This window comes from Artibeus jamaicensis, unplaced genomic scaffold (assembly GCF_021234435.1).
Source record: "Artibeus jamaicensis isolate MK-2021 breed Jamaican fruit bat unplaced genomic scaffold, CSHL_Jam_final scaffold_916, whole genome shotgun sequence".
Classification (NCBI taxonomy): domain Eukaryota; kingdom Metazoa; phylum Chordata; class Mammalia; order Chiroptera; family Phyllostomidae; genus Artibeus; species Artibeus jamaicensis.
Window position 1 is genome coordinate 38,851,170 of NW_026522059.1, and position 282,886 is coordinate 39,134,055.

General features: G+C 38.9%; 3 protein-coding genes, 3 non-coding genes and 1 pseudogene across 15 annotated transcripts; 3 read left to right on the forward strand and 4 right to left on the reverse strand.

Moving 5' to 3' along the window:
* The first annotated feature begins 51,734 nt into the window (after window positions 1–51,734).
* LOC119051933 (mesoderm-specific transcript homolog protein-like) lies at window positions 51,735–52,712 on the forward strand (annotated as a pseudogene).
* Window positions 52,713–109,263: 56,551 nt separating this feature from the next.
* On the forward strand, window positions 109,264–111,267 carry CRH (corticotropin releasing hormone). Its single transcript, XM_037148968.2, has 2 exons — window positions 109,264–109,317; window positions 110,131–111,267. Exon 2 carries the CDS (start codon window positions 110,145–110,147, stop codon window positions 110,781–110,783), a length of 639 nt encoding a protein of 212 aa, XP_037004863.2. The 5' UTR covers window positions 109,264–109,317; window positions 110,131–110,144; the 3' UTR covers window positions 110,784–111,267.
* Window positions 111,268–112,781: 1,514 nt separating this feature from the next.
* On the reverse strand, window positions 112,782–151,883 carry TRIM55 (tripartite motif containing 55). Of its 10 annotated transcripts, none has more exons than XM_053661223.1 (11): window positions 151,562–151,883; window positions 150,863–151,035; window positions 145,466–145,631; window positions 143,464–143,559; window positions 133,757–133,990; window positions 133,380–133,402; window positions 133,151–133,275; window positions 131,416–131,705; window positions 129,807–130,059; window positions 128,384–128,471; window positions 112,782–113,101 (listed from the first exon to the last, which is right to left on the reverse strand). In XM_053661223.1, exons 1-11 carry the CDS (start codon window positions 151,727–151,729, stop codon window positions 112,996–112,998), a joined length of 1,722 nt encoding a protein of 573 aa, XP_053517198.1. In that variant the 5' UTR covers window positions 151,730–151,883; the 3' UTR covers window positions 112,782–112,995. The 10 variants fall into 10 exon arrangements, with proteins under 10 accessions (XP_053517198.1, XP_037004832.2, XP_053517206.1 ...); XM_053661224.1 differs by having other exon boundaries at window positions 113,033–113,101; window positions 129,772–130,059; XM_053661228.1 differs by lacking the exon at window positions 112,782–113,101 and adding an exon at window positions 123,483–124,429 and having other exon boundaries at window positions 129,772–130,059; window positions 131,416–131,462.
* Window positions 151,884–158,734: 6,851 nt separating this feature from the next.
* On the reverse strand, window positions 158,735–158,823 carry TRNAY-GUA (transfer RNA tyrosine (anticodon GUA)). The gene is given in 2 exon segments: window positions 158,735–158,770; window positions 158,787–158,823. It is a non-coding gene; the product is annotated as a tRNA-Tyr (tRNA).
* Window positions 158,824–159,359: 536 nt separating this feature from the next.
* Window positions 159,360–159,454, reverse strand: TRNAY-GUA (transfer RNA tyrosine (anticodon GUA)). The gene is made up of 2 exons: window positions 159,418–159,454; window positions 159,360–159,395 (listed from the first exon to the last, which is right to left on the reverse strand). It is a non-coding gene; the product is annotated as a tRNA-Tyr (tRNA).
* Window positions 159,455–159,800: 346 nt separating this feature from the next.
* TRNAR-ACG (transfer RNA arginine (anticodon ACG)) lies at window positions 159,801–159,873 on the forward strand. Its single transcript has one exon. It is a non-coding gene; the product is annotated as a tRNA-Arg (tRNA).
* A 16,427-nt stretch (window positions 159,874–176,300) lies between these two features.
* Window positions 176,301–229,241, reverse strand: DNAJC5B (DnaJ heat shock protein family (Hsp40) member C5 beta). The gene is made up of 4 exons (XM_037148900.2): window positions 229,123–229,241; window positions 198,471–198,684; window positions 195,939–196,110; window positions 176,301–176,395 (listed from the first exon to the last, which is right to left on the reverse strand). The coding sequence occupies exons 1-4, from the start codon at window positions 229,239–229,241 to the stop codon at window positions 176,301–176,303; spliced, it is 600 nt and encodes a 199-aa protein (XP_037004795.1).
* Window positions 229,242–282,886: the final 53,645 nt, after the last annotated feature.

Consider the following 282,886-nt stretch of genomic DNA (forward strand, 5'->3'; position numbering starts at 1 on the left):
GCTAGGTCCTTGCCTTTTCAAAATTCTAGGTAATCTGCTGCTTGAGGCTGCCTGATTCCTCTCTCTGCTCTCCACTCACACTAGTTCTCCTAAAGAGCCAGTATTCAAAGCAAAAGAATAAAGCTATCAGAAAGGGATTTGATGGTCTGTGGAACCTAATTAAATAAATTAAATTTGTCTTTTTTTGAAAGTTACTGAATTATCTCATGATACAAAAATCAATTTCTAAATCAAAGTTATGGTAACTGCTCATTTTTTTGCTCTTTCCCATACCCAGTGCTTCCCCATTTGACTAGGTTCCAGCATAGGCACTGAGCTGGAACACAATCCCTATCATTTTAGCTTCTGTTGAACACTTATGTTTGGTTCACTACACAAGAGCAGCTTTGGTTTTCTGCAACGTAAGAGACATTTTAAGTCCCTGAGCCTTTGTATCAACTAATTATCAGCAAAAGACACAAGGAAGCAAACCCTGTTCATCGATTCATTAAATTGCACCCCTAGACCAGTGCTGCCTGGGGCTCTAGGAAGGCTTCCCTTGTCCGTCAGGAACCGGAGCTGCAATCACAGTGTTATTCAGACTGCTCAGTGCACCAGGGCTGAGCTTTCTCCTTAACAAGGGAGAGGCTCTTTGGCCTCCCACGGTGCAGGAAGGAGGCAGAGCCCAATAGCCCAACTGCATCCCAGTTTCCTTTCTGATCTTAAAACTTGGTTGGGAATTTCTTTGTGGTATACATCATTTCTCCTTACCAGCTGTGCTGGCAGAAGGAAAAGCAATTTAGGGTATTATTAATCACTAAGTTCCCACTGTGAGAGGTCAAGCTACAGCAGGATTAGACAAAGCAACAGCAATTCTATCACCAATGAAGTAGACGGTTCAACATCTTATTTTGGTGCATATATTTGGGTTTATTCTTTCTTCGCCTAAAAATTCTATTGAAGGTGTATGAACATCCCAGAAGTGATTAAAAACTTGCCTTCCTTTAAGTTTTGGAATTGAATTTTAACAGTATTTGAGTTTGGCAAGCTTTGAGTCTCCTTTGGGAAGTTGCAGCAAAAATGAGTTGGAAAATGTATCTGCACTTCTATAGAAGAGAAGAGAAAGGGTCTTATTGACTATTACTGTAATGTCTGTATTGAAGATTTTTCTTCACTTAAATCCATGGAAAATCAGGAAAACACTTGATGGAAATATTTCTATAAATAAAAGAGTATCTATTGAAATTCTGTTCATTTTATAGGATTAGTACTATTGAGTTTTTTTGAAGTGGGCAAAAAATTTGAAGTGTCTCTTTTTAGAATTATTTAAATGAATTATAGACATTAATAAGACACAAGCCCCCTTTTCAGGCCCTCTTTCCCAGAGCTAGCTGGACACCATAAAACATGAGTGACCCTAATTGTTTATCCTCAGGACTAGAAAATCACTGGAAATGCCCTGAAAGTGCAGAGGCTCTGGGAACTTACATACCAGACCACGTCAACCACCCGACTATACCCAAAGATAACATCAAAACAAGCTGCCGCCTAACTGAAACATCCTGCTCTACAACCACCCCCTTACCCGATAGAAGCTCACAGCCCCAACCCTTCAGTGCTGCTGCTGGTGCATATCTCTATACCTAGCCCTTTCCCTCTCTTGGGAAAGTATAAATAGAAAAAACTGCTCTCTGCACTTTCTTTTCTTTGTAAATTATTTCATAGTCTGCATCACCGACCACCCAAACAGACATCACATTATTTTACCTTTAAATCCATGAATATGCTCATGTAAAAATAACCTCACATTTTCTTACCTATGCTGCTAATTATATCTGTGATACAGGCAGAACTTGGTGGTTGGCTTAGATACAAAGACCAATCACTTTCCAATTATAAAACTAACTCATCTGGGGTAGAAGCTTTAGGAGCATTTGGGTTAACACCTTTTTAGAATGTTTTTGGGAATTGCTTTGGCTGAGATGATGGATTGGGGAGTGAAGAAGAAGGAAGAAAACTAAATACAGAGAACTTTATTTTTATAGCCTCAACCCAAATACCTTAAAAGCAAATGGGTGTGAGGAAACACAGGAAGGACAAGAAGGGAAATCCCAGGCAGGACCAAACCAAAAGTTCATGAAGTGACTACTATAGCCCCAGGCAGGGAGGAGGAGGCTCAAACTTTTCTATTCCCATGACATTTTCTTTTACACCCAAAATGACTCCTCTCTGGTCTGAGTAATACTCCTTCACAGGTGACTAGGAGGAATAATTAATGTTTAAATAGCCTCTTGAGTCGTGTTAGAAAAATAAAATTCAACTGAATAAATTTGAGGATCTAATTGGTTTTATTAAGCCATTCCTGAATTGGGCAGCACTGCATCTAGCAACTAGAAGGGTGATCTGAGGGTTGGTATAACGTGGAAGTTTTTTAAGGATTTTATTTATTTATCTTTAGAGGAAAAGGTAAGGAGAGAAATGTCAAGGTATGGTTGCCTCTCCTGGGTCCCCTGCTGAGAACTGGCCTGCAACCCAGGCATGTGCCCTGACTGGGAATTAAACCGTGACCCTCTGGTTCACAGGCCGTTGCTCTATCCACTGAGATACACCAACCAGGGCAACATGGAAGGTTTTTATAGGAGGATGGGTGGGGCGAGGGCACTACTGACAAAAAAGAAAGGATCATTTGGGAGCCAGACACCTTTTCTTTGAGGGGAGAAAAGGCAGAGGGTTTTTATCATGAAAATTGCCTCCTCTTTCTACAGGGGTTGGAGAGGGCCCTTCTGACAGATCACCTTACTGGTACTTGATCAGAAAATTCCAGACTGGTTATTAAGATTACATTTTTGGGAAGGTTCAAACAACAATTAGATCAGGTATCAAATCTAGATTTGGTATCATGGGATTTTAGTATGAGTGATGTTATTTTGGTCCTGTGGTTTTTTTTCTGTAAGCAGGTTGAACACACAAGGATTGCCTCAGTAATCACAACAAATTTGTCATGTAACTTTGGAAATCTCCTACCTCAGCTCTCAAAGCCAATGTAGAGACAACAGAAATTAATGATTAAAATATGGATTCTAAAGCCAGGTTAATTGGTTCAAATGTGGGTTCTTCCACTCACCTGCTATGTGAGCTTGAGCAAGTTATTTAACTGCTCAGTGCCTGCTGGTTTACCCATCTCTACAATGGGAATAGAAGCTGTATTTATCTCAGGGTTGTTGTGTCCCTGGCGTATAGTAAAGACATTGTAAATGTTTTAAAATAAAATAAAAAAAAACAGAGGAGAAGGAGTGATGGTGTGCAGACATTTGGCACCATGTAATTACTAGGTACAGTTGATATGGAATCATTTCTCCTTGGATTATAGCTCCTAATCAAACTCCAAAGCAAACCAACTTTAGTGGCTCCTTTATCAGCTGTCCACACCTGCTACCAAATAGTTTTCAAGAGATCCAGACTTCCTAACAGGATGCCACCTGTTATCTAGGGGAGTACAGAGTCTTCAAAGGGGATACATGAGCACCAATGACTTTCAGGTCAAAATCCAGATGATTGCTTCAATTTGCAATGTCATTAAACATGAATAAATGGCAGCAAGTGTAGAGAATAGGGGAGATTTGAAGGGGTCGCTACAGGTGGGCTCTCCACAGATGTGAGCTTTGTATCTGGGGTCTAATAGACTTTGGGATTATTTCTGACAGTGGGAAGAACAACTTGTCACACTAAGTCTGAAGGTAAACGCCAACATATTTCTGATAACTCAGTTTATTTATCTTGGATAGCACAAATGCCCATAATTAGCCCCCAGTTATTCAACATGTGGCTTCTCTTATGTTCTCCCTCCTGTTGTCTGGATTTTGACAGTTTCTATACTAAGTAGCTCACATGTAAGAAGGCATCAATTTAAATATGTCCATCTTACTACTCACTAGTAGCCCTGGTGAAAAGATGTGGGCCTGGGAAACTACAACCATTGGTTCAAACAAAAAGTTTGGACTAGCCTTGTGTTATGGGTTGTACTGTGTCCCCCTAAAATATATGTTAGAGCCCTAACCCCCAGTAGTTTAGAGTATGATCTTATTTGGAAATAGGATCTTTACAGAGCTAATCAAATTAAAATGAGGTTTTTAGAGTGGGCCCTTATCCAATATGACTGGTGTCCTTTAAAAAGGAAAATTTTTAAAGGACAGAGATAAATATGCATGGAGGTAATACCATGTAAGGAGATACAGGGAGAAAATGGCCATACATAAGCCAAGTAGAAAGACCTGGATCAGATTCTTCCCTCATAGCCTGCAGAAGGAACCAACCCTGCCAAAATCTTTATTTTCACCTTCTAGCTTCCAGATCTGTGAGACAGTACATTTCTGCTGTGTAAGCCAACCAGTTTCTGGTACTTTGTTATGGCAGCCCTAGGAAACTAATGCTAGATTTAAATTCCTACTTATGTATTTGCTGCTCCTGGCACTACTGTTACTTGTGTCTCTCTAGCTTTCCCCAGCTAGGTGGCTAGATGAGGAAAATCAATGGGTATGAATAACAACAATGATATTTGGTTCCATCTCTATTAACAGAATTGCTAGACTCCAGTCTCCTTATTTGCCTCTTTGATAGTCAGTGAAAATCTCTCGCTTTAATACTTGATGCTACTTTCTGCTCTGATCTGTAGCTTTAGCAATTGTTATTGACTTAGTTTGGCTCAAAGAAGTTCAGTTGAAATGGAATCTATACCTCTCTGTTTGACAAAACATTTGTGAAACTTATTTGACTCCAGAGCAGTTTTGTCATATAACACATGGAGGATACTTTGGAATTACTACCCACAGTATTTTTGATCTGTGAATAACTAAGGTGACTTTTCAAGGGGAAATCAGGATTAGACACTGGGCTGGGAGATGAGAGTTCTTGGAATTCCAATGAAATGAAAACTAGAGTCATCAATCTAAGGTAGTTGATATTTTAGATTAGATCATTCTTTGTTGTGAGGGGCTGTTCTGTGCATTGTAGGTTATGGAACAACATCTCTGACTTCTACACACTAGATGCTGGTAGCACCCGCCTCCCACTCATGACAATCTCAATGTGTCCAGGCATTGCAAAATGTCCGCTGGGGAGAAAATTGCTCCAGATTGAAAACCAGTAATCTGAGGTCACTTAAAAAGTTCACAAATTTGCCCTGGCTGGTGTAGCTCGGTGGACTGAGCCAGGGCCTGTGAAACAAAGGGTTGCTGGTTTTATTCCTAGTTAGGGCACATATCTGGGTTGTAGGCCATGTCCCTAGTCGGGGGTGTATAAGAGGCAAACACACACTGATGTTTCTCTTCCTCCCTCCCCTCTCTCTAAAAATAAATAAATACAATCTTTTTTTTTAAAGTTCACAAATTGACACTCATTTTTTATATTGAAAGTACCAAGATAGATTAGTGAGCCGGAAAATCAAATTGTATGCATGTGTGTATGTCTTAAGGGGGTCTGATATAGAAAGGTAGGAGCCTCTATGGAGTCACTTACAAAAGATGCAGAAAAGGGACACAAGACAATCTAGGCCCCATTTACTCTGAGACCTCTGTGAGTTTGCTGGGTGAAATATTAGTAACTTTTCCATTTTGGTTGATTTTGTTATTGATTGGCTATTTCTCCATATAGCAAGTGTCAGTAAAACTCTTATGGAAAAAAGAATCCGTGTGTTTTAGAAACTATAAAGAAAAGTGTACACATAAATGATTTAGACTTGGTAGAAGACTTGAACCAAACCAGGTTCTTGTCTGCATCAATATCTTTGTGTAGGGTACTCATTCTACTTAGAGTGCATTAACCTAGTATCTTCTCAAACACTGCTTTCAAGGAAAAACTTTTCCTCATCTTTCTCTCTAAAAGTATACTCCCTGCCCCGGAAATGTGTTTTTAATCTCAGTAGTTAATTTTATTTTAATAAAGGAGCAAAGATTTTATACTTCCCGAAAATGTTTTCCTGTCTGTTATGTATACAGTAATTTCATCTATGTGGCCAAAAAAAAAAAAAAAAAGAGAGTATCATAAGGTCAAATATAAGACAAAAAATCTTTTTAAGCACACCTCAGGAAAAAATATCAAGTGGGTTATTTACTCATTTATGTGTTGTCAAGAGACAATAATACATTTTAAGGCTTGAGTCAAACATACAAACATTTTGCTATTAGTATAGTGTTCATAAATTAACAGGTATTAGACATGACATTGTGTTTCTGAGAAGCAGGAGTTAGTTATAAATGATAAGCTTGTCAGTTTATGGTCTTTTTGTGTGTGTCATTTTGTATCATTTTGTAGCAGTTGCACTGTTTTTATACATACATGATTTATTAGAGCTTAATAGTATCACCATTTTACCACTTTGAGTAAAGTGTGGAAATCTTATATCCACTTAGGTCCCTTCACTTTTTCCACTTTTAAATATTACTGTCTTGAGTATCAGACAATGGTACCATGTTTATTTCAATTATCAAACATAATTTAAAAAACCCATGAGAAGAAGGGCAGTCTATTGTATTTCCCTGTATTTCTGCTCTTTCTGTTGTTTCTCTTCCTTTATGATGCTACATTTCCTTCTTTTATCATTTCCTTTCTGTTTGAAGAATTTGCTTTAGTCATTATTTAAGGGTAAGTCTTCTAGCAATAAATTCTTTTATTTATTTATTTATTTATTTATTTTTTTTTTATTTTTTAATTAAATTTATTTTTTTAATTAATTCCTGTTGTTCATTCCCCCTTCCCCCTCCCCCCTCCCCCACCCCCCTCCCTTATTCTAGTGCTCATCGTTTTTCATACATTCTTCCCCCCCATTTTTTTTCTCTTTCTCTTCCTTATTTTCTTCTTCTCCCCCCCCTCCTCCCCACCCCTCCCTTCTCCCCTCTTGCTTCTTTTTCTACCTCTCTTGTTGTTCGGTTTTTTTGTTTGGTGTGTTTAAGGGGGGGTGTTTTTGTTTGTTTTTCTTCTTCTTTTTAGACTTTATTAAGGTGAAGAGGAAACAGCACAGTTTTGTTGTTTTGTGTTTTAGATAGAGCAATCTTGGTTGTAGGTCTTTAGATTTCATGACTTGGAATATTTCTTTCCAGCCCCTTCTTGCCTGTAAGGTCTCTTTTGAGAAATCCTCTGACAGTCTGATGGGAACTCCTTTGTAGGTGATTGTCCCCTTAGCTCTTGCTGCTTCTAGCATTCTCTCCTTCATTTTAATTTTGGCTAATGTAATTATGATATGTCTTGGTGTGTTTCTTCTTGAGTCCAACTTTTTTGGTACTCTCTGAGCTTCTTGGATTTCTTGGAAGTCTATTGCCTTTGCCAGATTGGGGAAATTTTCTTTTATTATTTGTTCAAATAATTTTTCCGCTGGTGGTTGTGTCTTTCCCCCCTTCTGGTACCCCTATAATTCGGATATTGGAGCGTTTAAAGATGTCCTGGAGGTTCCTAAGACTCTCCTCATTTCTTTGAATTCTTGCTCCTTGACTCTTTTCTGTTTGGCCATTATTTGCTTTCTTCTGGTCCACTCCATTGATTTGAGTCCCAGTTTCCTTTTCATCTCTATGGGTTTCCTGTGGAATTCCATTCATTTCCCTTAGTTTAGCCTTCATATGTTTCTCTAATTTGTGGCTATAATCAACCAGATCTGTGAGGATCTTGATGACCAGTGTTTTAAACTGTGCGTCTGAGAGTTTTGCTATTTCTTCGTCGCATAGATTTATCTCTGGGGCTTTGAGGTCTTCCTGCGACATTTTTGGTCTGTTCTGGCCCTTTAAATGTGAGAAGCGGCGCCTTGGACTCCCAGGTAGCTGGGTTGTGACGCTGTATGTGGGGGCGTGGTCAGAGCGGGGAAATGGCGGCGCCCTCTACTGCCGCAAGCCACGGGGACCGCTGGCCCCGGTCCAACCGCCCACTCCCTCGCCTGTCCGCTCGCCCACAAATAGGCAACCACAGTCAACACGCAGCACCGCCTCCCCACTGTCTCCTCAGCAGTCGCTCACCCGGTGGGTTGCTCGGTCGCTCACTAGGTCCAATCCTGGGCCTGGAACCCGTTTGTCTGGATTCGCGTCTGGACTCCGCGCCTGGGTCCGACCGGAGCCCTCCCGTGCAACTCCTCACGAGACGCCGGTTTCGCCCCTTACCGGTCAGGCTGAAGAATTTGTTGTTAACGGACTTCCGAAAAGTTCAATTTTCCGTGTTCTGGTTGTGTTCTCTGGTGCTAATATAGTCCCAACAAGCAACCAGAAGCAATAAATTCTTTGTTTTTTTCATCTGATACCATGTTTATTTCCAAAGGACTTTTTTTTGTCAGATATAAAATTCATGGTTGACATTTTTTTTCAGCACTTGAAAAATGATCAACTTCCTTTTTACCTCCATAGTTTCAGATGTGAAATTTAAGAAATATGCTGTCATTTAAATTGGTGTCCTCTGTAAGTAATGCCATTTCTGTCTGGCTACTTTTGATTTTTTTCTTTTTTCAATTTCAAAAGTTTAATTATGATGTGTCTCAGTATAGATTTTTTAGATTTATCTTGTTTAGAATTCACTCAGCTTTTTGAAACTGTTTTTTTAATGACCAAATTTAGGAATTTTTTAGTCATTACTTCTTGGAATACTCTTTCAGCCACTCTTTCATCCTCTTCGAGGCCTCCAGTGAGTCCATAGTAGCTCTTTTGTTGTCCCACAGGTCCCTGAGACTGTTCTCTTTCTTTTATCTATTTTCCTTCTGTTGTTTGTATTGAATAAATCCTGTTGATTTCGTCTCAAGTTCATTGACTCTATCCTTGATAGGGTACAAACAACTTTGCTGTTGACTCTGTCCAGTTAGATTTTAAATTTTTGGTTACTGTATTTGTCAGTTCTATAATTGCCATTCACTTCTTTCTTATAACTTCTATTTTTTTGCTGAGGTTTTATATTTTTTCATTTGTTTCCAGAGCATTTTGAATGGCAGATTTATGATGACTGCTTTAAAATCCTTGTTAAATAATTCCAACATCTGATTCATCTAGGTGTTGGTGTCAGTTGATTGTCTCTTCTCACTCAAGTTGTGGCTTTCTTGTTTTTTTTTTCGATATAATGGGTGATTTTGATTGTATTCTGGATATCTTGGCTATTATATCAGGAGATCCTTGATCCTATTTAATATTTCATTTTAGTAGGCAGTCACCCTATTTAGGTTTAGTGAGGAAGTCCTGGCCTACTATTGTAGACTATGGTTTTAATGATAGTTTACTTTTCAGAATCTGTGTTTACTATTTTATTCTGCTTGAATTTTCTTGTGTCCTTGTGACTTTAACAGATCTAAGCTGGTGCTTCTTGAAGGGGTCAAAGGAATTTCTCTAGGATAGCATGGAGTCCTGGTGGGGACAAGGAGCACTTACTGGGTCAAGTACTTGTAGCACAATCCTGTGTTTCCTAACTCCCTGGTATTTTTCAGAGAGGTCTGTCTTAGGACCAAGAGGGAAGAAAAGCCCTTCCTCTGGTTACTTAAAATCAGCAGGGCTTCAGATAGATTCTTCTTGCTGGTTCTGCTGAGCTTGCTCTATACAGAAAGTTTTATATCTCAGCACACTGATTATTTCCCTCAGAGCACCTTTTATCCAAAATTGTGTTTATTTATTCATTGTTTTGATTTTTTATTATCTGTCTTACATTAGAATGTAGCTCTGTGAAAGCAGAGGTTATTATTGTTGTTGCAGTTTTTAATTTATTGCTGCATCCTAGCACCTAGACGAAGGAGGATTGCAATAAATATTTGTTGAAGGAAGAAAGAAATTCCAAAGATAGAAAAGGTGGTGACAGCTATAAGGAGGAGTTGAGAGCAGGCTTGGTTCTTAAAATACATTTTTTATTTAGGCAATAAGGCTACATTTATTAACTATTTTATTTTCTACAAAGTGACTGAGTTCCTCTTCTGAGCCAGTCATTGTTTTATGGCCTATGAATTCAAAGTGGGTACAATACAGCTTTCTCCCCAAGGGGCCTGTGGTGTAGGTGAAGAGATAGAACTACTGATCTGCATGTCTTCCAATACTGGCAAAGGTGAAAGGGTTGCTGTATAAGATATAGAAAAGGTTGTCTGGCCGAGGGCAGTCTGCCCTACCTCCTCAGCTTCAGATTTATGCACAGAAATCAAAATGAAATAGGAGCAGCTAGTTATTTCCAGATTTAAGCAAGGATTCCTCTTATGTGACTACTCTGAAAAGGACTTCTACAGACCTTAGGTTTCTTATTTGAGTGGAAGGAAACAGTGACCAGTACATCCATGTTTATTACAAGAGGAAGTGGGAGATTTCTTCTTCCTGTGTGTATTTTCACAAATATTTGTTGGGTAGCGATTATGTGCACTAGGCTAGAGATACAAGAATAAGATAAGATAAAATCCTTACTCAGAGTCTAGTGTGGAGAGAGATGTGAAAACTGTTATAAAACAGTAAGATGATCACTCCAGTGGAGGTAGGGATAAGATGCTGGGGAATGTGGGGAGAGAAATTCCCACATCTGCAGTGGAGTCAAGAAACATTTTCCAGGGAAGCTAGGGTTTGACTTGCCATGAGGAGTGACCACTTTCCAGGTGTCCAACCACAAAGAGAGCCCTACTGGAAGGATGAGCCTGTGTAAATGGCCTAGAAGCCATGGTATGGTTGCAGATCTACAAGAAACTTAGTATTATTGGCACAAAAAAGTAAGACAAACAAGAAGTAGAGAAATAAATAGAAAGTGAAGTCTGGGACCAGACCATGAATAGCTGTCGTATAGGCAAAGGTGTTTGCCTTTTATGGCCTAGAGTGCTGGTTTTCTAGCTGCAGTTAGAATTATCGTGGAGAACATTGATAAAAGCCAGTGCCTTGTCCCAGTCCCAAAGATTCTGATTCGATAGGTTTTGGGTCAGATCTGAGCATTATTATGATTTTCAAACTTTTTATTGGAATAAAATATGCACATTCAATCAGTACTCCAGTCGTATGTGGCCACTGGCTGGTCTTCAAATGTGCTGTTTTATTCCCCCGCCATGTCCCTTTTCTTTTGTGCATGATACTCTTAGAATGCCTTAATTTTTTACCTTATTTCCTAACTCATTTTATTATTTATCTTTGAGGGGAAGGGGGAGAAGGGAGAAACATCATATGGTTGCCTCCCTCCCCCCTCAATCCACTGAGCCACACCAGCCAGGCCTAACTCTTAATTGGCTATCATTACTCAAGTCTAGCATCACTTGAGGAGCCTTACTTGATCTTTCCTGGAAGAGTTATGAATCCCTCCACATATTTCCATAGTACTTTGTACATGATTCTCAGCAATTGTTGTCCAGTTTACTTACTTTGGGTCTCAGGCAGAATACTGTGACTGAATTATTCCACCCAGACTGAATACAGTGGGAGAGACAAAATCAGAAGGGGGAATGGATAACTGAACATCAAAGCAGCAAATATGTTGTCTTTATACTGGACTATGAGATCCTTAATAGCAAACAAAAATTGTACAATGGATTTTAAAATTATTATCAACCAAAAAATGTCTTTGAAAATCTCTAAGTCAGCTTCTTTCCATTTGGCCTTCCCAGGAAATATAAAAGTCAGTGATGGGAGGGAGGGAGGCCAGGCATCTGGGGTCTAAACACTTTGATCCCATGGACAATTGCCCTCTGTCCCTGCCAAGGTTCAGATTAGTGATAAATAGGAAACTAGATGTTTCTGGACTCAGGATGAGAGGTGCCCAACACATACTGAACTGATGGAATTGACAGGCTACATGGAGGTAGAAAATGCTGCTTTAATTATGCTTTATCTGCTGAATTTTCTGTAAGGATCTCTCTCTCTTTCTCTCTATGTGTATGTGTGTGTGTGTGTACACACACACATATAATTGTTCAGGTATAGTTGTCTTTATTTTAATATATTTTAAAATTAGAGGAAGAAAAAAGTTTGACAGTCAAGGAAGGTCATATTTAAGTACTACTTTATAGCAATTTTCCTAATTCCTCAGTCATTTCAAAGTTGCCACTTAATGGATAACAGTGTCTCCCTGGAGAGAGGAATGTATTCCATTAAACTTGCTACTACTTCAGGGGCAGACTGAATTTGGTTTTATGAGGAGTAATGGCTTTTTATATGCACTTTACCTAATGCAGGGTGGTACGATTCATAAAATATAGTTCTTATGCTTTAATTATTCTTTTGATAAATAAACCGTATTTCATGAAGCTACAATTCCTGTTGTAAAGCAGCTAGGTCCTTGTGCGTAATACTGTGCAACTGATTGTTATCTTGTGTAGCTGGGATAAATGCCACAAAATGCTTTAGAAAGGGAGATGAAAGGGAAGGAGGAGAAAAAGGAGGGGAAGAGAATAGGTGGGCTGAACCTCCCTCAGGTCCCCACAGAGAATATCTCCAACACCCAGATATCTATTGGAGCTCTGGGGAGAAACATGAAACTGATGGCTGAGCTTTTGTTTTATGAAACTGACCATCTTCATAGAAGTTTGCTCTGAGCCATCAAAGTGCTGTTTCCAGTGCTGAAGGGTGAAGGGCTTACCTCAGAGCCACTCTCTGCTCCCCCCACTACCTCTGCCATTGGTCAGAATTTGTAGGCAGCTTGGATTACTGGACTACTTCACTAACTCAACTGAGGCCTGACTGACATCTATTTCTTTTTCGTTGTTTTTCCCTGTGGTAACAGTGCCTTTGTTTTCGTTTGTAGTAAGGGGGTAACTGGTAACCAAGAATCCTGATTACCTACATTTCTCCCATCTGAGATTTCCTACCAGCTGGCTTTCAGGAAAAAGTCCAATTTGTTTGGCATGGGATACAAATAGAATAATAAAAGTGATATTTTGGGACTAATAATTTGGCATCAGAAAGTAAAGGCAGGGAGTAAATTAGAAGCCAATTAAATAGTTTGGCAGGATATGGCCTCAACTAGGAAGAAACTGTGCCAGAATTATGATTTAGAGAGAATTTGGACAAAGAACATGCACACACCAAGAGCCTACTAGGAGGCAAACCCTGTGCTAAATGCTTTACATACGTTAATTACTTCATATGACAAAGATAATTTCCCCTCTAAGAACATATATACTTTTTTTTCTGCGGCACTGTTCAGAGCTTGTAACTATTTATTTATTTGTATAGTTTAACATCTGGTCTACCCACTAACTTTCCAACTGCCCAGAATAGTTGATGCTCTGAAAGTGTGTTGAATGAATGAATTCACTATGGCTTAGTTATGACTATTGTGGAGCCCAGATTCATGAGAAGAAACCACATGGAATTCTAGAAAAACCTAAGTAACCAGTATGCAGGAAGGGGCTAAGCAGGGCAAACTGACCACTAGAGAACTTGCTCATTAATGTGACAGCTTCCAATGCTTCTACTCTATGGCTTTCAGTCTAAATTCTTGAGAAAGATTCTGATTGGTCCAACTTGAGTCAGTTGCCTACTCATGATTTAATCAACTATGACCATATACGGGCAGAGTCACACAGTAGGTAAGTATCTGCAGGATTTCTCCCTTGAGAGTAGTGGGAAAGTGAGTTCTCAGAGAAAGAGGGTTTTATATAACAACTTTATTGGGGGCTGAGAAGGAAACCCAAATAATGTTTCCTATCATACAGGTCTAGAAGAAAGAATGTGACATATTGTATAGAGATGTTTTGAAAAAATATGCAGTATGGCACAGTATCTGGATGCCCACCTTCAAGTCCCAGATACAACCACTTATCTCCTATATGATCCTGGGCAAATTACTTCATTCTCAGTGCTTTAGTGTCCTCATATACAAAGGGAGGATCGTGATAGTAACAACTACTTAGACTTAATATGAGTTTTAAAAGAGATAGTACATGTAAAACATCAAACAGTTCCTAGCATTCTAAGCGCTCAATAGAAGTTAGATTAAATTCATTCTTACAATAAAAGGTGAGAAAGTTCCATCTAGAATATCTTTTTTTCCTTTCAGTAAAATAAAAAAATCTCATCAGGATTCTTTTAGGATATTAAATTTCTAGGAGAGAGTAGGTCTTAGTGTGATGAATAATTCAAACTTGGAAGGACATGATTTCAATAAGTCCAAAGTACTTAAAAAATAACTAAATAAAATTTAAAAAAATACACACACACACAAAAAAACCCCACAAAGTATTCATTAGATCATTCAATCCTCAATTTTAGCAGTTTATTAAAATAGCAAAGTAGATTTAACATCAATGCCCACACAGTCACTTGAAAAATCAGTTTCCCAATATGTTCTAGTTGCACTGGCCATGGAGGACAGAGATTGTGTTTTAAAATCATTAGTTCTTTACCCAGACCCAGCGTTGAGGACCAGGACCCACAGGCACTTGCTAATAAGGAAGTGATGAGTTCACCACCTGGCTGTTCAAGGCTCCTGACCTAATCACTTTACTAATGCTTTAAGGATAAGGTGAAAATTTTGTAGTCTCTAGCTGTTGTAGCCGGCAGAACAGGCAATTGGGTATGCTTATCCACCTATTTAATCAAAGGTCAGTGCATTGATCTTTTTTCATCACATTTAGCAACAAGTTATAACCTGAAACACATGTAACAAATGTCAACCTGTGCTTCCTAAGCCTAATGAATTCCTCTGCGAAGCATCAGAAGGGCAATGAGGAGCAACTTGGGAAAGGGCTTTTCAGAGACTTTGTTAAGTGATTGTACTATCAAATGTATGGTTTTCTTTTACTTTAATTATGTTCCCCTTCTGGTTCCCTGAGGTCTGGGTTCTTGCTTTACATGCTGAAGGATATATCAATAACAACCTCCATTAATGTCAATTTATGTAAGGAAATATTATATTATGATTGTAATTATAAAAAAGTCCTTTGAGATTCTGATTGCCTTTTGATTCTAATATTTTCTTTGTTTATCAAGTCATTTATCATTTAAGGGCAGAATAATTTTCAGGTTGAGAGTGAAGGTGAAGGGTTCTTCTCCTTTGAAAACATCTTACTCTGGATTCTAGAGAATCTCAACACTGGAAAGCAATGTAGAGATATGCTGGCCCATGCCCTATGTATTAGAGGTGAGAAAAACTAGAAGCTGGAGAAGTTACTTGATTAGTTCAAGGTCACTCATCTGTATAGCAGCAGAGTTGAACTCTGGATTAACAGATGCAAGTTGTCTGCACTGAATATCATAACAGAAAAGAAGTTATACTCCTGTCACTCATCCTCTCGAAAAAATGGTTATTGTGAGGAGTATTTTGTTTAAAGTTTTGTGGCTTTGATATTATTCAGAGAGTCCAACTTTTATATTTATTTTACAACTTTAACTTTTGTGGTTGAGATACATAGTTGTGGCTAATTTAACGACAGTTGTAATTCCCACATATCAGTTTAAACCAAAGGACTCAGGATTAGTCATTGGACTGACCAATATAATCTCATTTGGTTCTTTCACTTCACTGATGGTATAAATACACTGTATTCATTACATTTTTTTCTTCTCAATTATGAGATAAATGAAGCCCTCTAACACAAGTATAATAGTAAGAATAAACTACTGAATATATGTATGCTCTTATTAAGGTAGCAATTTTTTAAACATTGGGAAAAGCTTAAAGGCTCCCCTTCAAGAGGTCTGGTGTGCCCCCTCCCCAATATTTTATATAGCAATTTTACTTGAGGGGGGCATTCTTACTCTTAAAAAAAAACATTTTACTTTTTATTGTAATAATTCTTTTGCTTTTTCTTTAGAGCATTACCACCTGTATGTATTCAACAAAAATAAAATATTAAAAACTTAATAATGTTTTATAAAATAGGATCATTAAATGAGTATCCTTCCATTCAACACTACTCTGTATGTCATCTTTCATTCAAGACTATGTTAGTGAAATTCATTCTAATTCACATGCAGTTGCACCTTTAAAATGTTTGTCACTATATACTATTATAATTGTGTAAATGTTCTAAAATATACTTAACCATTCTTTTGAGGATGGATATTAAGGTTGCTTCCAGTTTGGGGCTAATACACATGATGTATTACAAACTAACCTGTATGTGCCTTCTCTGAACATGTAGACAGTTTCTGTAGGGTTACAGCTAGGAGGGAATTGCTGGGTTACAGCATATGCTCATCATCAAATTTACTTATAAAATTTATTATAAACGCCACTTTCCCAAAGTAGAGCTTATCCTCATTATTTGTGTATTCTATATTTGTGATTTCTCTTACCTGGTAGAATTTGCAACTCCAAAATTATGCTCGTATTGCTTGCATGGTAAACCATGGATGTGCACAGAGTGGCAAAAAATTGAGCTGCCCATATGCACATCCCCTGCTGAGGTTGAATAAAGTGACAAGTATCTTTTATGTGTCTATTAGTGCCACATTTTTTACACTTTTGTATGTTGTATTCATTTTACTGTTTAAAATGGCTCCCAAGTTTAGTGCCAAAGTGCTATCTAGTGTTGCTAAGCACAGACGGCTGTGATGTACCTAAGGAGAAAATATATGTTAGGTGTTTCCTTCAAGCATGAGTTATAGTGTTGTGGGTCAATAAATCTACAATATATATTAAGTAAGGTGTCTTTGAATAGAAACACACACAAACAGGTTATGTATTGATTGGTTGATGAAAACATCACTACTAGAGACTTTTCCCCCTAGAAGCAGTAGTTCAATATTTGGTAATTCATCATGTGTTCAACTTTGTAGAACATAACTACTGCAAATAACAGAATCAACTGTAGTTGAAAATTTACATTTCTACAGGGAATGTATGAGAGTTTCCAATGAGCCACATTCTTGAAAACACTTATTAATGTCAGATTTTAAATAATTTTGCCTATCTTGTAGATGTGTAATGATATTCCATATATATGTTTTGTGATGATTTTTCCTAATCTGTGACTTCCCTATGCATTTTTATGAACTGTGTGTGTAGTTCCCTACCCCCTCCTTTCCTCCTTGTCTTCTTCCTCCTCCTCCCTATATGATTGTAAGCTTCTTGAAGACAGGGTCTGAGTTGTTTTATGTTTGGATCCCACACTAGAGCACAGTGCCTTGAACCACATAATCCTTATCTTTTAAATAAATGTCATTTTTGAAAAACTTAGCCAATCATGTCTTCTGTTTTCTCTTTTATTTCCCAAGTTATTTACATGAAATTAGGCCTTTTGCTCCTGCTGAGTAGTTCCACCTGCATCTTCAGTCCTCATAGTGACAGCCATATTGTTCTACTCATGGTAAGATGACTGTGTTCCTGGCCTCATGGTGAGAATTACCAGTGGGCCTGGAGGATTCCTAAGTAATGTGAGCCTGCTCACCTGCAAATGCCTTTAATAATAAATGATGAGAAAGTCATAGGGTGTGATATATTTTTCTTTATTATGGACATCTCTGTAGATTTTTTGAGTCCAAATTTTAACTAAAAAAGAAAGAAAGCTATCCTTTTGGGCCTTTGTTGGCATATCATGGAACAATTTCAGTTTGGAGTGAAATAATGACTCCTTTGGGATCAGAGGGATTTCAAGAGATTATAGAGGCACCTTTGTTTTTTGTTTTAATTGTAGACAGTTTCAGTAAGGGTGATAGATTATTTGTGACCAGTTGATTTAATGGGAAATGGATTATGATTAGAAATATGATTCAAAACCATGCCAAAAACCTTCAGAAAAATTATAACTATAGGTCTTTGTGGGAGAAGTTACCTTTTTCCAATATGACAGAAAACATTCTGTAGAATCAGATTCTAGAAGTGTGGAGTGTTAGATCTGGAAAGAACTTTAGTGATCTAGTCTCTTCATCCTATGTGAAAGCAGGAATCAGAGCCATAAAAGGATTTACTGAAGATCACACAGCCAGGTAGTTATTGAGGCATGCTTGCTATATAGGCTTTTTGACTTGTTCGCATTCTCCTGTTATTAATATGTTATAATAACAGACTTTGGTGAACTACAGTACTATCATCCCATAATCTCAACATGTTGCTTCTTCTCTTAATTTGACTTCTCTGGCCTTTAGCTTGCTTATGTATAAAATTGAGGTTGGGGGACTAGATGATATCCAAGTTTGTTTCTATTTCTAAAATTTCCTTCTTTCATGATGCTTAAAAAAAAAAAGAAAATAGAGATGGTGGTTTAAACAGCCTTAAAATTCTTTACTTCCTCAATCTCATCTCTTAACACTTTGTGCCCATCCCATCTCTTCAGCGATCAGTAGAACTAAGAGTACTGTTCCCTCAATGCCCCAGGTTTTCTTGTCTCAGAGCATCTGTACGTGATGTGGCCTCTGCTGTCTTTGCCCTGCTAACTCCTATTTGCTCTTTAAGGTTCAGTTTGAGCATCAAATTCTCAGGAAGACTTTGTCAATGTCCTCTTATAAGCTTGCCCAGCACCCAATGGCTCTTGTTACCACATTGTTTATCACTTGTATCGTAACTGTCTACTTAGATCCCTCTCTTTCTTCCTTTCTACATTGTGAGCTCCTCAGCTCTGAACACCAGTGCCTGCATCATGCCAAAAACATAGGAGAAGTCCAATAAACATTTCTTTAATGATATGTATATAGATTGCCAATTACTTATCTTTAAGAGGTGACCAGCAATTCCATACTGTGTCCGTATCTTGTCTTTCCACAGACTTTGATGTCTTGACATTGGCTGGAGGGCACAGCCAGTTTGTGTCTTGGATTGAATAATGAATGTGTTAAGAATTCACTTTCCATGAGGCACCTCTATACATTGCCCCTGTGAAGGCCCTTGGCACCGCTTTGCTGATGGAAGAAGCTCAAGGTGAGTGACTTTTGAACCTTCATCACTAAGGACAGCATGAAGCTATGCAGTTGTTTGCCATCTGGCTCACCTGAGCTTGCCAAACTGTGTTCCAAGGAGGGGCTCCAGAAGGAAGTGCAGGCCTCAAGGAACGTGTGGCTCCTGTGAGTTTACAAGGTCTGATAGGCAACCTCTTGAGAGTTCTGAAGATTTAGGTGTGATGTTTTCTCTGTAGCTGGAGGATGAAAAGAGGTCAGTCAGTCATTCTTTAAAATGCCCAGAGGTTTTTCCCTCTGAGTTTGCTGAGCAGTTTCTAAGATGTGTTAACTCAGGCTTCTGTTAATTGCTTCTGATTGCCGGTTAACTGCTGGTGATAGCAAGTGGCTGTCCTGAGAGTAGCAAAGGCATATCCCAGGACAACAGAAGTGGGAATAGAATGGTGTAAATGGTACTGGGTCGCCTAGATAGAAAGGCCCAGATTGCCTAGGCAGCCCAACAAGCCACTTAGCAAGGGGAGCTCAGAAGGGAAAGCTTGCTTGGGAGCCCAAGGCCATCAGGAGTATGGAAACAGAGGACATGATTCTGACAGGAACTAGGACTCTGCCATGCTAATACTCATGCTAACCAATAAATGAATGTTGACTACCAATCTTGAGGAAAGTCGCTTCTCAACACCTCAGTGTGTCAGAATTCTGAAGGGGCCCAGGATAAAATAAGAGAAGTATTACCAAATAGAAACCAGGAAATTCAATATTTTGACAACACGATCAAAATTAATAAAGGGTGTGCATATGACATGTACCAGAAAAGTAATTCCAGACTATGGAGATTACCTAATAATTGTCCACCCCTTCCTTCTCTCTTCAGCATAGTTATGAAAGAGACTTTTCTTCTTCATCTCTGCTTTTCCTTGTTTCCTGGGCTGGAGTGGTGATGTGGACAGAAGCAGTCCTTTCTACCATTCATTTATTGAGCTCACTGATTGCATCAGAGCAGGCTTTAGAGATATAACATGCAAGTAAATAGAGTTTAAAGTGTTCTTGTCCTTCTTGCTTTTTCTTTATCCCTCTGAATGTTTAATTCAGCTATTTACCCTTCCTGGATGCTACTTCCTTTTCTTTGGTAGGGGTAAGATGGATATCCATGCGTATGTGTGTGTGTGTATGTGTATGGCACGTGGATGATGTTTCAGCAGGAAGATTAGGGTACTTTCTTTGTAACTTGGGAATCAACAGCAGACACACAGGGAAGGAAGACTTGGCTTGGGAGCCTTTGGATCAAAGGGTGTCTAATTGGGTGGGTTACTTTTTGTTAGAATGAAGGTACCACAGACAAACATGTTTAGTCACTGGTTACATCCGTTGGGACTCCAGCAGGAAATAGTTGGCGTACTGGAATAGCCAGTTGAAGAGAGTTTAATGAATGGACATTTTTCCAGAGATATGGGCTGGACTGAGGAAATCAGCAAGGGATGAAAAAGCACCCAGAGAATAGCAGCATGGAAAGAGACTTCTGGTGAAAATTTGGGTAATTTTATGGAGCTTCCACTTGGAGACAACATACTAGCTGAAGACTAAAGCATTTGACCATGATGGTGAGTCATTCCCTTCTTATTGGAACATCTATAGTTATTAATAAATCATTTTGTAGATGAGGCATATTAAGGAATTTGCCCAATACCAAATCTCAAGTAAGTGAGAAAACTGAGATTTGAACCTAAATCTGTGTGAATCGAAATTCCATGTCCTTTCTGGCTACAGTCATTACATCTCTCATTCAGGGCAGTAAGAGATGGAGGAGGGATGATGTCATTCTTACCTGCCCCTTATACTATGAAAGCAAAAACAACTCTATACTCTCCCAGTAGACTTTTACTTATTTCTCACTGGCTAAAATTGTGTTACACAGCTTTCTTACATGCCAACCTCGCACACCTCCAGCTGCAGAGAAGCCTGGGAAGGTGACAAGTATGTGGCTTGTCTATCTTATACAGTGCAAAGTAATAAGAGAATAGGAGTTGAGAATGGGTCAACCAACTAGTGGCTGACTCTTTATTCTATATTGCTTTTGGTACATTCTTTTTTCCAGTAACTTTACATATTCTAGCTGGATTGGGTCAAATAATGAAACTTTTTCCTTTTTGGGTAATTAAGGTGGAAACATGTTTCTGATATGTTATGTATCGACTTTATAGTTTAACTCTGAATGCATTTTGACATACCCTGTCTCTGGGTGTATGAAAGACGCTTCACGGGGAACTCTGTGGGTACTAGCAATCATGCCTGTGGTACCAGCCTTAGAGATCAAGAATGGAAAGCCCTGAGCACACTCCCTGGCACACAGCAGATATTTGGCAAATGGTGGCTATCATTACTATTCATTGTTTCTGAATTTGGATGGACTTGTATGATACAGGAAGATGTTGGATCGAAATGGCTGGCTGCACAGATGGTGTTGACAAATGGGGTTTGGATGTGCAAACCCTGGTTTAAGACACCAGATGATTCATTCTTGGCCAAGTGTGGAGAATGGATGGAGGGGCAGAATTTGTTCAGATGCTAGCTAACAGATGTAGAGTGCTTTGAACTCAACAGGGCAGGAAAAGAAGAGTAAACCACAGCCAGATAAATTGGTAAAATCAGTTCTATAGAGAATAGGCATTGTGAGTTGAAAGAAAGGTAAAATGATGGTAAATTGTTACAGTTCACATGAGAGGATTGGGGAATGAACTGGGGATTATAATACTCTATGCTTTACATTCTCATTGGATTGACCCCATTGTACTACAATCATATCATATTTACATTTACTTTGCCTTGTCAACATAATCTGAGATAAGGCAAGTACCACCCTATTTTTTCTGAAGGGGATAGAAGTAGATTCTGGGCCTAAAATGTGACATTAAGTCTAGATGATGGCTTAGATTAAAAAAGAGATGTTCTCACACTTGCATGAGGGATCCCTGGGAATTTAGAGTGATATCAGTTATATAGCATTCCCTATATAATATGACAACACTGTTCTAAGTGCTTTACTTAGATTATTTCATTTGATCTTCACAGTAGCCATGTGCAGAAGATAAACATTTTTATCCCATTTTACAGTTGAGGAAACTGAAGTACAAAGGATAAGTGCCTTGAGTAAATTCATAGCTCACAGTGGTTTAAACCCAGACTGTCTGCTCTAGAGGCCAGGCTGATTTCCCCTATCAATAGTTTTGTAGGCTTAAATTAATTTATTTCTTTTGTAGGGTTACTAGATTGGCAATTAGGGATAATGTGGTTGTTATATGTATTACTTTTGAAATATTCAATTCTATTATAGAAAATGAATAAATTCGTAAAACATACATGAAACATTTTAAGGTCTGGATAAGCATGTATGTGTCAAATATTGATGGGAAACAATAAATGTACCAAGAGTCTAATATTTATGAGGTTCTGAATACTAGATATTCGTTATAAACCAAATATATGGGGTTTAAAATATACTAAACATAAAAAAAGGCACAAAGTATTCAGTTTATTAAATGAGCACATACTATTTGTGACACCCTAATTTATAGCCATTCTGGTCCCATGTGTCCTCTGCCCAATAAATACAAATAAACCAGGGCTATTTATTGGCTAATTAGTGAGTGACAGCTGTGACCAGACCTAATTGTCCCAGTAAAGCATCTCTCCAGTAAAGCCAATGTGTGATGGGCCCTGAGTACCTTTCATTCATGGGCCTCCTTGCTCAAATCTCAATTGTAGTTTTTGTAACCATGACATTAGTAGGAGGTGTGTGTGTGTGTGTGTGTGTGTGTGTGTGTGTGTGAGAGAGAGAGAGAGAGAGAGAGAGAGAGAGCGAGAAAGAAAGAAAACAAATTAACACTGCTAACCCAAGATTCAAGCAGCGAGGCCCTTCTACCCTGTATGCACCCTATCTTAAGTGTGTTCTAACTGTGTGCTATAAAATCGATTTTTAACAAACCGTTCTATGACCTTCTGGTAGTATTTTTGGCATTTTGGTTACCTGAAATGGCATCATGATAATTTCCCACAGGACAGTAGGGACCTCAGCATGGCCTCTGACCATCATACAAGGACAGACTCCCAAAGACCTGGAATTTATTTATAAAAAATTGTGTACTTATTCTTACATGTTTAAACATCAGTCACATTCAAAGTACTCTCCATTTGATGTAATACACCTATCGAGACTTTTTTCTACTACTCAAAACAGTTTTTGAACTTGTTGGTTTTGATGCCTTTTAATTCTGCCTTTTTTATTTTACCTGTTCCACATCAGCAAAGTGTTTACCTTTAAGAACCTTTCATCCAGGGAAACAAAAAAAAAAGTTGCTTGGAGTGAGATTGGGAGAACAGGAATGGTGGGGGACTGGGGTCATGCCATTTTCTGGTTAAAAAACTGCTGAAAAATCAGTGCAATGTGGGCAGGTGGTCTCCTAAATCACCCACCACAGAATGGGCAAACACAGTGAGTCTCAAAAAAAATTAACTGAAGCTGAACACAGATTCTTGCAACAAATGTCCACTGGCACTTTGTTATAGCTGGTTTCCTAGAACACTCACCTAGCAGGGGAAGCCTGTACTACAAGGGGCCTACCCTCCAGAAGATAATTCCATTTTAGGGGTGTCCCCCCTCATACGTGACATCTTTGTAGACAAATATAAGCTTGGAGGTACTACAAGCAGAGGGACTCCTGTCTGTTCGTAGTGGCAATATTCTGGGACCGGTGCTCCAGGAAAGAGGTTTCTGGTGATCCTCCATCCCTCTGGTCTGTTCTGGTGATTGGGTAAAGATACACAAGGTAAGTTAATACAATTTAAAGCCATGGTAAATACTGAAAGACTTTCATGTTGGAGTGGTGTTCCATCTCTTCTGATTCTATGAGTGGAGCTGTGGAAACTCAATTCCATTTTGGGCCAGACAATAAGATGTGAAGGGAAAGAAGAGCATGGGAACTGGCTATGAAGTATAATGAGATGCAGTTGAGTCCACAAAATTTTGAGTGAGGTTAGGGGAAAGAATGAGACCAGGCCTCAGCCTTAAGAGGTGTGTATGGCAGAAGGGATGTAAGAATGTTAGGTCCTAGTCGTGGAGTACCACAGAGCAGGAGGTTAACTAAACCCAGGGTGCCCCAGTAGAGGGGACCAATGGTTTCTGTAGGGGATATGAAGGAAGCTACTAACCCCCAGAATCCTTATCACATGTTTGCTGTACCTATGATAAGCCAGCCTGCTCACTACTTACTGTTGATAGGTATAGGGTGTGTGGACATGCAATCACTGGGATTACTGCTCCCATACAGTTCCAAATCAGTTTCTGCCCCACTTTCTTCAGTTGCTGAATCACTGTGATGTGGGCTTTGAAACCTGGCTTTCTCTAAGAATGTAGTTTTCAACTTTTTTAAAGTTTGCCCCACAGTGAGAAATACATTTCACATCACAATCCAGTAATGTACATTGATATATACATACATATGAAACCAAAATGAGAGTTTCATGAAATTTACCCTTACCCCATTTGATGAACTCAAATGTAGTCCATTCCATTTCACTTAAAAAAATACTAACCACACCAGACTAAATTGATGTGTATCCCACTAATGAGTCATGACTCATACTTGGAAAAAAAATTGTGTTAAAGGACTTGGGCTTGACTTTTGATCTTTTTGTTGTCAGAACTCTGCCTTATCTTGGGTAACAACCCTTGACCCACCTGATCCCATGGAACCTAATCCATGCCATCAACCAAATGCCTTAATTTCTTCCTCACAAATGGACTAAGAATGAATGACTTTGGGAGACTGTAAAGACTTTTGAACCAAATCATTGGCCTATGTTTCTTCATGTAACCCTTATAGTCATGCTATCTATCCATTTGGATATTTTAATTCTCCTTTCACAAATGAGGAAAATGAGGACCAAGGAAGTTGTATGATTCATCTTCAGTGGTCTCAAAGATATTAAATGGGATAATTAGGACTTAAACCCAGGACAGTTTGACTATAGTTTTAAGACAAGATGTTTCTCCTCTGTATCAACAAGATTCCTGCCCACAAATCTTTCCTATATAGCTACTCTGGAACTTGAATTCTCTTTCCACTTTTTCCTTTTGAATCCCAAACTCTCTTTTTGCTATGTATGCCACTGGAATAACTTGAGAGAAAAAATTTTATATAGCGCTTTTTTTGTCTTGTACATATATCATCGGTGACTGTCCTCAGCCCCTTGGGTAACAGTAGATATAACTTTGACATATACTCACAAGTATTTCCTAAGCAACATTTTGATTGATGCAAGAGCTGCTATTGCAGAAGCAGCTGTCTGTTATGTTGTTTCCAATGACATACATATGACAATCTTCCTCCTTAATTAGGAACAGGATGTATGTATGATTTATGTTTTCCAGATATACCTCTCTAACAGGTGATATCCCAGTTGTTAGTATTTGAAATATTCTTTATAAAGCCTAAATTTAGTAAAACAGATTGTGAATGGCAAATGGCAGACACACCAGGTTCTGGGAAAATTCATTATTTCCCTGTATCTTCTTTGTGTATAAAATAAATGTGCTAATACATGACATCTGGAGATGTCTAGAATTGTAGACTTTTAAAGCTCCAGAGATCTTTATTCAAATATAGGGTCAATGTCTTTGTGCTTGAAGGATATTTTCAAATGGGCTGGAGTAGTTTTATTGCTAAAAAGAACACGAATCATGCATGTGTACATAGAAAAAGATCCTAGAATTATTTCATGAGAATGGAAGCTTGGTCACTTAAAAAATACAAATTTTTTCTAGTCACATAACAAATACACATTTAGCATAAACAATTTTAAAACAATAAATGTGTAAAGCAAGAAATAATACACTCAATCCAGAGTTAACTGTTAACATTTTAGGTGTATTTATCTCCAGTCTTTTTTTTTCAATATATCTCAAATAATATACATAAGTACTTTTATGTTTACAAAGTTCGGATTAAACACATTATATTAAAATATAGTTTCATATCTTTGCTTAAAAATAAATTAAAAATTTTAAATTGTATAATGAACGTTATGCCACTATATGTTCTTTGGAAATATGTATTTTTACATTCATTTATTCCTTAGTTTTGGGCATTCTGGTTTGTTTTTAGGCTATTAAAGGTATGGTTAAATAGTGCTATGTTTTTACATGCAAAATTATGAAATTCCTACATACAGGAAAAGTAATATGAGAAGGTAAAAAATATTGAAAACAAACAGTTCATTGTAAAATCAATTCTAATATTCACATTGCCTGTTTGCATTGGTTTGGCTTATGAGGAGGATCCACCAGGCACACTGTTTTATTTCTTTGACAGCATAGGTATTTGTTTATTCTCTATGTATTTGACTTCATGCAGCACACTTCCTCTAGACCCCTCCTTTCTTTCTTCTGATTGGAATGATACACAGGTCCTCCTCTTAGTGACTGATGTTAGCCAATGGTGCTGATCAGTTAAATCATTGGTGCCAACTTGAGAAAGAATGCCTTTTATTAATGATATCCTTTGACCAATATTTTTCTTTAAATGTCACTTTTCCATAGTAAGATGTTTCAATAAGACCTTGTGTTATAAATTCTGAATTATTTTAATAAATTGCTATTTTTAAAGGTTATTTCATAATGAAAGGAATTTGACAGAAAAATTCTCCCATTTTTTCTTGTTACCATTTCCTCTCAGAGCTCAATGAAACAAAAGCTATAGGAAGTCAACTGGCCTGGGTTTGGTTTTGGCCTGTGCCCAGGACCCCAGGACTGCCTGTGTTGGTTGCCCTTTAATTATTTGCAGTGATTGGAGCTTTTTGTCCTTCTGTTTCCACTTAATATTCCCCACAGTGATCTGATTTTGCTCTATTTTATGTTAACTATTAAATCAACTTTGTAATATAATGATTTTAAATTATATTCTACAAGGCACAAAAATGTTGATCTGCCAGGTTACCTGGGATATTGTTATGTATGCTGATTCTGGACATTAATTCTAGAGATTCTGACTCAGTAAGTCTGGGATTATGTTCACATTTTGAGAGGCATCCTCCTGAGGAAAGGGCTAGGTAGTGGTAGGCAGATGGGTGGGCTTTAATAGACACTCCCTGTGTCTACCAGAATATAACTTTGAAAACAAGAATCTAAACACAACCTTTCTAAAGAATGCTGTTACTCCACCCTAATACAAGCTTCAGAAAAACACTGCCTTTCAGAAGCTTATAGAGACTTTCAGAATCTATAACACAAGGAGGTAACTAGCTGTTCCACTTCTGGAAAAAGCTATAAATGCTTTGTTCATATTTCTGCCTTCTTCCTGTTATTTAGTCTCAGGAATTGAATCAGCATTCTCTATGACATGAAGAGTGAACTAGTGGATGTTTTCATGAAGAATGAGGAAAGGGGCAGAAATAGCTACTTAGTTTTTGCAATAACCTAAAAATATAGTAGCAATGTGCTTCACAATTTTTGATGTGTAGAGGTCATCCCACAATGACATATAAATATGCTGTTCCTTTCAAGTGAGTTGTTGAAAAGTAGGTAAAGTCATTTTTTAAAAAAATGTGTGCATTATATGCTCATTAATTTTTTGAAAATAATTCAGTATAGACTTGTAAATGGATGTGTCTGAATTGCTTGGAATCCATTCAGATTTGAGCAGTCAGTTAACCTTGGCTCCATGCATGTTTCTAGGGATGGTCTCATTTGATATTTAACCAAACAGGCAGCCCTTCATCCCTTCTGGCCATCTTTATCTCTGATCAAAACAGAACTAGACATTTTGTTAATGTTACAAATGGGTTCTCATCAGTGAAATTAATGGCTTGCTCTTTTTTACAGTGGCTTTCAGAAATAGTTTTTATATTCATTGCTGAAATCACCAGTGTTTAAAATATATGGAATGTTTGAAATATTTTAGAGATACTTTACCTCTCTACATGAAAAGGTATAGGAAACTAGGAAGTCCATCTCCCTTCACCCATGGGGTTGGTGCTTGGGGCTTCAGTATAATATCATCTTGGGTTCCCACACTTTTAAAGATTCTGGTCACTTAAGGCAGACTGAGAGATTAGCTGAATTTTGCCTGTATAATTTATATTTTTCTTGAGTGTGTGTGTGTGTGTGTGTGCATGCAAGGTGTGATCAAAGCAGTTAAGAATGCAGAGCCTGGGCCATGACCAAGTTTCTCAGTTGCTTGGCCATCCCTTACACCAAAAAAAAAAAAAAAGGTTTTGGATTCCATTCCAGTCAGGTAACATGCCTGAATTGCATGTTCAGTGCCCTATCAGGACATGTGCAGGAGGCAACCAATCAATATTTCTCTCACATCAATGTTTCTCTTTCTCTCTTCCTTTCTCTCTAAAATCAGTGGATATACCTTCAGGTGAGGATTAAAAAAGAAGAAGAAGAATACAGAGTTTGGGACTTCATTTAGCTAAGGACACAGGTGCTTTTGTATTATGTGCTAATAAATACTTGTAGTTGTCATAGAATTTTATCTGAGAGTTGCTTTATTTGTAACCTGCCACAAATATAAACATTTATTAGCAATATGTTATTACAGATGCACTTTCATTCAAAAACATTTCTGGTATCAAGATTATAATTGAACACTCTTTTGAAGTATTAAAACAAGCCATTCAGTATTACAAGAAAACTCCCATTTGCCTTAAAGAGAAACCCAATTTTCTGATGATAAGAATCAGAATAAGTACAGGTTTAATTTAATTTTTATGATAAGTAGTATATATTTATATTGCAAGAAAAGTATTTATATGACAATATAATTGATAGCTGGTGCTTTGTCTTTTCAAAACATCTGTGCCAATAGTCTTTCTATTCTTTTAATTATTCTTCATTAAATAGCTAAGGAAGAAGCACTTCTGCTCCTGGGAAGATGGAGTAGACAATTTTTTTCCTGTTTCTTCTGCTAAGTACCACTGTGGATAGTATATGTAAAACAAACATAAGCAGATTCTGAAAGAAGGAAAGATGAAGGAAGATTAACTAGGAACCTCAGGACCCACTGAACAACAAAATGGTTAATCCCCTGGGTTTTCTTTTTGTCTCAGAAATCCCAGACTTAGTTGTCCATATGCTGGTCATCTGGAAACATCAATAGCTAGTAGCCATAGAGCTTCCACAACTGACTGATCTTTGTTTTTGTTGACTTCGTCTTTTAAAAACAGCAGCTACATACTTTTAATGAAGCTGTGGTCAAACCCACAAACCTGGGGCCATCTCGTCTCAGATATCTTTGGGTATCCTTTACTCTTTCTTGAGTATTTATTTTAAGCCATGCTATTGACATTATTTCTAAGTTCTTGGATGAACATCATAACTTTGAAATTTTGACAACTTTTATTTTTAGTTGTAATCATTACTATTTCCTCTGAGACATTGACTTTGATTCCATTTGGGACCTATAGTGGGGTTTTACTTGACTGGTCTTGTGTAACACTGGGAAAAAGGCAAGGTCGACTCTGAGTTTCCCACCTGCCACCTCTGCATCTTGTGCTCCAGCTGTGAAGTCTCAGAGAATGAGCACATTGTATGTACCTGTCACATGAAGTATCCCTGGAAGCCCCACTGAATTCTCAAGTCCAAAGAAGCCCCACTGAATTCTCAAGTCCAAAGAAGAGGACTTGAGTGACTTCCATTAACAAATGGCATGTGGGACAGAAAGAAGTAAACTTATCCTGGGGGGTCTAGTAGAGTGGCTGGGTCCAGAGGGTCCTTCAGGTTCTGCCTGTTGTGCCGGCCTCTAAATCCAACAGTGGTTCCAGGGAGTTCTTGCCTGTTGAGGTGACCACACAGGGTGATCCCTCCTCCATGGAATCTGCCAAGTCGTTTTCATAGGGCAGACCTCCTTGGGATTTAATTCAATGTCAGTCCAAGTCAGGCCTCTAGCATTCAAAGCCCAAAATGATGCTGCCCTGCCCATTAACAGTACATTTTTAATGGGAGAAGGATGGGCAGAGGAGGCTATTTAGTGTGTCCTTTCTACCTGATTGCTTTTCATCCATGGGGATCTGGGTTCTTGCTAATATGTCTGGCTGTCCCAGCATCTTAAGCTCCCAGAAGTGTTAGGCACTGGGTTGGAAAGGTCAGCCTTGCCAGAAATGGATTCTATCCTTGTTAACATCTTGGCTTGATTAATCCCTTCTGTTTCTGTCTTTTCCTACAATTTTTATTGGCTTTTTGGTTCACCATTTCTTGTATTCACTGAAATTTGGGAGGTAGAGACAGAAGAAAAAAATTCCTACTGTTTGGAATCCAATAGATGATTTTTTCAAGATTGGAAGTATTTGTATAAGGTTAAATTTTAATTTTTCTTTAGTAGGTCATTCTCGATATTTTATTTTATTTTATTCTATCAATCTCCCAATTTACTCTGTTTGCATGCATCAAGGTTGTTTTGTAATACAGGATCTTCAGGCATTAGTGGAACTTATTTAGCCCATTGTATTCAGCATTCATGTATACACATTGATCTTCCATCATTTTTGATATTAAAAGCTTCTTAGGATGTGGAGTAGCATAGCTGTTTATAATGCAAAATCCTGGTGGATGGAAAATAAACTTCATTTTTGAGGCAATAAAACATCAAAGACAATAACCACTTGAAATGCTTATTTATAATACAACCCCTTGTAGGATTCTACATTAAACAGTAATGAAAAGAAAACAGAAATGAGAACCTGTCTCTCCTGAGAGTTTACTTTTTTCACTCTACATTTCCTGGCTGGAAGCCTCAACTTTTTAATCAGAGGTTTTAAGAAGAGGTTTTATAGTATCATTTTGCACTTCCTGGACGATATATCATGCAGTGACTCACAGAGCTGCGTGTACAGGACAGCACATTAGGTTGCTCTAACTGAGAACAAGACAACATGATATCACAGGGTCAGTTCTGTGTAATACGTCATCCACACAATACTACCAGGCAGCCCCTGCCTTGATTCTGAATCTCAGATGCTGCAAAAGACTGGAGGGAAAAATTCTATCTTATGGGATTTTCTACTGCAGGCATAAAATAAAAATTGATTTGATCCATTGTAGGTACCTTTACTCCCAAAGGATCCCAATGTACTCAGCTCCTACCCCAGGAGTATTAGTCATACATCTCTGAAGCATTGCCTCCTCTGAGCTCGAAAAGGCAGGCTCCTTTGAGGCAGCCCCCACTGCAGTGTTTTATTTTGAGTGAAATATTAAATAGTACTTCTGATTAAAATGACAGAAAAAATTGTAGGGAGGCAAAATGTAATTTTCTGCGTTGGTATTTGACCAAGACACAGTGGTTAATGGTTTTCCTTTTTTGGAAGAGAGTATGATTTGAGAGAAAAAGCCCCCATCTTCATTTCAGAGAGTGGGTTGAGTTTGAAGGGACATGAATAGAATGAAGAGATGGGAGAAAACAGGTCACCACAGTTGGAGGAAGGGTGGGAAAGCTATTAGGTCATTATCTGTATGAAAAATATGTGTTGTGTTTTACAGATGTTTGTAAATATTGAATTGTCTGTCAAATGGCAAGATACATTTCCTCTTGAAGCTTTGAATGTCCAATATCTTAAAGACAGAAAGCCCTTAAAAAGCCATCCCCTTCACCTTCTGAATTTAGGTTCAGTTGTTTAAAACCATCTCAGAAAGTTGAGAATCTACCCTAGTTAAAAAAAATTCTGGGGAAGAAATATCAGAAAAATCAAAGGCAACATATTGTCTAAGTTAAATTCCTCAAGTTTCAACTAAAACAAGGTTCTTCTGTTGCAAAGGTAAGATTATTAAAAAACAAACAAGTTCTTCTGTTCTTCATTTAGAATAAGTGAAAAGTCACTCTTCATTGTGTGAAAGCCATTCCCACTCTGAAAGACACTATTATGCTGCTCTTTGTGCTAACTCAATAATTTCCATACAATACTCAATAATTTCCTTACAAGTTTTTCTAAATTTCATTTACTAATTCTAACCCTGTGAAGGTTAATGAGAGGGTCCAAAATAAATGGGAGAACACTTGAAACTTCACTGATTTAAAATATTTTTACTATTATTATTTCATATTCATTCTGAAGAATCTGTAGAGCTCTTCACTGAGGAAATGGCAGAGGGCTGAAATATTAACAGGATAGGAAAGAGCCAGTGAAATTTCTGAACTTATCTGTTTGTGTAGCACAAGAGTCAGTGACATGTTATAAGCTAATTATAGGGAATATAGCACTGAAACAACTTTGATTGATTGGGCTTTCAGGTGGCACCTGGCAGAAGTGCCTCAGACATAGTGTCATGGGAGACCTGCGGGTGCCAGTTTTCCTGGTCTAGTTGCGGGCTGTGAGGTTTCAACATGGATGGCTACTACTGTTTTCCTCCCAGCCTTGGTACCCAAGGGCTGTTCTACAGGTACTGTTCCTGGGAGTGGTTAGGATCAGCTTTTCAAGGAATAATTGCCATCACTCCATGGGTTCGGGTTTGTAAGGGTAAAGTTCCAGAAGCTATTGATTTCCTTCGGTGCAGTCTGTTGATGATCCACATCAGCTGCACTAGGTAGATGGTGGTATCTGGCCTCAGCTTCTTTCTCTTATGTGTGAATAATTGTGTTAAAGGTAATACCATGTGCTTATTCAGCCAATTTTTAAACTACTTCAAACAGTAAAGTTATTTGTCTAAATAATAAAATTATTGCAAATTAAAAACCTAGTACCTAGCCTTGGCCAGGTGGCTCAGTTAGTTGGAGTGTCATCCCATATGCTAAAAGTTTGTGTGTTCGACTCCTGGTCAGGGCACACACCTAAGTCGCAGGTTTGATCCTTGGTGAGGGTGTTTGTGGGAGGCAACCAACTGAGATAGAGAAACATTGATATTTCTCTCTCTCATTCCCTTCTTTTCTGTCTAAAATTAATAAACATATTCAGAGATGATGATTAAAAAATATAAAAACCTAGTGCCAACTATGATAAAATATAATTTTTACTAACCTTGATCTCACTTTAATTTCTGTCTGGGCTAATCCTGATTCTAAAAAATATTAAAAAATATTCACTCAACAAATATGCTTTGAGGCATTGGGTTTGTAATAATGAATAAGACATAGTTGATCCATATCCACAGAGAGATGGTAGTTGGCAGGAATACAATCTTCTAAAAGGATTGAAAGCCCCCACCCCCCAGAATTGTAGTTCTTTTGGGATACATAAGGTACCTGGGGGGGTCTGACTCCTGAAAGTTTCATAGAAGAAAGTATGTTAAAGTTCTTGTCAGAAGAAGAGGAGTCAGAATAAAAAAAATGCACCTGATGAAGGCAGGCTTTCAATGTCCCGCTGATCCTTTATTTCCCTGTGGTAAAGCAGAAAAGAGAAAGGAGAAATCTGAGGCTGTGCCCACAGTGTAAGTCCCATAATTTTTTTTTCCAGAGGACATTTGACCTAGTAGCTGCTAAGTCCCTTCAGCTTTCCCTCATCTTCCATAATATAGTGATTCTCTTACCTACATCTTCTGATTCCCTGTGGTTTTTAATAGTGTGGCCTCTGACACAATTTGCTTAATAAGTATTTTTATAAATGAACAATTGTACATGTTCATTAAATTTAGGAAACATAGATATGTGAAAAGAAGAAAAATCTATAATCCCGTAACCTAAACATATCCACCACTTACTATATTTTGGTGAACTGTTAGACTATATTTTTCTTTACATGAATTCTATTTAAACATATAAAATTATAACATATGTTATGCTCAGTTAGGTTCCTTTTGCCTTTTGACTTAACATTATATGTTAAGCATTTTCCATAGTACAACATTCTTTTCAGAATTCTTTTTTTTTAAGATTTTTTTATTACTTATCTTTAGAGGGGAAGGGAAGGAGAGAGGGAGAGAAATATTAATGTATGGTTGCCTTTCTGCGTCCCCCACTGGGAACTGGCCTGCAACCCAGGCATGTGCCCTGACTGGGAATCGAACCTCGATCCTTTGTTTCTCAGGCCCGCGCTCAATCCACTGAGCTACACCAGCCAGGGCTCCTGAATTGAGTTCTTATCGGTCATGTTTTTGAGTAACAGAAATGTCATTCTGGAAACTTCAATCGACTCATGTGTTGCTGCCTCTAAATGAAATATAGACTTTGGCACCTATCTGATAAATTTACCTCAAGCTTCTTAGAAACAATTAGATCTGAATTGTCTGATTTGGTTGGTACCGTGGATGCTATAATTTGATGATAGCTGGGTACATTTTGTCAGAAGAGGGGGTCAGGCTTTTTCTGTGGTAGACGTGTGGAGGAGTAGAGCTAGATGATCAATAGGACAGAAAGCATAGAAGCTCCAGAAGATGTGGCTTGAAAGTAGGGGAAATAAGAGTCTGGGAGGTCAGTGAGGAAAGGCCCTGTAATGGCTCATCTGGAGGCAGCACGCAGCATGGTCACAATAAAGATTTAGACATGCTTTTGTGATTGGTTGAATGTCTAGGTGAGGGCACGAATTGGAAAGGCAATCTCATGCAGCATGCTCTATCTTTTTTGGTTGATGTTTCCTAAGATGAACAATTAGAACATTAAGGATTTTATGGGCCAATTACCTATTTCTGAACTATGTAATAGCACATAATTCATATGGCCTATAGAAATGGAAAAAAAGGTGTGCCTGATTGCTTTAGATAATCTTGTCATTCAATTATGATATATATGTAAGTTTTGAGCCTGAGAGTTTAGATAGCAACCAACACCAATGAAAAAAAGGATGTGAAATATCACTGTGATTCCACTCACTTGAGAACATCTAGCTGGAGTTAGAGCTCCATGAAGTCTGAAGGGTCCAGTAATTCACTTACAGTGGACAGGGACCAGGGTCAGAAGGAAAGTGTTGGAGGGAGGGAGCAGTGAAGGTCTCAGCTAGGGAATCCAGGAAGTCCCTCTCTTGTCTTAGTTACTTCTGCAGCTGCTTCCTGCTTCCTTTCTTCACACTGGCTTTCTTTCCTATTCTGTCTACTTGGCCAAAAACAGCTGTCCTCAAAGCCCCTGGGTATTTATATCTTCTCTGTTTAAGGGACCAGCCAAGACTGAAACTAGACCCCTCTTAGTCCTGATTCCAAATTTCCAACTCTGGCCCAACTTTAGGAGGGTGGGTCACAGAGGACAGATATGCCTGAAAGGCCTAGCTTGGCAAGAGGCCTTTTCTAGAGAAGAGAGATAGTTGAGTACTGGCTGGCAGCCTAAAAAAGTGTCTTCCTTTACCTGCTTTTCAGGAGTCTAAGGGTTGGGAAAGATGTTGCGTATGTGTCTTCCTGGGTAGAGTTTGTATGGGGTGGATGCCACAGTTAGGTCCACTGGTATGTTGTTGTTATTTTTCTAAAGTCTCCTTCAGACAACTCCAAGGGTAGAAAAATACCAAAATCTCCTTCAGCCTTATTATATTAACTTTAGTTATAAAAAGCCAGCTTTACTCCCTTGCTGTATTATTGAAAGGAATTTACATTGGCTTTCCTCCTCCTGAGCAGGTCAATGTTAATTAGCAGCATGTTTTTATTCATAAAGAAAATGTAGTATATCTTCATTCCAGATGAAAAATGAATATACATCTAAATGACAAAGTAATATTTTATTAATTTCTCCCAACCAGCTAAGCGTTCATATCTGCACGATTTTCACCTTGTTGTAAAACAGCCCCCCTTGCTTCTCAGACATGCTCTTTGGGCATCCAAAGGTAATCTGTAAGAGCTGGTGTCCCTAAGTTATGGGCCTACATCACTCTTCTCACTTCCAGGTGCCAATGGCAAGCCTAGCCCTGTTATTGATTATGGCAATCTTGGCCTTTAGTGTCTGATGGATGGAGCCTTGGTCCAGGTTTATGGATTATATTTTTAATGGGACACAGTCAAAATTCAAAGAACCTGGGTAGGTCCTTGGTTTGGCATTCCCTGTTTGGACAGACCCTGTCAGTAAGACCAGAGAGGTCTATTTTTAGAGCAGATAGAAGAGGCCTCTCAGAGGAAAAGGACATAAATCAAGCTTCATTCCTGTATTCACTTACTTCACTCAATTATGAGTTCATATTTTGAGCATGATATTGTCTACCTGATGTACAGTAATGATACAGTGATCTAGACCTACCATCGAGGAGCTTTCTGACCACTAACAAGCAGCTTCCATCAGCCTGAGTGCTTTAACAGGGAGTAGAAGTATTAGGAGAGAACTTAGGAAATGTACTGATCTGCACCTCTGGGCAGCAGAGATGGCTCAAGGTAGAGGTGGTGAGTAAGGAGAGATATGAAGGTTGACTAGGTGCCATCTGGTAAGGAGGATATGGGCATGAAAATAGTCTTCTTGGTACAGGGTACATCTACTTTGGAGACAGGAGAGCAAGATGTATTAGAGAATCCAGTAAGGTCAGGAGCACAGGCCTGGGTGTGGCCTGGGGCTGGAACAGGAGCCATGCTATACAGGCCTCATAGTCATCTAAGATGCTGGACTTCTGTCCAAAGGGAATGTGAAAGTAATGAAGGGGACTGAAGGCTCTTCTCCCTTAGTGCCTTCAGTTCCTCCTGCAGAGTCAACAGTGCTTCCATTAAATGCCACACGTCCAGTTTTGCAAATGTTTCCAGGCTCACACTTATTTTATCCACATGTGTGAGTCAAGTGTAAATTTAAATGAAGGAAATTCATGTGTTTGGTCCTGTTTCTGGGGTCAGCCATGGCCATTTCTCAGCTTCCTCTCTTCATATACCTAGTTCCTACAAACTCCTGTGACTGAAGTCCTGGACTCTCATCCAGCACGACCACTTTCCTTGGTACAAGAGTGACTTCTATATGAGCCTGTGACATATTTTTTTTGTCTTTGCTTGCGTAGTGTGAACTGACTTATTTTCCCCATGAGGCATACAGGAACCTGTGTCATTCTGCCAAGTCTGTAGAAAGTATGGGTACAGGAATGCAAGTCACAGCTGTTACAATGAAGCTGTGCAAGGATCCCCACAGGGCCCAATCTGCTGGAGGTGCACTTGGGTACAGGGAGGTTATTTTCATCTCCTTTGTATTGCTTCATTCTGTGCTTCCATTCAGGTGGCCTTCATGCCTCATCCCACCATCTGTGTCAACAACTGGGGCAACAGGGAGAGAGGGAGACAATTGAGGAATATTCCAGTTTTGTCAGTAAGATCAGTTTATGGAAGTGCAAGAGGACAAAGTTAAGTTTCATTCAATTCAAAGTTTTATCTCTGACTTTGATTTCTGAAGACCTACCTGAAGGTGTTGAAGGTGATTTAACCAAAACTATGGGCTTCAGAATGGAGCTAATCTGAGCTGAAATGCTGATGTGCCACCTACTGACCATATTGGTATTAGGCCTCCTTGGGTGACAGCACCCTCATTTCACAATTTATAAAGTTGGAGAGGAAGGGGTCAACACAGGAACAATATTTAGTGTGCCAGTCATTGAAGGACTGCTGTGACCTATACTTTCAAGTGAATCTTCAGCATTATTACCACAGCTGAGGAAGAAGATAGTGGTTTTAATTTCAAAACTTGTTTTCAGAAGACTAGGTACTATAGATAGAAACAAAGGGCCCAGCACAAAGCAATGCTTCTGGCTACTTCAGCCACAACAGGAATCAAGGCCACTTCCAGGTGTCCTTTGACATGCAGGTGTGGATGTGAAGAAGCAATGGCAGCCACAACCTCATGACTTCCCCATATGCTGGGAGAGGAATGAATGGTATATTGTACAGTAGCTCCCAGTCTACTCTTGCTGTTGCAGGTCAAGGATCTTCATCTAGAAGAATGGGTCCACAGGGCTCAGAAAAAGGTCAGTAAAGAAAATAACCAGGAAAAAATTCATCTTTGTTTTGGCAAACATTCATGAGCAGAGTTTAAGAGATGACATTCAGAACAAAGGCATGGAGCTCCCGAAGTTTTACCCCATGGGTCCTTGTCTTTGCTGAAGTCTCCAGCTGTTGGGACCAGGCTGGTATGAGACAAATGGACTAAATTTGCCAACTCACCTAGCTGTCCTTGAGGCTAGAGTCTAGACAGAGGTCACTTAAGCCTGCTGACCATGTGTTCTCTTGTAATCCTGTGGTGAAGGCAGGTAATGAGGCCAGCTGCACAGCTTGTAAAATCCATCACCATCTGCATTCATTCATCAACAAACATTTGATGCCCACAATGTACCCAGCACTGGGCCAGTGAGATGGTAGAATCTGGGGCTACAGAGATGAAAGCCTTATTTTTTTCTCTCAGAGTCATGGTCAGATGGGGGACACAAACAAGTGGATTTTAAAATACAGTGTGATGAGGACTAGGCAGGACCCCAGGGAAGTGTAGGGGAGAAGGGCAATCAGCCTAGCTCATCCAGGAGGCAATGCTCAAGCTGTGGCTTTAAGGACTATTATGAATTAAAAAGTGCCGCCCCATCAAAAAAAGATTTGTGGGAGTTCTAACCCCCAGTACTTCAGAATATAACCTTATTTGGAGTTAGGGTCTTTTTAAAGGTAATCAAGTTAAAAGGAGATAATTAGAGCAGGCCCTCAGATGCAGTATATGTCCCCCCATTAGATGCAGTATGTGTCCTGATAAAAGGGGAAGATTTAGATACAAATACACACAGTAGTAAATGCCACAAGAACACTGGCATTATGCTGACAGTCTGATTTCAGAATACTGGTCTCCAGAACTGTGAGATAATACATTTTCATCTTAAGCTGACCAGTTTGTGGTACATTGTTATGGTGGGAACTAGGAAACTAATACACAGACTTGGTTTATCCAGGTGGGGAAAGAGGGGAAGGGAGCTGCCAGTGGGTGTGTGAGACAGGGACATGGTGCACTGCTTGTTGGTACGGTTGAGGCCTAAGAGCAGGGAGGGTGTGGCTGTGGCAGGAGTTGATGCAGGGGAAGGCTGCAGGGGCTCATCATGTCTTTTTCCACCTGGATAATTCCCACATCCTTGTACTAGTTTCCTAGTTTCTTCCATAAAAAAAAACCTGGAAAAGTGGGTATTGCTTAAATTATGAAGATCTTGGCCTGATGCCAAGAGTTTGGGTTTTATCCAAAAAGTAATGGGGAGCTACAAAGGAACTCCATCACAGTCACTTTGCCCCTTTAGCAGCATTGCACAGATTGAGTTGCAAGGGGTGGAGCTCAGGGAGGGAAGCGCTGACCCTCAGAGGCTGCTACCCAGACTCAGAGAAGGGGGACCTGGATGAGAAGCTGGTAAGGGGAGGGTGACCAGCTGGCAGAGGGGAATGAAGGAGGGGCTGGGGAGCTGAATGTTCTGGGGAACTAATTGAATGCGGGTGGTCTTCACTGAGTCACAGAAGGTGAAAGAGGAGCAGTTGCCTACAGGGTAAGATGGCGCTGTTCTGGGCCTGCTGAGTTTGAGGAGTTGGTGAAACATCTTAGTAGAGAAATCCTGCATGACCCTGGCTAAATGTGAAGAATTTAGGGATGCTGTCCAGGCTATTGCCTTTTGTACACAGTCAACTGTGAAAAGTGTAGAGAGGAAGACAGGGTTAAGGGTGGCCTAGAGGTCCCACTGGGGTACTCCTCACCCCCTACTGTACTGGAAGGGGCTGTGTGGCACCCTGAAAAAGGACACACTCCTTCCCTCCTTCTCTATGGCTGGGGCCCTGACTGGGATCCAGGTTCATACTAGCTGGACCACAGCTGGCTACTTAATCCTGCTGAGCTAAGAGGCAAATGTCTTGTCAGGGTGTAGACTTTGGGGAACACATCTGAGTTCATCTGCTAGTTTGAGCCTGACAACTTCTAATCCAGATGCCCATTTTCCTTGTCTTACTGATCTACATTGCACTTCATCACTGCTGTTGTGAGATGTTGTCTGGTGTCAGGGAAAAGAACCCTGGACCTGGAATCTGGAGCCCTCATGTGTGGTCTGACCTATCCACAGGTGCATTGTCCAGGCAGCTTTATTATGCTTGTTTTTCCTGTGCCTCAGTTTCTTCATCTGAGTACCAGCCAGGGTCTCCTTCAAGTCAGACTGTGAAGGGTTAAACTGAGATGATACAATAAAATGCTTTGAGCTCTCGGAAGGAAAAGTACCTTGTAACTATACATTTTATTATATTATAAGTGTTGTTAATAATATCTTCTCTGCTGAAAAGACCACTGTATTGTTTTCAACTTTCTGTTGGGAGGTCATGCTCAGTATTTGATTTCTCTCCATTCGTATCTCACCTATTTCCTTAAAAGAAACTGGCTTTCTTTTAAAACTCACTTTCAGGCCCATATTACCTTTAGGCCAGTTTTCCCTTGGTGTTTTTTTGACCCCTTCCTTTCAAGTGACTCTTGTAGCACTCGATATGCTTCTATTAAAGAACATACTTCCTTTCTCCCAGCCTGAACTGAGAGTCTGGTTTCTCTCCCGGTAGATGCTGGCTACATTCAAGAAAGATGCACTAATTCCCCTGTCCCATAACTAGGTGAATCATATTAAACTCAGATCAAGATCTGTAATCCAGCCATTCACAACAAGAGGCAGGACCTGGATTTCTCTCTAGAAGATGCTCAGAAGGATAAAAGGGAAGGCTTTATTGCTATTAATGTCAACTAACATTTATCAGGTGCCTAAGAGAACACAAGGCTCCATAAAGCATTGGCCAAATAAGGGAGAAACTCAGGAGGATTCTAATCATCAGTAACCCTTAATATCAGATGTCATGACTCTCCAACCTGGAAGTACAGAATCTGCAGGATGAGGTCCAGGAATCCTTATTTTTAAGAAGCTCCCAGGGAGACTCAGGTACCTGTTTAAGTTTGAGTACTGCTGCAATGCTCTGAGAGGCACCTTCACCAACAGGGCTGTCAGGGATCATGGAGAGTGGCTCACCTACACCCATCTTCATTCATGCTCACTCTTATTTATTCATTCCACAAATATTTCGTTGAGAGCCGGCTCCAAGCCAGGTGCTGTGCCTTGTGCTTAATGCCCTGGTCAACACTTTGATGAGCAAGAAGAACACAGTTCATGCTCCCAGAGACTTAGCATCCTCTGCTGTGAACTTACTGGTCTTGGCCAGATGACAAAAGGCCTGAAGTTCTGCAGAAAGAAAGTCAGAGTCTTCGTGGTGGGAGCGTGAGGGCTACAAAAATAGGGGAAAACCCATACAATTCCTCCCTTCTGCCTTTCTTGCTTTTTGCCTTGCTGCCACAAACGTGTATGGAGGCAACACTTTTGAATGTGTACACAAGATGCTCTGGATCCAAGTGCCATACATAGGCCAGTTCTTTCCATGACCTGGGGCCTCCCATTGTGAAGAGGGTTGTATGTGCAGTGTGAAATCAGGGCCAGGACACAGTAAGAGCTTGATGAGCTAATGGAACAAAATCCCCCTTCTCACAATGTTCACATTCTGGTGCAAAGAGGCAACTTAAGTAAAAAATAAAGACAAAATAAGTTTGGATGGTGATACTGACATGAAAGCCAGCAAAATTTTAGGTTTAGCTTGAAACTGGTGACAATGGGTCTTGAAAAGCCAGCAAAACTTTAAGATAGACTCTTCCTTTCCATCAATTTGAAAAGACTACCTAAATGTCATTCCCTAGCCTTCCCTGGGGCAGGGCATTAGTGGTAAGCCTTTACTATTTTGCCTCTCTCCTGCCTTGAGTTTTGCTGGTGGCTGGCTGTCAGGCAGCAGTAGCCTTGTGAGCAAGCACCCCAGACCTTCTCAGGCCTCCATACACCCTGGTCACTGATTCTGTCATCCTGTCTGAGTTGTGCTGTTGTATAAGGTTAGGCTCCTTAAGCCTCTGTTTCTTTACTGTCTCTGGTTTGCCTAGATACCTGTGTCTAGGGCAGCCACTGGTTCATTTACTACTACTACTTGGGGCAAGATGAGGTAGTTCAGTGAAGCTTGATTGTGAAGGTACATGACTTTCCTATATGACTCACATGATCCTCAGCAGTGGCTTGGGCTGGGACGCAGGACTTCTGTCCCATGTTATAGTAGTTCTGGGGGAAGGGAAGGGAGCGTACATTTTTTCTTGATTTTCCCCAGGGCATTCAAGTGAACCCCTGTGGTGTGTGTTTACCCAAGTATACCTTAAGATATCTAACACACATTTGTAAAATACAGATTAGAAAAATTTGAGAAAGGAGGAAGACAAACAAGAGTAGAGACAAAATGCTATAGATACAAGGCCAATTCAAAATGCAGACTGTAAAAGCTTTTACTTGTATATAATAATAACTTTGCTTCTCTCACAAGCAACACAAAGGACAGGCCTGTCCTTGCATGCCGTGGGGCTAATGTCAGTCTCCACCACTGACAGATGTGTGAGGGGCAGAAGTGCATTAGATCCCAATCTCAACATAAGGGTGAGGGTCCTCTTCAAACACATGTCCCCAACAGGGGACAATGCAGTCAGGGCAGGCAGGGATTCATAGGACAAGGCTTCCAGCAGTAGTAGGGTTGAAGCAAAGAAAAGATTGTGTGCTTTGGGCTGAGGTGCATTTCAGTTTTAATTCCACTGCTCTGCATATCAGCTGTGTGATGTCAAGCAGGTTTCTTAACCTTTATGAGCCTTGGTTTCTGCATCATAAAATGGGGCAAATAAAGCTTACCTTGTCAGGATTGAATGATCTGTTGTAGATTCAAAGGGTACTCTGTGAGTGTGGCTGTTAGCATTGTCACCACCAAGATGAGCATGTTAATTGACAATTGGCTAATAGTTATTGAAAACTGACTTTCTAAATAACTATGCTGTCTTATTAATCTCCACCACAACCCTGGAAAGAAGGCACTATCACTCTTGTTTTAAGGAAAGAAATGACAGATTCAGAGAAGTTACGAAATTTACCCTGTGTTTTAGGCCTCCATCTACCTTGATTTTAGGAGGTTAAAAATAAAAAGTGCGTCAGCTCTGCCTGGGTGGCTCAGTTGGTTGGAGCATCATTCCATACATCAAAGGGTTGCAGGGTTGATCCCTGATCAGGGCACATGCCTGGTTTGTGGCTTTGGGAACATCAGGGCTGTGGGTTTGGTTCCCTCATGATGTGTGAGGAAGGCAACCAGTTGACGTTTCTCACATTGATGCTCCTTCCTGTCTCTCCCTTCCTCTCTTTCTAAAATCTATAAACATATCCTCTGGTGAGGATTTTTTTTAAGTGCTTCAACGAAGAACTTCAATCCTGTTCAGGGAATACAATAATGGTATTCCTTGCAAAAATAATAGGTAATTATCACTGGACACCTTTGTATGTTAGGCATTATGCTTATGCATTTTACATGAGTTATCCTACTTGCTCTTTAAAATTCTCTAGAATAGGTATTATTATTAAGTTGGTTTTAATCAGTGACTGCACTGAAGCTTAGAGAGGTTGCCTTAGCAAGTTCAGGATCCAGAATTCCCAAGACAAGAAAAGGAGACTTTGTTCATTTGTTTTTTTCAACAACTAGCCATTGAATAGCTGCCATGTCCCAGTCACTGCACTGGGTCCTGAGGATTCCATGATGTACAAAACATACATAGAGCTGCCCTCATGGAGCCTGAGAATCTCGTGGGATAAACAGTCACATCCTGCAGGATGGGGCTTGGGCCTTGATCTCTTATCTCTTATTCTGGCTTTCTTCTCCTACACCATGTTAAGGGGAGCTACACGTTAAGTTAAGGGGAGCTTACATGCTAAATTAGCACCCAGCCTGCTGGGCCATGCTAATTTTTGTAAAAGCCAGATAGAATTTCTCCAGGGCCAATGGCCCCATTTTCTGGACTGGTGTTTTTATTTTATCTTGCTATATAACTCTTCCTCTAAATGGAGTCTTCCATATGAACCCAACTTCTAAATAGAACAAAGCTGGAACTTTCAGGTTGAAGGTGGCGAATGGTCTCCCCTCTTGTCCCCAATGCCACATCCCCAGTAGGAGGAGAACCCACTTTGAAAACTGGTCTAGATCATCATACTTGGAGGTTTAAGACTGGAAACACACATTGAGACATTTCTGTTCTAGGAAATGGTCCAGTCATGAGAAAATTTGTTCTTTTGATTTTCTTTCTTCCTTTGGTTTACTCTCTTTTATGTTATTATTGATCACTAGTATCTTTATATGAAGGTTGGCAGAGAAGGTCAATGTTATTAGTTAACAGCTAGAAAAAGCTTATTTGGGAGAAGGCTGGAAATGGAAAGCAGACATGGGGATTTTTTTTGTTTTTGTTGATTTAGTTTATCTGGGCTATGCCAACTCAGTAACCAGAGGGAACCAGGAGTTGTGCGGTCAAGGGCATTTTTCCCCCATTTGAGCCTTTTTGTTGTTGCTATTCTGTTATTTTCCCTATTTGTTTTTAGTGTTTTTAGCTTTATGTCCCCTTATTTTAAGATCTTGGTACTTGAAAACCACAGAACTAAAAGGAGAAAGAGCTTATACCTCTCCTTGTTCTGTAAGCATTAGCTGTTATCCATGTTACTGTGTGCATTTTATCATGTAAATACATATATGCACATATACAGATGAGAGAGAGTAGGGGAGGGAAAAAACTTTCCTTTTACCACCATGGATTTTGGAGATCTGCAAATTAAACTGACAAAAGGCAGATCAGTAACAGAGAAGACTGCTTTTTATTCGTGTAAGTATGCATATGGGGATTCACAGAAATATGTGACTCAAAGGGGTGGTTAGAATATGGGGTTTATTTACTATCTTAATAGGGGAAAGTAAGGGGAAGTAGGGCACTTACAGAAAACAAATGACTTCTTAATAGGGAAAGGGGAGGAGAACAAAGGACATTTATGGGAAAATAAATGACTTTTTGAAAAGATAAATTGGCTTAGGAGACCAGTTGGGAGATATAATAGTTCCTTTTTTGACAATGTCTACTTGGGTATGGAGGCAAGGGTCAGTCTTCCTATTTGCTCCTGGGAATGGAATTTATGGCCACTGAGTTCTTTTGAGAGGCTCTGCTTTTAGACAGATAAGGGATTTCAGGAACTCAAATGCCTTCAGTTCAAAAATAATTTTTGTGTTAGAGCAGTGTATTCCAGATCCCCTTTGGCATGTGTACTTCCATGACCCATGCCCATGCTGCAGAGTTAACAATTGGTGAGAGGGATTTGCAAATGACGACACCATTTTCAGATTTTTATTCTTGTTAGGGATTTAAGCCCACTCAAGCAGAGGTTGTTTTATCTCCATAAGTATGGGATTCACATGCTTCTGTGTGCAGAGGAGAGCTGAAAAATACATACCTCTCCCATTTGTATCACCTTCTTCTGTTTGTTGCACAAAGACCTCTTGATTACTTGCTAGAGGTGCTAACAACTGGGAATAAAAGAATAAAAAAATCCCCATTTTTAAGGAGCTCACAGATAGTGTGGGGAGGATAGTCATGAAACTCATAATTTAATACAGTGTGACAAATACTGGGATAGAGAAGGGCTTGCAGTGCTACAGGAACAAATGGAGATAATTCTCAGTTCTACTAGGGCAGGGTAGAGTATGAGAGACTTTACAGGAAAGATGGCTTTTAAAATGAGTTTAGAAGGATGGATGGAAGATAACCCAGGGGTACAAGGGCATTGCAGGCAGAGGGAATGTACAAAGGCATGGTGGCAGACAACCCTGTGGCGTGTGTCGGATTGCTAGTATGCCACAATTAGAGCATAGGTATGTTACTGGGGTTTGGGATTAAGGGGAATACAGATGATGAACCTAGAGTGCTGTCTTGGGCAGGCTAGGAAGAACCCTAGAGAACCCTAGCAAGAGAGTGGAGGGCAAATTAGAGGGAGAGAGCGCTGTAGGCAAGGGGCCTGCATCAGAAATGGAAATAGGATTGTGAGAACAGATTAAGGTTAATCCTGTGAACAGCCTACATCTGCATAGAGGCACTTTCACTGTTCAAGTGGCTTCCCCAAGGGGAAAGCTAAAAGTTAAATGGCCTCCAACAGCAAGTCGGAAAAAGTAGAACATGCTCTGAAATATCTTTTTGGCTGTAGCTTTGATTATTGTTACAGAATATGCATAGCCAGGAAGGAATTATACACATGTATTTCCCAGTGGCTGCTGCTAAACTAAAGGGAAAAGAACATTTGCATTTCTTAAAGAATTGATTGAGATTCGAAAGCCGCACTGAAAAGTCAATTGTAAAAATGCACAGCTTGAAAGGCTGCTTTTTGGCATGAAGAGTACAGACCAGATTGACTCTAATTGTGACACAGTTATTAATTAGTAAGTGTTTATAATGAGCCATTATAAGGCCTTTTTGGTCCTTGGGAGAAGAGACACGGAAGAGGAGATGTCTGTAATTCTAGCAGAAATTACTGTATAATGTCAATGTGTTTTAAAAGAATCAAATAGTACGAAGCATTTTGTGAGGTGAAACTTGTCACATAGATTATAACTAAATACAATGGGGGGAAACTTGGGAAAAAAGTGTTTTTTACTCTGAAGCATTTGCTACTACAAACCAGCCTTAATATTAAAAAGGTTCTGGTACCAATTTCAATGCATGTGTATGTGGTAGTTTTCCCACACCAAAAAAAAACCCACAAAAAAAAACAGTTCTCAGACACCAGCAGGGGGTCTAAGAATTTAGCTAAATTCTGACACTCTCTACCCAGAGTTAGAATCAGATTACACAGATAAGGGGTGCAGTTCCACAAGACAGCCACATACTTCAGAGGCAAGGCACAAACCCAGCTGTTACCTGTACTTCTGACCAACTGGCTATAAATCAGAGATTCCTATGATTCTCTCCCTGGGCTTGATTAATTTGCTAGGTGGCTCACAGAACTCTGGGAAACCCATTTACTCATTAGATTACTGATTTATTACAAAGGATATTAAAGGATATAAATCAATAGCCAGTTGAAGAAGTATATAGGGCAGGGTCCCAAACAAAAGGTGCTTCTGTCTGCATGGAGCTTGGGACCTGGCAGGGTGGCTCTTGGAAAAAGGGTTGATGAACTGTCCTTTTCGAGGTTTCTACTGAAGCTTCATTATGTAATCACAATATACTAAGTCTTTGGCGATAGAGTCAATATCGAGTCCATCCCCAGAAATCAGGGGGTGGGACTGAAATTTCCAATTCTCTAAACACAATGTTGGCTCCTATTGACAATAAGCACCTACCCTTAGGTCAGAGCCAAATGTCCTCATTAACATAACAAAAGACACCATTGTTGCTCTTATCACGTAGAGATTTCTAAAGGCTTTCTTCAGAGCTGTAAGATAAAAATAAATGTCTATGTCTTATTATTAGTCACAATGTCACAAATACTGATAAAAATTAACTCACATTGATTTTGATTCAATAGCATCATATTAATACCAAATGTTTCCTCGAAGCAATATTACTGGAAATTAACTGTCATGGAATTGATGAACCCCTATGTCTTATGGAATCATTAAGCTCAATCAGTGGCCTGATCCTGAATCCACAATGACTGGACAGGACAATTAGACAAGAATTGGCTAAAACCATGTTACTAATAGTAGGGTTGAAATATAAGACCATAGCTAATTCTCCTTGCTTCATGCCTTCAAGCAAATGATTCCAAGCTCCACTAATGCTAGGATTTCTAGATATGTATTGTAGACTGGGCTGTAACTCTGAGAGGAAGGATTGGTGTCTAATATCTGTGCTTTCTTTTGTATTTGGCATTTGTGTCTAACTATTTAGGAATCTTCATAATGTTGGCTCAGTTCTTGCCAACAAATATTTAGCTGCCTTTCTGAAGATGCGAGGTGAAAAATAAAAACAAAGTCATTGTTAAGGAAAGCTGTTTACACTGAGTAGACTACCTGATGATTTGTAACCATAACACTGGTGCCCCTTTCAGGCACAGCAAGAAAAAGTCTTCCAGAACACTCCCTGAACAGCACCACCAGAGAGAATTCCCATCTTGTGCAGCCACACAGCACTAATAACCTGGGAAATTGTTCAGACTGTGGCTATGGTCCTTTTACATCCCTCCTTTCTCCCCCAAAAGCAACCTGCCTATCTTTGGAGGGGCCTTAGGGGTTGGAGCACTTTTACTTGCCCTAAACTGCCTTTTCTCTGCCTCCAATGCAGGGATAAATTAGGACCTGAGAGCCACTGGGAAATGAACACATATAAATGAGATCATGTAATGTTTGTTTTTCTTTGACTTTACTTTGCTTAGTATAATGCCCTCGGGGTCTATCCACACTGTCACAAATGGCAAGATTTCATTATTTTTATAACTGAATAATATTCCATTATTCATATATATATATATATATATATATGTATGATAAATATCTAGGGGTGGGCAAAAGTATGTTTACAGTCATGAGTACATGAAACAGTTTATTCTTGCATTGTTATTTATTATTTATCGTATTTTTCCATATGAACAACTGTAAACCTACTTTTGTCCACCCCTGTATATGATGTATGAGATATATATTTTATTCATTCATCCATTGATGGACACTCACATTGTTTCTATGTCTTGGTTATTGTAAATAAGACTATAATGAATATGGGGGCACATATACCTTTTCAAGTCAACATTTTCATTTTCTTTGCATAAATCCCTAGAAGTGAAATTGCTGGATCATATGATAGTTCTACTTTTAAGTTTTTGAGAAACTCCCGTACTGTTTTCCATCATGGCTGCACCAATTTACTTTCCCACCAATAGTGCACAAGCGTTTCCTCTTCTCCACATCCCCCATAACACTTATTATCTCTTTTTATAATAGTCGTTCTAACACATGTGAGATCATACTCATTGTGGTTTTGATTTCTATTTTCCTGATGATTAGTGATATTGAGCATCTTTTTATATACCTGTTGTTTATGTGTATGTCTTCTTTGGAAAGATGCCTATTCAGATTCTCTGCCCATCTTTTAATCATATATTTTTTTTCTTATTTTGCTATTGAGTTATATGAGTTGTTTATATATTTTTAGATATTAACTCATCAGATATAAGATTTGCAAATGTTTTCTCTTATATGGTAGATTGCTTTTTTATTTTGTTGATAGTTTTCTTTGCTGTGCAGGAGGTTTTTAGTTTAATGTTAGTTTGTTGCCCTTTGCTTTTGGTATGGAGTGTGGGACATCTTATTTGGTCCTTCCATTCTACAGTGTTGAACAGAAATGGGAAGAGTGGGTATTCTTGATTTGCTGTTGGGCTGTGAACTCTTTTCACTTTCCCAACTGTACGTACCCTAGGAGAAATTTTTTACTTTCTGTTCCTATGTTTGGGTTGGTGCTTTCAGTTATTGCTTTTGATGACTAATGTTCCTACTTCAGACATAATAGATAGTCTACTGCATAATTCTGGAATTTCTACTAATACTACAGAACTGAGCTCAAAGATTTATGGAGGTTTTTTTGATTTCCCAAAAGCATAGTTAGAGACTTTTTCCTTTCTCTATGTCCCCTCACAGTTCTTCACATACACTTGCTTTATAGCAGTAATCATATTGCTTGTAATTATTTATCCTTATGTCTCTCCCACTAGGCTGTGTCCTTGAGGGACTGTACTTTACTCATGTTTGCATTCCCATAACTGTGCTTAGAGCCTCCCTAATGCCCGTTGATGAATATATGAAAAATAAAAGTCAAAACTTAACAGCTGAATGTTTTTACCTTTCTATTTACATTGGAAATTTGTTACTTCTCTTTCTGATACCCCTGTGTGTGAGAGTGAATGTCCACCTGTACCCCTGAGGATATTTCCTTTTCTATCTCCCCTGTTATCTTTACATTGGGGTCTGTATTGTAAATTGCTGAATTTCTTGGAAGAAAGAGTTTTGTGTAGGAGAAAATATAAAAATATATTTTAGATAGTAAAAAGGCAAAGGGTTGCATAGAATTTTAACCTGAATTCCTCTTTTGCCTCCCCAAAATCACTGCTTTTATCACATTCTTTCCTACCTGAGAATCTGTAAGCAGGGTAGAACTCAACTTTGAAGGACTGAAAGGCTATATAATTTTGTTATTTCTTATTAAGAAAAAGAATACACAGTTAAAAATACAAAGTTAGATACAGAATTTATTCCAAGAAATCACAGCAAAGTACAGATTTAATTAAAATTTTTTAATCCTCACCCAAGGATATGTTTTTATTATTGATTTGAGAGAGAGGGAGAAAAACATTGATTAGCTGCCTTCAGTACATGCCCTCACTGGGGATTGAGCCTGCAACTGTTTTGGTGCATGGGACGACACTTTAACCAACTGAGCCACCTGGCCAGGGTGCAAAGTGCAGATTTTAAAAGAGCTGATAAAAAACCAAATATCAAAACATTAAATTGCTATAGATTTTTCCTCCTACATTTTTAGCTGTAAATTCTGTACTATTTACTCCTGTGACAATAATTTTATAAAATTTTATATAGCATAAATGGAGGAAAAATTCAGTCTCTTCTTTGTTGTGGTTGACTATAATGTATTGTTATTATTACTGATAGTTCAGAAACATTTTTTTGGCTTCACTTGTTATTATCATATCATATGAATTTTTAGAACTGTTGACAAATACAGGAAACTCCTGTCACTTTTCTTTCTATGAGCTATTAAAAATGTGCTTGTTCTTTGTAATGTACCTTTATACTCTGTACCATAAATCCAGGGATTTCGTGTATTCTTTTAAGAAAGGTGCCCTGCCTGGTGTAGCTCAGTGGATTGAGCACAGGCTGTGAATAGGATCGCAGTTCAATTCCCAGTCAGGGCACATGCCTAGGTTGCAGGCCAGTTCCTGGCAGGGGATGCATAAGAGGCAACCATATATTGATATTTCTCTCTCTCTCTCTCCTTCCCTTCCCTCTAAAGATGAATAAATAAAATCTGTAAAAAAAAAAAAGAAAGAATGATAGGTGGATATGCTTGAGATAGGGGAACTATGACACTCTGATCTTCTCAACTCTTGGTTATTAAACTATGTTGAGATGGAGATTAGACTACTGAAGTGCTTTCAAACCAGGTTTTTAAAAATTACATAAACTTTTTACTTTAGAATAGTTTGATTTACAGTTTTAAGCCACTTTTCACATGTCTTCTTATTTAGTCTTTGTTAATACTGTGAGATGAACATCTTAGTATTTAAAGGGATATAAAGATCTCACCTAAAGTGATGGCACCTGTCAATTTTGGGCCCCATGCTGGAGAGACATCAGTGTTAACAGCTTTTATACAACAAATATTACTAGGAGGCAGTAGCAATTACTATAAGATCATTATGTAAATAACTAAAAGCAAATATTTTCAAATGATGCTTGTCCTGCAATTTAGTTGTACTTTTGATGTACTTATGCTGCCATCTTGACCAGAAGTCCTATTCAGTACTCAGATATATGGTCGAACACCAGTTGGGCTATTGTGAAAATATTTTCTTTCATTTAAATCAATAATTTGAGCAAAATAGATTAATGTAAGTGGGCCTCATCCAGTTAGTCAAAGGCATTAAAAAAAAAAAAAAGACTGAGATTGCCAGAAGAAGAACTCTGCCTCCACACAACCTTTGAACTAAACTCTTCCTTGGGTTTCTAGTCTGCTACCCTACTCTACAGATTTTTGACTTGCAGCCTCCACAATCATGTGATCCAGTTTCTTAAAATCAATCAACCAATATTCCTCTTCCTCCTCCTACTTTCTCCTTCCTATTATTTCTGTAAAACCCTGACTAATACATGTAGATTAAGTATTGATTTGTGGAGATATTGTAAGTTATGTAAGGACAACAAATTTGGTTGGAGCGTCGTCTCTCTTTGGCTTATCTCTCTTCTCCTTTTTGCCCTTATTTTGATTTTCAGGTTTTCAGGGAATAGATACCTATATACCTTTGCTTAGTATTTGCTTTCTATGTTATGGGTAATCAATAAAAGTAATCATTTGCGAAGTATGTTCCTACTCATTATTTAATACTTACACCAACCCTGTAGGATATTAAAAATATCCCTGTTTCAGAGATGAAAGAATAACATTAAAAATAATACTGGACCTCTGGCTTTAGGCAGCACATGAGTAACGAGTTCCCTCAAATATGGAGTCTTGTAGTCCAGGCGTTACCTGATTCAGGATGAGGGACTGGTGGGTACAGGTGGGGCTATTGGCAGTGCTCCTGCTTGTGGCCTGTCTATACATCCCTCCAACTCCTTTCCTATATTTTCCTTGCTCTTCAATCAGGGAAGTTGTCACACAAATTTTTTACCTACAAGGGACAGTGCATCTTCTACCAAGACTCTGTGGGTATATTTGGAAGTAAGGAGATAGTTGTGCTTTTACATGACTTTCCAATATCCAGCTATGACTGATAAAAGATTAGAGAAGGTCTGATGATGAGGCTTCCTTGAATGATTGCTCTCAATTTCTTAGGCTTTGGATTTAGCAACAAACCAAAAGCACATCACTACTCCATATTTGAACAGACCAGCATTGTGGAAGTGCTTTTGATGAATCTGGGGCTTCAGAATCACAGAGTCAACCTTTTGTCTCCTGATTATGCAAACATCATTGCTCAAACTGTAGGTTTAAGCAGAATCAATTTGGTCAGCTTACCATAAAGAGTCTGTCTGTGAAATGGAGGTGTATTTCCTGATACTCACCATCTTCTCCTTCTCCAAAAGGTTATCAAAGGTGGAGGCATGCTGTCACCCACCCTTACACAATTGATGAACTTCTTTGTATTCTCTCGAGGTCTCACCTCAGTGTGGGACGTACACCTGACCCTCTGAGAGTGAGCTGTGGAATGTGTGGGCAGGGATATGCAACAATCATAGGAACTTAGTTACCAATGGTTTCTTATAAGTACATCATTCACTGGAAGAAGTTTAGAAGGCACTGGGTGGGAGCTCTTGCCTCTGTAACTATTCTCATTCATTTTATCTTTGGGTCACTGGATCCAGTGAATCCCTATCCAGAGTTTTTGGAGCTGTACAGAAAAATGCTACCACAGTCCACAGTGTTGATTCTGGGTGACCACATTAGCCACTACCCACAGCTAGAGGATCCTATGGGCTTCCTGAATGCATGTATGGGCTTCATCTATTCCTTCTGAACTGAAGACAGTAGCTTCTCTGTATTACCTCCCCTACTGCCTTATCTACTGTGTATTCCATTTAAAAAGAAATGCCAAAGAGGTTCTGGCCACCAAACACACTTCTCTCACAAAAATCCACCTGACTCACATTGGTGAACAGCATATAGTAAAAAGCCAGTAGAAGCTTCAGTTAAGGGTAACTTAACAGTCCACCTCCCTCCCATTCCTTTGACATCTGATCGAGTTCATGGACTTGCCTTTGCCTTTATGTTATGAAGAAATTCTGATGAGTACTACTATTCATGGTTGCAGAAAGACAGACAATCTTTTGCACAAAAGTCTTTAAACATCTCTATGGATTTTTCTGAAAAATTTAGCAGTACTAATTTCTGGCCCCAATTGGAATCTTACAGTAAACAATGAGGAGATGATGCCTGCTTTCCTCTCCTTGATGGCTTTATGCTTTTATAAGTTTTCTGTGCAGCACATCTTCAAGGGAGAGTGAGCCTCCTTTGTCAAAACTTTGGATTTAGTTTCATCAGCTGTGTCTAATTATAGACATTTTGTTAAAGTAGATTTCAGTTTAAATAATTAAGTATTCTAAGTGTACTTTAAGATTATGGTTATTTACATGTATTACATGTATTTTAGAAGGGTACTAAACCATTAGACACTTACTCTGGCAGAGTAGTGAAACTTATTAAACATATTTAACTTCTGAGTAAATTGAAGAAAATCAAACTATATACAGAATTTCTTAAAAATTACAGGACATTAAAGACCAGTAGCATCTATGCCAGAGATTTACTGTTATTAGCTGGAGAGACTAACTCTAACAGTGAATTACAGTCTGACTGTTCATATTTCAGTGCTTTGAAGCATGTCCCTCCTGAGCTAAAGTGGAGGGGAGGGGAGCATTGTATAGTCCAAGTTATTATGCTGATTGCCTAACTTCTCATTGATTGTCCCAGAGAGGCTTCCTCATGTAGCCCCACAATTCCTGTACTTTACAGACAGGAAAGTTCCAGAAACTTTAAGGACAAACTCTAGAAAGCCTGTGAGCAAATGGTGCTGAATACTTTTTTTTTAAGCCATAGTTTCATTGCTTTATGTAAAACAGTATTATTAAATGATTAATAATCCTGTTTTTTTAAAGTTTTTTTTCTTTCCCATTTCCACCTCTTTATTCCCCTCTTCCCTGCACACCCCCTCCCACACGCATTCCTTCCCTTTAGTTCATGGTCATGGGTCATACAGATAAGTTCTTTGGCTTTTACATTTCCTATACTATTCTTATCCTCCCCTGTCTGTTTTCTACCTACCATTTATGCTACTCATTCTCTGTACCTTAACCAGCTCTCCCTCTCCCACTCCCACTCCCCCAATGATAACCCTTCATGTGATCTCCATTTCTGTGTTTCTATTTTTATTCTACTTGTTTGCTTACTTTTTTTATGTTTGGTTGTTAATAGCTCTGAGTTTATTGTCATTTTACTGTTCATATTTTTATCTTCTTTTTCTTAGATAAGTCCCTTTAACATTTCATGTAATAAGGACTGGGTGATGATGAACTCCTTTAACTTGACCTTATCTAAGAAGCACTTTATCTGCCCTTCCATTCTAAATGATAGCTTTCTTCAATAGAGTAATCTTGGATGTAGGTCCTTGCCTTTCATGACTTCAAATACTTCTTTTCAGCCCCTTCTTGCTTGCAAGGTCTCTTTTGAGAAATCAGCTTACAATCTAATAGGAGCTTTCTTATAGGTAACTGTCTCCTTTTCTCTTGCTGCTTTTAAGATTCTCTTTTTATCCTTGATCTTGGGTAATGTAATTATGATATGCCTTGGTGTGTTCCTCCTTGGGTCCAACTTCTTTGAAAGCTTCTTCTAAGCTTCCTGGACTTTCTGAAAGTATATTTCCTTTGCCAGATTGGGAAAGTTCTCCTTCATTATTTGTTTAAATAAGTTTTCAATTCTTGTTTTTCTTCTTCTCCTTTGAGCACCCCTATAATTTGGATGTTGGAACATTTAAAGATGTCCTGGAGAATCCTAAGCCTCTCCTCATTTTTTTTTTGAATTCTTCTTTCTTCATTCTGTTCTGGATGAATGTCTCTTTCTTCCTTCTATTCTAAACTGTTGACTTTGGTTCTGGTTTCCTTCCCATCACTGTAGATTTTTCTTCCCATTGGTTCCCTGTAGATTTTTCTTTATTTCACATAATGCAACCTTCATTGCTGCCTAGGTCTTTTTTATGCTGTCGAAGTACCCAGTGAGTTCCTGGAGCAGCCTGATAACCAGTGTTTTGAACTGTGTATCTGATAGGTTGGCTATCTCTTCATTGCTTAGTTGTTTTGCTGGAGCTTTGAAGTGTTCTTTCATTTGGAATTTTTTTTTGTCTTATCATGCCTGAAATTCTGTTTTTTTTTTATATTAGCAATTTCAAGTAAAACAACTGAACATGGAATAAATGCTTATTTTATTTAATAAAAATAAATCATGACTGAAAAAAAACCCTGAGTATTTGTTGAAGTTGTCTTCGCTAATTCTTACAGAAATAATCTCATGTAAGCCTCAGAGTGACCTTGGCATGGATGCTCTTACTACTCCTCATTTATAGATGAGCACACTGAGGAATGCATCCAGCTAGTGGCTAAGTTAGAACTTGTACTCCAACCAGATGATTCCCAAAGAGCCAGTGATTTATTTTCTCCCACAGAGATGTGCCTTTTTAATCCAGACACATCCAGAGCCCTTTTGTAGCATGGGTCTCTGTACTAGTGTCATATTTCTGGAACTCAGCTAAAAGTCTGATATTCAATTAGGACAGAGATCAAATTACTTCAGGCTGCAAAACCAGTGCCTTGCCCCTCCTGAGTTAAGGATTCTCATTTACAGCTATTAATATTGAAAGAGATGAGATATATCATTTTATCAGTCATCAATTATTCCCTGCTTTCATTGTAAAACTGCAGTACAATTATGGGCACAAGGCACCTGAGAAAATAAGGAGAGAAAGCAGAGGATCAGAAGATTTAGGAACCATAGAGCTCTTCACTTTTCATTCTTCTTCATTTGATAGGTGAGGACACTAATACAGGAGAGTTAAGTCACCTGCTCAAGGTACGTTAGATTGGAGCAGCTAAAATTGTTTTAAATTATTTTATTGTTGTTCAAGTACACTTGTCTGCATTTTCCCCCCTCACTACCCCCACCCCAATCATCCCCACCTCCCTCTCCTGCTTCCACCCTGTCTTCGTTTTGTCCATGTGTCCTTTATAGTTGTTCCCAAAAACCCTTTCCTTTTTCCCTCCTATTATCCCTTCCTGCCTCCCCTCTGGTTACTGTCAGATTGTTCTCAATTTCAGTGTCTCTGGTTATATTTTGCTTGTTTGTTTGTTTTGTTGATTAGGTTCCTCTTAAAGGTGAGATCATATGGTATTTGTCCCTCACCACCTGGCTTATTTCATTTAGCATAATGTTCTCCAGTTTCATCCATGCTGTCACAAAGGGTAGGAGCTCCTTCTTTCTGCTGCATAGTATTCCATCATGTAAATGTACCATAGTTTTTTAATCCATTCATTTACTGATGGGCACTTAGGTTGCTTCCAGCATTTGGTTATTATAAATTGTGCTGCTATAAACACTGGGGGTGCATGAATTGGTGTTTCAGTGTTCTTAGTGTATAATCCCAGCAGTGGAATTGCTGAATAAAAGGTAGTTCCATTTTTAGTTTTCTGAGAAAATTCCATACTGTTTTCCACAGTGGTTGCACCAGTCTGCATTCCCACCAACAATGCACCTAGGGTTCCCTTTTCTCCACATCCTCTTCAACACTTGTTGTTTGCTGATTTGTTTATGATGGCCATTCTGACCAGTGTGAAGTGGTATGTCACTGTGATTTTAATTTGCATCTCTCTGATGGTCAGTGATGTTGAGCATCTTTTCACATGTCTCTGGGCCATCTGTATGTCCTCCTTGGAAAAGTGTCTGTTCAAGCCTTTTGCTCATTAAAAAAATATTTTATTTATTTATTTTTAGAGAAAGGGTAAGGGAAGGAGAAAGAGTGGGAGAGAAACATCAATGTGTGGTTGCCTCTCACATGGCCCCCACTGGGGACCTGGCCCACAACCCAGGCATATGCCCTGACTAGGAATTGAACCACAACACTTTGGTTCACAGCCCAATCCACTGAGCTACACCAGCCAGGGCTCTTTTGCCCATTTTTTTTTTCTTTTTTTAAATTTTATTTAGTTACTTTTCAAGTACATTTTTTTTTCTCTCCCCCCCCCCCCCCGCCCGGTCTCCCCCCTCCCTCCCCTTCCCCCCCCCCCCCCAGTCCTCATCTCTGTGTCTTTCATACTTGTTCCTCAAAATCCCTCCCCCCTTTTTCCCCTTAAGTTCCCTTCCCTCTCCCCTCTGGTCGCTGCCCACTTGTTCTCTATTTCAGCGTCTTTGTTTTTATTCTGTTTGCTTGTTTGTTTTATTCTTTAGCTTCCTGTCAAAGGTGAGATCATATGGTATTTGTCCTTCAATGCCTGGCCTATTTCACTCAGCATAATGCTTTCCAGTTCCATCCATGTTGTTGCAAAAGGTAGTAGTTCCTTCTTTCTCTCTGCTGCATAGAATTCCATGGTGTATATGTACCACAATTTTTGGATCCATTCATTTACTGATGGGCACCTAGGTTGCTTCCAACTCTTAATTGGGTTGTTTTTCTTCCTGGAGTGGAGTCGTGTGAGTTCTTTATATATTTTGGAGATCAAACCCTTGTCCAAGGTATCATTGGCAAATATGGTTTCCCATATAGTTGGTTCTGTTTTCATTCTAATGCTGTTTTCTTTAGCCATGAAGAAGTTTTTCAATTTGATGAGGTCCCATTTGTTTATTCTTTCCTTTATATCCCTTGCCCTAGGGGACATGTCCATGAAAATACTGCTGCATGGAATATCTGAGATTTTCCTGCCTATGTTTTCCTCTAGGACTTTTATTGTGTCACAGCTTATATTTAAGTCTTTTATCCACCTTGAATTTATTTTTGTGTATGGTGTAAATTGGAGATTGAGTTTCTTTTTTTGCATGTAGCTGTCCAGCTCTTCCAACGCCATTTGTTGAAGAAGCTATTTTTACTCCATTTTATGCTTATACCCTCTTGTCAAATATTAATTTACCATAGAGACTTGGGTTTATTTCTGGGCTCTCTATTCTGTTCCATTGGTCTTTGTGTCTGTTCTTATGCCAATTCCAGGTTGTTTTGATTATAGTGGCTTTGTAATATTGTTCAGTATCAAATACAGTGATCCCTCCTACTTTGTTCTTCTTTCACAAAATTGCTGCAGCTATTTGGGGTCATTTATAGTTCCATATATATTTTTGAAATGTTTGTTTTATATCTGTGAAATATGTCATTGGTACTTTAATAGGGATGCATTGAATCTATAAATTGCTCTGAGTAGTATGGACATTTTGATGGTGTTAATTCTTCCAATCCATGAATACAGTGTATGCTTCTATGTGTTTGTGTCTTCTCTAATTTCTTTCTCTAGTGCTGTGTAGTTTTCTGCATACAGGTCTTTTACCTCCTTGGTTAGGTTTATTCCTAGGTACTTTATTTTTCTTGCTACCATAGCAAATGGGTTTTTTCCCCTAATTTCTGTTTCTGATATTTAATTGTTGGTGTACAAAAATGCCTTTGATTTCTGAATATTGACTTTGTATCCCACTATTTTGCCAAATTCACTTATTAGGTTGAGTAGCTTTTTAGTGGAGTCTATAGGATTTTCTGTGTATACTATCATCTCATCTGCAAACAATGACAGTTTTACATCCTCCTTTCCAATTTGTATGCCTTTTATTTTTTTTTTTTTTGTTGTCTGATTGCTGTGGCTAGGACTTCCAATACTATATTGAATAGGAGTGGTGAAAGTGGACATCCTTGGCCTGTTCCTGATCTTAGTGGGAAAGCTTTTAGTTTTTGCCAATTGAGTATGATATTGGCTGTAGGTCTCGCATATATGATCTTTATTATGCTGAGAAATATGAAGCAGCTAAAATTTAATGTGCACACAGAATCACTTGGAATCTTTGTGTAGATTCTGATTCTGCAGGGTTAGGATGGGGCCTGCATTTTTTAACAAGCTCCCAAGTGAAGCTAATGTTTCTGGTCTAGGAGCTCTGCTATGAGTAGGAAGAGAGAGTGAAGCATTGTGACAGAGGCATTTCCCTCAAATATCTTGCACATCTAACCCTTGAAGCATGCAACTAACACATGTTGTCCCAGGAGTGGTATGAAAAAGCAGGTAAGATGGGGTTGTAAAATGCACTTACTCATAGCCCATAAGGCAAAGAGGGTGCCATTCTGAGTGGTATATGGGGAATGGGTAAATCCCTGGCACAGAATGGAGGCCCAAGGACTAAATTTTTTGCCAGTGGTGGCCTGGGAGAGGCTCCAGTAAGGGGAGCCTCCTTTGGGGAGCAATGAGTCAGCATTTGAAAATGTTGGGGAAGTGGGAGATGTCTAAAAAGGCAGTGGACTATGCTGGTTACTATTTACAGACACACCTCATTTTATTGTGCTTTGCTTTAAAGCACAGTGCAGAGGTTATATTTTTTACAAATTAAAGGTAAGACCTTCCACCAGGAAAAAGATTATGACTCACTGAAGGCTTGGATGATGGTTAGCCTTTTTTAACAGTAAAGGGGTTTTTTTATTGTTGTTTCCGCTCTCCAGTAGCTGAGATCTTTATTTTAACAAGCAAGTTCTCCTCCCCTCACCCCCACCACTGGCATCACTTCCTATAGCAGATATTGCTGGTGTCCTGTTCATACCCTCTCAGGTACTCATTTCTACATGCAGATTCTCCTAACCATGCACTTGTTCTGATTGTGTGAACACAGTGACTTTGCCCATATGGCAAGGCAGAAGTGACAAAGAATCATTGTGCCCCCTAAAAACAGCCTTCAACCAATGATAGATGGATTTTGGTAGATACCCCAATTTCCTTGCCCTTCAGGTGGGCTGACTCTGTGCAATATCCTTCAGAGATTCAAAATAGAATGAAGCTCCATTTACCTTCAGCACTAACTTCTTGATGTAGAATCCTTCATGGGCTACTCATATTTATAAGATATACCAGCTGGGAAGCAGTGAGTAGAATGAACATAAGGATTATCCAAAGCAGTGGGGCCATTTAGGAGGCTAGAAGTAAGCATATAGACTTATCTCAATCTGAGGAGGAAGTCAGCTGCCAGATTTAAGATGAAATGGATGGCTTGTGGATGTGGCAAGTTCAGGAACTATGGCAGCATTTAAATAAGGAATGATAGGTCATGAAGCAAGGGCTTGAAAGGAGAATCAAATAGCAGGTTAAAAGCTGCAACTCCAAGATCTCTTCTAACAGTGACATTCTCTAGGTTCAGTCAACAATAAAGTATTTTTAAATTGAGGAATATTTTTTACATATAATGCCATTGCACACTTAATAGACTACAGTATAGTGTAAACAACTCTTCTAAGCACTAGAAAATGAAAAATTTGTGTGACTTGCTTTACTGCAATATTTGCTTTATTAGGGTGGTCTGACACCAAAATCTACAATATCTGATACATGTATATAGTTGTGCTGATTCCCTGCTGAGAATGAGAAGGGTGTCCTTTCTAGGACAAACTGGGGGCTTTTGAAAAGCAGTTAAAGGCTGTGAGAGCCAGAGTCTCTTTTTGATAGTTTAAAAAGACACCCAGCTGAGCAGTGTCTTTAGAGAGAATTGGATAGCTCAGGCCTTCCAGGGTTCAATTGAGTCAATTCTGTCATACTAAGGTCAGGGCTGTGGTTAAGAAAACCTTATACCCTGAAATAGGGCAGGAAGACATCTGAATGTATGTCTCTGAGGACTTCCTGAACCCTCAGAAGTTCCCTAGTATAAGCTAGCACTTCCCCTGTGTTAACAGATGCTGTAAAGACCTCATCTCCACAACGGGAGCTGCTCCCTCTTGCTTACCTGGCTGCCAGGTGGATAACAGTTTAAACCTTAGTAAACCTGGCTGAGCCATGCTGGGGGGCCTGATAAAGGAGGAAGGAGATAATACCCTGAAGGAGTTCCAAAAATTAGCTGTACTATACCTGCCATCAGGAAAGTACTCTTGGAACTAGATTTTGAGAGTGCCTGATCAAGGGGACTGGAATGTATGGCTAGATTAATAAGAATTCACTTTTTGGGAACACTTTCTTGGAACATGGGTTTTAACACCCTGGCAAGGACCCCAGGTGTGATGTACTGAATGTTTGTGTCCCCTGCCAGCCTCTGCCACCCTCCCTGCCCTGCTTCACATGCTGAAACTCTAATTTCCAATGTGATGGTATTTTGAGGTGTGGACCTTGTGAAGTAGTTAAGGTTAGATGAGGTCAATAACATAGGACCCTTATGATGCAATTAGTGACATATAAGAAGAGATATGAGATCTCTTTCTTTTTGTACCTGCATGTACCAAAAAAAGTCATGTGAGGATATGACCTGTAAGAAGAAAATCAGAGTATGCTGGAACTCTGAAATTCCAGCCTCTGGAATTCTGAGAAACAAATGTTAAGATGAGAGATTGCAAGGCAGTTAAAAGAGGGAGAAATGCTAGCAGCTCCACACAACAAGCCTGGCTCCCTGGATTAGGCCCCACAGAAGGCTTTGGTGCCTGGAATCATGCAGATGCTGGGTGCAAAGGAAAGGAGGATGGGGCACAGAAGTGAAACTGAACTTGATCATTTTATTTTAAGGCCAGTTCTTATTCTATATAAATTTTAGTGTAAAGATTTTCAAAGGAACATTAAAAGCAACCATTGGAAGAGAAGTGGTCCTGCCTTTCTGAGCAACATTCACCATACCTGACTCCCTCCGGGAGCACACACCTTCCTCTTAGGGCCCTTTGGGGCCTCGTACAAAGGGGCCACCCATCTGATCTCTGCTCCAACAAGAGCAGATCATGAAGCAGAACAATGTGATGATGGCCTAGAATGTTTTGAAGAGTCTCAAACATTTTAATTATCATGAACAATTTAGCCTATTTCAGATGAGGTTTTCACAAGCCCCACATACATCAGAATTTGCTTGAGAACATGAAATAGAGTTTTCCATGGCATGTACAATGTGGCTGGTTCCCCACTTAATACTGGGTCCCACTACGAGCACCATCTGGGCTTGTCTACAGAAGATACACTCTGCATTTTCTCCCTGGGTTGTGGTTGGAGACAAGATAGACAAGAGGAGGGAAGGAATTGAAATAGGGAAAAAGTGGATGGAACGTCAGGTATTCTCTGTGACAGGTGGCCTTTAAAGTTAAGTCAAAATGAGACTTTGAGTCACTGTTCTCATTTGGCTGATATGAGGATTGGACTAAATGTGAGGACACACTTAAAGTGCATAGAAAGTGCCTGGCATTTAAGTACTTAATATATTCTTATTGATAATAGAACGATATTGTCTTTTTTTGTGTTACCCTTTCTTCTCCCTATAATACCCTCTCTCCTTAATCTTATACCCACCTGTCTAACTTGTCCTCTTGCTTCCTCCTTGAAATCTTCCTGACTTGGTCCAGATCACAGTAATACTTTCTTTGCCTAATGCCATAGAACTAATATCTGTACCCACAATGGGCACAGACAACATTTTCCCTTGTATTCTGCTCTTTGCATGTTACCTTATCTCACTTTAGGACAAAAGCAAGGCAACAGAGGTAGTAATTAGAGCATGGGATAAGAAGACAGAATGGCTGGATTCCATTATTTCTTAGCTATGTGAGCAAGTGACTTAGCTTTTTCTAAGCCCCAGTTTTCTTATCTGTAAAATGGGAACCTACAACTTATCTCATACACTTGTCATAAGACTTAGTGATACGTAAATATGCAAAGCACCTGGTACATTGAAAAAATATTTATTCACTTATCTTATTTCTGTTTGTATTTGTCAGAGAATCTAGCAGGAAGGACACAATACTTATTTCACAAATACTTGAAACAAAATTGAATTATGTTTTTGCAATCATTTTTTAGATAAAGGTTATTATGAAAATGGTGCCTACCATACTTTTCTGAATATATGGATCCCTGGGAAAATATAATTTGGTAGATCCTGGGTGGGGAATTTGAGCATGATGATCTCCACTTGGCAAAACAGCTGTAAACTCAAAGGATGCTTTAATCCCTCCACTACAATGTAAGGGTATATGCTGCATAAAAAGAATGAACTTTTCCTGACTGGTGTGGCTCAATTGGTTGGAGAGGCATCCTGTACACCAAAAAGGGTGGCAGGTTCAATTCCCAGTCAGGACACATGCCTAGGCTGTGGCTTCAAACCCTGGTCAGGGTGCATATGGGAGTCAATCAATTAATGTTTTTCTCCTACACCGACATGTTTCTCTTTTTCCAAAATCAGTAAACATATTTAAATTTTTTTAAAGAATGGACTTATACCAGTCTCTTAATAATTTACTCACACTGCTGCCCAGCCTCTTTGGGCAAAGCGATCACCAGGAGGAGGTGGGTATGTGTGGATAGGTAGCACTGCTATCTTGCTACCATTGGGCCAGAGCCATTAGCTACTAGAGTGGGTACTGCATCTCTAAGTGGGCTACAGAGGTATCTTCTTAATTAAATGAAATCCTAATTGAATGAAAATGTTAATTCATTTCAAGGCTGTATAATGTGGTAATTAGAAATCTAGTTATATCTAATGCCCTGAATGGCAATCCCAGTGTTATTTCACAACCGTTGAGAACCTGAGCAGATAATTACAAGTACTTCACTGATATTTGCCAACTTCAGAGAGCTCCAAGGAAAGCATGCCCTTGGAACCAATGGCTTTGAAAAGCTAAAGCACTGCTCCAATATCAGACATTGTTATCAATAAAAAGATTGTGTCTTTCATGAAGCTGGGGTTGTTATAAAGGAGGTTCTCTTGCATCTAATTGGTTTCCTTTTAATTCACCTGTCTACAATGAGTTGGTTTTATTGAAGCATGGACTGAGCTGAGACCAAGATGAAAGAAAAGCAACATCTAACAGGGAAGAAAAAGGATCATTGAGCCCAGGAGCACCTCCCATTGTGCAAGGACAATCTTGAAGAAGATTTCTTAGTGGTAGCATTTGCAGCTTTAATAGTAGACTTGAAATGTAAGTTCAATCTATTTTCAGGGAGCAAAGGAGTTATCTGTAGAGATACCTAATATATCTTAATATTCAGATAGATTCAAAACTAATAGACAACAGCATCTGGAATATTTCACAAGTTGTAACCCAAGCAAAGTAATTCCAGAAAAGTAGTTAATACTCTGTCTGCTCAGGCCTCAAAATAAAGTCCAGAAATCCAAGAGGCTGGTTTTTAAATTCCTGGAACAGGAACTGAAAGACCAACCCACAAAGCAAGGATATGTATATGTGAGCTGCACATACTGCCTCACTACTTGACATATACTACTTGGCATCACTCCTTGGAAAAAATATTTTTTCATTTCTAAGCCTTAAAGTAAATAGTGTTATTTCAAATAGACACTATATTATCTTACCTGAAAAAAAGTGAAGGCCTTCCCAACCCATTGAACAATGTTAGGGAACAATAACCCTCAAATCTGCTGTCTTTGTAGAAAATGTTTATGAAATATTGATAGTTTCAATGTCATACTCTTTAAATGGTTGTACATATGAGATTTTGTTGGTACTGAGGGGTTTCATCTATGATGAAAAAGTCACAGAAGTGTGAGCTGTGATTATATATTATATGTATGTATACATATACATATACATATACATACAGACTCATACATATATAGACTCATATAAAGATGGCCTGCAAGTTGAGATATTACATCATGGGGACTAAAGTTGGAAGCCAGTTCTATGGTGTTATATTTCCAGGCTGGTATGTGGGATTGAGACTCTTAAGTACTTAGTTCACGTAGCTAACTGCCCAGACCTTCACCAGACCTCCACATCTCATAATGGTGCTTGTGTAATAAAAGAATTATATTTTTCTGTCATTTAAAAAATATTTTAAAAGAAAGGCAACCCAGTGTTGCTGACAGAAGTAAAGAAAAAGTTGAGGTCGAGGACAGTTATATTTCTTAACTAGAAAACAGAATTTTGGGATAAATAAAGCAGTAGAAACTGAAATTCAGCAGTGACCCGGTTCTATGAATATAAGCAATTCACCATATATTTTCTCCTGAAAGAAGAAAAAAAGTATTTTGTGAAATAGTTTCAGCTGGTGTCTCAGCTAGTACAAAAATTGCTCATCAAGTGAGAGATAAAATTTTAGTGGAAATTGAAAAAACAATTTGTGGTATAATGATATGCACAAGAAGCCTGTGTCTACACAGAAAACTGATTTGGGTGAAATCTAGAAATTTTCATAATTGAGATCTTGGGGATTTGTGAAAAACTAGATAATTATCTTTCAAATGGATTAGATATCTAAAAAAATTTACATCTCTCTCTCTCTCTTTCTATCAACCATCCATCCGTCCATCTATTCAGCCATTCCTTTTTAAAAACCAGGAGTACTGTGTGTCAAGTATTGTGCTTGGAGGAGGGTTATAGACTTCAAAGGATATAGACTCCTAAAAGAGGAGGTCTTTGAAAGAACACTTATTATGGATTAAGGACTGATCTGGTACAGAATTGGAAAGAGCATGATCCTTATTTTTTATCTCTTCTTATTCATTTTCCACTCATTCTACTTTTCTGTGTTAAACAATTTGATAGGTAGGTAGATCCACTCAACCTCATGATTGCTTGACACTTTTTTTACCAAATGTTTTTACAATAATCTTTGAGTAATTGGCCCTACAAAAAATATACCATAGGGCAGTTGTTAACAAGCTATATAGAGCTTGTACAGGATTGAGCAGTTCTCCCTTTGGTTTTCTCTGACTTCCTATGGGTTTCTGATAATTTGAAAAATATATTAAAGGTTCTTTCTTGTTTCTGAGTGTGCTTTCCACATGGGTGGGAGAACCACCATCGGTGCTGGTGGATGAAGTGGTTTCTGAAGAAGGACCCAGAATCTGGGACTAGTTTTCTGTCTTTCAGGATCTCAATTGCCTCACCTTATTCCACTCTTTTTCTCCCTTTCCTACATGAGTACTCTAACAGCAAATACATTATGACACAGTTATTAAAGAGCCTTTCTTATATTAATTCATTTATTGGTTATAACTATCCGAGGAGGTAGATGCGATTACTATGCCCATTTTACAGATGAGGAGGAGGGACCTAGATAGATTAAGTCATTATCTACAATGGCAGAGCCTGAATTCAACCCCAAAATGTCTGGCCCAGAACACTCTAATCTCACTGACTCTCACACCAAAGTTAACCCTGTGAGGAAGATATCCTTTGTTCGTAATAAATTCATTACTGTTGGAAAGAACAAAGAGATTCAAAGGGGTTTTCCTCCCGGTGGATCTTCTGTTACCTGTCCATCTCCATCTCATTTGATTAACCCATTAAGAAAGGGCAAATATTACTAAAAGCTTTAAAGCACATCTCTTTGGGAACTGGGAGAATTCTAAAACCATTTCCAAGCATGCTGTGGTTGAAGACTAGATCCCTGTCCATAAAGATAATTGAGGTGACAAAAGGTCCTCAAAAGCAGACATTGTATGTTCTGTTAGAAATACGTCTCCCTCACCCTACAACCAGTAGGTAATGAATTGCTGTCTGTTGAACAGAAGCAAAGACATCTGTTTGGCTTTTAGGAATTTCAGTTTCCCCCATCCCTCACTGACAACTAGTGGGTACTAGATGTGATAGAGGATCTGCATAGATCCTGGCCTGATGCCAGTCCACTCCTTTTCTGACAAGACATCCCCAAATGCCTTTCAGTCTCCCTTTAAAGTAGTAATAAAATATACCAGAAATAAAAATCAAAGTTCCCATCTTAGTTCACAAAAGGATTGAGCCAACTTCATGTAACCTTAAACTTTTCTTTTTTCTATGAAACATTTTTGAAACTATTTTAAGTTTTGAGCAGAACATTCCATTTGAAAAAAAAATTAAAGTTGTCGTGACTGGGCTGAGGGGACAAAAATTCAGAATGAGCTAAGGTTCCAGGGGTTTTATTGATCTATTTCTGTCAGTTTTACAAGAGTGCAACATGCTCGAGCTTCCAGTGGTTGGATTATGACATTCAGGGGGATCCATGACTGCCATCCTCTCTGAGTCTGTAACTTGTTTCTCTATCTATCTGCCCAGGTGGCCACTCTGAGGGAGCGTGGTGACGAGGCTGTCCTCAGCAGCAGTAGAGCAGGAGAATGCCTTCTACTGAACATACTATCTCTGCCTTTCCTTCTTCCTTGCCTTTGGGACCTCAAAGTGTACATATTGATTGAAGGGAAAATACAATTTAAAAAGTGAACTCATGTATCTAGATGTGGTCATGAGTGTTATTGTCTCAGATGTGCTGGATATGATCTAATCAGATGTCATAGGACACTGAGAGAATATGATGCATTGCTCAGATTCATAGGGCCAGATCACAGCTGAATTCCACATTCCACTTCTTGATTTACCCCAAACTTCCCTGTTTTTTTGTTGAGAACTTTAACTACCTTTGACCTCAACTTTCTCTCTGCATCTGTCTGCAAAGAAACCCCATTGTTCCCTTTTTCTTATTTACTTATTTTTTATTTTCCTAATCACAATAATTTCTTTTGAAATAATTCAACCTTGGGTGGAATTGAAAAGAAACAATATCTATTTATATGTCTGAATCTTCCGTTAGACAGTGCCTTCCCTAAGGGACATAGTGACATAAAGCAGAACTCAGAAATGTCCCTTAAATATGCAAATAAACATTCAGATATTTAAACTAGCTGGGTCACATTCATTGTTTTCAAAGACTAAACTTCTTGATTTTTAGTGCCAATTTCCTAAGTGTGAATGAAGCCTATGATTTACCACATACCAACTGTGTGACTCAGGGCAAGTCTCAACCTCTTAGTGTGTCAGGGTCCTCATATATTGAAATGGCCCTACTTCACTGGGCCATGGAAGGTCACATAAGATAATCCATGTGAAATCTTATAATATTGCCTGGTCTGTAGTACCTGTTATTTCTGGCTCAATGCCCATGCTTCCTATAGGATACCCAATTGAGTTCCTGTCTTTGGATGATGGACACCTCTGATGCTCGGCACAATTTCAGAGTAGAGATGACTGGTTGGTCCTTGGTGTAGTATAGATTGAGGCACCTGGAACACTACTCAATTCTTAGAACCATTAAATAACAACCATTTTATTATGCTCATGTATTTTGTGGAGCAGGAATTCAGAGTGAAGTGGGGATGTTGTCTATTCTAAGTGCCTGGTCCTCAGCTGGACAGATGCATTTGGCTGGAGGCTGGCTTCACCATGGCTTTGTCACTCACATTTGGGACCTGGCTGGTGTGTTAGTTTCCTAGGGATGCTATAACAAAATACTACAAATTGGGTTGCTTAAAACAACAGAAATATTTTTTTCATAGTTCTGGAGTCTAGAAGTTTAAAATTAAGATTTGGCAGGGTTGTTCTCCCTGGAAACCCTCTGGGGAAGAATACTTCTTTGTATATTATACCTTCTGGCAGTCTCCAGGTGTTCCTTGGCTTGTGGCAGCAGTTTCTGCCACAGTGGAGTCTCTGTCTCCACCTTCATCATAAGCAGTACATTATATTCTCTCACTGTCCCATGATATCTGATTAGATCAGATCCAGCACAGCTTGGTTATCTTCTCCATGTCTCTGTCTCCACATGGTGTTCTCCCTTTGAAAAGGATATATTAAGGGCCATACCTATTCCACTATAACCGTACCTTAACTAATTACATTTGCAATGACTGTTTCCAAGTAAGGTCACATTCTGAAGTACTGGGGGTTAGACTTCAATATATTTTGAAGGGAGATACAGTTCAACCCCATAACATTGGGGATGACTCAAAGACTGGGTTTAGCTGGCACTATTGACTAAAGCATCTATATGTGGCCTGTCCATGTGGCTTGGGAATCTCGCATGTTGGTGACTAGATTCTGAGAGGGAACATTCTGAAAGCAATTATTTCAAGAGAAACAAATGGGAGCACAGGGCTATTTATGACTCAGCCTCAAAGTTACACAGTGTCATTTCTGCCGTACTCAATTGGTTAATTCAATCACGATCCACCCAGATTCTACTACTTCATGGGAGGAATCTCAAAGAATTTTGGGCTATATTTTATGTGCTTCCCATCACACACAGCCTGGCAACAGTCATTCTGAATTTCCTCATTTTAATTTTTATATTAAATAAAGAACAAAGGATTCCTCTGAGGAAATTGAAAGGTTATTCTCTCCCACATTCCCACAAACATTTGTGGTTATCATTTTGAAGATGGGATATGAGGCTGAACTAATGTATGTTTTTTAAAAGATTTTATTCATTTATTTTTAAAGTGGAGGGGAGAGGGAGAGAAATATCAATTTGTGGTCACCCCTCACATGCTACCTACTAGGGACCTGTCCTGCAACCCAGGTATGTGTCCTGACTGGGAATCAAACCGGCAACCCTTTGCTTTGCAGTCTGGCGCTCAATCCACTGAGCCACACCAGTCAGGGACTAATGTATCTTTTCATTTTTATTTAAAAATCACCAAAGAATTTTAAAGAAGAAAAATTAGACTGGGAGAAAGTATTTAAAAAATTTTATCCTCACCCAAGAACATTTTTTCATTGCATTCAGAGAAAGATGAAGGGAGAGAAAGAAACATTTATTGGTTGTCTCTTGTATATGCTCTGACCAGGGATCGAACTTGCAACTTAGGTGTGTGGCCTGACCAGAAATTAAACCCACAACCTTTCAGTGTATGAGACTATGCTCCAACCAACCAAGCTACACCAGCCAGGGAAAGGAGAAAGTATTTTTGAAAAAAATTTATATGAGCTGAAAATAGATGACATGACATGAGCAGTTGCCAGGAGGTGGGAAGAGTTCATCAGGCGAGAAGAATGCTGCAATCCCACAGCAGTAAGAGTCAAAGCTGTGGCAGAAGCTTACTTGTTGTTGCTTGATTTTAGAGAGCAAACTGCCCAAATATTGTGGAGAGATGATATGAATATCAAGTCATCTTACTTTTTTCTAATGGTTTCCTAAATACACTCAGCACATACTTTCTTACTGAGCTTTCTAAAATGGGGCCTGGAAAAGTAAGTAGATACATGACCATCTACTATAGGGCCAGATATTACTAAAAAATATGACTTGTTACATATATTTACCAAAAACATGTATCAAGATGTTCATAGCAGGACTATTTGAAATAGACCCCAACTAGAAGTTGCTGAAATACCCACCAACAGCAGAATGGATATAGTGTGATTATTAACAGTCAGATACTAGATGTATAGTGACGAGAACAATCTACAACTATACCCAACAATGTGGATGAATCTCACAAATGATAGTGAAAGATAATGTAGATACAAAAAAGAACATACGATATGATTTTCAGTTTTATAAAGTACAAACACAGCAGCAAAACTAACCTATGATATTGGAAGGCTAGTTATTAATTACTCTTGGGGAAAGTGTCTGGAAAGGGTGGGGGGAAGGGCTTGTAGTGATTTTTTGTTTCTCCATCTGGATGCTGGTTACATGGGTGAATTCAGTTTGTGAGGCACTAACTTCTGACATGTACATTTTTCTGGATATACATTTTGCTGGAATAAAAAATTAAAAATAAAGTATCTACATTCAACCACCAGACTACAACAGAAGAGTGAGTATGTATGCATTATCAGAGAACACACAAAAACTTGCATTGAGGCTTATAGCCAAGGTTGGTTTTCTTGGCCTTTCTGGTGATATGTTTTATTTCAACAAGGTATTTTCATTTTTATTACATTAAAGTGGTTAATGTAAAAAAAAGTCATTTAACTCTGGTCCTTGCTGAAAGGATGAGTCAAGGAATATAGGGGCCTTTGGAGGCAGAAAATCACTTACTCATCACTTCTGAGGGACCCAAGACTGCAGAACAGGAGAACTATTGGTTACATCAGCTGGGAAGAAGAGGGAGTAAGAGGGGACAGAAGTGCCCAGATAAAAGATGGGCTTTGCTGGCTTCTGCATTTATTTCCCTTCCCTTCAGATCCAGGGCTCTCTCTGTCCAGGATCTTCTAAGACTCCAGTTTTCACTCCACCTTTCATCCCTTGCTTCTATTATCCATGTCCTACTTCCCCAGGATATTCACATGGAATTCTGTAAAACCCTTTCTCCTTTGAGTGTCCTCCTTGTTTTACTTTCTCTACTGGTATTAATGGCCACCTGTCTTGGGGACCTTGGTCTTTTGTAACGAACCACCCTCAGCAGATTTTGTTGAGGTCAGTTTGTTCAAGGGTTTAGAGTCTTTAGGAAGGCAGACCAAGTTTCCAGACTCCCTTGTTCTGCAATGAACTAGTCACAGATCAGGATGCATATAGCATATGGCGTGTTTTCCATGCAATGGCTGGGAAGAAATAGGGTGCATTGGTTATTTTGTCAAATTGGCAACAGTTCCCTTGGAGAAAACTGGGCCACTATGTTGACTGAAAGGAGTGCCTAGTGGGAGGAAAAAGTAGTCATGGCCCAGCGTCTGAGCTGAGCAATTCCTTGAATTGCCTTTCACATGGCTTTTTTTTTCTATTGCTGAGCTGAGCAGCAGTAGAAAATGTTCTTCAAGCACCGTGTCCACATCACTGACCAGGAAAGTTTCCCTATGGCTTGGGCAGCATTCTGCTTCTCCTGCCTTAGTGAAGTGAGCAGGACACTTAACTTCAGCTTCTGAGGCCTTCTGCAACCTACCGCAGCTCTTCTCCATTCCTCAGCTGTGTTTGCTCCTCAGTTCTCGCTGAGCAGCATTTTCACTCGGTATAAAGTGCGAAGAGCCTTCTGAGCAAGCAGATTGGTTACTAATAAGGAAGCTGGCACTGGCAGCTTCTCAAGCTCTGATGAGAGAAAAGAGAGATCTTCACATCAGAACAGTTTAACTCTAAATGTAGCATATCCACTCATTTAAATTTAGAGAGAAAGAGAAATTTAATTGTCAGGTTGTGGTGAGTAGTGTCACAATTACTTAGATTATGAGAAATACAGCTTTTCAACAGCTTAAAGGTCACAGCTCTCATCTCTTTTTCTGGTTATGGGCAGCTCAGACAGGATCCAGAAACCCCAGCCTATAACTCATAGTTTCGTCAAACACTCAGCAGAGGAAACAGGAAGTATTTGAGTGTTGTATGGAATGTTCCCTATTAGTCATATGATTGATTCTATTAGCTCAGCTCATTCCTGTCAGATTAATAGATATATTGGAGGTTTTTAGAATTAGAATGGTCCAGAAAGATTATTCTGTCCCATGTTCTCATTAAATATTTTTTAAATTAAAAACCAAACAACTCTAGGTCCAGTGAGATTAAGTAATTTACCTGAAGTATTCCATCAGCCACAGAGCTGGGACTATATAGTACAATTTTGCACCCCCCCAGACCCACTAAGAACTCTATTTACTGTGCCATTCTGATGACCTATTTTCTGTAGAAGTATTTTAGAGTTAGAATGACTTCATGCCTGAGAGGTACTTGTCTCTAGGAGGAGGACCATTTAGGAGATAATTAGGAGAGAAATAAAATGAGTCTATTTTCCCCCCTATACCCTTTTCTTCTCCATAAATACAGACTGTCCAACCATTTTCAGCATCCACTGTGGGACTGGGACTTAATATAGGTACCTCTAAGAAGCCTGCTTCGATCTGTAATTGCTCTGGGGGAGTTTGCTGTGCACTGGCCATTCCTGATATAAGGGTCCCTAGGGGATGTTAGGGAGCATCTGTAGATGGGGTTTGTTCTGATTTAAACCCAGGCATTTAGTTCTTTGGAGGAAAGCACTCCTTTGTCATCCCAAGTCTATGCCATGATTCCCAAACACACAAGAGAGTAAAAATGTCTCCCCTTCTCCCTGAAGTCCTTCTGACATTGAAAGACCTAAAGCAGAAGGAAACCTTTCAGAGACTTTTGCCTGGTGTTTAAATTTGTCTGTCATACTTTGAAAATTAGGAGACTGTAGCGTTTACCTAGATGAATTGCCTTTCACGTGGCATTTTAAAAAAATCCTCAGAAGACTTTCATAGAAGAGAAGTTTCTATTTTCTACTCTGTAGGTGCTCAGAGTTTTGCCAGGCAGGATTTATAGTGCATAGCAGTAGAGGTGAAGGAAGTTGCAGCCAACACTGTGCCACACTAAACATTGCAGATCGTGGCATGGTTAAGTGACCTGACAATTTCAAGTTTTCGGAGCCTTTCTAGTGCCACTGTCAGAAATAGATGGGCCATCTCTGGGAATCCTGGGGATGTTTTAGAAAGATGTGATATTTTACACATACAAGCTCTTCTATTTGCTTATACAGATTCTCAATATTTATCTCCTATTCTCTAATTTATTCAAGTATTCCTTCAACACTTGCTAGAGAGTCTTGAAACAAACTGATAAATGAGCTTTATTAAACTCCTACTCTGTGCCAAACACTTACACATACATTGTCTCAGTTGCATTTAAAATACTGTTGTGTGTTAGGTTCTTTTTGTACAGACACTGAAATTTGTGGTTTAGAGAAGTTAGAGAATTGTTCAAAATACACAAATACACAGAGACCCAGATGTGGGACTCGACCTTGGGTCTGCCGATTTGGCGTTCTGGGTAGTTTTCTACTATATTTGCCTATTCTATAATAATATACCTTCAACCATTGAAATTGTTGACAGGAAACATGTGTGATTATTCTATGAAAAAGAACCCATCAAACTCAAAATCTTTGGTCAACATTCTAATTTAACTATACTCAACACATAAACAATGGTGATTTGATATAATGGAAAATAAATGCAATGCAATTTATAGTCTATCTAGAAATGTATCACATATCTTTTTGACAGTAGATTCACTTCATTATTTGCTGAAACTAATTAAAATTGTTTTGTTTCCTGTGTTCATATCAATTAAAAAGAAGTAATCTAGATAGCAACTAGAAGTTATCCTGAGACCATGGTGGGTCATGACCCCAAGGACCCAAATGTCAGCAACAGTATACAATCACAATAATGTCAATGACTAAAACTGCAAATGGAAAAAGCACACACCAGTTGCCCTGCAAAAACAATGAACTTCTTAAAGAGTCATGCAGTCCTAAATCTGGAAACCATCATAGCCAAGAGAATAAGTATTCAAGTCTGAGAAAGCCAGTTCAAAACTAGGCATTTCTGTCCTTACAAGCAACTAGGAAATGAGTTAAACCTGAACTAAACCTTAGTCTGCCTCTCTGAAAAATGGTGTGTTTGGGGCAAGGTTGGGGGCGAGCACAGTGGATCTCTTATAGGATCATTGGGAAGGATAAATGCCACTAAGCACAGGGTGAGGCACATGAGAAATGTACCGTAAGTGGCAGCTATTGTTTTATTAAATACAATGTATGATTATATGAAAATAATAGCCTTAGACATTGTCACTCAATAAATTAAATTTATATCAGGCAAACTGAAGAGTTTCCTAGATTAAACATCTGATGCAAGCTTAGACAGGTTGACCTTTACAGTTCATTTTAACCCTGAAGGCCTTGATTTTATAAGTCCTTTCAGGGGTTGAGTGCTAATTTTAAGCAAGATCCTAATGTCATGTTATTTTTAATTAGGTGAACTATTAATGAATAGATAAATAAAATATAACTGAGAAAGGAAACCATAGACTGAACACTTGCATTCTTCTCCACTCCTGTGCAAAACCTCAAAGTAAAGCAATTTAAAATACACGAACCTATAAGAACAAGAGAAAAGGAGGGGAGATGAGAATGGAATGATTTTGGAAGCTGGAAAGCAAATATGAAGGCAGTAACGTGCTTGTACTATAGATTAGGGACAATTGAAGTATGTATGTGGAGGAGAGAAGCCAACAAGAAAAAATGAGAGAAAAGCAAGCCAATTTTAATGCGGAACCCTGGAAAGGTTTAGACTAGGAAACACCCAGAGCCACTGAAGGCAAGGGTACTGAGCAGGGCTGAAAGCAGAAGGCTTCTTTGAGCGTGTGCTAAAGGAGCCCTGATACTCCGGGTCTCCCCCTTGCCACTCAACCATGGCTACCTGAGCCCCACCTTTCTCCCAGCTTTTCCTCAATCATCTCTGGTCATCTCATATGAATTTTTCTGAATTTGCCACCATCTTTTTTAGTTCATTTTACCCCAATGCATGGAAACAGAAGCTTCTCGTCATTCTCCTGTGCTCACTAATGCAATATGAGGTAATGATGTTCAACAAACTTTAAAATGAAAAAAAGAAAACTTAAAACAAGGAACCGTACATCACTATTCTTATATTTCATTGTCATGTCCCTTTGAATGTGGTAGACAATCCCCCACTGGTTCTCTCTCACTTCTGGCCCTTACCTCCTGCCCCTGGAACAAGAGTCTGCCCTTTTCCTTGCTTGGAACTCTCCTTTATCTTGTGTTTCCAGAACTACAGTCCAAGTAGAGGAAAAATTGTTAACAGTGTAACAGACAATATAAGAGTTGACAATGTAATTGACAGATCTTGCCCAATCTGAAGACAGAATCTATCATTGTTAGAGTAACAAACATTTTCATTGTGAAGCATCTAAAGTTGGAGCACTCCTTCTATTCAGGGCTTCTGCATGACCAAGAAGTAACTACTTTTCTCCATATACACGACTAAAAACAACTTCAAAAATGAAGCACCAAGAATAAATAGAAGATGACTTACCATCAAGAATATATTCTAAATTCTACCCAAGAAGCAGATGCTTCTAACAACTCTATAGAACCAGTTTTTAAAAACCCACATATATCAAGATTGAGACACAATCTCTAAGCAACAAGAATTTGTCAAGTTCTAGCTCTAAAATATCATTTGGTTTCTCATTATATTTTCTTTCTGATTTCTCCACAAATCATTTGTTGTTCCCTTATTGGTGTTCTCATTCTTTTTGTTTATACAAACAACAATGCAATTTATAGCTCTATTACAGCTTACTGTTGTTATGTGTTAGTGGGATTGTCTATCCTGCTAAACTGTGAGCTATTTAAAGGCAAAAAATAATTTTATTTATCTTTATATTTCTGGCACATAGTAGGTATTCAGTAATGCTCCTGCTATATTGAATTGGCTATGGTAAAAGAACAAAATACTTCTCCTCAGCTAGTATTTGTTTTCTAGGATCCATTTCAGTATACTTTCAACTCAAAAATGTGATTTAAGAGACAGGCAGAAAGTGAATTGAACTGAATATTTCCATTTAAAGGTTGTGGGGAGGGGAAAGTCAGCCACATTCCTAGGATAGCTATTCTGTCCCACATCTTGAAGCAATGAAACAATGAGTGCTGTGTTCAAAGAGAACCCTCAGAAAATAAATCCAACTCTAGTAATGCAACCATAAGCTAGGAGGGAAATGACGAATGATATCATTATCATTCTGATATTTTTAGAAATCCTTTGGTGACAGGTCAGGTTTTTGAGAATCGAAAAGTGATAAAAATAATCTTGTTATTCCACAAAGGAGGCTCTCTCTATATATATATCAGGCTGATTTTGAACACTGCTTGAGAATGTTGAGAAAATATTTTTAAGTGTTAGTGAAATGATAGGTTTTTTGGGCAGACCGAGACTTACTTTACAAAAGATTTATCTTGGTGGTGGTGGTGGTGGAGGCGGGTGTGAGAGATTTTAGTGATGTTGGCATCATAAAAAACCAACAGTGGATGTAGATTTTATTTCCCAATTTTTCAAGAGAAAGCTCCACATGGTAGAACTTTATGAGATATATACAAAACTAAAAGTCACTTTTGAAGTTATTCAATGTGCATGGAGAGTCTGGCCTCCAGCAGATGACCATGCCATCCTTCATTTTTCCTTACTTTCAGACTACAGGATTCTGTAGGATTCCTTTTGCAGCTTCCACATGTACTTATCGCTGAGCAACCCCATCTAAAGGGGCATGGGACTCCAGTTTTCAGGTAGAAGTGACCCTCTTTATTTGGGATATTTGCTTCTTTAAATACTCAGTTGTGTGCCTCTCTAATTGTTTAGGATTAGTCATAAGTTAAGTAGGACAGAGAAAATGTCATAAATAGTTTATCGCGTATTTATTCAAGAAATTTAGGCTAAGTTTATACATCCTAACCACTAAAAAGAGAGAGCCCATGTGTTCATTTAAAACATTTGGTTCCTATTTCATTTAGAATATATTACTCTAATATAAAAATGATTCTATAAGATTTATATGTAGCTGCTCTTTTCTTCATACTTATTTCACTTCCTTTTTATTTCTTATGTTTCTTAAGTCTAAATTTGAACCTTGAATTTATTCTCTTTATGTCTTTTTTGAATATTTTTAAAAACATGAATTAAAAATATAAGTCTGCATATCAAAGAAACTTTAGGCACTTATTTCTTTGGAGTAGAGAGTGACCACTATCAATAATCTGAGTTTATTTTACTGAATAGTAGGATTTTTGTTAATTGGATCTTATTATGGCCAAGGAGATTTTAGAGATCAAGGAGACTATAAAACTGAAATAATATTAAAATGTAAAATTAAGAAATATGTAAGGGCCAGAAGAAAAAAATATTTTGTATTAGTACAGTAAAGCATAGTTGACAACAGGACTTTTAAATGGCCTATGTCATTCATAGTGTGCCCCAGGACAGGTCTGGCACCATGCATGAATGACATCAGGGTGATTTGAAGAGTTTTGAGTTGTTTGCTTCAAAGTGCCACCACATCAGTATACCTGCAATGGGGCACACATGTTCCTCCATCTGTCAAGCACTTAGTCTTAGACACTGAAGGCCTCCCACAGAATGCAAACATGTTACTGGGAAGGACAATACATCAATTCATAGCATCTGATATCATTAGTTATCAAGCTAACTGGCCTGCATCAGTGTCTCAGAGAGACACTGGAGAAAGGGGGAAGAAGGAGGAGACCTGGAGAGCCAACATCCTTCTCGCTTAAATGGAGGGAGGACCACACATCTGATCTTTGGGCAACCAGTGTTGGGAGAGGGGAGAGGAGAACACTAAACAAATGAAGGAGGAGGAATCAGGTGAAGGGACCACAATGACTTCACAAAGTTGCTATGAAGCTGCAGTTTCCAATTTGGCAGAGCCACTTGAAATAAGTAATATTTCAGAAGGAATATATGTAAGCTCTCTCCAGTTTCTCATGGAGTTTCCACAGGTCAAGGTCTCTGTTGTTATATTATTATAAAACATACCCTCTTTAGAAACTCTGCTGTCTGTGGCACAGCAGGAGTGTGACACAGGTATCTTGAGTGGCCCAGCTTTCTGAAGACAGGTATGGAAGGGAAGGATTCTCTCTGGCAACTATGAGCAGCATCTCAGTCAGCATCTTTCTGGAATTCCCCAGTCCTGAAAGACACTTGCCCTCAAAACATTCTCCTCACTGCAGCACGAGCAAGAAATGCAGGAGTATTGCCCTATGACTTGGAACTTGCAAAAGAGGATAAGAATGAGAATGAGTCAAACATAAGGAAAAGTGCTGTAGTTGGGGTCCAGTTGATTACCACCAGTGTCCTATGGAAGCCGTACACTGTGTTGGTGCCAACCACTTAGGTTGGGTCTCTCCAGGCTCTTTGATGAGCCTTGGAAGCCATGAATTGTGCAGACAGATCACCAATGTTCATGAGCCCAAGTAGAATAAGGAAGCTGTAGGTTGCCAGCCTCTCCCATCAGATTCCCAAAGGAGCTAACCTATAACCACAAAAGAGTGCATTTATACAAACATCTCACTGGGGGATTGTCTCCAGGGCAAAGAATTTTCTTACTTTTATCTTTTTGCCCCAAACAAGGCATAATATGGTGGGAAAGAAAAAAATGTAGAGTAATGAGTCCATGTATTCAATCACATTCTAGCAATTTCAAGTTCTTGTCATTCAGAGCAATTAATTTAGTCTCATTGAATCTCATCTCAGAAATACAGATGATTATAATAATTGCTTCACTGAGATGTTAAGAAGATAAAATAAGGTCAGGAATGAAAATTTGACATTTATCACAATAGTGTTTGTGAGATTCCAAGTTGCAAGGTCTGGCTCCTGATCAGATAACCTTTTTTTCTTTCTTTCCTCTTTTTTAAAAAAAATTTATTGTTGCTCAAGTACAGTTTTCTGCCTTTCCCCTCACTTCTCTCCCTGACCCCAGCCATCCCCACCTCCTTCCCCTGATTCCACCCTCACTTGGTTTTGTCCATGTGTCCTTTATAGTTGTTCCTGGAAACCCTTCACCTTTCTCCCCCATTATCCACTCTTACCTCCCCTCTGGTTACTATCAGATTGTTCTTAATTTCAATGTCTCTGGTTATATTTTGCTTGCTTGTTTGTTTTGTTGATTAGGTTCCACTTAAAGGTGAGATCATATGGTATTTGTCCCTCACCACCTGGCTTATTTTACTTAGCATAATGTTCTCCAGTTCCATCCATGATGTCATGAAGGGTAGGAACTCCCTCTTTCTTTCTGCTGTGTAGTATTCCATTGTGTCCCTTTCCAGATAACCTTTCTGAAGGGAAAAATTCCAGTTTCCTCCTGAGTGGACTAAGCTTTGGAAGCACTTGCCTGGGATTTTAACTATGAAAGGAATATTAGAAATCATCTTGTCTAGGCATCATATTTTATTTTGTATTTAAAATTCTTTATTAAAGAAATGTCTGTTTGTAGTTTTAAAATAAAATATTTATCATGAAAACAAGTTTCCTACCCCCAGTACACCTCAGATCCCATTGTGTAGAAGATAATACCTTGATGAATCCAATTTTAGACATTATCTTTTATTTGCTGCTCTGATATGAGTATTTAGTTTATTATACCTATCATTTATACGCATCCTCCCAATATAGTTTTCTCACTATTTTTAGTTTCTTCATGGCATGACTTTGTAACTTCAAAAATTAAGAATTTTATTTCTAAATTTATCAGGAACCTATAATCCTTGACTTCACACTTTGAAAGATGAGACCATTGTAATCCCTGATTTCCCTTCAACCCTCTTTGCTTCCTACTTCCCACTTTCTATCATTTGAATTTTTATGTCTATGTTGCTAAAGTTGGTGACATTTACATTCTGTGTTATAATTATAATTAAGTGCTTCATGGCTTGTCTATAGGTTATTTATAAGAGCTTAAAATTAGTGAGCTGTTTACCTAAGTTGGTTCAGCAAATGTGGTTTACTGTAGAGCCAAGTGGAAGACAGTGATTATATTGCCTGTCATGTACAGCAGTTTGTTTCTCCTGGAGTTTATCATTGAACATTTTTTCTTTATCACAATTTTGCTCTTGTCATTTGCTCATTTCAAAATTTTTCAAATTATATTCACTAATCCTCAAGTTCTTCCCCTCTCCTTCCCCCCCAGGAAGCTTCCATTCTTCTCTGGTTGATTTGTAGATTTGTGTTAGACTTGTCTTTGTTTTTCTGGGTGAATCTCAAGCTTCCTGGATCCCAAGACTTCTATTTTTAAAAAATTTGCTTTATGATTTGAAGCAGATCCTCAAATAACTTCCGAAAAACAGGACTGCCTCAGACAAATAATTTTTGTGGGCCTCTTTCTACATAACTAACTTGATTTTTAAAAGTATTACAAAATTCATGGGCTCATGTGGAATATAGTGTTGAATTGGATCTAATTTAGAATATTGGATAAAGATGAGATATTTTCATATTTAATATTTAATCAGTGTATGTGAAGACTTTTTTCATGTTCTTTATTGTCAAATGCACTATTTCTGACTATATCCCATCATGAGAAAAGAGGAGAAATACTATTATTACTCACAATGCCAAGCTCATGGGAGCCTATGTGCTTTGAAACAATACAGATCTGTATTTCTACAATTCCATAATACCATTTACTGAATGCTGGTTCTATTTTTACTTATGATGCTACATCATCCATCATGCCACTCATGAATATTGGTTTCCAATGACTCTCTCAGAAGTTGTTGCTGTATTTAAATGAAGACAATTACAAGTGCAAATTTTATCCAGAATATATATGAAAATGTGAACAATAAGTTTATTTCCTACTATGTTGAATTTACCACTTGGGATTTTATAACATGAACATAAAACAATATGTCTTCCAATGCTGTCTTCTCTTAAATTCTTTATGGAGTAATCACTGTATTCCTATAAAGGAATTATTTTTATTTTAATATTACTTGCACCTTGCCTTCCGTTAATTGCCACCAATGGAGAAGGCTGTAGGAGGAATGAGAAGAGTGGCCTCATGGGCACAAGAAATGCCTGTCCCTCATCAGGCTTGGCTTTGGCCAACCTCAGAAAGCATCATGTCCTCATATCAGAGGAGGTAGGAGACGACATCATTTGGGGTCACACAGAATTAAGGATGTCTGCTGCTACTCGGGGTTGATTTAGGAGACAGCACCGTAACACAAAGCCAGACAAGTGTTGACAGACACATGGGCCCACACATGAAGCTTTTAAGCCAAGGGTCCACAGTGTTGAACCCAGAACTTGTCCTGTATTCAGTGTTTGAAAGTCACTTAAAATTATCATGTCAATGCCATTCTGGCAGCCCAGTGTCACATGATTCTGTGAAAGAAATATGACACCAGACAGCAGGAGCAATCCACTTGAGAAGATGCCCTCCTGGAACCAGGGTTAGCTCAGGACCTCAAGAAACGCCATGGCATGAGTCCAGAACTCCTTGGAGTATCTGGGCAAACTTAGGTGCAAGGTAGATGGTAGGAGAGCACCAAAAGGGGAACAAAAAAGGACTGAGGCCCTCTGGGGCCATATGGATCCTGGTTCAAGCTGGGGTGCCCTAAAACAAGGGTTCTGCTGGTCCTGGCTGGTCCCAGGCACTAGAGAAGAAAGGCCTTAAGAAATTTCAAAGAAGACATTTCTGGAGACCAGATCTCAGGAAGAACCAGATCTGAGGTTGATTAATCCAGCACTGATAAGTCCCAAGCACAGGAGGAATCTTCGAACTTGAAGAAAAATACCCCTAAGGGGGGAGGAGTCTCTAAGTGGTTTGCTTGCAAATGTGAAATGTAATATTTTTCAGTGTATGAACTTCTAAATATGGCTTTTCCACCCTCATCCTTGATTGTTGAGTAAGGAATTCAAGGCTGACAACCATTTTAACTCAGAACTTTGAAGGCTTTTGCTCCACTCTCTCCGATCCAGTGTAGCTGATGAAGAAAGGTGTGAAGCTTGTTGAAGTTCTTGTTTTTTATAGTGATCTTCTAAGTTTCTCTCTTTCCTGCTGAAGCTTCTTAGTATCTTCTCTTTATTTCTATATTAAACTTTTATAAAACTGGGTCTAGATGTATAGGCATGTAAATAACTGAGGTAATTCATTGCCTTGGGCACATGACTGGCATCTGGATTTGGACGCTCAAGCCTGTTGGCTATTGGCAAACCCTTTGGGATATTTTTTTGATTTCTTCCTCTTTGTTTTCCTTTCTGTTACTCTATTGATTAGATATAGGGCCTCTTGGTTTGATTCTCTCTATATCTTACCTTTTACCTTTTCACATCTCTTGATTCTACTACTTGATGGTTTTATTACATTTTATCTACAATCTATTTGAACATTTGAGTCTTATTATAATTTTACAATAGTTCTTGCTTGTTAGCTATTTGTATTTTGTTAATGCAATAACTTGTACTCTTTCTGGGAATATTAATTAGAGAATTTTTTTCATTGTTCAAGCATTTTATTTTCATTGTACTTTACAAAAGTACCTGTCTAAATTTGGAAAAAAAGAACACAAACCAAAAACTGAAAACTAATACTTTACTTTGGATAGTTTGAGAAATATTGTAATTAGAAAATTTGTCAAGGTTAAATTGTGTTTCTAAATTATGTCTGTTTCTCTCAGAGCTACATTTTTGCTTGTTTATCTTGGTCTCTCTCTTTTGTGTTGTGGAGCTTCCTCAAAAGCTCAATGATATTTGGCTATGCATCATATTTAAGAATCACACAATAAGCTCATCTTGAGCTATGTGTGTACATGTGTATGTGTGTCTGCCTGTCTGTCTGCCTGGAGAAGGAAAATGCCTGCAGGTGACTGTTCCCACTGTCATTCTCTTCAGAGAGATTTTCTCTCTTTAAAGAAAAAGTATCTAACAAATTATTAGATTTTTTAAAATTATCAACTGTGGTAACAGCAAAAGTTTTGGGGAGGAACCCTTTATCCCAAACTTTTGAATTTCTTTTTTTAAAAAATTGAACTCCAATATCAGTAAATAATTGTGTAAAACTGGGAGGGTTGAGAGTAGATGCTCCATCCTCTATTAAATGATTACACATAAAACATTAGTTTTGTTCATTCATTATTCATTTATTCTTTGCTTATTTCCCTTGACTCTGACTGATGGCAAGACTTGCCATAGTGTGTGTGTGCGTGTGTGTGTGTGTGTGTGTGTGGTGTCTGCATTTCTGTGTGGCATGTATATGTGTGCACATGTATTGGGTGACTAAATTTGGCTTTGCACAAAAGGAATAAATGGAGGTTTATGGGAATAATTCAGAGTGCAGACCTATTACTCAGTGTTTCATCTAAGAACAGCACATGATCATTCAATGTTGTTGATTTTTATTCTTTGCATCCACAAAGCACTCTGAGGTCTTGTTGATGGATGGTAATTTTGACCCCAGTCCCCTGTCTCCCCATTTGGGCTGACAGTACTGGCAGCCTGCTGCCTGGAGAGCTCCTATTGCCTATCAAAGTCAGTTCTAATGAAGCTTTCAACTTCAACACATGTCAGGTATGAGAATTGCACCAATGGAATTGGAGCCTCTAATCCCACTCTGAGTATGGGCCAAGGACTGTAACACCTGGAGCCCATGACCTTGGCCAGCTGAAGGCACTGAATCCTAGGTTGGGGAGCAGAAAGAATGCTGTGAACCATGAGTCTCCAACAATCCAAAAAAAGGAGAGATGGAGACCAGTCTACAGGGGAAAGTATAGCCTGGAAGGAAGGATGGTGGGGTTCAGTTAATTTTTTGTTACCATGTGGGCTAATTTGTTTCATTTCTTCAAACATTATAAATTCTAAGGTAGAAGGGACTCCTCCATATCCTTTTCCACTTTCCCTATAGGGCCCAGCAGATAGTAGTGTCTGAATACTGGTTGATTTCTATCTGTAACCTATTCTTTATTTCAGTAATAGTTATATAAGATTTCATTATTCATATATTCAACAAATATTTATTGAGCATGTACTTTGGGAAAACTATTATTTTAACTCTGGGTTACAATGGTGAGCAAAACAGACAAAAATACTGCCTTTATGGAGAGATAACAATAAATCTAATAATTAAGATAGAATTTGAGTTTTAAGGAGGACAAGTAGAAAGAAGAAAGGGATTTCAAGTAAATGGGGAGAATGGGTTAAATTCTAGATAGGGTGGTCAGAGGAGGTGTGTGAAGACCTGAAAGATTTTCTTAGCTATTATTGATAAAAGACTATTTTGGTTTGGGTTACTTTACAGTAAACTCAGCATGTCACTTAGAAAATGGGGTTTTTGTTTGGTTTTTGTAAAATATCTTTCTTCACCTCTCAGAAGATTTGATGATCTCTTGCTTCTGTCTCAGCCCATCCCTTCACCTGTGCCCTGGGTTCCCCTCTTTCCCATCTCCTTGAGTTGCTCTTACTCATCGATACGGTACTCTCATCTTTCTGTGGGCTTAGGTTGAAAGTTGCTTTAGGATCTCGTTTTTAATAAACAAGCACCTTTCCTGAATGTTTCATCTACTCCTTCCTATGACTTTACTCTCTTCTCTCTTTTACACCAAAACTTTTTGGGAAAATGGTCCTGATTTACTGTCATCACTTCTGCTTCTCAACCCATTGCTATATGGCTTTCTTCCAAACCATTAAAATTATACTTGTGAGGGTCACTGTGTAGATTGTAATGCCTGTCACTTGGCCTTAAACCACTTTTCTAGATTTTGCTTTGGGATCCTGGCACCAGGAATCTGCAACTCTATTTCCCCTTTGTCATCTGGTGTCCACTAGGTCTTGCTGAGGGGATACTAGAGGGAGACTTGCAGGAACAGGAGGCAGAAAGAGTTTTCTCTTCTTGTTTGCTTGCTGATTTGGCCAGCATCTCACCAGTGTCAGCCCCACACTACAGATGTAGTAATTGGTTCCACTCTCCTGCTTCTAGTGTCACTCCCAAGGCTACCCTCCTGCCTCTCTCTATAAAGGTCCCTGCCCCTGCTCTTCTGGGTCTTAACTTTCAAGCTCCTAAGACACCAGCTCCAGCTGAATGGGACTTCCTTTCCTGAGTCCCAGCTTCCTGAGGTCCTTCTCTGAGCTCTGGAGATACCAGCACCAGCTAGATGCACCTCCTCTTTAGAGGCCTGAGCTACACTCAGTGAGAATTCTCCTCCAAGGCCCTGGATTCCAGAGGCTCCCACCTCCCTCTGCCCTTTGTTGCCCTGGCTGTAAGGAGTGAGTTGTCCCCTGAAGTTAAAATTCTGTGCTTTCTAAATGTTCCTTTGTTTTTTCAACTCTCTAACCCCCCAACTCCTTATATTAAATCTCTGTTGAAATAACTAGGGCAGGTTCTCTTTGGCTAACTAGACCCAGACTGATATACACTTATGCAAAGTCTCCTGGTTGCCAAATCCAATGGATATCTCTCAATCTTTGCATCATAGCACTTTTGTGCAGTATTTTACTTTTCTGACTCCTCTCTATTTAAGAGGTCTCCACTCCACAAACCCCCCAGCTTCACGATACCATTCTTTCTTGGTTATCCATCTCACTCTTGAACTACTCTGTCTCAGTCTCCCCTGTGAAATCTGGCTACCCCTTAAAGCTTGGCTTTCCTCAGCTCTCTCCCTGGTCTTCTCATCCTGCTCCTCCTAAGTTATCTGAATCATGGCTTCAACCTTTTGTGGGAAATCCAGCTCCCCAACCCTGCTCAGATTTCTCTCCAGAGCTCACACTCCTGTTTACAATGGTTGTTTAGATATTTCTACCTGAATATTCCCTAGGCTCTTTAATCTTAGTATTTCCCAAATAATTCTTGTCATCTTCTCATTCCAAACTGCTCTCCTACTGTGTTCACCATCTGCCCCATTGCCTAAGACAAAGTAATGATATGGGTTTGGACTTCTCCTCTACTTCACATCTACCTTTTCTTGCATTTAACATTTCTTGAGGCAATGGCTTCCATCTCCAGCCTCTGCCATAGTTCAGATGATAAAAGCTAATACTTGTAGAGAACATACTCTGTTCTAGGACTTTACATAAAACTCATTTAATCCTCATAGCAATAACTCTATGAGGTGAGTTCTATTATTATACCCATTCCACAGATGAAGAAACTGAGACACAGAAGTTTATATGACCTACCAAGTCATACAACCAGTAAGTCATAGATCTAGGATTGTAATCCAGGAGGACAGGATTTTTAACCATGCTGTTTGACAGCTTCTCTTGCACCTTGGGCTAATCCCAGCTGAATTGGTTTAAAGGTTTCTGACTTGTGTCTGATCTTGTCTTGTTCAGCATTGTGCCTGGCACACAGGAGATACCCAAAAGTGTTTATCGTCACCATCATTTTACATGTTACCCACCTAGTCCAACCAGCCTGAGTGTGTTTTCTAAAATACAAATCTTCCATTGTCATCTCTCAGCTTAAAGCCTCATTGGGTCCCCATCTGCCCAGGGCCACTTCTCAGGTTCAGAGTCCTCTAGGAGCTGGCCTTTGCTGACCTAACTTTGCCTTAGAGCACTTCCCTCTTTGTGATCTTCACACGCTATAGGAAACCACCTGCAGTTCTTAGAACACTAGGAGCTTCCTTATAGCTCTGCTTCTCTCCATATGAGGCTGCCCTGTCTGGAAAAACCACTCTCCATCTGCTTCCCGACTATTCCTATTCTTCCTTCCAACCTCATCTCAGGTATTGCCCCCTCTGTGGAGCTCTTCCTAAACCCTTCCTCCTTTCCCTGTCAGAGTAGACTTCTTTCTCTTTACTCACAGAAAAGGCACTCACCACATATGTTGTTCTTAACATGTCTTCCATAGTGGGCAGTGAATACCTCAAAGGCAGCAGGAGTTTTAAGTGCTCATTTTTATCTCCAGCATTCAGCACAGGGGCTTGGTCGGACATAGGAGATACTCAGCAAATATTTGGGGGATTGGTAAGAATTGTTTTAGTACTTTCTGGCTAGTTGAGTTTAGTGGTTAGAACTCAAATTGGTCCTAATTCAGGGCATAGGTATATCATCTAAGAAATATACCCCTGGGGGCAGTCACAGAAACAGAAGTTACTTGTGTCAGGTTGAGTTTGGCAGTGTGATCTTGGCTGCCTGACAGTCCTTAGTGTAATTTAGAAAACTTTGACAAAACAGTATGACCTGCTCTTGGCTTTGAGAATCCTACCAAATGGTAGAGAAATAAGAAGCAAGACTCCCAGCAAAGGCAGCATGCTAATCAGCACCCTGTGTCTTGTCTCATGTTGTAAGAAAAAAGGAATCATGCAAATGTTGTATAATTGTTTGTCTTCATTATGTGAGCTTGTTCCTCACTTCATTATGCACAAAATTTGCAAGTTACTTTCTGCCTTCTTCCCATTTTAAATAGCTGATTTGAAGTCTCAGGAAAGGTACATATTAATTAGCAGGACTCCATATAGCAAATATTAACTTAGAAACTGGTGTAAAGCCTAAGCATCAACTCATACAATCCACTATAAAATGAGAAACTGTGCACAAGTTTTCAAGGCCCAGTAATTTTGGGAGGTTGGAATCTATTTTGAGGAAATGCATAAGCACATTTGTGAGTAAACTGTCCCCGTTGCTCTTGAGAATGGCAGTGAAGAGTGGATGAAATGGGATGTTGTGCGTGGTATACACAGAAGAGGTGTGAGGATTAAAATTAAAGACTCATAGGTAGAGAGAGAAGGCTGACAGCTCTGGGGGCAGTTAGTGGGTGGATAGATTGAGCAAAAAAGAAAAAGGATTCATGGACATGGACAACAGTGTGGTGCTTTTGGATTGGGAAGGGTCAAGGGAGGTAAAAGAGGATAAAAGGGGATCAATATTAATGAAAAAATATAATAAAAATAAATTTAAAAATTAAAGAGAAAAAAACAAAATTAACGGCAAACAGCTATGGGTAATGCCTAGTTAAGTTTTCAAGGATATTCCCACTCAGCCCAGACATTTTAGTTAGTATTCTATTGAGTGACATGAAATAAACAGTATGATATTTCTCAAAATCACACCTTGTGGTTACTGCTGAGGGAAGAGACAACCCAGGAGTATAGCATAAATATGGGGCTTGTTCCTTCACAACCATGTAATGATGCCTACCTCTCCCCAGAGCTCCTGGGGGACCTGAATAGAAAGAGGAAAAGGAGAGAACAGAGGAACTCTTTGGGGGATCTCAGGACCCTTCCACATATCAACTGGGAGACATCAGACAAATTACTTGCCCATTCTGAGCCTCTGCTTTGTCATCTAGCAGAGTTCCAGTGAGGATTAGAGATAAGGGAAGATGCAGTGTCCCAAAGTTCCCAGAGGAAAGGTCTCAGTGGCTAGCTCCTGAGAACCTGCTCAGCTCCTTTCAGCACCTAGCCCAGAAGATTTCTGATAAAATACCAGCAAATACAAACATAAGTTTGGCATTTTTATATTCATCAAAAGCCCAAACCCCCAAATATCCAGCCATTGCTTATGCTTATTCTTAGCCTTATTTTTTAAAGTTTTTAAAATGTTTTATTTATTGATTTTAAAGAGAAAGAGGAAGTGGGGAAGAGAGAGAGAAGTTCCACTTATTAATGCATTCATTGGTCGATTCTTGGCGTATTGAGGACAATGCACTAACCACAGCCAGGGCATATTCTCAGCCTTATTTTTTAAGTATATTTTATTGATTATGCTATTACAGTTGCCCTGTTTTTTCTCCCCCTTTTTCCCCTCTTTCCTGCATATCATGCCCCCACCCACCAGCATTCCTCCCTCTTAGTTCATGTCCATGGGTTGTACATACAAGTTCTCTGGCTTCTCCATTTCCTATACTATTCTTAACCTCTCCTGTCTGTTTTGTTCCTACCATTTATGCTTCTCATTCCCTGTATCTTTTTCTCCATTCCCCCCCTCCCTCTTCCCACTAATAATCCTCCATGTGATCTCCATTTCTATGATTCTTTTCCTATTCTATTGTTTTTTTTTTTTAGGTTCAGTTGATGATAGTTGTGAGTTGTCATTTTACTGTTCATATTTTTTATCTTCTTTTTCTTTGATAAGTCTCTTTAATATTTCATATAATAAGGACTTGGTGATGATGAACTCCTTTAACTTGACCTCAACTGGGAAGCACTCTATCTGTCCTTCCAGCCTTATTTTTTATTCTTAGTCAAGTATGCAGTTGACCCAAAGATGGTGCTCAGTGTTGGAGAGAGGTGACATGGTTTCAGGAATGTTATTGAGTTTTGGATAGCCACAGGACCCTGCTTTGAGTTGCCCCCTTCTTGGTACTCATAACACCATTCTGACCAGTCTCACCATGCTAGCCATGAACTGAGGAGTCTGCCTGTGTATATGTGAATGGAGGTCCCAGTTTTACTGTGCTCCATGATCTAGAGCTGCCCCCATGGTTAGACACAGAAATGGAAACAGGAAGAATGCAACAGATCTTTTGGAGAATTCCAGATCACCCATCTTATGGAGTTTGGTGAAAAGCCTACTCTTTCTTCATTTCCCCAGCAAAATGCCCTATAAAAAGTTCAAGCACCCAGGAAGATGGCTTTTAGCAAAGCACTGAAGCAGCCAAATACATATATTTATGGACTTTCTAAATTTAGAGCAGTGGAGAGACATAGTGTTTATAAGTATTTGAAAGGTACAAACATTAAGGTAAGAGGAAGCGGAAGAGCTACAGAAGAAACTACATCTCAGAATGTCTTGTAAAATAGGACAAACATGAATTTTCAAGGAAATGAAGTCTGGAAGAGACCTGCTGGTCTTGGGCTGGCCTTTTGGAAAGGCATGAAGGCAGTATACCTGTGCTCTCCTGCCACCTCCCTCATGCTGCACAGTAGATCTTGCAAAGATTGATTCAGGGAGGCAGATAAGATGAGTAAAAGGTGATATTTTAAAATTTATGTTGAATGATTGTTATTCTATTGCCTGTCTTTATAGCAGAAACTAAAATAAAGCAATAGTAAGGTTGTCTAGGAACATTTAGGGTGTGGAGAGAAAATGAACTCTCAGCCAGACTGATGGCAGTGGTTGTCTAGGTCATACTTGGAGAATCCTACAGGCCCATTATCAGCCTGTGGGGCAACATGGGCTTCCACAGGAGGTGGGGGACCTGTTGATCTTGGAATAGAAAAAGTGTATATTCTTGTATTTTATTTTAAATTAGGAGTATCACTTGTTTTTAACCTCTCTTTGAGATGCAAATTTCCCCTTCAAGTTCACCTACTTTCAGTTAAATCAATAAACATTTAGGTTGAGAAAAGAAGTTTCAACAGAGAAATAATCCTTAGGTGAGCAGACATTTACTAAGTAGTGAAACATCAGCCAAAAGATATTTCTTAAGTGAAAATGATGCTATCCTTAAATAAAAATGTAGGAAGACAGGAAGGAACCTAAATGCATATTGTATTACCAAATGAAACAAGCCAGCCTAAAAAGGTTATAATTTGTATGATTCCAATTATAAGTCATTCTGGACAAGGCAAAACTATATGGACAGTGAAAAGATCCGTGGTTGCCAGGAGTTGGGAAGGAAGGAGGAAGAGATGAATAGGTGGAGTATGGGAAAGTTTTTACGCTTGTGAAAGGATTCTGTGTGACACTGTCAAGGTGAATACATGAAATTATGTATTTGTCAAAACACACTAAGAATGTCCAAGACAGAACCCTAATGTAAACTGTGGACTTTAGTTAATAATAATGCATTAACATTAACCCATCAATTGTAACAAATGTTCCATACCAGCATTAGATGTTAATGGTAATAGTAATAATAAGAAAAAACTAAGAGGAGGGTAGGTAAGTGGAAGAAAGGGTATAAGGGAACTCCCAATTTCTGCTCAATTTTTCTGTAAAACTAAGACTGTTCTTATGAAATAGTCTGTTTATTAAATTTTTAAAAATCTGCTGAATGACTGAAAAATCTCTGGTATTACAAGAAAAACTTAGTGATTACCCTTGTTTTATTTCATTAATGAACATGTATTAGGCCTAATAAATACTGGCACAACACTAGGGTCTGAGGAGCTGAGATTACATAGAATCACTAGCTTCAACCATAACAACAACCATATCATTAGCCCAATAATGACTAATGTTAATTGTATGCTTCTTATATTTTAGACCCGGAATTCACTATCTTATTTAGTTCTACAAACGTAAGAAGAAAAGTAAGGGAACTGATGTTTTATAATTTTATAATTGACAAGTATGGAAATAAGTGTGGGAAATTTAAATAATTCATCCAAGGTCTCCAAGCTAGGAAGTAATAGAGTAGAAAGTGTACTAAGGTAGTTTGACAAGTACCATACTTGGAAGTCTAGTATTTTCCCCCAAGAAGAGAGAGCCTGGTAACACACTTTATTTGCAAGGTTGTGTTGAAGAGTTTTGTTCCTAATGAAATCTTTGAGTAAAGATAGAACAAATTCCACCATAAACAGGAATCAGATATGGTATTCTGCTACAAAACAGCTGAATAACTTTTTTACAGAAAAAAATCTATCAGATTATTTAATTGTACTTCTCCATTCAAATAAAATTCCTTCATTGCAATTGTTGCTGGGAAGATGAAAGAACATTAAGCACAAGGCAGAACTTTATAGCTATTAGGAATTAAAGTACAAAGAAAACAATTTGGAAAATGAGATGAGGCTCAAATATGTATCTATATTTAACTTGATATAAATGGGACCATTAGAGACTTCTAGCCAAGATGGAGGTGTAGGTAGGTAGACTTTGCCTCCTTGCACAACCAAAAGAAGGACAACAACAAATTTAAGAACAAAAAACAACCAGAACTGCTAGAAATTGAACTATATGGAAGTCTCACAACCAAGGAGTTAAAGAAGAAATATTCATTCAGACCAGTAGGAGGGGCAGAGACAGGCAGCCAGGGTGGAGAGGACTCTCAACAAGGTGGTAGTTGGAGGACCAGAGTGAGGTGGCAGCTGGTGGACCAGGCAAGGCACCAGTTGGTGGAGTGGGCTGTCCCACATTTGAGTGCAAATAAACTGGCCTGAGCAACTGGGGAACAAGGTAGATCATGCAACCCAGGATTTCAGTGTGGGGAAATAAAGTCTCAAAACCTCTGACTGAAAAAATCTGTGGGTCTTGAGGCAGCAGGAGAAACCCTCAGCCTCACAGGAGAGTTCATTGGAGAGACCCATAGGGTCCTAGAATGTACACAAGCTCACTCACCTGAGAATTGAGCTCTTCAGCACCGGAAGGGCCCAATTTGCTTATGGGTAGTGGGGGAAGGGACTGAAATCTGACTGAGAGCTGAGCAAGAGGCATTATTTCCTCTCTGACCCCTCCCCTACACACAGCACCACATGGCAGTAACAAGAGTTGCCCTGCCCTAGTGAGTACCTAAGGCTCCACTACTTACAATTTAACAGGCATGCTCAGACAAAAAAATATGGTCCAAATGAAAGAACAGATCAAAGCTCTAGAAAAAATGCAACTAAGTGATGAAGAGATGGCCAACCTATCAGACACAAAGTTCAAAACACTGGTGATCAGGATGCTCACATAAATGGTTGAGTATGGTCACAAAATAGAGGAAAAAGTAAAGGCTATGAGAAGTGAAATAAAGGGAACCAACAGTGAAGGGAAGGAAACTGGGACTCAAATCAATGATTTGGACCAGAAGGAGGAAATAAACATTCAACCAGAACAGAATGAAGAAAGAAGAATTCAAAGAAACGAGGAGAGGCTTAGGAACCTCCAAGACATCTTTAAATGTTCCATCATCTGAATCATAAGGGAGCCAGAAGGAGAAGAAGAGCAAAAAATTGAAAACTTATTTGAAAACATAATGAAGGAGAACTTCCCCAATCTGGCAAAGGAAATAGACTTTCAGGAAGTCCAGGAAGCTCAGAGAGTCCCAAAGAAGTTGGACCCAAGGAAGAATACACCAAGGTACGTCATAATTACATTATCCAAGATTAAGGATAAGGAGAGAATCTTAAAAGCAGCAAGAGAATTGGAAACAGTTACCTACAAAGGAGTTCCCATAAGACTAGCAGCTGATTTCTCAAAAGAAACCTTGTAGTCAAGAAGGGGTTGAAAAGAAGTTTTCCAAGTCATGAAAAGCAAGGAACTACATCCAAGATTACTCTATCCAACAAAGCTATCATTTAGAATAGAAGGGCAGATAAATCGCTTCCCAGATAAAGGTCAAGTTAAAGGAGTTCATCATCACTAAGCCCTGATTATATGAAATGTTAAAGGGACTTATCTAAGAAAAAAGAAGATAAAAAATACGAACAGTAAAATGACAACAAGCTCACAAGTATCAACTTCCAGCCATAAAAAAAAATGAACTAAGCAAACAACTAGAACAGGAACAGATCCAGAGAAATGGAGATCGCAAGGAGGGTTATCACTGGGGAGGAGGATGGGGAGAATGGGGAAAAAGTATAGGGAGTAAGAAGCATAAATGGTAGGTACAAAATAGACAGGGGGAGGTTGGGAATAGTATGGGAAATGGAGAAGCCAAAGAACTTATATGTATGGCCCACGGACATGAACTAAGGTGGGGGAATGCTGGTTGGAGGGGGAGTGCAGGGCAGAGGGGACTAAAGGAGAGAAAAATAGGACAACCATAATAGCATAATCAATAAAAAATATTTTTAAATAATAAATAAATAAATAAATAAATAAATAAATAAATGGAAGCAATAAACTTTGCTGCAGTTTTAGGCTGTTAAATCTTTCCATTATCCTGGGAAAACTGTTGCTCAGATCACCTAAAACTGATGTAAAAAAAAATGGTGAATGTGGTAAATCAGATGGATCCTTTCTTTCCCATATATAGGTTTCACATAACCATCCCTTTGAGAATTCATTGACTCACAGTTACGAAATTCTGTTGAATTGATCTAGCCTTTATCTTAAATCAGACATACATAGTCAGTCTCCAACAACCAACAAACATTACCATGTGTAAGCAGTGTACTAGAAGTTACAGACTACAAAGGAGTGGGAAGTAAGATCACAGCAAGCTGGGAGACAAAGAAGCACACCCATGAAAATTAACTATAGATTTCATAATAATAGTTTACATCACATTTTCCAGAGACATATGATTGAAGACTTGGATATAAACAGAGTTGCAGCAAGGTTCACAATTGGTTTGAACTCACAACCAGTAGCAATGTCTTTGAAATCCATAGCTGCTGAATGTTGGCTGCCCATCATCATCTGTGTTCACCCCTGCAACCCTCATTGCTTACTGCCTCTTGAGAAATTAAATATCCTTTGTAAAAAACGTGGTGTCACCCATTGCAATCAGTTCTGTGTAGAACACTTTTACATTTTCACACTCAAAAAAGGTCCTCCTTTGCAAGACAGATTTATACTGGGCTAAAATGCTGTAGAGACCAACTCCTTCCCCTGACTAGGAAGTATACAAATGGAACTGACCATTTCTTGGGTAGTGAGGGAGAGCTCAGCTTCTCCTTGCTGTAAGGGAACAACTCTTCGCAGGGTGATATTCGAAAACCCTGGCAACAGATGTCTCCCTGTACACTGACACCCTCTCTTTAAGTGTGAAAATTTATCCTAAGAGTGGTAAAAAATACTCAATAGCTCTAATCATGGACTTTTATATGGATGGCAAAGGAAGTGTATCTTGACTCCTCATAAGATGCCTGTTAGGGTAGTTGATGATGCTGTCTATGAAAGAATTCACAAAGAGAAGAAAATGAAAAGAGCAAAATTTGTATTCACTTCCCAAGTGTGGAAAGGGACTAGACACAGAAATGCACCAGTACTGAGGGGTGGGTACTTTGAGCTTTTATTGGATTACGAAGCGTCGGGATTTACTATTGTGTGGCCCCTGGGCTGTGAGGTTTTGGTTGGTTTTGCATAAACTGCAGTTTGCTCCAATGTTATCTTTAGCCTGCAGCTGTGGGGAGTGGTTAGTTAGGTTCTGTTCTTGTGTTCCAGTAATTTCCAGTCCTGGGGACATAAGCTCAGAAGAGGGAAACAGCAGTCGTGTTTAACAAGGTCATAGGCCTGCTCAGCAAATGGCGCCACAGTAGCAAATGGCACCAGCTTTGTCCTGTCAATGCCTTGGCTTGTTATGTTTCCCAACTAGTCTCACAGTAAACATGCTCTGCGGACAAATAAGCCTGGAAATGCTGAAGATTTGGGAATTTACTGCAGAAAAATTATCTTGAAATACTAGCAAATTCTGCAGTAAAAAGTATGTTTAACCTTTCTTTAACACCTTCCCCTCTTTTCACCCTTTCGTAACACAAGTAACATTCCTAGAAGCGCTCTTTGGGAATCTTTCTTTAGAGTCAAGAGATGTTCATGAATATAAATACCTATTCAGGATGTTTGGATGATGGATTTCTTTCTTATGACCAACTGTTGTGAGGGAATTCGTTCCTGCAAATTGCCCTTCATGACAGGAAGTTCACACACATCCGCTCACTGCCCTCCATTTATTATCTAGAACCTAAAACAGAAAATTTGATGTATTATGATGTAAATAGAAAGGTCAATCTTGTCTATCAAGACAAAGGCTTGTTAGAGAAACAGAACGATGTCCCTTTTCCAATGCTCTGAGTCATCTCCCCAGGGTAGATTACTTCCTAACCACTGGAAAAATAATGGAGGAGTAACAAAGTTCTTGTCATTTTCTCATTAATGGAGATAAGGCACCCAATGATAATTTCTGGATGCTGAAAAATTTAATAACTGATGGGGATCTGAAAGGAAGCTCTGCCCCACCAACCCCTGAGTAGGAGTGTGGCTGCACACAGATAGTGTCCTGGGCTCATAGAGCAATCCACAGGAGACACTGTCATTGTCTTGTATAGTTCTTGTCATCATCAGCATTTGATACTCATTCTGTAGAGGTCTAGTGGTAATTGTTACTAGTGATGTCCACTCTCAGTTCTTCAATGTGGCACAGAAAGTATCAGAGCCCAAAATTCTAGCACAAGAGGAGGCTTATTTAGCATGCAAAGTGGAAGTACACTGAAAGGGAAGATTTGAGCAGCTTACTCAGAGACATACCTTGACTTTTTAGAAAGTCATGGAGGTAAAAGAAGTAAGCCAGCTGGGCTGCATGGACTCAGGTAACAAGTTACAGATGCAAAAGAAGGGCCCTTGGAGGCAGCTTCAGGGAGTTATCCCAGGAAGAGCTGCCGCTGGCCACTGCTCCCCTGGTTGCAAGTCTCATGGGGACCCTTAGAGCTCAGGAGAAGGAAAGCTAAGCCGTATGCCAAAGGAAAGAAGGTGCAGGGATGCTTTAGAGAGAGAGAGAGCTTGCACTGGGTCTTTTGTCTTAACGGTTTTTATCCATTTTCTGAAGTCATGAATTTTAGGGGAGAATTCAAGGGAGGATCTCAATAGAATAGTTATCAGCTTTGTAAGTGTGTCCTTTAATATGTTAATTCATAAAAATGAGCATGTATGGTTAGGTTAATCATTTCTACTGACTGATTAGTGCTGGGGTAGGAGGTCATTGGTCATTGCATCTGGTCCTGATGCCAGCCATGGTGTTGCCTTGTCTGGTTTTGCTACTTTTATGGGCCTACAGCTGAAACACAACTGATATTAAGATGTTATATAGTTTGACAAAAACTCTGTCTCTGTGGTGAACATACCTGAGACTTTCTTCCTAGTATTTTTTGATGCTGATCAGAACCTCATTGACCTGAGGGTTTAATGCTTAAGGAAGTGGTTTTGCAGAGGTGAAGGAGGCAGGTGAGTCAGGATGCTAGATAAAGCCAGTTTGAATCAGCTGTCTCTCAGTTTCCCCATTCCACTTGCCAAAGACTTTTCCTAACTTCTGCCTCAGTAATGATTTTAGGACCATGAGTCCCCTGTCTGTCTCTTTGCCCTTCCAATTTACTCTTCCCATGGCATTCAGAAAGGCCTTTCCAAAGTGCATGTGTTTTTACTTCCTCTCCTGCTGAAACCCTATGAAATTATAGTATGAACCTAAACTGATGAAGAGATCAGGGTAAGGACCATAAGCAGGTGAGAAGGTTTGAACAAACTTCTGAAATAAGGAGAGAAGAAAAGATGAAGTGGTATCTGAGGAAACAAGACAGAGGAAACAGCTATAAAAGGTCAGCAAAGGGGTAGCTGAGGAGTGAGAGAAGAGAAAATGGAATAATTATTGAGAAAAACAGTTAGGAAGCTGTGGCAGAAAGCACACAAAGGGCAGACAGCTGAGGAAGTAATACAAGCAAGGTGCATGAAAACTATATAAATTACTGAAGTAAAGCACTAAATTAAGTCAGGGGCCGGCTATGTGCTGACTGGCATGGAAATTAGCTGACCAAAAATACAAGCACACCACAGCAAGTCTCTAGAACAAAGAAAATTTCTATAAAGATTTCTAAATAGCTATTCACCCATACCTTATTGTTTACCCATACCATAAAAGGAAAGCAGTCCACAAAATAAACTTCATAAAGTTTTAAATTAATTCCAGTTTTTTTTTCCCACTATTTCCCCATACTAGTAATTTTCCATAGAAATTACAAACAGAGCCCTGGCCTGTGTGGCTCAGTTGGTCGGAGTGTCATCTCATGACCGAAAGGTTGCAGCTTTGATTTCTTGTCAGGGCATATACCTGGGTTTCAGGTTTAGACCCTGGTCTGGGCATTTAAGTCTCCTGGTCCTGGCACATACGGGAGTTTAACCAATCAATGCTTCTCTCTCACATCAGTGTTTCTCTCTCTCCCTTCCTCTCTCTCTAAAAGAGAAAAAAACAGTAAAAAATGTCATTGGGTGAGGATTTAAAAAAAGAAAAGAAACTACAAACAGATAAAAGCTCAACCTCTGGACATGGTTGGGGTCTCTCTTCCTTTTCTTGCAAGGAGAGTCTGCCACTCTGTGTGTGGTGTGGCTTTTCTTGCTTATTCTCTCTTCTCAGTAAACTTGCTTCTATTTTAAACTATATGCTGGCTTACATTTGAATTCTTCCATGCATGAAGCCAAGAACCCTCTTGGCTCAGGGCTCAACTGCCCTGTAGGGAATCACCCCTCCAACATCAGAAGGAGCTCAGGAAGGGTGCTAGGCATGGAAACTCTAAGTATTATCAAAGGCAGGCATAAGAAGAGGGGTCAAAAATAGTGAGGATACTTGAAAGTCCCCTTATAAGGATAGTCAACCCCTCTACCAACCTTTCTCATGTGTAGAATGCCAAGCACTCAAATGTCTACCTGTTAAGCAAAAAGCAAGTAAATAAACATTTGCAAAACACATTGCTATTGGCTTATGTCCCCCTAACATTTATATGTTAAAGTCGTAACCCCTAGTACCTCAGAAAGTGACTGTATTTTAAAAATAGGGTCTTGCCCTGGCTTGTGTGGCTCAGTGGATTGAGTGCCAGCCTGAAGACCAAAGGGTGGCTGGTTCAATTTCCCAGTCAGGGCACACGCCTGGCTTGCAGGCCAGGCTCTCAGTAGGGGCATACAAGAGACAACCAACCACATAGTGATGTTTCTCTCCCTTTCTTTCTCCCTCCCTTCCCCTCTCTAAAAATAAATAAAATCTTTAAAAATAAATAAATTTAAAATAGGACCTTTCAATAGGTAATTAAGGTAAAATGAGGTTGTAAGGGTAGGCCCTAATCCAATATGACTGGTATCCTAATAAGAAGAGAAGATTAAGACATAGACAGGCACAGAGGGAAGACCATGTAAAGACACAGGAAGAAAACTGCCATCTACAAACCAAAAAGAGAGGCCTCAGAAGTAATCTTGCTTACACTTTGATTTCGCTGGGACATTAAGCCTCTAGAAGTGTGAGGAAATAAATTTTTGTAACTTAAATCACCCAGTCTGTGGCATTTTGATATGGTAGCTCTAAGAAACTAATACGTATATTTTCCTTAACTGAAATTAAACAGCCCCAGAGAAATTTTCTCTGTAATGTGTCATTTATGGTATCTCCAAAATAGTGACTGCTTCACCATCTAATCAGCCTAAAAGGAAGGCTGGTGAGGCAAGATCCTTTTCCTTCATAAAGAGTTACCAATCAGCCTAATTTGTATTGCCTAATTTGTAAATATGAGAGTGTAATTATTCATATGTATAATTACCTTAAGGGACTTAAGGAGAGTCACCAAAATAAAATACAGAACCAAGATAAACAAAAATTTAAATGATCATCAATAGAATATATAATTCAAAGAAAGAAAGTCTAGAAACTTTCTAGATAAGATTCTTAAGGAAATTTGAGGAAATGTTATACTACAAAATAAAAACGGGAGTTAAGAAAATAGAAGGGAGAAAATAAAAAATATGGAAGTTAAATATAAGGTTGTAAAACAAACCAATTGAAGAGCTAGAGAGCAGTAATAAAAAAACTCCCAACACACAAAAGCTCTGGACTGGATGGTTTCACAGGAGAATTTTACAAAATATTTAAGGAAGAGATAATTCCTATCCTTCTCGAACTATTCCAAAAAATTAAAGAAGGAAGACTCCAAAAATTTATGAGGCCATCATCATCTTCATCCCAAAACCAGATACAGACACAACAAAGAAAGAAAACTATAGGCCAATATTGCTGATGAACATAGACACTAAAATCCTCAATGAAATATTGGCAAATCAGACTTCCGCCAAGATGGCGGCATAGGTGGAGACGCCGTGCCTTCTCACACAACCAAGTTTAGAGACAACTAAATATTAGCAACAGAAAACATAGTCAGAACACAGAAAATTGAACTTTTCGGAAGTCTGATAACAACAAATTCTTCAGCCTGACCAGTAAGAGGGGCAAAACCAGCAGCTGGCAGAGTGGGGTAGCACAGGAAAACTTGGTCAGACGGACTCAGGCGTGTGGAATCCAGGCACAGGGTTGGACCTGGTGGGTAACTCAGCAAGCAATCGCAGGGAAACAGTGAGGGAGCAGGGCTGTGATTTGACTGTGGTCACGCATTCGTGTGTGGATAGACAAGCGAGGGAGTGGGCGATTGGACGAGAGCCAGAAGCCCCAGCGGCAAGGGGCAGCGGAGGGCACCGCCATTTCCCCGCTCTAACCCCGCCTCCACATACACCGTCATAATCCAGCGACCTAAGTGGCCCTGCCACTGTGAACAACCTAAGGCTCTGCTCCTCACCCAGCTGTGAGAAACAGCAGAGGGGCCACCATTTCCCCGCTCTGACCCCACCTCCACATATAGAGTCACAACCCAGCCACCTGGGAGTCCAAGGCTCTGCTCCTCAGACTTAATGGGAGCAAACAGACCAAAAATGGCTAAAGAAGATCTCAAAGCCCCAGAGCCTATAAATCTAAGCAATGAAGAAATAGCAAAACTCTCAGATGCACAGTTTAAAACACTGGTCATCAGGATCATCACAGAACTGGTTGATTATAGCCACAAATTAGACAAACATATGAAGGTGAAACTGATTGAAATGAATGGAATTGCACAGGAAACCAATAGCAATGAAAAGGAAACTGGGACTCAAATCAATGGAGTAGACCAGAAGAAAGCAAATAATGGCCAAACAGAAAAGAGTGAAGAAGCAAGAATTCAAAAAAATGAGGAGAGTCTTAGGAACCTCCAGGACATCTTTAAATGCTCCAACATCCGAATTATAGGGGTACCAGAAGGGGGAAAGGAACAGCCACCAGTGGAAAACTTATTTGAACAAATAATTAAGGAGAACTTCCCCAATCTGGCAAAGGAAATAGACTTCCAGGAAATCCAGGAAGCTCAGAGAGTACCAAAGAAATTGGACCCAAGAAGGAACACACCAAGGCACATCATCATTACATTAGCCAAAATTAAAATGAAGGAGAGAATCCTAGAAGCAGCAAGAGATAAGGGGACAGTCACCTACAAAGGAGTCCCCATCAGACTGTCAGAGGATTTCTCAAAAGAGACCTTACAGGCAAGAAGGGGCTGGAAAGAGGTATTCTAAGTCATGAAATCCAAAGACCTACAACCAAGATTGCTCTATCCAGCAAAACTTTCATTTAGAATGGAAGGACAGATAAAGTGCTTCTCAGATAAGATCAAATTCAAGGAGTTCATCATCACCAAGCCCTTATTATATGAAATGTTAAAGGGACTTACTAAGAAAAAGAAGATAAAAAAGATGAACAGTGAAAGGACAGCAAACTCACAGTTATTAAGAACCACACCTAAAACAAAAGCAAACTAAAAGGACAGCTAGATCAGGAGTGAAAACATAGTAATGAAGATCTCAAGGAGGGTTAGCAACAGGGGAGTGGGAGGAGGAGAAGGGGGGAGAAGGTACAGAAAATAAGTATCATAGACAGTAGATAGAAAATTGATGGGGGGGCAAGAATAGTATGGGAAATATAGAATCTAGGGAACTTGAGACACGTGGTCATAAACTAAAGGGGGGGTAATGGTGGGGACGGGGGGGAATAGAACAACTGTAATGGCATAATCAATAAAAAAATAAATTTTAAAAAAAGTGGGCATAAAAAAAATATTGGTAAATCACATTCAGCAATACATTAAAAAGACCACCAACCATGATCAAGTGGGATTCATCCAAGGATGCAAGGATGGTACAATATTCACAAACCAATAAATATAATACATCACATAAATAAAAGGAAAGGCAAAAATCACTGGTCATATCAATAGATGCAGAAAAAGCATTTGATAAGGTACAGAACCCATTTATGATAAAAACACTCAGCAAAGTGGGATTAGAGGAAGCATACCTCAAAATAATAAAGGCCATATACCAGAGATTTACAGCCAACATCATATTCAGTGGGCAAAAACTACAAGCTTTCCCACTAAGATCAGGAATAAGGTAAGGCTGTCCACTTTCATCACTTCTTTTCAATGTAGTATTGGAAGTTCTAGCCACAGTGATCAGACAAGAAAAAGAAATAAAAGGCATCTAAATCAGAAAGGAGGAAGTAAAACTTGTTGTTTGCAGATGACATAATAGTGTACTTAGAACACCCTATAAAGTCCACCAAAAAAACTACTCAGCCTAATAAGTGCATTTGGCAAAATAGCAGGATACAAATTCAATATTCAAAAACTGAAGGTATTTTTGTATACCAACAATTAAATATCAGAAACAGAAATTAGGAAAAAACCCCATTTGCTATAGGAACAAGAAAAATAAAGTACCTAGGAATAAACCTAACCAAGGAGGTAAAAGTCTTTTTTATTCAGAAAACCACACAACTGAAAGAAATTAAGAAAGACACAAATAAATGGAAGCATATACTGTGTTCATAGACTGGGAAAATTAGCATTACCAAAATGTCCATATTACTCAAAGCAATTTATAGATTCAATGCAATCCCTATTAACATACAATGGTGCATTTCACAGATATAGAAAAACATTTCAAAAATTAATATGAAACCATGAACAACCCCAAAGAGCCACAGCAATTTTGAGAAAGAAGAACAAAGTAGGAAGGATCACAATACCTGATATCAAACTATATTGCAAGGCCACTATAATCAAAACAGTCTGGTACTGGCATGAGAACAGACGCATAGATCAATAGAACAGAATAGAGAGCCCAGAAATAAACTTGTCTCTATGGTCAACTAATATTCTACAAAGTGGGTAGGAGCATAAATTGAATAAAAATAGCCTCTTAAATGAATGGTGTAGGGAGATCTGAACAGCTATATGCAAAAAAAAAAAAATGAAATGGCCATGAACTTATATCATACACAAAAATAAACTTAAGATGGATAAAAAACTTAAATATGTCATGACATCATAAAAGCCCTAAAGGAAAACATAGGCAGAAAATTTTCAGATAGTCCATGTAGCAATGTTTTCACTGATATGTCCCCTAGAGTGAGGGATATAAAGAAAAAAAATAAACAAATGGGACTACATCAAATTAAAAAGCTTCTGCACAGCTAAAGAAAACAGCAAAATAAAAAGGGAACCAACCAAATGGGAAAACATATTTGCTAGTGATACCTCAAACAAGGGCTTGATCTTCAAAATATATAAAGACCTCACACAACTCCATACCAGGAAGACAAACAACCCAACTGAAAAATGGACCTGAAAAGACACTTCTCCAAGGAGGACATACAGATGTTCCAGAGACATGTGAAAAGATGCTCAGCATCACTAGACATCAGAGAGACTCAAATTAAAACCACGGTGACATACCACTTCACACCGGGCAGAATGGCCATCATAAACAAATTAACAAACAATAAGTGTTGGAGAGGATGTGGATAAAAGGGAACCCTAATACACTGTTGGTAGGAATGCAGACTGGTGCAACCATTGTGGAAAAAAGTATGGAATGTCCTCAAAACAATAATAATGAAACTGCTTTTTGACCCAGCAATTCCACTGCTAGGATTATACCTTAAGAACCCTGAAGTACCAATTTAAAAGAACTTATGCACCCCAGTATTCATAGCAGCATTATTTATAGTAGCTAAGTCCTGGAAACAGCCTAAGTGTCCATCAGTAAATGAGTGGATCAAAAAACCATGCACCATGGTTTGCATCATGGCGTACTACACAGCAGAAAGAAAGAAGGAACTCCTACCTTTAGAGATGACATGGATGGAACTGAAGAGTATTATGCTAAGTGAAATAAGCTAGTCAGTGAAAGACAAATACTATATGATCTCACCTGTAAGTGGAATCTAATCAGCAAAACAAATAAGTGAGCAAAATAGAACCAGAGACATGGAAATAAAGAACTAAGTGACAATAACCAGAGGGGAGGGGAAAAGAAGAATGGAGAAAATAGGGGAAGGGTCTAGTCAAGGAAGTTGTATAAAGCACCCATGGACAAAGACAAAGGGTGGGGTGAGGATTGAATGTGGAAGGTAAGATGTGAGTAGGGCAGGTGAGAATAATAGGGGAAAATGGGGACAACTATAGTTGAACAATAAAAAATAAAAACAACCCCCCAAAAGAGCTAGAGGATATAAAGCCTTCCCAGAAAGTAGAACCCAAAGCAAAGTGTTCTAGGAGTAAAGGACATAACACAGAGGGCCAACAGAAGGTGAACATCTTATAATAGAAGTCCCAGAAAGAAGAAAGAAAATGGAGGCGATTATTATAGAAATAATGCATGAGATTTTTCCCATGCTTAAAGAGCAAGAGTCTCCAAGTTAAAACAGATAAATGAAAAAACACCCAAACACCACTGTAAAATTTTAGAACATCAACAACAAAGATACTAAAATCTTTAAGAAAGAATTAAAAAAACAGGTTCTATTAAGAATGAGAGTCAAATGATGTTGAATTTCTTATCAGCAGCACTGTATGATAAAACACAAGGGAACAATATTTCCCACGTTCTGGGAAAAACCTATGTTTGACCTGAAATTGTGTACCTTGCTAAAATACCACTTAAGGACTTGGGTAAAATAAAACCATTTTCAGAAATGCAAGAACTCAGAAAATTTACCTACCATACATCCTTTTTTTCAGAAACTTATCTGTGGCTGTATTCTAGCAAAGTAAATGCACATATCAAGAGTAAATAAATCATAAAGTGAATTTAATTCAGAAAAACAGAAAATCCCAGAAAGAAAGATGTGCAGCAGATTTAGAAAGTGATCAGCCTCCTGAATACACTCTTTACTTTTTGGCAAAATAACCTGCTATTTTAATTTTGAGGTCGAGTCTTTTAATAGAAAACACAAATAATAATTTTTAAATAGAAAGTGACCAGACTGAAAGCAGCAGGTTTGCGTGTTCACAGAGAGGAGTCTTAAAAAGAGCAGGAGGACTTGATAGATTACTTGTTGTGATTGGAAATCTGAAGAAAATTGGGAAAATAATTAAAACAATTCTAGGAAAAACCAAACTGTGAATATAAAAAAGACAGTGATAATTGTAAGACAAAAACAAGGAAGGAAATCTAATCAGAGCTATGACTTTGTTCTACAGTGAACAATTTTTATGTAGTCAATAATTAATAACTATATCAAACTTTACATTTAGGTCAATCTACAGTCAAAGTACAAGACTTAACCATGGTTATAAAAATAGTAACACTGGCATTCTCGAAGTAAAAGTACAGACGACAGAGCTTGGGTTATCAAGGTGCAGGAGAGTATATAAAAATCTGAAGGGATAGTAATAGTCTATATTTTACAGTATGGGGAGTAAACAGGTAATGTTCATATTTGAAGGATCAGAAAGAGATTCTGTGGGAGTATTATTTAAAGATGTAAGGGCAAGATCCTGAAGAAAAATTAGAAAGCAGGTTATTAGAATGGTGATCAACAATGAGGAATAAATAGAAATTGTGATACATTTCTTGAAGGAATACCATGCTATCAATAAAATGGATGTCATTTAGATATAGGAAAATATTTGAAATATAATTTTAAGTGAAAAGTAGGTTATAAAATTTTAGTTACAAAATATCTAGTTATTTATGGATGAATAGTCTTATGAATGGTTGTTTTATACTTTATTCATTCAACAAATTTTCTATAGTTTACCTATTCAAGGCTTGTTGGGTATCTACCATATTTTAGTATTTACTAGGGGCTGGAGTAATGAATATGGAAGTTCATAAATAGAATCAAATCTCCATCACACAGTTGACAGTTCAGCAAGGAAGATGCATGTGGTATCAGTCATGATTTTACAATGTGAGCTTTATGATGGAGGACATTCATGATGTTAGGTGAACAAAAAACACAGGTCCTAAACCTAACCTAGGAATCTGGAAAAGATTCCTTCAACCAATTATCTTTCTCTTAACTAAGAGAGGGTTTTTCTGGTGTGTTTTTTGTTTGTTTGTTTGTTTGTTTGTTTGTTTGTTTTAGTAGAGATTCACAGTCAGGAACACAGTCTTACCTCAATTAAGTAAAATGTATAAACTCAGAAAAATTTCTCAAGGGAAACAACAAAATGTTAACTGAGATTGTCTTTACATTCTAGAATATGAGCAATTTTATATTCTTCTTTATACCTTTCTCAGTGTTCCAAGTTTTTACAAGGAAGATGAATAGCTTTGATAATCAGAGACTAGAAATTACATTACCTGTGAGACAGTTAGATATTTATGCTGTGTAAGATCCTTTCTCTAGCTCTTCCAATGGATGTGGGGGTAGTTATTAATCCATCTAAAGCACAGTGACAAGCAGTTACTAAACCACCTGTCCACCTTAGGCATTTTTAAATGCTGTCATTGGAGATGGTAGATTTCTTTCAACAAATGTTTCAGTCAGCAGACTTGTAGACTTTGTTTGCCATGAACTTTGCCAATAGAAGCAATGCATTGCAATACTCCTCAAAAGAGCAAGGATATAAAGATGACAGGAATAAGCCCAGCAGTTACCTATTGTTTTTGATATTTCTATATTCACTGGACTGCTGTGCCATATCTTTTAAATTTTAGCTATCCCATATATTATGTTTTATTTACATTGGTTCTCCAATGACTCCTTTCAAAAAGTTATTCCTTCATGTGAGATAGAATCTGTCAGTGGTGTTTTTGCAGACTTTGGCATTTAGTTTACTGCACATGTAAGTCCTCTGCACCATGTTATTTTTCTAATCATACATCTCTATCCTTATTTTGAGAACTATATCACTCTATATCAAAATTAATGCATCTTAAGTTGGCAATGCATTAAAAAACTTCCTGTTACATGATTCAGCTTAAAAGTAAATTGCAGCGGGTGCATGCAGACACTTAAAATTGGGTTCCCGGGCATCAGCATGCACAGAGAATCTCTGTGTTCTCATGGCTAGGGAGATATATATGTGATAAGATTTATCAATACAAGGAAAGTCTAAGAAAAGTTACCTCAGGATTAGTGTATGAATATAACATTTTACCTAAATTTGTCTTCTCACTTAAGTTTGTTCATGTGTTTCTGCTGGAAAAAGAAGTTCAAAGGGCATTGTTACATTGTAAAAATAATAGAGCTGGTGGTCAAAAGAACCTCCCATAACTAGTTGAGTGACTTCAGGTAAGTCACTAACCTCTCTGGTTCTCATTTAAACCAAATGATCTCTTCAAGCCAATTCTAAGGTGAACATTCAGTGATTTGATGAGATCTAACTTTGGGATAAATTATCAGTAGGGAGGGACTACTCTGCCCACTCCCTGTTCTTCAGGGATATAGGCCTTTTTTTCCTCACTCTTAGTCAGAGTCACTTTGACCCTAACTGCCTACTCTAGGAAAATCTCACAGCAAGGATTCAACAATGATGAGGGAGCTCTGTTAAAACAACATCTTCCATATGGCCCAATAAGATAGGCCCAAAACATGTCTTCTCTGGAGGAACTGCCTGGGTCTCCCTAGCTAATGTGCTGGATTTATTCCTTTCTTTGTTCTTCTTCTGCATCCATTTACCTAAATTTCACCTTCCAAATCTAATTCCACTTCCAGAGTGACATCCAAGCTGGTATCTGCCAATAGGAACAGAGAAGGGTTCATAAAGGAAAGTAAGCAAAAAAGTTGAGATTCATTCCAACTTAAAAGTGATAAAACCCCACAAAAACAAAAGTTAAGGTTTTGTAGGCTCCCTGACAACATAAAACACAACTTTCCTCTGAAATCTCAATCATTGTCCACAATCATGATATTCTATTAACAACTCACATCTTTCCTTAAAGACACATTTCTTTCTCTGTTCTCCCCTATCAAAAGGATGTTCTGTGGGACAATGATCCAACTATGGGCTGACTTCTCTGGAAACTACCAGAATTTCTCTTTTTACCTTCTTTTTATTTCTAAGAGAAGTTGTAGATTGGTATAGAACCCAAATAGGTGTTGGAATATGCATTGCATCATTTGCCATGTTAGCAACAAGGAAAGCAGCAGAGGTACCAGAAGTGAGGAATGAGGAAATTTCTGATAAACAACTCTGATTGTTATCTAGAAGCTGAACTGTCAGACCAGAGTCTGACATTCACTGCATTTTGAATTGCAGAATTAGAGGTAACTGCCTCCCACCTATATGGTAGTATCAGTTTAATTCAAAATGTGAGAGTGCGTTTTATATGCATTCCATTCTGTGGTGGTGCCAGAGAGCATTTATTTATTTATTTATCAGTCTCCCATGGAACACATTGAATTTGTAAAAATAAATGATTACTAATTTTAAAAAACCCTAGGTGCCCCTGATATGGATATTATTGTATCCATAGATGTTGTAGATGTTAATAGTATTTGGAAGTATAATGAATGAGTAGTTTACCTTTTAACAGGTTTAATCCATTAATGTAAACATGCTCCATTATAAAGCAGATTAAGCCTTTTCCAAGATGAAATAGGAAGTTAACAGATGCTTTTCTCATTGGGTTTGTACTTAGTAAACTAAATAAAGATTGTTTAACTCATACACCTCTCACTAGTCCTTTCTATCTCTAATTTGGGAATAGAAAAGTCCACAGTTACTTTCAGGTTCTGATGGAAGAGACAAAGAAGGAGCAATAAGGTCCTGGAAGAACTTAAGATCTTTGCTGCACCCCAGACTGAACCTGGTTTGTCCCACTTCATCATAGGAGTAGCTCTTGCCATTATTTTAAAAACCTGAGCTACATTTTAAGAGGCTTATTGGTCTCGGCTCTGTAGGTTCATAATTCTGTTATCTGTTCTTGGGAAGAAAAAGCAATTAGAGGCTTAAAAACTGAGTGTCCCTGTAGTCCAGCTCCTAGTTCTTCATTCTTATCCAGGCAGGAAGGTGATGGGAAACTTTGTCTCTTAGCAAAGGGATATTTTCAGATACTGAGGTATTGCCCAAGACAGCTTGGGTCAGTGAAGTTAGGAGGACAAGGGGAGAGGATCCAGAACTGCTCCTGTAACTGGTTGCTTTCCCTATAGGACTGTGCATCGATAGACCTCCCGCCCCTTGAACTTTCCTTTCCTATCCCCTCCCATTCGCTGTCTCTTTTTCTGATCCTCAGAATGGCTTTTCCGTAGCAAGAGGTCAATATGCTTTCACACTTGGGAAATCTCATTCAAGAATTTTTGTCAATGGACAAGTCATAAGAAGTCCTTCCATTTTAGGGCTGTTTGACGTCACCGAGGAGGCGATAAATATCTGTTGATATAATTGGATGTGAGATTCAGTGTTGAGATAGCAAAAATTCTGCCCCTAGTTCCCTGGCAAGGCCTTATGATTTATGCAGGAGCAGAGGCAGCACGCAATCGAGCTGTCAAGAGAACGTCAGCTTATTAGGCAAATGCGTGGTTTCTGAAGAGGGTCGATGCTATAAAAGCGCACTCCAGGCTCTGGTGTGGAGAAACTCAGAGCCCAAGTCCGTTGAGAGACTGAAGAGAAAGAGAAGAGGGAGACAAAAACAGAGTGGATACAGAAAGGAGAAGGAAAGAAATCCCCCTTAAGAGCCGCGAAGACGTTCCTCTGCAGCAGCGCCTCAGGAGGTAGGGAGCGCTTAGACGGAACGTGCCTCCAGCTCCACGCAGCCCGGGCTGCCTCCTGCGCGCCGCGGAGCCGCGGCCGCTGTCCCTGTGCGGGCGGGCGGGCTGGCGGGCGTTTGTGTGTGCATGCGTGTGTGTGTGTGTGCGTGTGTGTGTGTGTGTGTGTGTGTGTGTGTGTGTGTATGTGGTTCCCGACGGTTCCTCAACATCCCGATAGTAGCTGGGATGTGGCAAAAGCAAACTTAGACGGCTACTCATCGTTACCCGAACTTCCAGTTACTCCTCGCTGGCTGTGCAGCGGAGCGCCCCACCGGTCCTGATCCCTGAAAGAAGGACGCCGGGGCAGGGATAGAGGAGGAGGAGAAGGCAGAAGTTCTCAATTTGGAGGAAAACGCTGAAACATCCGGAAAGGGGTCGGGGCTTAGAGCAGCTGAGATCTTAAATTTGTAGATCCTCTCTAGAGCTCGGAGAAATCAGTTTCGGGGGCCGTTAGAAAGGGGCCCAGGGATAGAAAGGGGACTGCAGGGGTCTAGAAGGAGAAGGGTCACTCCAGCTGGGCGAGGGGCTGAGCTTTGGCTCCGAGCCCCCCGCAGGCGTGCCTTTTCCTGGTCCCCCTGCACACCCGCTCTCTTAGTCGCGGCTCGAGGGCTTCAACACCTCGGACAGCGCCCTCCTGAGCCCGGAGCTCGTTTACTGGCGCCCAGTAGGAAGACCCCTGCCCCTCCCCTAAGCGCGTCTCCTGTTGAGCTAAACTCTGACCAACTCTTTCTCTCTTTCCTTCTCTTACTCCGCCCTCTGCCCACACCTGTGTCGCAGCTAGCGCCCCTAACATGAGACTGCCGCTGCTCGTGTCCGTGGGAATCCTGCTCGTGGCACTCCTGCCCTGCACACCATGCAGGGCCCTCCTCATCCGCGGGCCTGGCCCAGGCTCCCGGCAGCTCCCCCAACCCACGGTTTTCTTCCAGCCGCAGCTGCAGCCCCAGCTGCAGCCCCAGCAGCCCCAGCAGCCCCAGCAGCCCCAGCAGCCCCAGCAGCCCCAGCAGCCCCAGCAGTTGCAGTCTCGGCCAGTCCAGCTCCGAATGGGGGAGGAATACTTCCTCCGCCAGGGCAACCCCAATAAGAGCACCGCTGCTCCCTCCTGGTCTGCCTCTGCGCCTGTCGCGGGCGGTGGCGGCAGGCGCCCCTCGCCGGACCAGGTAGCCGACAACTTTCTTCGCGTGTTGCTGCAGCAGCGGTCGCAGCGCCGGCGCCCGCTGGACAGGCTTTCGGGCCCCGCGGGGCGTGGCACTGAGAGCGCCCTCCGCGGTCGCTCGGAGGCACCAGAAAAGGAGAGGCGATCGGAGGAAGCTCCCATCTCGCTGGATCTCACCTTCCACCTCCTCCGAGAAGTCTTGGAACTGGCCAGGGCCGAACAGTTAGCGCAGCAAGCTCACAGCAACAGGAAACTGATGGAGATTGTTGGGAAATGAAACGGTGCGTCTGGCTGTTGCCCTAAAGATTCTGCATTTAGCACAAAAATAAAAAATATACAGTATTCTGTACCATAGTGTTGGTTTAATATCATTTGTTTATTTTTATATAGCTTGAAACGTAGAGGATGTACAGCAAGAGCGCCTCTACTCCTTAATTAGCATGCACAAAGTGTATTCATGCGCAGTAATAGCAACGAAATGGTATTTGTATTGTCTACTTTTAGTTTCCATTTCCAAATGTCTTTAATGGTGATTGAAAGAGTATAGACCCAGGAGGAAACATTTTGAAGAAGCAGACAGAAGTCACCCAACTGATTTTGTTTGGCAGCCCAAGCCAAAGAGAATGTCGTTCTCTTGGGTGGGTGAGAGAAAACCTGTAAGCTCTTTGAATCAACTTTTCCTTGTAAATGTTTCAGTAATAAAACCACTTTACAATCCTTGGTCAATTTGGTTGTGTAAGAGAATGTTCGATAATTATATTTTTAATAAATGTTGCAAACGTAATCATGACTTTATTTCTCCTCTTCAATGCCTGTAGTAAAAAATACTCTCAGCTACTGGCTTCCTCCAAGCTGACTTCGACACAAGAAAAAACAAAAGCCCTGGCATTTCTTTCCACCACAGATACAAATATAAGTCCTGTGATCTTTTGGGGTCATCTCTGTACCTCAGATTACTACTCTGAGATTGAGTTAAATAATTTGGGAAGTTGCTTTCAGTTCTAAAATCAATTCATAATGGAAATGACATTTAATCCTGATTAACTATAAGGTGCAAACTAATTTGAGATGTTTGAGGAAGAAAGAAAAGAGAGGAAGAATTGAGAAAGGGCACTTCTCCAAACTGTAGGGCCAAAATGCTGCATTTTTTTCTATGAGGAATTCTCACACATTATTCATAAAATACTTTTTCTAAGTATTTTTCAATGGTTACTTTTTAATAGGAGAACTTGATAGCCTCTCCACTTAAAACAGCTAAATTTAGTTGCTATAAAATGGCACTTAAGGAAAAAAATATGAAGAATATTTTGACTTTAATAATTCCACAGACACCCTCCTTATTTATGTCTATGCCAACCCTAATCACTTTAATTCTTAGAAATATAAACTATCTTTATTCACTTCTAAAATCAAATAACACACTGAACTAGTTTTACAATGAATTCACCTTTAGTAGTTTAGTTATAACTTAAAAAATTCATGAATGTGTAATCCTTCAAAATTAATTTGGATGTATGGAAGTGCTTTTTCCCTTGAGACCTTTTAAATACACTTGACTAATGGGTTAATAAGATGAAATGAAAACACTGAATAAATCATTATAAGACTAAATTGTTAAAAACAGCATTTATTTAAGAGTTCATACAGAGTAAAGTTATACTTATGTTCTGAAGGAGGAATTATAGTAGGACAAATAAAACATGACTTAAATATATATACATATATATTATATTGTGTGTATATATATTTAAATACATGCAGTTGTGTCTCAGTGAATACATGAGAAAGTAGACAGTTCCTGTTGAAAAGATTTTTTTTTCAGTTAAAGTGCCTGATATCTGCATATCTAAAACTAAGATTAGAAAAATGTCACAAGAAATGTCCTAGACCTTTTCAGCCTTCTGGACTATGAAAGTGTCACCAGAGTCAAAGAACATTTCTAGATATATATCCAGCAATATATATAAGGGAAAAGAGAAAACCTTTGTGAAACATTTCATACCTTTGGTCAATGATTTACCTTCCATCCATGTATTGATAAATTAGTCACTTCTGAATTAATACTGAATTTCACTGACCATCTGCATTGTTAAAAAGGAAAGAGAATAAGAGCTACTATGATACAATAACAAAAGCCAGTGCCTGTCTGAGATGAGAGTGTAGTGCCCACTTTTTTCCACACTTGTCACTTGTTACTGACGCACACTCACACATACCACACTTACACATCCTTTGTAATGTTTCCCACACAATAAGAGATTTACATAAGATCAAGTTTCTTTTTTCCAATGCTTTCTGCAACTGTTTTCCATTAATGTGTTAGAGGAGGCATCTGGAATTAAAGATCTTTTTAAAAGAAATTTTGTTCAGAGGTCCCTTTCATCATCTGCATCATATAAATTTCATCCAGTTTCCCTCCTGCCTGTGTGCATCTCAGCCAGGCAGACAGAGGGGCAGCAGTTGGAATGAACATCATTCTTTCAGGGAATTCAACCAGGAAAAGGAGAAGACATGGCGAGCTGGCTCAGAATCAGCTCCATTCCCACTCCCTGAAACTGCAGCCTGTCCCTGGAGGGGAGGGTCCTCAAATCCAATCTGCAACAGAAGACAGTCTGAGTCAGAGGAATAAGAGACTAGTCCTTTCTGGGTTGGTCCAGTCACTTTTCTACTGAGAAGAAAGGATGGTCATCATAATAATTATACAGAACATAATTATTATTAGGGATGGATAGCAAGCTCAGGTTATCTTGGCCATGGTCAAGAGCCATGAACATAATTCACACTCATGATCCAAAAAGGGACAACAGTAATGCATGCAGTGGGAAGTTCTTAGGAAAGAGTCCAGGCTATTCTACATTTTTTAAAAGGTTTTTTGTACATTATTTACTGAAATAAAAGTTGCCTCAAAACTAACAAGAATTTGGATTTAGAAAAGTCTGCAGAATAAATACAATCCTATTTTAAATGACATTGCTACATCATATGATATCACAGGACATTATTATAATTATTATAATATCTCCACTGCTAAAGTAAGAATTTCTACTAGGATGTGAATATATACAGTATAATTTTTGCAAAAATACAGGCTTAGTTTTGAGAAAATCATGAATGAAAAACTTTTTTTAGGCCATAAAATCTAATAACATCAATGTTTTTAAAGAGGTATCTATCTTTTATATAGATACCTCTCTAAAAGATATTTGTCTTTTATAGATACTGAACAGATACAAGTTGTACCTTTGAAGTAACTGATCAATCTAATTGCACAAATGGAATTTACAGGGTGGGGCAAAAGTAGATTTACTTTTGTTTATATGGAAGATAATACAATAATTAATACATAATAATACAAGAATAAACCATGTTTTATATACTCACAATAGTAAACCTACTTTTGCCACACCCTGTATTTACGACATTTTGTTTCAACTATAACTTGGTGAAATGAGGGACAGTTATAAAGAAACTTCTTGAGATGCAGTTTGATGTATAAACTCAGACTCCTTATATTTAAAGTGACCACAACAAACACAGGTCTCCCTAAGAGAACTACCCATGACAGGCTAACATGTTCTGATAACTTAGATTATCCCACTGGATTAGAATGTCACTAATTTCAAAGCAATGAGGTAGGCACATGCATTCAACGTAGAAGCCCCAGGTGATTTTATGAAGCTGCTACATGGATGGACAATATCTGGCACAGGCAAAGCAGAACTTGGATAAGTATGTAGTTTTGTTGCTGCTCAAAATATTTTTAGAGTGAAAAATGAGTGGTTGTCCTGCACTTTATCAGATTTCACCCTAAATGTATGTTTTGGGGTAATGTTTCATGTTCATTAAAATTTTCCTGAGTCCTTATGGCTTTGAGATTATCTCTCCCATGGCCATGTTGCTCTATAATATGATAAAATCAATTAGCCAGAGTAGAATAAAACTGAAGCATGGAGTTTTCTACGAAAGAATAGTTGACATCAAGTACAATTGGGCTTTTACAAAAAGGCTGCTATTGGATTCTGTTGGTATGGGTTGGCTACCTCAATGTTCTTAAAGTTGAAGTGGAATGAACATCATCATCTTGACAGAATCCTGTGCCTATTTGTGCACATCAAATTCTTCTCCTCCTCCTCCCCACTGTAGTTACCTTACTCTTGCAAATCCAAAAACAAAAAACAAAAACAAGTAATGTGGGCATATCATTGACATATAAAGTACTTTTTTCTAACCATTCTATATGAGTGAATAGTGAGTTCTGCCTAGAGGAACAGACCATCAGGTTCATTCTGTAGCCTCTTTTCCTTGAAGGCAATTTCTAATCTAGCAAAACTTCTATACAGCTGTTCTAAGATATTTAAAGGGCGGTACTAGTTGGGTAAGGTATTTTCCACAGAGGGATATAGTCTTTGTGACACCCTTGGTTGCTAATAAACCATTTGGGACTGCTTTTGGAATTTCAGTATATTTTTGTCCTTTTCTGTACTCAAGTTTAAAATCTATCTTCTGTTTCAAATGTTTTAGCTGTTAATGCCTTACAGCGTTCAAAATTTGGTATTAAACAATATGGGTTTGCTACTTTCACACTGTCAGGTCCTCAGTTAGATTTTCCTCCAAACAATATGGACCTTATCTTTCAGATAGGCTATCTTTCAGAAAAGAACCGGGGCCAAGAGTGGACATTATCCATAATCTCTTTAGGTGAAAAACATTTTAAAATCAAGGGCAAGGATATGGAGAAAAAGAAACTCTTTTTCTGATGGTGGGGATGGAAAATGCTATAGCTGTGGTGGAAAATAGTACAGTGGCTCCTCAAAAATTAGACATAGAATTACCATATTATTCAGCAACTCCATTGTTGGGTATATACTCAAAAGAGATAAAAGCAGGGAGGGGCTCATAGGGATATTTGCATGCCCGAGTTCACAGCAGCCCTATTCACAGTAGTTAAGAGGTGGAGAAGTGGAAGCAACTCAAGTGTCCATCACTGGGTGAACAGATAAACAAAATGAAGCATATACATATAATAGAGTATTATTCAGCCTTAAAAACAGAGAATTCTGACACATGCTACAACATGAATAACCTTGAGGACATTATGCTAAATGAAATAAGTCCATTAGAAAAAAAAAAACAAATACTGTATGATTCCACTTATAGGAGGTATCTAAAGGAGTCAAAAAACAAACAGAAAGCAGAACCTGGTTGTCAGTGGCTGGGGGTAGGGGGCGATGGAGAGTTGTTTAAAGGTAGAGTTTCAGTTTTGCAGCATGAAAAAGTTCTGAACATTGGTTGTACACCAATGTGAACATACTCAACACCATTGAACTGTAATTTAGAAATTGCTATGAAGGCAATTTTTATGTTATGTACTTTTTTTACTAAAATTATTATTTTTAATATGAGGAGACTTCATATTAAAATCTGGATTTTTAGGTTCTCTTGACAAAACGGAAATGTAGCAGCTGAGAAAGAACCCGTGTGGCGTTCTGAGCAGCACTGCTGCTTGGCACTGCTTGTGCTCTCTCTCTCCTGTTTCCCTGAGGACCCACTACCCCTTTTTGCCTCCCTGACACAAGGCTAGTTTCAATTGTTATTTATTGTTGTCTTTGTACAGTTGCTATGCTCAGAGCAGAGTTAAAAGGAAAGCAAACTATATTTTGTATTTATGCTTCTATCAACATTTTCTTTTACTTAACCTGCTTCTTCACTAATGTTACCACCTTAGTCTCCAAGGGCACACCAGCTTGTTGCTCTTAACAGAAGGCTTGCTTCAGTAGGAAGGTGTCAAAGAAAAGAGAGTAGAATGCTCAGTGGAATATTTAGCTTGATTTTTATGCTAAATGTGATGAAGTTTTTAAAAAGCCAGCATGCTTCTTGTGGCACAATTCTTGAAAATTAAAGTGTGAAACTGCCTTCAGTGTTCAGCTGAGGGCAGATGTATCTCTGGGCACTTAGCATAGGGGATATAACTGCATGCAGACTGGTGAACATGCCCTTGCTTTGGCTTGATGTGATACCAGCAGCTCCTTTTACCTAAATGGAGCTCGCAGCACATGATACACTGACTGAACAGATGCTTTCCTGATATTCATTCTGCGACAAGTCTGGGTAGCCACATTTAGGATATAATTATTCATTATAATAATAATTATTATTATTTTAGCTAACCAAAAGTAAAAGAGTGAGCTGTACCAGGTCATTTTGATCAGTAACCAGTGCCCGCAGGCTGCCAATAAGCTTCCTAGGGCTCCAAGAGGTGCCAGGCTCAGCCTTTCTGCAAGTGATCATCCTCTACATCACTCATGATCCTGATCCCTTAAAACTTATCTGTCTTGCATCCCCTTCCTTCAGGCTTATCCAAGTAATAGTCACTGGTCTGATAAACTGAATTGCAAGTAATATATTAATGGGTAAGAACAGCTTGATGTACACTCCTGCAAGATAACCTTTTGCCTAGAAATGCCCATGTCTTATCCTGAGGAGTGACTGTTGTGGACACATTAGCCATTCTGCCAGGCCATTTATGCAATGAGGAAATTTGTGCGCAGGCCTCCACACTTGGGTCTCCATCTCCTCTCTGCTGCTGTGAATGTCAATCACAAATGCAAGCTTTTGGTAACCAGATCCACTGCATAATGAATGCCAATCTTTCTAGGCCAATTCAGAAGAACCCTTGCTTGTCTATAATGAAATACATTTGCCTTAAAGGAATGCAGATAGGAGGGGTAAGGCTAGACTTGAGGCTGCTCAATGGGCAATCACTGTGTGTCTACCCTGCACCTGCTAGGCTGGGTCAGCGAATCAAAGCCAGATGCTGGAAACAGGTGTGAGTAGGAATGCCGAGGTCATGTTTAGAATGTTTATTGAGAAAGACTAAACCCAAGCATTGGCCTGCTCCCCTACTTAGCATTCCTGAACCTCAGACCCTTGGATAGCTTAAGAATTATGGATTCCAGAAAAGAGAGTACAGCCAAGAGCCTGGGCCAGTCATGCTGGACAAGTAAGTGAGGTGGTCTGTGACTCACAGGTAAGGGTCTAAGCCCTGGAAACTTTGTTGGGTAGATCTGCCACTGTGGGCATTTCCTTAACAAGACTGTAGACATTTCTGCTAAGTGGCAGAACAACCAAGATATGTTAGGAACAAAGCATAGAACTGTGAAAATATAGCACACTCTCCATGAAAACTAGAAGAAAAAATAGGTGCACCCTCCCTCAAAGGAGCTCTGGATGGAAAATACTCGATAAAAACACATTTTTCTTTCCTTTGGAGGATTTATAGCTATACACAGTGAGTGACTGATGGGATGGGTAAAGGGAGTTGATTTGGGCGTTGTGTTGCCATTAGCTGCTTCCTTCTTGCTAAAGGAAGATCTGAAACAAGTAATATCCTCCAGCCTGTGAAACAAGAAGAATTTAAACTTGCTCCCTTTTTCTTTACCTAGAGGAAGATATTCAGCGTATTCTGTTTGTTTCAAACAAACCAAATAGGAATTGATGGGGTCAGGTGGGGAAGCAAAAATTTAAAACCAGCTGTTTTCTCAGATAAATTTAAAACCAGCTGTTTTTTCAGATATGAACCTGATGACTGTGTGTCCTGTGTAGAATGGTTGTGTGTCCTCACTGTTTCTGACAGGAGAACTGAATTAGAAAGAACTGCTACTTATTCATTAATTCCTCATAGTCAAGGGCTTCTTTGTCTTGCCAGACAGGTTCTCAAGAGCTATGGGGGGTGATAGTACTATTATGCCTAATTTACCGAAGGCTGAAGAACTTGCTCCAAGTAATTCTAAGGATAAAGTGCTGAGAGCTGTTAATAGTGACCACAAACCCAAAGAGAAAAGTGGCAGCTGCTGCTGTTGAGCAGATGAGATTCAGGGAATGGCCAATTACTCCCCTGGAAGTTAGACAGAGAGGAAGGTTGGTCAGCAGCAGGGGGTGCAACTATGGCATAGGAATGCTCTCATTTGCAATGGACAGCCACATCCCTGCAAACAGTGGAGGCCAGAAATGACCTCTCTGCCCTGTGGAAGCTGTGCTATTGTGTCATGAACAGTGAGTCAAAGCAAGGGAACCCGTGGTCACACTATTTTTGCTTCAGTCACATGAGCTCCAGAGAAGTGGGGATTCATTCTTCCTAGATGTGGGCTTGGTCTCCATTTACTGCACACACATACTCCATAGAGAAAGACAAGGGATAGCTGGGCACCAAGCTCCAGCTACTTTGTGATCTTGAGCAAGTCACTCATCTTCTAAAATCCCTCATTATGAAATGGGGAAGTTTAACAATTCCTTCCGTACAGGGTTGTTAGAAGGTTTACGTGACAGAATCTCTGTGAAAGACTATGTAAATGATAAAGCAGTATACACACATTAGTTACAGCCATTGCTACATGGAATTGGCTTTTTAGATGCATTAACATGATGGTAGATTAATTCTTCACTTTGTGGGCTGTAGTGGGGACAAACACATTTCATGGAAATCACTGAGATACGTAAAGACAGAAAAAAGTCCAAGGCATGTACAGCATTGTCATAGGTCTTAGGTTAAATAAGAATAATAAGCAATTTAAAAACACAGGAAGCAAAACTCAACTAGCTATGTCATAACTTCCCCAGAGAGCTCTCTCCAGTGCCTGTGCTACTGTTTTCACAGAATTGTAGAGCTGTGGGCACAGGTTGCCAGGGAAATGAATTCATTACATTGCTCACACACAATTTACATTATATTTTCCTCCTTAAAGTGCATATATCCATTTAGCTTCCTATTAAAGTGACATTTACTAAGAATGCTATTTGATCCTGAGAAATACAGTCTACAGTTTTTGTACAGATTTTTTTTCCTTCTAGAAAAGCCCCCAAACTGACAATTAATTATTAGGATGTCACTTTCCTGGGAGGGGGGGAGTTGGGGGAAAGCCCATAAAAAGAAAATTTCAGTTGTAGGATACAAATGAAAAGGCATTAATAATGTTAATATAATAACTTCACTAATGCTTACTTATCTAAGAAAACACTCAATGTGTTCTATAATTTTCTACATAAAAATGACTGCATTTCATTATTATACCTTCTTATAATTTCCAGGATTATTAAGTCTGGATAATGTTAATCAGTAACTGCAGGCTACTCCTAACCACTGATCAGTTTTCTCTCTACTTTTACTAAGTTGAAATTCCAGCATATTCAGGACATGGGGCATATCAGTGATTTGTAAGGTTGAATCTCCTAATTTGTAAACTACAGCAATCACTCTCAGTAGGGATTTCTGTTAGAAAATAAGTCGACACCTTTAATCCCTCAATCAAATTTAGAGAACATAGATACACTTCCATTCATTTCAGTTTCTTTTGGAAAATTAAATAGATCATTTCAATAACCACAGGACCTATAGTCACCCTTGTGGGAAATCACGTTTTTGGTCTCCTACTTTATTTTTTAAATGTCTTATAATACCTTATGAAATTAATCTTGTTCAGAAAAGGCTTCCACCCTGGCCAGTTGGGTCGGCTGGAGCATCGTTCCCTACACCAAAATGTTGCTGGTTGGATTTCAGGTTAGGGCACATACGTAGGTTGTGGGTTTGATCCCCAGTTGGGACCTGTATCAGAGGCAACAAGTCAATGTTTTTTTTCTCTCTCTCCTTTCCTCTCTCTCTAAAATCAATAAACATATACTCAGGTGAGGACTTAAAAAATAAAGAAAGGAAAGGAAAGGAAAGGAAAGGAAAGGAAAGGAAAGGAAAGGAAAGGAAAGGAAAGGAAAGGAAAGGAAAGGAAAGGAAAGGAAAGGAAAGGAAAGGAAAGGAAAGGAAAGGAAAGGAAAGGAAAGGAAAGGAAAGGAAAGGAAAGGAAAGGAAAGGAAAGGAAAGGAAAGGAAAGGAAAGGAAAGGAAAGGAAAGGAAAGGAAAGGAAAGGAAAGGAAAGGAAAGGAAAGGAAAGGAAAGGAAAGGAAAGGAAAGGAAAGGAAAGGAAAGGAAAGGAAAGGAAAGGAAAGGAAAGGAAAGGAAAGGAAAGGAAAGGAAAGGAAAGGAAAGGAAAGAAAAGCCTTCTAGCCCCTAGCCTTTGGTACTCTCATCTCTCAGTCTCTGGTGGCCGATGGAGTCGGTATTTGCCTTTCAAATCAGAGTGAATGATTTGGTCTCAAATGTTATTTGCATGAAAATGATTTTATCTTTTTTGTGTGCGACAACTTGTGGAGACTCAGGGCTCCCCTAGCTTGCTTTGGCCTATTGTTCATTCTGGTTTAAGAAAATATGAATATTTTCAAGGGGACTGAATTTTGGGATGATGAGAAATTTGATAAGGTCTGAGGACCCATGTACTTGTTTCTGAGAGCCTAGGAAATAAACCCTGGGCTTCGAGAAGAGAAAAGAATCTTTGCTAGCTCCAGCCTGTCTTCTTAACCATTTAAAACACAGGTCTTTTTCTTTCCTATTTCTTTTCCTTCCTTCCTTCCTTCCTTCCTTCCTTCCTTCCTTCCTTCCTTCCTTCCTTCCTTCCTTCCTTTCTTTACTTTTTATCATTTTTCTCTGGAAGTACCATTATAATGTCCTGAGTTGAGAATTAAGATGGCCATGGACCAGGGTTTTTTTTTGTGTGATATTTTTTCACAATGGTCTTGACCTTCATGTCCTTCTGCTGTTTTAAAATGAAGAACTCACAAGTGTGGATGATCCACACTGTTCCTCAATTTCTGTCTCTGAGTTCATGATATGCTATATAGAAACACTCAGGACAGGAGAAGGGACAACTGCACCTCTTGGATTGAGACCCTTGGACCTTCTTCACGAAGAGCACAAGCCCAGTGCTGGAAGTCCCTTTCCCATGACAGGGTGACCTCTGTGGAAACTAGTTTAGACATGACAATGAGTGAACTAGGGCATAGGTGTGTCATGAAAATGGACAGAGATATTAGCTCATAAAGCAGTGTACATGAAAACTATAAATAGAGCCCCATGGATCACTGACAACTAGTCACTAGATTGTAAAGTTCAGCCTAGTCACTTAAAAGCATCAGGAAATATAGCCTTTTCTATATTTGTCCTTGTGTGTGGCTGGAGGAGGAAGAGGGGGCAGGCTTGTTGGATTTAGACCAGGCATTTGAAGTGCCATAAGGAATGTCAGCACCTTCCTCCTCCAGGCTTCTTCCCACCTGCACCCTATCTTTTCTTAGCTACCTTAAAAGATAGTGTATGTGAATGAGGACCCTCTTTATTTCCATTCAAGTGGGCAGGCATAAAAAGGAGAAAGATAGAAAGGAAGTTATCTTTTTTAACACTTATCTTGGGATAAATTTTTCAAGAAAATATAACAATGCTATATGTGAATGCACCTAAACAGAATTTCAAAACTGATAGAACTTAAAGGGTAAATAGAAAAATCCACAATTATAGTCAGAGATACCAAAATTTCCCTCTCAGCAACTGATAAAACAAGTAAATTGAAAATCAGTAAAATTATAACAGACTTGAACAACACTGTAAGTCAACTGACCTAATTGATATTTGTAGAACACTCTACCTAACATCAATAGAACATACAATGTTTTCAGTTGCATATGAAACATTCACCAAGTTAGATTATATTTTGGGCCATTAAACAAATCTTAATAAATTCAAAATGATTGAAATAATATAAAGAATACTTTTCTCCACAATAGAATCAAACCAGAAGTTAAACATCAAGATATCTAGAAAATCTCCCAATATCTAGAAATTAAAAACTACCATCTAAATAACCAAAGGTCAAAGAAATAGCAACAAGGTAAATTATAAAACTTTTTGAATTAAATAAAAATGCAACATATCAAATCTTATGGGAAGGTCTAAGTAGTGACTAGAAGGAAATTTATAGCAGTAAATGTTTTTTATTAAAAAAAGAAAGATTTTAAATCCATAATCCAAGCTTTAAACCTAAGAAACTAAAAAGAAAAAGAGAAGATGAAACCCAAAGTCAGAATAAGGATGAAAATAATAAAGAGCAAAAATGAATACAGTAGTAAGTGGACCAAAAAACCATAAAGTCAAATAAAACCAATAGAGTGGAGGACTTATATTACCTATTCTGGAGATCTTTATAAAGCTATAATAATCAAGACAGTGTGATATTGGTAGGGGAAAACATACAGATCAATGCTACAAATTAGAGAGTCAAGAAGTAGACCCACACATATACAGTCATTTGAATTTCCATAGCCATCAAGATAATTCTCTGAGGGAAGAATAATTTTTTTAAATGGTGCTGGGACAAATGGATATATGAAAAACCAAAAAACACACAAAAATGAAAAACCTATATTTTTACCTCACATGTATAAAAATTAACATAAAATGGTCTTAGATCTAATTTAAGAGCTAAAACTATTAAAAAATCTAGAACAAAACATAGGAGAAAATATTTTGACTTTGAATTAAGCAAAGATTTCTTAAACAGGACCCAAAAAGTACAAATCACAAAGGAAAAAAATGACAAATTGGACTTCATTAAAACTAAAAAATGTTTGCTCTTCAAAATACATTGTTAAGAAAATGAAAAGGCAAACCATATACTTGGAGAAAATATTTGCAAAATGTGTCTGAAAAGGGAGTTTTATCCAAAATACACAAGAACTTTATAACTCTCTAAGGTGATAAATAATCCAACAAAAAGTCAGTAAAATATAGGAACAGCTATTTTATCAAAATAAATATAAAAATAACTAAGAAGAACATGAAAAGGCAAATTAAAACTACAAGAAGATACAACACACATTTATTAGAATGGCAAAAATGTAAAAGGTGAACACAATACCAATTTCTAACTAGGATATGGAGTAACTAGAACCTTCTTACACTGCTGGTGGAAACACAAAATTTAATAGCCATTGTGAAAGAGTTTGACAGTTTCTTGTGATGTTAATGATAAATTTACCATGTAATTCAGCAATTTCACTAAGTATTTACTCAAGAGAAATTAAAAAACCCACATTTACAAAGATCTATATGTGAACGTTCATAGCAACTTTATTTTTAAATAGCCAAAACTTCTAACAATACAACCACCCATCAAGTGATGAACAGGTAAATTGTGGTATGTCCATACAATGGAATACTACTAAGGATAAAAAGAAATGAGCTACTGATAAGTGCAACAAAATGGATAAATCTCAAAAGCATTATGCTAAGTGAAAGAAACCAGTCACAAAAGTCTACAGAATGCATCTTTCCATTTATATGATCTTCTAGAACTGGCAAAACTGTAACGACAAGCAAAACATAAACTGGGATGCAAGGAGGGGATTAACTGCAAAGACACATGGGGGAACTTTTTGGAGTGACAAAAATATTCTATATCTTAATTGTGGTAATGTCTGTACATGCTACATATTTTTAAAATGTGCTTGAATCTTACACTTAAAATAGGTAAGTTTAAAAATCACATATCTTTTACCTTTTCGTTCATCTAATATTGTGTGACTCTCTAACGTATATCTTCTGTCTTTGCTCTACTGGACAATGAACTCCATAAGTGCCTTTAAGTGGACTTCAGAGTTGAGTCATCATGGATTTTCATAGAGTTTATCAAAACTCTAAATGGGTAGTAACATCTGGGTAAACAAACATTCAGGTAAATGGATGACTAGGAGGAGAGTTGCCAAACATTTTGGGAAATGGGGATTTATATAAGACCTTCAAGATAAGACATATTTTGGGCTGTGGCCAGTTTGGCTCAGTTGATTGGAGCATCATGCCTTAACTGAAAGGCTTCAGGCTCGGTTCCTGGTCAAGGCACATGCCTTCACTGTGGGTTCATTCCCCAATCTGGGCATTGTAGGTTTGTTCCCCAGTCCAGGTGTGTATAATCCCCTGTCCATCCAGGCGCATATGAGAGGCAACCAGTTGATGTTTCTCTCTCACATCAATTTTTTTTCTCTCCCTTCTTATCTCTAGAAGTAATGAAATGAAAAAAAAATTTCCTTGGATGAGGATTTAAAAAACATTAAAAAAGAGATCTATTTTAGAAAATGAAATGAGCTATTCATTTCACTGAGAATTTATGGTTACATTGTCACTCAGAATGATTTGCATTAGTCCTAATTCCATAATCCTTCCAATGAAAACATCCTGAAACAGTTTATAAAATCTTTAGTACTAGATTTTTTTACTCTCTTATGTTGTATAAATAGATGAATTTTCTCATTGAGTAGTTGCTTCATTTCCCTGGTGAGAAAATGGAGGCTCAAAAAAATTAAACACTCAGAGTCAGGTGTGAAAGCAAGATGAGAGGACGTAAATCCTTTCTTCTAAATTCATTAATCTTTCCAGTGCCCCAAGACTGGGCAGAATTTCTGCCCAACTTATTGGTCTATTTTCAGGCTTAAAGATTAGAATGTGAAAAGTGGATATTATATTCTTGAAAACAACAAATAGCTATAATATAATAAAGCTTTTAAAGTCTTATACAACTACAACTTCACACTCTGGAAAAAATATATGAGCTATGATTCTTTATAGTGGCAGAAACTGCAGAAATTTTAATGTCAAAGTCCCTATCTCTAAGGCAAAAAAAATCCTCTCTTTGTGGAGGGTGTGTGTGTATGTAGGAGGTGAGATGGTGGGGTAGTCTTCTAACCTTGAAGCAGCTGCCACACCCAGTCCACCTCAGGCATCAGCCAGAGCAGCTGCCAAGTTAATACACCAAACAGGAAGACATTTCTCTGGAAATCTTTGTTCCCTGAACAGCTCCCATTAAATGATTTGGGCAAATTCTTGCACACAAGGCCACTAAATCTCACAGAGAAGGGAGAAAGGGGAACAGGGAGGGACTTATACCTGCTGCTTCCACTTCTAGAAAATCTAACTGCCATTCATATTCACCCCCAAAATACCCAATTGCCCATGGGGGTGGGGCCAGGGGTGAAGGCAGTCCCTGTGTTAATCCCCAGGTATAATTTACATGTAAGTAGTGTAGGTAGAGGAAGGGCAGCAGATGGAAGCAGACTGGACCAAGCATCCCCAGGAGATGAGGCCACTTTTCAAGACTGCTTTCCAAGAGAAGCTGACCTTGTCTTGCAGACTCCTTCTCCTCAGCTTATTATTGCCCTGTGTTCTAAGGTTGACTAAGGACTGGTGTAATTTTTTCAAAATGAATTAAAAAATTAACACATGACACAGGTCAAATGTCATTTCCACCAAACTCTCTTTGCATTGACTGAGCATCCAGGCATGGTCTGGAAAGGGAGGAAACTTAGAAGGCAAGTTTGTAGCTAAAGACCTATTTATGTAGAGAAGCTTTGCATAGTTTGATCTGTGACTTCTTTTAAGAGGTTTTCTGAGAGGAATGAAGTGTGATTGGGTTCAAAGTGCATCCTGCAGAAGGACAAATAGGAACGAGGGCCTTCTATGTGATCCAATTTGATATAGGGCTGAATTCAAATCTTGTTGAGAAATGATTTTTTCTTTGAGAATGAGGGTAGGGAAAGCAACAGTGCTCTTCTGACCTATCAAAAAGCTGAGTCCCAACCTGGCTGGTGTGGCTCAGTGGTTTGAGTGCTGGCCTGCGAAATGAAGGGTCACCAGTTCTACTACTCATCAGGGCACATGCCTGGTTTGCAGGCCAGGTCCCCAATAGGGAGTGCATGAGAGGCAACCACACATTAATGTTTCTCTCCCTCTCTTTCTCCCTCCTTTCCCTTCTCTCTAAAAAAATTAATGGATAAAATCTTTTTTTTTTAAAGCAGATTTCCCATTTACTAGTGGTGGAAAGAGTTGATGTCTAGCTTTTGCCATGACCACCTTCTAACACATAAACTACTTATGTGATTAGGTGAAGAGAGAAAGTACAAATAAAGGCGCTGCATGACATTTCAGGCAGAAAAAGCAAGGACACATGAATGGCAATGACTAAAGCACCTGGAGATAGAACTCTGGTCTTCTTAAAAGATTTGCAGTTCTGTTGATGAGGTCTGAAGTGAGTTTACAGATGAGCAAGTGAGCCTGAGATGCTTCTGAGTTTCTAAAGCAACCTGATTCCCTGACATGGGACCAGTAAAGAGAGGTCAGACTGCCAGTAAAGCATGTAGAGCTTTGTATCACAGTCTAAATGTTCAGGGAAAGACTACTGATGAAGAATGGAATTCCAACAAGCTAATCTTGCACTGGATAAATACTAATTTAGTAAGCTGGGTTCTGAGGTGGTGAAGGTAAATCAGGCCTGCAAAAAATTCAGAGGCCAGGAAATCTTCTACTATGGTGGAGTCTCTATTCATCTGTCCATATCTTTTCATGGATCAGAGTGGTACTTCATCATAAACAGATTTCCTGCTCTGTGTGAAAGGCCCTTTTTCAAATGCCAAAAACTACACAAGCAAGGTTCTTTGCAAACGGAATGTGAATTCACCCAACTGCACCTCGTCCCCACTTGCCTCACCCTCATCTCACCAGACAGGCACATGAATAATGTCAGTGTACATGACATGGGCTCAGTGGATGGCAGACAAGAAGCATGACTCTCCCCCTGCAGCCTCAGAGAAGTATTACAAGGATATATGGCAACCAGTCCCCAAACCTGAATTCTCAGAAAGAAAGCTGAACTCTTCAGACAATTATTCAGATCCACGTTAGATTATTCCAATGAAGCATGGCATTTTACTTCCTCCCACTTCTCTTCAACATAAATAATAACAAGAGGAGGAGTTAAGCACCTGAGCACACTATAAGGACACTCAGAACATTCTAGGGGCACAAGTTTGTGACTGACTATTAGGCATTGGGGGCAGGCCCTACTCACACACAGGTTAAGACATAACAGGGCTCCACAAAGATTCCACTGCCTTTGCTGGGCAGACAGCTAATGAGAAAAAAAAAACAAAACCAAACCCTGTACAATGGGATCTTCTAGAAAGAGTCAGTGTCAACCCAGGGAAAAGTTAATGAGCCAGAAATAGCAGAAGCCTTTCAGCATCAGTCACCCTGAATTGCTTCTGAGCTACAGACACAGGGAGCTGGGTCTCAGGTTCAGCAAGGTCATTTACTAAAAGTACATGGGGTTTGAATCTTTAAATATTAATTAAACCGATAATGTTCACAACATTATTAAAAGAGTAAGATGGCAGTCCCTAAGCAAACCTTGTAACAGTAATCAAGAAAAGGCTGACTTGAGAAAGTCTACTCAAAAATAACATGCTATTTGTTGACTTTATGACTTTTCTTTGGTTCTAATTCATTATGGTTAATAAATAAACATTGGTCGCCAGTTCTTTACTCATCCAGATTTCACCTGGCTGCAATTCCCTGGTATTGCTGTATCTAGGGCCCCTTTCTTTCAGGGACCCCCCTCTCCCAGGAAAGACACTGTAGAGTCTCATGGTTCAAAGACAATTGAGGAGTCACCTAGATCACCTGTCCACCAAACCAAGAATTGCCTGGGTATTTCCAACAGGAGTCATGTGGCCACCTCCTGGGCTCCCCTGGTATAAGCAGATGAAATGCTGCTACTTATTCTATGGAAGCCCTAGAGAGTCTTTTGCTGAGCTTCCCTCTATTTTAAGAGCAGTGGATTCTTCTCCCAGTAGCATGGACCTTTTGAAACTGGTCTCCCCTAATGGCCATTCCGGAGGGTCCATTGTTACTGGATTACTGAATAATTGCCCACGGAGTCACTTCTGAGTCAGGATTCCCCTCCAAGCAGGATTAGATAATTGAGCAATTCTCCTCAGGAAGGTGCCTTGAGGTGATTGCACTGCGAGAGCCTGAGGCCACAGTATTGTCTAGGAACTTCGTTCTTTTTAGGTGGCTGAGGCTCAAGTTTGGGAAAAATTTATCTCTGGGCCCACAGAAGAGGAACATGATCAAGGAAACTACATGAAATGTTAGTCAAGGGAAAAGAAAATTTTTCCTACCCATTAAAGTAAAAATCAAGCACTGAATCTGACTCCAGATGTAGTGAAGTATAAGAAAAGCCAGAAGTGCTAGGCAGATTGCTAACTCCTGTGAGAAACAAGAAGAAAGCTTCACTGACATTATCACAACAAAATTTTCCAGCATCATTTAGGTGGCCTTTCATTTTGGTTCAGAGCCCTATTTAGTGCTCCTTACAGGATTTTTTCAGAAAACAGCTCTTCCTTACTCAACTTCCACTAAAGATGTAAGAATTCCCACAAACTTTCTAGAAATAATCAAAGTCTACTTCATTTTTTTAAACCCCAAATCCACCTCAAAAGTTTCCCTCAAAACAAACAATTATTTTTGTCATTTTCATCTGTGAAAATAAATATATGGCACAAAGCCTGTTATTTTTAATTAAAAAAAATTTCCTTTTTTTTAATCTCATGAAATGGAGGTTCACTTGAACAAGTACAGTCGAGATAATAAGTTATTTTATGGTGTTTGAAATGTTGTCTGTAATCACCTGATGACCCAGGAGCATGGAACTACAGAGACTTTGTCCGACAGCCCCTTGTCTGGGCAACGCTCACACCCACACGTCATTTAAGAATGTTCACGGGTATGGAGTAACCATGAACATCCTTCCTTGTGAAGAAACTGCAGAAGATTTCTTCTATGGACTCTGAGCCATGCAAACATCTAACCCAGTGTTAAGAAGACATGGATCTCAAACTTTCATTACAAAAAGGAGAAAAAAATCAAGGCAGTATCTCTTTTAAAAACCCGATGGAAGAAAACCTGTGCTTTTCTGCTCCCGGGGCACATGCTCAGGAAGCACCAGTTTAATCAAGCCAAGACCGTCTTTGTCTAGACATAGCCAGCACACTCCCAGAATCCATGAATCACAGGTTATTTTCCAGAGCAGGCTTAGAGCTCAATTCAAACGTGCTCCTTGGGGTTTGCTAGGAAGGGCGCAAAAGCAGGTCATTAGTCTCTGGAAGCCCAAGGAGGACATAGAAGAGGCTGAACAAGGATAAGTGGCCTAGCAGAGGGGAACAGAGACACCAGCCAGTCACTGCAGATGAAGCAGCCCTCAACTGCATGCCAAAGGGCCAGGTCCTCTAGAGCTCCCTCCCCTGGGAAGCCGGGTGTAAGGTTACCACTCATGAGCAGAGTGGTCAAATTGTGTTTTGTTTGTTTGTTTGTTTTATGTAAGGCTTAGAAAAACAGGTCAATATAAGGCATAAACAATAAGCCAGCATTGAGGCTGAGTTGTTCCTGAGATTTTCCCAAGGCCACAGTTTCTATCTGCCCCTTAGGAAGCCCTTCTTTCTTGCTGTGATTCTAGCAGGACCTTGAGCGGCGCAGGGAAGCATTCAGACACAACAGCATCAGCACTAACCTGAGAAGTAGCTGCAGGTGAACTAGTTGCCTTACCACTCACTGCTGCCCTCTCACTGGCTGCAGCTTCTGCCACTTCTGCCTTCTGCACATTCGAATCCTCAGAACCTGGAGGCCCTATGTGCCCCAGACCTTCGCTCACTGGGGTGGAAGTTGGGTTGGTGGTAGCTTTCCGGGTTTGGCCTTTATACCAACTAGGGTAAAACAAGGGATCCGCAGTGTCCATCGATGCAGAGACTGGAGTTTCAGACTCTGTGGTCTGCTGAGAGCCAGTGGATACAACCTCCCCCTTAATCAGGACAGATACATTCAAAAGTAAAAAGAGAAAAAGAAGAAGAAGAAGAAGAAGAAATAAAGCAGTGGATTTTAGTTCCCTTTGGGTTTGACAGCTGTGAGTTCTGTGTGTAGTGCCTAGTTTAGTGCATGTTTTAGCTCATCCCACCCTTGGCAAGTGCTAAGGGAAGGAATGCTAACAGTGCCCTTCTTCATGGCTTCGCAAGTGCCCCTCTTCTTTTGTGGGCTTGTTTTTCACAGGAGGATACCCTGGCCAGGCAGACAATGAAATCCTAAAGTGAAAGTTACTTACAAAATATCAGATATGGAAGAGAGGTCAAGCTGTTGGCCACAATTAATTTTTGACATATGCGGGCCCCTAAAAACCTCTTTCCTAAAACCAAGCATTGATCCTATTTTCATTTAGTTACCACCCCTCTTCCAATTTCGGTGCAATTGGTATACCTGGATTTTCAAGATTCTAGGAACTATAAAAATAGTATTTGAGCCTGGTTTCCCATGGAGGCAGAGCATAGAATGTGCTCTCATCCCTGAGCTCTCCTTCTGAGGTTTTGTTTCTGCAGGTAATTTCAATTCTCTTTGAAAGCAGGTGCAAGTACAGGGCTCTTTTGTGATGAGTCTGCACTGTTCACAGACTCAGCAGGTTGGGATCTGTCTGCCGCAGGTGGCATGCAGTCAGCACAAAGGCTTGAAAACTAGACAGTGGATTCTTGGAAACATAAGGTCAGCCCATCAGGTACTGAACCTGGGATAAGCTAACTTCCTTAGAAAATTTCAAACAATTCTGTCAATACATAATCTCATCATATGAAAGATACATAAAAAATTAAGCTTTATTTGTTTGCTCACTGAATGAAAGATATAGTTGTATTTCACGGTAAGCAAGAGGGACATAAACTAGCATGGCTTCTTTATTCACTTCCATTATAATCTATAGAAAATGCAAAGTTTGAAAGTATAATCATTTTTATTTTTCACTCTAATGTTATGTATTCCTCACTCTTTACCCTATATCTGCATTCAGAACAGACCTAATCTTCACAATTTTGGTGCTCTATGAACATGTCACACACACACAATTTCCAGACAAAGATCGCCTCCAATTTGAGGGTGGTGGTGGTGGAAAATCATGTTAAACCAATTGTTGCCAACCAGTTATAACAATGAATCAGGTGAATCACCTACAGGAACTTTTCTTCCTAATATTGTGACTACCCTGAAATCTTTTGTCTTCTACATACAAATGTCTGGCACACGGTTATCTTTTCCATAAGGTAGAATAAATTGTTTAGGCGGTTGGGCAAGGAAGCACACCTGCAAGTCCTGTAGGAAAGAACTCATGAGTGGTTACCTGTGTCACCAGGGCATCAGCAGCAGATGGCAGGGCTGGAGGTGGCTCTGGAGAGGAAATAGGAAGAGTGGCTGGGGCAGCCTGGAGCTCTGAGGCCAGCTGAGAGGGTTCCAAGGCTTTCTCCGGACTTTCATCTTCTCCTGATGGCTCTGTTTGAACATTTTCTACCTCTTCCAATTTTACTCCTTCTCCTTCTCCCTGTCCCTCTCCTTCTCCCTGTCCCTCTCCTTCTCCTCCGCCTCCTTCTTCTCCCTCTCCTTCTTCTCCTTCTTCTTCTTCCTCTTCCTCTTCTGGTAAGGTAATGTATTTTTAAATCATTACAATTACTAGTGCAGCCATGAAAACAATTAATGGCCAAGGCTAGAGAAATCATCTTTAACAGCTACTCGACTGTGGCCCAAGTATGCCATGCTGGAGCTTTGCACTTCTAGTTAAATGTGGACAAGACAACTCTGAACTGAGGAAAAATCATCATCATCTTCCTTGCTCCCCTCCCCACTAAGATGCACAGTCCTCATCACTACCATGCACCATCCTTCTGACCTTTGCCCAGAACCTGTTCACATTTTTATCACACTCTGTCACAACTGCAGCCTCCTGAGGGGCTAGGATTGGCATTTATTTATCTGGATCAAATCAAATAGAAATGCCACTCTCTTCCTTATCTGAGAAAACATACAAAATCCTTGTCTTATTTTAATTTCTTACCTCCTTTATTTAGTAAATGCTGATGTTTGCCACAATAAATGCCATGACTCTTTTTCTAACCATAACATTATTCCCTCAGGCAATATTAAGGAGAGATAATATTAAGTAATTTATAAAAAGACCTATCCTGGGCCCTGGCTGGCATAGCTCAGTGGATTGAGCGTGGGCCTGTGAACCACACAATCGAGATTCGATTCCTAGTCAGGGCACATGCCTGGGTTGCAGGCCAGTTCCCCGCAGGGGACTCACGAGAGGCAACCACACATTGATGTTTCTCTCCTTCTCTCTTTCCCTTCCCCTCTAAAAGATAAATAAATAATTAAAAAATCAAAAAAGATCTATCCTGAAGACTTACTTTTAAAGTTACATCTATGGACAGTAATCCACCTTTGTGGCATTAATAGTGGTCCAGCTGAAGTGTCTCATCACCTAGACATGCTAGGATGGATCAAGCCATCAAAGATTTGGTCAGCTTCAAGGTTATTTTCTTCTTGTCAATGATTTCATCAGGACAAAGTTCCAGGAGTGGGATTTCTGAGCCACATGGTAGGAATATGTTTATAACTCATGGAGTACATCTGGCCACATGGACTAAGTTTTTATTTCATGTTGTGACTTATTCTATGACTTGCTACTATTCTTGTCCTCTGATGTCTACTATGTTTTATTTTTATCTCATCCTTAACTTTGCACCTGATAATGTTTTACTTCATTGTGGCTAACGCCTTGTCTAGGGTTGAAATTGAGATTTTGTTATCACCATCAGTTATTAAGTATTTGACTACCCAGAGTCAAATACCCAATAATGGCATTATAATGGGCACCATGATATGCAAGACTAAATAAACACTGTCAACAAACTGTATGATTTTGTAATGAAATAGAGCTTCACATTAGATTACAATCCTCATAAAATTGTAACCATCCATTCTGAAAGTGATTCTGAATCCGCATTTCCTCTCACTAAACTCTTCTGTTGCTTTCATACACCTACAATTTGGGCCAAATGGTCACAAGAATAACAAACCTCTGTAAAAATCAATTTCACGTATTATTTTTTCTTCTCTATTGAGGTTGACTGTGAAGTAGTTCATGTTCTCATAACCATGCTCTATTTTTTCCATCTGAAATGCCTTCGATGCTTCAGAAATTCTGCAACAAAGACAAGTTGCCACTTACTGTCACTGTTTACAGTTTGATAGCCCTGGGTAAAAATGAAAAATATGCATTTTTTCCATAAAATGAAAATTACTTACTTTTGTAACAGGGTTTTGGCATTCTGTGAAAGCAAACAAAAGACAAGCCTACTTAAATTTTTTTCATCAAAGGTGTTGTTGACACTTAACTCTTTCCTTTGCCAACTCTGAAAATCTCGTGGCTTCATTTTAAGTGCCATAAATAACTGCTCCTTTATGCCAGAATCCTCTTATGTTTAAGCAATGTTGTGGGCCCTTAACTATATGCTCATGAAATTGTTTAAACTGATGGAAAATAAGCACATAATGGGCTTATATTTTAGTTGGTAAAATGGATCAGATGAGGTTGCATATAAAGTAACAAAAACATGGTGACAACTACTTCTCCAACACACACCTGTTTGGTCAGTTTCCTCTGGTGTCAAAAGGAGACTTACCTGTAGAAATACTGCCATTTCTGGCTCATCCATGAACTGGATTCCTGACTCAACCAACTTTGATACATTCTCCAAGTGATCAGAATACTTTTTGATCAGGGCACGGACATGTTCCAGTTTCTCCCCTTGGGTTCGAGTAATGACTTGGGTCATCTCATTCTTCCTCTCCTCCAGGATGCCATACAGGTAATCAAACTTCTCACAAAGCTCCTGTTTCTGTTTTTTGCAGCATTCCTGTTAGTTGGGTTAGCTAATGTTAGAAAGTATTTGAAAGAATGCCTACTTGGACAAATCACCTGGACATTTTGGAAAATAAGAAAATTTATTTATCTAAGATTTTTTTCTTTTTCCTTAAGCTTATAGATTTACTTATACTTATCATTTCCCTTAAGCTTATCATTTACTTATAGATTCCCACTGCGTTGATACTTTGAAAATCCCACTTTTATCAAATTTGGTATTTGGACAATCAAAAATCAATTATTGGCTAAAAGATCAATGATTTTTCAATCCTCTGTTCTTTATAAATGGAGAATTTCATATAAATTAGAACAGGTTTTGTTTTAAATTATACGTTGGTCATATAGCTTATAGGTTTATATTTTGCTTTTGAGTGAGTGTATGTGTGTGCATGTGTATATGTGTAAGAAAAAAACTATGGTACTTCCTGGTTTGTACTCTCAGTCTGTCTCTGCACCACCTCTATGTCTCCTGCCCTAGTTTCAGTCCTCCCACGTAGATTCTGAAGCTTCCAATGGCCTCTGCAGCTGGGATACCTCCTTCAAGCTAACTAACACCACTGCTAGCAAATTCATTCTCCTGGGTTCAGTGCTTTCTCTCTGTTATGACTCCCCATGGCCCCCAAAATCACATTTTAACTTTACTACTGGTATTCAACCCCCTTCATGGCCTGATTCTAGCTTTCCTTCACAATATTCTACTCTTCTCCATCACATACTACGCCTGTATCCAGCAAAAATGAATCACTCACTTCCTTTGCTCATGTTGTCCCTCTGTTTAGAATGTTTTTTCCCAATTTGCAGCAAACGCTAAGCAATCTTAAAGACATGTTGAAATACCACTTCTTCCTTGAAGCTTTCCTTGCTCTCTATGGCTGAATGTCATCTTTTAATTCTCTGAAGTTCCATAATAGTTACCGTTTATGGCATATACTTGTATCTACCAAATGCTCCATTTATCCAATACTGTCTAAGAGAGGGAGATACTGAATCTGGTCTTGGGTTCCTGGAGAGAAAGGCTGTATGGGAAATCAGCCTTGCCCATTTGCGCTGTGTGTCTAAAGCATCTCCTGTACCATCCAGCTCCATTTACTCTGAGTCCATGTTTAAATCATAACTAATTTTCCAGTTGGCCTGGTCATTAGCCTTTTGGTTTTTCAAGCTCCAGTAAACTTGGTGTGTGTGTATGCCTGTCTTCCTGGACCTGACCTTGTCTGGGTCCAAGGCCTTTATAGCTGAGAGCAGGTTTTAAGCCATGACAATCGAACCTAGAACTCCTGCCTGGTGGGTGCTTCCTGAATTCAGCCAATTTATCTCTGACATCTCTGACTTTTGTATGACCCTTATTACCCATTCATTCTTTCATTTTAGTAAACATTATTCTCTTTGATATCACATATTACTTTCTTCCTTTGGGTGAATTTCTTAAATATCTAAACTATGAAATCTGGGTTTGCCTAAGACACATTACCACCTTAGAGAGCAGATGTCCAATAAATATCTGTTGAATAGATTTTAAAAAACCATGTTTCACTTCTCTTCAACTTCTCTACTATTCTCAGAGTAAGAGGGAAAAAAAGGATAACCTAATGCAAATTGCTGGTTTATGAAGATACTCCACAAATGTGCAAGTAATACATCCCTCGCTCTACCACCTCCATTGCATAATGGTCAGTTCTCATCACATTTCTAACAAGTCACAATACATGAAGTAGATCTAATGGTACAGACCATTTTAATAGTAAGTATAGTATTCCTGTCACCCACCCAACCATGCATTCATTTAACAAACAATTCTTACACATGTCATCTGTGTCAAGCACTGTGCAAGGCTTGGCAGCCCTAACAATGAATTAAACGTAGTTTCTATTTTCAAGGAGCTCACAGTTCACTGAATGAGAAAGACTATGGGCCAATGATGTAAACTAGTAGGCTGAAAAATAGAAATATATTAAATATTTATACCACATTTTATAGAAGCATAGAGGTGGGGCCTTAATCCAACCCTTTGTTTGGGTAGGGAACATCTGAGGGGGAAAAGACCAAGGGTGGTGATGTTAGCTCAGGAAAAACTTCTTAGAGGAAGTGGTGCCCAAATTTGGCCATTAAGGATAAATAGGAGTAGAGGAGGTATAGCAGAGAATAAAAATGTGTGGAACCTTGGCAGTCGTCAAAGTAATAGGACTAGGCATGTTCAGACATGGAAATTGCTGGGCTTATCAAATTTCCATCCATTTCCAGCCCTTTAGCTTGAGATTTAGATTTATGCAGGCCACAAACGGATGCCTGTTAGTAGCTTCCTGTTCAAAATTTCTTTCTCTGTATTACCTTCTGTCCTAATCTTACAAGCAACCATCTATCCACTGCACTCCTGAAATGTGCCTTTGATGTTCAGATGCTCTACTATTTACTAGAAACATGATGGTTTCTAGGTTATTTTTCTAAAATAAATTGTGGCCCTAGCTGGTGTGGCTCAATTGGTTGGAGCATTGTCCCCTACACCAGAAAACTGTGGGTACAATTCCTGGTCAAGGCACAAGCCTGGGTTGTGGGTTTAGTTCCCAGTCTGGCTGGGAACAAGGGGCAGCCAATCGATGTTTCTCACATGGATGTTTCTCTCCCTCTCCCTTGCCCGCTCTGTAAAATCAATAAGTATGGCCTCAGGTGAGAATTTAAAAATTGATAAAATAATACAAAATTAATTGTGCACTTAAAACATTTATAATAATGAGTATTATATTAAGATGTGATACTAGCAAAATGTCTTTGTTTTATAAAAGTTTTCTCTTCTGTGATTTAATAGGTATGAGAACATTTAAGTTTGTGAAAGACAAATTGTTTTAGGTGAGGCTAAATTATGCTTATTAGGGACACATAATTTTATCTAGTGGCTTAAATGGAATACCAAGTATTATTTTATTTCTACTCTGTCTTTTTAATGATTTGTATTGTATTGAATTTTGATAAAATCACTATAATTTTAATAGCAACCATCATTTGCTCATACCTTACAGTTTAGGAAATGCTACCCCATGAATAGTATATTTTTAATTATTTATTATCATCACCATCATCATCATCATATAACTACATATTTTGTAAAAAATTTACTCCATTACTTGTCACACAGTGGACACTATATATAAGTTTTTATTAATTTAGATCTAATTTTCTTTTTTTATAAAAGATTTTATTTATTTCTTTAGAGAGGAAGGGAAGGAGAGAGGGAGAGAAACATCAATGTATGGTTGCCTTTCTTGCGTCCCCTGCTGGGAACTGGCCTGCAGAGAACTGGCCTGCAGGGAACCGGCCTGCAACCCCAGCATGTGCCCTGACTGGGAATTGAACCATGATTGTCTGGTTCGCAGGCCCACACTCAATCCACTGAGCTATACTAGCCAGGGTCTAGATCTAATTTTCTTTATTTGAATTAATCAGTTATGGAATTTTGAAGTCACATAGAATTGCTACTCCCACCATACCCAGCAGTGACATACTTCCAAGTAAAGTGAAAAAAAATTGTATGTAAACTGCTAATCAACTGAATATGTACCTTTTCACAACTCTAACAATGCCCACATGAGAAGTATGGTTTGAATGATTGGATGAATGAATGAAATATTACTTGTATCTAGCAATAGTTAGCCTTCACTCAAAAGTTTCTGTTTTGTTCTGTTCCAAAGAAATGGGTATTTACCTGATACCCCCAAGCCACTGCTTGATTCAGTGCTCAAAAGAACAGAACAAGAAAATGTTATGCAACCCTAAGGAAGCCATTTAACCTCAGGACAATAACACACTTTTAAATTTTTATCTGTACATTAATGCAGCAATCCCCAACCTCTTTGGCTAGCTTTGTGGAAGGCAGGGAGGGTGGGGCAGGGACAGAGAGGCTGGGAACTTCACTCCACCGCTGAGGATGGGGATGGAGGGTGGAGACAGAAGGCAGAGCTCAGGGGAGCTTTGCTTGTGGCCTGGTTCCTAATAGGCATAGCTGGTACTGGTTTGCATCCTGGGGGTTGGGGCCCCTTGCATTAAGGAATCAAAATGAATGGTCGCTAAGGTCTCTTTCTTCTCTATAGTTCAAATATTCTACAGGCTATGAAATGCTTCTTTAGATATAAAATGCCTCCTTTGATTCCCAGCAAGTTCCAGAGTGGTCATCTACAGCACTAAGGTATAAATTATATGTCCTAGCCCTGCAATGTCAGTCCCATGGCAATGTGCCATGGCCACGACAGGAAAAATCTGAGACAGTTGTGACCAACGCTCTTACCATGTAAGGAGTGAGGCTCTGTGACCAAAATAGAGACAAAGATAAGCTTTTAGCCCTACCACTTGTCAATGAGCAACTGGCTTTCTGGGCCCATTCATATCTCTACCACATTCCTCCATGCACCACACACATGTCTGGAGCTGCAGTTCTGGGTCTGCAAGTAGCCACTCAGCTTTGCCTGAAATACACTACTTCAAAAGTCCCTTCAGTAAGGCAAAAGAGGGTGAAAAAATAGACAAAAGATTAACAATACTAAAGAAAGAACTACCTTAACATAGGAATATTCTCCTGAGGAACTCAAACCCAAACCCTCACTCATAAAGGCCTATTATATGCATTTGGAAGAAGTCTCATGAGTGCAGACTAGGATGAGAACCCAGGTCTCTGCAAGGCTGTGCTAGAAAAGAGACAGACAAATCAGAAAAATGCTGTGCCTCCAGGCACATGGGCTGGAGTTCAGCCCCTCTGCAGCCTTCCAGGTGCCTCTGCGTTGTGTTCAGTGGAACAACCCTATTCAATGGCCTTCGTTCTCAGACTCCTAAACTCATGCTTTTTTCCTACCATATTGTCATTACCTACTTTATGTTAGAAAAATAATTATGTTACAATTTATGGAAATTCTAATGCTTATTCCTGGGATTCCTGGCATTAGGGGTTTTTTAGACTAGTCCAGATCATTTAGAAGCTCCTTAGGAAAACTTTCCCTGAAGGCTGAGGGCCAGGTGAGCCCATCCTGGCTTGAGCCTCATGGTTCAGTAAAAGTCACAAGACCACAGTAAGCTGAGCAGCTGTTTAATTCATTCCCATCTGCTGTGGGTAGTCAGGACCTTTCCCGGAAGAGGCTCAGCCTCTGTTGGTTACCAATATTTCCAGTTACCAAAAAACCTCTTAGGTAAAGATGGAGCTCCATTCATCCTCACTTTTTCCTCTGCAGGGTGTTGCTTCACCCTACTCTCAGAATTGACCAAGACCCTGTAATGCTTACTCCGACTTTACCTACAATAGGCTACAGATGCTCCAGTGGTTTAAATGACCATTAACATCATTAGAATAAGTGTGCTCTTTCTAAAATGACTTTGTGGATGACACAAGGTGATGCTTATTGAGCCCCTGGCATGTGCTCTTACCCCAATTTAGCCATCACAACAACACTGTGAAGAAGGTATTCTCTTCTAAGAACATATTATATTGCCTCTAAATATGGCCTCAAAAATTAGGGCATGCTTATTAAAATGATTTTTATTATAGTCATACTTCCTAGTTGTAACTGCCTGGACAATGTCTCAGAGCTGTTTGGATAAAATCAATGTTTTAGAAATACAGTGGTTCTCATTGCAAAATCATTGGAGAATTTTATTAAAGTTTTCATTTTTTCAGATATTGCAAATGCTCAAGATCAAATATTTATTATTCAATTTGTAGCTTCTTCCCCTAAACAGGCATTCATATGAAACAAGATAATTTCCAGCCTGCCTGCCCACCTACCTCAGAAGGGCCAATATCAATATTCTGCTCTCTTGGGGTCCTGTGACATAGAATTAGTGTCATTTACAAAGACAATAAGAGGGAGGTTATGTTTTCTAGGGATGAAGAATGAAAGTCAGACACATTTGCCTGGAAACAGAGAGCTCTGAGGCAGTATACTTCACCACTCCCTCCAGCAGCCCAACCTCTTCAGTCCCAGCCTGTCCCAAAACAAAACAGCTCTGGGCCTGAAAAAGCAAGGGTAGCCCCCAACCTTTCTGGGCTCTGCTAAACAGCTCAGAAGGCCTTCCAGTGCCCTGCAATCCAGAGCTCTGGGAGTGCCCCAGGCTGATCCACACTCAGGACAGCTAGAAGGAATAAAGGCTCCTTCATCTTCCATCAGACCTCAGCAACAAAGGAAAATGCACTCCTCTCCGACACAGTTCAGACTGCCCTTTCATGACTGCAGTCCTCAGTGCCACTCTCATCATCAATGCAAACTCACAACAACTGGATACATTATTTTTAAAGAATAAAAATGAGTCTACAGTGTGATTTTCCCTAAGCACAGCAGCTGTGCAGGGCCAGTCCTAAGCCAGGTGACTGCCCAGGCCAGCTCTGTAAGACATTGCATGATTAGGGACAAAATTAGCCATGTGCAGGAATGGACACTTGACCAAGGGGCAGGTGTCAGGACCCTCATGGGGAGAGGTGAAGTAATTAGGGAAGGATAGAGCCCACCCCAGGGGCTACTCCATTTCCCATCCCTGAGGGGTTCCTCACCAATCAGAAAAGAGAATTCTTTAACAACAGCTCCCCACCCCCTGGTCGGCAGCCACCAAGGGCTTCTCAGAACATGTTTCCAGGCAGGTGGTGAGCAGAGCCCAAGAGGGAATCAACAACCCCAGGCAGAACGGGAGACACAAGAGCTCTGTAACCCTGACCCTGGGCACAGAATTCACCTGCTTGGCAAGATAGGACCCTTTCAGTCTGAGGCAAAGACCTGGTGCACTTCACAAGCTGTCCTCTGGACCGACAGGAAGCCGGTGCTTTGCCCACTGATAAGGCCCTACCTCTCCAGGAGAGCACCTTAGTCATTACAGGTGTGTAGAGTGTGGGCATTTTGTGGCAGTGACTGTCCTTGGGGCCTCTTCAAATGGGGGAATTGGCATCAAGTGGGAATCACAGAATCAGAGACCTCCATGGGGCTCTGAGCTGATCCCTGCATTTCCAGATGAGCCAACTAAACTGATCTAAGAGCTGTTATCTGAGCCATATTCATTTATTCACTCCTTATTTATTTTATTGAGTATTAAAAATGTCAGGCCCACTTTAGAAAAATGTGGAATGCAGGAATACATAAAGAAGACATTGAAAATCACCCATGGTCCCACTATTCACTGCCCTTAACCTTTTGATTTCTGGAGTTTTCCCCTCTATGAGTGTATGTAGGGTTATTTATGAATATATACATTCCATACCATTTTATATACTGCTTTTTAAATTTATTTCCTTAAGGTAAAATCCCAGAAGTAAAATAAACAGGTAAAAGGGATGTACACTTTCAAGATTCCTGCCAATTTACAGTCTCATCTTGAAGGCTTACAGGCAACAGTTACACACCCTCCTCTAGTAACCTGAGGAAGTACTTATAAAAAGTGCGTTGTTTGCCGAATGTTTTTATCAGTAACTACAGAGGTCATAATCTGATGGTCACTGCCAAGAAATTCTTCCTGACATCGGCAGTAAATTCCTCCTGCTGACTTAGTTTCAAACCTGTTTCTTCTTGTCTTGTTCTTAGTGGAAGAAAAAACAGCTGCTTCCCATTGTACCCTTGAGCCTCCAGGAACAAAACGTATTGTTAAATCTCTCCCTCCGAGCCCTCTCAGTGTCCTCTGACCCTGGCTAGGTGAGGCCAAGTTGTTTGCATTTGCTCAAGGCCAACTGTGACTCACAAGACTTTTCTCCTGTATGTGTTCCCCAGCCTAAAAGTCCCTGACAGAAAGCCTGTTCCCATGACAGAGGTCGCTGATCAAGGCCTGACCAGTGATGAGTACAGATTACCTCACGGATGTACTAGCAACACACTCCTATTTCCACACTCAAGACTCAGTGTGGTACCACACTGGAATGCTGATTCATGGTTTAATGATTGAGTTGTATTCGGCCTTTACTGTAAATAAGTAAAAAGAAAAGTTTATATTGTCCACTTCACAATGCCTTTGAGTTTTTTACCAACAGAAAAGTTTTCTTCTATAAGTGGATCCCAAGTTTATCACGGATTTTAATAGGACTATGAGCGTGAAGAAGAGAGGAGATTGACTTTAATTATGTGTAAATCTATAATGAGATGATTACGACCAAGGTCATGAAGTCATCATCTAGGAATGGCCTTTGGCTTTTGATAGAATGTCATCTTTCTAATGACAAAATAATAAGAATAGGGCACTTACCTTATGCCAGGCACTGTACTAAGCATTTTGCTTATGCTTATTTAATTCCTCACAGTAACTATAAAGTAGGTACTATGGTTACCCCATTTTTACAGATGATAAAACTGAAAGATTGAATGTGCATGTGACTGGATCTTAAAAGCATAATGCTTAGTTTTTAAAAAAGTAGGAAGCAGAAAGAGAAATGCAATGCCATTTATAAAATTAAGACATGCATATACAACAGTACACATTTTATAAGAATACAGGTACATGGAACATCAAACATGTTAGACTGGTTATTTACAGAGAAGAGAACAGGAGTGGGAAATGGGGATAAAAGGAGATAAATAAATAAGAGGGACCTTGCCCCCAGATATGAAGACAATAAGCCATGAACTGAGCAGTACAGAGCCTCACTCTCTGCACCTGAAGTCCAACACAAATCACCCCAAAACTAAGAGGAGGGAGGGAGGAATAAAGGGCTCCCAGGTACAGAACCAGAGACCTGGATGTCTGACACCTGCCCCTCTGCAGCATGGCTTAACTGGCCTGTGAATCTTTGTCTTGAAAAGATACCTGCTTCAGAGCTAAATCTCTTTAGGCTTCAGCATTTTGCCTTCAGCAATTACACAGTTTGTAAATGACCTTGAGAAAGAGTAGATTCCCCATGTCTTTTACATGCCAACCCTAAGTGTAAGCTAAAGAACAAGCCATTCATCCTTTTGTTCAAGTTTTCATTTAGCGTTTATTATGTGCCAGGTACTGGGCCAGGAAGAGGGCAAAGATAGTTGAATGAACGAGAACTCAGGCCTCCGTGAACTCCCAGCTACTGAGTTGTTTTGTAACCACGGTCAGGCAGATCTCTGTCCTCCTGCTGGCCCTTTGCAGCCCCACTGTCAGGGCACAGATATGCAGCTCAAACCCACATATAAATTCCTAAAGCACTAGCTAGCATTTCCTAAAACCATTTCGATTTTCCCAAAGAAATTGTGCTATAAAAACAGATGACACTCATTTTTCATTACTGGGAATTATTTTTCTTGTAGCCAATCTTTCAAAATGTGTTGACCACGAAGGAGCAAAACATATAACAAAAGCCTAGTAAATATGGTGAAATATGCCTTATTGACTCATGAGGTCACTTCTCTTCCTGAACCAGGAGGTGAATATTTTAGAGACAAACCAGGAATGAGGTCATTAAATATTGAAATGGGGATTTGTAGCATGGTATTGAAGAAGTCACACCCCCAGGAGTTTGGGCTTGGGTTATATTTCTATGGAGACTTGACTTACCTCAATAGTTTTACAGGTGTCCTCCAGCTGGCTGATCACTCCCTGGACTCGATCATTGTTTCCCACAAGGACAGCAATACCATCACTGAGTTCAGACTAATGAGGAGAAAAGAGGGGTACAAGATCTTGGGGGTTTTCTAGTCAGCACTGATTGTGTATTAATCACAGCATTGTCCTCAATGGGTTCTTCATCTAGGATCTATAAAACCCTAAAAAGTAACAGTGAGGCTTGGGAGGTTTAGAACCTCCTAATCTTGAAAGTAAAACTCTATATGGATAAGTATAGAAATGCATTTGTGTGGGACGAGGTCTCAGATTTTTCATCAAATTCCTTACTGACTCTGGCCCTGCTAAAAATATTTTAAAAGCTAAATTATAGGCCACAGATAGAATAGCATGCTCAAGCTAAAGAATTCTAAGTATTGTTTTAAATTGAATGGAGTCTAGTACGTGACATCATGGACCCAAAATAAATCATTTGCCAAGTCATCTGAGGATCAGTTTACTAGGAATATATATATAGTGAGTATTCACTCATTCATTCACTTATTTACTTATACTTATTCAACATATACTTATACACCTTCTATGTACTAAGTGTACACACACTCACATACTAGACTACAAGTCACTACAAACTTGAAACTACTAACATACAGCTGTTTCTAGGGGAAATTTCTCTCATATTCTTGATCCAAAGAGATTCCATTGTTTGTGCTTACTCCCTTCCCAAGGTTGGCCTAAGGAGCACTAGGGGACACAGAGAGGGGAAAACTACTCGATTCATCTCTGCCTTTACCTTCTCTATGATGCTGGGCAAAACGTGTGATCAACTTTTCTCACACATTAAGTGACAAGAACAGTGTTTGCAAAAACAGTTTAAAGCTACAGAACCCTTTATTTAAATGGAAGAAATAGATGAGAGTGAAGCTGCTTTGGCCACACAGGAGTGGAGTAGAAGTCCTCCTGTCTATCCCACATGAGTCTCCAGAGCTCTGAGGGAAGCAGTGTGACACTGGTACTATTCAGTTCTAGCACACTAAGAGCTGGGGACAGGGATGGAAGGAAGGAAGGAATAAAGTATAAGTGGATTAAAAACAAATGTTATATCAATAGGTGTCCTACTGAATTCTGCTCCTTTAGCAGTTAGTGCTCACAGTGAGGTTGGCTCACACTGGTGTTGCCCAGTGTGGAATCTGTGACTCTAATAGAAAGAAGCAGAGATGTGGAGCTGCTCAAATCCTAGGTGCCTGGAGTGGCTGCACCCATTTGAGCACAGGACTCTGTGCATTTATTTGGATCAAATGGAGAAGTTCCTACTTGTCCATGGGTGAAACTGTATTGGCAGGTTAGTGATAAGCTGAGGAAGATGCTGCATTTGGTTAGAATGAGAGGACCAAGCCTGGAGGCCCTGGAGTAGGGGCATTTAGAGGAGGCCTTTTATCAACTGGCCTGGAATGAAAGGCTAGAGGGCAGTTTCACCTAGCCTTGAGGCCGGCACAAGGCACTGTTTTAAAATTGTTCATTGACAAAATGCCATTTATTGTATCTCTGCCCCACTAGAGTGAGGAAGACAAGGTGGGTGGGTGGGAGTAGTGGGTAAAAGGAATTTTTTGTTGGTGAATGCAGAAAACTACTCTGTGACTGGAATAAAAACTTGTCCTTTCCTTATCTGTAGTCTGAATTTTAAATAATGTTTGAACAGCTTGAGCTTATAGTCCCACAGCACTGCTCATTCCCAGCAACCTGCAAAGAGCTCCAAAACAGGGAGCCTTCCCCTGCAACCTCCTTCTTGACCCTCCACATCCCTTCCCTCTCTGGCCTTCCAGAACACCCACCAGAGAATGAACCATGGGGCCTCATGCAGTCAGCATTCCTCCCCACTGGATCCTCTGCCCTTCTTATCTCAAGGCCTTGTCCCCATGTGATTTTGGTGGCAGGAAGTCAATCCCAAGGGCACTTGGAAGGGGCTGCAGAGAAGAGACAGGAGGGACGCTGTTACCTTTTGCCTTTGGAACACGTGAGTGAGGGGAGCCACTTGGCAGTCCTTGTGTGCCCCAAAGATCTTGCACAGAGAGCAGGTGGGCACCTCGCAGTTCAGACAGTAGATGTTGATGCGCTCCTCTTCATGCTCCTCGCACCTGGGCTGGTCGGCCTTCTTTTCTGGTCTGGGAAAGAGGTAGCAGAAAAATCCTCAGCCCCCACTGAGGCAGAGCCCAGACGGTCCATCAGCAGTGCAAACCCCAGCCAGCCCCTGGGTAAATGGTGAGCGAATTCCACAGGCTCCCAGAGCCGTCCACATTCAGCTTCCCTGCAAGAGTAGCAGTAATGTACTGACAAACCTCTAACAACCAGCCTGGGGTGGAGATGAGGCATTGGAGACTCTGATCTGCAGCATTTGCCAACCTTGGTGGTGGGAATATTCCGAGCAAGGCAGATTTCACGTTATTGATGGTTCAAAAACCAGCTAGTTCAATTCCTAAAAGTTAGCAGAGTACCCAGCACTGTCTCCATAGGCCACCAGTTTCTCAAGAGAACACCTGCCATTCACCCAGAAAATTAAATGTAAATAACTTCCTGAGGACTTGGCAGTGGTTAAGAGTGGTAGTATGTGCTCAGTGAAAGTGAACAATTATACTAAATGAGCAATAAGAAAAATGCAGATTTCTGTTCTGGGACATGGTGGACCTTAGAAATGTAAATCTCACAGATAAGCTCCAAGCTTTAGTTTTCCCAGCAGGTCAGCACTAACCAAAACTTATTCCAGCTGCAGCAGATAATAATGGAGCATTGGGCGTGTATGTGCTAATGAGATGAGAAGCAAGGAGTGAAAAACAGAAACCAGGAGGGAAGTGGACACATCATTGTTACTAAAGGATAACCTGTTAGCTGTGGAATCACCTGAGGCAGCCCAAGTTCACAGACAGGAGAGAACCCTGTATATTCTTCTAACCATCATCATGGCTTAGGTGTCATGTTCAAGATCAGATCTGCACCAGGGTGTGGTGCTTTGGATCCCCTCTGGAGGGCATGGTGGGAGGTGCGGTTGTAGCCTGCTCACACCAAAATCTGGAATTTTTATATATCTTATCCAAAGGCTGAGGCTGTTAATAGTTTTCAGAGGTATTTAAAAAATTTAAATACAAGTCCCAAACCGTGTCTCATACTCACAAATATATGGTTATTTAGAAGTAGCTCAGATTTTGATTTTTTTTTAGTTGTTATCAAAATCTACTTTTAAAAACTGCAAGTTTTTATGGGCCATGAAATCAATTTAGGGGGCCATGACCAGCATTGTAAAATAAAATAAATAAAATAAAATAAAAAAGTAAAATAAAATAAAATAGCCGATACTGTGAACTACATGTAGTAAGGATCAAGTATTGATATATGAAACTTTTGTTTCAGTTGTACATATATAGGTACAACTTATGTGCATAAGTATATGTGGGAACCTGAAACAAAAGTATATATGTCATTGTATCTATTGTCTGTGTTCATCCATGTATGTAATGGTCACTAGATCACAATGCAAAACATACTTCCTCCTGTGAGACATGAATCAAAATGTTTGAAAACCCCTAATATTGATATGTAATATACTGTAGCTGCAGACCCAGAACTCAGAGAAAGATAGTGAATATGCTGATTCACATCTGTACGTCATTGGGTTGAAGTTAAGTGCTTGAGACTGGGAAAAACCCTGGGTCTGATAAGGAAATTGTAGGGACTGCCAGCTTCAAGATTTCAGAATCTGATTTTTATAAAAGGAATTTTGCTTGGTCTCATAGCAATATGTTCCCATGAAGTCAGTGACCTCCTGGCCTGATTTCTGCTATATGCCTGAAAACTAACAGAGGAAAATAAACATCCCCCCCCCCCAAGAAAATGTATCTCCCTCCCAGGTCTGTCTGTTTCCTCCACTAGAATATAAACTCTCTGAGGGCAGGGACCATGGTCTGTCTTCTGTTTTACTTGATCCTCAGTGCCCAGAATGATCAATGTCTTGCATTGGGTGGGTGCTCAGGAAACATTTATTGAATTAATGAATGAGAATCGAAAGAGAATTTGTCAGATTAATGGGTAGTGCTCCCGGTGCTCTAACATCAAACCACTTATTTGGAAATGGTGTGTAAAATATGGGAAAAGCCTGGGGTCACTGAGCACTCATGCCTGGCAAAAAGACTAGACAACAGCCTAAAGATTGACAAATGATGAAGTACTCTGGGGCTTGTGTAGGGATGGGGAGTGGTGATTTGATCTTTGTTTGGGCAAAGGTTCTCCACCCCTAAAACTTTCCCTCTCATGTGATTCCACCTCACAGTGAACATGAAGAAAGTTCCTGGACCACATTTACTGGGAAATGGCCCAGGCAGTACTGTTGCGGGTGTTCTCCCCTGGGCACTCCCTGAGGTGGCCTGCACCTCTGTGCTGTTCTGATGTCAACGGCTATGACCACAGACATTGCGAAAGAACTCGGTTTTTTCAGTACATGCAAACATCGAAGAGGTGGAAATAGCCATAGGCTCTATGTTTAGTTTTTATTGTGATTATTTATTTTTTCATAAAGCAATACAGATCGACAACTACTTCCCATGTTCCTTATTAGGTTGTTCTTGTTTAGGTGGCAACACAGGTCCAGAGGCATTTCCCACTTACAAATGAGCTTATAATGAAAACCTTTAGACAACTCGAAAGATGTAACAGACTTGGGACAACCATGGCATGTTGAATAAAGATGTAAATGCCCCTTCATGACATGAGGATGGCTCAGCTCACAGTGTGTGTGGTTCAGGGCTTGCACCAAGTGCTGGCAGGGGCCCTGGCCATTTGTACAGGCTCGACTCGAGGAGTCTGTAGGTGGCACTCTCTGGTCTCTGAGGTTGCTGGGACCATCTCAGAGTTTCCTGAAAGATAGGCATCTGGTCGCAAAGAGGCATTTTAAGCAGTGAAACTCTGCTTAAGAGTCAAACCAACCATAAAGCTTAGTTCCAGCTCAGCTTCTCCATAAGGGGATTGTGTGGCCTTAGGCGAATTACTTCACTTCTTTCAGGCTCAGCTTTTACTCATATCAAAAAATTGGACTAAGGGTTTACTAATAAAATATAGCAGAATTTAAATAAACACATGCATTTATTTATTCATGTTTCCTCTTGAAATCCCACTAAAATAAGTGGCCTTGTAGTTCTATTTGAATGTTTAAAATAATATATATTAAAAATTTTAATAAGGTAATAATCATAATAGTTAAGCCTCACAGGATTATGCTGAGAATTGAAGAATTACACATAACTTATGTGTAAACCACCCAGAACAGTAGTTGACACATACTCAGAAAATACTAGTTTTACTTACTGTATTTTAAAGTTAATTATATTCATTATTATTAATAATAAAAATTAGTTCCTTCTCTTGTCATTCCCCCATACTGTGGCTAGTTCAGTACCATGCAGAATTCTGGATGAGAAAGTCAAGTGTTTCCAGACCTACAATCTCTAGCCTTTCTGTAGAAGGTCAAAGTTCACCAGCTCCTCCCCTTTCTGCCCCCAAGCCAAATGACTTCAGGTCAGAGCTGGGTTCACCTCACTCTGTATAATATTTCAGGGTCCCCTAATATGCCCTTAAGTCCAAGATTCTGGGCTTATAAGGCCTCCAGACTCAAAGGAACAACTAGATTTATGCCCAAACATTTGTTTGAGCACTTTGTGCAACCTGTGGTTTTGCTACCAAGTAAAATGCCCCAAAGGCAAGACTCAAGTTAAGAAACAATAGCATAAGAAGAACTTGATAATCACAAAAACACCCCTACTGCACTCAGCTATGAACTTCATTGTTGGACATTTGGTTCATTGCTTTTAGACCATTTGCTTACCTGGGCACTATTTTTGGCACACGCACCACACAGACTTCATAGTTAACTAATGTGTCTTGTAGTTTTACTAATGCTACAAGTTGTAACATCTCCTCTCCTCTGGATTTCATAACAATTATTGCTATTTCACATGTTTCAAGCTCTCACTGTGTCAAGCAGTAAAACAGAAAATTATTATGATAACTAGAACATGTAGGAAGGTTCGTGGTGTTGCTTGATCAGCTGGCACTTATGGAGCAACTATTCTGTCTAAGGCACTGTACTATGCACTAAATCTGTTGTTGTATAAATTACCTTAATAACTGCTTAATTTTTGAAAGAGACAGTGTACATATTTGCATTTTAAAGTAATGAAATACAGTGAAATCCAAGCAACAGCAACAATGGTACTTTTCTTCTTCTCAAGAGACTTTGGGCTCAAGGGGAATAGTCAACTCCATTATCTCTGCAATATGTACTAACAATCATTTTTCTTCCCCAGCTCCATCTGTATCCTGGCACTACCTAATTTAGTTCTGAATCAGAACCAGAAACTAATAGCCATAGTGATTACAATAATTACATGTTAGATTTATAAAACGGTTTTCCTTCCAAGAGTGTGAGGCTCTCGGAGCCCTGCAGATGTTCCATAAATACATGTCTTCTAGTAGGAATCACAGTGAGGTCATTTCTAGATGGTCTCAATATTGCTGTCAAGCTTTGTGGACCCGCCTGACCTGTATACAATTGGAAAAGGGCTCTTCACACCATGACTTCGAGGAATGAGCTCTCGCCTAGGAAAGGAACGCTATAGCCAATGTGACTTGATGAGGAAGAAGCCCCCCCTTTAAAAAAACTGATTGGAGTATATAATGTATCTCAGTCAATCAACAGGTAAGTGTGCAGTAATACAATCTAGATAGAGATAGGAAAACATAACGTGAACTCCATCTTTCCCTCCTACCCCCCATGTCTCTAAACTTTAAGTTGCTAAAGGCCAGGACTATGCCTTCCTTTGTAACTTTCAGACTCAACACCATAACATGTTAGAGAGTTTTGTTTTTATTGTTATCATCTAGATAATTTTAAGGTGAGACTCTCTGAACTAGGAAAGAACTATTTTGGAAGATGCCATTTCTGTGATTTTCTCTAAAGTTTTATGCCACAGTTTTTACATAAAGTTTTATACTATAATTTTATATTATGCTATAACTTTCTGGAGCTACAAAGGACCTGTGAAGTACAGAAATGTCTACACTGCATATAATATAAAGCATGTGGTGGACAGCCTGATGCCTCTTTCAGTGTCACCATCTGGACTGGATTAGTATTGAGTTACTCCATTCTTAAATTGATACAAAAGCATGGTCACCAGCTCCCTTCTTTCCTCCCATAAGTAACCCTCTCTTCCATTGGAAAAGACTGACTTGGGAAAACATTTTGCTACAAAACAATTAGCCTGTGATTGCCAAACAAGCTTCAGTGTAGTGACCCACTAAAACAACCAAATAAAACTTCAAATGGGTTTCATACATGGAACAATCATACCTGGTGGACTCCTGCTTGTAGATGTCAATGATATTTTCCACCAGCAGGTTCCTCTGAAGTCCATATATCCCATGTCTGTCCAAAACCACTTCGTGCCTACAGGATGGGCAGCGGAATCGGCCCCCTGATGCCATGGCAGTGCCTCCTCTGGTGGGCAAGTACGGGTTAGAGGCCTGTTCTTGCCAAGCAAGGAAAGAGGAATTGAGTAATGCCACGGGTAGCTTTTCTGAGACTTCTCTTCACTCTCTGTGGCTACACACAACATCAACTTCTACTTTAAGCTTGCCATGAGATAGCCCCTTAAGGCCCCATCCTCAAGGGGCTCTAAAACACAGAGTCAGCGCTCATCTACAGTCAACTGCTATGTACCGTTTTCAGCATGAGATGATTTTTCCATCTAATATTTTCAGTTCCAGCCAGAACTCCAACATTAATATCTTGGATAGTAATTCATTTACGATTTTGAAACAGATTCCATTTTTGAAAAAAATAAAATAAATATGATTTTTAATGTTGAAATAAAATTAGATTTGGGAATAAGAGAAGGCTGACAGCAAAGCACAAAGCAAATCATTAAGACATTTTTGTTTTTCCTGAAAATGAATGTAACCTTTTAAAGTTTTCTAAAGGAGTTCACCTTAAAGTTAAGCACCTGATTCAGAGGAATGTTTTCCACCCCTACATTCCGAACAAACCTACCTGGAAGATATCACTGGCGCATTTCCTACACAGGTTATGCTGACAGGGGAGAATGACCACGGGCTTCGTGAACATCTCTAAGCAGATGGGACAGATGAGTTGCTTCTCTAAGTTGTCCATGGTCTGCTGCTCTTTGGAAAAAGACTTGTAATTCAAAGATGCACTCATCTCCTGGCCGTCCCCGTGTGCGCTGCCAGGGAAAGGTTGTTCCGAATGGTCTCTACAAGTGTTTCCTGGAAGTAATTCCAAGGCTTGTGCGATCAAGTGTCCTTCATGTTTCTTTTGGTGGAGGACATTGTTTCAGGCCCAGGTTCAGAGTGGGAGCCGGAGCTGTTTTTAGCAGCTGGGGTCACGTGACAGAAGGCTGATTTGTCCATATAAGCCAGTGACAGGAGGACAGATTCTGACAGGTGACAGAGAACAGGATCCAACATTCCTACCCCAGGGAGTGAAAAGAGTGAGTGGGAAGAAGGATTACGAACCCCGTTTGGACAGGGTTGTGGGAAGGAGTGGAAGCAGGCAGTTGTCAACAACAAACGCGAATGTGCACACTGTGGAGTCACCGAGCCCTGCCCTCTGCGAGTCTTCAGTGAGGACCCGGCGACAGGGTTTTTCAGGGCTAGGAAGAATGTATCCTAAGCAGGAGTCGAGCTGTATAACAAATGTCGTTTCTGTCTTGAGAGTTGAGAAAGTGACTTACTCAAAGCAACATGATCATATCACCTTGGTGAAAATAAACAAGACATGTCTTAAAAATCATTATCCCAGCTGCACAAATCATCTAGAAAGACTCGTTCAATGTTAAATATTTCACCTTTGGAGGGGTCGTGGTATGGAAAACATTCTAATTGAAAAACTGTTTTCAAACCTTTTCACTATAAAAGTATCTATCAAGTAAAAAAAATTTAAATACCAGTGGATGATTCAGTTATTTTTAAAAGCTATATGATAAAACTCGAGTGTGCTCTTTTCCGTTTCATATTGCTTTTCTTCTCCTTCAACCTTTCATCTTGTACTCCCACCCCCCCCCACACACACCCCTAAGTACAAAGGAAACTGGACAGTCTTTAACAGGTGCAGCAACTATCGGTAATGAAGAAGTAACTGGCACGTGGGTTAGCAGACCCGTTAGTTCTTTTTGACATGTAACGGATGACAGATACCATTGCCACTGCCAACTGAAGCAAAAACGAAGTCCCGTGAAATACCTGCACTGTTTGCATTTGCATCGGCCTCCAAGTCAATATTTCAAATGGTAGTTTCTGATCTTCTTGGTCTGCTCTTGGGTTGTAAACATCAATTTTGATATTTGCCAGGATTTTTTGAAACTACTGTTTCATCAATACAAGGGAGGACCCCCCAAACCCAGAATTTATTTATAAAAAATTGTGTGCTTATTCTTACGTGTTTAAACTTCAGTCACCTTCAAAAAGTATTCTCCATTTGATGCAATATTCCTATCAATGATTTTGACGCTTTTTAGTGCTTCAGCCATTTTTTTGTTTCACCGCTTCCACATTGGCAAAACATTTTTCTTTGAGGACTTTTTTTCATCGGGGGGGGGGGGGGGGAGAAAAGTCACTCGGTGAAATCAGGTAAATAGGGAGGGTGGTGCATAGAGGTCATGCTGTTTTTGGTCAAAAACTGAAGAACACTCAGTGCAGTGTGGGAAGGTGTGCTTGTAAATCACCCATCATGAAATGGACAAATGTGTTGAGTCTTCAGAAAAAATTCACTGAGGCTTAACACAGCCTCTCACTACAACACTGGCTAGTATACTTATACGATGGGTTCCCAGGACACTCATCTAGTGGGAGAAGCTTATACTATAACGGGTCTGTCCTCCAGAAGATAATTCTGGGTTTTGGGGAGCAGGGGATCCTCCTCGTATATATTTTATTAAAATTTTAAAATCGGGTTAAAAATGAAAAAGAAATACATGTTTATTTTTTATGTGATGAATTTGCAGCTTCATTTCTTCTTGATTTGAAAAATCTCAAACAATGAAGACATTTTGTTTATGGTATCCCTGATGTGTACTTAATTGACGTAGAAATTAGGTTGGTGTGACTGGTTATGTGTGGTCTTAGTGCTGTGTGTACTGAAAGCTTATTGAAAATCTAAAAAGCTCCATTAACTAACAATAAGTTATACATATTCATAAACATTTCAGGGATCTTTGGAGAATTTTATTATCCTTTTCAATAGGTATTGAGCAATTACAATGAAGAAGGGAACTGGTGAAATCTTTTTACTGCATTACTTCAGTTCAGTCAGCCTGGGTAATTAATTGGGTTTATCACTGCATGGTTATGAAGGTCTGAGAACAATATAAAGAAAGTTTCTACTCTAAAAGACCTTGCAACCTAAAGAAAAACACTTAAACTGATGATATACATTGTAGCAGAGTCTGTTCTTGTGAAAGGAATTCATTCTTTCAAAAAACATTGTTTACCATGTGTTTCCATTGTGCTGAGCCCTGGGGATTGAAAGACGAACTAGACACAGGTCATTGTCCTCAAGGAGCTCAGTCTAACATTAGAGATGAGATATGCATATACAGAACCACAGTACAAGACAACATGTTACATAGAGGTATAGAATTTCAGAGTTGGAGGAATTAGGAAGGCTTCATAGGAGGGGTAGCATTTGAACTGATCTGAGAACTTAGTTGGGTCATAGGTGGGGCTTCCTAGGAGAGGGCACAGAAGCAAAGACAGTGAGTACCATAGAGCTGGAAGTACTCAGGGTGTAGGATGCTTTGGACTGGAGTACAGAGCACAGTGCTGGCTCATTGCCAGGCCATAGACACCAGGCTGAAGAGTTTTAAACACTTAATAAATTAGGCAGCAGGAAGTCATTAAAAGTTTCTCAGAGGGACGTTTCCATGAGAGTTGTACATTGGCTGGATTAATCTCACAGTGGTGGTTGGGATAGATAAGTGACAGTGACCTGGCTAAAGACCAGATGGGAAGCTTTTGCCAATAGCCTACGTAAGAGGTCACAAAGCCTTGGCACTAGGCAATGGCAGTGGGGAAGGAAAGGAGGAAATGGATTCTGGGTCAACTATGAAAGTAGAGCTCACAGAGATGACTCAGATGCTGAGTCTGAGCAATGAGCCATGTTGTGGTGAGAGGCTCCACAGTGAGTCAGGAGACAGGCCTATTCAGCACTGATGTCCACTTTGCTTTGTAGTCTCAGGGAACTGACCTCACCTAGCTGGATTTCAGTTCTTTTATCTATAAATGAGTGTAGTTCGTAACCTAACTTTCCAGAATTTGTAGGGAAAAGAAAAACCCTGTGAAACAGTATTAATTTTGATATCGAGAATCCCCAACTTGATTATTTAATATAGAGTTGATACCTACTTCTTTTTTGCTCTGCTCCTTCTTTCTCTCTCTGCCTTTTATTTTTTCCTAGAATTTCCCCTGAAGATTGCACAGGAAACCAGCAAGAATCCCATAGGAATATGAGTGAAACGTGGATAATCATTTACTTCTCCTCTTCATCTGCTTTTCTCCATTCCTCCATCCTGCCCCCCACCCCTGCCACCACGCACACTCTCGGAGACCAGCAGTCTGTAGGGTGGGCATGTGAGTCGAGAATGAGACATGGGAGGAGCAATCTGTTCTAGAGAGGAAGCAGAACATTTCCGTCTACTCCCCAATCACTCACGTAGTCTGAGAGGTAGAATTCTTGAACTGAACTAGAATTGAAATCAGCTTCTGGTCACTGAGATTTGGAGTGGACTTGGGCCTCCGCAGAGACATGAAAACCGGGCTAGTCTCCTGAAGGTATCCTGGATTCCATAGGGGTGGTACACAAGTTCTTCCACTTTTCCTAACCCACGCTAGGATAGGGGGTTGAAACCAACTCTGGCCAACTAGTTGGAAGTCCTGATTGGCCCTCGTGCCTGAGTTCCACCAGAAATGGCGCAGGAGTATGTTTAAACATTTAAAAACTGAAACAAAACCACCACTGCTCTCACCTCCTCCAGCAGTTTCCCAATCCCCCAGATATGGGTCCCTAAGAAACTGGGTAAGTCATCAAACAAATAGAGGACTTATGGTCAGATAGAGAAAAAGGAAAGTAAAAAACAGATATTGTTTGAAGCAAAGAACAGCTCTGGTGGAAGGGAAAACAAGAATCTCCTTAGAGCAAGGAGTTGACCCATGACATCTAGAAAATACCTGACATTTTCTTTCTGTCTGCATTGTCAATCTTTTCAGTTTAGCAGTCTACCTGTCAATAGGTCATGTGGATATGTGATTTTTTAATTTTTAATGAAAAAAATTTACCAAATCTAAAATAAAAGAGAAATGAACTACCTTGAAAGTACTTAACAGAAACCAGTATTTTGACATTTCTTTCATTAGGTAGTTTGCAAACTTCTGACTGAAAGCTTTTTTTTGTCTTGATAATTACTTCTTTTCCAAACTTGTTGTTTATAAATTTTTCCTTCATTGTAACCATCTCTGCGGTAATGTTTGAAAACTAACACATTGTACTTTCCTCTGAACATTCCTTGGCCAGAAATAAATAGTGACAGTACCAATAAATAGCAAATATTTTAGCTGAGGCCTTCCCAGTGACCATGTCTGAATGTCTTACCTTGGCTCCAGGTCCTCCTTGACTCCATCCTTAGCATGCACAGTCCTCCCCTACCTCCCCTTCACCCCAGCCTTCTAACTGATTTGAACTCACTCTTGCCTTCTGCAATCTATTTCTCATGTACCACTCCCTATTTAAATCCCATTAATGGTCTTATTATCCCTGGGATAAAGATATTAATCTTCACTGTGGGTCCCTAAGGCCTGATTTGGCCCTTACCTATCTCTCTGACCTAGCTGTCTAATAGAATAAGATGTGAGTGACATATAGGAGCTATATATGTCATTTTAAATTCTAGTAGCTACACCGAAAATGAGAAACAAATGGAATTAAGTTCATTAATATATTCTGTTTAACTCCAAACATATAAACTATTATCAACATGTAATAAATATTTCAAAAATGAGCTGTAAATAGAGATAGTTTTACTTCTTCCTTTATAATCTGTAAGTCTTCTACTTCATGTTTTCTTGCCTATTACACTTACTAGAAACACCAGAATGGACATCCTTGCTTGTTCCTGTTCTCAGAAGGAAAGCACTCATACTATTAAGTATAATGTTAGCTGTGTGTTTTTTCAGTGATGCCCTTTATTGGTTTTAAGAAGTTCCCTTCCCTTCCGAGTCTGCTGACAGTTTTAAAAATCAGGAATGTATGTTGAATGTTATCAAATACTTTACTGCATCTACTGAAATGGTCATGTGGGCTTTCTTCTTTAGTGTATTTGCTATGATGAATTAATGTTGATTTTGGAATGTTGAACCACTCATATTCTTGGAATAAATCCCACTTGGTCATGAATTCCATTCCATATACAGATTTCTAATCCTAGAACCTTGTTTGAGTTCTTTCTCACTCATCCGTCCTAAACATGTGTTGTCCACATAGAATTTGGGTGTATTCCTTCCCATTCTTTTGCCTTATTGTGCATGTCTTGTTCTTTTAGTCGTTTATATAGTTTCACTGCCAGCTCCTCCTGTCAGCCAGCTAGAACACGCATAATCCCAAAATCTGGGACATACCATCTGATAAAAGGATTCTTTTTCCTACTTCGTCATCTGTTTTCCCCAAAACAATGAGGATATATTTTAAGTGAATCACTATACATTCCATTGAAAAGGGTACAATGGGATAAAAACAGAGACTGTTCTAAAAAAATGAAAGATATACCCCCCCCAAAAAACCCCAGCAGGTTGTACCTAGTGGTAACAAAAACATACAGGTTGCCTAGAACCCTAAAATGAACATTAGATAAAAGAATGATCATTTATTAATTGTAGTATTCAAAAAAGATAATGTCCCTGCCTTTGTCTAAGAGATTTATGTTTTAAATTTAGTACTGCAGTATGGTTTCAATAGCTTTTTTGTGGCTGTACTTTAGAAAATTAAGATAGGGAGACCTCATGGCCAGAAAACCCTTTGTGTGTGTTCTGCTCAATCTCCGAATCTTTCAGTGAGTGTATGTGTGTTTTTTGTCTTGTCTTTGTTTACAAAATAGACCGCACTCAAGAGCAGCCCTATATACAGAGTCTGGCATAAATAACACCCCTTTTTTATTACAAAATCTTTTATTAAAAAATCATAAGCATGTAATTCTGTAACATAACACTATTGCACTCAAGGACACCATATGACATTTTAGATGAAATGTTCAAATTAAAACTATAAATTATTACATCCATATTATTACCCTACCAATCATACTCAAGAAAGCCTTACTTCTGCTGGACCCTGTATAATTTTTTTTCAATTAATTTCCTTAGTGATGATCTGTCTTTAACTCATACATTTATTTCTTGGGAGAAAAATAGCATTAAAACTCTCTTCCACCAGCAAACTCTGGGTCCAGGGTCTTTCTCCATTTGGTCACCTCTCCTCAGGCACCCACTGCCTCAAACTCCCATTTGCGCAGAGCCAGGCGCACCATCGTCCGTAGCTGAGATGGAGGAACACAGTCCTCGCTTCCAGGGCTCAACAGAAGTTTTGAGTAGTCAGCGCACTTTTCCAAGTTGGTTTTTTGTTGTTGTTAGCTTTGATTTTCCATCTGTCAGGTTAGTCCTAGATGGATCACTGGAAGAGCAGCCATCAATCAGAAATCACAAAGGAATTGAAATGACAAGATGTGACTGCAATCTGTCATCGTTTGAGGAGAGAAAAAGAACCAATCTTGTGAACTTCCCAAAGTAAGTGGGTCGAAACTTAAAACTTGAAGGATAAACTGCCAGCACTCATATCCCTTGTCTGGAAGTTTTACAAAACGGAAACTTCAAACTTGCCATACTCCTCACTGGTCCTGTGGCTGACTTGGAACAACATTCAGAGTGGAAAAAAAAAATTACCACAAGGGGCTACATAAAACAAAAGCTGGAGGATGCGGGCATCGATCCCGCTACCTCTCGCCTGCTAAGCGAGCGCTCTACCATTTGAGCTAATCCCCCACTGGTTGTCACCGCCTCTTATCTCTTCCTCTAGAGAGACGTCAGCACGTTTAGCAGCGAAGTTAGACATTCCGGACTGTGAACGTCCTCATAACTAAAGCGAAAGTAACAAAATAGAAGCCTCTCCTTCGAGCCGGAATCGAACCAGCGACCTAAGGATAACAGCGTGCAAACCCCTACAGTCCTCCGCTCTACCAGCTGAGCTATCGAAGGGAGTGAGAGAAGAGCGTCCCGACTTTTCTTCATAACTTTTCACAGTATTGCTTTTGTGTGTTCTCCGCCGAGCTCCCTGACTCCGAGGTACCGTGGGCGCTCGACGCCCCTTGCGGACCTCCCACCTCCTCCAGGCAGCGATGGTCCCCGGCCTCGGCCCAGGCGGGGAGGACGTGGTCCGAGGCCCCGGGGAGCCGGCGCCGTGGCTGAGCTGGTTTTCTCGGCGTGGCTCAGAGGCTCGGGAAACGCCAAGGACCTTTTGGAAACAAGCACAGGGTTCTGACCGCAGCCTCTGACCGAGCGCAGGCTCCCGGCCGGGCCCGAAACTTGAACCGCAGCGCCTGCAGCCGGGTCCGCAAAAGACCGCACCGGATATGCTGCTGCCTTAGGCCAAAACCGGAGCTAAAGTGCTAGAACTTCCAAGTGTTCTTTGGAATGTAATGTATTAGAAAACCGTACTTACGTAAAAAAAAAAAAAAAAAAAAAAAAAATCTAAGTCACGCAATGTTGAGGGAAAAGAAAAATGTACACCTGTCTTCTTCAAGCCGGAATCGAACCAGCGACCTAAGGATGACTCATAACTTGAAATGTCAACTACAGTCCTCCGCTCTACCAGCTGAGCTACCGAAGGGACCATTGGTCATCCTCTAGCTCCCGAGATTCAACACATAAAAAGCAGAGCTGGCCCATTTTCAGACATAGTTTTGAGCATGCGCAATCTGGAAGCCAGTGCGTTACGCGCCTGCGCCGTTTTACGCGTGCGCAGAACGGTAACCCGAGGTTCCAGACTGGAGCTCCTCACCCAGCCTGACTCCTCAACTCGGGTACCCGGTACGTGGGGTGCCAGGATCCTGAGACGTTGACGCCTCTACTGCATGCCTGTCTCACTTTTCTTTTACTGCCGCGTGTGGGGGTGACCGTTTGGTAAGGCCTCCTACTTTACGGTTTGTATACCCCCCGCTGAGTTTTACTCGAAGGGGCCAGTGGCGCAATGGATAACGCGTCTGACTACGGATCAGAAGATTGTAGGTTCGACTCCTGCCTGGCTCGGCGTTTTGTCACCTCAGTTTATAAAACCACAGATTATTAAACAAAAACAACAAACCTGCCCTGTTTCCTCCCCGCATAGATTATTACTTCCTCTGGGTTCTCCAAACCACGAGTGCCCAGAGTAATTTAGGACACTAAAGAGCTCAGAAAGCCATCGCGGTCGCACGCCATTGCAGAGGTTCTGAAGCACCAAGCCGCCCCCAAGGCCCCATCGCAGTCGGGACCCCGCAGACCGAGGCCCGCAGTTCCGTGCAAAGCTGGTTCAAATTCCAGCGCAGCGCTCACTGCAGCTCAGATCCTCGCGTCTCGCAATAGTTTGCAGACACCAGTCCCTACGTTACTGGAGAAACTGCCCCCACTCATCCCCGACTGTACAGAGAGCAAGAAGTTAGGTTATGTACTGCGATGTTTTTTGAGCCAGGTCCTGTTTTGTTTATTTATTTTTAAGGTATCGAGCTCCTCATTGGTTTTAAGCACAGGATTCAATGACTTCGGTTGTGCCGTCAAGTCTTTAACCAAGAAGGTATCACATTGGTTTGAGCAAACTGAATCTTTATTTTGAGGTTGTATAGCCCCCCGCTATTTGTGGAGAGGAGTTTAGAATTATTTCTTAAAACTCTGCAAGTAAGACAGCAATTCCTAAAAGTAAAAGCTTTAATAAAATGTGAGGATCCGTAAGAGATAGGCTAAGGAAAAGAAAGTGTGAAGTTAGAGGAAGGGGCTGGTTTTTAAGTGGGAAAGTGCTTTCCTTAGGGCTGAGGAAACCTTCATGTAAGGCTTAACCATACCCGAATATGGTTAAGCTAAAAATTCAAGGGGTAGGGGGTAAGCACAGACTATTTAAACAAAATAATGGTGGGTTTTTTTTTTCTGTTTCCTAGTGAACATTTTGCCATTTTTTCAGATGTAATAAGCTAATATAATCGTTGAAGTTACATAGTATTTCTAAGTTAAAAAATATATACTATCTTCATGGGAAGTTGGGGACATGTTGTATCCCTCCCCTCAGTTTATGGACAGATGCCTGCAAATTAGGCTAAGAGAAAAGAGACCCATCATATTTGTAAGTTTTCATTTTACAAGGGTGGCAAGTAAGTCTTTTGTTATCTGCACAGGTCACTGTCATGACCACTGATGCACTGGGGTAGAAACCCTGGCCCCTTGGTGTAACTTTCTGATGCAGCCTTACCCCAAGAGCCAACCAGACCATAACAACACATTCCAAAAGGAGCAAAATGGTATAAGATTTCTGGTTCTCTACTTGTGACAAAAAATAACAATGAGTTAGTGCAAGCAAGAGAGACACTATAAAAATAGTGTGTCCCAGGGAAACCAAGGATGAAATAAATTGGGCCTTATGCTTTTTTCTTTCAGTGCTTCTCAGCTTCTCTTATGCTCTCTAGTGCACAGAATTGAAAACATGATGCTGTTCCCCCCAAAAGTTTCTGACCTTTATCCCTCAGAGTCTATTGCTATAAATTTAGTATTTGTGTTCCCTCAAATTCATGTTTTGAAAACCTAATGCCCAATTGATATTAGGTTGTGGGGATTTGTGGGAGATGATTAGATCATGAAAGACAGAGCCCTTATAAACAGGATTAGAGCCATTGTAAAAGAGGTTCCAGAGAGATTCCCTCCTCTTTTCTATTATGTGAGGATACAGTGAGATGTTCAAAAGTCTGCAAGCAGAAGGAGAATCTTCACCAGGACCTGACCATGCTGGCAGCCTGATTGTGGACTTTTAGCCTCCAGAAGTGTGATAAATAAATAATTTATAAGCCACCCAGTCTGACTTTGTTATAGCAACCCAGATGGACTAAGGCATCTGTTAGAGACTTACTTCTGTTTCTCAGTCCTGATTGCAGAACTCTTCATTGTTCTGGCTTCAGTTAGATGCATACCCCTGACCCCCAAAATGTGTCCAGGGGTCAAGATTCCGTGAAGCCATCAGGGTGGCTCATGTCTAGCCTTATTTTTAGGCACGTATAATTGCATCTCCTCCTCCCTAGGATCCCAATGAAGAGATGATAAAGATATAAAAAAAAAGAAAAGTCTTTGCAGCATGGAAAACAACATGAGGTGCCATCAGCAAACCTGAGATTTTCATTTCTGTGATGTGGGAAGCAAATGAGATTGTATAGAAACATAGCCCAGAATGGAAAAAAAACCACAGCTCAGAATAAACATTCTAGAAGCCAGTAGAATCAGAACCATTCTCCCCAAGGAGCTCCCAAAAGGCTACAGGAACAGAGGCAGAGCAGCACAAACATCAGAGGCCTACAACATTGTGCAGTTGCTGCAGCTTTTGTCCTCAGCTTGAGCTGCCTGGAGAACTGCTTAAGCAGAGTAAATTTACCTGGGGAGAGCCCACAGGATAAGTATAGGGCTGGGGAGAGAGGCAGCACCTAATAACAACAGACACAGAAAGAAAGAACGGCTATCCAGAATGAGTCCCTCCTTGAGTTGCCAGTTTGGGGGATTTGGACCAGCATGGCTGTTTTCGCTCATGCACCATCAAAGCCTGTTAGGGCCAAGCAGGCTTTCCAGTTTATGGGTGTAAATTTTGTAGGTGCAGATCAATGTAGTCCTTTATTCATGAATATAAGTAAATGTCTACAAGGCATGGGAGAGGCTACAACAACTTTAAAAAAAAGTCCATGGTAAATAAACAATATAACTGAGCCAGGAAGAAACAAAAATAATAAAAGGAATAACACAGAACTATTTTTTAAATGCTAATTGATATCCTCTAGGACATCTAAGAAAATATTGCAGCAGTAAAAACCAGAATAAGGTGTTATTGAAAGGAGCAACAAAGAATAATTGAGTTATTGGAAACTAAAACTGTGATTGCTGAGGTGAAAAATAACACAGGCATGGCTGAAGATCAGATTTGGAATTATAAAGGATAAAATGGAAAATGTCTTTCAGTACACCAGAATATAAAGAACAGGAGATATTAAAGTGAAAGCATGGAGAATTAACCCAGAAGACACAATGCCTATCTAGTAAGTTCCAGAAAAAGAAAGCAAAGACAATGCAGGGACAGGAATGGAAGAAAGACATTAATCATTAGATTGAAAGGGACATCCAAATAGGATGAACGGAAAACAACTCTGCATGGACAGAGCCTAGTGAAATTTTAAAGCATTGAGGATAAAGATGAAATCCTAAAAGCTTTCAAGGATGGGAACAAGACAAACAAAAAGCAGGCTAACTACAAAGAATGAGAATCAGACTTTGAACAGACTTATCAACAATGTTGGAGACTAGAAGACAGTAAAGCAAGACTTCCAAAGTTCTGTAGGGAAATAATTTTGAACCTATAATTGTATAACCAATGAAAGTAGCAATCACATATTAAGACAGTTCATACTTTCGAGGTCTCATAAATCCAATGAAAAGTTTAAATCCAAAGATTTCTTTCTGAAACAAATTTAAAATAATTGAGGATGTTATACCAATTGTGTTCTCCAGTAAGCAGAAGCTGACAAAGAACTAGAGTACAGAGTTTTACTGAGGAGTAACATATGTGGAATGGAAAAGGAGAGGGCACACAATTAGGTAGGGGTAACAATTAAACAATGATGCAGGCCTTAGTCTCTGCCAGCCCCCTTGATAGCTACAGAGCAAATATTTCCCTTTTGAAGAGTCCCGAGTTGGGCAGAAATGGCTAGGCCCTCCTCCAGTCACCTTGTTCAGTCATTGGTTAGAGGCTGATAACTTTGGACTCAAGAAATTAACACCCAGAGGCCCTCAGTTAACCAGTCTCCTTGCAACTGGGCATTAAGTTCTTTCTTGAAAGGGGATCTAACAACAAATTTCTGTGGCTGCCACAGATGTACTTCAGGAAAACTATATAAGAATCCAAGAAAGAGGAGTACACAGGATTTTTTAAAAAGGAGAGTGGGGGTGGGACCAACCAAGGAACTCAAAACCCAAGTTGACAGTGATACAGCAAGCCAAGAAAGCAATCAAGACAAATTGAGGGATGGCGGGTGTTAGGTCAAGTCACTCAAGACACCAGACAGATGGATGCAGCGAGCCAAAAAGCAGGGTTTATTAGTGAGGAATAAGAGGGGTAAGTGGAGCCAACCAAGGGAGGTTAAGACTGGCTCAGTTGTTCTTAGGGGCAGATTTTTTAAGCACACAACCCCACAAAGGGTAACTAGTTGGGGTGTCAGAGTCTGATTGGCTAGAGCTGGTTGCTGGGTGCCATTTTTGCTGACCATTGTTCTTGATACATCTCATTACCCTTGGGTTAAAGCTGCATCCCGTTATGCCAGATAGGCTGACCCCAGACCCCTGTATCTGTTTGTCATGGGTAGGGCTAGCAAGTAGTCTCCCAGGTAGGCATTTTCCCAGGCTGTGGTTTCCCCTGGTGTATTTTCCCATCTGGTGATGTTTCATTCCTCCTAGGCCTACCTAGGCCTGTCAGGGGGAGGTTAGAAGGCTCTGGGAATATGATTTTTCAAAAAGAAGTGCATTCTTCCACAATAGTAATGTAATTAAGGACCAGGAAGACTTTTAAAATAGGATAAAAGCATGTCAAAAGCAAAATAAAGATAATTAGGAATTTCTAAAAGAGAATAGAGAGATCTTTCTAAAGAATTCATGGTTCAAATTAAACTAATATTTGGCACAATTTGAGAAATTGATGGCATATGTTACAGGCTAACTTGTGTTCCCTCACCCAAATTTTAATATTAAAGCCCTAACTCCCAGTACCTGATAATGACTATATTTGGAGATAGGGCCTGTAAAAAGGTAATTAAATTACAATGGAGTTGTTTTGGGTGTGCCCTCAGTCAATGTGACTAGTGTTCTTATAAGAAGAAATAAAGATGCAGAGAGAGACACAAGATGTGTGCACATAGAGAAGACAATGTGAACACATATTAAGAAACGACCATCTGTAAGCCGAGAGAGGCCTCATAAGAAAACAAACCTGCTGACACCTTGATCTTGCACTTCTAGCCTCTACAATTATGAGAAAATAAATTTCATGGTTTAAGCCACTCAGTCTATGGTATTTTGTTATGGTAATGCTAGCAAAATAATAGAGGGATGGTAAGGAAAGAGAATTTTGCTTTATTTTCTGCACTCTTTGGTATTGTTTTTTTTTCATTTTTTAAAATTTTATTGATTATGCCATTACAGTTGTTCTATTCCCCCCTTCATTCCCCTCCACCCTGCACCTCCCCACCCCCACCATTCCCCCCTTTAGTTTATGACCACGTGTCTCAAGTTCTTTAGATTCTATATTTCCCATACTATTCTTGCCCTCCCCCTATCTATTTTCTACCTACCATCTATGCTACTTATTTTCTGTACCTTCTCCCCACTTCTCCTCCTCCCACTCCCGTTGCTAACCCTCCATGAGATCTTCATTTCTATGTTTCTGCTCCTGATCTAGCTGACCTTTTAGTTTGTTTTAGGTGTGGTTGTTAATAACTGTGCGTTTGCTGTCCCTTCACTGTTCATCTTTTTTATCTTCTTTTTCTTAGGTAAGTCCCTTTAACATTTCATATAACAAGGGCTTGGTGATGATGAACTCCTTGAATTTGATCTTATCTGAGAAGCACTTTATCTGCCCTTCCATTCTAAATGAAAGCTTTGCTGGATAGAGCAATCTTGGTTGTAGGTCTTTGGATTTCATGACTTGGAATACCTCTTTCCAGCCCTTTCTTTTCTGTAAGATCACTTTTGAGAAATCCGCTGACAGTCTGATGGGAACTCCTTTGTAGGTGACTGTCCCCTTATCTCTTGCTGCTTTTAGGATTCTCTCCTTCATTTTCATCTTGGCTAATATAATTATGATGTGCCTTGGTGTGTTCCTTCTTGGGTCCAACTTCTTTGGGACTCTCTGAGCTTCCTGGATTTCTTGGAAGTCTATTTCCTTTGCCAGATTGGGGAAATTCTCCTTTATTATTTGTTCAAAAAAGTTTTCCACTCGTGGCTATTCCTCTTCCCCTTCTGGTACCCCTATAATTTGGATGTTGGAGCCCTTAAAGATGTCCCGGAGGTTCCTAAGCCTCTCCTCATTTTTTTGAATTCTTGTTTCTTTCTTTATATTTTTTTGTTTGGTCATTTTTTTCTTCCTTCTGGTCCACTCCATTGATTTGAGTCCCAGTTTCCTTTCCATTACTATTGGTTTCCTGTGCAATTCCCCTCATTTCAATTAGTTTAGCCTTCATATATTCCTCTAATTTGTGACTAAAATCAACCAGTTCTTTGAGCATCCTGATGACCAGTGTTTTGAACTATGCATTTGAAAGTTTTGCTATTTCTTCGTTGCTTAGAGTTATGGGCTCTGGGGCCTTGAGATCTTTTTGAGCCATTTTTGGTCTGTTCACACCCATTAAGTATGAGGAATGGAGCCTTAGATGTTCACAACGGCAGGCTGCCCAGCTCGCTGGGTTGTGACGCTGTATGTGGGGGCGGGGTCAGAGCGGGGCAATAGTGGCCTCCTCTGCTGGGGGGCCTCCTTCCCGCCACTGGGGCCTGCTCGGTCTATCTCACTGCTCACTCCTTTGAGGGTCTGAGCGCGAATGTGTGACCTCATTCAGCCTGCTGCCCTGTGCCCTCTCTAGGTCCACCCGTCGCTCACTGGATCCTCCTGTTGCAACCCCATGCCTGGGATCCGAATGCCTGAGTCCATCTAACCAAGTTTTCTTGTGCTACCTTGCTCCGCCAGCTGCTGGCTTCACCCCTCTTACTGGTCCAGCTGAAGAATTCATTGTTATCAGACTTCTGAAAAGTTCAATTTTCTGTGTTTTGACTATGTTTTCTGTTGCTAAAATTTTGTTGTCTCTAAAGTTGGTTGTGTGAGAAGGCACAGCATCTCCACCTATGTCTCCATCTTGGTGGAAGTCCCTCTTTGATATTGTTTACATTTTTATTTAACTGTATACATATTATTTTGTAAAGTGTGTGGGGCATCTAGTCAAGTAATTGTCATCTAATACAGCATCTAATAAAAATTGTTTAAAAATGGAGGAACTGATACCCAAAGATGTGAAATGACTTACCTTGAATAACGAAGTTGCACAACAGCAGATGAGATCTCAGATCTCCTGAGTCAGCAGCCTGGACTGCCTCCTTAGTAATACTTGGTCTCCCTGTCCCCAGCTGAACACTTGAATTAGAGAGACTGGACTGATGGCCTGCTTCCTGGGTGGAAGGAAGCTGAAAGGTGGCTTTTGGTATCAGACTATGTTAGACAATGACCAGGACATTCTGGGAGTAACAGAATATTCCATTTATTAAAGGGAACTCTCATCTCTAGAACCCAAAGATCAAATTCCTAGAATTTGTTAACAATGGTGCTCCCAAAAAGATACTTTCTTGAGACTTGAAAGTTACTTTACACAAATGTAGATGAAAGTACTTGAAAGTTTTTTGGGGGGGGGTTGAGGAAACCATTCTATAGATCAGGAAGCTATACCTAAATAAATAAATAAATTTCTTCAGGATGAACCTCCAAATGAGGACTAGGGCTGAACTCAGGTTTACTGATTTCTCATCTGTGGCTCTCCGTAACTATACATTGTGTCCAAGAAGGATATTTGAGAAACTACAGAGATTGTTTCTGAGATTAGAAAGGGAACCATTCTGTAGAACTCTAGGGGAGGTACAGTTGATTCTTGTTACTTGCAGTAGTTAGATTCTATAAAATCACCATAAACACTGATTTAGTGAATACTGAACTATTGCTCCTAGGAGAAAAATAGGGTTAAGTTCCTGTGAATCTCTGTTCACACTTTCATTAAGTGATCAATACATACCTTGTTTTATGTGTTTCTGTTTAGACACAGTATTCAACATATATTATTGATTCATTAAGATTGAACTCACAGCCAACAGAAGTTTATCTAACATACATATTTTCTCCCTAAGGTATGATAACTTCTTACACTTAGGAACACTAGGCAGCACTTCAGTGCTATGCCTTTAAACATTTAATACAGTGAAATAACCAGCAAAAAGCACATACACACACACAAACCTTATGGCACTTGTTTATAGTAAGAAAGCTAAGATAAGAAGGCAGAGCATTATTTTGTTAAACCTTAGCTGGGAAATTCGAATTTCTTGTCATTCTATGTATGTCTGTGATGACCGTGAAATAAATTTTAGCAAGCAGGCAAATTGAAAATACAGAATCTTTAAATGATAGAGGTTGACTGTATTATTAAATCAAACTAACTCCTCATCTGCTAAATAACTATATCAAAAGATTTTTTTATTGTTTTTCTGTTACAGGTATCCCAATTTTTCCCACTTTACCCTTCTCTGCCCAGGCCATCCCCCCACCCCTGCTCCCACAGTCAACCCCACATTGTTAAATCAATCCCCAGCCCCTCACCTCCTTTAAGGAGGTTAGCAGGAGCCATTTGTATTATGGAGAGATGAGTGATAGGCCAAGTTACTTAACCTTTCTGTATTTTAGTTTCTTAGTTTGAAAAATAAGGAATGATAATAATGGTGGTAGCACTTGTCCTATAAGTTGTTGTATTAAATGAATATTTAAATATAAAAAAATATAAAACCAATATATATCTCTTAGAGCAGTGTCAGGTATGAAGCACTACAACCATTGGTTATTATTATTCATTTGACGTATTTTTAATTTATGAAAGAACCATCTTTTTCAAATACAAATGTACCTATGATCCTAAAAGTCATCACTTTCCACCTTCTTTCAAATCTTTTAGCTTGGAGGAAGGAATGTGAGAGAAAGGTAAGAGAGAGCACTAAGAAAAGCAGAAAATAAGCAGGAAAGTGAATAATTTTTCTTTTAAAACTTTATCCTCTTATGACATGAATATTTCAGGTAAAGTTGTTGTGGTTTAAATTAATCTTTTAGTATACTATGTATTGTGTTTAAAAATAAATTCTATGCTAACTACAATAAACTTTTGAAATGAAGGTATTTTATATGGAACTGTTATGCTAATAATTTAATCAATATAGACAATATTTTTCCTTGCCTGATGACTCTCATTTATTTTTTCAAAATATATTTTACTGACTATGCTGTTACAGTTGTCCCATTTTCCTCCCTTTATTCCCCTCCACCCTGAACCTTTCTCCCACCTGCATTACCATACTTCTCCCCCGAATTAGTTCTTGTCCTTAGGTCATACATATTAGTTCTTTGGCTTCTCCATTTCCCATACTATTTCTAACCTCCCCCTGTCGATTTTGTACCTACCATTTATGCTTCTTATTCCCTGTGCCTTTTCCCGTTTTCTCCCCCTTCCCCATCCGAACTGATAACCCTTCATGTGATCTCTATTTCTCTGGATCTGTTTCTGTTCTAGTTGTTTGCTTAGTTTTTGGTTTTGTTTTTTTAGTTTTGGATGTTGATAGTTTTGAGTTTGTTCATTTTACTGATCTTATTTTTTATTTTCTTTTTCTTAGGCAAGTTCCTTTAACATTTCATATAATCAGGGTTTGGTGATGAAGAACCCCTTTAACTCCTTTGCCTTATCTGGGAAGCACTTTATCTGCCCTTCCATTCTAAATGATAGCTTTTCTGGATGGAGTAATCTTGGATGTATTTTCTTGCCTCTCATGACTTGGAATACTTCTTTCCAGCCCCTTCTTGCCTGCAAGGTTTCTTTTGAAAAATCAGCTGCTAGTCTTATGGGAACTCCTTTGTAGGTAACTGTCTCCTTTTCTCTTGCTCCTTTTAAGATTCTCTTTTTATCTTTAATCTTGGGTAATGTAATTATGATGTGCCTGTGTGTGTGCTTCCTTGGGCGTAACTTCTTTGGGACTCTCTGAGCTTCCTGGACTTCCTGGAGGTCTATTTCCTTTGCCAGATTGGGGAAGTTCTCCATTATTTTTTCAAATAAGTTTTCAATTTCTTGCTCTTCCTCTTCTCCTTCTGGCACCTCTCTGATTTAGATGATGGAATGTTTAAGCTTGTCCCAGAGGTTCCTAAGCCTCTCCTAATTTTTTTGAATTCTTATTTCTTCCTTCTGTTCTGGTTGAATGTGTATTTCTTCTTTCTGGTTCTGCTTTCCTTTTCATCACCATTAGTTCCCTGTACATTTTCCTTTACTTCACTTTTCATAGCCTTCACTTTTTCCTCTATTTTCTGATCATACTCAACCATTTCTGTGAGCATTCTGATTACCTGTGTTTTGGAACTGTGCATCAAATAAGTTAGCTATCTCTTCATCACTTAGTTGTATTTTTTCTGGAGCTTTGATCTGTTTTTTCATTTGGGCCACCTGTTTTATAGTAAGGGGCAGAACCTTAGGTATTCACCAAGGTGGGGCAACCCACATCCCTGTGTTGTGGTGCTGTATGTGATGGAAGGGTCCAAGAGGAAACAGTGCCACTTGCTCTGCTCTCCAGCAGCTTTCAGTCACTTTCTCTACTACCCACAAGCAAATTGTACCATTCTGGTGCTGATTCCCAGGTGAGTAGGTTTGCATACGTTCTAGGACCCTATGGGTCTCTCCAACAAGCTCTCCTGTGAGGCTGGGAGTTTCTCTTGCTGCTTCAAGACCCACAGGTTTTTTCAGTCAGAGGTTTTGAAGCTTTATTTCCTTGTGCTGGAACCTTGAGTTGCATGGTCTGTCTGCTCCTGTTTTCCTCCTGGTTTATCTGCATGCAGATATGGGACCACCTGGTAAGCCAGCCACCACCTCTCTTGCCCATGTCCTCCAGCTGTTGCCTTGCCATAAGTCCTCTCCTCTCTGGCTGCCCCTCTCTGCCCCTCCTACCCATCTAGATGAATGTTTTTTCTTTAATTCCTTGGTTGTCGAACTGCCATATAATTCAATTTTTTGGCAGTTCTGGTTGTTTTTTGTTTTTTAATTTGTTGTTGTCCTTCTCTTGGTTGTGCAAGGAGGTAAAGTGTATCCACCTATGCCTCCATCTTGGCCAGAAGTCCCCTTTCATTTGTTAGTTTTAAGCGTAGGTTAGCTTTAAAATATTGCTTTCTGAAATTATAATAAATTCTCCTGAAAATGACAGCTTAGTAAATAGTTAATGTATGCATATATACAAATAGATCATTCTAAAAAACTTTAGGAAAATGTTGAAATTTCATGATTGAAGTAAAAATACGCCCTAAAAAATTTCCCCCAATTATTCTTCACTAGGAAGGAAAGTATATTATAGATGAAAACTTGAAAATGGATGAATTTGGATATCTCAGGAGTGGAGAGACTTGGACATCAGAGCAGATTACTCAGAAGTAAAAGAAAAAAACATTCATCACTAGGTAAGATTCCCTCTTTCTGGACCTGGGAACAAGGCCCTCAAGCGCTGGAGAAGTCCATAAATGGATTTTCAGCTATTAGAAAACTCAATTGGCAGCCCAGTGGTGAGTAGAATGTGTTAGCAGCTGTCTAATAACTGCTGCTTTGATTCTAGGAATTGAGTTTTGCTTCTTGGGGACAGCCCTAGAACAGCGTGAAAATTCCAGAAAGTTGTATTGCACTGAAGATGTTTATGTACCCTTTTGGAAAAAGGCTTTTCTAAGAAATGGCATATGTTGTGAGAATTAATCAATTAACCAATAAGTATTTATTAGTTTCCTACTGTGTTTTTAGTACAGATGAGAGATATATTGATAGTTTTGGAAATCACTGCTAATTTGAGCCATCTACAATTTAGAAATGGATTTGTTTTACAGAAACTGATTATCTAAGTATAATTGCTGGCCCTTTGTAGTCTAGAACTACTCAGGAATAAAATAAAGTCTAATAAGACAGGTGCTTAGGAAAGCTGCAGGCTGGAAAAGGGGGGCTTTTGGAGATGATGATGATGAGGCTTTCTCTGCTTGGAGGACTGGTGCCCTGGAAATGCACAATTGTCTTTATATCAGTGAGAAGGGAGGGCAGGCTGCTGAAATTTTTTTAGAAAGAAACTCTGAAATTAGGTTAGAGGTTTGATTGGGTTTTAAGCTAAGATTAATTTTTCCACTAATTCAATGCTAAGCCTCCCTAAAAAGTAAGGATTCTGGTAGCTTTTTCTTTTCTAGAAGTAGGGATTTCCCTTTTCTATGATATGTTAATTTACTAATTTTACAAGTGTTTCCCGACTGTTTGTCCCATGTCAGGCACTGTTTTAAGCAGCAAGAATTCAGCAGGACACACAGACAGACAAAAATGTTTGGCCTTGTAGTGTTGGAGATAGACAATAATCATGATTAAAACTATGTTGGTGGAAGGTACTAAGGGGAAAAAATAGAGAAGGGGTGAGGCAGAAATATTATAATTATAGGTAGGGTGACTGGTAATGCCTGTGGAGAAATGACATTTAAGAAAAAATCTGGGGGAAGTCTCCATGTTTTAAATTAATCTTACTCTGAATCAGATCTGTAGTTTATCATGGCAGAAAAAATTTTACCTCAGCCGGATTTTGAGAGTCTCTCCCCTTTCTTTGGTTAAGGGTCTGCAAGGGTCTATGTCTCTGTCCTCCTGAGTTTGAAGCCCCTAATCTTGTCCTAGCCTTTTTATAAGGTCTTATTGTCCAACCCTGTGTGATTCCTTTGAGGGGCCAGATGTGGGCACAAAATCTTTCATATGGCTGCAAAGCTGTGACTTAATTTTGCCACCCAGGTGTCCAAGTGTTATCTCATCATAGAGGCTCTTCCCTTTAGGGACACAAGTCTGGGCTACTCTAGGAACCCTGCCCTCCTCCCCACCCAAAGATCTCCCAAACCCATCTTTAGTCTAGAGGCCATTTGTGATGGGGGATACTTGTCCTCCTCACATTTCAGCACACACCTTTCTAATGGCCCTTCTAACAGCCCAAGCTCCTCAACAAAAGCCTGGGTGCTTATTTTGCAGGTGTCCGACTACCTTTGTTTTTAACCCCTAAGACTATGCTAACAAGAGAGTGGCCTTTTTAAAATGAAATGCAGTAGGAGAGCCCTCATTCTTTTGAGTCTTCTACTAAGGACAAAACAAAATTAATGCTTCAATAAATTACCTTTCTATACATTCAAAGAATGAATATGGTCACTGTAAATTATTTCTATTTGTCAATACACTCAGAGAATTATTTAAAAAGTACTTTTGTTCCCTCTTTGCCTGTTAGCATTGTGATTATTTGTGTTTGAAGTGAGAGTGGAAGAGACACTTCTTTAAGAATATTCTGCTTCCCAGACTATTTCCAATCTCTCCGTCTCCCATAAATTTGGGTAGGTTCACAATAGTCCAGTTTATCTAGACCAGTAAATGTTTTAAGGTAGAGAGTTGACAGTGGTGAGCAGAGAGATTGAGAGACTAACATAGTGAAATGAGGGTCAAATGGATGAAATGTAGGAGTGAAAGGGGGAGGGGGTACAGGAATGGAGATAGAGTACTAAGAAATAGGGAAGAGAAAGGGATGATGGAGAAAATGAGGTTAAAGAGACTCAGGATGAAGGAGTGAATAAAAAGAAATATAGAATAAGAAGGACAATGGAAAAACAAGTGAGGAACACTGATTTAGCATTAAACTTCTGGAGGTCAGAAGTTTGACATGGTGTTCTGGGCTACAATCAAGGTGGTGACACTGCTGTGTTTCTTCCTAGAGGCTCTAGTGGAGAATCCATTTCCTTGAGGTTTTCAGCTATTGGAGGTTGCCTGAATACACTGATTCATGCCCCCCTTTCTCTTCCACCTTTGTCATATCTCTGACCATTCTTGGATCTTGATTGCATTTTCCTGACCATTCTCTGTAGTCACATCTCTCCTTCTCCATAGCCAGGTAGGGTTCCCAATTTTCAAGGACCCATGTGATTAGATTGAGCCCACTTGGGTAATTCAGTATAATCTCCTCATCTCAAGGTTCTTAATAATCACATTTGCAAAGTCCTTTTTACCACAACAGGTGGTATATTCATAGGTTCTGGGGATTAGAACAGGTACATCTTGGGCCATTGTTACCACAGGTAATACCAAGGTATCTAGCACAGAGATTATGTAGCCTTAATTGGAACTCTCTTCATACATTAGAAGTTCATTCAGTGCATTGCCAGATAAGTGTATTTCCCAGGCTAGGCCACATCAAATATGTTTTAGCCTATATACCATTTGAAATAGAATGTCATTTATTCTCAAAAATTAAGAAGTGTATATTTTGGTAAATGAAAATGCATATTTTTTTATATTCTAATATAACACAGCAAGAGATGAATGGATGACCTATGAAACTTTATGTGAAGTCTCCTATTCTAGTAGCCTGGAGGCCAGGAACAGGTAGTGAGCCACTGAAGGGGGTGGTTCATTTGAGCCTGCATGAACCAGGGCCATTGCAACCATTGCTAAAGATCATAGGCATCATGTTCCTTATTTCCTTGATGTTTCTCAGCTAAGATGCTTGTGAGTTCAGAATAACTGCTGGTGATTCCAAGTGACAGCACTTGTTGACTCCCACAGATGTTTAAGTGGCCCCTCCTTAAGGATTAAGAGTTGATCCTTGTGTCTGTGTAGCTAAAGGATATTCTGTGAAATCAGTTTCCTCATTCATAGACATTGTGTGCTTGCATTTGTCATACATCATTGTAACTAGAAACTGGCCCTTTGTGGGAAATATTGGTCAGGACCCACTCAGGAATTTAATTTCACCATCTCATTCTGAATCTGATTCATGCCCTGTTCTCATTTTAGACACTCTTGCACCAGCTCTCTGGACAAGCTGGGAGTGGAAGTAAAACATTCCATGTGACAGAGAAAAATGAGGTTTAGGAGAGAAAGAGAAGATGAGCTTTGTTATGTGCAGATCGTTACTTAAAAATAGGCCTGACCTTTGCTTTCAGTCCTTGGGAAGGAAATGTAGTGGATCCAATTATCCACAGGTGGGCCTATTTGTCTCAAGTTCTGAGCTCCTCATTGGGGCTGATAGTGTTGGGTATCTTCATGAGTCTTGTTTGGTGAGAGTTTATAAAATAAGTTCACATTACATTTTCCTGTGTGAATCAACATATATACAAATTGGTGTAAGACTGCTTTATATTTGCTAAACACTTGACTTTTCAGAGTTCTTTCATCTTACCTTTTTCACATGGTCTTATTGAAGATGACAGCAGATACGAAAACAGAGTCACAGGGAGATTAGCCATATTATTCTCATCTTAGTTGGTCAAAGGGCTAATTAGCAGGAACTTAAATTAGAAAGTTTCTTAACCTTTACACCAGGGCTCTTTCTACTTGATTATTTTGATTTTAAAAAATCCAGCAACTCAAGAATTAGAACAGAGTTTTAATAACATCAGAACAGTTAGAGGTATCACACCAATTTTCACAAAGTATATTTACCTCAATTAATTCTAATTTGGTGGTAGGGGAATGAGGAAGAAAGAAAAAAGAAAAGGGCATTTCATAATATCATATAAAACATAACAAGATCTTGAAAAATGCAATGTTATATAAAGATCTAAGAAAGACCTTGCAAAACAAGCACTTTTGTTGCTGCACTATTCATGAATAGCACATCGATTCCACCACATAATAAATATTAGGATCAAATAAGTAAATGCAAAGATGACCTCTAAGGTTAAATGTTTAACATGCATGAAGGTAAACATTTTCTGGTCAATGTAATTAATCCCACCAAAAATGAGATAAGTGATATGCCTCTCAGTTTAGGCTATAAAATTTAGAATTCTATGCTTTACCTCATTTTTTTTTCTTTAGTCAAGCTAATCTAGGTCAGTTGTGCAGAAATTATTTTTGCTTAAAAATTGTCAACACATTGTTTGGAACTAATTTGGGCTCAGAATGATTTTCTGGATCATTTATAACATTTAACCAGGTTGGAGTTTTGTTTTTGTTTTTATGCAAAACTAAAAGCACATAAGAAACCTCTTTCTTTCTGGTTTTACTTGTCAGTTTCAGTAAATTAAAATCTAAAATCTTTCCAATGTATACTTTAAAACAATATGGCTTGCTTTTCTATCTAATAATTTCTTTCTGCCTCTTGAAACATTTCTATAGCCATATTGAATGTTGACAGGGAAAAATCTCTACAAATGAAAAATTCCTCCTAAATTCTAAGTATATTATGCTGATGATACTTATGGCAGATATGATTATTGCATTTAGTTATATGGATGAAAAGCTGCCTCTGTTTTGGAATACTATTTTAGTGTGTAAGGAATGAGGTCTGGCTCACATAAAGGAAAGGCTCACAAAGCCTGCCCAGTGCCACTTTCATACCTTATGCAAGGAGCATAAAACAATTCTTCATGCCTTTATTTGCTGAAATGGAATGTTTCATTAGCAATTCTACTCAAAGAGTAAGTCTGCATACTGAGAAAGTTATGTAGGGAAAGTTATCTTTCCCTAACCTAAAAATAAGGTACAAATGTGGAAAAGTTCACAGTATTCCATGCCCCATATCCTCTCCCCATGACCACCTGGAGACACGGCTGAACCAAGAGGAAGTACCGTGGACCCTCCAAGGACTCAGTATTAAGAATCTGTGCAATAACTTCGAGCTCCTTCTCTGATAAGCTGTGTTTTCTCATTTGCATTTGTAGGCTGGAGAACAACTGGAAAGTCCAAATCTAAAAATAAACAAAGCAAAGCAATAAGCACCCTCTTGTCATACTATGTTTTCTTTAATGGCTCAAGTGGTATATATTTTAATTGAAGTGATGATTGGCAAATCAGTATAATACATCAGCTATTGAGAACTTCAGCAGGGAAGAGACACTACTCATTTAAGTTCCATCAGTTGTATAAATATAAAACCAAAGTGCTGAACTCAGCTTTCAGTTTGAGGCAATTGCTGAACTTAGTCTAGTTTTTACCATCTTGTGGAAATGAGGATAGGCCCACTATATATGTCATATAGACTTTAGCATATAATTATATGAAAAATGCTCCCCAGATTAGTGCAGTGCACAATTGTATATAAGGCCCTGGTTGGGAGAGATGTCAAAACTAAGAGTTTGCTTAAGTGAAGAGTATAATAAGAAGCTCCCTACATAAATCTAATACCTGAAAGGTTATGGTCTTTTTAAATCACCATACTTCTAATCTACAAGGAAATTTGTTAGTCTTGAGTTTTAGTGTTGGATTGAGGGAAGAAAGAGTTCCCCTAAAAATATTCAATGGCAAGCCAATGAGCAGACAAATTGACAGACTGACTGAATTTATAATACCTGTGTGTTCTAAGAAAGCTCAGCTGATAATTTTGTTTGAAGTGGCCCAGTGCAAAATGTGCTCCCAAGGAATTCGCAGAAATGAATGGCCCCACCAAATGAGGCCTCAGCGAATCACTGAAAATTTTAAGAAACATGACCTCATAGTAAAAACAAATAGGAGAGAGGAAATAGGATATAGGAGGAGAAGAAGGAAAAGGAGGATGGAGAGGAGGAGGAGGAAGAGAGAGAGAGATTGAGGAAAAATTACACATAGAAACAATACATACTAAGTGAGAGCCAGTAGGAACAACAGAAGGCCAAATCAGACCCAGAAAGACTTCAAATCCTGTACCTACCAGATACAGAATATATTAAAAAAAGGTTTGTTTTTAAATGATCAAATACATTTTGAAATTAATAAAAATAACTTCTAGTGATAGAAACATCTGAAATTTTAAAACCTTTATGAATAGTTTTAATAGCTAAAGAGAGAATTAGGGCAATGGAAAACATCTGAGGGGGTTAATCATCATGAAACAGAAAAACAAATAAGCAGAATATAAAAGAGGTTAAAAGGCATTAAAAATAGAATGATTAGGTCTAACATATGTAATAAGACTTCCATAAAGAAATGAAGAGTAGAGGCATATTTAAAGATATAATAACTGAAAATTTTCTAGAACTGATGAAAGACATTAATCCACAGGTTTAAGAACCATCCAGGACAAATTAAAAGGTAACTTGTATTTAAAGCATTTTAGTAACATTGAAGAACACCAAAGACAATGGTTTTAAAAGCAGTCTTACTTTGCAATAGTAAATATGGAAGCTACAAACTATGGCATTTTATTTTCAGTATGCTAAAAGAAGATATCTATCAATCTAAATTTGTTTACAAAACCTATTATTGTTACATTTATTTTTTCAAGCATGATATGTGAGTATTTTCAGACAATAAAGACAAAAATAGTGCCATCAGCAGACAAAATTTAAAAGCTATAATTCAAGCAGAAATTGTTACCAGATTAAAAATTTATGTTATAGAAAAAAATGATTAGTAAAGAAAATAATGGATATGTGTATAAAACTAAATTATTATTGATTATATAAAGCAAGAATAATAATAATTCATGAGGTTTAAAATCAAGTAAAACTAGACTAAATGACAGTGTATAAATCAAAATAAAGATGATCAGAGTTAAAGTGCTATAAAGTTCTAGTGTTTTTCAAGAGAGGGTAAAGATAAGAACTTTAAACTTTGATAACTTAAGTATATTTGATAAATTTTTAGGGTACCCCTAAAAGAATGAACAGAAAATAGAATTTTAAAACTGGAGGGGAGAAATAAGTGGAATATAAAAACATATTCTATCAATATAAAAGAAAGAAAAAAAGGAAAGAAAAGAGAAAAATTATTAAAATGATAATTATAACAATGAAATAAATAAATAAATAAATAAATAAATAAATAAATAAATAAATAAAGTACCTATTATGTGCCCGGCATTGTTCTCAGCACTTTAGGTACATTAATTTGCTTAATAACAACACTACAAGGCAGAGTTATTATTATAGCTATTTTATGGTAAAGGAAACTAAACGAAAGACTACTTAAGGTAGTTATACAGTTACTACCTAGTTACACAGGTAGTGATAGAATTTGGTATTCAAATGTAGTCAGTATTTCTTAGAGTTTGTTCTCTTAAAGACTATGCTATACTATCTCTCACAAAAGAGTAAGTTGGTATTAAAATTTTTTAAAACATTAATTATAAGAAAAACAAAGAACTTAATAATCTGTTTAAAAGAAAAATACTATCAGACTGAAAACACATGAAAGAACATAAGGACAAAATAGTTGAAAATTAAAGGATGAAACATTTACCACACAAATACTAACAAAAATAAAGTTAATATAACTATATTTAAACAGACAAAAAACATACAAGACAAAGAGCATCAGCAGATGGTAAGTATATAATAAATGTTCAGTACACCAAATACCTATAAGAATTCTGAACTCATATATATTAAAAACAGAATCTCAAAAATATGAAGCAAAAATTGACAGAACTTTAAGAGAAATAGAAAATCCATTATCACAGTGGAATATTTTAATGCTTCTCTCAGTAACTGACTAATGAAGCAAGGAAAAAATGTTATGAGAATAAAGAATTTTAAAAGTATAATGTTATATCTGTTCTCCTCCTACCAAAAAAAATATGTTGAAGTTCTAACCATCAGTACCTCAGAATGTGACCATATTTGAAGAGAGGGTCTTAAAGAGTTAATTTAAGTTCAAATGAAGTCCTCTGGGTGATGCTTAATCTAATGATGTCCTTATAAGAATGGGATATTAAGACACAGACACAGAGGTTAAGACCATGTGAAGACACAGGGAGAAAATGACCATCTTACAGGACAAGAAGAGAGGCCTCAGAGGAAACCAACCCTATGACACCTTAATCTTTGACTTCTAACATTCAGAATTTTGAGAGAATAAATTTCTGTCTTCAAACCACTCAGTCTGGTACTTTGTTATGGAAGCTCTAGCAAAGTAATACATACGATAAATTAGCTTTGTTTAATAGTCATATACAGAACAGTTAACCTAGTAAAAGCAGAATGTACTGTTTTGAAGTAATGTGTTTTGAACATTTATAAAAATTAAGTTCTCCACTGTAAAGTAATCCTCAAGACATTCCAAAGTATTATATGTCCACATTCTCTAGTCACAACACAGTTAAGTTAGATATGAACAATAAAGAACCTGGAAAACCTGCATAGGTTTACAAATTAAGACATGTATAAGCCTAAGTTATAAGTCAAAGAAAAATCATAATGGAAGTTAGAAAATATTTTGAACTCAGATTATTAGAATAACGTAAGAATGTGTGTGTGTGTGTGTGTGTGTGTGTGTGTGTGTGTGAAGCCAGACTGGTACTTACAGGAAAAATTATAGCCTAATAGCTTATTATCAAGAAAGAAAAAAAGTTTGAATATTAATAAGTATAAAAAGTGGGGAAAAAGAAGTATAAAAGGTAAGAAGTTAGAAAATTAACAACAGAATAAATTAAGATAACAAAAATTTAGTAGAAACAAATAGATAAGAGAATCAATAAAATCAAAAGTAATTCATCTGAGAAGAGTAAAATTTTCAAATCTCTGGCAAGCATGGCTAAAAAAGAAAGCAGAAATAACCAATGTAAAGAGTAAAAATGGGACAGTAATGTAGATTCTACAGATGAATAAAAAGTAATAGGAAATTTTGAAGAACCATTTTTAATAAAGAAGAAAGGATCCTAAATGGCCTATACACATTAAATACATTGAATCAATATTTTTAATCCTCATGCAAGGATATATTTATTGATTTGAGAGAGAGAGAGAGAGAGAGTCAGAGAGAGAGAGAGAAATATCAATGTGAGAAACAGTGATTGGGACACACCCCAACTAGGAATCAGACTTGCAACCTATGTATGTGCCCTGACCAGGTCTGAGCCCACAAACTTTTGGTGTACAGGACAGCACTCCCACCAACTGAGCCACCCAGCCAGGGCCATTGAATCAACAATTTAAAATTTCTACAATCTCACTGTCTAGAAGGCTCCAAAAAATTCTGTAGGAAGAAATAAATCTAGTGATACATATTGGGTTTATCTCAGGAATAGAAGATTGTTTTAAGGTTAGAAAACCAATTCATGTAATTCTTCACATGATCAGGCTAAAATAGAAAAATCATGGCCATCTCAATTGATAAAAAATGATTTGATAAAATTTCACACCCATCATATCACATTCTGACAAACTAGGAATAGAAAGACAAGTTTCTTAACCTGCTCAAAAACCTACAGCAAACCTTATAATTTTGATGCAATCTTGAAAGCATTTTCTCTTCAACATTTCACTTAGTGGTTTCAGAAAACAGAATGGCAAGAAAAAGAAAAAGATGGTCAAGGATGGGAAAAAATTAAAACTATCACTATAGATAAATAATTAGAAATAGAGTTTAGCTAATATCTCAGATTCAAAATCAATATTTTTCAAAATCAACGTTTAAAAAGTACATTTTTATATACCAAAAACAAGTAGAAACTAATATTTATACCCTTTTTAAATTTATAATTGTGTTAAAACATTTAAAGTATTCATGAATAAATGTCACCAAAGATATATGATTATCTTTAATGAAAGCCAATAAAGAGACCCAAATAAATGGAGACATATACAAATGTAACATATTAGAACCTCACATTTTAAAAGATGTCACTTGTACCTAACTGATATACAGTGTCACTGAAATTTTAAGCAAGATCCCAAAGTTTTGTTTAACAAACTTGTGTTAAAGAACTTTACAAAGCTGATTCTGAAATTCATATGGAAAAGCAAAAAGCCAAGGATAATGAGACTCTTCTCAACAAAAAATTAAAAAGGCTAGATAAAAGCCTTCTTAGGAATCTTTCCTAAGATTCCAATAACACTAAGATTCCTAAATTAGAAATTGTTACAAAATTAGAAATTGTTACAAATGGGTCTCATATTGCATACAGATAGACAAAATAATCAATGAACCAGAACAGAAAGCCCAGAAAGTATTCCATATATATAGTTAATATATACCAAAATCAAGACTAGAAGTCAGTATGCTGGGGCAGTTTTAATTTTATATGGGAAAAAATTGGAATCCTATATTACCATATGCAAAAATCAATTATAGGTGATTAAACATGTAAATGTGAAAAACAAAATTATAGAACTTTGAGAAGACCATATAGAACACCTTTATTTTCTTGGGATAGGAAAAGATTTTTTAATCAAAACACAAAAATTATTAAACATAAATGCAAATTTTGATATTATGACTACATTAAAATTAGGAACTTTGGCTTATCAGAAGACACCATAAAAAGTGAAATATCAAGCATAAACCAGGAGATGGTATTATAAACAAATATAATCAACACAGTTAATACCCAAGTATTAAAAAACGATCAGTAAGTAAAAGGCAGATGACATAAAAAAAATATGCAAAAGATATAAATAGGCACTTCACTACAGGATAAATCTAAATGACAAAAACACATATGAAAAGATGTCCAACTTTACTAGTAATAGAAGAGCTAAAAATTAGAACCACAATGGTATACCATTTGCCAGCCACCAGGCTGGGGCACATCTGGTGATGTCAAGGGTTGGCAAGAATGTGGAATAACAGAAACTCCCATTAACTATTAGTGGGAATAGAAATTAATGCTACAACTCTGCAAAACAACTTGGCCTTATCTAATAATTTGTAGATGCACATACTCTTTAAGATATTTTACTCCTGTATATATATGTACCTAGAAAATTCTAGCATTTATGCACTGGGAGAGATATATAAGAACATTCATAACAGCACTGTTTGCGGTGGCAAAAAAAAAAGTGAAACTACCCAAATATCCATTAGCAGTAGAATAAATTATGGGTGTTATTACAGAAGAATATTACACAACATTGAAAATGAATGAAAGATAGTGTGTGTCTCTCAGAAATATGATATTGAGTAAAAAATAAAAGCAAGTACAGGGACAATTGTTTAGTATAAGTCTGTTCATTTGAGTTCAAAAATATGCAAAACCAACTTCCAGTCAAAATGATGCCATAGGTAAACATGGCTCACCTCCTCACACAACCACATCAAAATTACAGCTAAAATATAGAACAACCATCACTCAGAACCATCAGAAAAAAAGAGTTGAATAGAAGTCTGACAACTATGGAGTTAAAGAAACCACCTCCATCCAGACTCATACAAAGGGTGGAGATGTGCGACATGCTGGTCCCACATCCACATGTAGTACATAAAAATTCAGAAGGGATATCTTGGGAGTGAGGAGTCCCAGACCCCCAGCCAAAGGTTCCAGGGCCAGGAAGATAAGTCCCCATAACTTTTGGCTGCAAAAACTAGCTGGGATTGAGTTGGTGGAAGAAATTACTGAGGTCCCAAGCAGTTCTCTTTAAAGAACCCATACATGGACTTATTCAGACTCACCCCCTCTGAGCTTCTGTACTGGGGTAGCAGTCTGAAAAGTACCCGTGGCATACAGAGAGGAAATGAAGCGTCTAGCATCAAAGCAGTAGCTAGGGAACAACTTTCTCCCAGACAAAAAGGCAAGCAGAAGCCATTTTGCCTTTTTTGAGGCCTCCCCACACAGTCACAGAGCCAGCAGGTGGGTGCCATAACTGAGATTCCAGAAACTTGCTAACACTATATGCCCTGCCCTAGAGATCCCCTGAGAATCCATCAGATCCAAATTACGGACTCACCCAAAATGTTAACTGTGACTTTTCTATGTGAATGGCTGGTCTAGGCTCATGCTTTATGACTTCCTAAATCCTTATCAAACAGACAAGAGCTGGCTGAAGTAAGCCCCCAGCCTTCATACAATTTGCTAAGTGGCCCCAGGCATGGCACTAGTAGCAGCCAGCCTGGATTCACAGCTTGGCTTTCCCTGGGGACCTCCAAGCCCAGCAGAAGTAGCAGCCATCATAGCTTAATAGATCATTCAAGTGGGCCTGAACAAACCCAGGTGGGAGCTGACATTGGCCTGCATCACTCAGGAAACCCCAGAGCCTGCATATTCCATGGAAAGCTACAAACTATGTCAGAGAACCACCACCTGGCACCTGAACAGCTGATCCTCCACAAAGGGTGAAGGTTGGTGGTCAGTGGTCACAGCCAGTCCTTGCAACTAACTGGCCTAGGTAAATCTCTCCCATTGACTTGCCAACAGCAATCAAGGCTCAAATACAAGAGGAGGGTATACTTAGCCAACATGAAGGGCACACCTCAAGTAAACAGCTTGGGTGATATGGGAGGCTGTGACCTTGGACCCTACAAGCACCTACTACATTAGGCCACACTACCAAGACACAGAGTCAAAGCAGCTCTACCTAATACACACAAACAGACACAAGCAAGCTGCCAAAGTGAGGAGACAAAGAAACATGGTCCAAATAAAAGAACAGGTGAAAATTCCTGAAAAAGAACTAAAAATAGAGATCAGCAATCTATCAGATGCAGAGTTCAAAACACTGGTTATAAGGGTTCTCAAGGAATTTAATAAGGACCTCAACAGCACAAAAAAATGATCCAGTCAGAAATGAAGGATACACTAATTGAAATAAAGAACAATTTACAGGGAAATAACAGTAAAATGGATGAAGCCGAGAACCAAATCAATGATTTGGAATGTAAGGAAGTAAAAAACAACCAATTAGAACAAGAAGAAGAAGAAAGAATCCAAAAAAAAAAAATGAGGATAGTGTAAGCAGCCTCTGAGACAACTTTACACATTCCAAAATTCACATCATAGGGGTGCCAGAAGGAGAAAAGAGAAAGAAATTGGAAATCTATTTTAAAAAATAATGAAGTAAAACTTCCCTAATTTGGTGAAAGAAATAGACATGCAAGTCCAGGAAGCACGGAGATTCCCAAACAAAATGGATACAAAGAGGAGCACACCAAGACACATCATAATTAAAATGCCAAAGGTAAAGGGAGAATCTTAAAAACAGGAAGACAAATGCAGTTTAGTTACCTACAGGAGAGTTCTCATGATACTGTCAGATGATTTCTCAAAAGAAACTTTGCAGGATAGAAGGGTTGGGCAAGAAATATCCAGTCATGAAAAGCAGGGACCTACAGCCAAGATTGCTGAACCCAGCAAAAATGTCATTTAGAATGGAAGGGCAGATAAAGTACTTTCCAGACAGGAAAAAACTAAAGGGATTCATCATCACCAAACCATTACTATATGAAATATTAAAGGGACTTATTTAAGAAAAAGATCAAAACTATGAACAATAAAATAACTATAAGTAAATAATCGAACAACAATTGAGTCTAAAAAACAAGCTAAGCAAACAAGAAGGACAGAGACAGAATCGTGGATATGGAGAGCATTTTAATGTTTGCCAGATAGAAGGGGGCTGTGTGAAGAGGTGAGGGGATTAAGAAGATTAAGAAGTACAAATAGGTAGTTACAGAACAGCCATGGGGGTGTAAAGTACAGTGTAGGAAGTAAGAGTAGCCAAAGAATTTATATACAAACCCATGGACATGAACAATGGTGGGGGAATTACCTGAGGGAGTGTGGGATACTTGCTGGAAGGGTAATGGGGGAAGAATTGGTACAATAATAGCATAATCAATAAAATATAACTTCAATAATAAATAAAAATAAAAGTAAATTGATAAACCAGTAAAAATATGCAAAACCAAGCAAAATACTGATTAGAAATGTAAATGTATAGTTGTAACACTAAAAAGAGTAATAAAAATGATTACATTACAACACAAAATATGGATGGAAATAAACTGTGTCTATCAGTCGGTGAATGGATAAAGAAGGAGATCCTGACATTTATGATATCATGGATGGATCTTGTAAGCATTATGCTAAGTGAAATAAGTCAGAGAAAGATAAATACTATATGATATCACTTATATGTGGATCTAAAAAGATAAGAGCAATAACAAAATCCAAAGTCATAGAAAAAGATATCAGCTCTTTTCAGGCTGGAACCACGAAGGGTGCAGAAGAGAAGAAGGTCCCCATTGTACCAGAAACCCTTAAGAAAAAGTGAAGGAATTTTGCAAGCTGAAGACTGAATGCCTGTGAAAGAAGTTTGCCCAAAAAATACTTTGAAAGGCAAGGAGGAGGAAGCTTATCTATGAAAAACCTAAGCACTCTCACAAGGAACATAGGCAGATGTACAGAACTGAGATTCAAATGGTTAGAGATGGCAAGAAAAGCTGGTAACCTCCATGTACCTGTAGAACCCAAACTGGTATTGTCATCAGGATCAGAGGTATCAGCAGTGTGAGCACAAAGTTCTGCAAGGTGCTGCAACATCTGTGCCATTGCCAGATCTTCAATGGCACCTTTGTTAAGCTCAACAAGGCTTCAGTTAACATGCTGAGGATTCTGGAACCATACATTGAATGGGGGTACCCAAACCTGAAGTCAGTAAATGAATTAATCTACAAGCATGGTTATGGCAAAGTTAACCAAATGAAAATTGCCCTTACAGATAATGCATTGATTGGTTAATCTCTTGGTAAGTATGGCAAAGCATTTGGCACAGTATCTCCATGTATCTTGCAGATAAGGTGGTGAATGGTACTCTACATGTAAGGTTAAGGCTGATGTCAGATGTTGTTACGCTCGGCTGTTCTATTAAATAGATTTAAAAAGGAATTGAATGAAGCAGAAGTTGTGCAGAGATTATATTTGCAAATAACCCCAAACTGAAATCTGCTCAAAGGCCCATACCATCAAAATTAAGTGTGATAGATGAAAAGCATCAGGAATCCTGAGAGTTTGCCAGAGAAGAGGAAGGGTGGTAAGACTGAACTAGGAAAAGGGGGAAAGGACTTGCAAGAAACCCAGAAGGTTCTGGGGAGAAGAATGCAAGAAAGTAGAGGAAAGGTGAAATATTATTCAGCCATAAGAAGGAATGAAGTACTGATACATGCTACAATGTGGATGAACCTAAAAACATACTAAATGAAAGAAGCTAGACACAACAGGACAAATATTGTATGATTCCATTTATATAAAATGTCCAGAATAGGCAAAACCATAGAGCAGAAAACAGATTGGTGTTCTCTCTCACAACCTCTGTGATCCTCCTTTGGTGGGCTTCTTACACCTCGTATTAAGTAACTCTGTGTGTGAATATTTGTTGAATATTTTTCTCCCCATTTTCTCTGCTGGAATCTAAGGTCCAAGACAGCAGGCACCAGGTCTTTTCTCTAGTACCTAGCATAGTGCCAGGCAAATATTACAAGCTCAATTAATGTTTGCTATTAAAAAACAATCTTGACAAAACCTGCTTAGTAAAATTGCTCACTGAACCTTGGCAGCCAAAAACTGTAGAAGCTTTGGGTCCACTTTGAGCTGCTTCTGGGATAACATTCTGAGTGAGTCACTTGTCCTGCTCCCCTGGCCCATGAACTTGATGATGTTTACTTGGTATTTTCACATAAAGAAGTAGCAAAGGACTTTGGACTAATTGCAAGAATTATGTTCCATGAATCATTTTTAAAAATCAATCCATTCTGATTGGGGAAAGGGAGGAGGAAGAGGAGTAGAGATTGGTGAAAATAAGGATGAATTTAGTATCCTCCTTGGTGCCCTTTTCTTGGTCAGTTATGTGTGATAAATGCTGAACAGAAAATATAGTAAATGTCTCAATATCTTGGCTAAGAACAAGAGGCTAATTTTAAGCCATATGGTCTCTTAAGCTCAGTGGCTGTGAATTCATTTGAGTTTCAACCAGGTGATTAGCTAGAACAATTAAGCAATCAACAAAATTTGCTATGCACTGAGTTTCACATTTTTAGAACCATGGTCAGCACTGTAAAATCTCCTCCTTTAGATACTTTATTCTCTTTTATTCTCTCTTCTTCAAAAAAAATTAGGAAATCATGACTCCACAAGAAATTTTTAGGGTTTAACTAGGAGTTTTCAATCTATTGCCTTCAGCTTGGAAAGAATGAATTTATCTCTTGTATTTTTGGTTTGCTGTGCCAGGGTGTTCAGAGATAACTAGTTCCCATTTATGCTCTTATCTGTCCGTTCTCTCTCTGTCTTTCTGTCTCTCTCTCTCTGTCTTTCTCTCTCTCCATCTGTGTGTGTGTGTGTGTCTGACACACACACACAGTCCCAGGGAGTGGAGTTCTATCTCAAGATGGTCTATAAAGCCCTCATAGGTAGTAGAATTTTGATTATATTATGGGCTTCTACTAACACAAAAGTATAGAATCTAATTCGTGAACATTTGAAAGGAAGGGAAGTTACATTTATCTCTCAAGTTTCCAAGACAAATAAAGGAGGATGGGTACTCCCTCACCACCAAGAAACTATCTCTCTTATATTTACTCCTGATTGATGCATAAGAATAATAAAATTCCTGTGTTCCTAGAATTCCATTACAAATACTTTTTTATTTTGAGATAAAGATGAGAATCAACTTTCAAATCCTATCATTTCCAATGTATATTTAAGATACTGCTGTTTTTAATGTTTCCCCCTTCATTTATTAGTGATAGAAGCTAAATTATACCCCTTCTTATGGTTGAAAGAGACACAATAACCTAAGTAAATCCTCCCTCTCTACTACCAAATCCCACTCTGTACCACTCCTCTCAGAGATAGGTACCATGTTACAGTATTAAAAAGTATCTTAGGCTTTAGCTGGTGTCAAGGAGTAGGCATGTTTGAAGTATGCACATAATAAAATACATCCAAGAAAAATCATAAGCTTTAGTTATAAAACTATAATTATTAAATTATCTCAAAGCAGGTGAAAACATTTCTCATGTTTTTTAAATAAACAAATCAGTTATAAAAGGGTTTGATTTGATATTTCAAATTTGAATTTTTATGTATTAAGAGATATGGACAGTATCTTATAACATATTCTTAAATGTGAAAGTTGAGGTGCCACTGAATTCAAATCAGAAATATATTTCTCTGGTTAACTCCTGTTATTAGTCTCTTTCTTTATTAGTCTTCTTTATTAGTCTAGTTAGGCATAGGGGAACAATAAAGTATTAAGATTATACAACTTTTATTCTAGAGAGGGGATTATCTTATATTAATTTTATTACATTTTGTATTTTGGCATTGCTGGAAAATCAGGAAAAATGGTATAAGAAGGAGATGCTAGCAATATTTCTTTTAAAAATCAATACTCATATATAAAAAAATAAATTTCTAGTTGTAATCTTTATGTACTGGCCAAATCTCTAAACACAGTATAATCTGTAGCATGGCAAACAGATTATAAATAAATAATTAATGTAAAACCCTTGCTCTAGCCATTCTGTCATTTCAATTGGCTTTACTCTAAATGCAGAGTTCTGTGCTCTGGGGGCATTTCCCCCTTTCCTTGTCAGTAAGTATCAAGTTCGAAGTTAGATATATAGCCCATACAGGAAAATAGTCTAACTGTACTGGCTACATAATTTTCAGAATCAAAATGTAGTGTATGTGATTGAAAAACTAAGAATCTCAAGATCATGACAGCAGAGCCATAGACCAAGTGCTGGAAATCTTAGCCAGTGTGATGGGACAAGAAAAAGAAATAAAAGGCATACAGATTGGAACAAAAGAACTAAGCTCTATATTTGCTGAAGACATGATTGTTTACATAGAAAATCTCAAGGAAATTACACAAATACAAATTAATAAGTGGGCTTAACACAAGAACACAAGATACAAAGTCAGCACACAAAAATAATTATAAAAACTTGTGATGAACATTGAAAACCAACATTTAAAATGAATGCCAATTACTATAGCTCGCTCCAAAATGAAATACTTAGCCATCTCACAAAATGTATACCAACTCTGTATACTGAAAACCATAAAATGCTCATTAAAGAAATCAGATGAGACCTAAATAAGTGGAGACACATACCATGTTGATGGATTGGAATATTCAACATAATAAAGATGTCATATTTTATTCAAACCAAGCTACAAAGTTAATACAATACTAGCTTAAAAAATCAGCAGTATTTTTCTGTCAATTTAGACAACCTGATACTAAAATTTATATGGAAATTCAAAGAAATTAGATTAGCCAAAGCAATTTTGAAAAAGAATAAAGTTGGAAAAATCACCCTATCTGTTTTAAGACTTATTTTAAAACTGCAGAAAGTAAGCCCAGCTAGTGTGGATCAGCGGATTGAGTGCTGGCCTGTGAGATTTCCAATAAGGGCATATGCTTGGGTTATGGGTCAGGTCCCCAGTAGGGGACACATGAGAGGCAAGTGCACATTGATGTTTTACTCCCTCTTCTTCTCCCTCCCTTCCTCTCTTTAAAAATAAATAAATATGGTCAATTAATATTTGACAAAGGTGGCAGAAGCATGAAATAAAGTAAAAATAGCCTCTTCAACAAATGGTGTTGGGAGAGCTGGAAAACTACAAAAAAAAAATGAAACTCAGTCACCAACTTACAGCATACACAAAATAAATTCAAGATGGATAAAGACTTAAATATAAGTCATGACACCATAAAAGTCCTAGAGAAAAACATAGGTGAGAAAATCTCAGATATTCCATGCAGCACTGTTTTCATGGATATGTCCCCTAGAGCAAGGGACATAAAGGAAAGAATAAACAAATGGGATCTCATCAAAATAAGAAGCGTCTGCACAGCTAAAGAAAACATAATTAAAATTAAAATTAAAAGAGGACCAACTATATGGGAAAACATATTTCCCAATGATTCCTCAGACAAGAGTTTAATCTCCAAAATATATAAGAACTCACATGAGTCCACTCCAGGAAGACAAACAACCCAATTAAAAAATGGGCAAAAGACTTGAACAGACAATTCTCCAAGGAGGACATACAGAGGATCAAGAGAAACATGAAAAGATGTTCAATATCACTAGCTATCAGAGAGATGAAAATTACAACCACAATGAGATACCACTTCATACCAGTCAGAATGGCCATCATAAACAAAGCAACAAACAGCAAGTGCTGGAGAGGATGTGGAGAAAAGGGAACCCTAGTACACCGTTGGTGGGATTGCAGACTGGTACAACCACTATGGAAAACTGTATGGAATTTTCTCGAAAAACTACAAATGGATCTGCCTTTTGACTTAGTAATTCCACTGCTAGAATTATATCCTAAGACCCCAAAACACCAATCCATAAGAACCTATGCACCCCAATGTTCATAGCAGCACAATTTACAATAGCCAAGTGCTGGAAGCAACCTAGGTGCCCATCAGTAAATGAATGAATCAAAAAACTATGGTACATTGACATGATGGAATACTACACAGCATAAAGAAAGAAAGAGCTCCTACTCTTTGTGACAGCATGAATGGAATTAGAGAGCATTATGTTAAGTGAAATAAACCAGGTGTTAAAAATCAAATACCATATGATCTCACCTTTAAGGGAATCTAATCAACAAAATAAACAAGCAAGCAAAATATAACCAGAGACATTGAAATTAAGAACAGGCTGACAGTAATCAGAGGGGAGATGGGAGAGGATAATGGGGGGGAAGGAGGAAAGGTTTTCAGGAACAACTATAAAGGACACATGGACAAAACCAAGGGGGATGGAATCAGGGGAGGGAGGTAGGGATGGCTGTGGTGGGGTGAAGTGGGGGGGGGGAAATGCAGACAACTGTACTTGAACAACAATAAAATAAAAAATAAATAACATCTTTTTAAAAATTGCAGTTAGTTTTTTTTAATTTAAAAACTGCACAAAGTAAGATTGTGTTATTGGTAAAAGGGTAGACATACAGATTAATAGAATGGAATGCAGAGTCAATAAATAGATCTGTAGAAATATAGCCAATTGATTTTTGACAAAGATGCAAAGACGATTCAATAGAGAAAGGATAATCTTTTCAGCAAAAGGTGTTGAAACAATTATATGCAAAAAAAGTCTCTACCTAAACTTCATACCTTATACAAAAATGAACTAGAAATGGGTAAGATTTACATATTAGACATAAAACTTTAAAAAAAACATTGGAGAAAATCTTTATGACATAGGCTTAGAGTAAGGGTTCTCAGACATGACATCAAAAGCACAATGTAGTGAAAAATTAATAAAAATTTTATCAAAATGTTTGCTAAGCAGCAGCTTCTAAAAATATGTAGTTATAATATTTTTATAAAACAAACAAAACCCCATAAACAGTTACATAAAAATTTTGTAGTTTTGAGTACAAATTTTAAGTTAAAAATTTTGTTGCCTTTGAGTAGCTGGTGCCAGGAGGCTGATGTAAACTTGTCTTTGACTTTCAAACTTCCTGTGGTGATTGAATTTTTATGAGTGTGTCTTACTTTTCATACAAAGTCACAAATCTCCCCACCACTGGTAGCTTTTAAATGTAGTTGGGCAGCAGTCTGCTAAAAAAAAAGCTATGAGAAGATTTGGGTTGACACCTTGGATTCCTTCCAACTCTAAAATCTTAGGATTTTATGATGATATACAACACAAGATACCATATTTGCCCTTCATAACGTGTACCCATGTTTTTGGCCCAAACTTTCAGGAAAAAATTTTTGTTTTAATTTTTTAATTCAATTTTTAACTTATTTATATTTAGAAACAAAACTGATTATCATATTTCAGGGTATTATTTTGCATACAGATATTGTTATTGTTTTCTAGAGTTATACTTTTAATTCATAGGCATGAATAAAAATTAAATAAAAGAATTAAAGGCATTTGTATAGATACAGAATTAGTACTACCCATGTATACCCATGTGTACATGTTGAATGTACATCCTTATTTTTCCCTCAAAAATTTGGGCAAAACAGTGTGCATTATACATGGCAAAATACAGTAATTAAATATCCCCTAAGTGAGAAAATGTTTGCCAAATTTTATTTAATTTCATATTCACTAAAATAGAAATACTCAAAGCCCAACATTTCACAAGTGCCTTCTAATAGACTCAAATCTTGACATATACTGCTTGTAATTTGTCATGAGTCACTTGACATACAAGTGACTAGTACCCACTTTCAAGTGTATTCTCTTAACAACTTTAAGTGGGTCACCTTCTTTTGCAGAACATAAGAGACCAATCCATTAATTGGATCACAGTCCAGGAAGCATAATCTTCTCGTGGAATCTGCTTTTTTATCCTTACAAGCCTTAACTTGCATTTATTTTACCAGTAAACTACATTAAGTCTCTGAATTAATGGAGTGAAAATCTGAAACTAACTAAATTAATGCACCTAACTTCACATAAGACATAAATTCTCATAGTGAAATGTTAGACTGAGGAGCACTTGTGGTGGATTTTACTGGACAGTCAATGAAATTTAAGCTTCGGGGATCTTTATCTATGCAGACCCTTCCAAGGGCCTTTTAGAAATGTGTTCACATTTTTGTAGATTTGAAAAAGTAATATATTTTAATCACAACCAAACACTGCCTCTTTCCACTTTACTTTTCCTCCATCATGCTTTTTCTCTTGATGAGTGGCAACAGAGGGGCTATGGACATTTCAGAGATTAAGTTAAGGAGAAATAGAGTTGGGGATAGGTTTCATTTGAGTTTAGTAGAATATATTTTTGTGGTTTGCAGAAATTCTGTGTATAATTATAAGTTGCCACACCAGCATAGGAATGACTTCAGGGATAGTCCTGGAGCTCACTATGCCAACTCACTTGTTGAGGGAGCATGAAGATCCACACCAGAGTTAGTATCACACAATATGAATGTGTCGGTGGGCTCTGATCCTGGAAGTATTAGGTGATGGAGAGAACACAAGGTTTGAAATGTACAGAATCAAAAATGGTGTGTGGAAAATTTTTTTCAAAATTTTACATGTTATAAATGAAATAAACTAGTTTTTGCAGATTTGATAACAGTCCCTACAAGTTTAGACATTATCAGTAATGAGTTGTAAAACTGAAACTTTGCTAATCTACCAATAATAAAAAATACATTTTGATCAAACATACTAGAGGAAAGAATTATTTTTTTATTCTTCTTACAGAAGACGATATTATAAATTTTTTGTTAAATGAAGAGGCAACCAAAGAATATGTACCCAGAAAGCATAAGGTAAAAGTATTATAGAGATTTGCCAGGCAGTTAAATAAATTATTGCTATTTTTCCAGATTTTGTGATATTTATCTTATTTTAAGCTTTATAATTTTCTGTGACTTCTCATTCTAAATAAATAATCACCTGATTTCATTTTGCATTGTAATTTTTTGTTCTTTTTCTTAAAAAGGGCTACCCAAGTTGTACAAGTTTCAGGCCCTACAAAACCTTGATTAACTCTGCATAGGAGCTTTTGAATATTTAGGAATGGAATAAAGCTTTATCCTCTTGGTTTAGAATTCTTAGTAACACAGTCAAATTGGATCATGATTTACTTAGTCTAGAATCTGACCTCTGCAATAGAATTAATAGCTCTGAAAGTTCAGAACTGATAGCAGTGAAAGAGACAGATTTGTCACCAGTCACCCTGCAGGAAGGAAACCTGGGTGGAATTTGGCACCAAGTATGAATTTCTCTTCCAGAAAAATAATCTGCAAAGGTCTGCTGAAATGACCTGGTGGAACTTTGATCTAATTTTAAAAAGGAAAGACTTTGAAGCTTTTCAGAGAAGTGTGAACACTGGATTTGTGATATCCAGGTTCAGTTCACCTAGTTTTGGTTTCTACAGTGTAAAAGACAAGATAAGGTTGTTATAATGAATGACAGTGACAGTGCTTCCAACCTCACCATCCTTTCCTATCCTTTCTGGCAGTGACTGAGCATTGGACAGGATTGGTAGATGTTATGTGAGAGCCTATGACCAACAAAGCCAGAGACCTCGGACATGATCTCACAACAGTTTATCTCCCTCACAAGAGCAGATGGGGTTAATACACTGAGGTCATTGTTCCTAAACAAGTTATGTCAAGGTCACTGGCCCTTCTTTGAAGAGAAGTTTGCCTATAGTATCCTTTTTAACCCATTTATGAGTAATACTGCTTGCTTGCTCTTTTTGATATTTATGCTCCCATTGAAAGACTTGTTCTTTTATATTCCAAAAAAAGGAAAAAGAAACTTGTAATTGCATTGCCCTATAGGCACACAATTTGGTTCCTGGGGCAGTGATAAAAATTAGTAAAGCAACTCCCCATCCCTGTTTCCTGGACTGGCCACTTAGCAGTCCCCAAAGGAAGGAGACAAAGGTTACAGAAAAATCCTTTCTGTCCTCTCTAACTCCCCAGCCCTAAAATGGTCTGAGACTAAGTCTGATTCACACAAGTGAACATCCTTTAAGCTGGAGTCAAGATGGGTAATAAGTGGATGCTACTTAGCATCACATTCAATTAGAAATAAAAGTAAAGTGGAAGACTTTAAGCAGTCTCTGCTGCTTGATGTCATGAAATTTCTGTTTCATTGCAATGCAAAGAATCAGAATGTAGTACAGTCCGAAGAAGTGCACCATTCCTAATTTCAGCAGTTCTGACAACACCGGACCACTCTCTGAATTATCAAATAACCCTCTTATTTGGACGGTTCTTTGTGATTTAGTGATAAAGTTTGTAATTTAGAATAATGATGCATTCTACAGGAGAAAATGACATAGAATTATGACTATAAGACAGAGATGACAATGGCAGGTTTGACTTTAGTTTGTTTAAACAAAGGCATTTTTTTCAGAGAACATGAAGCATCCCTGATGTTATGAATTCTGTGAGGTGATAAAAAATTTTTATCATTTGTTATATTCTTTCTTTATCATTTCAAGTACTGTATCATAGCTATGCATATACAGAGACAGACATGTGGGTGTGGTTCAGCAAAGCAAAATATCCTGTTTTCATAGGACAATATTCTTGATGCTGGTTCAAGGCTAGCGCTAAATGTGTAGGTTTGGAAGGAAGTTTCATTTCCAGAGAAGAAAGACTATGTTCTCCCAATTCTACACAAAACTCATTATCAAAGAATCAAAAAGAATCAAGAGTTGCTGACTTTTCTTGGTGTCCATTCCCCTCCTTTTTGAATAGAGATCTGAAAGCAACAGACTGAAATGCTTTTCCTAATTAAAATTTTTACTTTGGTTCTCTTACCCCTGGGCACTCCCAAACCTTCCTGAACCCAGAGCTCACACTCTTGTAATGAGAACATGAACAGTACTAGCTTTTCATGTTGTACTAGATCAACATATTTCATGATTTCTTTCTAATGGTGTCAGGCTCCACTTTTCTCTGTTGCTTGTAAAAGTAACTGTCCTTTCATCCTCTGCAAAGGAAATACCAAAGCTGATAGTCTGTGGGGTCCCCCGTATTTGATTGTCAGATATCCCTCACTTTAGTGATAACCATCACCATGGACCTGGTGCTTGGCCAGGCCTATGAAAGAATACTCATTACCTCTGCTCTCATCTTACTCTACCTCTTTCCATGTCAGTCTTGATCTGCTCTTCAAGATCCTCTGGAGACACATAGAAGTCCTCTTCTGGCACTGATGATTTGGGTCGGCAACGTCCACAGCAGCAGTTGCAACAGCAGCACAGACAACAGCAAAAATAGCAGCCAGTCAAGAGGCCAATAATGACAAACAGGGTCTAGGAGAAACAGGCAAAGCAAAACAAAGGTGAGGGGTAGTGGAGTCTGGAAAAACCCTAGAAATCAAGTGTGTACCCTGTACCCCCAAAGACCTGAAGACATCATAGTGCACCGTGCACCCTCATGCTTATTGCACGCAATCTTTTTCATTTTCTTGGAAACAAATTCTGCATAGTTTTGCCTAGCAGGTTAAACCCAGAGGGAAAGACCTGTGACCAAAGTAATGATATATGACATCCTCTTCTTTATTCTTAAGCTAAAATGATCATTACTGAGAGTAAAGCAAACAAAACAACAAAGAAACAAACCAACTAACAAAACTACAGGTCTCATGATCTAACCAAGGGGGATGGAATCATTCTCACCAAAGGAGCTGTTGATAGCTCCCCCTCCCCCAGCCACATTCCTCTTAGTCATCAAGTACTGCAAAGTCTCTCTCTTCAACATTCCTTCCACTCTCTTCCTCATCCCTGGTAGTGCCTTAGAAAACACCCCGTTATTTCCACTCTGGGCATTTCAGGAGCCTTGTAACTGGCCTCCCTACCTCCACTTTTTTCTCCTAATCCACCCTGTGCATTGCTGCTGAAGCTTCCAGAAACACATGTTCTCTTGAACTCATGCAGTATAAGGCTGGAGCTCCTTATTTTGGTCATCTGGGCTCTGCCAACCCCTCCCCTATATCAGCTGACCCTGTTTTAGCCATACTTTCCATAGCTTTGCTCTCCCTGTGGATTCATCTGCCTAAATGTCCCCAGCCCCTCCCATTCCCCAGTCATCTAATAAATAACCACTCAATGTTTATCCTCTAACATCTTTTTTGATACACCTCCCTTTTTTTCTACCCCAATTGTACTCCATACAAACTTCTATCATGCTGCTCTATTTGTTGACACTTTAAGACATTTATCAGTTAATAGATATGTCTCAGACTGGGAGATTCTTGAAGGCTAGAGCTGTATGTTAGTCATCTTTCAATCCCTCCTACCTAAAGATATAGTTCCGGGTATGTAGTAGACACTTAATAAATACTTACTGAATTAATGAATGTATAAAATAATAGGTAAGCAGATGTACCTTCCTATGGTAAGAGTGTCATGTCTGGAGGTTAGGTTGCCAGGAAAGCCCACAAAAAGCCCATTTTGTTATGTGTAAATGTTCAATCTATCATCATAAATGAAATTGTCAGTATATAAACTCTCATTTCAAGGTCCAGATCTGCTAGGTATGAGCTTGTCTCCCTCCTGATTCTTCAACAGTAGAGAAATGGGTTTTCAGTGGGAAACTTAGTTACCTCCAAGAAAAGGAATTATGGAGACCTGAAGAAGCCAAAGAAGGCTTTTAAGTTGCAGACTCCATGCTTATGTACAAACACATATTCTCTCTCTTCCTGCATGTATAAAACTCTTCAGTTTAGCAGGATTTATTTTAGTGGAAGAAAATAGCAATTAAGATCCTACAGAATATGAAACCTACCTGTTCGGAGATCAACAGCTTTTTACATTATTCGTTACTACCCATGAATGTGAGTTTATATGATTTCACAAAATGTATGAACTGTCCACATGTATGTGAATTGTCCAAAAATATAGTGATGGACTATATGTATGGTTCATATGCAAATACATTTTTATCAGAATATAAAGGTATTAAAAGTCATTAACAAATATAAAGCCATCACCAAACACTAGGCATACACTAGGCATTCCTAGGAAACTGCACAAAATTTAGGGTCAAAAATCAGTTCTAGCTGCATTAAGTCCTTTAAAATATTAAAATTTTCTTGACCAGGTATCTTTTTTCCCTTTCTTTATCTCTATTTATGTCCAATTCCCTGTCCTCCAATACTTAATTCTCACCTTTCCCCCCTTATTTCCTTCTCCATAACCTTACTGCAGGCTCCATGTGAGCCTATAACACAATTACCACACACTCTCCCAAGTATTGTGTTTGCTGATGTAGCCTATGCTATAAATAGTAAAGTACATGGCTAAATTTTTCCTATAATAATTTATTAAACAGTTGTCACACCAATAAATTATTTTTGGTTTTGAGCAATGAGTCAGTTCTTAATTAGTCACTACAGGGGGAGAGAGGGCTGTCAAAATTAACCTGAAGCTTCAAATTCAAATATAATTAATGTCTGGAAGTATTTTAAGTAATGCTGTATATTATAATCATTTGATGAGCTAAAGTAAAAATGATCCTCAAATAATAGCTTTCCATTGAAGCTGTATTTCCTTTTATTTACAAGAGTTTAATAATATATTTAAAGTTAGGCTTTCTTTGAGATCAACTCTAAAAGAGTGAATAATATCATAATCTACCAGAAAATTGTTTTTGAAGAAAAAATATAATTCACCTTTGCCCACCAGCTTGACAGCATAAAGTAGGTATTAACATTTTCATCTCCAAATTGCTCAGCCACATAGAGTCCCAGTGATCCATACTTGTCATATATGTTTCTCTTTGATATGTCAGTAAGTATTGTGTGGGCATTGTTGATTTCTTTGAACTTGTCAGCAGCTGCTGGATCATCTGGATTCTTGTCTGGATGGTGTTTCAAGGCCAACTTTCTTTTAAAAAAAGTAAGGAAAAGTGTTATTTGACACAAATGATAATGACATTTTAGAATGGCACTATTCTTTTGTACATTCCTCATACATGTAAATATGTGAAATGACAATGTTGACTTAACTAAGCAAACATTTATTAAATATGGTCTATGTTTCTAATGTGTAAGCAAAATAGTATTATTTCTCCTCTCACATCCTCAAAAGGATTCTCAATTACATGGTTGTTGAGTTCCAGATCCACTCTCCTCTTGAGGGAGTGGCCAAGGCATTCATAGTCACTCTCCCCTTGAGAGAGTAGCTGTGCTACTCACAACAGGAGGATTTGGCCAAAGTCCACCACATCTTACTATTAGCAAATATGTGAACTTTATTTTTACCTGGAAGCTGATCAGGACCCCACCTCAACATGCAACATTTGTGGTATGTTAAAAGTTCCAGGACCAGGACCAGTTTATACCAAAATGCCATTTAGAACTGGAAGAATTCTCAAGAATAAACAAAACTTCCTTCATACCATATATTCTAAAAGTTAAATTCAAATATTTAAAAAAATTCTAGTTCATATTCCATTGAATAGACATAAAACCCTTTCATAAATCTTCCACCAAAAAATTCCCTTGTTTTTTAGAACAAATAATGTGACTTCCCTTATATTCAAATGTATATTTTACCTCTTTTCAAATAGGTCTTCCACTTCAAATAATATGTAGAAACTTCCTTGTGACTGAAAGGTCCTCTTCTCTGTGGACTGTCAAGTAGTTTGTAAAAAATGTGGATATCTGTAGTGTTGTGGTGTGTGTGTGTGTGTGTGTGTGTGTGTGTGTGTGTGTGTGTTGGGGGGTGACCTGAGGGTATTCTTTACTCTTTAGTTATACTCAAGTATTAAAAAAAGAAGTGAGTGCAGAAATACAAATGATTGTAAGAAATTACTATGAAGAACTGTATGCCAAGAAATTTGAAAACCTAGGTGAAATGGACAAATTTCTAGAAAAATATAATCTTCTAAAAGTGAAGAAGAAGCAGAAAGCCTGAACAGACCATTAACAGCAGAAGAAATTGAAGCAGTAATCAAAAAACTGCTGACACACAAAAGCCCTGGACCAGATGATTTCACAGGAGAATTCTACAAAACATTTAAGGAAGAGCTAACCCCTATCCTTCACAGACTATTCCAAAAAATTCAAAATGATGGAAGACTCCCAAACTCTTTTTATGAAGCCAACATCATCCTAATCCCAAAACCAGATAAAGACACAAGAAAAAAAAGAAAACTTCAGGCTAATATCACTGATGAACACAGATGCTAAAATCCTCAACAAAATATTGGCAAACTGCATCCACAATACATTAAATAGATCATACACCATGACCAAGTGGGATTTATCCCAGGGATGCAAGGATAGTTCGATATTCACAAATCAGTAAATGTAATATACCACATAAACAAAAGCAGAGACAAAAATCACATGATCATATCAATAGATGTGGAAAAAGCATTTGATAAGGTATAGCACCCATTTATGATAAAAACACTCAGCAAAGTGGGAATAAAGGGAGCATTCCTCAACATAATAAAGGCCATATATGAGAGACCTACAGCCAACATCATACTCAATGGGCGAAAACTAAAATCTTTTTTACTAACATCAGGAACAAGACAAGGCTGTCCCCTTTCACCACTTCTATTCGATATAGTATTGGAAGTCTTGGCCACAGCAATCAGACAAGAAAAAGGAAATAAAAGGCATCCAAATTGGAAAGGAGGAAACAAAACTGTCATTGTTTGCAGATGACATGATAGTGTACATAGAAAAACCCATAGACTCCACCCCAAAACTGCTCGACTTAATAAATGAATTCAGGAAAGCAGTGGGATATAAAGTTAATATCCAGAAATCAAAGGCATTTTTGTATACCAAGAATAAAATAGCAGAAGAAGAAATCAAGGAAAAAATCCCATTTGATACAGCAAAAAATAAATAAAATACCTAGGAATAAACCTAACCAAGGAGGTAAAAGACCTGTATGCAGAAAAGTACACAACACTGAAGAAAGAAATCAAGAAAGACACAAACAAATGGAAACATATACCATGTTCATGGATCAGAAGAATTAACATCATCAAAATATTCATACTACCCAAAGCAATTTACAGATTCAATGCAATACCTATTAAAGTACCAATGGCATATTTCACAGGTATAGAACTTCAAAAATTTATGTGGAACCATAAATGATCCCCAATAGCTGCTGCAATTTTGAGAGAGAAGGGCAAAGTAGGAGGGATCACAATACCTGATACCAAACTGTATTACAAGGCCACTGTAATCAAAACAGCCTAGTACTGGCATAAAAACAAACACATGGACCAGTGGAACAGAACAGAGAGCTCAGAAATAAACCCAAGTCTCTATGGTCAATTAGTATTTGACAAAGGGGGCAGTAACATAAAATAAAGTAAAAATAGCCTGTTCAACAAATGGTGTTGGGAGAACTGGACAGCTACGTGCAAAAAAATGAAACTTGAGCACCCACTTACACCATACACAAAAATAAATTCAAGGTGGATAAAAGACTTAAATATAAGCTGTAACACCATTGAAGTTCTAGAGGCAGATAAATCTCAGATATTTCACACAGCAACATTTTTACTGATATGTCCCCTAGAGGAAGGGACATAAAGGAAAGAATAAACAAATGGGATCTCATCAAAATACAAAGCTTCTGCATAGCTAAAGAAAACATAATTAAAATTAAAAGAGGACCAACTATATGGGAAAACATATTTCCCAATGATTCCTCAGACAAGGGTTTGATCTCCAAAATATATAGAGAATGTACACGACTCCACTCTAAGAAGACAAGCAACCCAATTAAAAAATGGGCAAAGAACTTGAACAGACACTTCTCCAAGGAGGACATACAGAGGATCCAGAGACACATGAAAAGATGCTCAATATCGCTAGCTATCAGAGAGATGAAAATTACAACCGCAGTGAGATACCACTTCATACCAGTCAGAATGGCCATCATAAACAAAGCAACAAACAGCAAGTGTTGGAGAGGATGTGGAGAAAAGGGAACCCCAGTACACTGTTGGTGGGATTGCAGACTGGTACAACCACTATGGAAAACTGTATGAAATTTTCTCGAAAAACTACAAATGGATCTGCCTTTTGACCCGCAATTCCACTGCTAGGATTATACACTAAGAACCCTGAATCATCAATCCATAAGAACCTATGCACCCCAATGTTCATAGCAGCACAATTTACAATAGCCAAGTGCTGGAAGCAACCTAGGTGCCCATCAGTAAATGAATGAATCAAAAAATTATGGTACATTGACATGATGGAATACTACACAGCATAAAGAAAGAAGGAGCTCCTACCCTTTGCAACTGCATGGATGGAACTGGAAAGCATTATGCTGAGTGAACTAAGCGAGGTGGTGAAAGATAAATACCATATGATCTCCCCTTTAACAGGAACCTAAATAACAGAACAAGCAAACAAGCAAAATAGAACCAAAGACACTGAAATAGAGAACAGGCTGACAGTGTTCACAGGGGAGAGGGGAGGGAATTTCAGGGAAATTTCAGGAGAAAAGCGGAAGGGTTTACAGAAACAAGTATAAAAGACACATGGACAAAAAATGGTGGTGGGGGGCAGAATGGAAGGTGGGGAAGGGCTGGGTGGGTGGGCTGGGATGGGAGTAAAAGACAGAAAACTGTACTTGAACAACAATTTTAAAAAATTTTTAAAAAGCATGTTACAGAAAAAAAAAACATTATGGTACATTTACACAATGGAATACTATGCAGCAGAAAGAAAGAAGAAGCTCCTACCCTTTGCAACAGCATGGATGGATCTAGAGAACATTATGCTAAGTGAAATAAGCCAGGCAGTGAGAGACAAATACCACATGATCTCACCTATAAGTGGAGCCCAATCAACAAAACAAACAAGCAACCACAATAAAACCAGTTTGTTATTGAAATAACAAACTGAGAGTAACCAGAGGTGATGGGGGAGGGGGTAACACAGGTGCAGAGTAAGGGTTATCAAGGAACATATATAAAGGACACATGGACAAAGCCAAAGGGGGGTAGGATCAAGGATAGGAGGTTGGGATGGGTGGAGTTGCGGGGGAAATGGAGATAACTGCACTTGAACAATAATAAAGAAAATTCAGTGATTCAGGGGAAAAAAAGTGAGTGTATGATTGTCAAGCTCTGGCTGGTGGCCCCCTACAGACAGATTTAAATGTTAATTAAAGCCATGTTCAGAATGGAGTCTGTGGTATTTTTTCCACTACAAAGTCCATTAATTTTATAACTACTGGAAAGTCCACATGACTTGTACTCCCTACTGTGTCCATCATAGGCACATGTAAGAATACACCTTAAGCTTTTGTTTATTTTATCCTTTAGATTAAATTGTTGTATTTTAATACAATAATAAAGGCCATAAGTAGAGCAGAAAAGTAAAGTATATCTCATAAAGCAATCTATACAATAAATTGGAAAAAAGCCACATAATGGATGAAAGTATTGTTGGGTTAGGAAGTAAGTGAATAATAAAGCAGTTCAACATCAGAATTCTTAAAAGTACCAAAATATTTAAAAATATAAATTGTGGTATATAATCCATTCTAACTTTGAACACGGAATAAACAAAAAGAATAAAACGATGATGGTTCACTTTGAATTTGCTTAACCAAAACATTTTTCAGCCTTTCTGAGCTATGTTTGGGGTATCTATAAATTCTTATAAATGGAATTATTAGAGATATTTTATTTATTTATTTATTTATTTATTTATTTATTTATTTATTTATTTATTTTTAGACAGAGGGGAAAGGAGAGAGGGAGAGAGAGAAACATCAGTGTATGGTTGCCTCTTGTGTGCCCTCTACTGGGGACCTGGTCTGCAACCCAGGCATGTGCCCTGACTGGGAATCAAACCAACAACCCTTTGGTTTCACAGTTCATCACCGAATCCACTGAACCACACCAGCCAGGGCTGCAGACATTTTTTTATGTGCAGAATTTATTATGAAATCTTGCACAAAATGCCTATTTTATCATTTTTAAATGTTTATATTTATACCGACACTATTATATAAGGATGTTATAAATATTCATTAATCTTCACCACAACTCTATGAAATAGATATTATGATTCCATTTAACAGATGAGGAAATTTGGCCACCAACAAGTGAAGTAACTTGCCCAGTGTCACAAAGCTAGTAATTAGATCACAGGCAATCTAACCCTAAGCACATGCTCTTAACTACCAACATTTTGCCTCCTACATATTTTTAAATTTAAAAAGTAAGGCACACAGATTGTGAGTACTCCATTGTAAGGACTTCACTGGAGTGTTTCGAGGAGAGTGGTATAATCTGACTTTTAGAAGGAATACTCAGTCTTAAAGAGGTCAAAGGTGAAAGCAGGGAGTTTCTTACAGAAGTATATAGTGGTTCAGATCAGTGTATCAGTGTAGAGGATATATTCAGAAGTGGTTGGATTCTGGATATATTTTGAGGACTAGTTGGATTGGATGTGAGATGTGAAAGAAAAAGAGGAATTGGTGATGGTACCAAAGTTTTGGCCTGAACAATGGAAAATTTGTGTTGCTGTTAAAAAATTGGCAAGACATTTTTTTATTTGGTAGTAGTAGGCAGTGGCTTGCTAGGATTCAGAATTCTACTTTGGACACTTTTGAGATGCCTATTAGATTTCCAAGCATACTTTTCATACCCATGGAATGGGAAAAGATTTTCAAGAGTATGAGTCCAAGAGAAGTTCTAAGACTAAGCTTTAGGGATAAAGAACCAGCAAAAGAGATAAAAAAGAAAGATGAATGATGCAGAAGGAAAAATTTAGAGAATATGTGATTTTGGGGTCCAAGTGAACAAAGTATGTGAAGAAGGTTACCTGTATCAAATGCCATTCACAGGTCATGTATAATGAAGACTAAGAACTGAAATTTTAAAACTAAATTTCTGGTCAAGATGGAGGTGTAGGTAAACATGCTTCACCTCTGTGCACTACAGGAAAAATTACAACTAGACTAAAACAAATAACACCAAGATTCATCAGAAAATCAAGCCATATAGAAGTCTGACAACCAAGGATTTAAGCCCCATTCATCCAGATGAGTAGGAGGGGCGAAGATGTGGATGTGCAGAGAGGTATGGAGAGGTGGTGGAATGGGTGGTCCCACTTTCATGTATGATGGATAAAAATGGGGAGGGATACCTTGGGAGTGAGTGATCCCAGCCACAGACCAGACCACACAGCCCATGGTTTCAGCACCAGGAAGGTAAGTTTCCATACATTCTGGCTGCAAAAACCAGTGGTGGCTGGGGCAGCAGAAGAAACCACAGGAATCTTAAGGGACTCCTCTTAAAGGGCCCAAAATGGACTTAGGTCTCATTCAGACCCACCCACGCTGTGATTCAGCACTAGTGCAACAGTTGGAAGGGCATAAGTGGCATAAGGGAAGAAAGGGAGAAAGTGAAGTGACTGGCAAGCGAGTGAGTGCCGGAAGACAGCTTCTTTCTGGGCAATCTCCAGAGGCCAGGCAGCAGCATCGTCCCTTCTCTGAACCCTCCCCAACATGGAGCCACAAAGTGGTGAAACAGGTTGTCCTGCCTTGGCAACTACCTAAAGTTCTGCCCCACACAATTTACAGGTGTCTTTTCTACAATAGGCCACATAAATGAGATGAGGAGTCAAAGCAGCTTTACCTAATACAGAAACAAAGAGATGTTGCCAAATTGAGGAGACAAAGAAATATGGCCCAAATGAAAAAAACAGAACAAAATTCCAGGAAAAGAGCTAAATGAAATGGAGATGAGCAATCTGTCAGGTGAAGAGTTCAAAATACTGCTTACCAGGATGCTCAAAGAAATCACTGGGTACTACAACAGCATAAAAAAGATCCAGGCAGAGATAAAGTTTTAAGTGAAATAAATAAAAATCTACAGGGAACCAACAGTGGAGGGGATGAAGTCAAGATTCAAATCAATGATTTAGAACATAAAGGAGAGAAAGCATTCAATCAGAACAGCAAGAAGAAAAAAGAATTTTTAAAAATGAGAATAGAGCAAGGAACCTCTGGGACATCTTCAAACACACCAATGTCGAGTCACAGGAGTGCCAGAAGTGGAAGAGCAAGAAATTGATAACTTATTTGAAAAAATAATGAAAGAAAACTTCCCTAATTTGGTAAAGGAAATAGACATACAAGTCCAGGAAGCACAGAGAATCCCAAATAATTTGGACCCAAAGAGAACCACACCAAGACACATCATAATTAAAATGCCAAAGGTTAAAGGTAAAGAGAAAATCTTAAAAGGAGCAAGAGAAAAGCAGAGTTACCTACAAAGGAGTTCTCAGACTGTCAGTTGATTTCTCAAAAGACACTTTGCAGGCTAGAAGGGACTGGCAAGAGGTATTCAAAGTGATGAACAGTGAGGACTTAAACCTAGATTATTCTATTAGCAAACCTGTAATTTAGAATTGAAGGGCTGATAAAGTGCTTCCCAAACAAGGTAAAACTAAAGGAGTTCATTATCACCAAGCCATTACTATATGAAATATTAAAGGGAACTATAAAAGAAAAAGATCAAAACTATGAACATTAAAATGGTAACAAATGCACAGTTATCAACAACTGAATCTAAAAAACAAACTAAGCAAACAGGCAGAACAGAAACAGAATTATAGATATGGAGATTATTTGGAGGGTTATCAGCTGGGATGGGTAAAGGGGAGAATGGGAGAAAAGTTGCAGGAATTAAGAAGTACAACTTGTAGGTACAAATAGGGCAATGTTAAGAATAGTATAGGGAGTGGAGTAGTCAAAGAACTTATATGCATGACCCATGAACATGAACTAAGGGAGGGGATTGCTGGAGAGAGGCTATGGGGGTACCAGGCAGAGGGGGGAAAGGGGGAAAATTGGGACAACTGTAATAGCATAATCAATAAAATATATATTTTTCAAAGACTAAGAATTGATCACTGGGTTTAGTGACATATAAATCTTTGGTGACTTTGACATACACACACAATATACATGTATACACAGAGAAAATTGTGTATATATGTCTTCATATAGGGAAAAATAAAGCAGAGAAATAAGTAGGAAAAAAAGAATAAAAGGGAACATTATAACCACAGCCTTCCTTATAAATGTGCTTATAGATGCAAATTGGGATTATAGGTAATTTTTTGTTTCATTTTTTGTAAAAATATACATATTACTTGTGTGGTTTTCTTCCCTAAGCATTTTAAAGCTCTAGTTACAAATTCTGTGCTCTTTTAATAGCTGAAAGTTTAGAGTTTGTCCCCTTAAATAACCCACTATAAATTAAAGGGGGGGAAAGGAAGAAAGAAAGAAACCTCAAACTTTAATGATACAATGAGCATCATAAAAAATCCTCAAGTGGATTCTTAAACTACATTAATTTTAATTGCTCAATATTCCTAGAATTCTCATTCTGTGTCCTAGAATACAATGGCAGCATTTTCCCCCACTAGTTCCAGAGATCATGTCTAAGCCAGTCAAATGCAAGAGCCATTAACTTCTGCTTTGAAAGAGAGAAATCCCTGGGAAATGGCTCTTTACATTCATAGAAACATTTATTTTGTTTCTAGTGTTCAGTTGTAGACTGATACACACTGTCCAAGACTTAGCCAGAGAAGCAAGCTTCCTGTCATATTTTAAGTTGCCTGGATCTTTGTCAGCTCACAAGGGCAGATGCTCTCAACCATTTATCACATTCTTCTAACAATGGAGTTGGCAAATTCAGAGAGCTGGAACACCTCCATCTGTAACAAATCCAATTCCTGGTTGCCAGCAGCATTTTGACTTCTCTTGGCAGATACTCTTGGCTCTGAGGAATCCTCGGGAAATATGGCTAGCAGAGGTAGCTGCCAAAATTACACAACTGCTCAAGGAGGTAGCTGATCGATGACCCATCCCCTTGAGCATTGTCTATAGAGCAAGAAAACATGTATAGGATTTAGGGTGAAAGGAAGTGCTTGGAGTACATTTAAATGTACCTTTAGTCACCTATTAATTTTGAAGATCTTTTTTATAATTTATCATTTTATACTTAAAAGTGACATAATATTCAACTAGAGTGTGAGGCTCTAATTCTAAATCTTTCTCTACTTGTAGTCACCTGTTAATCTGGTATTTCTGTAAGTAATATTAGAAATAGCAATAATGCCTCTATTTAATTTCCATTTCAAAATCCAATGACACCTATTCACTATTTATAGTGAATTCAGTGAGTGGTGCAAAAGCTAAATGTGGATTCATAGTTGTGATGACCTAAGGCCCTTAAGACCTACCTTCTTTTTTGAGGCAGTGGAATAATTCTAAGAATTGTAATGTTCCACTCAATTCTCTTCCTGTACCATGTAACACTCAGGTGAGATCTACCTACTATTCTCTACCAGTTTCTGAGTCACCTAAGATCCAGTGATGACAATATTGCCCCAGCTCTAGTCCAAATCTATCTTCATGGGGTTGAAATATCAGAAGAGACTTCTTGTTTGGGAAGGCTGGCCTCTCAGCCTCAGGAGGTTCTACCTGGTATGGCTGTATCTGTATCTGCCTTTCCCATTCAACATATTTTCAGCTGCTTTCTCCAATCACCTTCTGTTGCTTCCAATTTGAAAGACTTCCTTATTGCTGTATGACTTTCTTCTAAAATCCCTCAGCCACAAATTTTATTATCTCTCTAATGTCCCAGAAGAAAACCACCTGCTGCCTAGCACAAAAGAATAGAAGAAAGTTTACAGAGCCAGGATATACTGCAAAGGTAGCAAATAGAAGCAAAATTGGAGCTCATATTATAGACTATTCTTTCCAGAAAAAAATGGCTACAAAGAGATGGAAACTGATGGTAAATAAGAAAATGAACTACTATAAAACAGAGATTGTAGGTGAAAACAGACCCTAGATTAGTAACCCTAGGCATATGGAAAGTTTTGCATCTATGATAATATGTCATAATACTGGAAGTTCAGTGGAACTCAGGCAACACCCAAGTGATAATAAAAGAAATTAACATATGATTTCCAATGCACATCTGCCTGACATTTCGTATTGACAGGCATTTTAATATGTGACAATCTTCTTTTGTGTTTTAATTTGCATTTCCTAATTTGGGATATCCTCTATTTAATTGCATGTTGGCCTTTCACCAGTTTTTAGTTTGATGTTTAGAATTAATTTGTAGGACTTTAGATGTCCTTCCTAGAAATGTATTCTTCATTTCTGGGGCTACTTTTAGTTGTCATTGTTGTTAGTTTCTTTATGGAATCTTTTGACAAACAAATTCTTAATTTTAATTTAGTTGGATTAATCACTTTTCTTAAATTCAGGAAGATATTGTCTTATAAACTTTATAACTTTAAAATCTTTACAGGTTCACATTTCACATGGAACTCAATGGTCAATTTGTAGCTGATTTTTTTAGTGTGGTGTGAGGTAGGCACCCAATTTTATTTTTTAAAATGGATATCCACCTGTCATAGCACCACTTATTTAAAAAATTGAATCTTTTCCCTGTATTTCTAGGCTCTCTATTCTGCTCCATTGGTCTATTTAGCTGTTCAGCTAATAACAGTCTCAAATAGGGTATCTTCAAAATATGTCTTAATATCTTAAAGAGGAAGTTCTTCTGTATTGTTGTTGTTCTTTAATAGTCTGTGGCTATTCAGGGCCCTCTGCATTTCCACATAATATTTAGAATTCATTTGTCAATTTATATGCACACATACTATTGGGATTTTCATTGTAGTTGCATTGACTCTCTAGATTGGCTTGGAGATTGACATTTGTTTACTATGTCCACTTATTTAGAACTTTCAAATGTTTCTCAGAGTTGTATAATTTTATCATTTAGGTCCTGCATATCTTTTGATAGAATTATTCTAGGGGCTTAATTTTTTGTGTGGTTTTGACATTAAAATTTTTCTTAGTTCATTGCAAACTTAAAAATTATATATTAATGCCTTTTTTCTCACAAACTCCCTAAATTTATTTATTAATTTTAATAAATTATAGGTTCTTTTGCATTTCTACATACACAATCATATAAGTCTGCAAATAATGTTTTTTCTTTCCAATTTTTATATCATTTACATTTTTTCTTATCTTATTATTCTAAGACCTTCAGTAAGATGTCAAATAGGAGTGACTATAGCAGGCATCCTTTTCTCCTTCTTCTATTTATTTATTAAGAGTAAAAGACAGGAAGGAGTTGGGAAGGGCTGGAAGGGTGGGCTGGGATGGGGGTAAAGGGCAGAAAACTGTACTTGAACAACAATGAAAACATTAAAAAATTAAAAGAAAAAAGTAAATGGCTCTTAAGTTTTTATTAAATGCTTTTTCTGCATTTGTTGAGAATGTGTTTTTTTTCTTTTAATCTACCAATAGAATTGATTTTTTAATGTTAAGTGAAACTTGTACTCCTGGGACAAAACTCAACTTGGTCATTACGTATTTTTTATTTGTCAGACTCAATTTTCCAATGTATGCATTGAATTCTATAAAGTTTCCTCTAAGTTTTACTTTAACTGCATTCCACAAGTTTTAATGTGAAACATTCAGTTTTAGATATTATCTAAATTTATGTATTTTACCCATGAGTTATTTTAAATTGTTTCTACCAATTTTTAAACATATTGGACTTTTCTTGCCATCTTTTTGTTTTTGCTTGCTAGCTTGCTTGCACTTCAGTGGGAGAACATATTCTATAAGATTTAAATTCTTCAAAACTTGAGACTTGTTTTATGTCTCATTATATGTTGAATTTCTATAAATGTTCCATGTGTAAAGATTATATAATGCACCTATTTGGTGCTTTGTTCTTATATAAGAACATTGGATTTGCTTTGCTAATTTTTGTTCAAATCTTTTTATATTTGTAGCCATTTTACTGATTTGTCAAGCAAGGTATGTTAAAATCTCCCACTAGGACTGCAGGTTTGCGTATTGCTCTTTATAGTCTGTCACTTTTCACTTTGTGTATTTTAGGCCACATTCTTTAAAAGCATACAAATTCACACCTGGTGAAATGAAGTTTTATCATTATGAAATACACCTCTTTATCTCTAGTAATACTTTTTTAAAAGATTTTATTCATTTCTTTTAAGAGAGAGGGGAAGGGAGCAAGAAGGAGAGGGAGAGAAACATCAGTGTGTGGTTGCCTCACATGCAGCCCCCACTGGGTACCTGGCCTGCAACCCAGCCGTGTGTGCTGACTGGGAATTGAACCAGTAGCCCTTTGGTTCACAGAGTGACACTTAATCCACTGACCCACACCAGCCAGGGCTCTAATTATACTTTTTGTCTTTCCTTTGGTATTAGTAAAGCTATATTGGCTTTCTGGACAGGTATCTACATAGAATACATTTTTCTCTCCTTTTATTTTTAAATTTTCTATATTCTTATATATGTGATGTTTTTTGTAAATGCCATATAGTTTTTTTTCATTTGCAATAACATTGTTTCTTTTAATTGAAACATTTAGTCTATGTTTATGTTTATATAATTATTGCTGTATTTCAGGTTAAATCTACTATACTTTATTTAGGGGTTTTTTTTAAATAACATATATAAACCTATCTAAAATATATTTTCTTTCCTCTTCTATTTTGTCTTCTTTTAGATTGATTCTTTTTCATTATTCTACTTTTTCCTTCGTTGCTTTGGAAATTACACATTCTTTTATTATTCCTTTTGGCATCCTCCTAAAGATTACAGTATTCTTGACTGTTCAATGTATGATGCCAGTGTACTTTTGTCTTGTCTTAGAAGAACAATAACACTGATACTCTTGTCTCTACTTAAGTGTTGTTGATAGCATGCACTTCAATTATCTACATCTTTTAAGCCCCAAGAATTGTTATTTAATACATATAGCATTTAATGATGTTTTATACAGTTAGTATTTCTGTATATTTTCTCACATATTTTCCTATTTTGTTTTCTTATTTTGTTGGGATCATTTTCCTTCTGTCTATAAACACCCTTTAGTGTCTCTTACTGCAGGTCTGCTGATGATTAATTCCTACAATTTTTGTTTAGCTTAAAATATCTTTACTTTACCTTAATTTTTGAAGAGTACTTTTTTTTGGATATAGAATTATAGGCCATCAACTATTTTCTTTCATCACAACAAAGATTTCAGTCTATTGTCTTTTAGCTTTCATTATCTCCATTGAAAAATCTACTACTAGTAAGTCTAATTGTTGCTCTTTGAAGATAATCTGTATTTTTCCTCTGGTTGACAAAAAGGCTTTTCATCTTTGATTTTCATCATTTTTATATGTTTGGATATAGATTTGTTTTTATTATGCTTGACTTTCATTGGGTTTCTGGTATTTAGGGATTGATACCATTCATGAACCTGGAAATTCACATACATCATGCTTTCAAATAGCTTTCTCCTTAATTTTCATTCTGCTCTCCTAAGATCATGTTATTGAATTCTCTGTTTTTAATTTTGCATTGTTTTCTGTACCTCTGTAATTCTTTCTGGTTATTTTCTTCTGGCCTATCTTACAGTCAGCTCTCCAACCTATTGAACCATATCTTTGAGACCTTGAGTTTGGTTGTTGTATTTTTTTGTATAAAATTTATCTGTGTATTTAAAAAATCTGAAATGTCTCTTTTTGTAATTTTCCATTCTCTGTGAAAATTCTCATTGTTGTAATTTATCCTGATAGTTATTTTAAAATATGTATCTGGTAATTTTAATACTTGAGATTTCCACTATTCTATTTTCTCATTTCAGCTGATTCTTGTTCATATTGTCTTCACTTGTATATTTGATAATCTCTGTGTGCCAGATATTATATTTTAAAACTTTTAAGAAATAATTGGAGCCCTGGCTGGTGTAGCTCAGTGGATTGAGCGCGGGCCTGCAAACCAGACAATCATGGTTTGATTCCCAGTCAGGGCACATACCGGGTTGCAGGCCGGTTCCCTGCAGGCCAGTTCCCAGCAGGGGATGCACAAAGGCAACCATATATTGACGTTTCTCTCCCTCTCCCCTTCCCTTCCCCTCTACAGATAAATAAATAAAATCTTTTAAAAAAAAAGAAAGAATTGGAGAACTAAGAAGATGTCATCTTATACCATATAGTAAATTTTAGTAGCTTAAAACAACAAGCATTTTATTTATTTGCCTACAGTGTTGTAATTGGGTTGGATTTGGTGGGGACAGTTTTCTTGCTCTATCTGGCTTTGTCTAGGACTGCTCAATTGGAGCTGAAGGATCTGCTTCCAAGATGGCCTCGTGACTTGCTGGTAAGTTGTACTGGCTGTGGCAGGGAGCTCAGCTAGGGCTGTGGGCTGGGGACTCTGTTCTCCACGTTGCTTCTTCACATAGCTAGCTAGATGAGATGCCTCACAACATGATGGTCTCAGGGTAGTCATATTTCTTCAGCAATGGCCAGCTTAAGCCAAATTATAAAAGTAGAAGCTGCTAGGCCTTTTATAAGTTTAGGTAAATTATCACTTCTGCCACATTCTATTGGTTAAATCAGGGTTGTTAGCTTGCCTGTTTTACATCCCTGTAAGACCTCACCCTACATCTGCTGGCTATTGATAAGGTACAGCCTTGTGGTTATAGGACTCCAAGCTGTCATGGCCCTTTGGAGCTCTCTGACCCTGAGATTCTTCACTATGCTCCTGAGTGACATCAGCTAGAGAGTAAGCCTCCTTTCCAACCTCCTTCTCTGTTGGGAGTGCCTTTGCCCTTTTCCCCTCCTAAGGGTATCCCCATGTTATAAGTCTCTGGATAGTCTCATACTCTGAGAGATCTCTCCTCTCATATGATCCCATTGAAGCACCACCCACTGGAGCATGTTGTGTGTTATTGACTTTCTTGGTCATATCTTTTCCCTTGATCAGCCCCCAAGTCTCTCACACCCCCTACAATTGTTTCATCTAATTGAGTTTCACTCCCTGCCAGAAGCTTTAATACAATATGCTGCTGAGAGAAAGTGGAACGAGAGTGTTAGTGGGGCTCAAGGAAGCAGGAGCCACTCACTGGGCCAGGGCCAGAACCAGTATAGAATCAAAGGACAGAATAGCAAGGCCAGGGCACCATTTGGCTTCAAATTGCAGCTAATGAGGCCAGTACTACCTCTGCTATAAAATTATTTCTGAATACCTGCTACTATAGAATATATGATTTTACTTGTTTACCACCGAGGCCTCACCTAGGGCCCTCTGAAGGCACATTACAAGGTCCTATGATTTCCTCACATTTACAGATGAAATATCTGAACACCTCACCCCAGAAATTGGATGTTTTCTGGGATCCACAGTCACATTCATCATTCAAGAGAGACTGAGTGAGATAACAGCAGGAACTATAATGATATCTGTTTTCCCACATTGAGAGTCAAGTGCTGACCTCTAGTGGCAGTCAAGACAGTGATTCCACTGTACTTTAATGATACCTTGGAAATAATCTTCCCAATTTTTTTTCTAGATTGTACAATGACTTTATGAGGCATTATGCTTGAGTATGTTTTTAAATGAGTGTTAAATAACTTAAACTTCTGAAAAGTTCAAATGCCAAGTGATAGCACTTTATTTTAGATAATTTCTTTTCAGTGGACAGTTTAAGAGCCAGATCTTTACCCTCCCTAATAAGGTAGACTAGACTAGAATATTTGCACAAACAGTAGATAAAATGTCTACATAGACACTTTAGAGTCTAGATGGAATTATTTGTCTACACCAAGGGTCTCCACCCTGCAGGCTTCATACCAGTAGGGGTCCTCTACCTGTTAGGAACAGGACCACACAGCAGGAGTTGAGCTTGAATATAATGTGCTTGAATCATCCTGAAACCATCTCCCATACCCTTGTCCCTGGAAAATTGTCTTCCACAAAACTGGTCCCTAGTTCCAAACAGGTTGGGGCCACTGGTCTACACTAATCATGAAAGGATTGCTTTAAAGAATGAGGACTCAAAGTTCTGACACCACTAAACCACTGACAGTCTTCAGCAAGCCACTAAGACCTTTGAATGCTATATTTTAATCATTTTCCTTCCCAACCAACAGCTCACCCAGAATCTGAGAGCAGCATACAATTCAAGAGATCTGTTAACTGGCTCAGGATCCCAACAAAAGTTTCTGGACATTTAGCCTTATTACATTTTATGGAGAAATGTTTTCATTCTTATTTTGTTAAAGACAGCAATCTCTATTGAATTCTAGACATCAAGGGAAAATAGGACTGGAATGTAGGAGAAATGGCTCTACTTTCAATAGCAGCTCTCAACACTGGTCCCAGTCAAAGCCCTCAGCAGACATTTGCTCTGATGATTTCCCTGATGATTAGTGATGTTGAGCACATGTTCATGTACTACTGGTATGGCTTCTTTGAAAAAATGTCTACTCAGACCTCTGTCCATTTTTTTTAAATGTATGGGTGTTTTTTTTCTACTGAGTTGTATAAGTTCTATATATATTTTGGATATTAAATTCCTATCAGATACATGGTTTGCAAATATTTTCTCCCATTCAGTAGTTGTCTTTTCATTTTGTTGATGGTTTTCTCTGCTGTGTAGAAACATTTTAGTTTGATGTTGTCCCACTTATTTCCTTTTGCTTTAGTTGTTTTTGCTTTTGGTGTCAAATCCAAAAAAATCATTGCTAAGACCAATGTTAAGGAACCTAACATCTATGTTTTCTTTTTGGAGTTTTATAGTTTCAGGTCTTCCATTCAAGTCTTTAATCCATTTTGAAGTAATTTTTGTGTATGTTTTAAGATAGTGGTCCAAATCTCATTCTTTTGCATGTGGCTGTCCAGCTTTCTCAACACCATTTGTTAAAGAAACTGCCCTTTCACCATTGTACATTCCTGGCTCCTTTGTCATAAATTAATTGAACCATACAAGCAGAGATTTATTTTTGGGGTCTCTTCATTGATCTGTGTGTCATTTCCCATGCTAATACCACACTATTTTGATTACCATAGCTTTGTAATAGGGTTTAAAATCAAGGAACATCTTACTTCTAGCTTTGATAATCTTTTTCAATATCACTTTGGTTTGTGGGATCTTTTGTGATTACATACCTACTTTGGGATTCTTTGTTCTATTGCTGTGAAAAAATGCTATTGGAATTTGATGGAGATTGCATTGACTCTGTAGATTGCTTTGGGCAATATGGACATTTTAACAATATTCTTTCAATCCATGAGCATGGACTGTCTTTCCATTATTTGTGCCTTCTTCAGTTTCTTTCAACAATGTTTTATGGTTGGTTAGTTTTCAGATTCCAAAAAGGTTAATTCTGACAGTTTTTTTTTTCAGATATTTAGTTACTTTTATGGAGTAGCAGACTTTTGGAGTTCTATATTTCACCATTTTCATTGATATATTACCTAGCAATAGTTTTAACATCTATACCAATTTCATTAAAATCCATTTAAGTTTATAGAAAACTTATCCCTTTGAAATTATACTTTTATTATTTATTATTCTTTTGTTTTAAGAATACTGATAAACATAAAGCCAACTTAAGGAACAGTTTGGTATGCAATAGATGTAACCATTTTTATTGAGGTCAAACAGTGTTGTACCTTCATATTCTTTTAAATTTATGTTTAAATAATTCCTTTTAATTAGTATATTAGATTACTTGGTTTGACAGCCATTGCTAAAGCACTCAAGAGGCATTGCTTTTTCCTACTGATTTATTCGTTTATGCTTGTATACATGCATTTATTCACCAATTATTTATCATGCACCTAGTCCATCAGGCATAGCTATAGGTGCAGGGTATATGGTAAGTAACATATGCTGAAAGTGCCATGATTTTTTAAAATCAACAAATGACTTAAGAAGAAGTTAGACTTAACATTATTGCCAGAGAGAGGCAAGGTAATGCATTACATTACCTTGGGACCTAGGACTCCTTTACGGATCTTACTAGTTTAACCATCAGGTGCATAATAGAACTTTGCTCTAATTATAGGGGTACCAGAAGGGGGAAAGGAACAGCCACCAGTGGAAAACTTATTTGAACAAATAATAAAGGAGAATTTCAAAATAACAAAAGCCACTTCTACCCCAGTGCAAGGCCAGATGTCACATTGCCTGGCAGGTTCAGTGATCCCCTAGGAGTGCTGAGAGTAAACCCACTTCCCCACACTGTCTGGAACTTAGAGCATGGTGTGTATTCCAGATTCCTCTCTCTACTTCTGTGTTTAAATTCCAACCCTGGACTAAGAACCCTGAATTTTATCCCCAGGCTTCCTTCTTAGCTTTGACCTTTGCTCCATTCTCCAGTATGGCTCATCACTCAGATTCTGGCCTTTGAATCCTTGGGATCCATGGCAGATATTTCATTTATTTATTTATTTTTTTAGTTTTAACTCATAGTTTATTATTGTGTAAAAAAACATTTCCCCATTATTTACTGTACATGTGTTTCAGGTTTTACAAAATTGGATTATAGTTAGCTTTTATTTTAAATTTTTATTTTATTGATTATACCATTACAATTGTTCTATTCCCCCTTCATTACCCTCCATCCTGCACCCCCCTACACCTACCATTCCCCCCTTTAGTTTATGACTACGTGTCTCAAGTTCTTTGGATTCTATATTTCCCATACTATTCTTGCCCTCCCCCTATCTATTTTCTACCTACCATCTATGCTACTTATTTTCTGTACCTTCCCCCCCTTCTCCTCCCACTCCCCTGTTGCTAACCCTCCATGAGATCTTTATTTCAATGGTTCTGCTAGCTGATCTAGCTGTCCTCTTAGTTTGCTTTTGTTTTAGGTGTGGTTGTTAATAACTGTGCATTTGCTGTCCTTTCACTGTTCATCTTTTTTATCTTCTTTTTCTTAGGTAAGTCCCTTTAACATTTCATATAATAAGGGCTTGGTGATGACGAACTCCTTGAATTTGATCTTATCTGAGAAGCACTTTATCTGTCCTTTCAATCTAAATGAAAGCTTTGCTGGATAGAGTAATCTTGGATGTAGGTCTTTGGATTTCATGACTTGGAATATCTCTTTCCAGCCCCTTCTTGCCTGTAAGATCTCTTTTGAGAAATCAGCTGACAGTCTGATGGGAACTTCTTTGTAGGTGACTGTCCCCTTATCTCTTGCTGCTTCTAGGATTCTCTCCTTCATTTTAATCTTGGATAATATAATTATGATGTGCCTTGGTGTGTTCCTTCTTGGGTCCAACTTCTTTGGGACTCTCTGAGCTTCCTGGATTTCTTGGAAATCTATTGCCTATGCCAGATTGGGGAAATTCTTCTTTATTATTTGTTCAAATAAGTTTTCCACTGGTGGCTGTTCCTTTAACCCTTCTGGTACCCCTATAATTCGGATGTTGGAGTGTTTAAAGATGTCCTGGAGGTTCCTAAGTCTCTCCTCATTTTTTTGAATTCTTGTTTCTTCATTCTTTTCTGTTTGGTCATTTTTATCCTCCTTCTGGTCCACTCCTTTGATTTGAGTCCCAGTTTCCTTTCCATTACTATTGGTTTCCTGTGCATTGCCATTCATTTCAATTAGTTTAGCTTCCATATGTTCCTCTAATTTGTGACTAAAATCAACCAGTTCTGTGAGCATCCTGATGACCAGTGTTTTGAACTGTGCATCTGAAAGTTTTGCTATTTCTTCGTCACTTAGATTTATGGGCTCTGGGGCTTTGAGATCTTCTTGAGTCATTTTTGGTCTGTTCACACCCATTAAGTATGAGGAGCGGAGCCTTAGGGGTGGGGCAGGGCCTCCAGGGTGGGGTCACTGGGTTGTGATGCTGTATGTGGGGGCGGGGTCAGAGCTGGGAAATGGCGGCTGTCTCTGCTGCCTCCTGTCACTGGGACCTGCTCAGTCCCGTCCCACTGCCCACTCCCTCACTGGTCTATCTGCGCAGGAATGCGCCAGCACAGTCAACCCACTGCACTCTTCACCCTCGCCGGATCCACTGGTCATGGCAGCTATTTTAAATCAGAGATGTGATTGTAAAGAGCTGTGGGGCCTGGAGTAAGGCAACCTAGGTGCCAGTACTTACTGCATGTGACTCTGGACAGCTACTTAACCTACGTCAAGAGTAAAATAAAAACAATAATAGGACCTACAATACAGAATTGTGAGAATATCATAATGACTACAAATCACTGGGTATAGTGCCTGACACATAGTAAGAATTCCATTCATATTGGAATGTGGCCTGTCCTTCTGGCTTTTCTCTGATTACCTTTAATATAAATTGTACTAAAATCAATACCGTGTTCACTTTCTTGGGGAAGACTTCTCTAATCACTAGTCCAGATCAGCTGTTTTTGTTACACTCTCATGGAGCCATGCTTTTTCCTCCAGGGCACTGTACCTTGTCAGGAATTATACACTCATTCTTGTCATCATTTGATTACTTTCTGTCTCCTCCACCAGACCTCAAGTTACATGAGATCAGTAACCATGATTTGTTTATAATTATATTCCTAGAACCTAGAGTACCTGGGACAGGAATGAATGATGAAATGAAATATTCACTTTCATTTAAGTAATTAATATGAATCCTGTGCTCAAGTTAATCTATTCTATTTACAACAGGCTCCTTTGTTTGACTTGTCTTTCAGTATGTATCTTTTAAACCTTACTAAATCTAACTCTATATAAGCTCTTTAAATGGTATAAACTATGTGTTTGCATACCGATACAGATAGGTATGTGTATATGTATATGTGTATGTATATTCATCTTTCACAATACAATAGGAATAAACATCCAGTACTAAATAGATGTTGAGTGAATGAGTGAGTGAAAAAAAAGTCATTGATAATTATGATTCTTGAACCCAGGAACTAATGAATTTGAAGTGACATGAAGAAATTAGAGGATCAAGTGGAAGGTTTGCCATGGGAGAAGGGAGGTTATGCGGCTGACCTGAAAAATAACACTAATACAGCCTCATATTATGTTCTCTTCTTTTTAACAGAAAGTTTTAGAATTCAGGAAACATATTAGTGCTTGATAGAGATTAATTTTTAATTTATCTTGTGAGTTTGAATCATCACTTTGCCTTGTAAATATTTACAATTCTTCTATTAGCTATGCATTCCCCTGACACTTACACTTATTCATCAGCAGCCTCTGTTACAACCTGTAATTGCTAATAATGATGGGCAAAAGCACCACAGCTTGGGGTTGCCACAAATCACTATGGAAATGACACTTTTTCCTCCTCCTTGTGTAAACAGGTTTTGACTCACTGAGGCAACTCTCCTCTTTAGAGATGAAAGATGAGTTCCAGAAAGTTCCATGTGAAATTGAATGAAATAGAAAAATCCACTGAATTCCTGCTGCTGTGTGAACCAGGATATTTGGTGCCTTGCCAACAAGGAGAAATTAAGCTCCTCCATGAGGCACAGAGACCCATGTGCTGATATATAAAACTGGTTCACTCTGATTTTGTGGTCTCAGATGTTACGGAAAGGTTAGATCGCGTTCAGTAAGTAGGCCAGCATTTTGTTAGTATCTTGCACCAAGGAAAATCAGTCGGCCTCCCTTTTGGGAATCCTAGTCTTGTTTTTATCTTACTTCAAAAATGTACAGATCAGTATAAATAAAAACCAACATTTAAATCACACATGAGATTTTGAATACTCAGGACTCACATTCTTCAAATTGCACAATTGTCTGTATTTTCTTCAGTTTTTCCTTCCTCATTCATTAATTACTTCTCATGTGAAGGTCCCACAGCCATACAAAATGTACCAGGTCCCAAACTCCAACTATCACCTTTCCTTGCTGATCTGTGCCTCTCTATTTACTGGGTCAATAAATGACTCCTTGTCCAGCTAAGGGACCAAACATTTGAGAACAATCTTTAAAAGACTGAGAATATAGTCAAAGAGAAAACTTAGAAGCAAAATCTAATATTTGCTGACTAACTCTTTTTGTATTTGGCAAACATTAGCTTGGTGCTAGGGCTCAAAGTGCAAGGAAGACAAAGCACAATGCCTTCCTTCAGGAAACTGACCGAGTGGCAGAGAAGAGGGACCTAAAAAACCTATAAGGGTTTTATGCTCTGATGGGACACACAGTGCACCGTGGAGCACATAGAGGACCTCAAAGAAGGCCTCCAACAGACCTTCCCCCAAACCCACCTAAATGACTCTTTGTAATCATTTTGGGTATAATATTTGGGGGGCTCTCTCTCTCTCAGATTCTAACTTTACTTGTATGCCTCTTAAAATTTTCATAGACTGTTCCCTCCACATTCTAATTGGTACCAATATTTTTATGAAAATGAACAGATGCAAAGAATATAAATTTTTCAGCATGGTACCAACATTGGCATGTTAAAATAAAACAGTTTTAATACTTTTTTAAATGTATGCAATGAAATTGAAATGTCACAGACTGTAACTATCTCCCATACATATTCACAACATTCACACACACACACTGCTTGGACAATGTCCCTGTGCTCCGGCCCTAACTAGTTTAAAGAATGCCATTCTGTAAGGCTATTTCAAGGACTTTTGTGTATCCTTCATGCCACCCAGTAACCCATGTGCCAGACCTGGGCTAAACGCTTTACATATATCATCTCAGTTAATCCTCAGCAATCCTCTGAGCTCAGTTATCATTATCTGTATTCCATGAAGAAAATGAGGCTAAGAGAAGGGGTTTGAATCCAGGCCTTTTTTGCATTTATACCCTATGCTCTTAATTTCTTTATACTTAGAATTCACTGCAATCAAGAGATCTTAGTGCTAAAATCTATGTGGAATGCCTTAAAGAGAACATGTAACATATAGCATCACTCCTAGCACCTCCTGCCTACTTTGCTTTTCTGCACACTTACAACATCTAATAGACTGTATATTTTACTTATTTATTTATTATTAAACTTCCCCACTCCTCCAGCCCATAATATAGACTTCAAAAGTACAGGGGTTTTGTCTGTTTGCCCAGCACATAGTAGATGATCACTAAATAGTTGTTGAATAATGAACAGAACTCACTGCTAGAAAGCCATTAATGATTGTGAGAGATTCTAGACATACCAGTGGCTGCTAAGTGCTGTGATCAGCCTTTTCCGTTTCTGCTATAATTAGGTAGCAGTATGAGGAATAGATCATCCATCTACTGACTTTCAACTGAAGGATTTTTACATGCCAGTCGTTATCAAGAAAAGAAGGAACTAATTACACACCTAAAGTGCTTGCTGAGCAGCAAAATACATTTTTCTCTTTCCAATTACTAAGCAGAATACAGAACAGTTAGCCTTGTTTGTCGTGGGGCTATGGGAGGGATGTGGATGTATCTTTGAGCCAGTGCAGCCTACTGTTCATGGCTGGGAGTTCGAGCCCATCAGGGCAAAGGGCCCCAAGCCTGAAGAGCCTTCCAGAAAGAAATCCATGTTCCCACTGGGGCAACTACAGCTGTGTAAGTCTGATGACCCAGTAGTTACAGAAGCCTATCTGGCGTTAGGATAGGACCCGGGCAGAGTCTTAGGGAAGAAAGAGCCAGGCATGATGAGTTTGACCCAGGAGCAATGCTTTATCTGTCAGAGAGTATGGAGATTCTAAGCACTGGGCCATTACTGCTAGTGTCTGATTCACCTCTGAGCATGTGTTTGGGTCCTATAGAGAGAAATCTATAAGATGGAAGAAGCTTTTGTACTAAATTTTTATCCTGACTGGAGTCTCTAACAGAAGATATTATGGGAAGAGGGAGCCTTATATCCAAGCTTCTACCTCCCAGCAGGCACTGGTGACTCCCTCAAGTGTTAAGATAAATAGTGTAAGTGATTTCTTGGCCTGGAGGAGTAATCAGAAGACTTGGACACTGAGTATTTAGCAAGGAGCACATGCTACACCAGCCAGGTCTAGTAGGGTGGCACAAAAATAGCACCAGAGCAGCTCTGGCCGACTGAGAACCAGAAGGGCTGCCGTTGCAGAGCCTGGCATGCCCAGAGTTGTGCCTAGCAGTGACCATAGACATGCCCACTGAGGGAATGGAAAGCAGATATCACTAACAGGGTGGGAACTTGGTTTGGTGAAACAACACTGCTACATAGGGATGAACTGACTCCTGGATCCTGGGACACTTTCCCACAGGAGACTCCTAGAAGGACTTGGTTGATGAAGACTTTACTGGGAACTTGAACTCCTGAGTCACTCAAAAGGGGCCAAAGCCTGGTATTGGGATTAGCAAACAACCTTTGAGTCTCATATTTCAACCACAGACCATCTGCCCCTCCTCCTCTCCTTCTTCCCTCGCTTCCTAACTCAAATTCCTGTTGCTTCATACTTATACTTGGTGAACAGGGGAACATGACAGTTTAAAATTATGGGAAATATGTGCATGATGGGTAACCGCTTAGCCATTCCAGGAGTATTTGATTAACTCAAATGAATCTCCTTCAGATAGCATGAAAAGGGGAATAAAGACTTTTATGCAGTCAGAGAATAGAGAGAAATATTTGCTTATCTCATGCAAACACTGTTAGGATTAAGTGGCAGGACTCAGCAATGAGAACTGGATTAAATGAGCCTTAAACTTCAGGCTCTTGGAAATGATTATGCTGTGCAATGTGAAAGGCAGATTTATTCCATAACTAAGGCTGTGGATGAGACTCATACCACGAGTCTCACCCTGTGATGTGACACTTTTGACATGGAGCATAAAAGCCACTTTATGCTGAATAAATGGTTTTTGACAATAGTGGCAAATGGCAGGATAATTTTAGACATTTGAAGATGGTGAGGATATCTATTCATTTATAATAGTACCTGGTATTTTCATTGTGCTTTTCCATAAAGGGCTCCACACAATTTTAAAAAATGATCTCATTTCTCTTTACAAAATTTCAATGAGACAAGGACTTCAGTACGTGATGGATTGACACCATAGAAGCCTCTTTCTCTTGTTACTCCTCCCAGCTTTGAGGTAGCTGGGGACTCCAATTTGTCGTCTGATAAGTGAAGTTTGGTTATACTAGTAGGAAAAGTGATGATGCAGGAAAAAAGATGCTTTACTCACAGAAAGATTTTTTGATAAATATTTATAAGTGGACAGAAGAAGGGGCTTAAGTAGGTCTATGAGGTTTCTATTTATTTTAATTCTTTAAAGTAATGAAAAACTAAAAATACTGATAATTTCCTTCCCAACTCTATGTCCCCTTTTAGAGAACTTCGCCCCTTTTCCTTCCCATAGGGTTGGATCCCACAGTCCTTGCTAAGGTAATGGGTATTTGTGATGCTGGATCTCTAGGCAGAGTCAGCAAATTCTCAGCTTCGGTGAGCATCTGACCCAGCTGGGCTTATTACATCCTTGCTCCTGGAATTTAGAATAGAGTCATAGCAAAAACTGGAAAGTGGACAGGAACCAAGGTAATTTCTCACCGCCTCTATCTACCTTTCTGGGACCACGTGGTTTTCCTGAGAGGCTCTAAGTTGGTTTAAAAAGGCAACCTTGATGGAAAACAGCCTAAATATTTATCAACAGGGAACCAATTAAGTCATGGGGCATCTTTATCATGGAATATGCTGCAGTGTGAAAAGAATGAAATTTTTTATAAACTGATCATTCCTGAGGACGATCTCCAAGGTATATTGTTAAGAGACAAATGCCAAGTGCAGGATAGAAGTGATAGTACACCATCATTTGTATTACAAGGAAGAGAAAATATATGCCTAGGCATTTACATTTAATATAATTATTATGTTAGGGATTAAGTCTATCACTTTATTATTTGTTTTCTGTTTGTGCCTGCTGCTTCTCACTTCTCCATTTCCCTCTTCTTATCTTCCTGTGGGTCACTTGAATATTTTTAGGGATTCCATCTTGATTTACTTCTAGTGTTTTGGGTGCTCTTGTGTGTGTGTATGAAAGACTTATCCCAGTCTACTGATACTGTTTTATCAATTTGAGTGAAATGTAGAAACCTGACTCCCATTTGGGCCCCATTATCCTCCCCAATTTTAGATATAATTATCTTGAGTATCATATGATGTTACAATTTTTATACCATTCATCATATGCAATTTAGAAAATTCATGAGGAGGGTAATCTACTCTATTAACCCATATTTTTGCATTCTTCATTTTCCTTTCTCCCTTCTTTATGATCCAAGATTTCTTTCATCATTTTCTTTCTTTTGAAGAACATCCTTTAGCCATTCTTTAAGAGTAGATCTGTTAGTGATAAATTCTCTTAGTTTTTCTTTATCTGAGAATGTCTTTATTTCCCCCTTAATTCCTGAAGTATAGTATTACCAGGTACAGAATTCACAAGTTGATAGCTCTTTTCTTTTAGCACTTGAAAAATGTTGTGTCACTTCTCTCTGGCCTCTGTTGTTTCAGAAGAAAAATCTGCCGTCATTTGAACTGGTGTTCCTATATAAATCATGTGTTGTTTCTTTGTCTGCTTTTAAGATATTTTCTTTGTCTTTAGTTTTCAGAAGTTTAATTATGATGTGTCCTGGCATAAATTTCTTTAGATTAATCTTTATTATTCACTCAGCTTCTTGATCTGTAGGCTTATAGATTTTGCCAAGTTTGGAGAATTTTTAGTCATTATTTCTTTGAATACTCTTTCAATCCCACTCTCTTTCTCCTTTCCTTCTGGGACTTCAACGTTGTAAATGTTGGGTCTTTTGTTACAGGCATACAAGTTCCTAAGACCCTGTTGCTTATTTTCAGTTGATTTTCTCTGTGGGTAAATTCCACTGATCTGTCCTCAACTTTACTGTTTCTATCCTCAGCCATCTCCCTCTATTACAGAGTTCATTCAGTTAGTTATAGCATTTCTGTTATTTTTCAGTTCTGTAAGTTCCATTTGGTTCTCTTTTTATAACTTCTATTTCTGTGATGAAGTTTCTAGTTTTTTCGATTGTTTCAAGATATTTGTAATTGCTTGCTGAATCTTTTTGATTATGGTTACTTTAAAATACTACATAAATCTAACATCTGGTTCATATCAGTGTGGGAGTCAGGTGATTATCTTTTCTCATGCAAGTTGTAATTTTCTTGATTTTTTGTACAGTGAGTGATTTCATCTGGACATTTTAGCTGTTATGTTAGAAAACTCTGAGCCCTATTTATACTTTTTTTATTTTAACAGGGACTTTCTAGCTTACTTATGTGGACTGTGAATCCACTGACAATCTAATGTTCAGAGCCTCTATGTTGTTATTTTGGTCTGTTTGGTTTATCACCTGCCTCTGGGTCCCCCACTAGCCCTCATTGGTGCTAGTTCAGGAAATGAAAGGAGCTTCCCTGTCTTGATTGTCTGGCCCTTTAGGTAAGGAAAGGGAGTCTCCAAGGCTGTGAAAAGCACTTTCTGGGCTGCATGTTTGTTGAGGCAGAGTCCTCCTTGTTAATCTCTCCTGTCAAATAGGATCTCCTGTTGAGATAGGGGAGTCTCAGGCTGGTGGAAAAGTCCTCTGGCCAGTTTTGTAACAAGAACTTTCCAGTGGTCCCCTTTGCTGTTTCTGCTGGGCTTATCTAGAGTTGTTAGCAGGGCTTCTGTTCAATTCGTAGGAAGAATAAAATCACTTGGCTGCCTTCCAGTTGCTAGAGTGGGTATCAGGAAAGGCCAGGCCTGGATTATCTTCTCTTGGGTGGAGAGTCGTAAGATGCCCCACCACTATATTGTTCCCTTGGTCCTGTTGTCCCTAAACAATTACACCTTCCTTTTACCTTTCAGGGTTCTCTTTTAGTTGTCTCTTGTGTTATTTCCAAGGCTTTTTAGTCCTGCTTAGCAGGAAGGAAGAGAGAGAGACAAATCATACTGTCCTGTTCAGCCTAGAAGGTCTGAATAGATGCTTACATAGATACAAGATCTCTCTAGAAAGGTACATGAGGAATTGCTTTCCATGGAGAGAACACTTGGGGATCTGAAGTATGAGAGAGACATTTTTGTATACCTGTTTGTATGATTTTAAAAATAAATATAATATATAAAAGAAGGAAAAATGTCTTCTAACTCAAGAGCTTGTTTTCAAGAGCACAACCAAAGATTGCAGCAGAGGTCAAGCAGCGTATGGATTCAACAGTTGGTAATTTTATTAAATTTCATTGGCTTTTAATTTCACTATAATTTGACTGCTTTGATCCAGATCCTTGGATGTAAGAATAATATTCTCAGTAGATTTTCATCCTGCTCATTCACTTGAAATAACTTGCAGAATACAAATGTGTAATTGAAATAGAAGTGGATGTGTTTGGCAGCATACTAGTACCCTAATCAGCCGAAAAAATAATATTTGTATGACATTAAAACAAAATTAATAGGAAGATGCTGATTATGTGAAAAGACTTCAGTTTGTAATTATTAAACTTGCAAACAGCTAGGCATAATTAGTGCCTTAATTAGGATATGACCTGAAATTTTAACTTACAAAATTAATAAAGACAATTTAAAGTCATATTTGTAAAGTGGGTTATAAAACTTACAAGGTAGTTGGATATCACTATTTTCTCATTTCAGAGAGCATCTTTGTAGGTACTAAGCTTAAAATACAATTATTTTGATTCCCAACTCCCACCCCCAGCACAATGTCAGAGTCCCCACCCCCAGCACAATGTCAGAGTCCCAAAGCTTTAAGAGTCAAGTTTAGTGACCCTTAACCAAGGACACACAGGGCCCAGCAGCTCCTGAGCACACTCCTGGACAGCTGTAGAACACGGCAAAACAGCAAAGACTCTTTCTCTCCCTAGTACCTTAAGTGAAATGTAAACTAGAAGATTGATATTGACTTTGAACAAACTATGATTTTGACCAAACTGTATGGATTCAAATGGCAATTTGGTCTTTAACACATGCTTCTTGAAGGCATTTGGGGTCCTACGGTTTACCACATGGTGAAGGTTCCAATCCAAAGCCAAAGAATTTTTCCATAAGTACATAAAAATAGAGAATTCAGTAAATTTTGGTGAGGTGGTGATTTAGGGAAAAAATAAATACAAAATCCTACCTTTATTCCTTATGTCAAAATTAACTCCAAATTGATCAAAGACTTAATGTAGAAAAGTAAAACCATAAATGTATTAAAATAAATAGGCTAATATTTTATAATATTGTAATCAAGAGAGGCTTTTTAACCATGACAGATAAAACAAAAATTCATAAAGTAAATAACTAGCAAATTTACCTACTTAAAAATTCTAAACTTACGTATATCAAAAACCAAAAACAAAAATAACTATAAGTTGTAAAATAACAAGGCTGTATAAGAAGTAACTGATTAAAAATAAACTTTGACTTATGTTTTGATTCATTTTTCCTCCTAAAGACACAACTTTATTCCTTAACAAATAAGGAAATAGTTGAAAATATACATCATAATTTATGTACAGGATAATTAACTATAGGGAAAATTAAAAGAGTGTACATATTGCCCTGACCAGTGTGGCTCAGTGAGATGGTGATGTCCCTCAGACTGAAAGGTTGCCAGTTCCATTCCTGGTCAGGGCACATGCCTGAGTCGCAAGTTCCATCCCTGGTTAGGGCATGTACAAAAGGCAACAGATCAATGTTTCTCTCCCTCTCTTTCTCCTGCCTTTGCCCTCTCTCTAAAATAAATAAATAAATAAAATCTTTTCTTCAAAGAAGAATGCACATGTTTAAAAAAAGCTTATGAAGTAATTAAATTAGAGGATAGCCATAGCACTAAAAATCTGAATATTTAATGACAGTGAGATAGTTTCATATAGGACCTTGTTAAAGTGAAAGATAAGGAATACAGATGAATCTAATTTGATTTTTAAATGTCTTAACATAAAAAAAGACTAGAAAAATATTAATAATTATCATTAGAGGTAGAATTATGGGTAAATGTTATTTTTATTTTTAGTAGTTTCCAAATTTTCTATAATAAGTAAATTATTTTTGTACTCAATCTTTTTTTTTTAATCTCTTGGAGCTTTAAAGAAAAAGATATTTCAATTTTTCCCCAAAACAGCTAACTTGGAACTAGGTCAGGTATGAAAGATCAAAGCTGAAGATTTAAAAGTATAGCATATAATACAGCAATTGCAACAAGCTACCCATTTTTTTATTGCTCTACTAGATTTGTTGTCACTGTGTCACATGGGTTAAATGACAACTCCTAGTAATTCACGGTGAGATAGCCCTGTCCTCCCTCTTTCCTTTCTCTCTTTCTCCACCTCTCTCACCATAGGCTTAGAGTGTAGGCCCATCATGAGACAGTTTTCATAAAATCAGTATCTGCCTCTCTATTCCCAACTGCCTGTATTTGTAAAACAGGGAACATGAGTTTCAAAACTGAGATTACTTGGTCTTAGCAGGAAGCAAATGTCTTTAGTCAGAGGCACTTGCCAATTACAAGGTAACTATCACTACTAGTACAGGAAATGTCATTACTGAATTTCCTTTGTACCTGTAGGTTTTCTTAATTTCTTCATTTGATGCCCCCTTATGCAGACCAAGAACTTCATATAGAGCTTCTCCAGAGGTTGACATAGTCCGCTGTCTTTGGGTAGGGGTGTCACATGCCATTTTCTCAGCTGTAAAACCAAAGAGGGTAGATAGTCATGAAGCTTATGTATACTGGACCCCACTCTCTAAATGGGAAGATAGTTCCTTTCTAACCTTTTGTAAAATGACAACCTGAAGTATGTTTTTGTGCCAGCTGCAGAATGTGGGAAGGAATGGGTCAGGATTGCCAAAAGTAGAACTTCAAGTAAGTGCTAAAGGCTATTGGCAGCCATGCAAAGGGAATATGGCCTTGCCCACATGGTTAAATAGAAGCAAAATGTTTTCTAAACACTCAGCTAATTCAGAATTGTTGAGAAACTGTACTCACACATCAGCCACATGTGGATTTCTTTTTGCTTGAATTTGTATAACTCCTTTTTTGTACACTTCCCCCAAATCATCCATTTTACCTTGACTCTATTGGCCTAGCCATTGTTAGAGGAAGAGTTTAAAAAACTAAAAACAAAATCAACTTTTTGTAAGTATGAAGAAAAGAAATCCTGGTCTTATCTGGGAGCCAGTCTAGAGCTTCTCTGCAGCTATGTGATGCCAGGGCCCCACAGCGGTCATGGGTTCTGTCCCTGAAATGACTCCTTTCCCTGTGGTCTATCCAGAAAGGGTTCTGCTGTTCCAAATCTAAGGAGCCGTCCTCCTGCTATGATGTGCCTCTAAGAGGGGGCACGCAGAGTAGCAAGCACACCTACAGGCCTTCCTGCATCCGGTATTTAACCTCTCCAGCCTTAATGTCTTCAGCTATAATACAAGGATAAAAAAGCCCACACCATAAAGATATCTTAAGGATTTAGAAATAATGCATATAATGTACCTAGAACAGAGTAAGTTCAAAGGAAAAGGTAAAACTATTTTTTATCAAAGGTGGTACAGTGCTGTACAAGCAGTACACTGTAGTCAGACCTTCTAGGTTGGAATATAGACCTGACCATGACTCAGCTGCAGGACCTTCCCTATCTGTAACTTGGAGACAAAAATGTGCCTAAATACATGGGCCTGTGGTAAGAATTAAATGAGTTGATATATTAAACAAAAATTGACACCATTATTCATAGCAGAATTATTCATAAAAGCCAAAAGGTGAAAACAACCCAAATGTTCATAAGCAGGTCAATGAAAATGTGCTATATACATACAATGGGATATTTCTCTTTCTTTTTTTTAAGATTTTTTTTAAAATTTATTTTTAGAGAGGAAAGGAAGGAGAGAAGGAGAGAAATATCAATGTATGGTTGCCTCTGGTGAGTCCCCTGCTGGGAACTGGCCTGCAACCCAGGCATGTACCCTGACTGGGAATTGAACCACGATCGTGTAGTTCCCAGGCCCGCGCTCAATCCACTGAGCTACACCAGCTAGGACTACAATGGGATATTTTTCATGCATAAATTGGAATTCTGACACATGGAACAATATGCATAAACCTTGAAAACATTATGCTAAGTGAAATAAGCCAGTCACAAAGAACAAATATTGTAGGATTCCTTTTGAATGAGGTACTTTTTAAAATCAATTTGTGCTTTTCATTATAATTTTATTGCATACATATGTATATACACATAACAATTTTTTGTTTTTTCTTTTTTTAATGATTTTATTGTACTTTTCCATTACCTTTAGTACTCTTATACTCCCCATACACACTGTTGTATGTGTCCTTAAGTCCTTTTTTCTTGTTGTATGAGGTAATTTGAATAGGCAAATTCATAGAGAAAGAAAGTAAACTAGAGGTGACCAGGGGCTGACAGGGAGAAGGGAATAAAGGGTTGTTGCTAAATGGGTACAGAGTTTCTTTTTGGGGGTAATGAAAAAATTCTGGAACTGTATAGTGGTAAAGGTTACATATCACAGTGATTGTATTTAATGCCATGAATTGTACACTTAAAAATAGTTAAATGGTAAATTTTATGTTATATTTTACCATAAAAGCAAAACAAGAAAAAGAACTAAAAACTACTTAGATTGCCCACTCCTCTGACCACAGAGTCCTTGAAAATCATCATTCATTTCTCGGCTTTGGACCTTGTGCAGCAAGTGCTGTGAGTGACTGACTGTGAATGAATGATTGTAGAAGGACCAGAATATGGTGTTAGGGATGTGGAGATATTTATGCTCAATGTAAGCAATCTATAGAGACAGCAGTGGCGGCAGCAGAACCCAATGGGTATGTCCCAGTGTCAGGTGGGCTCAGCTGGAGCCAGCTTCCTAGCTCTGCTCCCAGCAGGCTAATGACCAAACCAACACAGGCAAGAGAAGAGCCTGCCAAATGTTGCCTGCTGGATGAGGATGGTTTCAGAGGCCCCCTGAGACCCCTACATTGAACAGCCAGGGCTCATAATCCTACAGAATTCAATTAAAAGGAACAATGTGAAAAACTTCAAAAATGGTTTTGTGAGCTTTTAGCTTCTAAAAATCAGATCCCAGCCAAAAATCCTAGAGCAATAAAGGTTCTGAGGACAACACTGATCTACCTGAGGGCGCAACTGTAGCATCGCTCATTGTTCCCAACTCAACTAGCTTCTCACCAATGTGGAGGCCCCCAGATCCCTGGTTCATATAAGGACAAGAGGAGGGGAAAATCCCAATTGTGCCTGCCACAAAGCAGTATCTAACAGATGTTCATACTGACTGGAAGCCCTCCAGCAAATTGTAGTACTTTTTTTTATTGCTGCTCTGTCTTTCTAACTCACCCATCATACTTTCCCTAGGAAGTAAGCAGTTCAAGACTTGGGGCTGTGTCATTCATCTCTGTGTTCTGCTCCTGCAGTTCAGCCCTGTCTTAGAACCATAGCCCAGCTGGCTATTCACAACTGAAGGAAAAATTACCTGAGCAACTGACAGCCTCCCTACCTCCTTCCCTGTCTTCTCTTTTCCTGCTGCTACCACAAACAGCTAGGCTCAGGGTACAGATGCTCTGCTGCCCACATCCACCTGATACTTCCCAGTAATAGAGGCAACCAGAGACTTCTGACAAGTCACACTCTATGTCAAAAATGAATGTGATTTATACCCTGGCTGGTGTGGCTCAGTGGATTGAGTGCCGACCTGCAAACCGAAAGGTGGCTGGTTCCATTCCTGGTCAGAGCACATGCCTGGGTTGTGGACCAGGTCCCCAGTTAGGGGCATGCAAGACGCAATGATTTGAGGTATCTCTTGCACTCTTGCTTTCTTTCTCCCTTCTCCTCTCCTCTCTCTAAAAGTAAATAAATAAAATCTTTCAAAAAAACATGAATGGGATTTGGAAAGTAGGGATTTCTGTGTGGCTTGGTAGACAAGGAATGGGGCCACAGTCATTATGTTTGTCCCTCTGAACGTTTAAGTTCTTGCTAGATATAGCAAGATTCCCAAAGTCACTAAGAACGTATCGACATAGGGATTCAAATGCTAGGACTGTAAAAAATAGAGGCCATCTAAGTCAATTTAACGAATGCCATTTGGGGCATTCTGGTTAGAGATTATTATAGAAAACAACTTTGATATTACCCTCTTAGCTCCTCCTGTCTGGGAAATTCCTAGGTCCCCACTGAAACAGATGTTTTTCCTGAGATCTGCCTCAGTCTTACCTGATCTTGATTGAGTAGATCTGATGCAACAGATCGGAGTCCTCCCTTAGGTTTTTTGTTTGTTGAGTATAGGACAGTCCCACAGATGGTAAATCCTCTAAAATGTAAATTTTGGGTATTGTTGGCTTTCCTGAAGTGAGAGAGACTGAAACTGACTCACAGAAGAGGACAGGTGGGGAGAGATGGAGAGAGAGCCCCAGGAGTTGAGTCCCCTGGTTCCAGCTGTTTCTAAGTGCACTTGCAAGTCTTCCCCTCCTACAGTTTGTAAATCAACCCTTGCTTGGAGTGAGCAATAAAATTCCTCCTCATACACAAATGTACACACAGTTTTTCTTAGCATACTTTAGCTAGATTTTGGTCACTGTCAACCAAGACTCCTTAGTGTCATATGCTCTCTCAATTAGACACCAGTAGTGGTTCACTGAATACTCCCAAGCCAGGCTAATCCATTGTGCATTTATCTTAGATCACTCTGTGTACTCCTCTTTTAAATTAAATGTGGCTTCTAGGTACTTGGGAATGAATACTTTGGGGAAATAACAATGATATACTAAGATATTCAAACCAAACAAATTCAGATGTATTGTGTAGACATTAGTAGCATGGCTAGAAGGAGCAGTGATAAATCTGGGTCAAGATGCTGTCATGAAGAAAGTATATAGACAGCTATCCAAGAGCACTTAGAAGAAATAAAAGTATGGCAGATAGACCTTTGCATTATCTATTTTTCTCTATATTCAGCATTGAAAAGGAAGTTTCAATTTGAGGGGAAAAATTATTTACTCTTCATCATCTGTATTATGAAGTAAAACAGTTGTCAGGGTTCCCATAAATCAACAAATAGTCCTAAAATCAATTTTTACAAGGCACAGACATGCACAATTCCCACTTTGAGACCATTGTACTCCAAAGCCAGCTTTGATTCCTTCTTACTTGGGTCTTGCTGTCACTAATACAGGAAAAAGATTTACAGGTTACTGAAGATAGTCTGCTGAACAGATTATGATAATATCCACAGCAAACAATTCAGTTACTTATTCAAAGTCTGCAGTGATTTCGGGCCAGATCTTTAAGGGAGATTGCAAATATGGGATACAAAACTAAAAGCTAATAATAAAATCAGTGTTCAGGGGTAAATAATTATTGAATATAGAGGTCAAACAGCACAAGGAGGAATCTTCTGGAGGGCAAGGATTTAGCTTTGTGCCCAAAAAGTCCCAGCATTGTGCTTGGCACATATTAACTTTGTGATAAATGTCTGTGGGGTAACTAAATTAAAAAGTGGTTAACTTAAATGGGAATGTCAGGGAGAACTTTAAGAAAAGATGAAACCTGAGCTGATAATAATACTACCACTTGTTTCTGTAAAATTTGACACGTCCTTCTATCATGGCCTCTGTGTCTAAGCCTGACCTTGGATCTTCATGGATGTGGTGGCCAGTGAGTTTCTTGATCATCTGTTTGCATATATCAACATGAAAGAGGACTTCCTAATTTGGGGGAGCTGAAAGAAGAGGGACATTTTGACAGTTTGGGACATTTTTTCCAAAGGCCGCCTCCTTCAAAGTCATACCAGGTGTGGAACAAGAGAGATGGGGTCAGTTGGGAGCTTTGTTTCTGGAGAATACCACTGGAAATAGCCTGGGATTTCTCCTTCCCTGTCCCACAGCCATCCCTTCACACACTCCTTTTCCCAAAGGAAGAAAGGAAGGCAGATTCCGTTTCTGAAACAATGTTATACATGGACACTCTACCAATGAAGACAAGGTAACTGACTATTCCCTTGTTTCATGCATTTTTTTTTCAAATCAGCTCTTCATTTATAAATCTAATCACACTGTAATTTGTACCTCAGTGAAATCTGGTAGCTGCCTTGCTCTGTGGTATGGACTGAACAATATTCAAAGTGGGTTGTTACAGAGAGTTTGCTAATTGTTCATTATCTGTATCATCTTCTTTGCCCTATTTTCCAAAGACTTCCTTTCAGACAGATAATGTCTATTAACTTAAGTACTAAAAAAAGCCCCTTTACATCAGTTTTGGAACACAAGATAAAGACCTGGTCAGTGAGGTTAGTAGTTGGCTAATTACAAACTGAAACATAAAGAAACCGAAAGACTGCGAGGTTGCTCTCTGTGCATCCAGCAGCAAAAACCTGCTACGTTTTCTGTTTTCTTGCTGAGCTCTTCCTATATTATTGATATATACAAGATTTAGTTTCAAATTCAATTGAGCAATACATTGAAACCCTTGGTTTTTTTAATGCGTGAAAATATATCATGTCCTGAGAACACACTACAGAGTAATAGTGAAAACAGCCCCTAAAATCTCTCCTTAAATAACCTTAAATAATGGAGTCATACCCTTATTTGATTCCTTATATAAAACATAATTTTTATGAGTTCTTTTTCTGTAGCCTTTTGAATTCTAATATTCCTATGAAAAATTTAAGTCTTTATTATTTATTCATAGTCTCTTGTCTGTAAGCTATCCAATGAAGTCATGCAAAATTATTAAGTAATTTAATTTTGATCATCCAGTACATGATACTTAATCTTCTGAACTTAGATATGTTCTAGCTGCATAACAGCTCATTAACATCATAATTTCTTAAAGCATTGATCACTACACAGTCACTACCAAACCATATATGGCTCCCGTGCCCCTTGGTAATAGATATAACTGAAAAAAGGTTCAGCATTCCAATGACGATGGATATCCATTTAAAATAAATACATATTTTAATGGTTCTAATTCCAGGAGTCCTACAAATACTGTTCTAAAATTTTCATGTTGATGTGAAATGTTCATCAAAGCAAAATGTCCACAGGAAATGTGAACGTGAAATGTTCAAAGCAAAAGAAGCTTCATCTATATCTGTTATGTGAATTCTGAAAAATGGGGAAAAAATCAAAAAAGTCTTTCTTGCAGGGTCCCTTCATAGTTGAGAAAAGGAATACGGGCAGGAGAGATGATGATAAAACAACAGCAAAAATGCTTTTGATGACTTGGGTTGGGGAAACTAACATACTCAACCGTTTAGTTATTACTTCTATAATTCCTCCACAGGGATCATTTATTAAACCAAAATCTCTTTATTCAAATCATATATCTTAAAGCTAAACACTCACCCAAAAATGCTAATTCTATGATTTAAAGTAATAATTCTTCCTACCATGATTACATATTTGCTACTGAAAAATAATTATCTCTTAATTGCACTGGTATTTCTATAAACAGCAGCCTAACCACAAGACTTGCAACTCAGAATGTTTAAATAATCCACAATACCTGTTCCTGTGACTCCAATTCTGTGTTCTCAATCTGGAACAGCTTGATGTTTTTAACTGGTCTGGAAATAAATGTGCAAAGAAATAAAGGGAGGCAAAAAAGAAAGATGTTCCATACCTGTTCCACTGTTTCAAAGCAAATGGCTGTTCCTTTCCATTGTTCCCAGGCAGAGTTAAGCGGGTCAATGGAGTCAAGTTACTTTGCATTTGTTACTCTATCAGCCAATTGGTTATCCCTCTGGAAAACATAACAAAGAGAGAATAAAACATGCATGACCATAAAGGTTGCCATTACAAGGCATCTAGTGATACCAAAATACCTGCTACAGCTAATTTGCTCATTAGTCAACTGGTACTTGGTTTAACCAAACACTATAATGGAACTGCCTCTAGATTCCACCAGAACTTTCAATTTTAAAAAATATGCTAATCTCCTGTGAAAAAATCTACCTGTCCAGTTTTCCCAACATCATTTATTGATGAGATGGTCCTTTCCCCATTGTATAGTCTTGGTTTCTTTGTCATAAATTAATTGGTCATACAAGAGTGTCTTTATGTCTGGGCTGTCTGCTCTCTCTCACCTTTCTGTCTGGTTACACTGCCAGTACCATGCTGCAATGATTACTATAGATTTGCAATATAGTTTGAAATCAGGAAGCATGATTTTTCCAGCTTTGTTGCTCTTTTCAAGATTGCTTTTGCTATTCAGGGTCAAAGTGGTTTTTTTTAAATTTTACTTTCTTTAGTTTGATTGCTTTTAAATTACCGCAAAGACCATGTAACATTAATATGGAGGAACCTGTAATTTCTCACTACATAATGCAACTATTTTTATATCTGAACATTTTTACCCTAATCTTAGTCAAGGGGCACTGAGTCACGGCTACCTCCATCTTAGTCAAGGTGACTGAGGGAGTTTTAAGAAGTAAGAGATCTCTTGAATTTGACACAATGGGGTCTGGCTCCCAAGGCTGAGCAGAGTTTAAGTGTGTTGCTTAGCATGACAGGTAGCAAAGCCTAGGTCTACTTTGCGTGAACCTTTCTAGCTGGGAGTCCTGGAATATACATATAAAGGAATATAAAGGCTAATCCTCATAGATCCTGACTTCCAGCCAGAGTTTAGCAAGCAGTCCATCATTAAGCAGAGAAATAGGGCAGGGAGTGGGTGTACTAAAGACATTTAGAACTAAATATCCAAGTTCCAGAACCACGTCAATTTAAGAACAATGTAATTCGGTGAAATAAAATTAGTTGATGTATTACTATGGTGAGATTAAGGGTGACTTTTTATTTATTTATTTATTATTTAGAGAAAGGGGAAGGGGAGGAGAATGACAAAGAGAAACATCGGCGTGAGAGAGAATCATTGATCAGTTGCCTCTCATATGTGCCCCATCGGGGGACTGAACCTGCAGCCCAGGCATGTGCCTGAACGAGGAATCAACTGGCGACCTTTTGCTTTTTAGACTGATGCCAAAACAACTGAGCCATAGCAGTCAGGGTGAAGAGTGACTTTCAAAAAAATTATAGTTTATGTTTCAATTTAATGACTATATTTAGTAAAACTCATCATCTGGCACAAATAACTACATTCTTCTTAAATCATTACTTTTTAATTTTTTTAAATGTAGAAAATGGGTTTTGCAATTTTTAAGTATTGCATAACTCTTAGGTGAAGGAGAACTGTAGCTGTGTTTCAAAGAGCAAACACATTTTCTTATTTATCTAATAATTTAGCAGTTATTATTTTTAAATTTTTTATTGTATCTTTTCCATTACCGTTTAGTCACCTTCTATGCAGGCATTGAGCTAAATACTAGAAATATACTAGTAAACAAAAGCAAACACAGACTCTGGGTTTGTGGGTCTCAGAGTTCCAGTACATTAATGAAGTGATTACACAAAGAAGTATGAAAGTGAGACTTTGGAGAGATGCAACAAGACCATGTAAATCCATAGAAGAGAGGGAGGTCAGAGACAACTTCCTCGAGTGAAAATAACCAGGCAGAAATATGAAAAGAACTAGATGATGGGATTACCGGTAGACACAGATATACTCTAGGCAGGTGACAGAGCATGTTCAATGGCCCTTGTGTTTAAATGAGAGAAATAAAAGAGACGTGTTGATGTGCTCTCCTACATAGTGCATAGGATGTCAGCATGTGCCTGTGCACATATGGATTCTGATATATCCTCTAGAGATACAGCCAGAAATTAAGGAGATCATATTCCATTTAAACAGATGAGGCCTTCTAGAAATTGTGAGCTTTGATGATGTTTTTAAAAGGAAATAACTCATGTTGAGCACATAAATAATTCCTGGATGTAAAATGCATTGTCTATTGAGTGTATTGTAAAAGCATTGTCTATTGAGTCATTCAAGTTGGAAGAAGATAACTTAGAAGAAATTCCAAGATTGAAACAAAGTGGTCTTTCTGTGAGGTAGAAAACTGGAGAGAGAATGATGTGTGTCTTGGGTGGGGCAGTTTACATGCTAACTTTCCCTGTGAATTCTGCTTCTGGAATCTTCACTATTCCCTTGGGTGCTCCTAGAGACACTGCATTCTCAATTACTAGAGAGGGCTAGGGTTATTATAAAGTAATAATGAGTATATCACCGCAGAATCTGCATCAGGTGCTAGACAATTTTGAATATTCAACCAAAATGGTCTACCATAAACATTCAGGTACACAGTCTTTAATTTAAACTCATTATGAACATGTGATGTTCAAGGGCATGTAGCCCCAACAGATATATCCTAATCTAAACAGCCTAACAGGATGAACAAAAATGTTATTATTGCTGTCGGTGTTACTATACTTGTACTACTCTACATTGTTATTACAATTATAGGATTCAGGCCTTCACTTCATAAGTTTCGAAGGGAAGAATCATCTGGGAAAGCTCCATTCTGTTAAGTAAACTGAGAAGGGAGGACAGGTGCTTTGATTGGGTAAAAATGAAGGGGCTGTTGGCTACCCCTACAGCAGCCCCTCAGACATAACTATAGAACAATCCTGGCAATTATTCTGTCAAATCAAGTGTTTATATTTCAGAAGAGCAAACTTCTTCATTCCTATTTTGTTTCATAATTTCCAAAGTTAAAAAATGTTCCTTTTGAAGAAGGTTACAAGGGGAATGGACTTTTAGTGCACTTAAATCTATAAATATAGAGAAAGCATAGAATCACAGAGGCTAAGGGGAAAGAGCTAGATGGGAACTCTTTTTAGTCACTTGGAAAGACTTTAAGAATTCTGATGCCTGGCCCCACCCAGATTATCCCAGAGCAAAATTTTGCAGAGTGGGGACAGGCTCAGGTACTTTTAGGTCCTGGGTGTTTCTAAAGAGCTGCCAGTTTGAGAACCACTTTTAACCACTTCCCTTATTCACTCAGTCTGACAAGCAGAGAGCTCTTCAGTTAAGTAACATGGGAAACACCTACTGGCCGAGCAGCTCTCTGGAGGAATTTTCCATTGCCTCGGTGTCCTAAGAAGACATTTGCTGAAGATAATACCTCCTATGTGACTAAACACACACAAAAAATTTGGCTTTGACTCAAGAAGGAATATCCAAAAATTAACATGCCTATTTTTTAGACTCTAGGCAAGTTACTGTAAGCTTGTATATTTTCTGTAAAACAATAATAAAATAGGAACTCTTTTTATCTCTCAGACCTTTTGTCAAAGTCTACTACAGTTTGCCAAGAATACTTAAAACTTTTATAAACACAGATCTAACAATTGTTCTCCGGGGTTGGGTTTTTAGCAATTGTTAAATAGTTACGCTCTCCGTGCCCCCTCGAAATCGAAACAGTATGCTGGAAGTGCTTTAAGAATTTGAAAGTACAATCCTGGTAGATTTCTTCCCAAATCTATAAGTCATCAGTGAATGGTATACAGTGAATGATCATTATTCCCCTGTTATCCTAGTGCGGGGCACTGTACTCGGGGTTGTGAGGGATTCAGAGGTGGTGGTGGTGGTGGTGCTAATGGTAAGTAACATATTAACTACATTATCTCACTGAAATTCTACAAAAATATAAGGTTGGTCCTTTCATATCCTGATTTTACAAAGGAGGACTATACACCTTCTGGTAGTGAGGACTGTCTGGCAGATTTCGTTGTTTCTGGAGCAATACAGAAAACTGTATACAGCTCAGCGAAGAGTCTGGAAGAAACAGAACAGAGCAGTTGGGAATGTCTATGGGAGTCTTGACAGTGGCAGTGAGTTTAGACCACATTAGAGAACTTTATTTCAGAAGTTTACAGTTTGATTCCAGGGAACTGCTGCCTACTATATTCCCTTGCTTATCAAGCTGTGACAGAGCCAGATGGTGTATGTGTTAAAGCTCAACAAAAAATATGGTGTGATGGCTTTCAACAAGGAACTACCAATAAACACGTTCATTAATGAGGCCCAACAGGTAGTTCAGTTCAAAGATAATACTTACTTGGTTAAGTAAAGCTCTGAATCTGAGGCCTGTGTTACTGAGAAAATATTGACTGAGTCTTGTCCCCTGCTAGGAAACATAATACGTATTTCACAGATGTGAAATTTAAACACCTTGTTGCTTACTCACCATAAGCAATTGCTGTAATAAACCAAAGAGGCTTCGGGTCCAACAGAAGTGCTTATTTGACAAACAGAAACTCAATCCTTAATTTTGCCAATAGTTATTCCGTTTTCCCACTAGCCCAAAATGGATCTTATATTAATGAGCTAAAAAAGACAGGAGGAAGCAGAAACTTTTGCTCAAAAGTCCTTTTCAATAGTGTTTTCAATATAAGCAGAGATTGTCCTGCAAAATTATCATTTGAATATGTCTAGACAGCCTGCAAATTATCGAGTGCCCAGAAACCAAAATAGTTCTCATTCCTTTCTATTTGGCTTTTAAGTGGTGGTAGGATTGGACTAAAAATATAATTTTATCTTAACCCTAAATAAGCCCCCTTTCAAATGAAGTTTCACCCAGCCCAGGTGACAAATACTATTTTTATTCAGTAGAACTGCATCGCCCTCTGGTGTTCAAAAAGAAATGAACTGTAAGCAGGAGTTTCGACTTCAAAATATTACCCCAAAGCACCCTCCAGTATCCCTGCTGCCTGTGCCTCTCAGCCACCTGAGATTCCAAGAATTACCAAGAAAAACAGTCATGGAAACATCAGGGTGGGACCGGCCATGCCTGCAAAGGGCACCACCCTCTTGTTGTGCCCTTCTGAAGCTGCAGTTCTGCAAATAGTGTCCAGTCAGTTGGGGTATATAAATTATAACCTTAACAAAATGTGTTTTTGAAACTTAACTGAAGAGAGAAACTTTGGAGGGAGCAATTTTGGACGTCTGGGGTCTCACACCCTTTCACCCACTGGCTTGGCAGGACAGAAGACCCAAGATATAGACAGCAAATTCACCAACAGGAGTAAATGCCAGTTAGCTGCTGTTGGGGTGTGGCAAAGGCCAAAAAACATTCCTTATCTCTGGGAACATTGCAGAGGTCCCACAATGACAGGTCTTAGTCAGGTTTTCCTCTGCCAGCAAGGTAGGGAAAGTGTTTTATTTGAAGTCTGAAATGGTTCCCCTGGCGTCACAGAAGGACGAAGTGATGGTATAGAAAATATGTGTTAGAGGAGGTAGAGAGAAGGTCCCCCTGGGAGCCAGGGTGCAGGGAACAGGGGCCTTCCCTTTGCAGTTCGCACTGCGGAGCTTCCATTTGCACTGGGCCCAAACATGGCGCTGGCAGCACAGGGTATCTGTTTCCTAGCACTGCTGTAACAAGGCAGCGAAAACTGGGTGACTTAAAACAACTGAAGTGTATTCTCTCTCAGCTTTGGGGGCTGAAGCCTGAAATCAAGCTGTCAGCAGTGTTATTTCCTCTGGCAGCTCCCAGAGTCTGTTTCACAACTTCCTCCTAGCGTCGGGTGTTGCTGGTCATCCTCAGTGGACCTCAGTTTCTGCCCCCATCCCTTTGGTGTTCCCCTGTGCCTGTGTTTTCACATGGTGTTCTCTCTCTGCGTGTCTGTCTCTGCGTCTGCTCTTCTTACAAAGACACCAGTCAGATTGGATTAAGGGCTCACCCTACTTCAGCACAACCTCATCTTAACTTACATCTTAATTATATCTGCAAAGAACCTATTTCCAAATTAGATCACATTCATAGGTACCAGGGGTTAGGATATACCTCTTTTAGTGACACAATTAAACCCACAACAACAGGACTATAAAGCTGGGCAGACTTGGGGTTATATTTGAGCCTATTCAGTGGTATGCTGGGAAATGTTTAACAACCAGCTTTCCAATCTATGGTGTTTGCAGTTTTCCACAGTGTAAACTATTCCTTCCCAGGCCTATTTCAACCTACCAATATGACACCTAGCTTGCAAAATTCCAGAAAATTAAACAATGTGTGGCCCTCATTTACTAGTACTAACTGGCTCCAGCATGCCATTGAACCTATTATATGTAAAATGTCAATGGCTAAAAGGAGCCATTATAATGGATACGTTATAAGTTTCTATATTTGCATGTTGAGACCAAGATGCCCCTACAATGTTTGATCATCTATATGTAAAGTGACTTTCTAAAAATATAATTCTTATCAAGTTTTAAGTCTAAGTATGCCTCCAGGCCATTCTGTTCTCTGGGCCTCCCTGACTCTGAAGCAGCAACTGCGTTATTCTCCATCCAGCCCTCCAGACACTGCCAATCCCCAACCTTTGCTGCCCCTCCATCCACAGGTTCCTTGTCCTCCCCATGGCCATCTGACAACTCACCCAGATTCTCTCAGCAACCTAGCACTCAGCTCTCACTCTCTCTGCCCCAAGCTCTGTCACTGACCTGGGGCCCTTCAACTCCCTAGTGCTCCTCCCAGCCAGTACCCTCTCCCTCAGAGCTCCTTGTCCTACTCGGGTACCCAAATGTCCTCCAGCCTCAAACCTTCAACTCCAGCCTTGTTCTTTCTGCCCAGCATTACTTGCCCCACCAACTAATTCCCTGGCACACGTGGCATTTACACCTCACTAACACTTCTCAGCTCCCCACATCTATCAGTTGTGTCCCTTTCTTCAACGCTTTCTCTATTGAGCTTAGACTTCAGCATCGCCATTGTAACTATTCCCTTCAATACCTCTAATTCCTTCCACTGCTCCAGCCAACATTCAATTGTGCATCCACTGGTGAGGCAGATGTTGCCACCACAGACCCATGGTTTCCAACCCCAGCTGCAACACAGCCTTGCATCTTGCTGTGTGTCCCAGAAAGACCTTAGTTTTTTTACCATTCTCTACCCCTCTCCCCCAAACTTGTGTCTCACTTCCAGCAAAAGACATTATATCCTACATCACAGGAAAAGATATAGAGTGCTTTGTTGTTAACAATGTGTTTTCACACATGTTTATGGTCTACACAACAACTGGGACAGGGAGGCAGAGAAAATGTCATTCCCATTTTACAAAAGGTACTGAGGCTCAGTGGAGTTTCATGTCAATGTCAGACAGTTATTAACAGAGCCTGGGTAGAAACATAGATCTTCCAATTCCAGGAATCTCGGGTCAAGCAATAAAGTGGAAGCGTTGTCCAAGGACACCAGCAAGTCCTTGGCAGCCAGGACTAGCACCTGTGTCTCTGGATATTTTCCAGTCTTTATCCACCTCTAGGTTGTGCTGCCTTCTCAACAATGGTCCTGAAGGTCATTTACCCTTTATGTTTAAAAAAGTAAAAAGTAGAATGATCTTGAAAGGAATAAGCAGCTTTATTTCCCTCATGTAAGTGTTTATCTGATAAAGTATTCTCAGAGTCTGGGCTGAAATAAGGCTGTTCACCCTCAGGTACTGTCACCCAGTTCACAGGCTCCCAAAACACCACCAAAGAGAGATGGGGGGAACCAAACCAGGGGTCCAATCTAGAAAAATTATCCCATAGAGCCCGAAAGGGTGCCTGTTGGCTTACAAAGGTGCCATGGGGAATCCACTGGGTGTGTAGAGCCTGGGTAACAACATAGATCTCCCAAATCCAGGAAACTCAGGTCAGGCAATGAAGTAGATGCTTTGTCCAAGGACACCACAGGGACGTACAAACAAGCTGATCTTCTGTAAACAAATGATACCAGCCAAAGCCACTTCCGTTGGGAATGGGGGCAGTAGTGAGTCACTTGCTGCAGTTCCAGACAGATGGGAATCTTCACTCTCTCCGTGGCCTTCTGGTGAAGCTTGCAGACCAAAGGGAATCTACTTCTGTTAGTAGAAAATGACTTCCCATCCCAGTTTCTCTACTAATACTTGGCCTTGCTTTGTGCTGCACCTACAGCATTGTACATCACCGTATGTGGGGCAGACATGTGAAAGAGGTGCTGAGTTCCCTTGTCATTTGGTGCAGTCTGCCCCTCAAAAGCAACCTTACAGACATGCTGCTCTTCAGCCTGCCTCCACTGGATTGAACCTGAGGCTGCCCCACCCAACCCCACCCCTTTAGAACCCATATCTGTGCAGTGCACCAAAAGCACTGGACTGGAAGATGAATGACTTAGCTTTTAACTGTTAAGTTGGGTAAGATATGCCCTCCTGAGACTTAGATTCCTCCTCTTAAAGACAAAAGATTTGCTGTCGCTGAACATAATTCAGCAACAGTGGAAAGACTGCTTATACTGTCCCAAGAGGATTCCTGGGGAGCAACCCAGAGAGTGCTGTAGAGAGATAGTAAGAAGGGTCTCCTTCAAAGAAGATTGATCTAGGGACTTAAAATAAGTTTCCAACTGGACAGCATTTCCAGAAAGTGCTAGTGGGGATGGATAGTGAGGAGCAGGGGCATGGCAGGCATGAGATGCAAACCAAACGAAGGAAAGTCTAGACCTGTTCCATGGGTGAATCAGCAGACAGCACATACCTGCAGAATTATTGATTCATGCACATTTTAAACTGGTTTTATGGGCAGATTTGGGGGAGGATGGGCCAGATTGGAGTGGCCCACGAGGGCATTTAAGAAAATGTAGGGTACCACTGGTGGCTCTGAGGACAGTGGTTTAAGAGGGCTATCTCATAGTATCCACCCTTGGCAGCCCATGGTGACTCTGCCATCCTCTCCTTCCCATGGCAGAGTGGGGTGGTGAGAAAAACACAGGGTCATTGTGAACATTAAGTGATATGATCTATGCAAAGTGCAAGCACAGAGCTTTCAATAAAGAGTAGGAACTATTCATGTTCTGTGGATTGCTTCAAAGGCAGAGCAAAACAGAGCCTTCTAGTAGTTCTAAGTTGCACTGAACATGTTCAGACTGGTGAAGACAAAAATGAGACCCCTCCCCAATGTGCCCTTGAGCTTTGACCAACAGATAGTGCCTTCAGACCTAGCCTACCTCATGCACGGAGCCTCAGGACCTGTGGGGAATGCAGCACCAGTGCAGAAAGGCAGTGACCACACAGGTTGAGAGTATTGGATGAAGTCATTTAAACCTAGATTAGAATCCTGACTCTGCCATTTACTAGCTGTGCCACCTTAGACAAGTTACTTCAACTCTTTGAACCTCAATTTCTTCATCTCTAAAATATACAAACAGTTGTTAAATAAATGCCTAATTGAGAAAATGGGACTAAGACTACTTTCCACATGGGTCTTTCTTGCAGTTAGAGATAATTACTAAACCTACTGGTGACATAGTCAGTGCGGTGGTTAATTTTTTGTGTCAACTTGACTAGGCAAGGGGTACCTAGATATTTGGTCAAACATTATTCTGGATGTGTCTGTAGGGTGTTTTGGGATGATATTAATATTTGAATCAGTAGACTGAGTAAAGCAGGTTGCCCTTCCTAAGTGAATTGGTCCCACCTAATCAGTTGAGGGCTTGAATAAAACAAAAAGGCCAACTCTCCTACAGGTACAGTCATGAACCACTTACCAATGGGGGTACTTTCTGAGAAATGCATCATTAGGTGAGTTTCTTGGTGTACGAACATCCTAGCGTGTAACATAAACTTATACCTCCCCCAGACATCGGGGGAGGGCAGTGGTGGCAGGGGAGGACACAGCAAATCTATCTTGGGTGGTCATTTTGGAGATGTGCTACTTCCTGATGACATGAGGGGCCTTAAAATGATCTGTAGGAAAAGGAAACATATGGTAAGAAGATACTGTATGTTTAGTGACTCTGTTCCAGGTGTAAAAAGGACATAGGGCCCTAGGGAATATTTTATCTCTTCTTGCATAGACTTTGAAAAAGGAAAATGAAGAAAGCAGAGAGCTAGCTTGGGACATGATTTGGTTTTCTAGTGAAGACCTTGGCTACCAGACAACAGACATCCTGCAAGGAATGCCATGAAGCCTTTGAGAGCCATCGGTGACCTGGTAGGCAGGAGATTTATCTCCTAATCAAGGCTTTCAACTAAAATTGGAGTTTGGGAGAAAGAATGGCCCAATTACAATTTATATTATGAAAGGCAACATAGGATAAAATGCCCAACAATTCTTAGAAAAAGATAGCAGAAAACTATCAGGAACAATACTTACAGGAACAGATGTTTATTCACCAAGGTTTATTGAACACCTAGGTACCCCGGGGACTTTAACAGATGACTAAGATTTAGGACTCATATAAACTGGTGTGTCCTTTAAAAATGAGTGAATGAGGAGCTCTGACAGTTTCATCTCTGAGAAGTGAGAAAAGTCTGAGTTTAGTTCTGATTCACAAAGAGCTAGTCACTGATTGATGGTGGGGCTGTGACACTTTAGAATTCATAATGTCCTTGGTGTAGCTGGATAAGTACAGGACTTTCAAAGCTCATTTCACAAAGTTAGGGAAAAATTGGTTAATTTCTTGCTTAAGCACCATGAATCTGATAAGCCAAATAGATGCTCCCATTACAGATGACTCCAGTGTGGAGGAAAAGCGGTAGAATGTGCTAAATTCTTGAGGTTGCAGAGAGAGAGAGATCTCTTACTTCTGATTTGAAGAGAGCTGTGTGAAAAGGCAGAAGGAGAAAGTGACCCAGGATGAGACCATGAGTGGTTTAGAGCAGCAAGCACTAAAGGATGGTGGATAAGAATAAGGAGAGGCAATAACACTTTAAAACCATGTTTGACTTAAATATTTATCAATAGGGGGCTTGTGAGATAACTGTTAGGGTCAATCCACTGTAGACATGAAAGACAAATAAGTAGATCTACATGAACTGATATAAAAAATGGTTTAACACAGTTTCATAGTAAAAAAAAAAAAAGCAAGGCATAAGGGTATATGTGGTAATAAAAGGATGTGGTAATAAAAAGGATGTTGATCTATGGTGTATATATACAAACACACAGAGAGAGCGTATGCATAATACATGTTCTCACATTTGTGTGCACATAGAAAATTTCTGGAGAACATGTAAAATGCAAAGTTCCATGGAGGAAAAGGCCTGGGACTGGGGTAGGAGGGAGAATTGTTTTTCAGAACATAACATTTCATACTGTTTAAATTTTTTTTTACTACATGCATGTACAACTTTTCAATCAAAACACTTCTCTTTCATTAGCTGTGTTTGGGGCAGAATCACCAGGGCTGCGAGGGGTCCCCTGCTTTGAGCAGCTGTGCACTGTCAGCATTTAACACTCACGTCATCAGCGTTGCTTTGTTGTCGTCTGCAGCTAGTCTTTTCCTTGTGGGCCATTCTCTACACCACTTCCAGTTTGCTCGTTCAACAGTTGGGTTTACCTAAGCCAAGAAGTCCTTGTTGCCTCCTGTTTCCTACAGGTCCAAGTCCAGTTTCCTTAGCAGGCATTAGCAGGAAGTGATATGGCATCTCGTACAGTATCATTCTTGGGCTACTTCTGGACCCAGCCAGAAATCTGGTGATCTTTCTTCTCTCCTTACCCATGCCTGGTCCATCAACCAGGTTGAATCAATTCTCCTTTGTAAAGCCCTCTGATGTCCATTGGCTTCTTTTCTTCCCCCTGTCATCACCTTAGACTAAGTTCACATTCTCCTTGGTTTTCTCTGCCAGCCTCCTGACTGACTTCTTCCTTTTCTCCATCTTTCTCCACTCCCATCTGTTCTCCATACACTACATGCAAATAGTATGCTTACTGTCACTCCCCTGTGTGTAACTCTTTAAATCCCCCTAGTAATCCTAAGCTAAAAACCCCAACTCCACAGCAGGGCCAGCCTCTGCCTCTGTTTCTGTTTCGTATCTTCACATTTCCTTCCACTCTATACACTCAACACCCCATCTTTCTTCTGAGACTTTGCACATGCTATTCTTCTACTACATTCTTCCTGGTCTTCCAACCCCACTTAACTCACTCCTTCAGCAAGAAGGATAAGGAATAATAAGAATGTAATGAAAAAGTATTAAGTAATGGAGGAGGAAAGCCTTCTCCACTTTGAGGAGGAATCATGCAGGAAGAGAACGGCATGAGTAAGACCATAGAGGCAAGGAAGTGCTGAACAGGCTCGAGAGTGGAAAGTAGAGGGGCCCATCTGGTCCATAAGCACAGGGAGGACTGGAAGAATTAGTAGCAGAGGGGCAGAATGGCCAAGTAAAGGTAGACAAGATGCAAGAACTCAAAAGCCAAAATAAAGAATTCAGCCCTCATTTTTGAAACAATGGGAAAACTTGAGCTGTTTTTGAACTGGTGAGTGACAATCTCTAGAGTTTATTTTAGAAAGATGTGACCAACAGAGTGCAGAGGATGTAGTTGGGGAGATGATGAGAGCCTGGTCCAGGGCCGCAGCAGGCAGACCTGGCACGGAGGGAAGGATTCAAAAGAGATAAGGAGATATAACCTCCTAAGCTTGATGACCAAATGCAGAGGAGAGACCTGGGGATCAGAGAGGACTCACGATTCTAGCTAGTATAACTGGGAGTATGGTGAGGTCATTGGCTGTGATGGGAATCGCAAGAGGGGAGGAAGTTTGGAGGAAGATAATTAATTAGGTTGACTTGAGGGTACCGGGTCAGAAACCCCATGTCCATAATTAAAATCAGATACAACCCTGGTGACAGCATGCAGGGCCTTTCACAGAACCCACCTGTTATAGCTGGTCTCTTCCTTCCTGGTGTGGCATGTTTTCATGACCCATTTTCCATATCCCTTTAAAGAGGCCATGTGGATTGTTTGCCTTGCATGCAAAGAAGAAGTTGTAAAAGCACAGGGAGGGTGGACATAAGATCTGTGAATGGGACAAGACCTATTGAGCTGGGGCCAAAATTTGCACTAGAAAACAGTTTTTCTTCCCAAGCTGGTGTCCGTCAATATTCTGTTTCTCTTCTTTCAATATTCCTTTCAAGTCCCAACTCTGCTGTGATGAGCCGCCTGAGCACTTGAGACAATTTTGCCTCTGCTCTGCACTTAGCCCTGGGGATACTTTGAAATACACAGTGCAAATATTTTTCACATAGTTGTGCACTTTCTTCTTTGCTTTTGAACTCTTCACAGGTATATTTCTTATCTTCCTAACCAAATTCTTAATTCTTAAGGAGCCCAATTTACGCCAAACATTTTATTCTATTATTGCCACGGTGTGTGGTGCATATTACATTTTCAAAGAATATAAAGGGGATTGAAACCAACACTGAATTCATTTGGGGGAGACAGGAGAAAGGTCAATACTTCTTTAAATGAATAGGGCACAACAAGAGACATGTTGTATGTCTAACAAGGGGTGAGATGGTATCAGTTTGTAACATACAAAGGAACACATTCCACCATAAGAAGTTTTTCCCCCCTCTCCTTTTTTTAAATTTAACTTTGTTTCAATTGTTCAAGTACAGCTTTCAGCCTTTTATTCCCATCCCAGCCCATGCCCCCGCCCTCCCCACTTCCCTCCCGTTTCCACCCCCGCTTGTTATTGTCCATGTGTCCTTTATACTTGTTCCTGTAAACCGTTCACCTTTCCCCTGAAATTCCCTTCCCTCTCCCCTCTGGTCACTGTCAGCCTGTTCTCAATTTCAGTGTCTTTGGTTATATTTTGCTTGTTTGTTTGTTTTATTGATTTGGTTCCTGTTAAAGGTGAGATGATATGATATTTGTCTTTCACTGCCTGGCTTATTTCACTTAGCATAATGCTTTCCAGTTTAATCCATGCTGTTGCAAAGGGTAGGAGCTCCTTCTTCCTTTCTGCTGTCCCCCTCTGCTAATAATAATGACTCTGCATTTTAAAATATGTAGAAGGGGGAGGAAGCTGGTTTTGTGCTGTCAGTTGACACTACTAATAGGTTTATCATCACAAAGAACTCACTGGATGTCCTGCTCCAGTTCCTGGCACTCTGCCATCAACAGCACTATTTAATATGGGACCCCCATTAGGTTCACCCTTAACCCTACACAGGGGCATTGGAAGCATGGGACCTGCAACTCATAGGTTTCAAAAGTGGATATAATTAGGAGTAAGTGAGGAAGTGGCTCAAAAGTAGATCTGAGTTGGGAGCAGCATGAAGCAGGTCTCTGGAGACTGGCAAAGGCAGGGAAAAGGCACTAGAGTGTTTGCTTCCCAATCCTGCCAAGGGTTCAATTACTGCTTCCTTTAGTGCATACCTCTCCCCTTCTGTGCTTCCCCAGGCACAGGGTAAACAGCAGGAGAGTTCCTTCTCAGCTCTGGTAGCATGTTGGCTCTGGGTCACATTCCTTTCCAGACTTCTTAGGCCTCGGGTTACAAAGACTGCATTGCACAATTCTTAGGAGACTGCATGGGGGCTGGGCTGGGATGAAGGGGAGTGTCTTGTATGTGTCAGAGATCCAGGTGTGGCCAGATGCCAAGACACTCAGGTGTTGGCAGCAAGAGAAAGAATCAAATATCTCAGAATCTCTGAAGAGGTGGCTTTCTTTTACTTTTTGTTCTTTCAGAGTTATTAAATAAGATTTGTCAAGATGCATCTTATCAGATGATTTGATAGAAAACATTTCAAAAGTTTATTTGCATACCTGTGTTTCAGTTTACTGGAGAGATTTAAGAATTCAAAACCCACAATGTTTTAGTTTCAGAAGAATCTGAAACTAAAGCTCTTTTTATCCCTCCATTTTTTTACAACCAGCTGTCTCCTGAAGTTTTATGTTGTATTATGCACAAAATTACTCAATATATTACACAACTTTTGAAATTAATATGGAAGCTGAAAGATATTGCCACAGCCCTATTTAAACCCCGTGCCTTGATGGAATGTTCTTTCCTGTTGGTAATCATTTCATAAATCTCTTTTATTAAAAACAATCTGTATGGAAAACCAGAAGCATATGGAAGATCTTAATAGGATACATACTTTTCAGTTGGTTAAAAAAATTAATCTAGTGGCCTACAGATATATGGCTATAAAAATAAGGTCTGTACTTATATTTAACAATTATTAATTTCATTTAATCTTCTTTCAGATGAATTCAAACAGAGAAAGCTCTGAGAACCTGTATCCAGGGAGTGCCCAGGTTATTTGGAGATGCAAGACATGTATAGCTCTACATAAAACAAACCCTGGATACATCCAGGGAAGCTACTGAATCATCAAGTTATTTCCAAATAAAATATTAATTCATGGGATTAAATCATGGAAGGCTCAATAGAAAACATATTAGGTAATAGGACTGGTCAATTACCATGGATGGTATAATGGCCCCATACCTGCCAGATGAAGCATTTACATTTACAGAGTACTCATATTCATATCACAGAATATACACACATTTACACATAAACAAGTTGTCTACCAAAACCAGAAAAGGCAAGGCCATCAGGAACTCTGTGTATTTATTATAAAGCAAAAGCTTGTTAATTGCACAAATGCTTTTTCCCTTGACTGGACCACTTCTATCCAGGCCTCAAGTCATAGTAGCCTGTCAGTTTCCCTGGATTTATTTTCATTGTTACATCAGCCTTGCAGATAGAGTCTTGAGTGTCTTCTCTTGACCTCAAACAAAGTTTGGTTTGTTTGGAACTGTGAAGGCTAGGAGAGCTTTGGTGAATAGTGTCACCTACATAGAGTATCTGAATTTACCGATAACCACACCAAGGTGACAAAGTGAGATTTTGTTCATCTTAGAATAGTCCAAATTGAAGATTAAAATAGCTCAAATATGAACCAGTAATCTCATTCAGCATGAGTTAGGGCCAGGGAGAATTGGAGAGGCCACCAGGCTAAGAGTGAGTGTACTTAAGCTTTTATCTCCAAGCCAGCACTGGCTAGCTCCATGACCTGTTAACACACTCAACCTCTCCATGCTGGTTCCTCTCCTGGAAATGAAGGCATTGGAATGGATGATCTCTAAGGTCTCCTCCAACTCTAAACTTTGGTGATATGTGGCTAACACAATGGTCATAGAACATTATAGTCAGTAAATATAAATGTAGATGAATTAAGACATTCTGTATTTATTATTTTAGAATGAACCTAAAATTAGTTTTTAAAAAATATCAAATGAACAAAGTCTAAAAACTAAACCAGTGAGGTTTTCATTTTCAAGGACTTAAGAGTTTATATCATAATCTAATTGTAAAAATCATAGAGGCTTTTCTAGATGCAAGTTGAATATATGCTAGAGATAATGTGCAAGTACATTTTGTTTTTATCTAGACTTCTGGGTTTATTCATGCGCTGTGGGTTATTGCTACTTTTGCATGTGAGAGTGTATTGACTTGCTCCTGAGATACATTTATTCCTGATGTGCTAGAGGCCAAAGGTGCTAAAATTGTGTGCTGTACATAGAGATTAGGACTCCCTTCCCTTGTCTATTGCTACTGGGGTCTTGTCAGAACATTGGACTGCTGCTTCCACTGAGAAAGCATAGCAATAAACTCAGATCTTGCAAGTGAATCTTAATGCACTTCCTGAGCAGTCCAGTACTCATCTCTGGGGTCGCAGTATTCTGAGGCCGGAGGGAGGCCAAGGGAGATGAGTCAGGGCCTGGCACCCGCCCCACGCTCCACCCTCCTGGGAAACAGAACAGCTATTTGCTGTCACTGGGAGCTTCTAGGGCCCCAAGACTTGAGGAAGAAACAAATACTTTAGAAGCCAAAATCCCAAGGCAAGGTAAAGAAAACAGAACTGTCCACATCCCCAGCAATGATTTCACTGGTTTGAGTTCCTTAGAGGAGAAGTTGGAGATCGTTCCAGCTGAACTGGTTTACTTATTTCTCAACCATAAGGCCCCTCCTTCTCTTTCACTCTTTATAGGGGGTGGCCTTTTGCCTTTTAAGCCCTGAAATTTCAAAACCAGACTTTAGAATGAATCTCAGTTGCTAACCCGTAATAAATTTTGTTTCCCTCTTTTATTACTCTTGTTTGTATTTTCTTTTTGGTGCTATCATTTATTAAAGTACTTCTTTTAGTTAACTTTATTTTGTTAAGTTTATTCTTTGTCATTCTGGGGAGAAGTTATTAAAAGCAAGTCACATAGATAAAGGAATAAACATCACTAGGCAATAAACACGGACTACTTTAGAAAGTAATTTTAAACCGATCTTTTGAGGTGCCTGTGCCTTTTACATTTTCCCAGTGGTTGGGGAGAGGATAGTGAAAGGATAACAGTCCTGGAAACGTCCTGTGGTCTGGCTTCATGACAGTTAATTCTGGCTGTTGGGAGGACATGCCCCAGCTCTGCTTCTTGTGGACTGCCTATGACCTTTGGTCTGTTTATTTGAAATGTTTATATTATCCTAAAGTATCTGGTACATAGCTTCTGTGCTTATACTGTTTTCCTAAGCCTGAAGACACACTCATTTTGTGGTCCTTTGTAGGTCTCTTGTTCTTTTATAGACACCAGCTATTTCTGTTCTGAGCATAGCAAATGGCACATACCTGAACTGGAGGCATGGCTGGCTGATTCCTTCTAACTCTGTCAGGTAGAGAGTCCCACCTCTAATATATCAATAGCTGCAACTCCTGTTTCCTTCTTCTCAATAGTCAGATTGAGCCTGGGCTGGATATTGTGATGTCACAGAGTATAATCCTTGCTCCTCCCAAAAAGCCAGCTGAGACCCTCTGGCTCCTGCACCCCTCCCTGTTCATGATGAGAAGTTGGAAAGCCCACCTCATAATTTCTCAACTGACACACAGAATTCTAGAATCTTACTGTGGAGATGTAGTGACTAGCTTCTAGTCTAACTCCCTTATTTTACAGATGAGGAAAGTGAAGCCCCAGGTGATTAAGTAGCAGAGCTAAATCTAAAACCCTGATGTTCTTAGTGTTAGGGTCCTGCTTGAGCACATGCTCTGGATTTTGTTAACATAAGTATTTTCTGGTAGGCAGCTGATGAGATGATTTTTACTTGAATCCACCCAGATTAAGAGACCATTCAGAGTGCCTTATGGGAAGAGAATAGTCACAGTGACGGTCATTGGTTTTTCCAACAATCTGTTGGTGCCAGAAATCACAAATTCTGGTGCTAGCCCTAACTCAGAAATTTTGAGCCACCAGACCAATTATAGATTAACAAGTAATGTTACTTCTGCATAACCAATGTTTTCAATGAGATTTGACAGTGAGGAACAAAGTTCAAAAGCCCAGGATTAATGTTGACTACAGTGCCACATCAGGTTCTACAGTTTATTGAGGAGGGAATGGAAAGGAACAATCAGTAAAGAAATATTCTTACTGGAATTTAGTTCCTTCTCCTTTCATGCACTTCACTTTTTCTAGACACTGTCCCCAGATGGTATTAAAAAATTATCTGCATCACATGAGATGACGTGTATCTGTCCAGCCAGAGAACTGTGATTTCAGAATCAAGAGGAGAAGTATGAGATCTGCCTGGAAAAAAAAGCCCAACCATTGTTAACATAACAAGAATGGTTTTCGTGACATTGATGTAGCCTGGAAGCCAAAGAGAGTGGACTGGAATGTGCATGTGTGAACATGAATGTGCAATAAAGACTTCACTGAATTAGTCAATAGGGGCAGTAGACACCATTGAGTGAGCATATGTACTGTGTGGCTTTCACATTCAAAATGACTGATCAAGTAGAGCAATGAATCTGCATCAAGTTTTGTGTTAAGTGTGAACATTTCTCCACAGAAACTATTCGGGTGATTTAGAAAGCCACAGTTATGGGCAAATTGGCAATTGGCAGCTTCATCACAACTGTTCATCACATCTTGTGCAGATTTTTTGGTAAAACATTAAATTACCCAGGTGACTCAGTCACCCTACAGCCCAGATTTGGCACCCTGTGACTTCTGGCTTTTCCCAAAACTAAAATCACCTTTGAAAGGTAAGAGATTTCAGACCCTTGATGAGATCCAGGAAAACAGGATGGGGCAGCTGATGGCAATGGGAAGAACTGTGTGAGGTCCCAAGGTGCCTACTTTGAAGGGGACTAAAGGCATCATTGTCCTATGTACAGTACAATTATCCTTCAATAATTGTCTCTATTTTTCTTATTACATGGCTGGATACCTTCTGGACAGACCTTGCGTATATTGCACTTTTATAATACCAACAACTAATATTTTATATCATGCTTTAGCATTTACAAGCCACATTTACATATATCATTTCATTTCATCATCACAGCTCAGTGAGGTAAACTATTTTTCTGAGTAAAATTTTATGTGTGAGAAAATTATAGCTTAGAGAGGTTGTGACTTGCACATGATCACAAAGCTAATTAAGCAGAAAGGGTAACATTAACTACAAACCAGATCTTCCAGCCAAGCATTTTCCCCACCATCGGGCTTCCCCAGGATGGGAGGAATTGCCATTTGGTCCCAGAACACACTTGGAGGCAATTGCATTAAGCAACCCTTTGAGTAACAAAGGAGAAATTATTCCCACAGGTCATAAATACTGTTTTACTGACCTCCTAAATGTCTTCATAAAAACTTAAAGAAATAGTTAATGAACACTTATTTCAAAATTTAAAATAATAAAATCATTGCCCTTCCACCTGACAATTCTACATCTGTGAATTCTTCTCAGGGAATCATTGTAGAATAGGAAAAATATTTAGCTGTGAGGGGTTCTTCGAAGATTGTTTATAATAGAAAACAAGGTAAAAACTCAATATTAGAAGAGTGGTTAGATGAATTATACTTACGAAAGTAATGAAAATAATGTTGTAGATGAGGATTTCCCAAATTTTAATCATTTATGTGCCACCTCTGGAATATTGCTTAATAAAAATGTGGGCATGCCTGGAGAATCAGAGAGAGACGTGTTGCTAATGTTTGTTCCCATGAGATGAACTTCATGTACTCATAAAATGATAATATTTTATTAAAACAAAGGTGGCGCTGTATACTGGAGCACAATTCACTTTTAAGCAGTGCTAATGACATTAGTAAAAGAAAATGTCAGCTAAGCTGCAATAAAACATTTCCAGCCCAGTGAAAGTGGTTTAAGTTGAATGCTTTAAAATATTTGGCTTTGAAAGGTTAAAATAATAGGTGATCACAGATTCAAGAAACAGAATGCTCAAGTCATTAGCAAAGACATTTTATGCTATATCATAATTAAAATCTCAGAGACTTCTTGATTTAGATTCCGTAAGGTGATCCCTGTAGGACTGCCTTTGCAACGTAGCTCCTCTCTGAAGAACAGAAAGTTAAACATAGGACCAATTACACAAACATTTTAGGAAATAATAACCATATATTTGGCTTTGTAATAAATTTGCATAATTCCATTTGAACATGACTTCCTGGTCGTTTGGAAATGCTTTAAACGGAACATAAAATGCACTGTGAAGATCTACATTCCCGACGACTGGAGCTTATATTGATCTAACTTTCCCACCAAACTACCTTGTGAGAAAAATTTCCTAGTTCTTACACCAATGACAGACACAGACATAATCATGTCTCAGGAATAAGGGAACATAGTTATTGAGCTTTGTGATTAGGTACTTAACATGCATCATATTTGTCCTCACCACTCTCTTGTGAATTAGGTGTCTCATTAATGCCATTTTACCTATAAGGATTTAGTGCAGAGAAGTAAAATTAGCCTTGAGCTCTATAGCAGTGAGTATTGGAGACAAGATTGAACCTGAGAAATGTCTGACTCCAGAGGCTGTGTCTGTCTCCCCCAGACTGAATCATCCTAGCATGAGCTATACAACTTACACTTTCCCCTACATCAGAGAAGGTAATATGTTTGGGCTTAAAAACTGGGCTAGGTTTCTTTTTTTTAAGTATATTTGATCAATTATGCTATTACAGTTGTCTTCTTTTTTCTCCCCTTTATTCTCCTTCATCCTGCACCCTCCTATCACCGGCTCCCCCGCCCCCACACCCGCCCACCATGTCCATGTGTCATACACATAAGTTCTTTGGCTTCTCCATTTCCTAGACTGTTCTTAGCCTCTTTCTATTTTGTACATACTAATTACTCTTCTTACTCCCTGCACCTTTCCCCTATTCTCCTCTCTCCCCCTCTCCATTGATAACCCTCCATGTGATCTCCATTTCTGTGATTTTGTTCCTGTTCTAGTTGTTTGCTTAGTTTGTTTTTGTCTTTGTTTTTAGGTTCAGTTGTTGATAGTTGTAAGTCTGTTGTCATTTTACTGTTCGTAGTTTTGGTCTTCTTTAAGCCCCTTTAACATATCATATAATCAGGGCTTGTAGATGATGAACTCCTTTACCTTGACTTTATCTGAGAAGCACTTTATCTGCCTTTCCATTCTAAATGATGGTTTTGCTGGATAGAGTAATCTTGAATGTAGTTCCTTGCCTTCCATGACTTTGAATACTTCTTTCCAGCCCCTTCTTGCCTATAAGGTTTGAGAAATCAGCTGATAGTCTTATGGAAACTCCTTTGTAGGTAATTGTCTCCTTTTCTCTTGCAGCTTTTCAGATTCTCTCCTTATCCTTAATCTTGGGTAATGTAATTATGATGTGCTTTGGTGTGTTCTTCCTTGGGTCCAACTTCTTTGGGACTCTCTGAGCTTCCTGGACTTCCTGAAAGTCTATTTCCTTTGCTAGATTGGGGGAGTTCTCCTTCATTATTTTTTCAAATAAGTTTTCAATATCTTGCTCTTTCTCTTCACCTTCCAGCCCCCTTATGATTTGGATTTTGGAATGTTCAAAGTTGTCCCAGAGGTTCCTAAGCCTCTCCTCATTTTTTTTTAAATTCTTGTTTCTTCATTCTGTTCCAGTAGAATATTTCTTTTTTCCTTCTGCTCCAAATCATTGATTTGGTTCCCGGTTTCCTTCCCTTCACTCTCAGTTCCCTGTATATTTGCTTTATGTCATTTTGCATAGCCTTCACTTCTTCCTCTATTTTGTGACCATAGTCAACCATTTCTGTGAACAACCTGATTACCAGTGTTTTGAACTGTGCATCTGATAGGTTGCCTATTTTTGGAGCCTTGATCTATTCTTTCATTTGAGCCATATTTCTTTGTCTTGGCACACCTGTTACCTAGTAAGGGGTGGAACCTTAAGTATTCACAAGAGCAGGGCAACTCAAGTGGCTGCATTGTGGTGCTGTATGTGGAGGAGGGGTCTAAGAGGAAATAATGCTGTTTGCTCGGCTCTCTGCCAGCTTTCAGTCAATTCCACCACTACCCACAAGCAAATTGGGCCCTTCTGGTACCGATTCCTTGGTGGGTGGGATTGTGTATGTTCCAGGATCCTGTGGGGCTCTCCAATGAGCTCTCCCGTGAGGCTGAGGTTCTCTTTCACCAATACTACCCCTACAGATTTTTACAGCCAGAGGTTTTGAGGCTTTTTTTCCTGCACTGGAATCCAGGGTTGCACAGTCTGTCTTGCTCCCCAGTTGTTCCTCTCGATTTATCCACATGCAAATATGGGCCACCTGATCCTCCAGCTGCCACTCTGTGGTAAGTTCTCTCCACCCTGGCTGCCTGTCTCCATCCCTTCTACCAGTCTGGATGAATGTTTCTTCTTTAACTCCTTGGTTGTTGGACTTTCATACAGTTCAAGTTTCTGGTAGATCTGGTTGGTTTTTGTCTTTAAATTTGTTATTGTCCTTCTTTTGGTTGTGCAAGGAGGCAAAGTGTATCTACCTATGCCTCCATCTTGGCTGGAAGCCCTGGGCTAGAGTTTCTGAGAGGAGTACAAATAAATAAGAGCCAGTGAAAGTCTGAACATAGGCCTTTGCTGTCAACTCTCTCTATAAACAAAAACATGAGAGCAAGATGTGCCTCAGATAATCCAAAGTAAGTGATTACATACATGACCTTATTTTTTGCAAAGAAACTGTTCTTAGTTCAATTAAAATTTTGGGACTGAACTTTTCCTAGTTTAGTTGAAATTTTATAAATTAAATATTAAATACATTAAGGGAAGTAAATATTTAACAAAAACATGGAGTCTGTCCCTTTAATAAAGAAAGGATGTTTACATCCTAGCTTACCTCTTTTGTAAAGTTGAAATTTTCACTTCATAATTCATTCACTTCCACAAATGTTGATTGTAAACCTACCATGTAGAAGGCACTATGCTAGGTGCTACAGGAGATGTGTTAAGCAAAGACATTGTCCTTAGAGAGCTTAGAGCCTAATGGTATATAAATTAATTACAAAAAACTTGATTAGAAGGTAGTGTATGTGTATCATAAAAGAATTATTATCAGAGCACTATGAGAGATCAAAGGAGAAAGAAATTATATCTCAGTGTGGTGATCAGAGGAAGCTTCATGAAGTGGAAGGCACATGAAATGAGTGAAAGGATAGGTGCTTTTTGACAGAGCTGAAGATGAGAGTGAGAGATGAGAAGGAATTTCTGGGCACAGCTGAATTAGAGCTTACCTATTATCAATAATCTTAATCAAGTCAAAATGTTAGTGCCATAAAATACAATCAAGGTATGCATTTATTGTAATTCACTCCAAAGGCTTTGAGAGAACATATGATTTAACCACACATATTATAAGATAGTTAAAATAAAGATTGTGCAGGAACTCCTAACTTGTTGCTCAACTTTTTATAAATCTAAAACTGATCTAAAAAAATCAGACTCTATTATTTAAAAAAATAAAGGTAGGCTACATTGACTTCAATATCCTTTAAAACCCCCCCCCCCCCCCCCCCCCCCCGCCCACTTGTTCTCTATTTCAGCGTCTTTATTTTTATTCTATTTGCTTATTTGTTTTATAATCCTGTTTTAAAACTAAGGAAAAGTCATCTTCAACAGCTTAACTGCCTGCTATTGTCACAGGTGGCTTCCATTATCTTTTGGATGATCCAGTCCAATAAGATCCAGCTCAGCTTCATCCTCCTCAACTTCCAGAGTTCTTCAACTCAGCTTTGCAGGCTCCAGATCCACCAGATCTTATTGTATCATCCAGTTCTAAAATTTTTAACTCCAGTTGTTCTGACTATCTTTTCTTGTCCTTCCAAACCCACCATTTCCTATTAAACCCCTAGTAAACTCTCTTTAAAATTTACAAAGGCCTACAATCCGTTGACCCTACCAATTTCCCCAATTTCATCTGTTTAGCTAAGGATGTCATCATCCTATCAGCCACCCTCTCAGGCACACCTCAGACGGCTTGTTCCACTGTCCTGTTGAACTATCCTAGCAAAAGCTGAGCCCTTAATAAATATGCCTCTTCTCCACTTTCTTTACCCCAAATAGTTATTGTAGCTGAGGAAACTCACAACACTGTACAGAGTGCTTCCACTACAGATTATCTCCAACTTCAATTATGCCCTCAACGCAAGGCAGTTTTCCCTCTGTCCACTCCACAGTCTATAAACCTTCTCCAGTCTCCTGAAGCCCTGTCTTTAACTTATTTCCCTCTAATTCTTGGCTGGGAGCCTTATCTCCTCTACAATACACTCAGAAGTCATTAAATATTACTTTTCCCAACTTCAGCCCCGCAGCCCTCTGAACATATCCACATTCATACCCTCTCTTTACTCCTTCCTTCAGCTAATACCTCCCTTTGTGCCCCAAACTCAATACTGCTACTTTAACTCAAACCCCACTCAATACTGCTACTGATACTTTAACTATCTCCTTTAGCTAATTTTTTTTATCACAGTCACTTGCTTCTCAGCGTTAAAACAGTCTCAAGTCCTTTCTATTTATAAAATTACAAAACCTCCTTTAACCCCAGACCTCTCTCCCAACACAGCTACTTTCAGTTCTCCTTTCTCCTTTTCAAAGCCAAGCATTTCCACTGGAAAGAATAATATATGATGTTTTCTTTCAAGCCACAATGCCCATCTCCAAAGCAAGACAAGGAAGATACAAACGTACTCAGACTTGATAGTATTTTATACTCCCTTTATGACACCACTTTCAAATGCTCCCAGGATTTCCTCCAAGCTACAGCTAGTAGACAGACTACACCGTTTACAGTATTATTATGTGATTTTTCTTGTAATAATGGCATTGCCAGCACATCTGGGAATAGAGCATGTACAGTTTAGAGTTAGATGGACCTAGACTCCTGTTTACCCACCAGCTGTGTTTCTGGTTTACCTGGGCTTGGGGATCATAAAGAAGTAAGCTGTCAGCAGTTTCCCCTTCCTCATGAGATCTTTGTGTAATTGGTATGTTTCCTTGAAACCACTGAATTCACAACTTTTTATTTCTACTAAGCTATCTCTGATGACCTTCCCTTTCACTTTTTCGCCTGAACAAACATCCCAAGAGTAGGGAGAGAGAAATCACACAAAATTCAAATGGAAACCAAGTCTTCCAGTAGAATTGTTATGACTACTATTTCTGGAGTTAAATTCTGAGTTTGAATCCTCCCCAGTTTCCTCATCTATAAAGTGGAAATAATGATACCCGCTTCACAGGAGTACTGCAGAGAAGAAATGAGATGACAAATATAGAGTTCAGTGTAGTTGAAGCACATTGGAAATTCTCAGTGATGTCAGTGTGATTTTTGACTATCAGCTCTCTGGATTTAAAAAAGGAAGAGATCACATATGCTTGGGAGACTCAAGAAAGCCTTCATTCAGTAGGTGGCCTTTGTGCAAAGCCTTGCAGGATACATGGTATTTATTTAGGGCAAGATGGATGAGCTGCATCTGTCTACAATCCTGGCATAGAAACCCTGAGTCTACCAGCGTAACTACCTTAAAGGTCATGGGCAGAGATGAAACTTTGTACATGTTAAAAGTTACAGTACTTATTTATGATTGTATCTGGTCAATTGGTTCATTCAATAAATTTCTATTTATATCTTCAATTTGAAGCAGGTAATATTTGTTGAAGTGCTATAGTATTCATAACAGTTTAAAAAGCAAGCAAAGTATATTTTGAATGTGTTATTGTGAAATAAATTCCAGAAAAACATACTTATTATTACTGACAGGCAGTGTATTATATACTTCTTGGCTTGTCATCCTGTCTATGGAGTACATGTTGCAAAGGAAGAAAAGTGGGTAATTATATTTCACATGAACATCAAGTTGAGTGTTCCTTCCTTGTAGTTTTGTAAAGTAGAACTGTGGCAAGATTGTTCCTACTTAATGCCAGGAAAAATGAAAAAATAAATGTCTTTTTAAAAATCTCTCTCAGATAAACAAGTAAAACCTGTTAAAGTGGTTTTCAGTCATTGAACATAGGTCTATTCCCAGTAAAACAAACTCTGTGATAATCTGAAATTTTTTGTTATGTTGGTAATTTTCTTCTTGTATCAAATCTTGCTTAGCAAGAAATTAAATATATAAAATCTATATAAGAACAAACTAAATATCACTATTATTATTAATTAAGCCATTGTTGGTGAACTCAAATAATTTTGCAATAAGAGTTCTAATTCTACCTGTATCTGTCTTAACAAGGTACAAGCTCAGAAAATGAACAAGTGTTTTCTCAATCTTGTTCTATAAATACAGCAGTTAATTTTTTATTTCAAATGCCTGTTGTAATAATTACCTTCAAGATTTTTATCAGAAAAACATAGTTGAGATTGTGTCATTCTGATTTGTGTGTTCTGCATAAAAATGATCTAAGAGGTTCTAATATTCATTAGCATTCCATAGCTAAATCTCATTCCCAAGGAGTTTATTACAGGACTTTGTCTGGGTTTTAATAGTATTGCCAATTTTTGAAGTTTGATATAACATTCTGAACTCTAGTCATCAAAGAACATTTCTGGCATCTCTTGAAAATACAATGTTTGAAATACTCTAACCTGATTTTGGAGATAGAGTTGATCATTATTTGGAGAAACCCTGGAACTTTCTCCTTCACCCACTCCCCCACCTCAAATTCCATCAAGAGCCATTCCTCGGTTCCTTGGGAACCTTTGCCAGGTGTATTAATCAGCTTTGGCTGTGTGCCAAAAACTCTCAGTGGTTTGTAATAACAAAACATTTATATCTTGCCTGTGGGGTTGACTGGGCAGCTGCAGCAGCCCTGCTCTTAGCTGTGGGTCAGGTTCAGGCATGTTCCATAAGTTTTTCATTCTGGGACCCAAGTTGAAAGAACAGTAGCTCCTGGGCCAAGCTATTCTTAATATAGACAGTGGGAATGCAAAAGCCTGAGAGGTCAAGTCAAATGGTGCAAACACATTAAAGCTTTCACTCACATTCTTTGGTCAAAACAACTCATATGGCCAGAGGCAACAACAATGCAGAGGGTAAGAAACCCTTCATATAGGTGAGGAAGGGAAGAGAGAGTATTTGTTAAATAGTAATCCCACTCAACATACCCTAGTAGACCCAGAAACAAAAATAAACAGTCCATTGCAAAAGGGACCCAAACTGGAGGTAGGTTCCATTGATTTGGCTCCACTTCCGTTCCCTGGGAATACCTCCCATTACCACTGTTCTCATGGCTATTGACTCTACCTTTTGGGTGATAATTTTCCGTGATTTTTCTTGGCCACATCTGAAGGAGAATATGTTCTTCCTGGCAGCTGAACAGCTTCCTCATCTTGCTACCTGCATGCAGAATATTGGGGACCCTAAGGTTTCTTTCTTTGTTTAAATAAAATTTTGATTGATAATAATTTTAGATTTACCCCAAATTTGCTAAGATAGTACAAGTGTTCTTATATACCCAGTATCTAGTTTCTTTTATTACTAACATCTTACATTATTGTAGTACATTTGTCACAATTCATGAACCAATATTAATATATTATTATATCCTAAGATCTTTTCGTATGGCACAAAGAGTCACAATCTCATTTAGAAAAAAAAATCACAACTTTTTTACTCCAGGCCAAAGATACTTTGGGATTTAAATTTCTTTTAAAACTATTTTTATATATTTTTGTGATTCAATTAACTCCTGAGACAAGAGACATATCCACAATAATTTCCAAGTCATGCCTCTCTTTTTCTAAACTTAATTACAAATAGAGCTTATCAGGCTTTGTGGAACCTACTTCCTTCTCCCCCTCTCTCTCTCCCTCTGACACTTTGTCCAGATAAAACATTTACTGGGTGCCACCTTAAATCTATTCAAAGGCTACCCAAAGAATCTGATGGGTATTTTACTCGATCTTTGTCCTGAGATTGGGTCTTATTTAGCATCTTAACCAACCTTTGTGGACTTAAACGTATCTTGATTTTTTTTCTCCTTTTCTATTTGAAGATGAGAAACAGTTCTATTTTTTAAATTTGCAAGTCCCGGAATTTCTGGAGTCACTCTACTCTTTCACCCCTGCCTTTCAAGCAGGCCAATTCTTTTTTGAAAGACCTTAACAAAGTCAGTAACCAACTCTTGCCGGTAAGTCTCTCTTGAAATCTTATCACTAAAACCAGGGGTGTATTTTTGTCTTCAGGTTATCACAGATGACAGGTTTACCAAATATTTGCTACTAGATAACATGAATCATCTATTTTCCAGTCTTCAACACTTTCTTGCTGCCTGCTGTTCAGTTCCAAAACCATGGACACATATTTTAAGTTTTCATCACAACAGCACCACATTTGATGAACGAATTACTATATTAGGCAGCTTTTGCTTCAGTAATGCTGTGTAATAAACAACCACCAGATCTCTGTGACTAATGAAACAAAGACATCTTGCTCACGGCTCTGAGGCTGCCTGCAGTGGCTCTGCTCCAGCCTGCAGGGGGTCAGGTTTGCTTCTCTGCTCTCACCCCAGGCCCGGGCTGACGGAATAGGGCTCTTTGTACAGCACGGGACAGGAACGCAAAAGGCCAGGCCAAATCACACAAGCACATTTTAACCTTTGCTCACATTTTATTGGCCAAAGCCACTCACACAGCCAGACCAAGTCAATGGAGGGAGAAAAGACAGCAAATACATGACAATACTACCATTTACCTCACCAGACAAAGGGCTGCCCTCCACTATTTATCATTTAGGTAGTCACAAAAATGTAGGGAGAGTAGAAAGGGAGGAATGCAAATATGGTTAGGCAATTATTTTTTATATGCTGCTACTCACAGTTCTAAGCCCTCCTTTCATGCCTTTCATTTCCCTTAAATAGCTTCTTTCCCTAAAAATCGAACTGGTGCTAGGTTTCTTCAGTACCTGATTTCTGAGGAGCTGGAGCTGCATCTAGACCTAGTTTCTGAGGAGAGTGCAAAGTCTTGTCAGCCTCGCTTCAGAATGGTCCTCAGTGTTCCCCGTGAGTTGCTGTCTTGCTCTTCACCAGTTGCACCCGCACCAGAGATTTCTTTCCAGTCCCGCCACTTCTGCTACAGACCAGAGTTCTCTTTTATAGTTCTCTTCTGAGAGGGGGTGAACCTTTTGCCTTTTTAAGGAATTTACAATCTCCTGCTAGGCCTCCAAGTTCTTTCCCAGCCTTGGGCAGAGAGAAGAACTGAAGTCAGAGTTGCTCAGGCACGGTCCCATCTCATCCCTCAACATCAGAGCCAAGGGTCATGTCTCCCCAGGTATACCTTCCCACCACTCCTCCTGAGGTATTGAACTGCAGGCCCTAGCCTCATGTGTAACCCCTACATTTTCCTCAGTGCCCTCCTCTCCTCATCCCCACTGGCTCCAGTTCCTCCAGCCTACCCACCTCCGAACTACTCTCCATTCACATTCATCCACGGTGATCTTTCCAGGGTGAAGATGTGATCTTATGGCTCTCTTGACTTAAATCTCTAGATGTTTTTATACTTTGCCTCTAATAAATAAAAGGTAGCTTTCCATGTGTGCCTCCATTTGACCCCAGTTATTCAGGTTTAGCAAGGGGCAAGTTTACCTCACCCATTCAGTCTCCCATGCCTCCAGGCTCCCAGATTCAAGGGAAATGGACCTACCCATCCTGTTGGACAGGCCTAGTAGGCAGCAGAGTAGGCCTGAAAGCCTAAGTGTCCTGCAAGATTGCCTCACCCCAGGCCCACACCTCTGGCACCACACCAGACCTCCCCAGAGGGGAAATAGCTACCGACAGAAATGTAATCAAACTGCCAGACACAGGGTATTAGCCCCACAAATTGTGAAACTTAAGTCCTGCGCCCACTAGATCCTGTCTCTGTGGTATCAGGAACTAAGTAAGAAAAGAAAAGTCAGTGGAGAAGGAAAAATAACAACATTTAAGGAAATTGGAAATAATTTTTTTCTTTAGGATTTCTGAGGTAGGAGTAGGTGATTTCATGAAGTAGTTTCTTAAGATTCTCTGGTAAGGCAGAGGTGAGTGAAGTGGGGGAAGCTGCAATGGAAAAAGACTTTGCTGGGGGTGACAGGCCTGCAATGCAGCATGCAGATGATATTTTGTTGGGCTGTTACCTGAAACCTGTGTGATTTTGTGAACCAATGTCATGCCAATAAATTTAATTTAAAAAAAAAAAGAAGGAAAAGGCAGCTCTACTGCTGACAACTGAAGGATTAGAGGGAGACAGCCTAGCGACATCCTGGGGAAAAAACCTTTCAGGCAGAGGGAACAAATGGCACAAAGGCCCTAAGTGATTACTGACCTTTCCGTGTTCAAGGAGCAGCCAGAAGGCCAGTGTAGGTGGAGCAAGCAGAGGGAAGGTCAGGAATAGTGGGAGGGGCAGAGGGGAAGTGTGCGTTTCTTTGACCTTGGAATAAGTCTGGAGTCACCTCCAGTACTATTGCTTTTCACTCCTAACTGCTCCTTATTCCCAGAGAATATATTAAGGTATTAGACAACCAGGATGGCTTGGACTAGGGTGTTTGCAAAGGAGGTAGTGAAAATAAATAGTTCGGTGGTAGAATCAACAGAACTTGTCAACTGATTGGATGTGAACAGCAAAAAAGAGAAAACAAGTATAATTCCAGTTATCATCCCAATTTTCCAGATGGGGAAACTGAGGCTTTGTGAGTAGCAGTGACTTGCCCAGACACACAGCTATAAATTGCCTTATTTATCATTATATCTCCAGTGGCAGCACAGTGCCTGGCACATTATAGGCACTTGACAAATATTGTCTAATAAGCAATGAGGCACCCTGCAAAAAATGAAAATAAAAGTCTCTGACAGCATTGCTGGGAGGTGGAAGACCTTCTTCAGCACTCCTCCCATTTTTCTTATTGTACACGAAGAGGTGCAAGGACCCTAGTGTCACAAAGCTGATGGCAATGTCAAGAACAGTCCATAAAAGTCATGTTTACTGATAAATGGATCTATCTTTCTGGGATAAAATTGCTGTTCTATTTTGAAAAGGTTTTAATCAAGTCTTTTTTGTTCTGTCTTGTTTTCAAGTGACAAGCACATCGAACTTACTCAAACAAAATAGTGTGGTTATTGTAAGGATTCTGGGATATCTCATAAAACTCAAGGTCAAGAAAGTGAGCCTTATAAGTAACTGAAATGAGGATTGGCTGCAGCAGTAAAAATTGAAGCCAAATCTGAGCAGTGTGTGTTAGTATTGATGTTTTCATGAAATTATTAATGCCACTAGCCCAGGAGACTAAATGCTGGGCCTGTCAAATGCTAGCTTTATCCAGCCTCTCTCTCTCCCTGGAACTGACCCTCCCACCACTCTCTATGCAGAGAATCAGCATGTAATTTTTTCCTATACATGCCAGCTGCTGTTGGAACCAGATGAGGAATATGATCCAAAGGCAGCTTATCCATTGCTGGCCAGAAACCCATGAGGTGATGGAGTGCAAAGGTCTTACCCCAATAGTATCAATTGTAGTTAGCTAGCCTGGTGGGATCACATTGTGAAGTATGGAAGGACTGACTGGTGTGTAATAAAGGTAAATGGAACCAATTTACAGAGAAACATAGATGCCATAGTTAAGAGGCCATGCTGGCTCAGGGAGCTGGAGACAGTCATTGGCCTCTAGAAGTATCTTTCTTGGTTCTAGCTTATAGATAGCTGTATTGGTTTTCTGGGGCTCCCACAACAAAGTACAAAAGATTGAGTGGCTTAAATAGCAGGCATTTATTTTCTCACAATTCTAGAGGCTAGAAGACTGATATCAAGGTATTTGCAAGGTTGGTTTCTCCTTGGGTCATTGTTGAACATCTTCTCACCAAGTCTCTTCCCTCTGTGCATGTATTAGGCTCCATACTAACTTTAACTTAACTACCTCTTTAAATACCCACCTCCAAATATAATCAAATTCTGATTAGGGGTTAGGATTTCAACATATGATTTTGAGTGGGGAGCCAATTCAGTTTATAATAGTGTCCCCTCCCTTTTTAAAAGCATCTTGTGTGAGCCTATACAGTCAAAAGAACCTGACAAACTGTATTAGAACTCTGTTGTAAGTGGCAGAAAACCCAATTCAAACAGTCTTTAGGAAAAAGGCAATTTATTGGCTCAAGCAACTGAAAAAGTTGGAAGTGTCACTACTTTTAGGCATGTCTGGATCCAAAACTCAAGTAAGGTCATTTTACCTGTTAGGGTCCGGGCAGGAAATGGAATTGCTCCACCTAATTAGGCTTTTTAAAGAGGACTACTTATGATAAGGGCAGAGTTCAGGAAGATTACAGTGGATATTGAAGTACTAGAGCAAATAACAGTGGGACATTGTCACCATTTCTAGGCATGAAAGAGCAAAGCAAGAGTGGTTAGTGGAACCTGAAGACAGAAAGTTGTGGCAACAGTCTCCTGACAGGAGCTGTAGCCTTCCGTAGAGAGACAATCAGCCTGAAGGAGACCCCATAGAAAGGAATTGGGGAATAAGTAATCTAATGTGTCTGATCTGACAGTACTCCCACCTGGAAGCCAGAGAGGAAGATAGGTTAATAGAGTCCATTTTTAGTCAGCCAGTAGACAGGAGGAGAGGGAAGATCTGGGGGCAAGGAGCAAATACCCAGCCCCATCACTGAGACTTGGTCTCACTCTCCATCTTCTGTGTTAGTGTCTTTCTAAGCAGGCCCATCACCCTTACAACTTGCAATCTGTAGAAAGACAACTTCTCTTGCCCAAGTTTTTCTAACAAAAAATACAGAATTTAGTCTTATTGGCCTGGTTTATAACACCAAACCAATCTGTTTCGGTTTATATTTTTTCCCATCTCTAAATTAGTCTCTGTGGCCAATGGACAATCAAACTGGTCACGATCACCTGAATACCGTTAGAGCTAGGAGGGTGGTGTTAACTCCACAGAAACATACAGCATGAAGTGAGAGAGCGTGGCTCTCCAAAGGAAAATTCAGGTGTTGTTTATAGAAGAAGAGGGACTATGCAGAAGCTGGACAGGCAAAAACAGCACATGTATATTACATTACCCAGACTACTCATAGTCTAGTCCTTGGTAGATATGTAATGGCTGATTGCATTGATTGGATGCAGTATGTTTTGAGAACTATTCATTGCACATAGTTGGAGCTCAATAAACATTGCAAAAATTTGTTGGTATACAAATGGTATTAATTTATGGACAGAATTGTTTTGCAATAGACTAGGAGATATTTCTGAATCTACAGAATATTTTTTCATTTCCAGTCCTTATAGTGATCCTTATGAGTTTTGACTTATGATTATTAACTTCTTGTTTGTAGAAACCTATATTTATGCCCCAAACACTGCCTCTTTCAGTGTACTGAATTATTTTGTAAACCATGTTTATTTGCTTTTATTAGACCACAGTCTTGAGAATTTCTGGCTTGTTTACACAATTCACCAAGTATTTTTTTAGACTCATTTAGCAAAAGATCATTATGAAAGAGGCAGTAAACTGAAGTAAGATTAGTGAATAATTTAAATTCTACTGTTAATAGGGCTTTTTTTTTTGGTCTTTGTTCATTACAGATGACTATCAATGTTGCTAAGAGAAGTTTATTATACTGATACAAATGAATATTATCTTTAAAAAGTCAAGCTGTCTTTATCTGATCTCAAAGGTGAGCTTGTAAGATTAATCCTTCTGATGTTTGCTTGTCATTCAACCATAACTTTTCTTCTACCCACACCCAGTGGTTTTTTGTTCAGCTCCAGCAAGTTTTTGGCAGTGGTTCTGTCAATGGCTCTTTGGATAAGAAACCTGCCAGTAGGGCTGAAGCAATATTTTGCAGGGAATGGGATCAGGGAGTCAGATTGAGCTGACATTAAAAATCAAAGGATTTCTTAAGTATAACCATTACCATTTTAAGATTTTAATGCCATTGAATGCTTCGGATAAGGAAACTTCCCCTTCAGGTCTCCTATATTCTGGAGAGCGATGATTTCTTTGATTTATTTCATAAATATTTATACAATGGACAAGAGAAGTGAGAATACCACCTTAATGGAACTTAATCTCCTGTGGGAAGCCCCCAAATGCATGGATGGTGAGGATTGTCATGGTGTCCGCAGGTACACATGTGTAAATGTGTGCAAGCTAGTGCACCTGTTGTCCATTGTTCCTTACACAGAACACTCCAGAGGGAATAGGAAGGATATTCTGAGGTTATGAAGCATCTACTTTTCCACCTTCTGAGCCAACAAACACAAGGAACATTGTATATAGCCCCCCCCCACACCTCACCTATTTAATGTTGAAATATATGATAAGCAGCAAGAAAAGAAGATTTGGCTTCTGTCTCATCTCTTACATAGACATCTATGTAAACCCCTCTGCCTCTTGTATTAAGCCTTTTTTATCATTCCAGCCCAAAATATCCTTATTGTTTCCTTTCTTTCAAGTCCTGTAGTGCTTGTAGTTAATTATATAATCTGTCATAGTAGTATCTAATTTATTTTAGATGTCTACCTATGTTCCTTCAAGGCAGGGACCAATTTTAATGCTCTTTTTTATATTCCCCATGGCCTGTAGTCTGGGATAGAGCAGAAGCTCTATAACTACTTACTAAAATAACAGGAATGCTTTGCTCAGGTTAATATTAAACTTAGTTTGCTTTCTCAGACCATAAACCACACAGTCATTACAGGACCATTTGTGTAGGAGCAGCTTCGAGTGTACCAGTAATAGAATAGATCTTGTCTGGGGCTGGAGGAAATAGACCAGGCCTAATAAAAAATCTAATAAATTAGGTCAGAACTGTCCCAGAGAACATCAGAGCTCATAAAAAATCATTTGCTGCATAACCTGTCATTTCACAGAAAGGAAACAAAGGCACTTAGAGGTTGTGACTTACTCAAGGTCACATTGAATTTAGTGAGAGAGCCCAGAACAGTAACTGCAGTTCTTGACCAAGTCGTTGGTTGAAGAGGCAGGTCAACTAGATATAGTCAACTAGATGTGGGTTCAACCTGGTGTTTGCCAAGTCATCAGAATAATAACTACCAGTTTTCAAACCCTATTTAAAAGTGTTCCTGGCATTGTGTCAGATGCTTCCCATTGGTAATATACTACTTCACTTAAAATTCACAACTATCTGAGGGAGGTACAGTATCAGTCATGGTTCCCTCTGAGAAACAACAAGTAGGAGACATACGAGTATATTAAGAGATTTGATGCAATTTATTGTGGGAGCTGACCAGGAAACTCTGAATCTATAGGGAAAGATGGGCTGGGATTTGGGACACAGAGTGAAGCTGCAGTCCACAGAATTTCTTTTTTTCCAAAGAAGCCTCAGCCCTACTTTCAGCTGATTGAATCAGGCCCACACGGATTATCCAGTCTCCTCACTTAAAGTCAACTGATTATGGACTTTAATCACATCTGCAAAACCTAGAATAGTATCTGATTGGATAATTAGGGATTGTAGCCTAGGTCTGTCTGGTGGCTCAGTTGATTGGAGCATTGTCCCATACACCAAAAGGCTGTGGGTGCTATCTCTACTCAGGGCACAGAACTAGGTTGCAGATTTGATGCCCAGTCAGAGCACATATGGGAGGCAACCAGTCAATGTTTCTCTCTCTCTGTCTGCCCCTCTTTCTCTATCTCTAAAATCAATAAATATACACTCAGTGAGGATAAAAAAAAACATTTTAATAGACACTGTAGCCTACAATTACACATAAAACTAACCACCACAAATACTAAAATACTTAACTAGCTCCCCAAGCCACAGGGCTAGTGTCAGATTCAAGGTGCCGGAGCGCTTCTACCTATCTCCATGATCTGTTCTGATTTAGTGTGCAGTCTCCATGTACAAACTCGAGCAAGTTTTCATACTGCCTCCTCAGACAGGCTTCTCAGGACAGTTGTCCTCACATCTCCAGTTTCTCTTCTTTCACTGTCTCTGAACACACTGCAATTTGCTTTTGCCCATATCACTACAGATGCTTTTGTTAAAATTACCAGTGACCTTCTAATTACCAAAATCAGTGTATACTTTTTGTTCCTTATCAACTTGATTACTGTGGGACATTTGACACTGTCTCCCAGAAAAATGCTTCCTGGTTTTCAGGACAGTGCCTGATTCTCTTCCACCTGCTGGCAGATTCTCATCAGAATCCTTCATTGACTTTCTCCTTTGACCTGCTACCTAAGCTTCTGTCCTGACTCTTGTTTTCTTCTCACTGTATACCTTCTTCCAATGATGTCCATACCTTACCAGGACCTTTAATGGCTATTTTCTCCCCATGCCAGAGACCGCTAAAACCTAAACAAGTTGCTGCAGCAATTTCCTACAGCCCAGGGAACTTCTCTAGGCAACACTTCTTATCCAACACTGCTTAGATCCTTCTTCTTTTGTTTTGTTTCCATCTCACCCTCTGCAACAAGGATCCATACTTTCTGCTAACCCTCTTTGCATGCATGACTTATTTAGATGATCGGCCTGGGTTTTGAGTCTATTTAACAAGAACAGAATTATTAATACATGAGTCCTTCCAACCTTTCCCTTCCACCTGGCCTTTAAAAGGATCCTGACTTTGCAGGTTTTATTTCTTCTCCTCTCCCACCATTCAGAGAAGTCTTTTCCTCCTTTACCAGATTCACCTTTGGGGAATTTATTGTCAATAAAAGAAAACATCCAGACCTGTGGAGAAATGTTTATTTGAGCAGAACTGATGACAACTGCCAGGGAGCAAAACCTCAATGGACTGAGAAAATGCTCCAGTGAACAGCAGTTTTGCGCCTTATTTTATACATTAAAATAAAAAAAAGATGGTATAAGGGAGTTACGTGAAATTCATTGATCATAGATTAGGGAAGCAGGAAAAGATAAAGTGAGTAGATTTCTGGAACTGGATAACAAGTAAACTAAATAGACATATACTCTTTTACTTTGGTGCATATAAGATAGTTAATAGTTAAAAGTTAACATGGTAACAATAAGGGATACTGCGGTCTCTTGCTCTGGTAGGAGATTGTGCCCTGAGGGGTTTAGAAAAAGGAAAGTACCCTGAAATTCCAAAGGTATGTTATCACAGATGCAAAAGACAATGGACAGGTTCAGTTAAGGCTCAGATTGACCATTGTCAAGGAAGACACTGGCCTTGGATGTAACTACCCAACATGCCTTGCTTTTAGTTAGAAAGTTTTCATTTCAAACCATCCCATATGGTTAATTTAGCTCTCTGAGTTGGTAAGGCCTGCCATGCAGGCTTCCCCTGAGCTTGTCAGATTTAGTATGTGACCCCTTTCTTGTCCACATTGTGGCGTAGAATAAGGAGGAATTGGAAGGGAGATAACAACAGGAGATGTGGGGCTAGGCCTGGAGGCAGGCTTTTGAAGACATATAGGAAGGCTGGAGGAGCAGTTTGTGATGAGAGGAAAATAAATGGAAAAGTGGTGGGGGTCTTCAGAAGTATTGCTATGTTCTGTGTGTTCATTCAAAGTGATATGCTGAGCCAAGTATCTAATTTTCAAGTCAAGCCATTGAAAATGCTGTTGCTTTTGTTTTTTTCACACCTTTCTATATACTGCCTCTGCTCGTCTGTTAGACATTAAATGATGCTTTAACTTCATCTCTTCTTCAAAGCCATCCTTGATTGTCCTAAGTGGAATTGATCACTTTCTTCATTGTACTACCTAGAACTGATCAAGGCAGTTATCACATACTATACTGCAATTATTTCATTTATTCAACTGTCTCTGCTCCTAGACAATGAAATCCTTGAAGGAAATAATTATATTTCATTGTTGAATTTCTATCACTAAGTGTAGTACCTAGTCTCTAGGAATTGTTTGATAAGTAAACACTTATTAATTACTTGAATGAATAAACAATAAAATCATAAGGCTGTCAGAAATCCAAATAAAAGATAGTAGGGATAAGTAATTTGCCCAAAATTACACAGCTACTAAGTGAGAGAGAAGGAGGTCAACTTGGTCTGTTACCACCAAGTCCATGCATTTTTTTCACAACAATCATAATGCTGCTGGTAGAAATCGGGTTCTTTCATGAGATTGTGAGAAAAGTATTCCGAGGACCCATACATGGGAGACTGTGGTGTGGTAGGGTTTATTCAAAAAGGCTGCCCCTGGGTTTCCAATTTTCATTCTGCCTCTGTCCTGCCGTGTCTTCAACAAGGCCAAAACAAAGACCGGTGTCCAGAGTTTCTGTTTTATATTAAAGCTTAGTTCTTCGGAGCCTGCACAGTCTGCTGCTGGCCCACAAGGCTACTGGACCCACATGGTTGTGTGTGTTCCCAGGTGAGAGAGAGAATGTGTGACCCAATGGAGCAAGTGTGGGTCACCGAGCAAGAGAGAAAGAGAGAGCACGCTTCTTTTTTTCCACTGGGAAGCTTCCTAAGAATCCAAACACTGCAGGTCTTAAAGCCAGCCACCATCAGCAATCCAATGGCAATGTTGCCCCAGACTGTGGGATAATAGCCCACATTGCCTGGCTGTGTGATTGTTTACCCACTGGGCAAGGACCAAGTACACAGTCTCTCTCAGCCCATTGCTTCTGGTAATTGCTTAGTCAATATTTATATGTGTATTGACACTTCTGAACTATTATTTAAGGGTAACTGATTGATGCTCAGTAAATATTTACAAATAATCATTACAATTGGACTCTGTAGTGAGGAAAAAACACAGGAAAGAGAAATAGGGGCAGTGAGAAAGAGTAAGAGTACAAAAAGAATGTAAAGAAGTAATCATTAATATTAACTTACTGAGTACTTACTAAATCACCAGTCTGAAGCTTAGCACTTATGTATGTAAATTATCTTATTTAATATTTACCAAGACCTATAATGGAACATTATCATCATCTCTATTTAACAAATGAGGAGACTTAGGCTCAGATAAGTTGAGTAACTTCCCAAGCCAGGGGAGTGGTTTTCTGACTTCCCAGACCAGGGTTCTTATTTGTTAACATCTAGCTTCTGGTAAGAGAGAAGGAGGTCTCGGGGCTTTTCTGTAGGCACTTTAGTAATAGTTCTTACCTGCAAATGAGCTGCAGGAGATTCTGCCTTATGTTTGAGCTGCAGGAGATTCTGCCGTATGTTTCAGTAACAAGAATAAAGTTTAAATCTTGCTTGGATGGCTTAAAAAACCTATGGGCCCAACCACTCTTTAACGACCCATGCAATTTTCTCTGGAGATTTTGAATCACCATTGTCACCTCCCCTGCCTCTCCCTGCTTTATTATTCTGATCTTTGCTTATATTACTTTTATACTCATTGTGACCATCAACCTCCCAAAAATAACAAATGCCTCTATACTTTGTGGGTGCTCTTGGCTTAGCAGAGAAGCCAAAGATTAGAATCTGGTGTCTACAGTATGTCAAATTCCCAAATTTGATATATGCTTTCTCACTATGTTGGCTTGTGACTTCCCATTAGATATGAGAAAAATTATTTTTGATAGAATTATTCATGAATGAGTAGTGGGTGGTTTTAGAAACATTAATTCACAAAGCACTTTGGCTGTCCGGTTGTCAAAAGCCCACTAGAAGATCCATTTAAAGATTAAACGTTCATATGTTTGAAGAGCTCTGCTTTTGCTATACCTGACCTGGTGTGTACTTTTATTATTCATTATTTGCATCTAGGAGGCAGATGTTTTGTCTTATTTAGCCTGCAGGGAAAGCATTACTGAGTAAGAAGTAACATATTTTAAAATAGGCTAATTAGGATCAAAAGGATAAATACAAATGAAGAAAATGTGCCCCCATGTCACAATGTTCATAAATATAAGCCTAGTTTGTAGCTAAATGCAATAAAATTAAATGCAGTAGGCTATTTGCTTTCATAATTTCTCATGTAGAGAAACAATAACAGTTACCGAGTTGAACTAAATTACTGATTAAGAATGTCATTTTAAGCATCAGACTTAAAAGTGCATTTTAAGCATCAGACTTAAAAGTGCATATTTAAGTTTCTAGCCTCAATCATTCATTCATTGAAATAGTCACTGAGCACCCGTCTTATACCAGGCACCATTCCAGGGAGTGAGAATATGGTAATGAAGAAAACAGGTGCTCTCTCATGAAACTTACAAATTCTAGTGGCAGGAGAGAGAAATGGACCCATAAGTATATTATGTGTTAGGTCGGGGGAAAATGAAGGAAGGCAAAAGATCTAGAGAATGGGGGATGGTGTTATTTTAGATGGGGAATCAGGGCAAGGCCTCTATGCTGTGATGATGTTTGAGCAGAATCATATAAGGAGTGAACACACAAGCCATATAGTAACTGGGAGAAGAATATTCCAGGCAGAGAAAATAGCAAATACAAAGGCCCTGAAGTATGAGGCTTCTTGGTATGTATGAAAGGACATGTATAAAGTGTATATGATACATAGTTGCGTGTGCTGCTTCTTTTTATTTTTTATTTATTTTTATTGTTGATGCTATTATAGATGTCCACTTTCAATTCCCCCTTTGCCTGTCTCCACTTGGCCCCTGTCCCCATCCCTTTTCTCTCACCATCACCACATTGTTGTCTGTTTCCATGAATTTTATATATATATTCATTCTTTGGCTAATCCCTTCACCTTCTTTTATCTAGTCCCCCTCCCCCCATCCCTGTGACAGCTGTCAGTGTGTTCCATGCATCCATGCCTCTGTTTCTATTTTGTTCGTCAGTTAATTTTGTTTATTAGATTCCATGTTTAAGAGGGATCATATGGCATTTGTCTTTTTCTGACTTGCTTATTTCACTTAGCATAATAATCTCCAGGTCCATCAATGCTGTCACAAAAGGAAAGATTTCCCTCTTTTTATGGCTGCATAGTATTCCATTGTGTAAATATACCACAGATTTTTTAACCATTCATCTACTGATGGGCACTTGGGCTGCTTCCAGATTCTGGCTATTATAAATAATGCTGCTATGAACAGAGGGGTGCACATATTCTTTCAAATTGGTGTTTTGAGATTCTTAGGATATATTCTTAGAAGTGAGATCGCTGGGTCAAAAAGCAGGTCCACTTATAATTTTTCTTTAGGAAACTCCATCTTATTTTACATAGTGGCTGTACCAGTTTGTATTCCCACCAATGGTATATGAGGGTTCCCTTTTCTCCGCATCCTCACCAACACTTGTTTGTTGGTTTATTGATGGTGGCCATTTTGACAAGTATTAGGTGATATCTCATTGTGGTTTTAATTTGCATTTCTCTGATGACTAGTAACATTGAGCATCTTTTCATTTGTCTATGGGCCATCTGTATGTCCTCTTCAAAATGTCTATTGAGGTCCTTTGCCCATTTTTTAAATTGGATTGTTTGTGCTCGTGTTGAGTTATATAAGTCCTTTATATATTTTGGAAATTAACCCCTTATCATATGTATCATTAGCAAATATGTTCTCCCATACAGTCAGTGGGTTTCCTTTTCATTTCGTTGATGGCTTTTTTTGCTGTGCAGAAGCTTTTTAGGGGGCCATTATTACTAATCTTGAAGTTTTCCAGTTTCCCTTATGCCAACTACAGACTATACTCAGAATCATTTGCCTCTCTCTGAAACACTCTGTAAATTCTCCTCTAAATTGGAACTAATCAACTTCTTCCTAAAACCAGGTCCTTTCTTGATCTCCTATTTTTGTTATATATTTTCTCACTTGCCTAGGCTTCAAACTGCAAAGTCATCTTTGATGTTCCCTCTGTTAGCCAGAAAGTTCTGAACATTCATACTCTATGGTGTCTTCCACAATCATACCTTTTATTCCATGCCACTACCTCCATTCCAACTCATGTCCTCTTGTTAGAGGAAATTGGCAGTTATTTTAAAACATAGCACAGCACCCAGGGAATGACTTGGGTTTTTTTCCCTTTGTTTCTTGCTTATTCATGTGTGACAGAGATAACGATTGCTACAGATAACATTTGTACACTAGAGACAACATTGTGTCTCTGTGTGCTAGAGATAACATTTAGCTTCTGTAAGCTGCTACTTGCTTTCCCATCAGAAGTAATGGTCTAAGTGACAGACCACCCCTCACCCTATATAAGCAATTGCTCCCTGCTGATCAGGGCTGAGAATTTGGAGACTGTATCCTTTGGGTCCGTGCACGTAAATAAAGGACCCACTTCGCTTCCTCCAGTGTTTGGCATGAGTTCTTCCCATAACACTCTTATTTCATGGAGGGATCAGTGCAATGGTCTCCTCACCTCCTCTTCAGTCTTTCTCCTGCAAAACATGCTGTGTTCTGGTCAGATTACTGGTGCTCAAACATTGCTTTAATCCTGTCACTCTTCTACTTACAAATTTCCAAATGATCCCCATCACTAACAGGATAAATTCAAGACTCCATCATTTGGTGGGTAAAGCCTGGGACTTGCACTATTTAATCTCATCTCCTAATTCTCACCTACCCTCAGCTTCAGTGAGATGTCGTCTACTTGCCCTTCCTCCAGTATATCTTGTATTTCCACCCCCTTGACTATGCCTAAGCCCTTCTTTTACTTAGTTGGTGAACCCAGCTGTCATTTTTATCTTTCTCTATTCTCTTGACATCTTCTGCAATTGAATCTGGGAATGCTAAATATCCTCTTTCCTAACCTCCCTTAAACATCACATCTGTTGTTCTGTTTTACCTGTGTAAAAATTATAGTAGTTAGTATAGAAATGTGGATTCAGTAAAATGTCATGACAGAGGTTTAGAGCCAAAAGAAGAGTAGTGTTAACAATTTCTAGTTTACTTGGCTAAATTAAAGATTTTCATCTAAGAAACATAGCACCCATTCTTCAGAAGTTGTTAAATATTTCCTTGTTTTATTATTAAAAATGTTTGGATTTTCTTGACTCTCTTCCTTCTTTTTTCCTACTTTCTTTCCTTTTTTCCTTCCTCCCTTCCTTACATTTTCATATCTCCTTCTTTAGTGTGATGGAGAAAAGAGAAGGGAGGTGTGATTGCTTGTTTGACATTCTAGAAGTAACAGAAAAGTTCAAGTCCTCTCCTTAACCTCTTCTGACAAATTTTTTAAATGGTGAGGAGAAGCTACATTTCCTTTAATTGATTACTATGGCCTGGCACGGATGTCCTATTAACTAGTAGCCATAAAACTCAAGACTTTTTGCTTACTTGGATTGCAGCAGGTATCTTCAGATATCTTCACAAGGATGTTAAGTTGTTTTGTTTTGTTTTCACAATGTGCTCAGGGATTTACAAAGTCAAATTGCACAAAATGTTACATTTCAGTCCTCAAAGTAGTAGCTATAGAAACTGAAAGGGTCACTTAGAAAGTCTCTGTACAGCTAAAGACACCTGTGGTTAACACCAGAAAAGAAAGAAGGAAAGCCCATTGACCCTCAATCAACACTATGAACAGTTTTACTTCTGTTTCTTAACAGTGAAATGTTAACCAATGGAAAGTAAAATATCTCTGAACCAAAAGGTTACAAATGTAGCAACAGCTGCAGAGGTCAGATCGAGCTTTCCCTCTGGATAGGCAAATATTTCATACCTTTGCATATTTGACCAATTTGGCTTAATAATTAACTTTTTAAAATTAACTTTTCTAAACGTTCTTATAAAAACATCATTCTCCAAAAGATTTCAACCCTGTTGTTTATAAAGCACGTCAGTTTCTAAAAGGAAATACAGTTACTTTTGCTTTACAACATCATCACGTGTTCAACCATGGTAGAGTTAGGAGCTCACTGTCTCAGTTGCATGCTTTTAAAAGCCAAACTCTAATCTGAAATATATCCCAATGTGACCATATTTATAACCAACAAATAAAGAAGCAAGAGCAGAAAGAATGGGAGAAGGAAAAGCAACTGGGGGAATGTGAAGTGGGAGAGAAGGGCGCGAGATGGGAGTCAAATCCCCATTCCCTCCTACTGCTCCCAGGGCTCTTTCAACAATTTGAACATGCACAGGCCCTGTGTCGGGCACAAGTGTATGTGGGGGTGTGGGCCTGGCTGTGGGGGTGTTCACAGAAGGCATGGCCCCTCCTTTTGGATCTCATTCTCTGATGAAGGAGACTGACATAGATAAAGAAGTCTGATGAAAAGCTGACCTCAATAAATTTTTAACTAGCTCTCTGATAGTAACAAAAGAAGAACTGGGAACAGAAAGCTCCCTTCCTACAGGTGGGAGCAGGGACATTCTGGTGGAGATGGTGAGATCTGAGCAGGGGTCTTGAATGATGAGTAGGATCGTGGCAGCTGGAGATGCGTGAAAAGGAGTCGGCCGGACATGGCAGCATGGGTCATTCCCGAGGAACAGCCATGAACTGTGCTGCTTAGACCACGGTCTGCATGGAGGGATGATGATTGAATGGGAAAGCCAGTTTTTGGTCAGACACATGCTGAGATTTCACCCTTTTTGTCTATCTGAAAGGTAGTCAGTAAGGTATCTGCCATTGCCTCTCCACCTCCTCGATTTCCCCATCCTCATCCCTGCTTTTATGTTCTTCCTGAGGTAGACGTCTGTGCTCTTTCTCTGCCCAGGATCCTTCCATTGTTCTGGGATTGGTACTTTTTCCCTGGGGAGCTCTTCCTCCCTCCACTCCACACAAATGGATCTAGGTGTGTTGATCTTCTCCCTGACCCTGTCCCTCCCCTTCCCCTCCCCCTCTCCTTCTTCTTGTTCTTCTTCATTTTTTTGGCCATTTCCTTTACTGATTTATCACCATTCTAACTGTCCTGCTGAGCCATTGTTCATTTGTTTGCTGCTTGTCTCCTCTAGGCCACTAGGCCACAAGGGCAGGAACTTGTTCACTGCAGGACCTGGCACAAATTAGACGGAACAGATATATTTGGGAGGAATGAACAAAGGAACAGGTTCTGATCCCTGCTCCACCACTTCCCAGCTTTGTCCTTGGATTAATTACCCTCTTAAAAGGCTTTCTTGTTTAAAGACCAGGCTTTCAAGTTGAGATGAATATCGGAGATCATGTAAAATGCCTGATTACATGAAGAGGATCCATAAATGGTAGCTATTGCTTGTGAAGGTTTTCTTTCCTTCATCTGAAAAGTGCACCCTTTTGCTAGGTTTGAAGATCTGGCATTTTTCAAGAAAATGTTTCACTGAGGGAGAACAAGTGTATTGAAAAGCACACACCCCAATTATTATGTATATATGTATGTATATACATTAACGCACACAGATAACCACCTCCCAAAATGAGAAATAGAACATTCCAACACCCAGGAACATTTCCATGTTAGCCTCCCTCATTCCCAGCCCCCACCAATGACTCTTCCCAGTCCTTCCCTCCTCTGTTTGATCTGAAATAATGGCACCTCCAATTCTTCCTTCAAGGCTTTTCTGACTCATTCCTTTTCCCTGCTCCTCACCTTAGAACTTTCTTAATAACTCTAGCTCTCCTGATCTCTGCTACCACCTGTCAGTCCTGAGATAAAACAAAAGGATTTAGTGTGTCTTTGGTATCGCACGTACAAACATAGAAGCTCATGCATGAAACAGACTTAAGAGAATAAAGCTTAAATAGAGAAAAATGCAGAGATGAGAACCCAAGGTGGCAATGCTTAATCCCCAGTTAGCTTTTCCTGAGGTTCAAATGAACTCACGCACTTTCCACTGAGACTTCTAATAAAGCTCCTTTCTAAATTTCAATTAAATTAGGATAGGGCTTCACTTGCAAACTAAGGTTCTTACCCAAAAGATGTCTGTGACGGTTATGTCCCATTTGCTGGGAAGTCCTTTGACCCATGTGCCCACTCTGCTCAGTGCCCTCAAAGGCTTACTGTGTGGATCCCTCGCTTTCCTGTTTCTGGTTGGGTTCAGCCAAGGTGAGTCACTATCAGGAGATGGAGGGAGGGAGGAGAGTGAAGCTGGGTGTGAATTGCCCTGGTTCTGTTCTGCCTGCAGGCCTCTGCTGAATGCACAGTTCCTATCTGGAGGCTTGTCCCTACAGCTCTCTCCCGGCTTTGGTAACTCCTCCCTTCCCGTGACCCTTCCCACAGAAATGTAGAAAGGATTCCCTGCTCTGACTAGCCTGACGTAAGGCACATATTTTGTTGCTCTCTCTAAATCCTGCCCACACCTTTCCAAATAGTCCTTTTACTAAAATCACCTCAATTAGCCAGAGAAAGTCCTTTCTCTCAGGACTTTGACTGCTACAAGCCACCAGGTGACTACTGGGGTATGTAAATCTTTCCTAGGCCAGGACTCTTGAGATCTAAATCATAAACAAATTGCTAAACATCCTGGATTATTCAGTTATGAAAGGGCAGTTCTCAAGCTACCATCTTCAACTGATTTTGCCTATAGGAGGCCCACCTTAGCCCAGGGTCAGCAAATCCAAGGCCAAGGCTCCAACATTCTTTATTTCCATACCTGTATGAGTTCACTAGTGAGAGTCCATCAGTCACGGCTTTGTCC

Coding starts and splice junctions, on each gene's coding strand:
- CRH (XM_037148968.2), top strand. CDS start 110,145: ATGAGACTGCCGCTGCTCGTGTCCGTGGGAATCCTGCTCGTGGCACTC.
- TRIM55 (XM_053661222.1), bottom strand. CDS start 151,729: ATGAGTGCATCTTTGAATTACAAGTCTTTTTCCAAAGAGCAGCAGACC. Junction 145,632..150,862: donor TACAAGCAGGAGTCCACCAG/GTATGATTGTTC, acceptor CCTCTTTCCCAG/ACCAGAAAAGAAGGCCGACC. Junction 133,991..143,463: donor ACACCTGTAAAACTATTGAG/GTAAGTCAAGTC, acceptor CCCAACTAACAG/GAATGCTGCAAAAAACAGAA.
- DNAJC5B (XM_037148900.2), bottom strand. CDS start 229,241: ATGGCATGTGACACCCCTACCCAAAGACAGCGGACTATGTCAACCTCT. Junction 198,685..229,122: donor GAAATTAAGAAAACCTACAG/GTACAAAGGAAA, acceptor TTTTTTTAAAAG/AAAGTTGGCCTTGAAACACC. Junction 196,111..198,470: donor TGTCAAGCTGGTGGGCAAAG/GTGAATTATATT, acceptor TGTTTCTCCTAG/ACCCTGTTTGTCATTATTGG.